General features: G+C 46.9%; 11 protein-coding genes, 1 long non-coding RNA gene and 1 pseudogene across 46 annotated transcripts; 5 read left to right on the top strand and 8 right to left on the bottom strand.

Annotated features, from left to right (window-relative positions):
• Positions 1–57,084: 57,084 nt before the first annotated feature.
• On the bottom strand, positions 57,085–62,011 carry GNLY (granulysin). Its single transcript, XM_081156169.1, has 5 exons — positions 61,864–62,011; positions 60,921–61,024; positions 60,402–60,503; positions 59,220–59,391; positions 57,085–58,223 (listed from the first exon to the last, which is right to left on the bottom strand). Exons 1-4 carry the CDS (start codon positions 61,913–61,915, stop codon positions 59,224–59,226), a joined length of 426 nt encoding a protein of 141 aa, XP_081012295.1. The 5' UTR covers positions 61,916–62,011; the 3' UTR covers positions 57,085–58,223; positions 59,220–59,223.
• Positions 62,012–76,290: 14,279 nt separating this feature from the next.
• Positions 76,291–87,448, top strand: SFTPB (surfactant protein B). Of its 26 annotated transcripts, none has more exons than XR_014000115.1 (12): positions 76,307–76,691; positions 77,034–77,164; positions 77,386–77,457; positions 77,798–77,923; positions 78,692–78,844; positions 79,076–79,165; positions 82,415–82,598; positions 82,743–82,903; positions 83,508–83,565; positions 83,678–83,758; positions 84,271–84,355; positions 85,670–86,724. XR_014000115.1 is itself a non-coding variant. In XM_081156054.1 (11 exons), the coding sequence occupies exons 1-10, from the start codon at positions 76,631–76,633 to the stop codon at positions 84,331–84,333; spliced, it is 1,122 nt and encodes a 373-aa protein (XP_081012180.1). In that variant the 5' UTR covers positions 76,291–76,630; the 3' UTR covers positions 84,334–84,355; positions 85,352–86,994. The 26 variants fall into 26 exon arrangements, 13 of the variants coding, with proteins under 13 accessions (XP_081012180.1, XP_081012181.1, XP_081012174.1 ...); XR_014000116.1 differs by having other exon boundaries at positions 76,516–76,691; positions 85,349–86,724; XR_014000118.1 differs by having other exon boundaries at positions 76,516–76,691; positions 82,484–82,598; positions 85,670–86,713.
• A 7,151-nt stretch (positions 87,449–94,599) lies between these two features.
• Positions 94,600–124,471, bottom strand: USP39 (ubiquitin specific peptidase 39). Of its 4 annotated transcripts, none has more exons than XM_081157061.1 (13): positions 124,304–124,471; positions 120,359–120,428; positions 119,796–119,890; positions 117,963–118,099; positions 116,620–116,772; positions 115,849–116,074; positions 114,505–114,582; positions 112,735–112,802; positions 112,044–112,232; positions 103,397–103,539; positions 98,370–98,505; positions 96,556–96,642; positions 94,600–95,716 (listed from the first exon to the last, which is right to left on the bottom strand). In XM_081157061.1, exons 6-13 carry the CDS (start codon positions 115,988–115,990, stop codon positions 95,669–95,671), a joined length of 891 nt encoding a protein of 296 aa, XP_081013187.1. In that variant the 5' UTR covers positions 115,991–116,074; positions 116,620–116,772; positions 117,963–118,099; positions 119,796–119,890; positions 120,359–120,428; positions 124,304–124,471; the 3' UTR covers positions 94,600–95,668. The 4 variants fall into 4 exon arrangements, with proteins under 4 accessions (XP_081013187.1, XP_081013185.1, XP_081013186.1 ...); XM_081157059.1 differs by lacking the exon at positions 124,304–124,471 and adding an exon at positions 123,521–123,897; XM_081157060.1 differs by lacking the exon at positions 124,304–124,471 and adding an exon at positions 123,528–123,833.
• A 512-nt stretch (positions 124,472–124,983) lies between these two features.
• LOC308566599 (UPF0561 protein C2orf68 homolog) lies at positions 124,984–131,118 on the top strand. The gene is made up of 4 exons (XM_081157063.1): positions 124,984–125,956; positions 126,037–126,155; positions 127,027–127,178; positions 127,542–131,118. The coding sequence occupies exons 1-4, from the start codon at positions 125,850–125,852 to the stop codon at positions 127,662–127,664; spliced, it is 501 nt and encodes a 166-aa protein (XP_081013189.1). The 5' UTR covers positions 124,984–125,849; the 3' UTR covers positions 127,665–131,118.
• A 2,262-nt stretch (positions 131,119–133,380) lies between these two features.
• TMEM150A (transmembrane protein 150A) lies at positions 133,381–137,724 on the top strand. Its single transcript, XM_081156999.1, has 8 exons — positions 133,381–133,573; positions 134,102–134,282; positions 134,729–134,776; positions 135,113–135,199; positions 135,810–135,877; positions 136,204–136,331; positions 136,568–136,745; positions 136,944–137,724. Exons 2-8 carry the CDS (start codon positions 134,218–134,220, stop codon positions 137,180–137,182), a joined length of 813 nt encoding a protein of 270 aa, XP_081013125.1. The 5' UTR covers positions 133,381–133,573; positions 134,102–134,217; the 3' UTR covers positions 137,183–137,724.
• A 624-nt stretch (positions 137,725–138,348) lies between these two features.
• RNF181 (ring finger protein 181) lies at positions 138,349–140,821 on the bottom strand. Its single transcript, XM_081157000.1, has 7 exons — positions 140,712–140,821; positions 140,284–140,348; positions 139,968–140,178; positions 139,220–139,341; positions 138,960–139,069; positions 138,730–138,804; positions 138,349–138,487 (listed from the first exon to the last, which is right to left on the bottom strand). The coding sequence occupies exons 1-7, from the start codon at positions 140,798–140,800 to the stop codon at positions 138,428–138,430; spliced, it is 732 nt and encodes a 243-aa protein (XP_081013126.1). The 5' UTR covers positions 140,801–140,821; the 3' UTR covers positions 138,349–138,427.
• A 1,369-nt stretch (positions 140,822–142,190) lies between these two features.
• Positions 142,191–149,447, bottom strand: VAMP5 (vesicle associated membrane protein 5). 2 transcript variants are annotated; one of them, XM_081157001.1, is made up of 3 exons: positions 149,281–149,447; positions 143,105–143,242; positions 142,191–142,663 (listed from the first exon to the last, which is right to left on the bottom strand). In XM_081157001.1, the coding sequence occupies exons 1-3, from the start codon at positions 149,281–149,283 to the stop codon at positions 142,445–142,447; spliced, it is 360 nt and encodes a 119-aa protein (XP_081013127.1). In that variant the 5' UTR covers positions 149,284–149,447; the 3' UTR covers positions 142,191–142,444. The 2 variants fall into 2 exon arrangements, with proteins under 2 accessions (XP_081013127.1, XP_081013128.1); XM_081157002.1 differs by lacking the exon at positions 149,281–149,447 and adding an exon at positions 143,432–144,054.
• Positions 149,448–151,670: 2,223 nt separating this feature from the next.
• On the bottom strand, positions 151,671–155,099 carry VAMP8 (vesicle associated membrane protein 8). Its single transcript, XM_081156038.1, has 3 exons — positions 154,423–155,099; positions 153,001–153,159; positions 151,671–152,112 (listed from the first exon to the last, which is right to left on the bottom strand). The coding sequence occupies exons 1-3, from the start codon at positions 154,423–154,425 to the stop codon at positions 151,969–151,971; spliced, it is 306 nt and encodes a 101-aa protein (XP_081012164.1). The 5' UTR covers positions 154,426–155,099; the 3' UTR covers positions 151,671–151,968.
• Positions 155,100–162,276: 7,177 nt separating this feature from the next.
• On the top strand, positions 162,277–174,970 carry GGCX (gamma-glutamyl carboxylase). The gene is made up of 15 exons (XM_081155823.1): positions 162,277–162,432; positions 162,800–162,961; positions 164,023–164,181; positions 164,501–164,666; positions 166,556–166,634; positions 167,085–167,191; positions 168,075–168,238; positions 168,585–168,850; positions 168,975–169,106; positions 169,470–169,621; positions 170,051–170,220; positions 170,434–170,564; positions 170,840–170,987; positions 171,170–171,365; positions 171,795–174,970. The coding sequence occupies exons 1-15, from the start codon at positions 162,390–162,392 to the stop codon at positions 171,985–171,987; spliced, it is 2,268 nt and encodes a 755-aa protein (XP_081011949.1). The 5' UTR covers positions 162,277–162,389; the 3' UTR covers positions 171,988–174,970.
• A 627-nt stretch (positions 174,971–175,597) lies between these two features.
• On the bottom strand, positions 175,598–182,214 carry MAT2A (methionine adenosyltransferase 2A; the record flags this gene model as incomplete). The annotated part of the gene is made up of 10 exons (XM_081155824.1): positions 175,598–176,117; positions 177,157–177,212; positions 177,886–178,019; positions 178,168–178,350; positions 178,574–178,792; positions 178,964–179,107; positions 179,194–179,306; positions 179,705–179,827; positions 179,927–180,004; positions 182,124–182,214. The coding sequence occupies 10 exons, from the start codon at positions 182,212–182,214 to the stop codon at positions 176,005–176,007; spliced, it is 1,254 nt and encodes a 417-aa protein (XP_081011950.1). The 3' UTR covers positions 175,598–176,004.
• On the top strand, positions 181,965–240,963 carry LOC308565953. 5 transcript variants are annotated; one of them, XR_014000090.1, is made up of 7 exons: positions 181,965–182,568; positions 190,845–190,982; positions 192,584–192,693; positions 192,818–192,885; positions 218,469–218,528; positions 224,027–224,170; positions 240,797–240,963. It is a non-coding gene; the product is annotated as an uncharacterized lncRNA (long non-coding RNA). The 5 variants fall into 5 exon arrangements; XR_014000091.1 differs by having other exon boundaries at positions 182,504–182,568; positions 192,581–192,693; XR_014000092.1 differs by lacking the exon at positions 181,965–182,568 and adding an exon at positions 183,574–183,716 and having other exon boundaries at positions 192,581–192,693.
• Positions 192,929–193,428, bottom strand: LOC308565952 (large ribosomal subunit protein uL6 pseudogene; annotated as a pseudogene). Its single transcript has one exon. The product of its transcript is annotated as a large ribosomal subunit protein uL6 pseudogene (transcript).
• Positions 240,964–256,279: 15,316 nt separating the features above from the next.
• Positions 256,280–264,812, bottom strand: SH2D6 (SH2 domain containing 6; the record flags this gene model as incomplete). Its single annotated transcript, XM_081156428.1, has 9 exons — positions 256,280–256,907; positions 257,545–257,703; positions 257,852–257,935; positions 258,180–258,235; positions 260,871–260,931; positions 261,559–261,617; positions 262,209–262,323; positions 262,412–262,528; positions 264,762–264,812. 9 exons carry the CDS (start codon positions 264,810–264,812, stop codon positions 256,791–256,793), a joined length of 819 nt encoding a protein of 272 aa, XP_081012554.1. The 3' UTR covers positions 256,280–256,790.
• Between the last annotated feature and the right edge of the window lie 382 nt (positions 264,813–265,194).

Genomic DNA, 265,194 nt, shown 5'->3' with positions numbered 1-265,194 from the left:
GAAGAGGTCAAGCTAGTAGGTCTTCATCCAAGACCCACATCCCAAGGCTGCCCTAGGAACCAAGACAGGGCTTCACTCCTTGCAGGTCCCTTCTGTGGCAGTTTCTCCGTGAGGCAGTGGCGGCTGCTCAGAGCAGTTCTGGAAGAGAAGATGAGTCCTTGACCTAGCCTTGGGCTCTGGCCCCTGCAGGCACTGGGATCTCATCTTTCTGGTTTCAGTCCTGCACTCCCACCCCCAGACCCGCCAGAGCAGGCGGGGGTTTTCCTGTGAAAATGCGGGGCTCAAACACAGCCTAGAGTCCAGGGGGTAATGCCCTGGGAATCGGGCAGGGGGTGAGGGGCTGCAGCATTCAGAACCCTGAGAGTGAAGATGGGGTCTAGGCAGAAGGTTCGGGCGCAGGAGCATAGAGCTGGGACTGGGAGCCAGAGATGGGTCTTGGCTTTTCTTCCACTGAGCCCCATGACCCTGGGCAAGACATTCCATCCTGCTGGGGCTCTGTTTTCTCATCTGTCCTTGAGGATATTTCTGTCCAGCCAACCTCTTAGAGTAGTTGGGCAAGTAAAAAGAGACCATGGATGTAAAAGGACTTTGATAAAAGGCTTCAAACGTGCACTCACCCGTCCACATTCCCACAGGGACACACACAGAGGAGGCATGCAGCTCTCTGATTATAGTAAATGCAAAACCTCATTTTTTCCACTGAGATGGGTTCCAACATCATAGTGCATTTGCTCCTCGTGGCTCCCCCTTCCCTGGACACCCAATGTCTTCCTGTACTTTATCTGTCTCCTGAAGGCCAAACGAGTGCCCCAGAGAGGAGCCCTCACTCTCCTCCACCCAGCGGGGACCCTAATGCACTGGCCTTTGCTCAAAGGCCTCCCACACCTCCCCTCTGCAGGGCACGCTCTTCCTCCGTCTTTGGTGACCAGTTTGTCTCCCCTCCTCCTGTAAGCCTTGGCTGATCACCACAGCCCCCTGTCGCCCTTCCTGGCCTCTGCACATGCTCACTCACAGGTATTGCTGCCACTTATTCTCCAATGGGGACCTTTCTGAGCTCCTGAGCTTGTAAGCTCCTGAAAGGCCCCCTGTTTCCTTCCTCTCTGTTGCAAGGGTCAGTGCCCAGGAGCCCTTTGCTGAAGGACAGCCAGCCCTCATGCCCTTGACATTCTCCAGATCCCACGCAAAGGCTAAGACCCCAGCTTGCGCACTCCTCATGCATCCAGCCAGTCAGTGGCAGAGATGAAGGGAAAGCCAAGCCTCCTCTCCAAAGCTGCTAAGTACTCCCTGAGCCTCAGTTTCCCCCTCTGTAAAATGGAGATCAAAATAGTATGCCTCAAAATAGGGCTGGCTTGAGGGTTAAGTGAGGCTGCATGTACAGCGTTCAGCATGGGGCACAAAGTAGAGTGAGCAGTGGCTTTCAGCACCCTAGGTTAGCACAGATGCCCAGGCTTCGTCTCGTCCAGCACCTACCCCAGACTTGGGGTGCAACTGCAAGCTGGGGTGTCCATGGCTAGTCAAGGCATGTGGAAGTCTCTGGCAAGACTGAAAATTGTCCCTAAAGAGGCTAGGCTGGGCTCCAGGAAAATCACATGTCTTGGTTGAGTATTGAGGTCTTTACTCATGCTTATCCTGAGCCCCTCACCGACTCCCCCAAATAGAGGAGAAAGTCCCTGAGATCCCATCCATGGAGTCTCAGGAGGGGAAGGGAGTGGATAGGAATGGTGAGCTGTGCTGGAGGGAGGTAGAATGGGGTGCAGAGCCGGCTCCAGCCTCCCAGGACACGCTTCTTCCCACTCACCGTTCTGCCTCTCCTACCAGTCAAATGTTGGAGCCCCAGGGTTGGTATCAGCCTAGCCTAGGAGGGATGTCTGCTTTGCCACTTACCAGTTTTGTTCACCTCTCTGAGCCCTGGCTTGTTATCTGGGTATTATCCCCTAAGTCATAAGACGGAATAGCATTTACAGAACAAGAAGCAATCTGTAATGGGCCCAAGTGACATGAAGGGCCCCTGTTGCCATTTCCAGCCTGCCCGGTGGCAGACCTTCAAAGTCGGGTTTACCTGTCCACAGCTGGGTAGCCTGAGCTTCAAACCCAGGACTTCTGAGCCTGCCTCTTGGAGAAGCGGGAAGAGAGCCCAGCCAGGCAGCACCCCCTGGTGGTCTGACACCGCCTGGCCGGCACACATTGCGGTCTCCGGCAGGAACTTCTTGCTGATAGAGGAGCCAGGTCCCTGGCCCTGGAATGACTGACAGTAACATGGATTTCATGAATTCATAGAGTTGCCAGGATGAAAAGGCTCCTGCGGCTCCAGGCAGTCTCACTCTCTGCTTTGGATGGGATGATGCAGACACCCCAAGAAAACTTATACCCTGCATTAAAAACATCCCCCACTGAATCTACTGTTCGAGGCTAACGTGATGATGCCACTGGGAGGTACCACATCCCCTGGATGGCTGGTCCAGGGAACAGGGAGAAAACTAAAAAGGGAAGGTAAGACAAGAGCTTACAGTTAAGCCACTGGGAACAAATGCTAGAAAGCCAGGCAGTAATAATTTCTGCCACACAGGGAGTGATTTCACTAAATCCTTTTAACAATCCAAGGAGGTGAACCTATTTTGCAGATAAGAAATGGAGGCTCTTAGAGGGAAGCTTTTCCAACAAAAAGGAAATAACAGAAGTGAGATTTGAACCCAGGCCAAATGACCCCAAAACCTAAGCTCTGAACCATCTGTTTCACTGCCTCCTGAGAGTTCAGTGACTAGCATGGGTTAGGAAAGAGTAACTAGGCCACCTAAAGGCCTGGCCTGTTTGGCAGCCTGGTTGTTCCTGCATGTGCTTCCAGCTTGGGTGAGCTTTTTGCTGCCCACCTATCAGCTGAAGCCGCTGGCCTCCCTTGGACCACCCCAGTGCCCTTCCAGATCCTTCCAGATAACGGTCCAGTGGTAGGAGCACCACCTCTGGACATTCAAGAGTCTCAGGCACATGGATATCAGATCTTGGTATCCAGGTGCTGTTCCACAGGTGAGGACAGGATAGCTCTGCAGGGTGGCACCCAGGGATCTCTGCCTTCTTGGCCAGGTGAGATGAAACCTTGGATATTTGTTCCATGAAGCTCTACGTTCTTGATTCTGGAGTCCCTATTTCTGAATATTCAGATTGTTCCAAAGTGGGTGTGTCACCCATTAAAAACAGGGAGAAAGAATGGAAATTAGACTGCCAGAAGGAAACAGAAGGTATGTGATTGTTGCTCCCTGGAGTAGTACTCACAGCAGCCCTGGACAGGACCACCCACAGGAGTGAGCAGAGAGTAGAATGCTGTCAGCCTGGTGGTCCCCAAGCGACAGTGCCCACACTGTCACCATTAAACATCAGGACATTGGATCCAGAGGGCAGTGATGAGGCATCCAGGCCAGAAGCTCTTCTGGACTTACTTTCTAGCCTTCTCTCTACCTTCCACTATCCGTATGGCCATACCGATTATGGAAAACAGAGTCTTTGGGGCTGGGACAGGGGCCGGAGGAGGGTGACAGAGAAGGCAGAGGAGGTGGCCTTCAGCACTCCTCTGGGACCCGCTGGGGCGCACCTTCTCCACAGTGAGCATGTGCTCTGCTGTGAATGAAGCGGTTCCCCTGCAGAAGGCATGGCTGCGGTGGGGCAGGGAGGAAAGAAGGTGCTCAGTAAGCAGCAAGAGGAGCCTGGCATGATAGGCAGGCAGGTACCAGGTTTTTACACAGTTGGCCAGGTATCCTGTTAGAACGTAGGACATGTCATGTCATTCTTCGGCACCAAACCTCCCAGAGACTTCCTATTTTTTCTCAGGTGTGTTAGTGGATGCCATCAATTTCTTTTCTCCCTACGTGCACAGAGAGGTGGTGTCCATTCCTCCACCTCCATGAGTCTGGGCCAGCTAGCAACTACTTTGGCTAATGGAGCAGAAGTGGAAGTGATACTGTGCTTTAAGGGGATTGGCTGTTTCTGATTCCTGCCAACTGGAGCCCTTAGTCACCATATGAGAAGTCCAGGTTATTATGCTGGAAAGAGAGGCCACATGGAGAACTCCATGGTGCCAGACCTGTGGGTGGAGCCTTCAGATGCCTCCAACTGCGGCCTCTATCTGGTTGCAACCACATAAGAGAACCAGAGCAAGAACCACCCAGCTGAGCCTAGTCAACCCACAGAACCATGGGAACAAATACTAAATTGCATGTCAAGCCACTGCAGTGTGAGGTGGTTTATTATGCAGCAGTGGCAAACTGGAACATTGGAACAGGAGCCAAAGTTGACATCTGGTCCCCCATTCCTCTCTGACCTCATCCCCTCCCATCTTTCCCACCTCATCCCCACCCATCACTCTGCTCCTTCTACACTGGGCTCCTTTCCACTCCTCAGACCTACTCAGCAATTCCTCCTGCCTCAGGGCCTTTGCACTGGCAGTTCCCTTTGCCTGGAATGCTCTACACCAAGTGGCCTCATTGCTCACTCCCTCACCCACGTCTGGTATTTCTATGTTACCTTCTCAGTGAGGCTGTCCCTGAACATCCCATATAAAACTTCCACCCTCCCTCTTCAGTATTTTCTACCCATTCCTTGTTATAATTTTTCAAGCACTAACCACCATCATCTGACTATATATATATATATATCCCGTTTTTTTGTTTATTTGTTTCCCCACTAGAATGTCAGCTCCTTGCCTGCCTTGTTCTCTGCTTTACCCCACCTCTAGAACAATCCCTAGTACACAGTAGGCACTCAATAAATACTAAATGAAGGAAGGCCCACTGCTTGGTTTAGACCAGGGCTTGCTCAGCTATTCAACCAGCTGTTTGATAGAAGAAACCAGTGGATCCAGAGACAGAGTTAATCACATCCCAAGAACAGCTGCTCTTAACCACCTCGAACTAGTGGTCATGTCGAACTCACTCTCTTATCTCTGACTTTGGGTCTCCCAGCTTGATCAATTGAGTGGGGGACAATAAGTTCTAATCAATAGCCATTCATTCTACAAATCTTAGGCTGAGCCTAAAATGGGACTGAGGTAGAAAAACGAGATGTCTACTGTCAGGAGCTCAAGCGCTGAGGACAGATGATTCCCGTCCCCAAATTGGTCCACCTCTGACAAATCAGTACACATTTGTAGACTCTTGACTGAGGCTGGGGATACAGCAGTATTAATGAGCGAAAGCCCCTGCCCTGGGAGCTGACATTCTGGTGGAGGAGACATGGTGGTCCAGCTCCAGGTCCAGGAGAAAGATCTTACAAGTCTGGTAAGAGCTGTAAGACACAATACAGAGTGGCACACACTGCAGGAGATGCTGTGGGATTCTCAGTGTGGCAGAGATTGACCTGGGAGACTTCCAGAAAGAAGGGGCATTTGAACCGGGCTAGAAGGACAATAGGATTTGGCCAGGCAGACCACTTCCTTGACAAATGTCATGGCTTGTCCTCACTAACACCACCCTTCAACACCCATTTACAACAGAGCCACCAGTCTTTTCTGGTGTACCACACTCTATGAGCTAATTATGCATCATGCTCGTGGTCTGTGTTGTCACCCAAAGGGGATGGGAAGTGGCAGGGAGGAGCAGCATTGTTTCCTTCTCAAAGCCCAGTGCTGCTCCTCCCATTGTCAGGTAAGATGCAGAAGAGAGAGGGAATGAGCGCGTGGCACTGCCCTCGCTGTTGAAGATTTGTTAAGAAGTGACCGGATGGCCCGGCCAGCATGGCTCAGCTATTGAGTGTCAACCAGTGATCCAAGAGATCGCAGTTCGAGTCCCGATCTGGGCACATGCTCAGGTTGTGGGCTCTATCCCCAGCTGGGGGTATGCAGAAGGCAGCCGATCAATAACTCTCTCTCATCGGCGTTTCTCTCTCCCTCTCCCTTCCTCTCTCTGAAATCAATAAAAATATATATTAAAAAAAAGTGATGGGATGGCCGGCTGGTGTGGTTCAGTGGTTGAACATAGACCCATCAACCAAGAGGCTGCCCATTCAGTTCCAGGTCAGGGCGCATGCCCTGGTTGTGGGCTCGATCCCCAGTAGGGGGAGTGCAGGAGGCAACTGATGGATGTTTCTCTCTCATTGATGTTTCTATTCTCTCCCTCTCCATTCCTCTCTCTCTAAAATCAATAAAAACATATTTTAAAAGAAAAAAAAGAAATGACGGGATGACCTGAGTCTCAAAGGAGACCTGTCCAAGGAAAGAACTCTGGAAGCCAGGCGGCGCTGAGCAAATACTCCCCTAAGGAGATAGGTGGGCCGCCGAGAAGCAGCTGTCTCGTAGCTTCCTCGGACCAGCATCTAACTCGGTCCTGCCTTCTCCCTCCGACACTAACCGTCCCCCAGAGTCCTTCATTCTAGTGGCTTCCAAGAGGAAGCCCAGAGTCTTCTGTTGTTCTTCTCTGCTGCTCTTCTATGCCCTGCGGGTTCTGTTTCAGCAAAACCATATTACCCATCACATTAACTTAATGTTGTTCATGTGAATTTCATCACCTTTGTGGTTTTGTTTATTAATTTATTAATTTGTTTTGGTTTATAGTTACATCAAAATTAAAAGTAGAAAGCATAAGAGCATAATTATGTCCTAGGGCTCTGGGACAATGTGTTGCCTGTTAAGACGGGGGCATAGGTTACTCGGGTTTGAGAGGCTCTGGGTGAACGCCCTTGAAGGTTTCCTGCAGCGTTGACTTGCTGGTCTGGGAGTCAAGAGATGCATCCCCTTCCCAGGACCAGTTAGATACGTGCCCTTCCCTCTGGTACCTGCTTCCGCGTCTCCCAGCTCCTGCAAGCCTCAGTTCCCTCATCTGTAAAATGGGAAGAGTGAGGAGAAAGTGAAGCCTACGAACCTCAGGACCCTCCCATCCCTGGCATCTTAGCATCTGTCTCGAGTCTCTTCAAAAATCCAGAGCACCCGTGGAGAAAGAAACATCTACTCTTAGAAAGAGAGCTCTCTGCCATGTGTCACCTCCACTGCAAGCAAGACAAGCTCTCTCATGGAGCCATCAAGCCCACTGGACCAGCCGGGGGGGCGGGTGGGGAGCAGGAGGCTCATTAGGGTTTTGTGCATCGGGACCCAGTTGTCAACCAACAGCCTAAGGAGCCCTGGCTTAAGCCGGGATCTCCTGGGAGCCGTTACCCAGCCTCACAGACGCGCTCTGTGGCTCGATGAGAAACCAGAGTGTGATAACTTTGTTTTTTTATTTTAAGGAAAACAACTTTCAATTCCCCAAGGAGCACATTCCTTCATTGTGAAGTATTCCCTGCCCATCTCCCCCATTCTCCCAGAAAAGAAAGGAAACAAAAAAGCTTGGCTGCCTCTTCTGTGCAGGCTCTTCAAAAAAAAACTATTTTTATAGCTCTTGAAAAAGTCCCCGCTGATGGCGGCAGCCGGAGGACAGGAGGGGGCGGGACGGAGCTGACGCAATGCACATTTATTAGCAGTGAGGAAAATTAATAAGGCACTGGCTCAGCCGTGGCCCCGCTCAAGGGCAGCTCGCAGACCTGGGAAGCCTCAGGGACAGCTGGTGATCTGGTGGTCTCCAAGCCGAGGCCTCAGACACCTAATCAGTGGCAATTCTGAATCAGCACAGCTGGAGGGATGCTTGGAGATCATCGATGGCTCAGAGGACAAATGCTTTTTAACACATGTGCCCAATCGCATTGATTGGTTGGGGCTGCTGGAAGCCCTGTGCTGAAAAGGATTCTGGGGCTGTATCTGGGTCCCATGGAAATGAGTGCTGTCATTGATGAGTAGAGCCTGCCTTGGATGGAAGAGTAAGGGTGGGAATATTCACACCGTGTGTTTGCCACTGTTGGTCTGGTCCAACCTTCCCATTTCATTGAGCGGGGAGACTGAGTCCCAAATCCCATTATGGGCAGGGTTTTTCCCAGCCTTCTTGGGGATCTTGCTGTTGTTGGTAAGTGGCAGGTGGCCTGTCTCCTGAGAACCGAAGATGTCAGATCCAGGCTGTCTCTGAAAAGCCAAAACAGTTATTGGGTTTGGTGAACTCAATACATTGCGTTTCCTGGAAATAATTGGTACAAATCAGTCATCTTATGGAATTGATGAGTTAGTTCAGCCAATGTAGATGGTCTGGCAGGTGACCCCCAAGCCTAACCTAGCACTAGTGGTCAGTCAGGTAAAAAAGAATCTATAGGTCAGACCAACCATTTAGCCTCAGGACAATAAAATCCCCAAGTGACCAGTGGAGTTGTTCTGATCAGATAGATTACCATCCATCTGATCTCTACTGAATAAGCTTGGGTCTAACTGCTTGACCATGACCACTTTCCACACCCTTATCTTCCCCGGGCTTATCTCTTGCTCTTCTCCTGAGCTGGTGCTAGACCCTGCTTCCTCGGGCAAAGGATCCTCCTGCAGTGTGGTGGACACCTTAGACAAGCTCCTCTCACCCCCACCCAACACCTGCATATCAAGCCTGCCATCTTAGATTCTTTCCCTCCAGCTGTGACAGCTCGAAGGCCATCCTGGCCACTCCTCATTTTAGAACTGAGGAAACTGGAACCTGAGCAAAGAAACAACTCGCTTGACATCACTGGAAAGTAGTGGCGGCTCCAGGTCTCTTGAATCCAAATCTAGGGTCATGCTGACTGCCTTGAATAAGTCCATTCTGTCTGGTTCACCTCGGTTTCATGCACTACTCAGAGCAACATGGACAACTTCTGAGGACCCCCAAAGTGGGCAGTCTCAGAGTGACCCTCTTGGTGGGAAGGAACTTGGCATGTGAAGGGGGCATGCTGGGGAGTCCAGGAGGGCACATGGACCACTGGCTAGGTGGTCTAGGCTGTAGGAGAGGCCTGGCTTGGTATGAAACTTGCAGGTTCCTCTCTCATCTGGAAGCACTTTCCACACTGCCCTCTGGAAAATTTACCTTCGCATCTTAGATCCCTACCTTGAATTTAACAGTTCTCATTCCAGGGACATGAAACTAAAACAACAGTAACAACAACAACAAACAGGCCCTTAACCAGGGAACTTGGCTAAGTGGAAGAGGGCCCTCGGTATGGTGAGAAAAGTCGGGCTTTAGAGTGGGACAGCCTCAATTCAACAGGGGGTTACTACTTACAAGCTGGAATCTTGGCCAAATTCCCTAATCTCTCTGGGCCTCGGTTTCCTCATTTTCAAAGTTTTAAAAGATGGGAAGGTTATTGACCTTTGTAAGGCTGTTGAGAGGATTAAAGGGGATCATCCATGTAAAGGGCTTAGCACAGGGCTCGGTGCATGGTGGCTACCAATAGTATTCGGAACAACTCTCCTTTCCTTTCAAAGCTTCAGGGCTCAGACCCTGAACCTACTCCAGGAAGCCCTCCCTGAACACCCTTGGCTGAACTGGGTTCTGTACTGGGAGCATTGTTTCCCCAATGAGCTCATGAGTCTCTGGGGGCCGAGCTGGTTTGCATCTTTCCTTGCTCCCAAGAGCCCCCACCTCTGATTGCAGGATGAAGTGGCTGCATGGATCCTGGCACCCTCCCCTCACCCCCGCCCACTTAATCTCGCCAGTTCCCCTGATTTTCCAGCCCCCTGTCTAGTTTCTTCCTGATGCTTCTGTCTCCACGTCTCCAGGGCTCTGTTTGCATGAGGGGGAAAAAAGCCTACACACACACACACACACACACACACACACAGCCCAGAAAGCATCCAGTTGCTCCCGGGCAGGCTGCCAGCAATTGAGTGACCTGCAGCTTCCCCCCCAAATCACATTCCACTGGCACGGATCTTGCCCCGCCTGACGCCAGCCTCCGAACTCGCCCCCAGAGCAAACATTTCCAGTTGGCAGCTCAGCCTTGTTTTTCTGAGGCCCAGATTCAGGCTCCCTTGTAGAAAACAGAAAACAAAATGCTGGGGACCAAAAATGAACTAAAATAAAATCTGCAGGGAGGGGGAGAGATGGGGAGGCATTTGCTCCAAGGCACAGGGAAAAATAGCTTCGGGATATGCACTGAGTTTCTAAGAAGCAAACACACGCTCACGCTGGCTATGAGGCTGCGATCAATTCATTCAGGCTGCCGCCTCCTGCTAAAAGACGCACTCTGTTCTCATTCACAGCTGCCAGGTGGGGACAGGGAGAGGGCGGACAGTGTTATGGGACTGGTGTTTGTTCTAAAGGGAAGACGAGAGGAAGAAAAATAAACAGGGCCAGGCGGATTGTCACGTCAGCGCGTGAGGCACCAGGGCAAAGCCAGTGCTAGCGAGTGCAGATGCCCATGGGCGCCGCCGTGTTTGCCTTCTCAAACTAAGAGTTGCTCAGTGGAAAGATGTCATAACCCAGGCTCAGGCGGCAGGGGGGACAGGCCAGCCAGGGAGGGCGGAGGCTGGTGCCCAGGCCTGCCCATGGGGTCAGACAAAGGCCAGATTTCAGAACAGGGGAGCTCAGCCAGGGCCCATTAGTCATGGGTTGGACATGTAGAGACCGGGCTCCGAAGGTCAACCCCAAACTGGGTGCTCAGTCCCAAGAGAAGAAGTGGACTGAGGAGCGTTGCTAGGGAAGGATGGGCTCAGGCTTGGAATACGGGTGCTCTTCTCAGCAGGGGAGGGCACCTTAAGCAGGCAGGGAGGGACAGGTAGAAGTCCAACAAGCAAAAGGTGCTGGGTGAAGCGGTAGAGTGGGAAAGAAGACAGTGAGGACAGTTAGCAGGCTCTAGAGTGAGGGCGGACCAGCACAAGCCTGGCTAAGCCACAGAGCTGATCAGCAGGGCTGCAAAGAACCCCTTGCCCAGGGAGAAGGGTCCCACGAGAGCACCGGCAAGGGGAGGATTCCAGGACCGAGGACGCCTTGGGGCCTGGGCTGAGATGTGGTGTCCGAGGTTTAGCAGAGCCTGAGAAGTGGAGTCAGGAGCCAGGAGCGAGTGGGATGTCACATGGAAAGCTGGGCATGTCAGGACAGGGTGGGAAGCCCTGAGAGAGGGTGAGGGCAGGCAGCTCGGAGCTCCCGCTGGGACCCATGTAGCCGGGTCCCTTCTCCATAGTGCCAGCCTCCCCACGCAGGAAAGGGCCTGGCATCTTAAAGGCACCTGGCATAGGAAAGAGGTCCCAGGGTGAGGGGCCTGGTGAAGTTTGCAGCAGCTGGAACTGCTCAGCTGTGACAGTGCAGCACTGCAGGGGCAGGAAGTCACACAGGCCAATAGGGGACATCCAGGAGCCCCAGCCCAGTGTCCCCCAGAAAACGGTGGCAGGACAACATGTATCTGACTCACTGGGCTGTGTAATAAAATGCACATTTCTGCCATTCTTTCCACATGCTAGATCAAACTCCATCTGACTGGGCTACCAAGGAGACGAACTTTGGATGGCCAGCCCAGAGGTTTCTCTTGACCTCCAGGATGTTGACATACCTCTCTCCAACCATCCTCTCTAGCTATACTCCTATCCATCCAGACCCCAGGAACCATAGGACTTTCCACTTTCCCTCTATCACAATTTGTGAGAAAAGTAATTAACAAGTCCTTCCCAAGGGTACTTTCACTTTGATTCAGGACATTTCTTAACCCAAAGGAATGAGTGTCTAATGGTGGAATTCAGGCCTGAAGAGAGCCAGAAGGAGAGTTTGGGAATATATGGGAAGTGTTCCAACTAGCCCTCAAATTCACTGATCATTGGAGGGCCCAAAGTTAGCTTTTAAAAAACTTGCCCTTTATTTATCAGTTCTCCGAATAGTTACTTTGCTCTAAGCACCCTCCAAATGTTTTTTTTTTTAATTATAATTTGAACCTATGTATTTTTAAAATATTTGATGTATTTCAATTCATTGCAGGGTTTTATTTATTTGTTTAGTTTTGTTTTTAATGCATAAATGATCCCCTTCTGTCCAGTATAAGCTCTTTCAAGTTAGCACCTGAGTCCTTTTGACATGACCCCAGTGGTGGTTGACAGCTTTCTTACCTTCTGGTACCAGATGTTCTGGCCTCATCTTGTATATTTGTGCTCCAGAACTGGAAACAGTCAATTCTCCAAGAAGCCTTGGTTCCTTTCAGTAAGAAAAGGTGTGTAGAGACCACAATTTGGTCACTATATGTGCTCAATCAAAGATAGCTTATTTTCTTTCAGTTTCTCAATCTTCTCCAAGAAAGTCTTGAGTCTGGGCTCAAGAGCATCTAAAGGATACCACACCCTGCCCCATTGTGTTTCTCCTGGATCCCGGGCTATTTCCTCCTTGAGATAAGCTCTCTACCCACCTGAGGCAACCTCCATCCTTCCTCTCTTCTCTCCAAAGATTAACCTCAGTCTGCCAGGGAAGGCCCATCAGCCCCCAAGCCCTCCTCACCATCTCTCTTGGGTGATACTATAATGCGAGAACACAGACATAAATCAGACCCCAAGGGAGTTGCTTACCTCTATGCCACAGTTCTTCATCTGCAAAGTGAGGTAGAAAGTATTTCAATTTTTTCTTAATCCTCATGTGAGGATATGTGGTGCTTTTAAAAAAAAATTGATTTTAGAGAAAGAGGAAGAGGGAGAGAGGGAGAGAAATAATTGATGTGAGAGAGAAACATCAAATCAGTTGTTGTCTCTGGTACAGGCCCCTACCGGGGATTGAACCCACAACATTTTGGTGTTTGGGATGACATTCCAACCAACTAAGCCACTCAGCCAGGGCAAAAGTATTTCAAATGGGGAAGTTCAGACAAAGGTCTTAGCACAGTGTTTGGCTAAAAAAAAAAATAACTAAAAACTAAAGCACTACAAAACTTTAGGGATTTATATTCTTACCTGCCAGGCAAGTCTTGGTGTATGCAGAGTTTCCAGCAGTCTTCTCTGACATTCCCAGACAGAAGGGCCTATAAAAAAAGAGACACAAAGATGATTTGTGCTGGCTTCAGGCTTTTGAGGGAGGAAGTCCCCAGTTGAGAAAGGAACACTCAAAGGAAATAAGAAGTCATGGAGGGATGTCTTAAGTTCCAAGAAATAAGCTAACATGTATGTAGAGGGTGGTGAGTATTGCAAGGCATATGTGGGGCAATAAGAATGGTGAAGATTTTGTGTGAGTATAAACCTGGCACACAGTATGGCAGGGCCTCATGAAATCTGTACCCTTGGCATCTGAGATAGCTCTAGGGACTAGCTCCTCTGTCTGTGGACATCAGCAAGGCTGGTCCCAAATATTTCTGTTTCTCCACTTTCCATGCACACAATAGAATCACATGACTTTTCTACCTTTAAAATTAGGTACAGTGTTGAGACTTGCTTTTGCCAATAAGTTGCAAGTAGAAGGGACATGTGTCACCTTTGGACAGAAGCCTTAATAGCTGATGAGCAATTAGCTGAATTTCCTTCCCCTGCCTCTGCAATTGTGGAAACGTGTCTGGGTGGAGCCTCCATTGGCCTGAGTTCTCAGGCCACCGGGGTGTGCAGAGCCTTCCTTGCTGACCTGTTACGGCCAGGTCATGTGTGGCCAAGAATAAACTCTTGTTGGGTTAAGCCATTGAGATATGGGGGTTGTTTGTTTCCACAGCAGAATCTTGCCTATCCTGACTAACTGATCTCCATCTCCTCAGTGGTGCACTCCCTCTCAGGAAGCTTGCGCTCTCTGTGAATTGACTCCATTCCTTCTCACTAGCAATGAGCTTATTCTTTCCTTGGACTCTAGGACAGTTCTTTCCTTGTAGCCTCATCTGCTCCTCATTTCTGCTCCTGCATAACTTTTGCTTGCTTAACATTCTCCCATGGCCCTATCACTGCTTTGTGGCTCTGCCTGTAACTGCTTCTTTCAGGATGTCTTAGTTCAGAGACAAAGAAAGGCTCTGCTTGGCCCAGATCATCTCTTCATGCCAGTCCACACATGGGTTGTTGCCCAGCCTCTAGGCTGGTTTTCTAGGATAAATACCAATCCTTGTCCCAAATAGTAGAGGAAGGGGGGGACAAGTGGTGGTTGGTGAAGATGGGAGAACGTGACACAATGATACGAATCATGGCATCTGCCTGAGGATTCGGGTGGGACGTGGCCACCTGGAAGGGACTATGAGTGGGCAGACACCAGACGCGGTGGGGCAGGGGGAGGGAAGGATGTTTGCTTTTAAGCATTAAATCATGTTAACCTTCCATCTACAAGATACTCAACATCTGGCTGAAACAAGAGCACTTTAATGAAAACATCTGGATACTCTGCACAGTGTGAAGCAGCTGGATCCTTGGCAGCATCTGTGTGAGTAAGCGATGTGGGGTCTCCTCTGTGTGTTTAACATCACAGTTGTGCTTTCCTTTGCCTGTAACAGAAAACCAGACTGAAACTGGTTTAAGTTGTTAAAAGGGAAACTCTTAGCTCACTGGACTGAAACGTCCAGAGACAAGGCTGGCTTCAAGTAGGTGTGAATCTAGCAGCTGAACAATATCATCAAAGACCCAATCTCCTTGTATCCTGCTAGCAACTTTATCCCCAAACTGGCTCCCCTTAGAGGTCCCTAAAAGGCTTCCAGAAGTCCTCAAAGTTACACTTACCTTGTTCAACCACAAGAGTGGAATCCTGCCTGTCCCAGCATTCCTGGCAAAAGGCTTGACACCTACTCTGAGTGCACAAGACAGAGTCACATGCCACACTGATCCCATCACTGTGACCTAAGAGTACTGGAATGTGCTGATGGGCTTTGTCTTATATTCCCCCCTTGGGACCAGAGATGGAACCAGCTTCTTTAGAACCCCAAGGTCCCCATGTGCAAGCTGGAGTATGTTGGGGAATGGAAAGGGCATGGAGGTTTATGTGCTGCCAGACACAGGGCCTCGACTAAGGGGAGGCAAGGGAGGAACCTAGGGCAGAAAATTTAAGGAGGTGTTCACCTTCAGGGTTGGGCCTCAAATACTGTGTCCTGAGGTCCTCTCTTGTTTTACCCTAGTCCCAGCCCTGGCTGCACAACAAATCACCCCAAAACTTGGTGGCCATAAGCAATAAATATTTATTATGTCATAATTTCTTTGAGTCAGAAATTTGAAAGTGGCTTAGCTGGGGGTTCTGGCTTGGGGTCTCTCATAGGGTGGCAGTCAAGGTGTCAGCCAGCACTGCAGACCCCTGGAGACTTGACTGGGGCTGAAAGATCCCCTTCAAAATTGGCTCCCTCGAATGGCTGTGGCAGAGGTCTCAGCTCCTCCCCATGTGGATGTCTTTGTAGTGCCGCTGGCCTCCCCCAGAGCAAATGATCCAAGAGAGAGCAAGACAAAATCTAGTCTCAAAGTTCGCACACCATCACTTCGGCCATTTTCAATTCACCAGAAAGAAATTACTCAGTCCAGATCACGCTCAAAGGGAGAGGAATTCGCTGCAGTGCTTTGAAGAAAAGGCTGTCAAAGAACTTGGAGGCATATTTAAAGGCACCTCATGAAGCAGTGACAAGATGACTTGGGTCACTGAAGATGCCCTGAATTGTAACTTTCTTACTTCCCATTATCTAAGGCCAGGATGACACATATGCTTTATCTTCTGTGCCCACACTGTTAGATGGGTAAAGCCCTTGTGAGAAAGAGACCTATAACTGATTACTAATGTCTGCCCTAGTCCTAACCAATAGCCAGAGCTCCCCGTTTATCTGAAAACAGAATTTGTCTTTGTTCAGGATCTGCTGCAACGTATTCGGAGAAGGTGGTCCCAGATGATGGCCTAACCCAACCACCCCATGGGAGGGGGTCATCCCATTCCCCCTTGCCAGTGGTTGGTTGAGAGAGAAATAACCCAGTCTGGCCAAGAGAAAGAGAATTCTGAGGGAGAGGTTCTGGGAAAGGTTTTCCTCCCAGATAAATGACACTGGTGAGAAGAAGACTTCCTTCCTTTAAGTGATTTTTAAGAGGACCAGCTACCATCTTACAACCAAAAGGAATGGTTATGAGAATTTCTGAGAAATGAAACAGCATGGAGTTGTTAAATGAATCGATCCTGGAACTGCCCTCCCCTGGATCTCTTGTTTCAAGAGGTAATAAGTACTCTTATTGGACATTGTGGTTGAGTTTCCTGTGACTTGTCACCCAAAGCAGCCTAAATGATATATGAGATGATCCCATGTTTCAAGTGCCTTCACAGACCTTGAAGAAAACTGGACAAGTCCTCCCTTAGATCTGGAAAGACTATGACTCAGTCTGAGTCATCACATCTCCTGTCACACCACCAGATACACTCTGCAGCCTCTTCTCAGCAAGTAAGAAAGTAAACTCTGCACTGTGTCTTTTTTCCTTTTGCTAGACACACACCTTCCTCAGGAGACCCTTGTCAAAGTATCCACAGCCCACTTCAGGTCTGGGCCCAGCAGCAAGTTAATCAATCTCTGGGGAAGGGAGAAAGCTCCTGGCCCCTGGGGAACTTGCCTCTGACAAACCCCTAGACCTGGTCACCCTGGAGTGGGACCAGGTGTGCTGGGACACCGGGTCTGACTCTGGGTGCACACTGCTCCAAAGAGTCTTTCTCTCCTTCTCTTCCTGCTTCCTCCCTCCTCCTTCCCAGAGCTTCTCTACTTCTTTATGTTCCTCTGCCCCAATACCCACTGTCTCCTTTCTCATCAAACCTTTTACTCTGGACACGTGGATGCTCAGAACAAAGACTGCATTTCCCAGCATCCCTTGCAGCTAGATGTAGCTCTTGTAAGTACACATTCGGGCAGGTGAGATGGCAAGGGAAGTGATGTGTGCAACTCCCACTCGTGTCCCTGAAGTGAGGGCTGTGCCTTTCTCCAACCCCTTCCTCCACGCTGAAGCTTGTGATTGTTAGGAACAGAGGGAAGAGTAGGAGCTTGGGTTCCCACACTAGCCCTAGAGTTGTATGCAAGAGAAACCACCATCTTTTTCAAGCCACAATTATCTCAGGCCCTGCTACCTGTAGCCCAGTCCTTCCTCCCGACTCTCCTCTCTTTCTTTCTCCACTCCCCTCTCATGTTTCTCTCTTCTCCTTTTCCCTCCTGGTCTTCAAATCCCCTCACCTTTCCCTTCTCTCTTTCCTCCAACCCACTAACTCCTTCCAAAGAAGTAGATGGCAGGACCAGGTGGCGAAGGGCCCCCGTAATCCTCTCCCTCCCGCCCCTGTGAATGAGTTCCTGTCCTGACAGCCCTGAAGAGTGGGGGGCTTGCACCCACCCACAGGAGTCTCTGACCCTGTCCAGCTCTGAGCTCTGAGGATGGCCCACTCCCGGGGAGGGGCAGAGAGCCAGCCAGGGCACCAACCCCAGGCAGTCCATCCTGTGGCCACATGCCCAGTGCCCAACTCCTGTCTCTTGAGTCCACGGTGATCCTGTGATGCCTGGAACTGGATGCTCGCCTGGGCTGGAAACCATCTGGCTGTGCCCTCTGGCTTCCCCAGAAGGGAGTGCTCTTAGATGTCAGGGATGTTCAGGCCAGCCTGAGCTGGGGGCTAATCACTTCAAACTCTTCTTCAGTCCAGGTCCCAACTCTGCACAGGTGGGTGAGAGTGGCCGAGGAAGAGGGGGCAATAAGGGTGCTCGCTCACCAGGGGGACTTCAAAACCACTGGGCAGGCCCCCATGACTTCCCCCTCCCAGCCCTGCCCTCTGAGACCCAGTGCCAGCCTTCTGTCCCTACTCAGCCCTTGCAGGCGACAGATGGTGCCTTGAAGACAAGTCCTGGGTCTGGGCCCAGGGTGCGGATGTCAGCTGTGACAGGGCGCTCCCCTTTCATCCGCCGGCATGCGGCTAGGGCAGCCCCAGCTCTTCTCTGGCTGAGTAGGGCTTAGCAGGACTGGGAGGGCTCAGTTACAAGAGGCCACATGCAGAGCTTTAGTGGCCCTGTGGGAGTGGGGCTGGGCCTGTGAGAAGAGATTGCCTAGACTTGGGGGGGGGGGGGGAGCATAGGAGAGCCCAGAGCAGCCAAACTGGTCCTTGCCCCCAGCAAGGCCTCCACTGGGCTCAGGTCACAAGGGGTGGATGAAGTGCCTCCGTTTGCCTCCAGGCTGTTCTCAGAGATGGTCTGGACACCCAAAAGGCCTCTCCCTGTGCCACCCCTCAATTCTAAACTCCCACCCACCGAGCCGAGCTCCTTGATCTAAGCCAGCCCTTGACCAGAGGCAAGGTTGTGAGTGACTTCACCTGGCCACTCCCAGATCAGTTACTGTCAGCGCCCTGTGGTGCTGGGGTGATGTCACATCAGAATTCTCGAAACACTTTCCATCTGGAGTCAACGCAGCTGCTCCCAGGGCCATGTCCACTGCCAGCCGTGAGATGGGATCAGGTGTCTTTAGCGAGCCAAGTCAGGCTGAGGAAGAACCAAGTCAGGGCAGGAGCAGCTGAGGGAACAGAGAAGCACTTGTGGGGCTCAAGTGCATACGCTCGGAGCCCAGAGAGGAGCAGGGAGAGGCCCGTAGAGTACAAGGCCAGGCCTAGAGCCCTGGGAGGGACTCAGGGAAAGCCAGAGACTGAGGAAAGACAGGACACAAATAGAAATCTTTCCCTCTCTCTCTCTCTCTCTCTCTCTCTCTCTCTCTCTCTCTCACACACACACACACACACACACACACACACACACGTTTTTGTTCTTTCTTACCCATGCCATCCTCTAAGAAGTGCTATGTACTCCCAAGCCTTTGAGTTTTGCTGACACTGTTCCCCTGCCAAGAATGCCCTCTACCCCTCTATCCACCCAGTGAATTTCTCTCGTCCTTCAGAAGGCAGCTCAATGTCACCTCCTCAGTGATACACTGCGGCCCCCACCCTACCTGCTGCCCTTGCCCACTAGCCCTCCGTCGAGCTCCGGCAGCTCACACACTGAGCTCACACCACTGGTTAACAGGTGGGTTCGCAGCCTAACCGCCCATCTCCCCACTAACAAGGGCGCCTCGGGGGCAGGCTGAGCAGTCAGGCAGAGCTCAGGGTCAATTGATTCTTCTAGACATATCACCAGGACCTGCCCTTGGGGCGCTTACAGACAGGCATGAGGACACACTGGAGGAGCCCACTTTGGTGACTTGTTTGCCCCTTGCGGGGCACACAGTTGGGGCTCAGACAGTTACTGATTGAATGCGTTTAAATAGGTCATAGGCCCACACACCACCCAGAGGTCTTGCTCTCGCTCTTCAAAGTCTTAGAATTATTTGGGTGTTGCCCCTCTGGCTGGAGAAAAGATGTAAAAAACAAGTCTGATTTTGTTGGAACACACAAAACTAAAGCTGCCCCGGTGTTTCCCACAGAACAGCACAGAAGTCAAATGAAGAAGAGGGAGTCCTGGCGGCCGAGCACCAGGGTGCCTGGCGGAAGGCCTGCTCTCCAGCTCACTAGCCTCACGGTGCCAGGCAAGAGACTTAATCAATCAGAGCCTCAGTTTCTTCCATGGTTCAGTCAGAATACCTATGGTAATAATATTCCCAGTGTTGTTGCAAGAAACAAATGAGATGACATGTGACAAAGTACTTGGCCAAAAAATATAACACACCAATGGCATAGGATCTCACTCAGCCCAACTCCCACTTCTTCCATTGTGTCACTTACAAAGGCCCGGAGGAATTCTGTGGAATCATGATCTGTTAGGGTGAGAATCCCTTTACATTCTGGAGATGACCATATAAAGGTGGAGAGACAGGCCCACATTAGGCATTCATTAAATGCTTATTGGTGAGATTGTATTTCAGAACATTTTCTAGCTCGAAAAGTGTAATATTTTTAACATACTGAGAGGACCCTTATTCAACCAGAATGGTTTGATTAACTGGAGCTCCAACCCCTGAGCATTCTAGGTGACCAGAGAAAATCTCTCTGGGAGAAACCAGGAGCCGATCACAGCAGCATGACCTGGCCCTGCACTGCCCAGGCTGCACCACAGGCCCAGGAAGTCAAGGGCAACCGTCACACGTCTTCCAGGAAAACCAATTTCACTCTGACTTTTTTTTTTTTTTGGAGGCTGACATTACCAATAAGAATTTCCACAATTCGAAGATGTGCGTTTTTTCATATATTAACATTCCTAAAAATCCGAATGCACTGATGTGCTTGTTTAATGTGGCCGTGTTCTTTGCTCCTCAAAAAATAAAATTAAATGGAATGTCTTAAAATCCATGGTGCTTCTTGCAATTGACAGCATCTTAGAACTGAGAGAATAAGTCAGCCATTTAATGTACTTTCAGTCATTTAAAACATTGATTTTATGCTGGACTTGCCAGGACACACTAAAAAACAGAAGGTAAAATGCATGTGAACTTTTAAGAAAAAGCGTAAGAAACTAAACAATGTTTTGTGGGGGTTTTCGTTTGTTTTTTAATCCTCACCTGAGGATATTTTTCCATTGCTTTTCAGAGAGAATGGAAGGGAGAGAGAGAGAAGCATCGATGTGAGAGAGACATATCGATTGGTTGCCTCCCTCACCCGCCCCAATCGGGGCTGGGGATTGAGCCTTCAACCGAGGTATTTGCCTTTGGCCCGAATCGAACCCAGGACTCTTCAGTCGTCCAGCCAATACTCTAACCACTGAGCCAAACAGCTAGGGCAAAAACAATGGTTTGCTTGTGGTGGGGCCACTGCACGCTGAGCACCCAGGCCCGGGGAACCCCTCCCTCTCCCTTGCCCTCGGCCGTACCTAAAGCCACCATCTGGGATTAGGCTGTGCAGACAGAAGTTGCCTAGGCATAAAATTAAAGGTTGGCAAAGCAGGGGTGTCCTGTGTGACACAGGCATTCTGTGGGTATGGGGCAGCACACCTGTGTCCATGGTGCCTGGGTAGGCATGAATGAAGGCTGCTGGTTGCAGGAGGCAAACAGAGCTCAGCTGGTGTCTTCAGTGCCTCCACCTCCCCTTCCAACCCCACTCCCTCTGGGCCAATCCTGGGGGAGGTCAGAGCTCCAGGGACCACACAGGTGATCAGCCAAGAATGAGTCCAAGTTGTCAGAGTCACTCATCCAGCCAGGCTTATCTCAAACTTTTGGGGCAGACCTGGAATCCCATTGGGATAATCCCAGCTGGGATAAACCCAAGAGCCTGAGTCCTTGGCTCAGGGAAGGGAGCATCTGGGCTGGTTCAAGCTCTGCTGTCCTCCTTGGAAACGAAGGACTGTGGCCGCTGTGGGTCTAGCCAGGAGAGAGTAAACAAGGTTAGCTTTGCTGGGTCATGAAGCCCACTGACCATAACAGCCTCCTAACTACCCTCCTCCACCCTTTCTTGCCACCTTCCGGAGCTCAAGTTGAAACTACCCCAACCCACACCTTGATGCTGAACTTGGAGATGTAAGCTTTATGATTTCTAGAACATTCGACATTCTCTTAGCATCCAATATTTTGCAACCTGAGACCCTTTACCCAACATCCTTCTAGACCAGGCTTCTCAGCCCCTTTCTCTGCTTCAGCTCAGGAACTATGACTCCTGCTGGCAGACAACAATCCCTTGGGTCATCTCTAAACTAAATCCCTAAATTATAATCCTGCCCCTCTTTCCCCCACTTTGTGCTGCCTCCAAATCTCACACATACATCTCTCATTGCACTTTACACAATGTCCCTTGGCTATTTGTTTACCTAGCAGGCTCCTTTGAGGGCAAGACCCGTTTTTGTTTTGTTTTAATCCCAGCATCTAACATGCCACCTTCAGGAGCCGGTATCCGGGAGCCCTCCACCTCACCCGCCAAGATAGGGCCTGTTGAAGGAAGCTGGAAAAAGTGCTCTGTGAGCAGGATTGTGAAATGACAGGGATGACGCGAGGGGCTTTCGAAATGCTGGGAAGGAGTGCCCACGTGAAGTACAGCCCCTTGCTATTCTTGGCCACCAGCGGTTCAGGTGTTGACTCAGGAGGGCAGCCAGAGCTGCAGTCAGCTGGGGACAGAGCAGCTTCACCAGTGCAGGCCTCTGCTGCCCCCTGGTGGCCTCCAGGGCCTCGGCTGCGCAGGGTCTCCACTAGCCCCAGCTGTCTGGGAAACTCCTCAACCCAGGGCCAGAAGACAGTTCTCACTGGACACCACCCCCCCCCACCCCCCCCACCCCCGGTTCCACATCTGTCCTGGCAATGCCTCTTTGCAACAGGGCACCAGGAACAGCTAAGAACAGGGCCCTAAATGTTTTCAAAGCAGAGCTTTGCAGTTTAACTTGTGGTGTGATCTTCAGTGGCCTCCTTTACTTATCTAAGCCTGTTTTTTCGTCTGTAAGGTGGGGTGATGATATTCTCAAGAGATCAGCCCCTGGAACCTCTGGGATCGAGGGTGTAGGGGCCTGAACTGAGGGGATGAGGGGAGTTCTGGGTGAGAGGAGCAGCTCCCCGGCTTCCTCCCTTCCCCTGCAGCACCAGGCAGCTGCACTCTCCCCAAACCCCCCTCCCCAGCCCCAAAGTGTCTTCTCTGGCAAGAAGGAGACTGAGGGTCTCTGGGCCAGAGGTCAGCTGGCACAGCGAGGGTGTGAGCTCCAAAAGAAAAACAAATGGCCTGAGGTCCAGTATGCCGAACGCCGAGGCAGGCCCCTGGCTCTCCCCTACCGGGCCCTGAGTCACCCAGCCAGACCTTTACCTCCACGTGGGAGGTTTTAGAAAACTCAGGATCTGAGAAACCCATGAGGAGAGACCTAAAGCCCTGGACACAAATAAACGAGCAAACAAACAGAAAGAAAGAAAAAAAATACCCTGGCACAGAGAAGGAAACGAGCAACTAAATGAAAAGGCAGCTTACCTAATGGGAGAAAATATTTGCAAACCGTATATCTGGTGAGGGCTTAATAGTCAAGACATATAAGTAACTCATATACCCAACAGCCAAAACACACACACACACACACACACACACACACACACACAATCTGATTTGAAAATAAGCAGAGGATCTAAATAGGCATTCTTCCAAAGAGGACATACAGACGACCAACAAGTACGTGAAAAGGTGCTCAACATCCTAATCATCAGAGAAACGCAAATTAAAACCACAATGAAATATCACCTCACACTTGTCTGAACAGCTGTCATCAAAACGACAAGAAATAAAGAATGTTGGCGAGGCTGTGAGGGAAAGGGAACCCTCTTGCACTGGAGGTGGGACTGTAAATTGGTGCAGCCACTGTGGAAAACAGTATGGAGGCTCCTCAAAAAATTGAAAATAGAACTACCAGATGATCCAGCAATTCCACTCTGGGTATTTATCCAAAGGAAACAGACACTATCTCAAAAAGATATCTGCACCCCAATGTTCGTTGCAGCATTATTTGCAATAACCGATACATAGAAACAACGTGAGTGTCCATTAATGAATAAATTGACAAAAAAAATATTATATATATATATAATTCAGCCATAAAAAGAAGGTAATCCTGACATTTGTGACAGAAAAAGACAAATACTGTATGATTGCACTTATTTGTGGAATCTAAAAATAAAACAACAAAAACACAAACTTACAGATACAGAGATCAGATTGGTGGTTCCCAGAGGCTGGGAGGGGGGGGGACAGATGAAATGGGTGAGGGGAGTCAAAAGGCACAAAATTCCAGTTATAAAATTAATAGGTAATGGGGGTTTAATGGTGACTATAGTTAATAACACTGTATTGTGTATTTGACAACTGCTAAGAGAGTAGATCTTGAAAGTTCTCATCACAAGGGGAAAAAAATGTAATTATATGAGTTGATGGATGCTAACTAGACTTACTTTGGCCATCATTTCACAATATATTCATATATAATTATTATGCTGTACACCTGAAACTAATATGATGTTGTATGTCAATTATATCTCAATTTTTAAAAAGAATCAACACAAGAAAGAAACAACCTGGGAACAGGCAATATGTGTGTGTGTGAGGGGAGGACTATTACTAATTTTAATAATAAGAACTTAACATCCTCAGAGATATGAGCAGAGCTACTGTATCCATCAAATAGGAAAAAATTGCTTTTTAAAAAAGGAGCAGTAAGCAGATCTGTAGATTTTAAAAGTGAAATGAAAAACTGAACAGGAAGAAAAAAATTGAAGAAGTTTCCCAGAAAGTAGAACAAAAAGAAAAAAATGGGAAATCAGAGGAACTGGAACAAGAAGTCTAACATCCGAATCACTCTTTCTGAGTTCCAGAGAGTAGGAGAAAAAAAAAAAAAAAAAGGAAGGAATCAATAAAGAAACAATATAATGAAAGTACTCAAGCTCTGGCCAGTGTGCTCAGTGGTTAGAGCATCAGCCCATGCACTGAAGGGTCACGGGTTCGATTCCCAGTCAAGGGCACACCTGGGTTGCAGATCCTCAGCCAACTGGGGCACGTATGGGAGGCGAGCAATCCTGTGTCTATCACATCAATGTCTCTCTCTCTCTCCCCCTCCCACTCTCCCTTAAAAAAAAAATCAATGGAAAAAATATCCTTGAGTGAAGGTTGACAGCAACAACAAACAAGTACTCAGATTGAAAAGGCCTGTATGTCCCAGGAAAAGGGATAAAAATGGACCCACACCAAGGCACACTACTGTGACATTTCAGAACACTGAGGGATAAGATTTGAGAAGCTTCAGGGAGGAAGGAAAGACAAGTGAAGAAGGGTCAGGCTCAGCATGGCTTCTGACTGCTTAACAGCCACCTGAAAAGCAAGGAGACAATGAAGCAATTTTGCAAGAAGTATTATTTCCAATCTAGGTTTATAAATCCAGCGAACTCTCAATCAACGGGGGGAGGGGCATTTTCAGACACACAAAATGTACCTGGTGTACCCCCATTTTCAGTGGCTACTGGGGAGGGCGGACCACAGCAGGAAGGTCTGGAGGAGGGAGGGAGTCAGGAAGCAGGTGCTCTCGGGCAGGAGCAGGCAGCCAGGAGCAGGTGCCCAGGGTGGCGGGGAAGGGAGCTGGGCACCTGATGTGGAGGACAGCGGTGCCAGTTGGCACAGGCATGGTAAAGGCTGCCATCACCACGGTGCTCGCTGCCTTGCCTTATACCATCTGTTTCACCTGAGGACACAAGGATGCTGGGGAGTCTGGCCTGGGCTCAGCTGCTTGTCTGGACTTGGCTGGTCATGACCGTGTGCTGATGAGGTTCCTGTTGTCCCCTCCAGGAGAGGTTCAGCTGAGATTCCCATTCCCCACCCCCACCCCCACCCCACACCCTCAGGTTGTGCTCTGACCTGCTCCTGGGACCAGGGGGTCTGCCACAGTGAGAAGCCGTCCTCTGACCACATCTCTGCTGGAAACCCACCCCCGTCCACACGACATCCCAGCCAAGCCCCCTCTCCGGCAGCCCTAGATTTAAAGTTTACTCATGACCTCACCTGATGACTCCTCCAAAGGGTCTCTCGGAAGCTCTCAGGGAGCCTGAGACAGGCTTCGTCCAGCTGCTCCTCTCCTGGGGGCTTCCACCCAGTGGTGCAGGCGGCCCTCTCCCCACAGCGAGGGGTGAGCTTGCTGCTCGTGTCCATAACAACCCGTTGCTTAGATGGGAATCGATATATTGGGTGTTAAACTATAGAGAAAGGCAAGCGCCTGATCAAGACAAAGGCCCAGGTAGTGGTACAGGGATGAGAAGACAGGACGCACACCACAGGGACCTGGGGGCCTCGCAGTACTGGGGAATGTTCTGTCCTTTCACATGCTCTCAGGTCGCCCTTGAAACTGCACATACACAGCTGATGCCCTCCTCCGTCTGTGTGACATTTCACAATCTACAGAGTTCAAGCTCATTGGAAGCTCTGTGTGGGCTGCAGGGCTTGTCGATGCTGCAGTTCACTCCAGGGTTATTGAATGGGGACTCAGCTTCCTTCATGGATTTAATCATCCCGTTTTCAAGTCCTTGCCTGGTCCCTGCCTCTGCCCCGCCTGGAATCCCCAGGCCATGTCCCTCTGGTTCAGTTTCTCCAGAGAACAAATGCTTGGCTTTCATCTGGGGCCGGGGTGGGGCTCTGCAGGGTCCAATACAGACTTTTAGCCAATCCTCTTGTATTCAGTCCTACTCCTTCCTCCACTCAACTCTCCACAGTTAGAGAACCCAGAGCCTCCAATCCCTGAATGGATCAGAGGTTCTAGGCAGTGAATCGGCTTGTTTTTTTAAAAATTGAAATATAATGGACATATAACAATCCTTGTATAAGTTTCAGGTGCACAGATGTTGACGTGATACATTTATATATTGCAATGTGATTACCTCCTGTAGTGTTAGCTAACACCTCTATCCTGTCACATAATTATCATTCTTTCTGTGGAGGAAACAATTAAGATCTAGTCTCTTAGCAACTTTGAAGTTTATAATACAGTATTGTTGACTATAATCACTATGCTATGAGGAAAAACAAACATTGACTTCTTTTTTTTCAATTCTTTCTTCCTCTGTATGCAGGTGCCTTTTTGCATTCTCCCATCACTGAGTTTTTGTTTCAATCATAAGTGTCCCATCTTCTGAGTTGCTGACATCTCTCACCTGGGTTGCATTTGCCTGTCTTCTCTTTGGCTGGCTGCTCATCAGAGAATGAGAAGTCCATCACCATGGTTCTCATCCCTGCACCCTCTCATTTGTCTACACCTCCTCCCAAGGTGAGCCCATCCATACCCAAGGTGTTAACCTGTCCCCCATGTGAGTGACTTGGTCAGCAACTTGTGAGAGGAAAAGACATCTGTCACTTCTGGTGGGGAATTTAAGAGCCAATACACTTCCCTTCCTCCTGCCGTGGGGATTATGGAAATCGTGTTGAGATGGGGACCTGTCAGCATGAATCCCTGAGTGATTAAAATGAGCAGAGCCCCTCTGCTGACCGACAAAAACCTGAGCATGAAGGAGAAATAAATATTTGTAATGTTAAGCCATTCAGGTTAGGGGCTGTTTGTTACTGCAACACAACCTGGCCCATGCTGTCTCATATACTAATGTAGTCCGACTCACCCAAACTGCTGCAATGGCCTCCTACTTTTACCCTCTCTCCCTCCACACAGCAGTCAGAGTAACCTTTTTACAGTGCAAATCAGACCTCATCACTGCCTCCTTAAAACCTTTTGGCAACTTCCCATTCCACCTGGAAGAAATCCACACTTCCTCCTATAGCGTAAGGGGCCCTGCATGACCTGAGCCCTGCCTGTCGCTTTGACCTGTCCTCCCACCCTGTCTTCCTCACTCATTCTGTCCAGTCCCCCTCGACTCCTTGCTATCTCTAAGGCACTGGACCCTTTCCTGACTCAGAGCTTTTACATATGCTGTTCCCTCTGCCTGGAAGAGCTTCCTGCACTATTCGCACTGCTGGCCCTTTCTCCTCCTTCAAGCCTCAACTAAATACACCTCCTCGGGGATGCCCCACCACCACTACACTCTGCTATTTCCTTGTTAGTTCTCACCACAAGGTGGAACTGCATTTGTTTTTCATTTTTATTTATTTGTTTTTATTCATGAAATTGTAATCTCTATGGGGGCTCCATCAGCCCTCAATAAATATTTGTTGAATGAAGGACTGACTGGATGACAAGGTCTGCAAAGGCTAGTGCATTAAGCACATGTAAAGTTGTGGAGGTGATGCAGCTAGTAAATGTCACTGGTCAACTGAGTAATCAGCCTGGCCTTGCAGGACAGCTCCTTTCAGGGGATAGGGGCCAAAGTTCTCTCAAGATATTTAATTTCCCCCAGGAGCTAAAGTGCTTCTGAGATACTGGGGTTTCTCCAGAGGGCTAGGCTTGGGCTCTGTGCTTCCTCCACTCTGTCAGCTCACCAGGTGGCAGCCCAGCCTGGAGCAGGCCCGGACAGGGCGGAGGGGCAAGGAGCGGGCAGCCAGGCCCAGTGGAGAGGCAGCCAGCTGCTGCCGTCATGGAGAGAGTGGCCTGGCCAGCTCTCTAGAAATAGCCCAAGGTCAAGGTGGGGTACTTCCGTCCCCTACAGATGGAGAAGTCTGGGGAGATTAGTCCCAGGTTTCCCTCCTCCCCACTACTGGGACCCCTGGAGCTGCCTGATTTCCAGCCACCTCTGCACAGACCCCTCCTTCATCATTGCTCTCTGAGAACCCCCAGGCCTCCAACGGCCTCTCCTCCCACCACACTTCTGAGCTAGAGAGGCCTTATCCCATCTCACAGACCAGACACCGTGGCTCAGGGAGGGCGAGGGTCTCTTCCAAGGTCACATGCTGAGTCTACCAATGAGCGGGAATTCAGGTAGAGAGATCCACCCCAGAGTCAGGCTCTATGCCCGCAGATCCTTCCACACAAGGATGTGCCTGACAGAGCTCCACAGCCTCTGCCCTGGGGCCAGCCTCATCTACGTGGCACTTGCTCTTGGGGACTCTCTGCCCTGTGTACTCTGACCTGTTTCCTGGTGTTGGGAGAGCAGTTTAGCTTCCTCAGCTGCCAGCCTCAGCTGATTTCCCTGGGACCCAGCTCTTTTCTGCCTGAATCCATGGCGTCATTCATTTTCACCTCTGGCCCTGGATACTCTGACTGCTTGCTCAGCTCACTCACCAGACCTCCCAGAAGGCCTGGCCACCCAAACCACCTTCTTCACACCTACAAAACACTCCTTCCTCTAACAAGGGAGGGGGGGAATCGAGCCACCAGCTTCATCAACTGCTTGTTCTGAGCAAGGCTCCCAGACTCCCTTCCCTTGGAGCTTCCTGCAGGTCTGGGGGGGAAAGGATGTAAATTAGGGGGACAGGAAGGATTGGCTGGAGCAGGTGAGGGAAGCAGGACAACACCAGCTTCTGGGAGAAGGTGGGGAGGAGCCCACAAAGGTGGGTGGCTGTCCCTTTGAATAGGACAGGGCAGAGTGGCACCTAATACATTTCTGCTAATCAGATTAGACCAAGCAAAGGAGATATAGGAAACGAAAGGTGGGTTTCTTTGTTTGTTTGTTTGTTTGTTTGTTTGTTTGTTTGTTTTGAGAAATACAGTGTTTGTATTTAAAGGACATTCAATGGGCCCACGTAAAAGCTGGTAGAATGTTCTGGAGTAGTCAACCTTCGGAACCTGAACAGCCCATCCTTTGTCAGCATGCGAAGGTTCTAGGCATGTAGGCCCCACAAGTGCTGCACAACCCTAGGGGCGCCTGCCTATTGCAGTGACCGTGAACTTGAACATTTATTACAGTTCTCCGGCAGGCGGCACTCAGGTGTCCTAAGGAAGAAAGGTCATCTTTTCTGATCCCATTGGGCTATCGGTAGCCCTTCAAAGAGGTACGTCTAAGAAGCTTGAAATCCACTCTTCTGAAGTTAAAACATCTCTAGTGTAAACTTGCCTACTCTATGCATTTACACAGCAGCCCTTTCTTTCTAGAGTATGCGAAAGCTGAAATACATTAACATTCATTCTTAACGACAGAAGTTCAAATTAAGGGAGACAGATCTTGTCTCGTGCTCTGGGGGTGTGGAGGGGCGAGAGCATTTGTGATCTAGTCTCAGAAGTCGCAGACCATCGGTTCGCCCACATTCTACTCATTAGCGTGAGTCACTGAGTCAGCCCACCCTCCAGGGGAAGGGAATTAAGCTTTCCTTTTAAAGAGAAGGAATTTGTGGGCATATTTTAAAACCACCGAAATGTGAAATGAGTACAGGACGAAGGGTCAGAACGCCTGTGTTCTAATTTTGCTTCTAAATGCTGAGGGACTCGAACACATCCCTTCATCGCTCTAGATCTGTGTCCCCATCTGCAAAAGGAAAAGCGTGACTTCAGTGACCACCAAGGTTTCATTTTTCAATTAGTGTCTGTCTCAAGGTTTCGGTACTCAAGACCCCAGGCCTTAACCACAGACCTCCGGCAGCCTTCCCCGCCCTTCCTTCTGCCCCCAGCAAGCCTCACTGGCTCTTGGCCCATGGAGCACCTGCCACCCATCAGGTCCCAGGCCACGTCGAGTTCATCAGCATCGGCAGGGTGGCCCCCGGGGGTCAGCGGGTTTTACAGCTGCTTGTGCTTCCAACGTGCAGCCAGGGTAGAGAATGGTGGCTCTAACTGCTCTATGCGAACCCTCGTAGGGACTTTTTCATAAATAAAATAACATTGCATGTGACTGGTTACCAATTTGTCTTTTTTCTTTGACGTGTATACACTTTGAGGGACCCTGCACTGTCTCGAGTACAGATCGTTCGTGTTTGGTTCATTATATTTGGGATCTGATTTATCTAAGAGACCACTTTGCTCTGTGTTACTTCAGAGAAAAAAGTTAAAGCTTAGAAAGTCGGAGCTTAGAGACATTTTTCGTGGCCAGGATAGAACTTTTTATAGAACTGTTTTCCTTGCTCGGTGCTTCTCATTGTGGTATTGTTTCTGTGGGAAAATTGATCCAATTTTTATCTTTTTGACTTATACCACCTTTTCCTAGAATATAACCTGCTTTAAGTTTAAACAATACCTGCCTTTTTTTTTTTAATTTTTGCTTGTGTATGTGCATGTGTGGGTGTGAGAAAAACCAACATTCTCCAAGACAGGGCAGAGCCCGGCGCTGAGAACCGTGCAGAACTCGGAACACCCTGATAAGAGCCGCCTCTGGGAGCCGTGGGTGGGGGGCTTGGGTGGGTGCTGGAGGCAGCCAGCCGGCTCTCTGACCCTGGTCACAGAATCTCTCTCCACAGGTGCTCCACGGCAGTAAGCCGCTCTGCAGTGTCACCCACTGCCCCAGTTTGCTCAGGACTGAGGGGTCTTCTCGGAGGCAAGACTTTCAGTGCTAAAACTGGGAAAATTCCGGAAAACCAGGACAGCCAGTCTCCCTACAAGCGTTGTGGGTCTGTGAGCACCGCCTCCGCCTTGCAACAGTGTCACATGCTTCTGATGGGCAGAGCATCCTGACACCTCCCCACCTTGGTGAATGCCTGCCGACTGCCCGACCACCCGGTGGAAATGGAGTCAGAGCTGCTCTGCTAAGGGGCAGGGGGCCTCATGACAGAAACAGGGGTATCGAAAGCACCCCTCTGCACCATGAGGTTCTCAGATTCAAGTAGCCGGAGCCCAAGGCCCTCCACACTGACTTCCATCCTCAGTCTCCAGTAGCTGAGTGCCTGGCATGAAAAAGAAGAACATGACCCGTGTCTGTCCTGAGACCAGGGATCCTCAGCTCTGGGTGCACACAGAAATCATGGAAATCACCCCGGGGAGGGCCCGGGTTTGCTCACACGTACACACTTGACCTTTCCCCTCTGGTTTCTCTCTAGGCAGGAAATTTCTCTATTGGGTAAGAAAAATGTGTCACTCCTAAACTCTAGTTCTCTCTCTAAGGTTATCCTAAGCAAAAATGGCCTCCCAGAGAAATCAGAACTTTTTACTATCTCAGTGGCAGTCAGATGCTAGATTCTCTTCATGGGCAATTCTAACATAAAAGTTCAAACCACGCTTCTCCAACTGTCCAGCTGCTGGGTGGGAAGCCTGTTCCAGATCCCCCTTCCCTCCCAGCTCTCTGCTGGCTTCTCCTATCTGGAGCCACAGCGTCAGAGGTGTCCTGGGCCCCCACCCTGCACTCCTGGTTCTGCCCCATCTCCTGGCCCCAGGGCTCCCTGATTGCTGTAGTTTCCCTCTGTGGGATGCAGAGGTGGAGGGCTCCCATACTATTCCTGTGGACCCACCTCACCTGGCCATTGGACAGGGAGCGAGCCCCTGGCCTGGTCCAGCCAAGCACTCTCCCTCTCTCTGGAATCCGGGGCTCAGTCACAGGGTCTCTGTGCTGTATCTAGAAGGTCATGAGTCTTAGGGACTGTGGTTGCCTCGTGGGACAAGCTGACTTGAAGCCACAAGCAACAATAGTCAAACTGAGAGACCAGGTCTGCAGACAAACTACAATGACAGGTGACCAGACAGCCTACTGAGGAGAGCTGACAGTGACCCAGAGCCCAATGTTTTCCTAACAAGGTCCCCGGTGCCCCTTCTCATCCCCTGGGTACCCTCTGGGTCTGTGAGATTCTTGCCCTAATTTCGTCTTTAGCTAAGCCAGCAATAACAGAGCTCTGTTGCTTGCCACCAACCAACCCCAGGGAGAGCCACCAATGTCCACTGCCCCCATAGGCATCTAAATCTGAGCTTTCCTGCTCTCACAACATCTCCCGAGTCCCTTCTTTTCTGGCTGCTTTTCAGCTCTGAAGAGGGCTGGCACCCACTTCTCCTGTGGGCCTGTTTCCTGGAGTCTGAGTAGAAATGGCGTCTTCACTAATCCAGGGTCCTCACTGTGGCTTCTGCGGAGCCCAGGGTCTCTGTCCACATCTCCAGTTTCCATGGCTCCGGCCTTGCCTCCCACATTGTTCTCTGCCTGGGAACATTTTAGAACACATTTCTGGAGAGCACTTTTAAAAACAGAATAAATAGCAGTTTCCTCACATTCCTGTCAGCCTTTGTTTTTCAAGATTGAAGAGTCTTAAACTGGAGAGCTCCCCACTCCCCACACCACCCTCCCTGGCTCTTACCCAGACCTTTGGGGTGGGGGTGGGGGCTGCCCAGGATTGCTGGGCTTATCCAGCAGTTTCAGATTGCCCATTAAGCCTTAGGGTTCACTTTGATTGCCCCCCTTCCACCCTATTCTGGTGCTGGAGTGAGAATCAGGTCACGTGACAGGCCAGGGCACCAGCTACCCAGAGCAGAGCAGCCTTGACTCCAAGCTACACTCTGACCACTGCACCACCCTGCCTCCTCTTGGCCACAGTCTCCGACAGCCCCAGGCCACATCCTCAGTTCTGCCTCCACTTTGTCCCAGCCCTGTTAGAACCCTGAGACGTGGCTTCTCCTCTTCTAGGATGTGGCGTTGGCCTCAGGGGAGAGCTAGAACAATGCTGGGCCCCTTATCAAGAGCTAATCCCATCCTGGCAGGCCCCTGGACTTCCCTTCTCAGAAATGCCAACTCTTATTTTAACACATGGCGTCCTCACTTCTGAGTCACCTCAGCCCTAATTGTGTGTGGCCAGAGCAGTCACAGCCCCTCCCTAACACCTCGTTCAAGCTCTTCCGAGGGAGTCAAGACCAAACACCTTCAAGTCCGTCGGGAACAGGCTTGGCTTCCTTCTGCCCTGTCCCAAGCTCCTGAAGCCATGAAACGCAGGAGATGGAAGAAGCCTCAGAAATCACCAGATCCTCTCCTCGCCGCTTCCCCCCCATTCACAGCTGAGCTCACCAAAGCCCAGTGAGGGCAGAGCCCTGCTCAAGGTCACACGGCAAGGTTAAACAGAGCTCTTGGCCCAGTCCTTTACCTCTGTAACATCCACTTCTCAGACAAGAGGAGATGGGAGGAAAACAAGTGTGTGTGGCTGCTCAGGTTTGTTCCTATTTAGACTTCAATTCTATACTTGCCCAGAAGGGGTGCTGGTCCCACTCAAGAGTCAGCACTACCCCCTACCCCCACCCCCCAGCTGCAAGAATGGTCTCAGACACCCTGGGCATCAGGAGTGACTTTGCCAAGAAGGAGTAGTATCAGGAACCCCCATGAATCAGAGCCTCCAAGTGTCCCAATCGAGGCACTTACCAGGAGAATGTGCTCAATGGCTAATAAAAAGAGTTGGTGTCATGGGAAGTCCACACACCAGCCCCTTCCAGTTCATCTACAGCCCTGGACAATGAAAGCTGGGTCCAGGACCACCTCCCAGAGACCCTGTTCTGAGACTCAGTGAGAAGGATTTATACCAAACCCAAAAGGAGCTTGGGCTAACTAACTCTGCATTCAGTGCCCCACAACTCAGCCCCCACCTGGGCACAGCCTCATTTATCAGCATGTGTGCTCTGAGGCCATCTGCCTGGGCTCAGTTCGTGGCTCCACCAGTCACTAGCTGTGCATATGAGACAGAAAGACCCTGGCCAAGCCACTCACCCTCCCAGTAAAGTGTGTGGAGTAATACACCTTCCCTCCAGGGTTGGTTTAAGCATGAAAGGGTTGGAACACTGCCTGGCATGTGGTCACTTAGCTGTCATTATCCTCGGCATTATTATTTTAAGCACTCAGCAGATATGACTTGCTTCCTTTAGCCTCCTTAAGTGTATCACTCAAGGGCCAGCATTGTGAAGGCAGGAAGTGTAAGCCCTGTGATCCTCAAGGTCACATTTGGTGCAGCTTTGGGGGTGTCTGTGAAAGGCAGAAACATAAGCCAGAAACTGGTGCCAGAACATTCCAGAACTGGAATGAAGAGTTTGGTCAGTCTGATGTGTGTTCTACAAGTCAGCAGAAACATCTAGTGAACATTGACATGTGTGTTGCTCAATATTTGCCCAAATACTTCCCTTCTTATACTTCTATATTTTGATACACACAGAAGTCAGACAGGTTTTCATGTGACAGGTAGAGAATGAAAACCAGAGAGTTTGGGCTCTGGCCTGGGGGATCTTAAACTTTTGTCAGTTGAGATCCTGATATACTTTATTACGCCTTTTTAAAGGCATTTTTAGCTATCTATATTTATTTGATCATAAGCTTATTTTTAATTTTTAATTTTTAAATAATTCAGACTTAAAACACATTGCAAAAATAGTACAAAAAAATTTCTACATACCTTCACCTAGCTTTCCCAGGTGTTAACATCTTACATAAAAACAAAATTATCAAAACCAGGATACGAACCGTGATACAACTCTATCTCCAGATCTAATTCCAACTTTGTCAACTATCCCACTAAGGTTCTTCCTCTGCTCCAGGGTCCACCCAGAATTACACGTTGCATTGAGTTGTCACGTCTCTTAGTCTCCTCCAACCTGAGATAGTTCCTTCAGTCCTTGTCTTTTATGCTCTTAAGACTTTGGAGGAGCAGTGGCCAATTACTTTGTAGAATGTTCCTCACTTCAGGTGTGCTTGGTGTTTTCCCAAGATTAGACTGAGGTTATGCACTTTTGGCAAGAACATCACTAAAGGGATGTTGTGTCCTCCTCAAAGCATCCTACCAGCAGATACTTACATGTGAAAGTGATACATCTCATTCCTGGTGATAGGAGCTTTGATCACTTGGATAGGGTGCCTACTAGATTTATTCACTGCAAAGTTATTATTCTTCCTTTGAAATTAATAAGTATCTTGTGTGCCTTTTTAAAAAGTGTGCTATTTTAGTCAAATAATGGACTGCTAATGATCCGATGTTATGTTAAAGGTAAGTCAAGACAGCCTAATGTTTAATAGAGTGAACTCTGGAAGTAGGCAATTATTTCATCTTTCTGAATTTCACCTTCCTTATATATATAATAGGGATAATAATATTTAGCTCATAAGATTTTGGTGAGAATAAAGGAGATCATGTATGTAAAGCGCTTAGCACGTAGGAAGCCCTAGATAAATATTACACCCTTTATTAGCTGTTAATTAGGAAATAAAGAAAAATTTTCTATTGGTATCTAATTGTTTTTAGATAAAAGTTAACCCATAATACCAGTTGATATGAGGGAAACAAGAAAGAGGTTGGGAGCTTTGAAGTTTGTCATAAAGTTACTTTTCATGTAGTTGTGATGAAACTGTTAATTTTCCTCCAGTAGGTGGCAGCACCTGTGCCATTGACTTTGAGTTGGGTTCCTAATACATCTTGGTAATAAAATGGTCACAGGACATCACCCAAGCCAGCTGGAGACATTAAGCACCTTTGCAACTGATAGTTAAACAAAGATGTGAAAAATACTCCATGTCAACAAAGAAAACATGCCACACATCTAAGCACACTTGTGCAGGACGGGTGGGGAATTCAAGCAAGTCTGTCCAAACCAGGCCCAACCACACAGCACCTGCTCCCCCAGATGGGCACAGTCAGGTCCCCAGACCTCCAAATGAAAGTCATCCCTGGGCCGGGAGTGGGGCAAGTGGGACAGACTTATTGAAGGCACCACAGAAAGGCAAGGAGCTGAACAGTTTCTCAGAGCCCTGCCCCTTCATATCGTGGGGTCCCCAGGAGCTTATAAATGGATGCAAACTCTCTGTGCACCCTCACTGCCTCGGGCGACAGAAATAAGAGTCTGTCTGAGGAAAGAAACAGACCCACTCAACGTGGCCGAAGAAGTGTTGGAGGACGGTGGGGCCCACGGTGGAATCCTGGGGCAATGCAACCAGAGCAAGACATGCAGGCTCAGGAACTCAAGGTGTTATGGTTTGTCACTGTCCCCTGGCACCCTGCTAGCACTGCCAGTTCTGCTCCCTTGAGTGGCAGGGGATTTGTCACTTCCTTCCTATGAGCCTTGACCAAATTTTGTACCCTCTCTGTGCCTCCATTTCCCCCCCGGAAACCACACAGGGCTCTTGGGGTTTCAGAAAGACTTTATGAGTCAATATTTGTAAAGCATTTAGCATGGAGCCTGCCACGTAGAGAATGCTCAGCAAGGTTAGCTTTCATTTTTATTACTACAATTATTATTATTACTTTCATTTTCATTGACTGCTTCATTATGATTTTGGTTCCCCACAGTTCCTGCTTGCTCACAGGCCCCAAGGCTGACTATCAGCAACCCCCTCCCTCTGGGTCCCTTAGTTCCAGTTCCAGAGAGAGGCCTCTGACTGGCCCAGCTCAACCCTGTGCCCTAGACCCCAAGACAGGCTCCTCCCACGTGGACGGACTCCTCCCTGATCCAGTCAGATGTGGCTGGTCCCAGGGACATGGGGACACCAGCACCATGACTGTCCCTTCCAAAGGGCAGATGGCCTGAAAGAGGCCAGTAACATCTTAACCTACACATACATCATTCAAAGATGCGTACATGCAGTTGTGCATAAAATATAAATTTATTTAAAACTGTTATTGAACATGGCAATTTTCTTAATTATTAATATTACTAATAATATTTCTTTTTCTATAGCAATATTTTATATATTTATTATTAATAATATTAATTATCTTAATTAATTAATATAATGAAAGTACAAAATTTATCATGGTCTCCATAAAATATTTTGATTGTAAAAGTATCTTCATCCTCAAATATGTGGGATACAGCCCCTCTTTTCTACATTGGATTGCTTTGTAGCAATTCAAAGCAGCTGATTGAGCCTTAAATCCCTGAACCAGCCCACACTCCCACCCTGTCCCCTCACCTGGGGTCCCACTGGCCTGGGGTCCACACCCCTTCCCGCCTCTGGCCTCTGCCCTAGCACCCAGCCTGTAGTAACTGGGCTGAGCTGGAGCGAGAGCTACTGCCTGAGGGCTCTGACTTTTAGAGGCACAACATCCCCACTACTAACCACAGCATCTTCTTGAGTGGGAATGTCCTGGGCAGTGGGGGAGGGCATCCAAGGACTACGCTGAGGAGACAGTGAGACTCTGGTCCTCAGGAGGACACTAGGAGGGACACAGACTCTAAGGCAGACTTGTAAGGCAGGCATGTGGAATGAATCTAGGGCTCAGGACAGGAGCCCACCTCCAGGCTCAGGGTTCCAGGGTTGGGGGAACAGGGCAGGTGCCCAACTGCTGAAGCTGGGGCCAAGTCTGCAAGCAAGGCAAATTGATGGCTCCAACTTCTGTCTGATGTACAGCCTGCAGAGGAGAATTGTTATTAACTATGGACAATTGCAATTCTGATCACCTTATCTTCAGCCTAAAGTTCTTCGTTGGCTCCCCAGCACCTCTAGGTAACGCCCCAACCTCACAGCATATACTTGTTTGTGTTACCATGCTGGGCACAAAAACAAGTTATCTCAACAGAGCATCGCAGAAGTCTTGAAGGGAAGCGTTGGTCCTGTGTATCAGATAAGAAAGCCGAAAAGGCAAATGCTGGCCAAGATCAACTTCTATCAAGCATTAGCATCAGAATGAAACCCACCTGGCTAGGGCCCTGGGCTGTGTCCCAGGCCACAGGGTTGGGCTCTAACCCTGCAAATGGACCCACCCTGGCCCAAGGCTGCACCCTAAGGAAGCCTGAGAACTTCATCAGGCTGTGTCCTCTGAAGTTGTTGCTGGGGAGGAATGTGGGCCCAACAGGCAGTGGTTCTGCTTCTGGAAGAAGTTTCTCACTGAAGCTGGGTTACTGACCACAACAGGACACAGAAGGAATGCTCTGGGCTGGTAGAATTATTCTGTATCTTGATAGGGATAGTGGTCACTTGGTGTAGACACTGTTTTTGTTTGTTTGTTTTTTAAATGTCTTTATTGATTTCAGAGAGAAGAAGGGAGAGGGAGAGAGAGAGATAGAAACATCAATGATGAGAGTCATTGATCAGCTGCCTCCTGGATGCCCCCCGCTGGGGATCAGGCCAGCAACCCAGGCATGTGCCCGAGCTGGGAATCAAACAGCGATCTCCTGGATCCTAGGTCAATGTTCAACCACTGAGCCACACCAGCTGGGCAGTGCAGACATTGTTAAAACTCACCCAATGGAGCACTTCACTGCATGTAAATTATATTCAATTTTTTAAAAAGAAGTGTGGCTGGGGTCTCAATTGACTGGAGGCTAGTCGAGGCCCCTGAGAACCATGACTCCTTAGGGTAAGATGGTGTTACTGGACTGCGGGGGTGTCCATTTGCCCAATGAGGCACAAACAGGAATTTGCAGCTAAGAAAGTAAGGATTTAGTAAGGAAATGGCGCCAGGCCAGGAGTCACAGGTGAGCTGATGCTCAAAGACCTGGCTCCCCAATGGCTTCCAGGGAACAGATTATATAGGGAAAAAGCCTTTCATCGTGGTGACTAAAGGAGTTAGGCTGTGGTCCCTACTGATTGGTCAGTGCTAGGGGAGGAGGTAGTTGATCATTGCATCTGGTCCTGATGTCAGCCCATGAAGTTATTCTGTCCAATTTTGCAAGGATTTGTTCTATGGGACCTTTCTGTTTCCCTGGGTCTGGAGCTAAAACACAATTAATTGAGGCCAAGAGATTGTCTTTAGTTTGACTGAAAACTCTGTCTCTGTAGTTAACAGACTCAGGACCTTGTTCCTAAGTCTGTTGGATGCTGACCAGAATTTCTTTGTCCTGAGAGCTTGATGATTAAGCAAGGGAGAAGGAGATGGGTGAGTCAGGATGCTGGGTGAGGCCAGTTTGAGTCAAAGGGGAAAAAATTCAAAATAAAAGGCCAGATTAAAGAAAATAAGGTTTTTCTCTATGAGGGGTTACAATGGCTGGGCTCCCTGAGCCTTTCTCTTTCCAGGCAGGTGAGCAGAGCATCCTCTATGCTTAAAGTCCCTCGAGATGAGTGGTCAATCCTGGAGTAGCACAATCTTTAGTCACTAAAAAGTGCTTTCATTCATTAAATGAAGCTGATCATATGCAGCAGAAGAGGGCTCTTGAATGGTGAGCAGAGTCCAGAGCTTGAAAGTGTGTAAAATGAAAGCGGCATCCATCCCACTAAGTCTCACCACTGTGATGTTCACTAATCTAACACAACTCTGGGGATGTCCCCAGCATTCCTGACAGTACGCTTCACCTTTCTTTCCCACTCAATACATCAGATCACGCAGTGACATTATTTCAGAGTTAACCTTTTTTAAAAAATAAACCGTCCACAAATTCTAGGACTTTAGCTCTGAGTGCTAACACATCTGTGCCGCCCCTTGACTCTGACCTTCACTCACATTGCATCACAAAGCACCGCAGTTGAGAGCATTGCCCCCAGGACAGGAACCATTTGCTGTTGGCCCACAGGAGGCACCCTTGAGGTTTGTTGAGTGAACTCCAAGGTTCTCAGCCTGAGAATATGGGAAAGCACATTTTACTTAGGGACAGGCAAGCCCCTAGAACCAAGAACCTTCTGTTCCTGATTCCTGTCACAGAAATGCCTTCCTACTTGGAAGTACCATAGGGACAGCACCTACCTGTTATTAAAAGCTGGGCTGGACATTTGACACTGTTTGGCCACAGAGCATCTACTCCTTCCCAACGTCACTCTGATTTCTTCTGGGGAACTCTCTGGCACCTACTGTGTACAGTCTTGGTGGACAGTAAGCCATCCAGGGATCCGTCTCCCACTTCATAAACCAGAAGGATCACTCACATCTCCTGTGGCCTGACTTCCCTCTCACCACTTAGAACAACCAAAGACAAGCATTTGTGTTTTGTTTGTTTGCTTGTTTAGGGAGATCACTTTTCATGCTTTTATTCATGCCACAATATTTAATGAGCACATACTATGTGTTAAGCACCATGGCAGGCACTAAGATGACCTTGTCATTTCCCTGCTGTATTCCCCAGTCTACAGAGAAAGACAGGCATCTGAACAGAGGATTCCCATCCACTCCTGTGTGAGTCTCAGGACTCAGAGACGCTAAAGCTTGACTCTTCAGAGTCCTTCTTTTGGGGCCTCTCTTCCTGATAAGGTCACACACATACTCCTGAGCACACGGACATTTTTCCATCTTCATCCTATAGAACCCCAGTGTGAAGAGCAAAATCATGACAATTGAAAAACGAGCATTTGATCTAAGCTTAGCCAGTTGCATTCCCAGGAATTTGCTTTGGAGCAAGAAACACAAGGATGGAAGGAATGGTGGAACTTCACCCATCCCCATAACCACACCTGGGCAAGACGGTGGAGATGTCCCTGCTCCCAAGACCCTCTGAGCTACCTTGCTCCTGTCTGCTCAAGCTCAGTTCTAAGCCCTCCCTTGCACCCTGTGGCATCCATGGCCACCCAACCTCTTCCCTTTTCTTAATTCAGCTTGTTGCCTTCCATCAGTGAATCTGGCTGACACACCAGCTCATCCTAATGAAGAAAGAATTCCCCATTTCTCCTCCCTGTGGGATCCAAAGGCCAAATGTGACCCTGGGCAATGAGCTTCCCAAGATTCTTAACCAAAAAGAAAAGAAATTTACATAATTTGCTAGTCCTAACCGTCTTCCAGCTGACAACTTCTGATCAGAACATAGAAAACCTGAGTTCACTTGACAAAGTTAGACTACTTGTTAGGAAAAGGGATAGGAAGGGGTAGAATTTCAAGTGTTTATTCAACCCACAAGAAAAGCCTAGTGATTACCTACTCATTCCTCAGATCTGTGCTGGGAACGTTGCAGGGTCAAGCTCACTGCATCCTGGGATGGAAGAAATGGTCAGCATAGTCAATGTCTTTGTTTTTCTGTCTTTCACCATTTCCAGTTGTATGCAGAGCATTCTGGTCCTGCTGTTCCTCAAGGACACATGCCCAAGTTATTTACTATGATGGACGTTTGCCCCAACTTACAAGGGAATCCAAACCTCATCCCTTGAAGTAAGGCAGCATTGTATGGAGGTACAGAGCAGATTTGGGTTCAAATCCCAAATCTGCGAAGACTGTGAGACCTTGGACACATCATTTAATCTCTCAATGCCTCAGCCTCCAAATTTGTAAAGCTGTGGGAGTCAATATGTGGGAAGCATATAGAATTATAAACACAATTACCCATCACTGTCTTCCCAACCTTGCCATGGAATCAGGCCATTAAATAAGCAGCAAAACACTGAGCAGCTGACTAAAGCTACATGATCTACCTTTTCTTGTTTACTTGCAGTTACACTTGTCAAAAGAAAACATTCAAGGATGTTCCACTTACCAGCATGAGATTGTGGGGGAGGAAAAAACCTTCTTCTACCCTCCTAGGTTCTTTCTGCTGGTCTAATGATCAAATAGGCACGAGAAGAATTGAGGTAATGACCAAATTTAATTACATAAATACATATGGGAACCCCACGTACAGAGGTTCAGACACAGAAAGGGAAAGTGGGGTATAAATGACATCCTGAGCTGAAGATGAAGTAGGGCACCTGGGCTTCAGAGGGGCAGAGGGCAATTTGCAGGTCAATGAGAAGAGCAGATGTTCAGTAGTTAGTAGTTTGTCCTGCTCTACAGATAGATTATAAAAAGTTATTCCTGGTGATAACTTTTTTTATGGGCAAGTCCGCTAATTTAAATTCTTTAAAGGAGAGGTAAAAGTTCCTTATGAGCCCACAAGATCTCCACTATCTTAAACTCAAAATAATTCACATACCAAAGTGGCACATTTTGGAGAGGCCTGTTCTGAACCCTACAAGATGCTCAGTGGACCCATTTCCCAGAGAAACTGGTGAAAATTGTTTTTTAAACATCCATTTAAATTCTCTGGAAATTGACTTAGTATCTAAACCAAATGTAGGAGTATTTTTTTCAAGAAAATCTATTAAAACTCAGTAAGAACTACAAGAGTCTGTGGTATTGAACCAAGACTCACCTTCTCCCTCTCCCTCCCAGCTCAAAGGTGTGCGGACAAGAACACAGGACAGAAGGCTATCTCCCTGGGAGACTATCATCCTGCCTCCAGTTACCTGTTGCTAAAACAACTCCCGGATGAGGGCAGCTAAGAGGTAGGGCTTTCTTCTGCTGTTCGGCCCCCACTGGTGGAAGTGAGGCTCTGCATTGAGTGTGGCTTGGCTGAAAATACTAGGGCTACAATTTCCTCTTGTCCCAGCTCATAGGCAGGGAATCCCCACCAGAAGAGACAAGCCAAGGAGGCCTGGAGTCGCTGCCTTCCCACCACTGAGCACTCAGGTCCCGGCGTGGAGGTGACACACAGACAGAAGCACATCATTGTCCCCACCTGCAGCACCAGAGCCTTGGCTCAGGGATTTCCCCCAGGAACGAGAATGAGGCCATAAATAGAGAACTACAAACCCCTCCCTAAAAGAACTGACTCCATCTGCAACCCAGTGTGGAGAGATTCAAGCTTCCATGTGCTCTCAGAAATGGTGGTATTAGTGATGAAAGGCATTTGGAGGGAGATTAATATTCATTGGAGATACAGGCAAAACTGTAGGCTGGCTAATTTGTTAGAAGTGGGAAGAGAGACAACTGTGAAAAAGCTTCCTTGGGTCAGAACAAATCTCAAACACTGACCTCAGTACTATCCCTACAATAGAACTTGGTTTTTATTGGATTCCACCATAAAGCAATTTATGCCTTGGGGCGTTGTTGAAAACAATACCGAAATCAGCAAGGAATTTGTAGAGCTTAACCACTGGGTGGGCGTTGTTAGAGAAAAAGACAAAGAGAGCCCTGCCCAAACCACTGTCATCACAGGCTACTTGTGGGCATACTCAAAGCTGTACCCCTTGAGGTGCAACATCAGAGGTTTCACACTGGGAGGTGGGGAGATAATCTAGCCAGTCACTAAACAAGCAAATGATAACAAGCCTGGGAGAGTGACCAGAACCCAGACTTGCTACGATATATTATCTAAAATACCCAGTTTCCAACAAAAAGAGTTACAAGACATAAAGCGATAAGAAAGAATGACCCATCCACAAGAGGAAAAAAATGAGCGAACAAAAACTGTCTGTGAAAGCAACCAGATATCAGATTTAACGAAGACTTCTAAGTAGCCATTATAAATGTTCAAAAAACTGAAGAAAGCCATAAATGAATAAATAAAGGTATGATGACAATGTCTCATTAAATAGAAATATTAATAAAGAGACAGAATTATAACAAAGAATTAAATGGGACAGCTCCAGCGGCAACCAAGGTGTACGGAGGTCTCACTGTGCTTCTGATAGTGCTGGGCATGTTCTGGGGCACTGTCAGCTTCCTGGCTCCCTGGTTCACCCCAAAGGGTTCCAACCAAGGAGTTATCTCCATGTTGGTGACTTGTTCAGTTTGCTGCTGTCTTTTTTGGCTGGTTTTGAAACCAGACACAATAGGTCAGGACTACCTGTTGCTACTTCAGCCAAGGTTGAATCAAGCAGAGACAAGGTTGAATCAAATATGAGCATTTATTCCATTATTGCTGGCTCATGGGAGAGCAGTGGGATTTGTCCACATAAAATCTGTTTTGCCCTTCCCTTATTACCTGGCTGGTTATATAGGGCTGCATGCAAGGTGGAAGCTTAGGGTGGGAGGATGGCTACAGAGTCTGGGGCTGCAGTCTCCTTCTAGGATCTTGAAGTCTGATAACAAGGTAGTTAATTTTCAATGGTGTTAAAACCCAGTTCTGCAATGTGAGTGGTCAGCATTCCTGAGGTAAACTACTGGAGGGGGGTTCAGGCTCCTGGCACAGCAACCAAATCAAATTGCATCTTGTCGTCTGTTCTCAAAATGCATTTTCTTTTCTGAGCAATGGACCCATCTAGGCCCCAAGGTGTCTCATCTTTTTACAGCTCTGTTTTTCTTCTTGCAGCACATCCTCAAGTTTCCCAGGATCCGTAGGAAAACTTCTTATCTATAGTTTGTAGGGTGAAAAATCATTAAACAACTATGGTCCTATTCCTATTAGGTCCCCTCCCCCTTTCACAATCATGGTTAACACAGCATGGTCAACACCTCTGCTCCCAACAGTTTCAACTCTGGCCCATCTCAATTCTCTCTTTGGACCACAGTTGAAAAAATGAAACCATCTGGTACCTCAGGTATCACTGGCCTTGAGGAAGAAGACCCCCTGTCCAGTGCTCAGTCATTGAGGTCACGAAGAGAATTCCTCTAAATGCAAAATCACCTCCAAACCAGACCCACTTCTTTGACTTGCCTGTTTTGGCCACCAGCTGACTTAAATATTCACACATTTGAATATATTACTCCATAGTGCAATATTTTTTTGTCACTTTTTTTACACTTCAATGAATATATGCTTACTTACCCTAAACTGTGTTAAAGCCATAAAATATTCATGTACTCTTCTGAGATAGAAGGTGCTGTTCTTCTGAGAAACAGGTCACTCTTTCCTTGAAACCTGTGAATTTGAAGATGGCTCCTGCCTACTCACAACATGAGAATCAGAGGAGTATTTAAAGGCTTGTCACAAGATAATAAGATTTTCACTTATGTTTTCTTCTGGGAATTTTATAGTTTTGGATCTTACACTTAGATCTTTGATTCATTTTGAGTTAGTTTTTGTATATGGTGTAAGCTAAGGGTCTACTTTCATTCTTTTCCAAGTCGCTATTCAGTTTTCCCAGCGCCATTTGTTGAACAGACTTAAATTCCCATTTATGAGCACTTTCTTACATATGGTCTTGCAGAAGATGATTAGCAAGAAGGCCAAGTGTCTCAAAAGTGGTCCATATATTTGGATATCCATATGAATAGCTTATTAATAAACATGCTTTTTATATAGGCTTAAAAGTGATTACCCCAAGTCACTTTAATCAACTTTACCCATATAAAAATACAGTTAGAGGCCTATTTCCAGCCACTGATTAATTTTGATCCAATGAATTCTAGTGTTAGACAGTCTGAAATATTTTGAAAATGGAGACCTCTTGCATTGAGACACATCTCAGTTTTGATTAATTTTTTTTGTGAATTCCTTAGGATTTTCTATGTACATTTTCCTTTCTAATCTGGATGGCTTTTATTTCATCCTCTTGCTTTATTTTCCTGGCTAGAATGGTCAGTATAATATTGAACAGAGGTCATGAAAGTAGACAGACATCTTTGTCTTGTTCCTGATCTTTGGAGGGACGCATTTCCCTCTTTCATCATGAAATATGATGTCAGCTCTGGGCTTTTCATAGCTACCCTCCATCGGGTTGAAGAATTTCCTTGCTATTCCTAGTTCGTTGAGTGTTTTAATGTGAAGGGATGTTGAATTTTGTCAAATGATGTTTCTGCATCTATTGAGAGGATCATGTGGTTTTATTTTTTGTTCTATTGATCTGGTGAGTTATAATTGATTTTTAGGTGTTGAATCACCTTGCATTCCTGGATAAATTTTATTTGGTCATGGTACATAATTCTTTTTATATGTTACTGGATTCATTTGGCAGTATTTTGTGGATGATTGTTGCATTCATACGCATAAGAGATATTGGTCTGTAGTTTTCTTCTCTTGTGATGTCTTTTTCTGGTTTTGGCATCAGGGCATCCTTTTTTATTTTTGATGAGTTTTTGAAGAACTGGTATGAATTCTTCTTTTAATGTTTGGTAGAATTCATCAGTGAAGATATCTGGCCTGAGCTTTTCTTTGTGGAAAGGTTTTTGCATTACTAATTCAATCTCTTTACTTATTATAGGTCTATTTGGATTTTCTATTCTTCCTGAGTATGTTTCCGTAGTTTTTAATCTCTCTAAAAATGTGTCCATTTCATTCTAAGTTGTCTAATCATTGGCATACAATTTTTCATAGTACAATTTTCTCTCTGTAAGGCCAGTCATAATGTCCCCTTGGTTATTTTTTATTCTAGTAATTTGAGTCCTCTCTCTTTTTTCTTGGTCAATCTAGCTAAAATCATTACTTTTATCTTTTCAAAGAACCAGCCTTCGGTTTCATTGGTTTTCTCTGCTCTTGATTTAATTTATTACCACTCTGATCTTTATTATTTCTTTCATTCTGCTTGCTTTAAGTTAAGTTTGTTCTTCTTTTTCCAGAGCCTTAAGGTGGAAGGTTGTAATTGTTTTGAGATTTTTCTTCTTTTTTAATATATACATTTATAGCTATAAGTTTCCCTCTAAGCACTACTTCTGCAGAATCCCATAAACTTTTACATGTTGTTTCTTTATTTTTATTTATCTCAAAGTATTCTCTAATTTCTCTTTGTATTTCTTCTTTTATCATCGGTCATTTAGGAGTATGCTGTTTAATGTCTACATATTTGTGAGTTTTCTAAATTTCTTTCTGTTATTGATCACTAATTTCATTCTATTGTGACAGCAGAACAATCTTTGTATTATTTCTATCCTTTTAAATTTATTGAGGTTTTTAAATGAGCTAGTATATGGATTGTCCTGGAGAATGTCCCATGTGGACTTGGGAAGAATACATCCTACATATGTCTGTTAGATTTATCTCATTTATAGCGTTGTTCAAGCCATCTATTTCCTTATTGATTGGGGGGGGGGGGGGCTGGTTGTTCTATCCATTATTGGAACTTGGATGTTGAAGTCTCTATTATCTATTTTCCTTTCTTTTCTATCACTTTTTATTTAATGTTCTTTTAAAAATCTCTAGTAAAATTTTTGTCTTAAATTCTATTTTGTCTGATATTGGTCACTCCAGTTTTCTTTTGGTTTGTATGATATATCTCTATCTTTTTACTTTCGGTCTACATGTATCTTTGAAGGGTATCCCCTGTAGGTAGCTTATAGTTGGATCTTGTTTCATTTTTCTTTACTCCAGTCTATCTTTGCCTCTGATGGAATTGTTAATACATGCACATTTAATGTTATTATCAATATAGTTTGATTTATATCTGTCATGTTACTTTTTGTTTTCTATATGTCTCATTTCTTTTTCATGCTATCTCTTCTTTGCTGTTTTAATTTTGCATTAAATAAATATTTTCTAATATATATGCATCAAATGACACAATCAACAACATGAAAAGGCAAACTATGGAATGGGAGAAAATATTTGCACACCTTACATCTGATAATGGGTTAATGTCCAGACTATATAAAAAGCTGCTGCAACTCAACAACAAAGAATCAAATATCTCAATTAAAAAAATCTGCAAAGGACTTGAATAGAAATTTCTCCAAAGAAAATATACAAATGGCTAGCAGGCATATGAGAAGATGCTCAACATCACTAATCATTAGGAAACTGCACTTCAAAACCATGAGGCATCACCTACATGCATTAGAATGGCAGTTTTAAAAAACAAAAACAAAGAAACAGACAGAAAACAAGTGGTGATGAGGGTGTGGAGAAACTGTGCATTGTTGTAAAATGGTGCAACCACTGTGGAAAACAGTATGGTGATTCCTCAAAAAACTAAAAATAAAACTACCAGATGAGCTCGCAATCCCACATGTGGATATAGATCCAAAAGGACTGAAAGCGGACTCTGGGGACATTTGCACCGTCGTGTGCATAAGGAGAACCATTCACAATAAGCCAAGAGGTGGAAGCAACCTGAATGCTCATGGGCAGATGGAAGAATAAACACAATGTGATCTTTGTAACATGTATTGTGGAATATTAGTCAGCCTTAAAAAGGAAATAAATAAATCCTCTCACACGCCATAAGATGGATAAACTTTGAGGACACTATGTTGTCAGTCACAGAAAGACAAATACTGTTTGATTCCACTGACAAGAGGTGTCTGGGGTGAGCAAATTCATAGACAGAAAGTAAAATGGTGGTTGCAGGACTGGGGGAGAGGGAAAGGAGAGGTGTTTAAGGAGCAAGAAGTTTCAGTTCTGCAAGATGAAAAAGTTCTGGATATCTGATCCAAAACAATACTGGACGTGGCTGAGCTGTACATTTTAAAGTGGTTACAATGGCAAATTTTATGTTATGGGTTTTTTACCACAATTTTAAAAATAGTGTTCCCTGATAAAATAGGTAGTGCAGCTTGCAGCTCAATTGCACAAGTGCTTTTTCCTTAACATAATTATCAAATTCAGCAGAAGTATTCATGCATACTTATTTCACACACAGAATATGAGAAAGACACATACTACTCAGGGGATGCAATTTAATTAAATTGATTTTTTACTTCCAACAACAGAGATTTCGTGTGCTGGGTAAATTTAAGATGACATTATTATTTTTTTTTATTGTAAGTTGCTTGGGGCAGGTGTTTTTTATTGGTTTACTATTCTGACACCAGATTCTAACAGAGTCTGAACTTCTTCCAGAGTTCTGTAAGAAGACACTGGCGGGTTCTCTGAGGAAACTAAGGAGTGGTTTGCATTTTTAAAAGAGCCTTTGGCTGCTCTGTGGAGAAAGGGATGTGGGGGAGCAAAGGTGGAAGGAAATCTGAAGGTCACTAGGAGACAGTTGCAGGGACCTGGCCAGAGCAGGCTAAGGTGGCTTGGACTAAGATGGGGGTAATTCCAAATTCCCAGAAGAGAGTTGTCTGTTCTAGCTTGGGTCAGGGGTCTATGAAATGGTCAGGAGGGAAGGGAGGTCACACGACACAGCTTCGCACCCAAGGGCTGCCCTTGGTGAGAGAGGTGATGTTAGGGAACTGAGAAGGGCCTGGGGATGAGCAGGCACCTCAATAGCAGTCTGTGCTATGAAGCCAAGGCCCTCAAGCTCCCTTTTGAGTGATTACCAGAAACTGGCTTGGCCCACTGTCCTCTACTTGCCTTTATCCTAAGGGTGAGTCTGACCCCTAATGCTCCCACCTTTAGAAGCCCATGCTGACCCTCCTATCCCCGGAGCCCATAGTGGTTTTACTCACAATGTGACCCAGTGCACAGAGTAGGGATCTGGCAGAGGGGGAGCAGAGGCGAGCAAACCTCAGAGCGGTGGAAGTCTTTCAGGAGCTGGTGAAACGAGCCACACTCTATAAATGCCGCAAACTCAGCGGAATCTGGGGGAAAGGCCTGGCCTCTCCCCCCGCAAATTCTGTTATTCTGAGGCCCTGGAAAACGCTGAGACCGCCCTACTTCTTTTATTCCTGCCCACCTGCAGGCATGTGAGGTGGCCTGTAGAACAAGTCACAACACGCAGTAGGGCCACTAGGAATAAGGGCAGAAGAGGGACCATAGAGATGCTCAACTGTTTGTCCCCACATCCTCGCCATGAGTGTGATTCTGCGACAAACCATCCCACATGTCACGAAGGCCCCACATGTCATGAAGGTGAGGCGTTTGGGGGGACTCACTGGGGCAGTTTCCTGTGGAGGCCTGTTACCCATCCCCGTTCCCTCCCCTCGGTGATGCCTGGAACAGTCTCTCCCTTTAATAAGCAGCCTGTTGGACAAGTTAAGTGAAGCCAGGTGACTTTAAAGCATGTGCCAGCCTTGACTGTAAGGGCAGTGGGTTTGGTCACAGTATCTCCACATTTACCATCTGAGAACAACTTTTTTTTTGTTTTTAATATGTATTTATTGATTTCAGAGAGGAAAGGAGAGGGAGGGAGAGAGATAGAAACATCCATGATGAGAGTCATTGATCAGCTGCCCCCTGCAAGCCCCCTACTGGGGATCAAGCCCACACCCCGGGCATGTGCCCTGACTGGGAATCGAACCTCGATCTCCTGGATCCTAGGTCAATGTTCAACTGCTGAGCCACACCTGTCTGGGCTCAAGTCTGGATTTTACCAGCAGTAGGCCTGGAGGCAGATCAGCAAAGGTCCCAAGGCACCCCTAGATCTGTCTCGGCCTGCCCTTGCCTGCTGGCTGCCTGTTAGGCTCAGTCACTCAGAGAGCCTCTGGAGGGACTCAAGCTGCGTGAGGCGGGTTGTCCATGAGTCCCCACGTAGGGGCAAGTGGGCTACACCAGATTGATACAGGTTCAAATTTGGTGTCAGCGCTGGGTCTGAAGCCCCTCAACAAATGTCTGAGGGTATACCCGATCTAGCTGCCACCCTTGGGTCCTCTCACACACCTTTGGGCAGTGTATGAAAGACCCAGACCTGGCTTTCTTTGTAAGAGAAGAATTAATAAGTCAAAATACGACTTAAGGAGTCTGGGACCTCTGGGGTGGTTTGAAAATGTTATTAGAATTATTAAGGCTTTAAAAGAAAAAATTTGTGTCTGCTTCCACACTAGAACTAAGGCACCAAAGTGATGCTTAACGTGCTCACAAGGACGCACAGTTCTGCCTTGCAGCAGTGCCCGATGCCACCAGAATAATGAATGGGGCAACTGGAGGAAGGAGACAAGACCATCCTCTCCCAGCAGTGGAACAGCATCACGGCACGATTCTGTCTGGACAGCTGGCCACTGCTGGAGCTATTCAGGCTTTCAGGCACTAGTATTACATGATCTGATTTATATTTTTTAAAGATCACTCTGATTTTTATTTTATTTAAATTTAAAATTTTGTTTTTAATACTTAATTTTTTTTCAGTTAGAGAGGACATTCAATATATGAGTTTCAAGCGTACAGCATAGTGTTTAGACATTTATGTAACTTACAAAGTGACCCCCCAACAAGTCTAGAATGGGGTCTCTTTTAAAAGGATATTAATCCTATTCATGACGGGTCTCTTCACCCTCATGAGCTAATCACCCTCAAAGGCCTCCACCTTTTATTTATTTTTCATTGAATTAATTGAGGTGACTGACACTGGTTAATAAAATTGTGTAGGTTTCAGGTGTGCAAGTCTATCATACATCATCTGTATATTGTGATGTGTGTTCACCAACCCAAGTCAAATCTCTTTTCCTCACACTTATCCCCCCCTTACCCTCTTCTACCTCCCCCACCCCCTTTCCCCACTGGAGGCAACCTGCGATTTTACATTTTAAATGATATTTGAAATATGTCTTGAGAGCATAGGATTTAGACAGATGAAGAGGGTGAGAAATGTGCTTCAGGCATAGAGAATGGGCACTCAGCTTGGAGGCAGGAGAGATGAAGACTGGAGAGAACCGAGCACACGCCTTTCAGATTCCTATGAGTGAGGGGACAGGGCAGGACAACAGAAGACCCTCCGTGGAGGGGACAAGGCAGAGGGGGAAAGGAACCAACCACAGAGTGGTCAGAGCAGGGGAGGCAGGGGGCCCTCCATGGGAAGGCAGGGCAGGGGGAACAGGGGACCCTCCGTGGAGTGGGCCGTGTCCCTTGTACCGTCCCTCCTCTCCTGTCCCCCCTGTTCTGTCCCCTCCATGGAGAGTCCTCTATCTCCCCTGCCCTGCCCCCACCATATAGGTTCTCTGTCCCCCTGCCTTGCTGCACTGGTCCAGCTGCTCTTCTGGCAGGAGGAGATGAAGCTGACATCATGGGCCTGCAGTTCGGGGCAAGGCCACCTTCAGCAATGTCATCGAGGTGAGTGCCCTCCCCTCCCCTGCCTGCCTGCCTCTGGCCCGAAGGCCTGGCAGGGCACTCAGCAGGACCCAGTGCTGATGCTGGGACCCCAATGGGCAAGGGGCGAGCATGCCTGTCTCTCCCCAGAGCCAGACTTGGAGTGTCCTGCGTGTTGGTGGCTGTGGTCAGTAGCTGAAAGGCTAATTGCAAGAGTGCACTTGGGCTTATCAGGTATTTAAAACACTTGGGGGACTGAAGTTCCCCTGGGGCTTGCTCTGGGGGAGAAGCACATGTGTTAACTCCAGCCTGTCACTTTCACAAAGGGTGGGACTTGGAGAGTCCATGGGTCCTGTGAGAAAGCGGGAGAATTGAGAGGCTCAGTCAAGAGCCCCAGTGCAGCCTCCTACTGAATTCTGTGAGCGGCCTGTCCCCTGTCATTCCGTGCTGGTTGCGCCCCTTCCCCAGGGACTGAGATGAATTGATGGCTGCTGCACTGAATGGTGGTAGCTGGGGACAGAGTTCCAGCCAGACCCCAGCAGTGCCCCGCATTTATTAAGCCAGGCAGTGAGGGGCCTCTGCTTTTCCAGGGCTCCTGGCTCAAGCGAGGGGACAAGATGGTTCTATAATCCCCAGGTAGTTAACTACCTTGATAAACAGGGTGTGTGGGTATGTGGTCATTCATTGTGTGTGTGTGTGGGGGGGGGGTTGTTCTTACAAGGGGAGAGAAGGGACAGGGTAGGGAGAGAGTTTATTGCAGGCCCAAGAATGGGTGTCTGGGAGGTAAATCACCCAGGAGCCCACATACAAGTCGAGTTTATTCAGCAGTGACCCAGTGCAAGGATGATTATTAAATGTTGGTTGGTTGGTTTTGGAAGAAATAAGAGGGAAAGATTCTTGTCATCTTAACTTAGAGCCCAGGAGCTCCCTGACTCAGCCTTGGCTGGAAGGGGCTTGTCCCTCTCAGGATGTGTCTGGAACTGTTCTAAGGAGAGATGCAGCGCTTCCTCCACCTGTGATGACAGCTGGGGTCCTCACCTCCTAGCAGGCTAGTGGTCCAACCGGTTTAGTTGCAGGAATGATTCACCCACAGCTTCCCGATGGAGAACACCGGAGACATGTGGCACTTAGTCCTGCACCAGCGGAGCCACAGGAATGAGTAAGACCTGGAGGAAAAGAGAGGAGCGGAAATCCAAGTTTCCTTTGAAGAATGTTGCATATAAGTGTACATAAACTTCCTTATTTGTCTGGCCCTTTTTGTAATATGAATTTTCTTTTGGCTTGAGATGACTGTGTTTCAACAAGGACAGTGGAGTGGAATGTGTATCTAATGCCACTACAATCAATAAGGAAAAACTTGAGCTAAGAATCCGCATTGGAACTTTGACATGATACAGAAAAGATCGGCCTGAGTGCCTATGAGCTCAGTTAACTGTATGTTTTCTGATAATTCCTTGATACAAGAATTGGAGTCTCCTTATAAATTCTCTCCTTTTGACAAGACTGAATTCATTCATAGTGTAATAAGGATATTACTGCAAACAGTTGTCTTTGTTGCAAAGAAGTATTTATGCTTCAGAAACCTAAACAAAACTTTAGTAAATGTTTGAGGAACTCAGAACAGTGTAGCTGACTATGACGAGCAGGAACTTAGAAGTCAAGCAGCCCTGGGTCTGCCATCAGGCTCTGCCCCTTTCCAGCCTTGTGCCCTCTTTCGGCCTTTGCTTTCTCATCTGGTAAGTGGAGATGATACGTTTCTTACAGAGCTGCTCTGAGGAGTAAATGAAAGGACCTATGTGAAGTGACTAGCATCATCCCTGCCCACAGAGGGGCTGGATAAATGGTAACTGTTGGTTGGCATGGTTTATAGCGGGCACACTCCTTTAACGCAGAAACAAACATTGTTTTTTTAAAAATCGAGAAGGGAATTAGCTGGGGTCATTTCTTTGAATCTCTTTATATATCCAACTGTGGGCTGCAGCAGTAGATTTATGGACTGAGTCAAGTAATCACATCCCCCAAACACATTTTTAAAATTTAGATTATTTTTAACGACAACAAAACTTCCGGAAAGCTGTTGAACTCAAAGTGAACCAGTGGTTCCACTATTATTTTAACATTAGACTATTCTTTTTGAATTGTAATGATGTGCATAGGTTACGTGAAGAAAAAAATCTGGACTTTTTGACTATGTATTGGTTAAGATGCTGAAAAAAAAAAAGAGAGACCTCAGTAAATGTCATACTTTTTCTTTTTAAACCTCCCGCTCTAACCTAATCTGCGATTCTCATAAAATATACTGAGTGTGAGGAAAAGATTAGTAACTAAAGGTGATTTTACAGTCTTTTAGATAGAGACAGTATGTCCAAAATTTTTTCTTCAAAGTCAAAAACCACAACTCTTACATTCTATTGTGCTATTTTTTAAAGTTTACACTGTTTCTTAAATTACATATTGGATCTTGTGTGTGGATCCAATTTCATAGTTTGCCCAGTTTTATACACTAGAATAACTTTCTTATTTTATTTCTTGAAAGGGACTTTTTTTTTTTAAATTAAACAGTCTGCAATTCTTTAGGTTTCATTAAAAATCATTTCTAAGAAGTTTGTGTTGTTTAAAAATGACATTACTGGGACAATAATGGTAGATTTCAGGTATCTAAATAGTGACACTTCTAATAACGTTAAAATGTTCTGGAGCGAGGCCTGTGTGTAGTCGGAGGTGGGCTGACTTGCAAGACACACCTGTGAGGGTGGCGATTATTTTTCTTTGGCGTCACCTTGTCTGGCATGCTGGTCCCACCCTCTCCCTTCTCAAGGCCTTGCCTGTGCTGTTCCCAGGGATGTCCTGCACCCTCGGCCATCCCCATCAGTGTGCAAGCACCTTAAACACAGACCCCACCTCGAACCCCACCTGGCCTCCGCTCTGCCCCATTTCTCTCCGACCCCTTCATGGCAAACCCTTAACAAAGCTGGGAATATGCGCTGATGTCACATCCCCTCGTCCCACTCCAGTGGAGTGTAGCTCCCTCCTAGCCACAGAAACTGCTCTTATCAAGTCCCCAAGACCCAAAGGCACACAGAGCCAGTGGCCAGTCCTCTGCCTTCCGCTTTCTTGATGTCCCAGTGGCACTGGACCTGGCGGGCCACTCCCTTGTTCCCGAAACATTTTGATCTCTTGGCTCCTTGGCCGGGAGCCTGGCTTTCCTGATGTCTCACAGGCTCCCCCTTCCCAGTCTCCTTGCTGGCTCCCCCGCCTCCACCACCCAGGCCTCCACTTGGGAACTGGCTGGTCTGTCCTCAGACACTGGCTTTACCCTTGGGCACTCACTCCAGGCCAGCGATTTTCAACCGGTGAGCTGCAAGAATTTTTAAAACATGCAATACCTGACTGGTTGGGGGTGCTGACCTCTTTTCCCTTAGATTGTCAAATTAAAAAATGACAACAGCCAACACAACATAGCTATCCCATGTGAATGAATCAGAATTACACCTATTTTTGTCAGATATGCAAAATATATATATTTTTTGGTGTGCCACAGAATTTTAGTACTTAGTTTATGTGTGCCATGAGGTGAAAAGCTTGAAAATCACTGCTCTAGCCCATCTCATCCAATTCCAGGACTTCAAATGTGGATCTTGGCCCAGTCGCCCCTCCCTGTCCACGTGGCCTGTTTGACATCTCTACCTGGATGTCTGCTAGAGAAGTTTCATGTGGACAAAGCAGAACTCTTCATCATTTCCTCCAAACCCACCCATCCAAACGTCGTCCCCATCCCTGTAAATACCACCACCATCTACCCATTTGTTAAGGTCAAATTAATACCAGTCATTTACTTTTATTTAAAATAATTTCAAATTCTTTAAAAAGTTGCAAGACTGGTACAAAGAGCTCCTGTTTACCTTAACCAGATTTCCCCACTGTTAATATATTACCGCATGTATGTGATTGTGTGTCTTATCATAGTCTTTCTGCATGTACGTATTACCATTTCTTTAAATCATTTGGCAGTAAATTGCAGACATGATACCTCTATTATGCCCTTAATATTTTAGTGTGCATCTCCTTACAAGAAGAACATTCTTATACATAACCCAGTACAACTATCAAAGTCAAAAAGTTAACACTGACACAATGTTATCATGAACTCCAGTCACATTTCATAGATTGCCCCAAATAATGTCCTTTATAGTTCCGGATCCAAACCCACAGGGGTGCCCTACATTACACAGGCATTTGGTGATGGGACACCATGGACACGTGTAGTTTGGGCTCTCTCTCTCTTTTATTTTATCTTGAAAACCCTATGATGAGACAGTCCAAAATGAAATATGAGAAAGTGCTGGAAGAGAAGACTTCTGGGTCAGAAAGCATTCAAAATTACCAGGGAAGAACAGAGCCACAGGCATGAGTGTGGAGGAGCACAGCCGGGCTGTTCAAACAGGACACTGTGGACACCACTCATTCATGGAGTCGCCAGGTGTCCGAGCCGACTCAACAGCACGTAACACACATCCAAAGCAGCATCCTGTGTTGCAATTAGATCAATGTATCTCTTTAGTCTCCTTCAATCTGGAACAGTTCTTCAATCTTTCCTTGTCTCTCGTGACTTTGGCATTTTTGAAGAGTACAGGCCAGCTACTCTGTAGAATGTCTGTTTGGGTTTGTCTGCAGTCTGCTTGTGATTTATGCATTTTTAGCAGGAATAGCAGAAAAGTGTTGCTATGTTCCCTCGGTGCTTTATATTGTGAGGCTCATTATGCCAATTTGTCCCGTTAGTAGTGATGTTAACTTTCATCACCTGTCTGCCAGGTTTCTCCACTGTCAGGTTAACTAATAATGGCATTTATTAGTTAATTAATGTCAATTAATTAGTAAGTATTTTAGGGAGATATACTTTGTGACCATGTCTACATTTACTAGTTGGCATTCTACTCTAAGTTAACACTTTCCCTTATCCCTCATTTATTAATTCATTATTTATATCTATATAAATTCATGGGTTCTAATTTACTCATTTGGTTATATCTGTTATTGTCATTAACTATTTTGATCCTCAAATTGTCCGAGATTTCACCAATGGGAACCGTTTTGTTTGTCTGTTTGAACCCTGACTGATAGGTACACCATTGTGGTATCCAGGGTCTACTTCTCAGATTTTCATGTCCATTTTCAACCAAATGATTAGGGTGACATGGACCCCACCTCAACCCCTGAGTGTGCCTTGATTTGTCTTCTGCTAATCAGTGTATCCTATGCCCCTGAATATATAGTGATCAGTTCGAGTGGGCGCCTACCCCATTTGGGCTGATGAGAGCTTTGGAGAAATCTGATGGGGTTCCTGGAAAGGGAGTTTATTTGCTCTTCCAAGGTAGCTACTGGTAGAGGAGCTACCAAGGAACCCTCTCTCCCTCTTGATGACGTACTATATAGATGAAAAGTTTTGACCTGATGCAGCCAAGTCTGCCGCCAAGAAGGAAGGTAACCTGAGGTCAATTTTACTACATGGAGGTGGGAAGAAATGAGAAAATGGCGGAGAAACAGGACTGGAGCTGTGGTGACACCACAAATTTCTGGATCATTCTGTGCCTAAAGCTATCTGTGGACTCATTAATTATTTGCATGAATAAATTACCTTTTTTATTTAAGCCAGAGTGAACTAAGCCTTCTGTTGCTTGAAACCAAAAGAATCCTAAAATAATACACTCACCTAAACAGCAGCAGAAGGCCAGCTGCCAAGGGAAGCAGAAGGGTGGTTTCTGCTCCTTATGAAACCTGACACAATGGGTCCAGGTTGCTTGTTGCTACTTCAGCCAATGAAGCAGAGACAGGATTGACTCATATATGAGCATTTATTCCAGTAATGCTGGCAGCATAGGAGAGCAGCAGGATTCGTCCATATAAAATCTGCTCTACCCGTTCCCACATAAGCCAGTTGCTTATATTGGGTAGAAGAACAATGGTTACACAGGAAAGTGAGCAAAAGGAGTAAGAATGGGTATAACGATTTACAGGTTACAGGAAATGAGGGCTGGGGGTTTGCAAAATGGTGGGGTGCCTCCGGGACCCCTTTGTTTCAGGGACAAGGTTGTTATCTTTCCATGATAAAAGCCCAGCCAGTGTGGCTCAGCGGTTGAGCATAGACCTAGGATCCAGTAGATCTCAGTTCAGTTCTCAGTCAGGGCCATGCCCGGGTTGGGGTTTGATTCCCAGTAGGGGGCATGCAGGAAGCGGCTGACCAATGACTCTCTTAGCATTGATGTTTCTATATCTCTCTCTCCCTCTCCCTCTCCCTTCCTCTCTCTGAAATCAATAAAGATATATTAAAAAAAAGAATGGAGCACACTCCAAGGTCAACTCCCATGTCCTGGAGGATACAATTCCCAGCCAGGTTAGAAAGTGCTTTTTCTGATTAGAACAGAACATGATTAATATTTCTTATAATTATAGTAACAATCACAGCCAAGAGAGCATGATCAACATCTCTGCCCCCAACACTTATGACCAACAGAACACTTCCTTGGACCCTGCTGGCCTTACCAGCCACTCTGGAAGCTTCTGGGGGTATACTTACTGTGGATCCCAGTCTTTATAGCAACATGTGACTCCAGTGTGTGCTCAATCAGTGTTTCATGACTACATGTGTGAGAGCTGCCAAAGTTGCCCTGTTTACCACAAAATCCCTGGCACGTAGAACAGTGTGGGAGCCACAGAACACACATTTACTGAATGAATGGATAAATCACCCCAGCATGTCTTCAGCCCCTCCCCTCAAATCCACCAAAGGAAAAGAAGCCAAAAGCTTGCATGATATTTTATTCTTCTGAGGCGGGGAAGGCAATGGAGGAAGGAGGTGGGAGAATCTAGAAGCTGACTCTGGATTTAGGAAGGAAGGAAGCAGGGGCCACGAGTGCTGGAGTTCTTGTGCTTTCTCCCCAGGGTGGAGCCAGAGGCCCCAGAGGCTCACAGGAGACCTAGAAGGGAGAGAAGAGCCAGCTGTGGGATGTGTGGAGTCCACAAAGGAAACAGAGACTCAGAGCCACCTGTCCCTGCTCAACACATCAGAGTCACATCCTGGAAGCCAGTCAGGAGCCTGTGTGGGTTGTGGGGCTTTGAAGACAAAAGCCACAAGTTCTAATGACAGGAAATAATTGGGACTGCACACTAAGGGGTAAGCCTATATCTGCCAGCACCAAGTCCCAAAGCATCAATGAAGTCCAGAGAAGCTGCCAGAGCCAGTCATTGGCCCCCTCCCACCCCAGCCCCTGCCCCAGCCCCAGCCCCAGCCCCAGCCCCAGCCCCAGCCCCAGCCCCAGCCCCAGCAGCTTTGGCCTGTTCTCTCTGAGCAGAGCCTGGAAAGCACTGGAGGAAGAGGCTGGGAGAGGCCTCCATGCCCAGAAGAATTCCTGAGCCCAGCCCTCAGACCCTCAGGGTCCTAGGGAAGGATGTGGCCCCATCCCCAAAGATCTATGCTGGGCTGAAGATTGGAGTTTGATCAGGGTTCTGATGTCTCTTGAACATCACAGTCTGGGGGCATTTCCTTGGTGTCAAGCTCTTTATACAACCTCATTCCAGCCTCAGAAGTAGGAAATATCCCCACTTCAAAGATGAGGAAACTGGAGCTCAGAGAGGTTAAGTTACTTGCCTAGGATTACGCAGCTGAAGAGGGATGGAGGCCTGATTTTACTCCAAGATTGCCTTGGGTGAAAGCCTCAAGATCTTATGAGTATTTCTCAAAGCTCTTAATGAGTACTTCTCAAACATTTCTAGCTAAAGCCCACCTGCCCAACTTCTCCACGCTTTCCCACGTTGGAAGTGAGGGAAGTCATGTGTCATAACAAGAAAGCATGGAGGGACATGCTTATGAAGTTTTCTATGTATTTCTGTGGTTTTAAACCATGTCACACATGCTTGGGAAGGCTGCCTGGGGCCCTCCAGGAACGAGTCCCTGCTGTCACCTCTGCACTCACCTGCTTAAGTTTTGCACATGCGAATGTCCACACAGACTTCATGGGGGGTTTTGCCATCCATGATGTCCTTGGAGATGCGTTTAAGAGACATCCTCATGGCCTTCTTGCAGATGCCTCTCACGAAGGATCTCATCTTGCTGCACACCTGGGATGCAGTTTTGTTGATGATGTCCTGGAGTGGCAGAGTCATGGTGGGACACAGGAATCAGGTGAGCCCTGCCCAGCTCTGCCACCTTGCAGGCCCCAGCAACCCTGGGCCTGAGCAGCTCTGGGTGCAAGGAGCTGGCATCAGGTGGCCATGGGAGGAGAGACTGGAGAGACAGGGCCCAGCTCCCACTCTTCAGTCCCCAAGGCTCTGGCCAAAGCCTGGCCAATAGGGGCTCTTGAGAGAAGGACATTTGGCCCTGCCGGGGTCTCACCCCCTGTCCTGCCCCCTGTCTTCTATGTGGAGAATGGTGTCCAGGTCTGCCTGGCCCATTTTAAAGGGTCTGCCTATGGAGATCCCTGGGCACAGGGCCTGACTGGTCCTCCACCTACAGTGGGTGTGTGGGGAAGGTTAGAAGGCAATCAGAGCTTGAAGCCCTGGCACGTTCGATTTTAAAATATCTTCTACTGCCATCCCAGTAGAGAAAGGCAAATCTGAGTACCCAGGCTTGAGGGTGGGCCCTGAAGTGCCAAGATGCTAAGTAGGTTGAGGAAGTGAAAGAGAGGGAGAGTAAGATGATGATTCTTGGTCGAGACATATACACCTGTTAAGCATTTATTCAGAGTCCAAGTGGAACAGAGCACATCCCACCCCTCCACTCCTTTAAAAGTCTTAGGCAACTTGTCAGATGGGAATTATTATCCACCCTATTCCACAGATGAGAAAACTGAGGCTCAGAACACGTTCATGATTTGTCAGGCCATGCAGCTAGTTGCAGATCAGGAATTTACCAGGACTGACTTAGGCCCTGGAACCTGCCCCTCAAAGCTCTGCCCTGAGAACTGCCCGGAAAGCACACCCACTCTTCTTCCCACAGTCACACTCCCAGAGTGTCGTGATTTCTCAAGCATCTCTGAAGTCCATCCACAGACACTCGAGGGACCCACGGACCCCCTGCTGAGCAGCTCTGGACCAAAGGAGATCCGTCCCGGCTTCCCACTCCCCTGACCAGCAGGCGTGGGCCCCACAGGCCTCACCTCGTCAGGCTGATCTCCCACCATGCTCTTCAGCTGCTGGATCATCCTCTCGCAGACCCGACATCTGATGCCCTTCCCCTCTCTTGTGGTCAGCAGGTTACCCTGTCAGGAAAGGAAGCCCCTCAAGGTGTCTCTCAGACACTCCCAGGCCAGCAGGATCATCTAGATCTTTCTATCTTAAGGGCCTGAACCAGGCTGACTGGCCCCTGCCCACCCTCCTGCTAGTCTTAGAGGGGCTAAGAGGCCCCGGAACTTACAGGACACCCACAACTCCTCTTCCACCCTGGCATGTACCCCTCTTCTGTTCTCCTGTCAGACCCCAGGGGACCCTCTTGGGGAGGGCCCAGCCAGACTAATATAGCACCCCACCCACCAGGCATGGGTGTGAACAAAAGCAGGGTCTTCAGCTTACAACCTCTCCTTCCCCTCCCTGTTCCTTAGAGCCCCCCAGCCCTTGCCCCGGTATTATCTAGGGAGGAGAGAAAGGAGAGTCTGTGGAGGCGAGTAGGAACCTGGTACCTGGAGGCCCTCCTGGGCCAGGACCTGGAAGAGCTGCTCTGTGTCACTCAGGTGGGCCATTGCCCCGTTGGAGCGTCCAAAGGTCAGACTAGAAAAGGCCCGACCTGGGGAAGAAACAGCATCAGCATCCTCCATAGGCAGAAAGGGAGGGAAAATCAGTTCTCTTGGCTAAGCCAAGCTTAGGAGGTGCCTGGGACCAGGACACAGTGAGGCCTTGTGAGAGGTCCCCAAGCCTCTCCTCCCACCCTGCCCTGGGGCTCCCTGACCCACTCTCAGCAAAAACAAACAAACAAAAACCCAAGCTTTCAAGTTCCTTCTGAAAAGCCAGAAGGAAAAGACTGCTCCCATCTCCCCTACTCACACACACACACACACACACACACACACACACACACACACACACGCACACACAAGGATTGATCTGAAAGGAAACTTCCCTCATCTCCTTTCAAGAGATTGTCTTTCTTTTTCTCTTTCCTTCAGAAAATGTCCCAACCCATTTTCCCTTCCAGCTGAGTCCTTGGCAAGCACAGTGACCCCAGGTCCTGGGAGGGAGGGAGGGTGTGCAGAGCAGGGAGTGAGTCTTGGACAGTGAGAGGTCCCCATTCACTCACAGCCCTGTCATCTCTTAGCCAGCATGGGCCAGAAGAAATGTCAGATCCTCTGCTGAGGGCCGGTGACCTTGGTAACATAGATGAAGACCAGAGCCCAGGGGGGAAAAGGGGGTCCCAGGCCATACAACATGACCAGCAGAGTTGGGGCTGGAGCTCCAGTCGGGGCTCACTTCCTTCCCGCTGGCTGTCTGCCCGCATCGGCCAGGTCACTGACAAGCTGCAGCTGAACCTGGTTCTGAGGGAAAGGCCTCTGTGATGATGGCAAGAAAGCTGGGGAGGGACTGGGGAGGGAGGGCTATCAGGATCTACACTGAGGGGACTGTCCTTACCTGGGGAGCCCAGGAGCGCCAAGGTCAGGAGCAGCAGGGTCCAGGAGGTCATGGTGGGCAGCTGCCAAGGGACCCCTCACACCCCATTTAATGGAGGCTGGGAACTGGGCAGTCTGGCCTTGCTGGGTCCCTCTCCTCTGATAGGCTAGGCCACCTCCCCACGTCATTGGGTTTATCACGAACACCAACGCCAATTGGGAGGAAAGGGTGGGGACAGGTGGTAACTCAGAGGTCTCACGCTTCCTATGATCACCCCCCCCCCCCCCGACACACACTACTAGAGCCTTCTGAGCTGAGCAGGTGGGGAGACCAGAACCCAGCCTCTACCTCCTTTGTGGTCTTTCACCTCTGGCCACTGAGACAACAGAGGCACCCAGCCAGGACCAATTGGAACCCTCCTTTCAGCACCCATCACCCAGGCCCCTTCAGTGTCATTGCTAATTATTCCACCCACCCACAGCCCAGGAGTCCTATGGTGGCTGAGTCCTTAGCATCAGCAGAGCCTTCTTGTCTAAAACAGTGTGCCTTCTTTCCTGAGCCCAAGGAAACGGATGGAGTCACAAGGCAGGCAGGCCTCCTGAAATCTGGGGCACCTTGAGCAAGACCCTCCCTCTCTGGGATCCCCGGTCCCCTTCTCTATGAATTGAGTGCAGCCAGTGCTGCCTGCTCATGGGGCTCCAAGGTGGCATGTGAGGAAGTTCTGCAGCCCCCCTGTGCTAGGCCAGTGCAGCCCGTTAGCAGGCGCTATGGGGAGTGGAGAGGGGGCCCCTGTCCCCAGGGGGAAATGCTGGGCTAGCAAGCTCCACCAGGTTTGCTTCCACAGGACTTCTCAGCAACTTTAACTGGCCAGTGTGTTGTGGATCCCGGAAGCTGAATTCTCAGCCTTTCCCAGTGTCTTCAACTGCAAAACCTTTTGGTCAAAGAGTTCCTTTAAAGATTGGGTGACAGCCCAGGCGGCGTGGCTCAGGTTGTTGAACTTGGGCCTAGGATCCAGGAGATCATGGTTCAATTCCCGGTCAGGGCACATGCCCAGGTTGTGGGCTGGATCCCCAGCAGGGGACGTGCAGGAGGCAGCCGATCAATGACTCTCATCATTGATGTTTCTATCTCTCTCTCCCTCTCCTTTCCTCTTTCTGAAATCAGTCAATCAATCGATCAATAAATAAGTAAAGATTGGGTGACAATAGCTGATCCAGTCACCTTCTCAAGCTGATGTGACCAGGAGGGTTATGGCCTAGCAGGCACTGGAGCCTGAGCAGCTGCTGTGACAGAAACAGAAACCGGAGAGACAGTCGGGACCCACCCAGAGTCAGACTGGGGTCCTCATTCTCACCTCCTTTCCCGCTCAAATGAGGGCAGAGTGGAGAGCTGGGGAAAGCAGGTTTGCTGCACCCCACGATGGAACTGGGAGGGGTGGGGGACCCCTGAATCCTCTCTGCTGTTCACCCCAAACCCCAGGAGGCAGATACATTTACACACTCCCCCCACACACACTCATTCGCACCACTAACTTATACACAGTCACACTCACTGTTTCACACTCTCAGACACTCACAAATTCACACACACACACACAAACACCACCTTTATTTCTGCCCTTTGTGGAAGCCACTGAATGCCAATCTAAGGAGCATGTGATTTAAGCATTTGCAGCACTTTTTGTCTCTTATTTTTATTTACTGAAAAAAGTAATCAGACTAGTAAGAAAAAAATAAATGAAACCACTTATAAGTTCACCGAAGAAATGTAAATAAGCCTGTTAAACATTTACAGGAATATCCATTTACACTTTTAAATGCATATGTTTATAAACACGCATATGTTTACGTGTAACTATATATGGTTAAAAGACACTTTTAGACAGCTTTTTAAATTTAACAAAACTATGAGGAACATCGTTTCATGTCAGTAAATTTAGATTTCCTTCATCATTTCCACTGGCTGCCTAACGCTGTACTTAAGGGATGAACCACGACTGGAGTCGTTTGATTCTGGGACTCAGGTGTTCACGTTGATGCCTCCGGTGCCTCATGATCTCAAGGTGGCTGCGGAGGCTCCTCCAGACCGCAGGGCCTCATCCCAAGGGAAAAACAGAGTAAAGCAAGAAGGGGTGGGACCAATGTAAGAAAAGCAAATCTTGCCTAGAAACCTTCAGCTTACATCTCAGCTGCCGCCCCTAGCTGCAAAGAACGAGAGAAAAGGAAGCCTTTTGCTGGACTTTTGTTGCCACACTTTTGTTGCCACATTGAACAAAACTGGGATTCAGCCTGGAAAGAAGGAGTAGGAGTCGGGTCGGCAACAGCAGGACTGGCTACAGGATTTCTTGTTAAAAGACATTTTAAAGGAAGAATTGTTAGGACTTCGTAGCTAATTGGACACAGGACACAGAAGAGAGAAGCAAAAGTCTGACAATATTTGGGTCCCGGGAGGCTGAGGGGCTGGTCATGAAGCAGAGAAGTTAGGAAAAGGAGCTTGTTTGCGAAAAGCTGAATTTGACGTCCTGCCTCGGTGTCCAGCCCTATGTGGGCCGCTTGAGGGCAAGGCTGCCTCTGCTGTCAGGGTCTCCCCCCCATGCCTAAAACGGCCCTCAGACCAAATGGGCGATTGATGTCAAACTCCATTCACCTCCTACAAGGAAACCAGGGTTCAGAGAGGTCTAGTGAATTGCCCAAGGACACACAGCTCCAAAAGGATAGGTCTGAGGATCTGAACCCAAGCCCATCAGACTCCAGACCCCAAGTCTCTCCCCCCTACTCCATCCACACTGTTCCTGCCTCTAGGTTTCCAGCGCAAAGCTGCTACCCCTCTTGCAGTCAGCTCATACAGTGTCCCCCTCCTGTCATCAGGCCTCCTCTGCTCTAAGCTCTGGTGAATACTTTGGTCAAATGTGTGAAGACCACATTAATTAAGCGGAAAAGGCCCCGGAAGGTGACGCCTTTCTTTGTTGTGGGGTACTTGGTGAGACCAGATATTATAGGAAGTTCTTGTCTGGGGGGTTGAGAGGTACAGGACATAGCCCCCATAGTCCCCAACCTTCACCCAGGCCTCGGGGTCCCATGTGAAGAACACCTGGGCAGATCCCACTGTCTTCCTACTCGTGGGGTCTGTGGACTGGCACATGGCAAGTCAAGCCCAGGCCCCCAGGAGTTCCTGTGTGAAAGTTATCACTTTCTGTATCTTCTGCAAGAACCCTTTGCTTTGTCGAAAGTCATAGAGATCTCCTCTTGTTATCTTCTAGGAGTTTTATAGTTTTGATTTTTACATTTTGGTCTATGATTCATCTCAAACAAACTGGGTAGAGGTTCCATTGTTTCAGATCAATTTGTGAAAATATTTTCCTTGCCCAGGTGGGCGTGACTCAGCCGATGAACATCGACCTGGGATCCAGGCGATTGGGGTTCGATTCCAGGTCAGGGCACATGCCCGGGTTGCGGGCTTGATCCCCATATTGGGGCGTGCAGGAGGCAGCCGATCAATGACTCTCTCATCACTGATGTTTCTCTCTCTCTCCCTCTCCCTTCCTCTCTCTGAAATCAATGAAGATATATTAAAAAAAAGAAAGAAAGAAAATATTTTCCCTTTGGCACCTTGGTCAGAAATCAACTGACTGTGTAAATGTGGGCCTATCTGTGAGCTCTTTATTGGAGCAACTACTACATCCATCACCATCAAAATAAAGCAATACCATTTTTATTTTATTTTTTATTTTTTTTAAATATATCTTTATTGATTTCAGAGAATGGACAGGAGGGGAGAGAGAGACAGAAACATCAATGATGAGAGAGTCATTGATCGAGCCCTCAACCCGGGCATGTGCCCTGACGGGGAATCGAACCCCGATCACCTGGATCCCAGGTCGACGCTCAACCGCTGCGCCACGCCCGGCCGGGCGAAGCAATACCATTTTTAAAATGGGCACGATATTTGAACAGTTCCTTCACAAAGGAAATAAGAATAATTAATAAACACTTAAAAAAGTGCTCAATATCATAAGTCATGAGGGAATTCTATGTTAAAACTCTAAGATAATGGCATCAAAATGGCTGCAATTTAAAAGACAAGATCTCAGTTATATTTGGAATCTAATAAACCCCAAAACAAACACAGAGAACTAAGCTCATAGGAACAGAGAACAGATTGGTGGTGGGTAGAGGTGGTCAAAAGATACAGGCTTCCAGTTATAAATAAATAAGTCCTGGGCATGTAATGTACAGCATGGTGACTATAGTTAACAATACTGTCTTGTATATTTGAAAATTGCTAAGAGAGTAGATCTTAAAAATTCACATCACAAGAAAAAAATGTGTATGTGTGCTGATACATGTTAACTAGACTTATGTGCTGATCATTTCATAATATATACAAATATCAAATAATTATGTTGTGCACCTGAAACTAGTATAATGTTATATGTCAACTATATCTCAATTTTTAAAAATAAATAATACCTATTGTGCAAGGTTGTTGTGAGGTACTAAAAATCATACTAAACATCCTAGAAATGTACCCAGAAGAGTTACAAACAGGAAATCAAATAGATATTTGTATATCATTGTTCATAGCAGCATGATTCACAATAGCCAAAAGGTGGAAACCACCCAAGCATCTATCATCAGGTGAACAAATTAACGAAATGTGCCGTATACACACAGGGCAATGCTATCAGTCCATAAAAAGGAACAAAGTTCTGATCCCTGCTACAACACGAATGAACCTTGAAAACATTATGCCAAGTAAAGTAAATATTGTCCGACACCACTTACATCAAATACCTAGAACAGACAAATTCATAGGGACAGAAAGTGGATTAGAGGTTAGCAGGGGATGTGGGGGGAAGGAGAAATGAAAGAGTTTCTGTTGGAGATGATGGAAATCTTCTGGAAGTGATAGTGGTGATGGTGATACAACATTTTAAATATAATTAATGCCACCAAATTGTGCATTCAAAGTGCTTAAAATGGCAAATTTTATGTTATACATATTTTACCACAATAGAAAATCAAAGAAAGAGAATATTACAAAAACTGCATAAGAGTCAAAAATTAGAAATAACCCAAATGCCATCAAGAGGTAAATGAGCCCTGGCCAGCTTGGCTCAGGGGCTGGAGCATCGGCCTTCACGCTGAAGGGTGGCGGGTTCAATTCCGGGCTTGACTGCAGACTTGATCCCCGGCCCCGGCCGGGAGGCAACCAATCGATGTGTCTCTCTTGCATTGATGTTTCCCTCTCTCTCTCTCTCTCTACCTCCCCCCACCCCTTCCACTCTCTCTGAAAAGCAATGGAAAAAATATTCTTGGGTGAGAAATAAAAATTTTTTAAAAAGAGGTAAATAAATAGAGAAATTAAGGTTTACCATAAATACTACTTGGCAATAGAAAGGAATGAACTACTGATACATGTAACAAAATAATGAATCCCAAACACTGAGCAAAAGGAAGTCAGACACGAAAGGCTCTTCTGTGTGATTCCATCTACATGAAGTTCTAGAAGAGGTAAAATTCATCTATGGCGAAAAAAAGCAGCAGGAAAAATGGCAGGAGATGAGGGGAGAATGTGGGTGATAGGGGAAGAGCACGAAGGGGCTTTCTGAGGGGCTGAAATGTTCTCTCTCCTGACTGGGGTGTGAACTGCACGAGCAGATGCATCTGTAAGAACTCATCCCACTGCACAACTAAGAACCATGCATTTCGCTGCATGCATGCCCTGGCCCGTGTGGCTCAGTCGGCTGAGTGTCGCCTGGTACACGGGAGGATCGCCGGTTGGATTCCCAGTCAGGGCACATGGCCTGGTTGCAGGTTTGATCCCCGGTCTGCTGGGATTCATGTGGGAGGCAGCAGATCGGTATTTCTCACATCGATGTTTCTCTCTCTCTCTCCCTCCCTCTCTCGCTAAACTCAATAGAAACATATTAAAAATAATTTGTTAATGTTTTAACAGTTTAGTTTTAACATTAAAACTAATCAAAACTTACAACTGCAATAAGAATCATAATTTTTTAAATGGGACAGGGCGATGACTCAGGACAGCTTCTTCCCCACACACTAAATTTCATACATTTTTATAATATATCTTTTGGGGCTATGATATTATTTATTTAATAGTGTTTTCTTTTAAAAACAAAAGAATTCCAAAAGAGTATTTATACTAGTTTGGGAACATTGTCTATAGATGTTTGAGTTATCAGTTTTGACCTGCTGATACACACTAATTACCTTCCTTTTTCCAAATTTGTTGAGATACAATAAACTTTCATACATCACCTGCTTACACCTAAAGTGTACGTTATGAGCTTTGACACATGCATACAACTGTGAAACTTACAGCAGTCAGGAAAATGAACACAACAGTCACCTCCTGTGTCCTTTCGGATGGATGGATGGAGTTGGTCTGCAAGGAAGGAATGAGGGAAGGAAATCACATGATGGATGGAATGGAATGGATGAATGACTTGAAGGAGCCCCACGTGGTAGTTTCCTCTCACCATTTTGGACCTCCCTGGACACCCTCTCAAACAGATGTTACAGAGACAGCCCATTCTGGTGCTTAGTCAGCCTGATGACGCTGGAAGCTTGGCCTGTGGGTGGGAAATGACAGGCACACTTGTTTTGTGTCTTGGACAGAAACTCCTGAATGCACCACTGTGGCCAACTAAAGGCAGATCAGATGGAGGTCTGACTCTGAACCTGCCCTTGTTGATCAGAGCTGAGGATGCGCTCCCGACCACAGGCCAACACTGAGTCACACTTCAGAGTGACACAAAGGAGAGGTCAGAAGTTTCTCAGAGGTTAGCAAACTTCTGACCATGACCAGTTTCTCAAGTTTCCAGGCCCCAAGAGTGGCCCAGCCCTTACCCAGTCTTCTGCTCTCAGAAGTTAATTCTCTTGCATCACATTTTCTCCTTCATGTTCATCTCTTTTTTTAAAATATATTTTATTGATTTCAGAGAGAGGAAGGGAGAGGGAAAGAGAGATAGAAACATCAGTAATGAGAGAAAGTCATTGATCGGCTGGCTGCCTCCTGCACGCCCCCGGCTGGGGATGGCGCCCGAAACCCGGGCATGTGCCCTGACCGGGAATCGAACCTCGATCTCCTGGATCCCAGGTAGATGCTCAACCTCTGCGCCAAGCATGCGGGCACTTCATGTTGATCTTTTGCTCTACCTCGTATAACTTTTCATAACTCTCCCATCCTAGCACCGCCCCTACATCGTTCCCCTTTTTTTTTAAATGTTTTTATTGATTTTATAAAGAGAAAGGGAGAGGGAGAGAGAGAGAAACATCAATATGAATGAGAAACATCGACAGGTTGCTTCCCTTACATCCTGACAGGAAATCGAACCCACAACCTGGCTATGTGCCCTGACCGGGAATCAAAACTTCTGGTGTATGGGACGACACTCCAACCAACTAAGCCACACCAGCCAGGGCTGGTCCCCTCTTTTGAGAAGCTCCAAAGTCATGGCAACCTCCATCTCTGGCTTCTAGGGTTGATAAGACCTTGGATCCAGAAGCCTTCAAAATGGGGTTCCTACAGCCCCCTCTGAGCCTCCACCTCCACCTCTCCCCTTCCCCACCTCACACCTACCTTCCCTCCCAGATGACCGCTGAGGCCTCACTTGGATTTGGCTTGCGTTGCTGGGTGTCCTGGTACCGGACCCCTGCCACATGCAGTGCCACTGTCCCAGAATCTTACTCCCCAGCTCCACCCTCCAGGTTTGGGGATTCTGGCTTCTCCCTCTGCTGAGTGACTCACTCTAGCCCTGCCTGGCCACACAACCAAAATAGGGCAGAATCTATACTAACTTGAATTGTTTTCTAAAAGCTTCCTGTTTGCTAGTATATTTGAGGAGGGGGGGAAGTTTTCCTTTCTTTTGTGTCATTTTTTTCAGGCCCATTTTTTTTTTCAGTGCAAAGACAATGCATAATGACCACTTACAATTCTACCAAGAAACAGCCATTATCAAGCACTTGGTAGACTTCCTGCCCGTCTTTTACCTGTATTTACATCCTTTCATTACTAACTCAAGTTTCCCCAGGGATACCCACACGAGAGTAAATTCAGGATAGTGGCATTTAACCACATTTTATTGTCTCTTACCTCTAGTCCATTGCAGGATTTCATACCTCTTATAGATTGCCCTCCAGCTATGACTGTGACTCATTCGCCTATAGTAATGGGCACTTTTCCCTCTGAACTGCCTCCAGGTCTTGGTGGACATGGCCCTGTCTGCTAGGGCTATGTCCCCTGGCACCCTGAGACCCCAAAGCACTGAGCGTTCTATCCTGAAATGAAAAGAAACCCTCAGGCCACTCTGGTTTCTCAATTTGTTCTGCCTCGTGAACCAACATGTCCCAGCGCTTTGGCTGAAGTATCTCTTTAAGCGTTTACTCACAGACATCTGTCCCTGGGACTTGGTCAAGAGTCCATGAGGTCTGGGCTGGGGACACGCGGGGCTGTTTTTAGAACCGTCCCACACTTGGGGCTCTGCTGCAGACTCAGGCTCTGAGCTGGTTCCCTCTTCCCCTATGAGGAGGTTTCCCCCAGCCGTTGCTCAGATCACCCACCTGCTGGCAGTTTCCCCAACAGATCAGCAGGGCACACCCTGCCCCAGAACCCAGCGGGGGCCCACACCCATTTATTCAGCAAATATTAATTGAATGCCTGCTCTGTGCCAGGTGTTCCGACAGGCTCTAAGGATAGGAAGGTGAGTAACACCAAACACGGGGCCTGTCCTCATGGAACTTACGTTCGGTGGGAGACAGTTACACAAACGAGTGGAAAGAGTAAGAAACAATAGTCAAGATGCTGTAAGGCCCAGGTATTTGGAGCTGCAAGAAGTAACAGGAGGTTGGGTTTTTTTAACCGGCCTGTAATGAAGGAGGGCCTTCTTCAAAAGAACATAGCAACGTGTCTAGCCACGTGAGACCTGGGGTGCCGAGAGACTGAACCCCCAAGTGCTCAGCGTATTAAAGCCACCAAGAAAGAAGGTGAGCCATTCCCAGGGCTCAGCGCGACCGCATCTGCATCTCGCTCCCTGTCTCCACCTTCTGTTCAGTGGCGGAATTGCATGTCCTTGCTGCCTGGTATTAGTGAGGTGGGGCCCTGCCTGGCCTGGAAGATGCATCTGAGCAGAAGTAAAGCATGTCCCTTTCTGGCTGGAGCATTTGCCAGCCAGTATGCCATTCCAGAGTTCTCTTTTCCCTGGCATGGTGAGCGACAATGTCCAAGACAGTGCCTGTTTGTCAGTCTGCACCCCAGGTGTCTGTGATGAGCAGAGCCCCGGTCACCCGCCATGCACATGAGCTGGGCAGGAAACAAACATTTGTGGTCCTAAGCCACTAAGTTTTGGTGTCCTGTGGTCAGAGTTTTTTGAGATTGAGCTTCCTGGTGGGTGAAGGGGTGTGTTTATTGTGTGTTCTCGGTAAGACCACCACCTTCCTGAGAGCAGGGCTGTGCCCTTGAGTCACCCACCACCTGTGCCCATCAGAGTATGGGCCACAGAGCCAGGGCTTCATCAGATACAGTGAATTGACCAGTCCCCCAGGAAAGCCACTTGTCCCTGTAGGAATGGTAGCTGGCACCCTTCTAGTAAGAATCAGTTTCTCTTCCCTTGGCTGAAGGTGCCATCACCCCCTCCCCTGTCCTGAGGCAATTCCAACAACAGGCTCCCTGGGGCCTTCTCTCCTCCTCTGGCTGCCTGCGTGTCTGCTTCCTCTCAGCCCCCTCCGTCCTCACGATGCCTTCCTCAAGCTCCGCATCTCCCCTCAATACTTTGCACAGGTTCCAGGCATAGCTACCTGAAGGGTCTTCCTTCATGGGGGGACTGAGAGGAGAGGCCTGAAGCACCTCTTCCAGCTGAAAGGAGACCCAGAAGCCCATGGGAGGCCTCCCTGGACCCCTTTCTCCTAAATCCCAGACAACTGGAGGCTGGGCCAATAAAGTAGAAAAAAACATAAACTAACAATGGACAAAAATCCCCTCCAAACCGATGGCAGCCACAACCTGCAGGTGCAATTTTAGGAACATTTAAAAGCTTCACAACTCCATAAACAAAATGTGTCACACACGCATGCACGCACGCACGCACACACGCAAAATGGAGTATTATTCAGTCCCAAAAAGGAGGGCAATCCTGACACACATTACAACATGGTCAGACCTTGAGGATATGATGCTCAGTGAAACAAGCCAGTGACAAAAAGACAAATACTGTGTGATTCCACTCATGTGAGGTACCTAGAGTAGCAGTCAGAATCACAGAGGCAGGAAGTAGATGGTGGCTGCCAGGGGCTAGGGTAAGTAGGGGTTATTTATTGTTTAACGGATACAGAGTTTCAGTTTGGAAAGATGAACATGTTCTAGAAATGGATGGTGGTAACAGGTGCACAACAATGTGAATGTGCTTAATACCACTGAACTGTACACTTAAACATGGTTACTACAGTAGATTTTGTTAAATGCATTTTACAATTTAAAAAAGGATTCACAGTTTCAGGGAGGAGAAAGGCACCCTCTCCTTCATGGAAGGAAAGGTCAACAGCCCTTTAGAGAGCTGTCTGCTGTGTTCATATGCTGGCCCTTTCAGAGATTCTCGGAGTTATCCTGCCTAAAAACACCGAGGGAAGTCCACAACACACATATGAAGGGTATTCTTTGAGGTATGATTCTTAATACTGAACACCTGAAAATAATCCATCAGTAGGGGAATAGTTAAGTAAATTATGGTATAGCTCAGAAAATGAAACATTATATAGGCATAAAAAGGAGTGAAAGCTATATGTTCTAACTTAAAGGATGTTCAAGATAAGCTAAGTGGAGGGGAAAGGTAAGTTGCAGAACATTAGGCATAGGATAATCCTTTTTAATCAAATAAGGGCTCCCTATTTTATTAGTTTTCTATTGCTGCATCACAAATCACAAAAACACTCAGCAGCTTAAAACACCACCATTCATTGTCTCACAGTTCTGTAGGTCTTAGGTCTAGCAGGTCAGCCTGGGCTCTGACCTGGAGCCCTGAGAAGAATCCACTTCCAAGCTCATCTAGGGTGTTGGCAGAATTCTGTTCTATGCAGTTGTAGGACTAAGGTCTCCGGTGCCTTGCAGGCTGTCAGCCAGCTCATTCTCAGCTCCTCGAGGCTGCCTGCATCCCGTGGCTCCTGGCCACCTCCATATTCAAAGCCAGCAATGGTACTTTGAATCCCTCTGACTTCCTCTTTCGCTACCAGTTGGGAGTTCTGTGTTTTTAGGGCTCATGTTATTATGTTAGGCCCAACTGGATAATCCATCTCCATCTTTTTTTTAATTCTCACCTGAGGATATTTTTTCCATTGCTCTTCAGAGAGAGTGGAAGGGCAAGAGAGAGAAGCATTGATGTGAGAGAGACACATCAATTGGTTGCCTCCTGCGTGAGCCCTGACCTGGACCAGGGATCAAGCCTGCAACCGAGGTCCAAAGTTCAATGAGAGAGACACCTGCCTCCCTAAACAGCACCCATGAGGAGGGAAGCTCCCTGCAGGCAAGAATGTTATCAGGTTTGTTCAGTCTCATATCTCCAGTGCCTAGAATAGTGCTTGACATGTGGCCAATTGTATATATTTAATTGAATGTATGAATAAAAAAATGAATAAAGGAATAGAACCATTATCTCTTTAGGTTATCACAAAGTAGGCTCAAAATGGAGTCAGTGGCCCTGGCCAGTGTGGCTCAGTTGGTTGGGTGTCGTCCCATGCACCAAGAGGTCACTGGTTCAATTCCTGGTCAAAGCACATGCCCAGGTTTTGGGCTTCATCTCTGTTAAGGGGCATGTGGGAGGCAGCTGATTAATGTTTCTCTCTCTCCCTCTCCCTCCTCTCTCTAAAAATCAGTAAAAAAAACACATTTTTTTAAAAATGGAGTCAATGCCAGTGTAATAACTTGAACTTTTAGAGTCCCTCCCTTCCAGCTATTGCAAGAATTGCATCCCTTAAAAGTCTTCTCCACATTGCCCAGCTGGTGTTGGCTCAGTGGTTGAGCATAGACCCCAGGGCTAGACCCCCAGTAGGGGGCGTGCAAGAGGCAGCAGATCAGTGATGTTTCTCTCTCGTTGTTTCTATCTCTCTATCCCTCTCTCTCTTTCTAAAAAAAAAAAAAAATCAATAAAAACATATTTTTAAAGAAGAAGAATTGAAAAAAAAGGCTTCTCCACTCCCAAGTATATCTGGTAGTCTCTGGGCACATCCTGTTGTCAAGGGTGAAAGAAATGCCATTTTCTACTTTTCTTGGGTTGTGTTAACCATCACATCCTTGCACCCCAGCCTCTCACAAAGCTGTTATGGGGACAGCTCTCTCTACTCTCTCCTTTCCTAAAACCCAGGTTTTCGTTGAGGGGCAGGTCTGGGCTGGTGGATGACCAATGTTTTAAAAGGCTCAGATTCCACCTCCACACCGTACCTCTCTTCCTAACTGAGGCTTTGTTGAAGGGACAAGTCTGGCAGGCTGACTCCTTCGTCCCTTAGAGAAAGGGTCTTCCTAGAGGCTCCCCAGACCCCTGTGCTTCCACTCCACAGGCCGCAACCCCAGGACACTGGGCAGAATCAAATGTGTGTGGATCCCAGGAGAGGTCATGGCTGAGTCTTTAACTGTGGTCTCCTAGTCAAATGGACATGCAAGCCTGGCAGTGCTGAAAGCTGTCAAAAGAGCAGACTGTCAATAGCAGCAAGAGGCCGGAGAGATGGACTCCAGGTGGGGAGAACTTGGGAGTTAAAATGAAATTTAATCTGCATATAAAGGGTGGAAAAAATGGACTTCCTTACCTCCCTTCTTCCCTCCCTCCTTCCTCCCTCCTTCCCTCCTTCCCTCCCTCCCTCCTTCCTTCCCTCCTTCCCTCCCTCCCTCCTTCCTTCCCTCCTTCCCTTCCTCCCTCCTTCCTTCCCTCCTTCCCTCCCTCCCTCCTTCCTTCCTTCCTTCCCTCCTTCCCTCCCTCCCTCCTTCCTTCCCTCCTTCCCTCCCTCCCTCCTTCCTTCCCTTCTTCCCTCCTTCCCTTCCTCCCTCCTTCCTTCCCTCCTTCCCTCCCTCCCTCCCTCCTTCCTTCCTTCCTTCCCTCCTTCCCTCCCTCCCTCCTTCCTTCCTTCCTTCCTTCCCTCCTTCCCTCCCTTCCTCCCTCCTTCCCTCCTTCCCTCCCTCCCTCCTTCCTTCCTTCCTTCCCTCCTTCCCTCCCTCCCTCCTTCCTTCCCTCCTTCCCTCCCTCCCTCCCTCCTTCCTTCCTTCCTTCCCTCCTTCCCTCCCTCCCTCCTTCCTTCCCTCCTTCCCTCCCTCCCTCCTTCCTTCCTTCCTTCCTTCCCTCCTTCCCTCCCTTCTTCCTTCCTTCCTTCCCTCCTTCCCTCCCTTCCTCCTTCTTTCCTTCCCTCCCTCCTTCCCTCCCTTCCTCCTTCCTTCCTTCTCTCCTTCCTTCCCTCCCTCCCTCTTTTCTTCCCTCCTTCCAACAAGGCCAACCTGCTCTACACTGTGTCATGGGTAAGAAATAAGTATGTCTTGTGGAAAGCCAGTGGACTCCAGGGCTCTGTGTTACAACAGCTAGACTACCCTGATCAATAGAGCCCTACAGGCAGCCATCCTCCGATCCCCTCTCCCCTGCTCAGCCAGGCCTGATTGTATTCATACAGGACACAATTTGTTTAACACTAAACTACAAGCACATTTCAGTCCCCCCTTCTCAAGCTTTTGTGCAACTCACAGGGTTCCCAACCTTTGGTCACACATTTACACACACTCTTGGTCAATTCTCATGATGGCAACCGTGTTTGCCGTGCTGACAAGAGCTTGAGGCCAACACAGATTCCTGTGTGACCTTGAGGGTATCACTTGACCACCCTGTGTCCAACCATTTTCATCATAGTACTAATTCCTGCCCGGACAGCACCGTGAGTGTTAGAACACTTCCCAGAGTCTAGAGAGCTCCTCGGCCATCGGATAAACTGATCACCCAGTGAAGGCCAGGAGCTAATGCTGTCCTTCCTCTGGCAGCACCGTCTGCCCCAGTGTCACGTAGTGTGCTTTTCCTTGGCCTGCCCTGCCCAGTGGGGCCTGGCCTGAGTGCTCTGCAGCTGCAGAGGACGGTTTCTTTCTCCTGAACCATCAGCCGTGCCCCAGTCCCTGCCCAGAGGCCACGGCACATCCCCTGGACAGGGCTGCCCTATAGCCACTCCAGGAATCTCAGCCCTACATCCTTGCCTCAGACTCTCTGGCATTTAGTTTCCTCTTTGTTTCATGTAAACACTTCTGACTAAGGTCACCCAAGTGTCCTAGAAACAGAGGAGTTTCCTGGGGGGAAAAGGTAAGGATGGCGTGGGGGTATTTGGCTTAGGAGGGTCCAGTTTGCCCCTCCGGTGCTTCCCCTGGGTCAAGAGCCAGGCAGGAAGCTCTTAAGAACATTGCTCAAGAGCAGAGGAAGCCCAAGAGGCCTGGAGTAGAAGCTGTAGCTCAGAGAGATGGGGCCAGATGCGGAGGCTCAAGAGGTTCCTGGTTGGAGGGAGCCAAGTGTCCGGGCCTGGGAGTCAGAGCGGGGGGCGGGGGGGGCAAAGGGAGCAGGAACAGCCATCAGGTGGGGAGGGAAGGGGAGGCAGGATGGGGTGGCTGCTGGGAAGAGGTGGAATCAAAGTCCCTGAAGGGCCCTCCAGGACAAAGGCAAACACTGAGGTCACTGCTGCTGCTATAGAGCCCTGCCCCCACACCCCAGCCTGAAGCTATAGGGGCCCCGCCTCAAGCAGAGTGCCCAGGCAGTGGAGGTGCCATGGCCAAGTCACACCTGCTGCTGTGGCTGCTGCTGCCCACACTCTGTGGCCCAGGTGCTGGTGAGTCTCCCCAGCTTCTCCTCACCTCTCTCCCGCCTGGGGCCAGGTGTTGAGGGGCATCAAGGCTCCCTCCGCCGCTTACTGAGCTCTGGCTCTGCGCCAGCCCCTTCCCTCGTCTGTATATTAGCCTCATTTTAAAGATGAGAGAGCCGAGGCTCAGAGAGGCCCTAGGGCTTGTCCAACGTCACGCGGCTGGTAGGTGTTAGAGCAGTTGGAACCCGGAGCTGTCTGACTCCAGCGTGTTTAATGGCCAAAGATAACCAATAAAACTGGGTTTGGAGGTTGGTGAGGTCAGGGTGCCAGGTGTGGTTTGGATCCCAAGGTTGCTCTGGCCCCAAACAGAAGCTGTAGGGAACATCTCATCCCTGGCCTGTGCCCAGGGCCCCGAGTTTTGGTGCCAAAGCCTGGAGCAAGCATTGCAGTGCAGAGCACTGGGGCACTGCCTACAGGAGGCCTGGGGACATGCTGAGGCCGTGAGTACCACCCAAGGATGCGCTGGGACTGAGGGTCCGGGAGAGAGCAGGCTGGGTAGGCTCTGGATTGGTTTGGGGGATTGGAGCCCCCATAGGGGCTGGGATGGGGTGGGGTGCGTGCCAGGAGCGCCCTAACACCCTCTGCCTGAAAGAGCCTCACCTGCTTGAGCTGGGAGCATGCCTTCCACTCATGCCCCCCACCTTGGGGGTCCCCTCCCCAGGATGACCTGTGCCAGGAGTGCAACGACATCGTCCTCATTCTCACCAAGATGACCAAGGAGGCCGTTTTCCAGGTGATGAGGCCCAGGCCCTGGATGACGGTTGGGGCCATGAGATGGGGGACAGAGCAGGGGGAAGAGGGTAGCCTCTTAAAGGGGCCTCTTCCAGGCCGAGGGTGAGCCCTGAGGCTGCCTGGGGACTCCAGGCACCTGCTGGCCAGGTGAAGGGGAAGGGTCCCTGCCTGTGCCCAACTACTTAATTCCTTGGCCCTCTCTGAATGCCAGTGCCCTGGGGAAAGGGCAACCAGTCTGCCAGGAGGTGAGGCTGTGTGTGGGGACTTGAGCAGAGGCTGACCTCAGGGAAGCCAGGCTCACTGTCCCTCTCTATCCTCGGCGGCCTCCGTCTGCCTCCCAGGACACCACGCGGAAGTTCCTGGAGCAAGAGTGCGACGTCCTCCCCTTGAAGCTGCTGGTGCCCAAGTGCCGCTACATGCTCGACATCTACTTCCCGCTGGTCATCGACTACTTCCAGAGCCAGATCGTGAGGGCCTGCTACCTGACGCCCACATGACTCCCCATGCCCACACAGGCCCGGAGATGCCCACACAACTCCCCATGCCCACACAGGCCCAGAGATGCCCACACAACTCCCCATGCCCACACAGGCCCAGAGATGCCCACACAACTCCCCATGCCCACACAGGCCCAGAGATGCCCACACAACTCCCCATGCCCACACAGGCCCAGAGATGCCCACGCAACTCCCCATGCCCACACAGGCCCAGAGATGCCCACACAACTCTCCATGCCCACACAGGCCCAGAGATGCCCACCACACACTCAGATCCTACCCACAGTCGGCTCAGGAAACACAGTGCCCCTCAGCCAGGCGCCCAGCTCACTGTCCCATCTGCTCAGCTTTATTTGGTGGGCCCAGACACTCACAAACACCACACACACACTTACACCCTCACACAAACACTCCCAGTCACACACTCACATATACACTCAATCTCACGTAAAACCCACCCATTACACACTTACACATGCAAACACACTCACATGCATACGCTCATTCACACACATTCCCAGGCACCTGCCCCAGAGTTTCCACATGGCCCAGTCTCAGTCTTATTGTCTCTCCAGCTCCATCATGAGCTCTAAACCACAGCCCCAGCCAGCCAGCTCCCCCCATTCCAGGCCCAAAGACAGTGGCCCTCGTCCCTGAGGCCTTGAGCCAGCCTGAACAGGAATAGGTTCCTTCCCCCCCCCCCCCCCCCAACCACCCTCATCCTGCGTTGCTCCCTAGAACCCAAGGGCCATCTGCGAGCACCTGGGCCTGTGCAGACATGGTCGTCCAGAGCCAGGGCAGGAGCCAGAGCTGTCGGACCTTCTGCTGGGCAAGCAGGTCCTTTCTAGGCTGCCTGGGGCCCTCCAGGCACTGCCCAGGCCTCAGACACAGGTGAGAGAGGCCCCACACTGCTGGCCCCTCACACCAGATAGGTGGGGATCCAGAGAGCTAGGACACAGCTGAGGCCATTGAGCACTTGGACCCTGGGTGGGAGCAGAACTGGAAGGGAAATGAGCAGCTCTAGGTAAGACCTGAGGTAGGAGGGGCAGAAGAGGAGGCAGAGCCTGGGGGATGCCTTCTCTGGTGCCCAACCCCACTTCTACCTGTCTTTCTCTCCCCTAGGAGCTCTCAGAGGAGCAGTTCCCCATTCCCCTCCCCTTCTGCTGGCTTTGCAGGACTTTGATCAAGCGGATACAAGCTGTGATTCCCAAGGTGAGGCCCCTTACAGCTCCACTTTCCCCTGCCCCCTTACACCCCCTCCTCACACCTCCTCAGGGGGTCAGGGGCATTGCCCCCACCCCAGAGGCCCAGGAGCTCAGGCTCAGGCCCAGTAGGTGCCAGGGCTAGAGTTTAGTCAACTAATGTCAGTCCCCCACTCTGTGCCAGGCAGGCACTATGCAGTGTCAAAGCCCAAAAATGGGCAAGACCCAGTCTTGTCCTACAGCAGCTCAGCACCTGATGGAGAAGCATCCCCAGTGGTCACTGTAGAACAGGTGCCTTAACTTTTCAAAAGGAGCACTTCCACAGGTGGACTCCCTTCTCTACCTGTGCAAACTGGGAATCTTCCAGGCCTGGAGTGACCATCACCGCCCGGTGCTGTTCTGCCCTGAAATGGGGCCCACGTGAGGAGAGGCTCTGCCCCCTTGGCCGCTCGCAGATGGGCAAGCCCTCCGGTCACCGAGGGTTCACAGCAGCAGATGAGGCCCCTGTTTTCCAGAGTCTGCATTGTGGTGGAGAGATTTTTTCCAGAAAGTGATAGGTTCAGAGCAGAGAATTAAAACAATTCTCCACCCTTTGGACAAGCCCCTGAGCAGACCCCAAGCTACATTCCTGGCTACAGCTCTCCACAAAGCCACTAATTCCAAACAGGCTGCTTATACTTCAGGTCTCATATAGGGTGGGCAATTGTGGAGAGGTGTCCAGGTAGGGGTTGGAACAGCTTGCACGTTTAGGATGCAGACTGGTGAGGGAGGAGGTGGCAAGAGTCAGACTCTGAGGAGGAGACTCTGGGGCGAAGGCTCCAGGCTGAGGAAGCACCTGCTGGGACCAATAGCCCAACCTGTGTTAGCAGCTGAGGTAGGTCCCCGGAGCGGCTGGGCCCATGCTGTCCACTGCCACTCTCCTTTAGTCTTCTGTCCCTAGGAGCTGCGGCAGCTGGTCCATCCTAGGAAAGGTGCCTGTAGAAAACGACCCCCTGATCACCTCCAAACTTGGCTTTCCTTAGTGCTGTGTTCACAGAGCCTGGCCACCCTCTTAGAGACCCATAATCAGGGCCTGGTGGCCTCTCACAGGTGCAAGACCTAGGAGATCCCTTTGGGAAACCCAGGTCTGCTGGGTACCGGCTGGGCTGTTCTGGCTGTGAGTGGATGGCTGGGTGGGCAGGTGTGGCCACAGAGAGAGGGTCACCAGGGTCAAGGGAAGGGCAGCTCAGATTGCCCTGTCCAGCCAAAAATATATATAAAAAGTGATGTGATGGACAGTGACACGAGAGTGGGGGTTAGGCTGGTTGGTCAGGAAGAGTCTATGAGGAGGTGACCAGTGAGCTGAGAGCTAAAGGTCGACAAGGTCCTTACAGACAAAGGGCCTCAATCAAGAACACGGTTGGCAAGCTCGAGGGAGGCCAGTGTGGCTCCAGCGGGCAAGCCAGGGGGAGAGTGGTCAGAGAAGGGAGCAGAGGGGTAGGCACGGCAGGGCCACGCAGGAAGGTAAGGCCAATTAAGAAACACTGCATTTTATTCTGAATGTAATTTATAGCTAAGTGAAGGGTTTCAAGCAGGGGATGCCATGAGCTGATTCACACTGGGAAAGCCCACTCTCCTGCTCCTTGAAGAATGCGTTGGGCAGATGAGAGGCAGGAACGAGGCAAGGAGAGTAATTAGATTGCTGCAGAAACAGAAATGAGAGGAGGTGGAACTAAGGGTAGACAGGTTATGTTTGGGAGGTCGGCTCAACAGGACTTGGTGATGAAAGGGGCGTGGGGAGTGAGGACGGAGAGGACTCAATGATGTGGATTTTGGCTTGAGGAACCGGGTCTTTGGTCATGCCAACAGCTGAGATGGACGACTTGAGAAGAAACATACTTGGGCAGAAAAATAAGTTCTTTCTTACCCATGTTAAGTCTAGATGCCTGGGTGACACACAGGATATGTCAGGCAAGCAGCCGAACACCCAAGCCTTAGGTGAAAGGTCACGTAAGAGACATCAACCTAAGAGCCGCTGGCTATGGACAAGATTTGAATCCAAGGGAATGAGTGGGATCATCCAGGGACATGGTGAGGACAGTGGAGGGGGAGTCTCAGCCAAGCAAAGGCAAATGCCAGCAAAAGAGCCTGACGAAGGACAGCCAGTGAAGTAGGGGGACACCGTGGCGTGATGTCATGGAAGCCAAAAGAAGAAGGCATTTGGAGAGGGAAGGAGTGGTCACCTGGGCTGAAAGCTGCCAGGAGATCAAGACAAGACATGACCAGGGGGTTGGCAACAGAGGTTGTTGTGACCTTGAGAGCTGTTTCAGAGGAGTGATGGGGACAGAAGCCCAAGTGGAGTGGGCTCCAAGGAGAATGGAGGGAAAAGAGTAGAGCAGACAGCATGGACAAGTCTTTCAAGATGTTTTTCTGGGAAGAGGAGCAGAGAATGGGTGAGGCTTTCTAATGCCGGAGACCATGTTAGCATGTTCACATGCCAGTGAGACCAATCAGTGGGCACGTGGGATAAGTAATGAGGAAGGAGAGAGATAATGCAGGGTGAGGACACGTGTGAAGGGGGGGTGCAGCCCAGTGCACAAGTGGATAGGCCGGCCTTTGACAGGAGGGGATCATCTGGAGGCCCAGTGTGGGTTCCCATGCAAGCAGGCGGGTACATTTGGTGAAATGTACTTGTTTGGACGGTATGACGCCAATACACCTCCCTGTGCCTACTCGTAGCGGGGCAGCTTGTCGCGTGTCCTTTACATGTATTGGTTGAGTGAACGAAGGCGTGAAGACATGAGCCAGCGTTCTTGGGGCCTCCCGCCCTGCCCTTCAGCTCAGACCTTGTGTTTGAACTTGGGATGAGTGGAGAAGCTCCTGGCTTTCCCGGAGCTCCTGGAACCTGGGATATGCTGGCTCCAGGAGCCACAGACTAATCCGTCCTATGGGTCAGGAGGGAGAAGACACAGATGTAGGTCCACCCCCCTCCAGGCTGTGTGACCTTGGAGGCGCCCACATCTCTAGACTGGCTGTGACCCTTTCAGCAGTTTCAGTCGTTAGTCAGAGCTGAGTCCACAGCCTGGCTCCTGTGTTCACTTATTGACTCTGGGCAAGTCCCCTAGACCCTAGGATGCTCGGTGTCCTTATCTGTATGTAAACAGCATAATAATTCTCAGAAGGGAACAAGGAAATGTCTACAAGGTGCCCAGCTGGGCCCAGCACAGAGTAGATCTTGCAAAGGAAGGTTCCACCCCACCCTCTCTCGGCCCCACCCCAGGGTGTACTGGCCCCCGTTGTGGCCCAAGTGTGCCACGTGGTACCCCTGGTGGCGGGCGGCATCTGCCAGTGCCTGGCCGAGCGCTACACTATCATCCTGCTGGACGTGCTGATGAGCCGCATGCTGCCCCAGCTGGTCTGCGGCCTTGTCCTCCGGTGCTCCAGCGAGGATGGCACTGGCCCAGGTGAGCCTACTGCACCAGCCCTCCATTGCCCACTCCCACCCCCCTTCCCAGGCCTGCATGACCCCTCCCTCTTTGGTCCCCCTGCCCCAGAGAGGACAGGAACTGAACACCTGTGCAAGGTGACGTTGACCTTTTCCTGTCTAGATGTCACCGCTCTGGGGTCCCTGCCGGGAGAATGGCTACCACAAGACTCCAAGTGCCGCTTCTGCGTGTTTGTGACCACCCAGGCAGGGAACAGCAGCGAGCAGGCCATGCCACAAGCGATGCACCAGGCCTGCCTCCACTTCTGGCTGGACAGGCAAAAGGTGCGGGGCAGGCCATGGGGACTCGGGACACAGGGCCTGCCCGAGATAGAGGGTTGAGCCAGGAAAGGCTTCCCAGCCAGAGATGCATGGAGCGGGCCAGACCCCAGCTGTTGAGAAGCTCAGACGGGACCTGGGCCAAACGATGATGGGACTGTAACAGGGCAAAGCCTGCTACGGTCAGGATTGGCCTCCAGACAAAGGGTGTGGGCTCGGAGGACCAACAGGTCCACTCCCTCGTGGACCAAGTATGAGGCCGGCTACCTATTAAATGAGTAACACCAGGGCCAACTTGAGCAGGAGAGGGCCTGGCCTTTTCTCCATGTTCCGCTTGTTCCAGCCCCATTCCTCCTCCTGATGTGACTCACTGGGGAGTCCCAGAGTCCCAATATTAAGAGTCGATGACAGTAAACCCCCCTCATAAGTGAGATAGGTCCTAGGAGGCAGCTTTCTGCATGGTGCTCTCTTGGTCAAGAACTTCCAGGGCCCCCCACCACCCACTACATCATGTCTCAAGGATCAGATGAGCTTTAAGATTTCTTCTAGAACTGGAATGGGGGGGAGGGGGTAGCTAGGATTCTGACCTTCTGCCTGGGTTTCCCCACAGAAACCCACATTTCAGCCCATGCCAGCTGCTCAGGGATCTGATGCCTGGACCTACACAGGTCAGAGGGAGCCCTGGAGTGACCCAGATACATGGAGAGGCCAGGACAGCAAGGCACGAGCGCCCTGCAGTGGGCCTGGGTCCACCCACACCGTGTCTCTCTCCTTCCTCAGTGTGAGCAGTTTGTGGAACAACACTCGGTGCAGTTGCAGAGCCTGATGTCCAGGGGCTGGGATGCCCGTACCACCTGCCAGGTGTGCCCGCCCCTCCCAGATGGTCCTAGGACTGTCCTCAGCTCCCAGAGGCCCCACCCTCTCTGGCCCATGACCCACAGAGACCCTCCTCCCTGGGTCCAGAGCAGCCACCTCCCCTCACTGGTTTAATATGGAAAAGGTAGGCTGAGAGGGGGCAAGAAAAAGCTACAAAAGAATGAAAAAAAGGGGAGTCCAAGAAGGGAGGGGGCGGCATAACGGAGTAGGAGTGTGGCTTGACATGCATTGTGGGATGGGGCTGTTCATGGAGCTGGTATGTTTGGTGGGGGTGGAAGGCAGGCGTCCTAAGACAAGCATCCCACTTCCTCCAGCTCTAAGCCCAAAGGCCCCCGTGGCTCAGGAGTGGCCTGAGAGGTCCAGGTCACACCCAGAGAACCCACCTGGGGGCTGGTGCAGGGAGAGCCACTCCTCTGGAAGGAGCCTCCAGTCCCCCTCAGAGCCGGGGACAGGGAATGGAGTGCGAGGCCTAAGGCCCTAACGTGTCCCCGTGGCAGGCGTTGGGGGCGTGTGCTGCCAGGTTCAGTCCTCTCCGGTGTTCTCAGGACTCCAACTTCTGATGAGGACTCGCAGCTGTGCCAGGTGAGTCCAGGCCCCAACTCGAGGGAGGGATGGGGTGTGTCCTGCAGCCGTCAGGAGGGGCCCTCTGCTCCCCAAGCAGGAAGAGGCAGCCAGGGCTGCGGGCTGCTCCATCCCCTCCCAGGCCACAGCTCAAGGCTCGGACGGAGGGCCTCTCACAGCTCGCCCTGGACTCCCTGATCTTCCGTACTTGATGCATTCAGACCAGGGCCAACCTTTCTTGAAGCTCAGAGGAAATCAGACTTTGCTGCCCAAAAATGTTGACAGGAAGTCCACCGTCACCTGACTCTCCCTCCTGAGACACTTTCCCTCTCTCTGACTGTCATCGTCTAAGTCAGAGGTAGCACCTTAGGATAGACAGGTGGGTCACATGCAGCCCCTGTGACCAGGTGCCTCGGACAAAAAAGTGACCCTGAGAGGGACAGGAACAGAAGTGGACTTGAAGTCCCTTGAGATCAAGCTTGGTCCACTTCACATCCTGCTCAGAGCCAGCCCCTAACACAATGGTCATTTCTTCATTTCTTCACTTACTTTTTAAAAGTATAGTGAGTGCCCTATAGCCAGGCAACATTCTAGGGGCCCCTTGTATAAAACAATGAGCCCCTTGCCCTCCTGGAGTTTACACCTCCTGGAGTCTACCTCTTCCATCTGAGGCGGAAGCCCAGCCCTGCTCCTGAAACCTGTGGGAGGCAGTGGGGAGAAAGCTGGGAGGAAATGTCTGCCCCAACTCAGGCCTGTCCCACAGGGACCAGTGCAGTGATGACAGCAAGGGGGACCTAGGGGTCAGAGAGCTGCCCAGAAGAATGGGGCAGCTGCCTTTCCCCAGCTCCCAGGTCTCCCAGCACCAGTAAGACTTGGGCCAACCATCCCTGTTGAAACAGGAAGGGCAGTGTGTTAGGGCAGGAGGCCTGCGCTCTGGTCCCAACTCTACCGTCAGCTGGCCACAGGTCCCCAGGAAAGATACGTTGCCCCCTCTCTGGCCCTCATTCTCTTCAGCAGCAAGGGGAGCCGAGGGAGGTCCAGTGAGACCATCTCCAGGACTCCAGAGCCCTGCCACTCGACAAGGCTCCTCCTCAGGCTCCTGCCCCCACCGAAAAGAAGCCTTCACTCCCATGCCCACCTCCTTTCCTCAAAAGGACCTTAAGCTGGTGACACGAGCCTGCAGCTTGTGCCCTCGGTCCCGTGTCAGTCTTGCCCATCCTGTCTGGGTGGGACGCATGGCCAGGGAATGTCTTTCTGGAGGATGCTTGGAGAAGGGGCACCAGTCTGCACCAGCCTTCCCACCCCACTGGAGCCCAATTCTCATCAACCCCGCAGGGCTGGGCCAAGGTGAATGCGTCAGCCACACGGTCCTTCGGCAGCTCCAAGAGGACAGTGGGATAGAAGCTGGGCCCTGCCTCATTCGATCTCCACGTATGCAAGACACTTGTAGCTTTTACAATTATTTTGCTAGCATTTCACAAAATTCAAAATTCAGAAGAATAAAGTGAGAACATAGAGTGCCATAAAAGATGGACATGAAATCTTTAAGCTTTTTTAAAAAAACAACACACAAGCCATACCCTGGCCGGTGTGGTTCAGTGGACTGAGCATGGTCCCATGCACCAAGATGTCGCAGGTTCAGTTCCCAATCAGGGCACATGCCCAGGTTGCTGGCTCCATCCCCAGTAGGGGGCATGCAGGAGGCAGCCAATCAATGTTTCTCTCTCATCGATGTTTCTTTCTCAACTTCTCCCTTCCTCTCTCTCTAAAAACAATTTTTAAAAAACAAAACTTTTTTTTTTTTTTTTTAATTTAAATCAGGTCATCTCTGGCGTGATCAAAGACTCAAGCATGGTGGGAAGGTGACTGGGCAAACCTTCATGTTTAAAATGTTCTGCTGTTTAAGATGTAAAAAGGGGTTTTCTTTTTCTCTTTTTGTAAGGTGAACTTCCAACTTTTATTTGAAATTCCAAGTTGATTCGATTTCTGCTATGATTTAGCTACTCAAAGTTCAGTTGGTGTTGTGCATGCTAAGAAGAGGTTCCTATGTAATGCAAAGCATGTACCACTGCTAATAAAGTCCTTTTCCCTTGTACTAAAAAGAAAAAGACACTGACCTTTAAGATGCTGCAGAAGCCACAGCCTCATGAAGGTAGCTGAATGGGGGCCTACCCCACTCCCCTCCTTGATGATGAAGCAGATGCCATACTACCCCTCCCTTATAACTGCTTCCAGCCTGGCCCCCACCTCTAACCTCCCCTCTCCCAGAGTCCATTCACTGTGATGAGGTGAGCTCGTTAGGGTACCAAAAAATCAAAATACACAGAAAAATGAATACGTAAGCTTTTAGCATTAAAGACCTAAATGCCTGGAAGTGTCCTTCTGTTTACAAAAGAACTTTTGTCATTTTATTTTTTATTGTAAAATACATGTTTTTTGTAGAAAACTCAGAAACTGCAGACCAAACAAGAGTGGGAATCACCCACAATCTCTAGTCCCAGGAGAGCACTGTAGCAGGATGTATACTCTTCAGTCCATTTCCACATCCCTCCACCACTCAAGTACAAGGGGGTATTTCTAGACAACCTGCTCTGGAGGAAAGGCCCAACATACAAATCCTCAGCCTCTGAACTTAACCTTTTAAGTAGACTTTGTAAATCGACAGCAGTCTATTGTCTTGAAAGCCATTATTTCAACTGCAAGACCAAGGTCCCTTAAAGAAGAGTATTTAAACATTTTTTAAAAGTTTGGTTGGGAAGATGAGCCGAACCGTGAAGGAGGGGAGGCATTAATAGATTATCGCACCAACAAGCGTGGGAATGAGCTCCTGATAACGAAGAGGAGGCTTCACTTAAAAGGAGGTCAGACCTAGCCGGCGTGGCTCAGCTGTTGAGCATCGACCTAGGATCCAGGAAACCCAGGTTCGATTCCCGGTCAGGGCACATGCCCGGGTTGCAGGCTTGATCCCCAGTAGGGGGCATGCAGGAGACAGCTGATCATTGACTTTCTCATCATTGAAGTTTCTATCTCTCCCTCTCCCTTCCTCTCTCTGAAATCAATAAAAACATATTGGGGGGGTGGGGGGGAGGGGAAGTAACATGGGTAAATACTATTAAATAAATAATAAATAAATAAATAATAAAAGGACGTCGGGAGCTGACCAGCTAACAGGAGGAGAGAGTTGGTAGAAACTGGCTATAGCTGAGAGTCAGTGGGTCCCTGAGATGTGCCCAGCATCCTGCAGCCCCAGAGCAAAGCAGGAGAGAAGCCCCAGGAGAAGTTGGGGCCCAAGATCAGAAGGACCTTGTTCTGCACTTTCCAGGGTGTGGTGCGAGGAGAACTTGAGTTTCTTAGAGAAGCCTGACTCCAACACATTAGGAAGAGTGAGGAGAACAGCCTGAAGGAGGGGCCTAGACAGACAGACCTGAGGACTGCCTCAGAGGGCACCCCCAGCATGATACAAGAAAGCAATCACACCCCAGGCCCAAGAGACCATCAGAATCGGCTCTGAACAAAATGGTGGGCCCACAAGAACCCAGGATCGGGGACAAAGTGCTGACGGAATTCGTACACCTTGAGAGGAGCAGAAGTCAGACATGTGTAGCCAACGCAGGCACAGATGAGCGACGCTTCAGTGGGGACCCGCAGACCAGGGAGAGCATGTCACTGACACCTCTCCCCATGACAGGGCAATCTGTACACACTCCCAGGAAGGGGAAGGAGGGTTCGGCCGGGGGCTGAGCATTAAACAAGAGACTGAGTGATTTTCAAAAGGAAATCAGAAGTTTGGGGCCTTAGGAGCCAAAACTAGCTAACTCAGTTATAGAGAAATAAAGACAGTGATGTTTATGTCCTGGTTAACACCTCAGGTGTAAAACCAGCAACACAATTATTGTGACATTATATATCATCCCAAACTTTTCTCTGCACATACACAAAAATAGACATAACAGATTTTTTAAAACAGGAACATCCTATATATTCTGCTTTGCAAACTGCTTTGTTCATTTAAAAATAACCTTTCCAGCCCTGGCCAGGTGGCTCATCCCCTACACCAAAAGTTTTCGGGTTCCATTCCCGGTCAGGGCACATACCAAGGTTGCAGGTTCTATCCCCAGTCAGGGCACGAACGAGAGGCAACAGATCAATGTTTCTCTCTCACATTGATGTTTCTCTCTTTCTCTCTCTCCCCCTTCCTCACTCTCTAAAATCAATAAACATATTCTCAGGTGAGGATTAAAAAAAATAAAAAGCTTATTTTATTTAAAAAAATGATAAAAATAACCTTTCCAGGTCAATAAATATAGATATCTCTCATCACTACTAATGGGCTCATGATATTTTTTCTTGATACAAATTCTTTCATTTTTAAACAACTGTTATCGATTATTAATATCTGATCAATGCCAAGATGTGAAATTTGGGGACAAAAACTATGCACATCTTTATTTTTCATATGGGCTGTATTACCAAACTGCCCCTCTGTAGGCACCATGCCAACTTCTCTCCCAATAGCAAGCAAGTGCCTCTTTTCCACTCTCACCAACCTAGACATTAGCAGCCTTTCCAATCTTTGCTAATCTAAAGCATAAACACAGCCCTAGCCAGTTTGGCTCTGTGGTAGAGTGTCGGCCCGAGGACTGAAGGGTCCTGGGTTCAATTCCAGCCAAGGGCACGAACCTGGGTTGCAGGCTGGATCCCCAGCCCAGGTCAGGGCACATGTGGGAGGCAACCAATCAATGTGTCTCTCTCACATCAGTGTTTCTCTCTCTCTTTCCCTTCCACTCTCTCTGAAAAGCAATGGAAAAAATATCCTCAGATGAGGATTCAAAAAATAAAATTAAATAAATAAAATACACACATGGCCTCATTGGTTGTTCTAATTTTCATTTCTTTGGTTACTAAGTAAACATTTTTTATGTTTATTGGCCATTTATATTTCATCTTTTGTAAAATGCTTATATGGGTATTTTACTTAATTTTCCATTGGAGTGTTCTTTTCATTGTTTTACCAGTAAAAATATACTAAGTGTATTCATTCATTTACTGTCCTATAGGTTGCAAATTTTCCCCTATCACATGTCTGTTAAATTTAGGATATGTTTTCCACATTTATATTTTGCTTTGTGACTTCTGGCTAAGAAAGCAGGAATTCACTGCTCTCTCAGCTGTGGTTCAGACTGGCCAGAGTATGAGGTGTCCAAAAGAGGAAGCAGATGCTGGGATCACAGCTGTGAAGACATGCGAGCCAGGCCTCTGGCTCAGACTGCAGTAGTGGAAACAAGCCATGTCACCCACAAAGGACCTTAAGCTACTGCACACAGGACATGATAGCCAGCTCTGAGCAGTGGTCCCCAACCTTTCAGGCAACAGTATCAACTGTCAACACCTTGGGAGTGTAGAGACAAAGTCATTTGTGCAAAAGAAGGATAGAATGAACACAGGCTTAGCATGATGCCATTTGCTCAATGTATATTAGTGATTGACTCTTAAGTGCTGAGCATTTCCCTAGGGCTGGGCATAAAAGCAGCAGTTCCTGTCTGTCCTTCTGGAACTGAGAGTCTAATTGGGGAGACAGTCATTAATCACAGAATCACAGGAAAAGAAATATGGAATACTTCAGTTTGATAGTGCTATCAATTAGAAATATAAATGGTACTGACGTCAGAGAGGTAAAAAAGTAAGAGTTAAAGGGAGGAGAGCAGAGGAAGCAGATGACACAAAGGGGTGTCCTGTGCCACATCTGAGCAACAAGAAAATCAGTGAGCCTAGAATCGAGGACGAGAGGAAACTTCCAAAAGGTGAGACTAAGGTTTCCAGTCTTTATCCTACGAGCCAAAGTAGTGTCTTTGGCAGATCAGGGTGTGGAGGAGAAGTGTCTTAGTTAGATTTGTGTTTTTAAAAGATTACTCTGGCTAAAGTGTGAAAGAATTGGAGAGAGGGGATAAGGGAATGTGGGGATACCTGTTAGAAGACCATTGTAAACTGAAACTGACAATAGCTTAGACTAGAATGACAGTGGCAAAGGGCCTGTGCAGAAGTGACATGGATTTTGGAGACAACCATAAACTTAATCAGATGGTGACTCCAACTGAAGCTGTTGTCCCAGATATAGCACCTTTACTGATACAGCAGAGGCCTGGCGCTTGGCATGCAGATAAAGCCTTTTTCTCCAGACCAATTTATAAAGATCACCAGAAGTAGCTTGTTTCTACCTGGCAGGGCCAGCAGTATACCTTCATAGCGTTGCTCAATGTCAGCTCTCCTGTTCTCTACCATAGTACAGCCCACAGACATCTTGATCGTCTTGACGGTCCACAAAATATCACACTAGTCTACTACATCAATGACATTATGATGACTGGATCTGATGAGCAGGAAGTACCAAGTACTTTAGATGCCTTAGTAAGATGTAATCGAACAAGAGGGTAGGATTTAACCCCAAAGCAATTCAGGGGCCTGCCACCTCAGAGAAGTTCCTCGGGATCAATGGTCTAGAGTATGTCAAAATATCCCCTTCACAGTGAAAGACAAGTCACTGTACCTACCATAGCTCCCCTCGCCCCCCGCCCCACCACCTTCCACCTGCCCCACCTACTCAGGCAGGTCCTAGTATAACTAGGCTTTTTTTGCTTTGGGGGACAACATATACCACATTTAAGTGTGCTACTTTTACCCAACTTCAGATTCACAGCTGTAAAGCTGCTAATTTCAAGGGGAGACCAGGACAAGAAAATGTTCCACAGCAAGTTAGGCTGCACAGTGGGCGGCTCTGCTACTTAGGCCTTATACTCCAGGAGATCCAACGATTTCAAAGTGTCCACGGCAAACAGGAATGCTATATGGAGCCTCTGGCAATTATGACCAACAGGAGAATCACAGCGCAGAACTCCGGGATTTTGGAGCAAGTCTACACCCTCTTCTGCAGACACCCATACTCCTTTTGAGAAAGAGCTGCTGCCTAGCTTCTGGGTCATGCTAGAGACTGAACGTCTAACCATAGGACATCAGGTGACCATGCAACCTGAGCCTCCCTTCATGAACTGGCCGTTGTCTGGCTCAACTAGCCATAACGTTGGGCATGTGCAGCTGCAATCTACCAAGTAGAACTAGCACACAAGACCAAGCTCTGGTAGGTCCAAAGGCACAAGGAAGATACATGAGCAGGTGGCTCACATTCTTTTGATACCAGCTCCTGTTGCATTGCCTCCTGGGGGCGCTCCTTAAGACTGGTTAACCAAGGAAAGTAAAACTCAAGCCATCTTTATAGATGGATTTGTACAATATGAGTACAACCTGCAAGCGGACAGCTACAGCACTGCATCCCCACTCAGGGTGACACTGAAGGACAGTAGTGAAGGAAAGCCACCTAGTGGGCATAACTTCAAGCAGTATATTCAGTTGTTCACTGTATTTAAAGTGTAAGGAGGCCTGAAGTACGGATCTAGACTAATTCATGGCCAGTTGCCAATGGTTGACTGGTGGTCAGGGATTCAGAAGGATCAGAATCATTAAGATTAGTGAACAGGAAGTCTGGCGTATATAGATGGACTCCTTGAATGAGTATATACTGCTCAGGTCAGGGAAAGGAGAGCCCATGTATAGCCTCTGTCTCCATCACCATGACTCATGAGCTCACTTCCCTGAGCAAGCACTGGGGGTGGCTGGAGAAAGAGGCTGCTGGCTGACAGCCATAGAGCACGTCACTGGTGTACGCCTAATTCTGTATTGTCTTCTCTGCAGTGGATGCCTTTGGGTGAACACAGGTATTTCACAGAATATACATATACACCACAACCTGGAAGCAGCTAGCCTAATCGAATGGTGGAATGACTTACTGAAAACTCAGCTGCCGTACCATTTGGTGATCATTTTACAGGATGCAGTTTATGCTTTGAATCAGAGACCATTATATGATACTCTCTCCCCCACAGACAAAATACGTGGGTCTAGAAAATGGATGTTGAGGTGACTATTATACTTAATAACCTTGCAAATTAATTTTATGATTGATTTTTTTTAGAGAGGGTCAGAGAAACATTGATATGAGAGCAAAACATTGATTGGCTGCCTCCTGGGTGCCCACTACTGGGGATCTAGCCTGCAACTCGGGCATGGGCCCTGACCAGGAATTGAACTGGCAAAACCTTTTGGTGCACAGAGGCGACGCTCAACTTAGCCACACCGGCCAGGGCAACCTTACAAATTTTTGCTTCCTGTTCCAGCAATTTTAAGCTCTGCCAGTTTGGAGGTCTTAGTTCCCAAGGGAGGAATGCTTCCACCAGAGGACGCAACAATGGTTCCATTAATTTGGAAGATGAGACTACCAGCTGGACACTTTGGGCTCCTTATGCTACTGAACCAATGCGGGGTGGGGAGGTAATCTATCTGTCAGTGACTGCCCCTGATTACCAAGGGGAAATTGGGTTCCTCCTACACAATGCAGGCAACACGGGCCATGTCCAATAGTAAAGGTAATGGAAAAACTACAGCAACCCAGAGGGCAAAGGCAGGATCCTGATTAAGGAGTCAGGCCCTTAGGGACTTAAGATTTGGATCACTCTCCAAGTAAAGAGCCCCGAGCTGAGGTTCAGGCTTAGGGCAGAGTAAGCATGGAAGGGGTAGTGGAACAACAGATATCAGTGACAGCGCTGTGACCAGTTACAGAAATGAGGACCGTAAGTGACTCTGCTTATTTTCTATGTGGTTACATGTACATGATAATTTGTATATGCTATTTTTTCTCTTCTTCCCATTTTTATTTTATATAGTTTGTTGGAAGTTAACTTTACAACTTAGTCTTTAGGTAACAGTCCCACGGTCAGTGGGACCGTGACTGGGTCTGAGGAATAACCAATATAGCCACCAACGAATGTTTACAAACTTGTTCACCTGTAAGAAGGGCGGCTGCTTTTGTTAGGCACAAATACATTTTCTTGTTGTCTTTGTGTAGAGTTCAATGTGTGTAAGAGGGCACATGGAAGCTGAGTCATCAAAGAGGTGGACTGTGCCAATTATCAATTTAGTGCCTCTCAGCTTCAAATTCACCCTTTTGGGCCTGCTCTGTGAAGGTGGATTGGGGCCCTTTAGATTTTTCCTTCAGCTGACACTGAAGCTTTGTTGGGGAGGATACTGGAAACATACTGCAGGAGGAAAGGGCTTTGCTTCCAGGCTCTGGTGTGATCACCTGAAAGCAGCTTTCTCCCGCATCCGGCTCCCACAGTGCTTGCAGATGCCCTGGGGCCTGGCTCCCGCAAGAGCACAGCAGTGCACAGTGGGCAGCAGCACCCTGCACCCAGCAGCTTCACTGGGCAACCCCCTCCTCCCAGGGCAGTTTGGTACCAAAGTGAGACACTGCCTGTAAACAGCTTTTTTTAACACATTAGAGAGATTTCTGACAGGTTCCGGGGAAAAGATTTTCAGCAAGGTCTGGGTCTCAGCCTTGGACACACTCTATGGCGGCCCTAGGGGTAAGGAGCTGTTCCTTTCATCTGCTACTCCCATTCTTTATAATTCTCTATTACTAGCCAATCCCTGGTACTCCAATCCCATTATAGTTAATAATTCTTGAAATTATATTTCCCGATCAAATTATTAGTTTCTCTCTCCTGATTAGCCCTGGAATAAGCTGACACTAGCTTAGACTAGACACTGGCAGAGAAGGGAAATTAGTGGGAAAATTCAAGAACCACAAAGAAAAATACATAGGACTTGGTAATGGATTAGACAAGGGAAGTGAGGGTGGAGAAGGACAATTTTTAGCTTATATAACTGGATGAGTGGTGGAACCCTTCATCTACATGGAAACCACTGGAAAGGGGCCACGTATGAGGAGAAAACTCACAAAGCTCAGTTCTGAACAATGCTGAGTTTGAGTTGACTTTAAGACACCATAATATATCAAGTAGGCAGTTGGCTCTAAATTTAAGAATTTAAACAAGTCCGGGATTGAGATTTGAGTCATGTCCCTTGAAATGACAAGTGAAGCCACAGGCATAGTTGAAATGGCCCATGGAAAAAGTAAACACTAAGAAGAGAGGGCCTACCTTAACTGGAGGAATCCCAACTTTAAAAACAAATTTTTTTAAGATTTTTTTATTGATTTTGAGAGAGAGGAAGGGAGAGGGAGAGAAACATTGATCAGCTATGTCCTACATGCCCCCGACTAGGGATCGAGCCCGCAATGAGGGCATGTGCCCTGACCAGGAATGGAACTGGCAACCTTTCAGCGCACAGACAATGCCCAACCAGCTGAGCGACACAGGTCAGGGCTTGGAATCCCAACTTTTAATAGCTGGATAGAGGAAGATGAGCCTGCAAAGGAAATATTGAAGCTGTCAGAGAGGTAGAAGGAAATAAGGAGAGTATTATGTCCCAGAAGTAAAGGGTAGCAGGTGCAGAGAACTTGCTGTAGTTGACTGCCACCAGCCGCTGTAGCTTCAGCTCTCCCACATCTTCAGATCTGCCACTGTGCTCAGGCCAAGGTGATACTTCCCCAGACTGCTCCTCATCAATGACTGGGCTCCTAATCGATGAAAGCCATCTGTGTGTGATTCTTCTGAAAGACGATCTCTGCTTGGGGCTCCGGCTGGCCTGGCTGAGGCTCTCAGAATTGCACTGCAGCCAGGTGCTCTTCCAACCGTCCATCCTTCCCTCTTCCCTCACATAGCCCTGGCACTACAGGCTGAAACCACTCACCTCCTAACTTCTCGTTAAGTACAATTATAATTGATCACTTTTAGTCAGATATTTTGTTACTTAGAGACAAATGTATCCTAGCTGACACACCACCCACAAGCTGACAGGAAGATAAGCATGGTGTCCACTAGATGACAGAATGTAGGATAAACTGTTTGTGAGGCTTAAAAAAATAACAGCCTAAAGGAAATATATAGAACAAGAGGCTGGTTTACAAATAGGAAAATATTTAATTCATTCTAAAAAAATCAGGGAGGAAAAAGGGTGCTACTGGCTTCATGCTCTTATTCCTAGAATCCTGAGGCTTCGATGCTTAGAATTATCTTGTCCTTCAGACACTCATAGCTACTCAGAAATAAATTACATAATCTGTAAGAGTTCTGGCCTGTTGAAGCTAGAAGAGAGATAGAAAGGGGAAAGAACATCCATCTACAACAAACTGATCAAAGAACAGCTGGGTGACAGCACAGAGTCATCCCCGGCAGGTGGGCCCTCTGATGCTCTGGTGTGAACCAACATACAAAAAACTAGGTTGGCCCAGGGATGTGCCTGTCAGCCTCTGTTCAGTCACAGCTGCAAAATTCTTATTTACATATTCATCCAAAGCCCCCTGGAAGCAAAGCACTGGCTTCTCCCTCAAGCCCCCTGCTGGTTGGTTTCATCATTATCTCGCCTCTTCCAGATCTGTAAGAAAGGAATACAACAGATATTTAGGAGTTGGTATTCAATCTACAAATATTCATAAAATATCTATTCTACCCTAAGCAGTGGACAGCCTGTGGCTCAACGTACACATGTGAGTCCTCTGAAAATAATTCCTGTTTCAGAAAATTCCCTTTCATTTGATTTTCACTTTTCCATCCATCCCACTCTCTTACTTCCCATTCCAAACTCCCTTTCTAAGAAAGAACTCAAAGTCAAACCTATAACCTTAGACAAGGTTGCTAAGAATTAACTCTAGAACGAGAAGGGTCTGCCCTCTTTTTTATAAAGCTATAGCTTTTCCTTAGTCTCAGTCTTCCTTCTTCACCAGGTACTAGGACAGTTACAAAGAGAAGACAGATAGTCTGCTCCATCAGCTCTCAATCCAACAGAGAAACAGTTACAATAATACCTTTGGTGCTCCAATAAAGACATGCAGAAAGTGCTATGGGGTCATGAAGAGGGTTAACTTTGCCTAGCGAACTGGGGAAGCTTCAGAGCCTACTCCTAACTGGTGTCCTGATGATTCCAGGCTTTCCTCCTTGAAATCAGATCACACACCTGTGCAAAACTAACCTGCCCATAAACACAACCTCCCTTCTCACTCATAAATCTTCCGTACTCCCCTGCTCTTCTCTTCTTCTCTGAAGATCTCCTGGACTTTCAAGGCCATATAACCTCACTCCTCAGTGCATCCCAACAGGCACCCAGCCTAACTGAGGCTCTAACTCAATCCCACTCCCTGCCTTCATGCACACTGTTCCTCTCACTGACCCCACATCCTATTTACTTGGAACTGATCAAGTCTGTGGCCAACCCACCTGAATGTAAGCCTCCGACAGCGTGATCATCTGGGGAAGGATGTCGGTTACCTGGAGGTCTTGTAATTCATACCATTTGCCCGTCCCCTGCAAAAAGTATGAAGGGCTGGGTTAGTCTGCTCACTAAAACCAAAGGGTGTACAAGGAAGGGACCACAGTCAGAAGAATCAGAATAGCCACGAAGCCATCACCCACCAAGAGTCATAAGTAAAAGGGAAACAACCTCTGCTGGGAGTCATTCAATTTAAAGAGCTTTTAGGGTGTTGACTTTGGCAAACACAGTTCCTGCCGAAGATTCCATTAAGTATATGCAGTCCAAACACCCTATACCTTTTAAGAAGAATTTAGGTGAACAATAGAGAAAAGGGGGGAGAAAAGTCCTCTACTGCTCATGTAAGACGTCTCTTTGCTACTCAGAAATGAGACTGGACACACTCGCCTAGGAGGTACAGTGTTAACTATTGGGAAAAACTCACAAATGGACATTCTCACCCCCCACCCCAAAAACACAGAGACAGTAAGTCAAGAAAAAGTGTCCTCAGCAGACACTACCGATCATACTCACTCTCTGTGGCCTACAAAACTAGTGCTGCAAATACAGCAAAGCCTACCTCACTTCATGCTCCCATAAACAAGGGAGAAAGAGGTTTCTGGATTATGATAGAAGCACTTCTGGAAGCTCACCTGCCTCATCTATCCAAACTTCTAAGAAATGCCAAAGACAGACACCATAGAATATAGGTAATCCAGATACTCCGATAGTTTAGAATACAGAAAAAACAAAAGCTCAGGACCACATAATCAAGTCCCCATTCCCGGTTCAAGGCCTGGTTAAGAACATGGTGAAACCAAATATCTGGGTTAAATCCCAATTCTACTGACTTCGGTATATAAATTACTCAAACTACGAGGGTAGGTTTCCTCATTTATAAAACGATGGTATTAACACCTGTCTTGGAGGTGTATTTTAAAGATATAAATGACATGAACATGCACTGAGCAGTTGGCGAACTTTCCAAAGCACAGCACCTGGTAAACAGAACAGTTCCAGAAAACTAATCAAATTAGAACAATCTGTGCTAATAATCTGTGTGATACCAAATATATCTTCAGTACATGTTTCATCCATTTTCAGCTTGAGCCAAATTCTTAAAATTTAGCTGAAAGAGAATCTTGAGACAAGTACCTCATAAACTTTAACTTCATATCAATCAGAAGTTCTTGTTAAAATGCAGTTTCTGATTCAGTAGGTTTGGGTGGGGCCTGAGGTTCTGCATTTCTAATGATGCCCTCATGACATCAATGCTGCTGGTCGAGGATTCCACTTTCAGTGGTAAGGCTCTAGCCTAGGATAATAGTTCTCAAACCTGGCTGCACAGTGGAATCTATTGGGGAACTTTAAAACATCAATGATGCCTGGTTCCCACCTCAATACTCTAATGCAGCCTAACCCTGACTGACACTTTAGGCCAGATAATTCTTTGCTGTGGGGGCTGCCTGTGCATTGTAAAATATTTAGCAGCATCCCTGGCTTCTACCACAGTTGAAAACCAACAGGCACAAACTACATGATTCTAATGTAACTGGCCTGAGGTGGTGTCCAAATATCAGGATTTTTAAATCTCCCCAGGTGAGTTCAATGTGCAGCTGAAACTGAGAACCACTGCCTCAAACTCACCACTGACAGCTTTATTACTTGCAGAATCCCAAAGTCAGAGTGAAGAAAGGGCAAACTGAAGGGAGCTGCCCTCTGAGATGCCAAAGGAACAACACCTGCTTTGCCCCTCTGTGCATGAGAAGTCAGCACCACTCACATGATGGAGCACATGGATCCGGTAGGAGCCCTCGGACGGCTTGCCGTCGTGTACGATGTTGGCAATCAGGTCATAGGTGGTGTTCTTATGTACTGCTTGTACTTCCTCAGACAGGTACTCTCTCAGATCTACATTTCTGGTGATGAAAATAAAGCCAAAAGGTCACACAAAGGCTACCAGGTTAGGGAAACTGTCCTACACAAATGAACCACAAAGCTGTTGGAGCCTATTTAGGACCCTGGATCTAGGTAGGCTTGCAGACCCAAAGAAATCCCGGTTTGTGGAAATTCACCTAACTTGCCATAAAAATGAGTCAAACTAGAGAGACTGGCTCTATGGAAAAAGCACATTTTAAAGGCATTTCTAGCAATCAAAAGTACAATGTAGGGCCTGGAGTCATTCAGACTTGAACTAGAATCAGGGCTCTGCCACTTTCGAGCTATGTGTGAGATTAAGCAGGTTACATAACCTAAGGCTCTTCTACGATGAGATGAGAGCCACCCTCTCCGAGATGGCGAGACAGCGAGGACGGAGACAACAGGTGAAACCACCTCATCCCCTGCCTGGCCTGGGAATCAGCAGCAGCTCAGTGTTCAGACAGCACCCTGGCTCACCCGACCACATGATTACGTGAGCTGCCACTGCACGGTGTCATGTAACAACTTCAATATGGCAAACTAGGCATTCCAATTTATTTTTTTCTTTGACTTTTCTGGGCTCCTGCTTCTTTATTTGATTTTCTTTCTTTTAGCCAAGTGGAATAGTTACAAATGATAGAAACCAACCCAAGGCAGCTTAAGCACATAAGGGGAATTTAATCAAGGTTCTCAGACTAGGAAATGCAGCAAGAACTAGGCATAGAAGCAGCAGGACCTAAGAGAGCTACTTGCCCTCTTTCCTGCTTTTGACATCAGCTTTATTCTTCCTCTTTTGCAGCCTAGCTTTCTCTTCCTTATGTGGCCCACCTTGGCTACCCCACAGCTTTCCAATTTCAGTTCTAGTTGCCAAAAGAAACTACTGACTAGGTTCCTTCAACTGGGACTTAGAAATATCAAATTTATTTTAAATATCTGAACACTCACTTTCAAAAATAAAAAATTCCTGCTGTACCTAGAATAAAATCTCTTTTTGTGTTTTATTTGTTGAAGTCTATCCATCAGTTGAAGTATCAATGTATATCAGTTATGACAAAAGTAAAGTGCTATAACAAATGCTTGCTGTGAAGACTGTACCAAGACATTTATGAACTTTCAAACAGTTAAATAGGGAAACAGACTGACAGTTAATATGAATATTAAGAGAATATGTTTATAACTATATAATTTTAGGAAAAACATATCCTTTTTTCCTACAAATATTTATAAAAATTTAAATAATACATGGTAGAATATGAGAGATTATATCATCTTTCTAATCTATGTAACTGTCTGATGTGCTACACTCACAACATGCAACACAACAGTATCCTCCCTGGAAGGATTCACAAGACATGCTAACAGAGGTTACGTCTAGTGGTCACTTCCAGACAGATATCCCCCTTTGAATTTTAGACTGTGAATATAATATACCACCTGTCCAAAAATATAAAACCTTTTCAATGTAAACCATGTAATTACAAACAAATATGCAACTTTGTTCTAATTATATTATGTAGCTTTCTATGCATTAGCTATTTTTTTCTACACACTGACAGTGTCCCATATAAACTGCAATACACACCCAGCCGGCATGGCTCAGTGGCTGAGTGTCCCATGAACCTGGAGATCACAGTTAGATTCCCAGTCAGGGCACATGGCTGGATTGTGGGCTCGATCCCCAGTAGGGGGCGTGCAGGAGGCAGCTGATCAAGGACTTTCTCATCATTGATGTTTCTCTCTCTCCCTCTCCCTTCCTCTCTCTGAAATCAATAAAGACATATTTTTAAAAATAAATAAATAAACTTCAATACATGTTCAATCTTAAAGATAGTTTAGATATGAGTCCAAAACAATCCATGAGAAATCTAGATAGCCAAACTACCCGCCAGCTGCTGAGAGCTGACTTTCCGGGTTCTCATCTCCTCTGCTTTAACAACAGCTGTCTGGACTTTTCTGAATGAGAAATCTTCAGGAGAATTTATACTCAAGTTTTCATGGCTGAACCAAACTGTTTAACTGGCAAAGGGAATGAAGCTACATTACATCATTAATACTAATCTCCCAATGAGAACAGTCCAATTTAGAGAGCAATTAGTTAACTGGAAGTAAAACTTTAAACCTGTGCTCCAAAAACCCTATCTCCAAATGAGCAGAGGGTGCCTGACTGCAAGTCTGATAAACTCTAGTAAAAAGAAGATGTGCTCGGCCAGTGTGGCTCAGGGGTTGAGCGTGGACCCAGGAAGCAAGAAGTCACCGGCTCGATTCCCAACAGAGGGTGTGCAGGAGGCAGCCAATTGATCATCTTTCTCTCTCATCGATGCTTCTATCTCTCTATCCCTCTCCCTTCCTCTCTAAAAATCTAAAACCAAATTACTCTAAAATTACAATACATAAAGTAATTAAAGTGCAGGTTTCCAGAATTAGTCACACAATCTGATGTTCTCCAAAAGGCTGACTAGTCAAGAAGTACAGCTGACCCTGGAACAATGTGGAGATTAGGAGCACTGATCCCCTGTGCAGTCAAAAACTCACATATAACTTTTAACTCCCCCTAAACTAATTACAGTTGTCTCTCGTTATCTGCAGGGAACTGTTCCAGGACCTCCCACAAATACCAAAACCCAGGGATGCTCAAGTTCCTTATATAAAATGGCATGAAACAATGCATACACTTAGCCCTCCACATCCTCAGATTCCCAACTGTGGGTCAAAAATCCTGTTTTCAATCCAAGGTTGGTTTGAATCGCAGATGCGAAACCCAGGGATATAAAGAGCAAACTGTATATTTACTGAAAAAATCCACATATAAGTAGACCCATACAGTTCAAACCCATGTTGTTTAAAGGTCAGCTGTAATCTTTTTCTCAGCTTCTCCAAAGTAAGCTTTCTGAGGGGCAAACCACTGAAGTCACAGTTATCAAAATTACCAATACAACTGGTGGCAAAATAAATATACTCCAGGCCCAATATAAAAGAAACCAATGGAGTAAGGAAATTTCTGTGGTTCCAGAGCAGGAACTACTATCCACACATAGTCCTCCTTCCTCTGGAGCTGCCCTGAAGTCCAGAATGCTCCTTCCTACTAGGAACAGACTGGTGACTGCTGCAATTCACAAGAGTCTAGTTCTGAAATAAAAGCCTAATACTCAGACTTGAATCTCCTCTGTGGTCCCACTCAAGGTAGCAGAAAACTATCCTCCAAATGCCCCAATTTCATTCTAATTGTCACACAAACAAGGTGCCAATGAAGAAAAGGAAGAATAATGTGGGGGGGAAAAGAACTTCCGTATTTCTAACAACAAAGGTTTTCTATCTCTAATCCCCACTGTTCTCAGATTGTTGGTAATCACAGAACCAGAAGTAATAAAATGTTATACCTAGAAGGAGCCCTAGAGATCATCTAGTTAAAGCTTCTCATTTTATCCATGAGAGACTACTAACCAGAAAATATGTGAATGACCTACCCAAAGTCACACAGCTAGGACAGCCCAGAACTCAGACCTCTTTAATTTAATTATTTTTTTTATTTTGAAAGTGCATTTATTAAAGATGGGGACAGTGAAACAAGGGCGGGCTTAGGACAGAAGAAGCAAGAGGAGAGAGCCTAGGTGGACTAGTCTGGCTCTCTAGAAATGTTATAGGAAACAAATGAGCCTAGGCGGGGCTGCTTTAGCTCACTGGAAAGTCAGAGGATAGAAGGAGCAACAGGAGAGAGGACCTGCGCAGGACTGCTGAGGTTCACTGTAAGGTCAGAGGAAAGGGGGCCTTGGAAACGGGTTCAGAGGGTTAGCCCAAGAGGAGCTGCTGCTGCCCATTGCTCCCCTGGTTGCAGTATGCCTCTTTAATTGTAGATACTACTCTCTTAAACACTACACAGAGTTCAGAACTGGAACTACTTCCAAAGGAGAAAACTGGCAGTCTGCTCCAGTTTGGGCAACTGGGTAATGGAGGGGGATGGCAAGAAAAAGAAAAGAAGACAAGCATTTATCCATTACAGCTCCCATTCTACTTTGTGAAGGTTTTAAAAAAACACTACTGAGCTAAACATCATGTTAGTCCTATCATCTCTCCATCCAAATCCTTCTCAGTAAGAAACTGTTATCTTAGCTAAAGGTGAACACACAGAGCCCACATTTCTTCCTTCCAGCCCTGCCACCAAGTCTCTCCATGCTCTCAGAGATACCTCCTTCAGCATACGAAAAACCATGTCTCTTGAGAACTAAGTCAACTGCCTACCCTGAAAAGGGCCTTGCAGGAGCTTTCTGAGTTAGAAGGTGGCAAAGTAAAAATACCTGGTATAACACCTCCCAATTTTGCATTAAAATATTCATAAATGTTCATAAAAAGACAACTGCATGGTTAATTAAAACTAAGAAAGACCATACATCAAAATTTATAACTTCCTCATCAATAGGGAGAAATTGGGCACATTCCAGACTTTACCCTCTGGAGAAAAAAATAAGAGGAACTGCATGACGAGAAAACAAATCCGGAGTCATCCCCACTGTCCAGGCCTAACTGCAGTGTGCAAGATGTGAGGACCAGCAAAAGATGGACTCTAACTGCTCAGGATGATCTTCACAGCCAGGCAGAATCCTACCTGTCCAGCCTACTTTTATCATGTTTTTCCCTATACTGAAAGACTACAATTTCCAGGAAGCACCAGGAAAGAAGGTAAAAGGGGGATTGCTTCCAGGTAAACATCTATCCTTAAGGCCCTTGAAATATTTATAGCCTTCCAATTAAAAACTCTTAACTTACGTAGTGTAGGTAGGCTCTGTTCCTTGCAATCTCCAACTAAACAGTCCAAAATTAACAGTGGTACAAAAATATGAAAAGAAATTCAGGCTCACTCCCTCTAAGAGGAAGTGAAGCAGGGTTAATACTCACGTGATAGGGAAGTTGACAATAGTTGGATTCTTCTCCACAAAGAAATTGTTCTTAGTGAACCTCTTAATACAAAAGATTAGATATGGAGGTAGCTTGGTGAGCTGGAAGCGCTTCAGAAAGTTCTCCTTGTAAGTCTTATATTCCTAGAAAGAAAATTATCAAATTAGTCAAGTACCGGAGCAGGGGCATGAGTTTTGTTTCAGTCTGAGTTTTTTCATACAATTTTACCTTACACTTAGAATTCACAAGACACCTGACCCCAGAACCATGTACAAGGTTTAGGAAGAAGACTAAATTACCTCAACCGTGGGCTGTGTTTCAGCCAGCACATGATCATACTGTTGAACTCTAACTACAGAAATGTGGGTGTCTGTTTCCACAAGGAAAACAAAAATGTTAAGCAAAAAAGAGGATTTGTTAAAAGCTGCACAATTAAAACCATGAAAGTCTCAATTCGAAATAAGGAAGAACGTCCTGACCATCAGACTCATGCACCCGTGGAAGAGGTACTTCTAAAGCAGTGAGGAGCCCTCATCACTGGGGATATTCCAGCAGAGGTGTCAACACACTGCCCATGTTCCTTCCTCCTCAAAGATCCCGAGACTCATGGGTCAAGTACAGTCTGACAGGCAGCATTTACCTGAGGACTCACTCAGCATGTTCAAGGAGACAGAGTAGTGGAGGACCCAGGACAACCTACCCAGCCCAAGAGGTTTAAAGGCTAGTGCACATAAATTTATTTATTTCTTAACACAACTTAGCACAATCAAAACTAAGAAACAGGCATAAAAAACTAATCATAATCAGAGAGGAAACACAAATGAGAACACTGCTCTCTGGAGTGGGTGAGTTCTGGAGTAACAACAGATCCCTTTCGGGGCGCCAAGTTTCCCAGAAAAATATTTTAATTTAAAATTAGGATTAAAAAAATGTTAGGATACAAATACTCCAAAACCACCTGATGATGACCTAAAATGTCAAGTAAGAGTTTCACTTTCAGCATTACAGCATAAGGAGCTCCAAAGAGCTGCTCACCAACAAAACTGGTAAAAATTATTTTTCAAAACTACCACCACCATTTAAATTCTCTGGAAATGGTCCTAAGGGCATAGAGCAAATGAAGAAACATTTACTAAAGAAAATATTTTTCTCTACAATGTTACTAAAAGAAAATCTAATTCAGTAAGAAAAATGAGAGTCTGTGGTACCTGAACCAAGACCTGTCCCTTCCTCTCCCTCCCCAGTGAGATGGAAAATCCTTTCCAGGCTGGTACAGCCAACAACACAGGGATCCCTCACCCTGGCTCCCAGAGGATTGTCTTCCCAGGAGAGACAGAATGTCAGCATTTCTCATCCTGCCTCCAGCTATTGTTTCTGAATCGAAGTTCCAACATGTGCCCAAAATACATGAAGCAATGGGAGGTCCCAGATGGCAGCTGCTCAGGAGCTGGCTGAACAAGCCCCTTCCCATGAGCAAACTCAAATATACATGTATATTGAAAACAATTACTCCTGTGAGACAACTGAGAGCTGCATGAACAGCTTCTGAACAACAAACAAGAGAAAGAAGAGACCTAACAGAAAAGCCTGGGAAACCATAGAAGCCCTTCAAAAGCTGCAGGAACTCTCTAGGCTAGAGGAGCTGGTGAGTGCCACTGTTTATATACCCCCTACACTTTGATAGGCTGGGTGAGAGCTCTATTCAGGTGCTTTGGCCTACCTGCAAGAGTATGCAGAGTGTTCCCAACTACATTGCCCAGAGCCTTCAGCCTCCAAACAAAGCAAGCAAGCAGGAACAACAGGATGTCACCACACATACCTAGTCTCCCTTCCAGGAGCTGCTCCAGCCCAGCAAGCTAGTGCCCCAGGTGCTATAAGAACCTGCCCCGCTGGAAGCACCTGCCCTGCTCCAACCAATTTCCCAAAACTACCCGACTCAGAAAGCCTACACAGAAGTTGCTTCTTCACAAGACCACTTTCTGTACAACAAATAAGAGACTGTATACAGAAGGTTGGGGAGCTGCAGGAGCTCTCTAGGGACTGTGAAATTTCTCCGGGGTGAGAGGTACTGGTGAACGCATTGTTTACATGCCCACCTACCCTCGACAGGACAGGCAGGAGCTCTTTCCAGGTGCTCTGGCCTACCCGCAAGGTCACCGCAGCACATTCCTGGACACATCGCCTGGGACCATTTCAACCCTGAACAACCGGAGCAAGCAGGATCAACAGGACATTACTACATACACCTGGCCTTCCCACCCAGAGCTGCTCCAGCTCAGTAGGCTAGTGCCCAGACACCTTAGGCACCCATTTGGCTCCTACCAGCAGGCCAAAACACACAGCACACATAGAGTACATAGAGGCTACTTCTACATAAGGCCACTTTTTCAAGACTGGAAGAGATAGCTACTTCATCTAATTCATATAAACAAACATACAAAGTCAAACAAAATGAATATAAGAATATCTCTTAAATGAAGCAATAAAAATCTCCAGAAAAAAACCCTAAGAAAACAGAAATAAGTAATTTGCCTGATAAAGAATTCAAAGAAATGGTCATAAGGGTGCTCACCAACGTTGAGAGTGGAAGAGATGAATTTAGGGAGAACTTCAACAAGGAGTTACAAAATATAATAAAGAACTAAGCAGAGCTAAAGAATACAATAACTGCAATAAAAAAATATATATATATATTAGAAGGAATCAACAGCAGATTAGCTAATATGAAGAACAGATATGCAACCTGGAACACCAACTAGTGAAAATCAATCAAACAGTACAGCAAAAAATAAAAAAACAATTTTTAAAAATGGGGCTTAAGATCTCTGGGATAACTTTAAGTACCCAAACATTAGCATTATAGGGGTCCCAGAAAAAGAAAGAAAGAAATGAAACTTTAGAAATAATGGCTAAAAACTTTCCTAATCTGGGAAAGGAAAGAGACATCCAGGTCTAGGAAACCCAGAAAGCTCCAAATAAGATGAATACAAGAGACCCACACCAAGACATATTGCATTTAAAATGGCAAAAGTTAAAGATAAAAAGACAATCTTGAAGGAAGCAAGGGGAAGACAAAGAATTATATGCAAGGACACACCATAAGGCTATCAGCTAATTTCTCAGCAGCAACTTGACAGGACAGAAAGGAGTGGCAGGGCATCTTTAAAGTACTAAAAGGAAAGGAACCCACAACCTAGACTATTTACTCAGCAAAGTTATCATTTAGAACTAAAGAGAGATAAAGAGTTTTCCAGACAAGCAAAAACTGAAAGAATTTATCACCATTAAACCAGCTTTACAAGAAATGTTAAAAGGTCTCCTTTAAGCAGAAAAAGAAAGACCATAACCAGAAATAAGAAAATATGAGAAAGGAAAAAAACCTCAAAGGTAAAGTCAAACATTTAACAAAAACAGTGAAAGCTACTACTAAGGTCAAAAGAAAATAAGATCAAACTCAAACTACAATAAGTAGTAAGGAGATATACAATACAAAAAGATCTAAAACATGACATCTATAACAAAGGATGTGTGGGGGGGGGTATAAAAATGTAGTCCTTATAGAATATATTCAAACTTAAATGCTTATCAGTTTAAAACAGACTAAGACATAGAATGATATACATAAACCTCATAGTAACCACAAACTTACAACCTACAAAAAATACACAAATAATAAAGAAAAAGGAACCCAAACAAAACACTAAAGAAAACCAACAAACCACAAGAGATCAATAAAAGAAAGGAACAGAAGGGAACTATAAAAACAATGAACGAAATGACAATAAGTATATAATTATCAATAATTACTTTAGATTCCAAGATGGAATCTAAAGATGGAGGCAGATTAAGTGGAAGCTACACTGACACTCTCCCAGGACCAAAATGGAATTACAACTAAAATACAGAAAAATCATCCTGAGTAATCAACTGAAGACGAGCTGGAGAGCAACCTCATAACCAAGGACAAAAAGTGGAGACTGCATAGAGACTGGTAGGAAGTGTGGAGGCTCAAGAGGGCTGGCCAGGCTCCCATAGGCAGCAGCTGAAGTTTTGAAGGAATATCTCAGCTGTGGGGGGTTCCCACTGAGAACTCTGGCATCTAAACCCTAAGCTGGGCTCCCCAGCCCAGAGCACCAGAACTGAGAAAGGTTCCCACATAACATCTGGCTGTGAAAAGCAGTGGGGTTTCTGTCTGCCAGGGAGAGATGACTGGAAATGCAGGCACCCTCTTAAAGGACCAACAGACAAGTTTCATGTGCAGCCACTCACCTTGGGCTCTGGCAGAGAGAGGGCAGAGTGGATTAGAGTGGTGTGAGGAGGATCCAGGGTTGTGGGCTCTGGAGATAGAGCTCAGACGGCACCCGTTTGGACTCCTATGCTGAGTCATTCCCCCAGACTGCAGAAGATATCTTTCTCTGGCAGACATTAATTAACTATTCAGGCAACTTTTGCCTGGCTGGGGAAACAATCGCCCCACCCAAAGAACCTCTCAACCCACCCTATGGATTTACGCCTTGCAGTGGTCTACAGCCTGAGGCTTATAAAGGGACTAAGAATAACAATCAGCCTCTGGGTACTTTAAGTCTTTGCCCAATCTGCTCCTGGACCTGGGGCTTGGAAAAGCAGACGTTGGTGTGAATCTTGGTCCTTTCCAAATGCGCCCAGCTTCAGCAGAGGGAGCCACAAACTGTGGATTGTGGAAAGCTTCAAACAGGGTTCTCGAGGCCAGTCACAAACAACATCTGACATTGGTCTGCACCATAGACCATCCAAAAGACTGGGAGTCCTAGAAAATCTACCTAATACATAGAAACAACCCCAAACAGGTAGCCAAAATGGGGAGATAAAAATACAAGCCCTAATTGAAAGAACAAGAGAAGTCTCCAGGAGAAGAGATAAATGAAATGGAGATAAGCAGTCTGTCAGATACAGAGTTCAGAATGCTGATCATAAGGATGCTCAACAGCATGAGAAAAGATATAAAGGAAATTAAGAATGACACAGAAGAAATAAAAAATGCACTGGAAAGAATAAATAGCAGATTATACGAAGCTGAGGATCAGGTCAGCAAATTAGAAGACAGGGCAGAAAATGTCACTAAATCAGAGAACCAAAAAGAAAAAACAAAAAACAGGAGGACAGTTTAAGAGAGCTGTGGGACAACATGAAACATAACGAAACACAGGCAACAGACTCTTTGACAACACTCTTAGCAATATCTTTTTGGATATGTCTCCTAGGGCAAGGGAAACAAAAGAAAAAATAAGCAAACGTAACTGCATCAAACTAAAAAGTTTTGCGCAGTGAAGGAAACCATTCTACTGAATGGGAGAAGATATTCGCAAATGATGCACCTGATATATATTTTGGGTTACTATCCAAAATATATAAGGAACTCATACAATTTGACACCAAAACAACAACAACAACAACAAACTCCATCCAATTAAAAAGTGAGCAGAAGACCTGCATACACTTCTCCAAAGAGGACATACAGGTGGCCAACAGACACGTGAAAAGATGCTCAATGTTACTAACCATCAGAGAAATGCAAATTAAAACCACAATGAGCTATCACTACACACCTGTCAGAATGGATATGATCAATAAATCAACAAACAACAAGTGCTAGTGAGGATGTAGGAAAAAGGTGAGGATGTATGCTGTTGGGTAGAATTGTATATTAGTACAGCCACTCTGGAAAACAGTACAGAGAATCCACAAAAAATTAAAAATAGAGCTGCCACTGACCCAACATTCCACTTCTGGGTAATTGTCTGAAGAAAACAAAAACACTAATTCAAAAAGATATACGTACCCCTATGTTCACTATAGCATTACCAGTAATAGCCAAGATAAGAAAGCAATTAGATGTCCATCAACAGAAGAATGAATGAAGATGATGTGATATTATTCAGCAATAAACAAAAATGAAATCTTACCATCTGCAACAATATGGATAAACCTACAGGTTATTATGTTAAGTGAAATAAGTCAGACAGAGAAAGTCAAATACTGTATGATTTCACTTATACGTGGACCCTAAAAATGAAATAAAACAAATGAATAAACAAAACACAGTACAAACAGATACGGAGAACAAGTTGGTAGTCGTCAAAGGGGAGAGGGTGATAGAACAGGAATGAAAAAAGCAACAACAAAATACATAAAGCAAAAACTGACAAAAATGAGAGGAAAATATAAAATTCCTCTTTAGTAGGAATTTTCCCCACTTTTAACAGTGGACAGAACAACTAGGCAGAAAATCAACAAAGAAATAGATTTGAACAACATTACAACCAACAAAACCTAACAGATATATATAAAACACTCCAACGGCTACAGCAAAATGCATATTCTTCTGAGGTACATGTGGAACATTCTCCAGGACAGACCATACGCTAGCCTACAAAATAAATCTCAACAGATTTAAAAGAAGACAAATAATACAAAGTATGTTCTCTGACCACAATGAAATGAAATTACAAATCAGCAACAGAAAGAAATTTGGGACATTCACAAACATGAGGAAATTAACACACTCCTAAATAACCAATGAAAAAAAAAATCAAAAGGGAAATTAGAAAAGAATTTGAGATTAATAAAAATGAAGGCACAGCCCTGGCCAGGTGGCTCAGTTGGTTGGAGAGTCATCCCACACTCCAAAAGGTTGCCGGTTCAATCCCCCGTCGGGACATGTATATGAGGCAACCAATCGATCTCAATCTCTCTCTCTCACTAAAAATCAATAAAAACATATCATCGGGTGAGGATTAATTAAAAAATTTAAATATTTTTTTAAAAAGAGAGAGCCTGTTTAAAAAAAAAGCCCAGCCGGCATAGCTCAGCAGTTGAGCATCGAACTATGATCCAAGAGCTCGAGGTTCCATTCCTGGTCAGGGCACAATGCCCTGATTGCAGGCTCAATCCCCAGTACAGGGCATGCGGGAGGCAGCCAATCAATGACTCTCTCATCACTGATGTTTCCTGCTCGCTCTCTCCTTCTCCCTTCCTCTCTGAAATCAATAAAGACATATTTTTAAAAAATAATAAATTTAAAAAAAGAATCAACCAATGAATGCATAAATAAGTGGAACAACAAATCAATGTTTCTATCTCCCTCTCTCTCTCTGAAATCGATTTTAAAAAAACACCTAAATGATGTTACAGCCTAACTTACAATGGTTTCTCAGGAATTAATGAGAAAACATAGGGTAGTGGGGAGAATTTCACCATGGACATCAGTACCACATTCACATAGAAAGGAGCAATTTGGTTTTAGCTAAACAACACATTATATAAAAGCACTGTCAATCATTTTTATTGGTTTCAAAGTTTTGCTTGAATACAGCTTGTGAGTTTGCTATAATTTTATACTTGCTTAAAAGTTGCAGGTGTGAGGAGCTTATACCAACACTTAAGTTTATACAAATTTAAGTAATATTATAGTAAAAATAAATTTAAATCAATACTGAGGGACCATGGGTATCTTAATATTAAGTTTGAACAATGATAAATAGGGATCAAGTGGCATAGTTGAAAAAGTCAGATGAAAAATCTGAGTTTAGATTCCCAGTCCTGTCACTTAAAGCCAATAAAATAAGGAAACTGAGTTACATGAGCCCTAAGGCCTCTTTCACCTCCCAAAATGAAATGACATTTTAGGTATCATTACCGATCTCTGTGCTTCTGTGTGTGTGTACGTACATATACCTGCAGCCTGGGCAGCTGCGCCTGTACATGGTCGCCCAGTGCTTGTTTCGCTTATTATGCTTACTAACAGTTCCTGAAGACTTGGATGTTGGATGGCAACAGTAATGTAAGCCAGGGGAAGTGTGTTTTAGAGACTTCTTGGGGTGGTTACCTAGCTCACAATTCTCCTTTCTTAAGGAAAGATCCCTGTTCACAGGGTCCTTAACCAGAAAGGACACCTGATCCAAGTGAGCCTTTCAACTCCCTCCTAGGAACCTGGAGCAGAGTGGCAGGGGCTGCGAGGTGGAGCAGCTGAGATCAGGTTAATGGCAGCCACTTTGGAGAAGCCCATCACTCTAGTTCCTGTCATTCCCAAGTCCTGCTCAGTTCAACTCTTCCTAAGATCCCAAGAGATGCCTTCCAATAATGTTTCTCTTTTACTTTAACTAGTTTTTTGTTGGTATTTAGTATCTGAAAACAAAATAGTCTCCACTAATAAAGGATTAAACCTATCTAGGATGAAGAAAGAAATTAAACCAAGAAACAACTTGGTAGATAAAAAGACTTTTAACTTGATACAGTAAGAATAAATTATTTGCTTATTTATATTTTAGTTGGTTTTTTCCACTTTAATACTGATGTTATTTTTTAAAGATGGGAATTTTTCCTACCTTTGTGAGTTTCTACTGTCCCACATACCCCTCCTTCCTCCATACTAACCAGAGGCAGAAGGTTTAAAGGGACATTTGAGAAATACAAGAGAGGGCACTATAACTCAAGTTAAGAGTTGGGGGAGATCAGCTAGAAACAGAACGGGGTCTGGGAGGCTCACCTAGGACGATATACTTCATAATAATTGCATTACATATGTGTGGCAATTTCCAAGTAAAAAAGAAAATTGAAAAGTCAAGAGAGAGAAAGGGGTATTAGCAGGGCAGGTCTGCAAATGGGCTACCTTCTCAGTGATGCCGTTGAACTTGGCCAGGATGTTGAAGAGCGGCACCTGGGGGATGATAAGCTGCTCCTTCTCGTCCTTGTAGAGGGGCGCGGTAGGCAGGTCCAATGTGAGGTACATAAAGGTGGACTCCACCATGGTCTCCTGGTACTCATCATTATGAAGCAGCTGTTCTTTCTCTTCGGCTGGCTGAAAATGAATGGGGAAAAAGGAGGGAAGGAGTGTGAGCAGCAAGAGACCACCAGTTAGAAAGAAGCAAGGTTTCTGTTACATTTATACTGTGCTGCTTTTTATATTGAAATGAAGTCAACAGACTGGGCAGTTTCACCAATTCATCTTGATTAGATGAATGCAAGAATGGACAGGCTTCCATCTTCAGAGATTTTACTTAAATACTAGACTATTTTAAAAGCTTTTAAGTGATCTAGAAAGCTTACCTGAGCTTCTGAAAAAAACACACCAGCACTACCCAAAGGCCAGGCCACTTAAACCAACAGGCCCTTTCCAACCACTAACTCCCAGACTTAAGCTTACGAATGAACTAGGAACCTGAGGAACTACCACTTGGCAGGTGTTCTGTAGAACCTCTTCCTGGGGTAAGAGGCCACACTGGTTCTCTGAGCATCTCTGTCAACCTTATCTCCCCTTAGGCAATATAAATCAGTCTGAGACTCGGGTTCAACCCACTCACCAGATCAGGATGAGGAAGCTTTTTAGTGAAAATCCTCATGGACCCCTGGAAAACATCAGTCACAATAGCTGTACAAACAGAAATCAAAATGTTAACTCTGTCAGGTTGGAAAGCATTTCCAAAATATAGTCCTTTAAGTTCTAAATTTCTGAAACAAATCAACGCCTTCCAGCATAAGACCTAAAGCTGTCACTAAACACAGAAGTATCTTTGCAATGTACGCCACCATGGTACCTTTATAATTATTTGTGTAAATAATTTTATGCCTGTCTTCTTCACAAAACGCCCTTTGACCCTCTAGCACAGGTCCTGGCCCATAAGAGCATTTGAAATGAATGAATAATTTACAGAGTATGAAGATTTATGAATCACAAAAAAATTCACAAGCAAAACAAGATATGGCTGACCCTTCAACACAGGCAGATTTTTTCAATAAATACGTACAGTACTGTAAATGTATTTTCTCTTCCTTATGATTTTCTAAACATTTTCTTTTCTCTAACTTACTTTATTGTAAGAATACAGAATATAATATATATAACATACAAAATATGTGTTAATCGACTGTTTATGTTATTGGTAAGGTTTCCAGTCAACAGTAGGTGATTACCAGTTAAGTTTTTGAGGAATCAAATATACTCAGATTTGTCCGGCCAGTGTGGTTCAGTGGTTGAGCATCAACCTATGATCCAGGAGATGGCGGTTCAATTCCTGGTCAGGGCACATGCCCAGGTTGCAGGCTCGATCCCCAGCAGAGGGCATGTAGGAGGCAGCCAATCAATGACTCTCTCTCATCACTGATATTTCTCTCTCTCTCTCCCTCTCCCTCTCCCTTCCTCTCTGAAATCAATAAAAACATATATATGTGTGTGTGTGTGTGTATATGTATATATGCAGATTTTCGACAGCACAGGGTTTTGGTGCTCCTAACCCTCATGTTGTTCAAGGGTCAACTGCACATTCAAGGAACTTCCCATGACCACAGGCTGCCTGCAGAGGGAGATAATGATTACCATGCGTTGAACATAAAAGGAAAATGACAAACTAAAGAATGGAACAGAACAGAACCAAAGAAATAAGAAAGAAAGCACAACATGGTTCTGCAATCCTTAAGGACACAAGTCAGAGAACTCAGAGGATGTGTGCAGGCTGAGGACACTTGGTAGAGGTGCAGGGCCATCCAGGAGGAGGAACACTAGGCCACAATCCCACATCAAGAAACATCAACACCACCAGAACACAGAAAAAAGACAAGAAGAAAGCTGCATTAGGACTCCAAAGTTATTCACCTAGCTCAGCAGTCTCTGAGCTAACTGGCATTCATAAAAAATGTCTAGCTATTGCTAAGCCAACATGGATGCTAAGGAGCACAGGAACTTAAAGTCTGAAAATCTGAATGGAAGGCAGCCTCATTTCTCCAAGTAAAGGCTCAGGACAAGGAACTAGCTTTCAGTCTGCATTATGAGTCAACTTACAAGCCAGGCAAAACACCCACAGAGTCCTCCTCGAATTAGCTTTAGTAATCTACAATGCACTGCCCAGCCCCTCAGGGCCAGGATTTCTAGAGCACAATTACATCCATTTCCATTTATTAAAAATTCTAGTGGCTATAACTATATTCTGATAAAGAAAAATACAGCCCGTGTCCATAGATAACACCCCAACACAAAAAGATTAAACAGCTCATTACAAAAGGATGGGATGTTGCAAAGTGTTCTTAAAAGGAAGCAAACAAAAAAGAGCTCCCTTTTACAAAATGACATGACTTACTCTTCTTTTTCTTCTTTGTGCCCCCCAGAGCTGAGTGCAGAGCATTCAGAAACCAGGACAAAAAGTCTACTCCATCCCCTGGAAAAGAAGGGAGAGACATGTTGAAGCTGGGAGGCAGTATGATAACCCAAACCACGCACTGGCTGGCCTGACTCCATGTGCCTGCTTTCTTCCTTCCTCTTGGGCCACGCCATCCTGTCCCCTGGACATCCTCCTCTATCTGGACATTAAATGCTCAAGGTCAAACCCTTAAGTCTTCTGATCTTAACTCTCTCCAGAGGCTCTCTGATCTAACCAGGACCTTCAATTATCATCTCTACTCCAAACATGTATCTCATTACCCACCAAAAGCCATTATTGAACTTCCCCTCTAAGTCACTCAGCCAAAATGTTTTTAAACATGTATCTGATGTCATATCTTTGCTTAACAGCCTTCACTGACTCCCTGTTATTGTCAGGATATAACCCAAGCTCCTTATAGTGGCATATAAACCTGGCAATCACAATGTGGTCCCTCCCTCCCAGCCTCCACTCAGCTTTCAGCCTTCTTCCCTGGAATCCAAGGGTCCAGCTAACTGCAGTCCTCTGGCTTGGCCAGGCGCCTCCATGCATCTGTCCACAGTGTCCTCTCTACCTGGAATGCCCCTGACCTGTCTCCCCCTCTACCTAAAACTCAGGTGTCTGTCTCTTCCTCCACTCTGGTGCCCAGCCCACCTCGAACATGTTCCAATGGGGTCCTTGTTCCATGCTCCCTCCCACACAGCATACTTTGCTTCCTCTATCACAGTACTTAATACCCTGTAATCACTTTTTTACATAACTGTCCTGGAAGAAGGAAATTGTGTTTCTTATCCCTGCAGCTCTAAAACCCATTAGCACCATGAATGAATGGTGTATAAACTGACATGGATGCTAGAAGATACTACAGGAGATTCAGGTACAAAGAGCGACGAAGTGTCCACTTTACTCACGTGGCAATAATTAATTGGGTTTGGAGGGATGAAAACAGTCAAAATAGTTCATCAAAATATTCTATTCCCCAACATGACAAAATGAGTAGCAAAGGTGGCAGGTGCTTAATAAGGGTTGGTGTCATTTCCCAGCTTCCTGGTCTTCACCTGAGCCAAACATGTTAGTTTACCAAGTTAGACAGACTTTCTAGCCACCTGAAATCTCTTGGGAATCTAATCAGGGCAGGTTGATGAAAGAGTGTGGAAACTAACCACATTATCCATTGGACACTTACTCTAGCTACTTACTCTAAGGTTCAATGCAAAGTCGAATTTGTTCATCAAACTAGTTTTGCTGCCCTAAAGTCAAAAAATATGAATGAGTTCTCCTTACCTTGCTTGGTGATTTGAAAAGTCTTCTTGCTGCAAAGGACAACAGCCTGAAGCATCTCATGGGGAGAGACATGTGCCTTGAAATTTCGAGGGTTCCAGAGCTTTCTCATCAGCTCTCCAAAACGCTGGACCAACAAGAACATGATATCTCCTGGAGGACGTTTGATGTTCTTATAATTGTCTTCTTCCAGGAAGTAGTTCCGAAGAGGAGGAACATTAGACAGAGCCTGGAAGTCAAACACTCTGATTAATCCAAAGTTGTTTTACAAGGCCCCAGTGAGCCAAGCTCTTCCAACTAAAGTTCTTCTAATAGAGCTGTGTCTGCAAACATATTTTTTTTAAAATGCATCACTAGCATGTGCATTTCCTATTGGGTATTGCCAGGCCACAAGCAGATTCTCTCTCTCATTCCCTGGCAGCTCCAGAGGCCAGAAAAGGCCTCACCATTTGGCAGTAAACAAATACTCAAGTAGAGTCCTCTGTAAGACTTGGGGTCCAGGGACCGTCTGACTGCATTCTATCAGAGGTAGTCACTGCTTGGCTGACCTCCACAGTATTCCCCTGCCACGTCTCTCCCTCACTATTCCTTTTTTTTTGGTCCTCACCAGAGAATATTTTTTCCATTGCTTTTCAGAGAGTGGAGCTGGGGGACAGACTGGCTGCCTCTCACACTTGCCCCGACCAGGGCTGGGGATCAAGCCTGCATGACATACATGCCACGGGCAGACACTCTAACCACTGAGAAAAAGAACTATTCCTTTCTTGATCCTACCTGAAGGACAGCGTTGGCATAGTCGTTGGCCTTTATGTTATTCAGGCCCACGATACCTGGCAGGTAAGTGGTACCATCATATGCCCGGGACAATTTGGCTTGCTTGTCCAAGTTTGCAATCTGTTGCTTTGTGAAAGTGGGCTTCAACACATACTGCAAAGCAAAAGAAAAGTTTGTTGTTTAGGGTTGTCTACAGAGTTGACAAGGTATATATGGAACAGCAATTTCTGCCAAAAACAAAAAACCCTTTGGTCAGGAACGTCTCACCACACACACACACAGAGCTCCCAAAAATAGGTATAAAGACTGAGATAACAATGAATAGGCCCTCTCCACATTACTAATCTAGAAGGGGATCTCTGTGTTTAACCCAAAATTACTGAATCTCAGGTTTCTCCTCAAACCTCAGGTTCAGCCAATCCCATGACTAATCACTGAGAGAAGCTGCAGGACACTCAAGTCTCTGCAGGCAGCAGGGGTCAGAGCCAGCACACAGACCTGGTACAAAGCAGGAGCACCTCCACCCCAATGTGCAAGACTGAGACCGCATGACTCCTGGGGTTTGGAGGGGCAGGATCAGGTCCTTCCCGGCCTAGTACTACATGTGTCATGTCACAAGTTGGACAGAGGTCGCCATAGAGTCTCTTTGAAACCTTGAATTTATTTCAGTTTCTCCCTCTGTAAATACTGTCCATAACCACTTTAACTTCAACTATTAATATGTCTATAAAAGTTATAAAAGTAGCATAAATAGCATTTCAAACACTCTGAACACCAAGCTTTCCTTGAAAACAGAGCATTCAGCACAATGAACATGCAGCCACTTTCTGAAGAGGAAAATAATCATCAAAAGTTCCAACACTAATCAAAGCCCAAGGGGACTAGCCATGCTTTCCACTTGAGTACAGTGACTCTTGGCACGGGGCATAAACAGGAGCCCAGAGGTGGGGCAAGTTGGCCATTCTGGCCACAGAATGTCAAAAGTAGCTCAGAGCAGGAATGCAGCTTGGTATGCACCGCCCTATGCCAGCCCAGTGCACATCCTTATTCCAAGTGTGGAAAGATAACTGATTTCATAAAAATGCTTTCGCCCCAATTATTAAGTAGCCGTATTTTTCAGTCCCAACCCTCAACATTAAAAGCAGAAATGATGGCCAGGTTGCAGACCATAGGCCGTAATTATGAATCCTGACCTCCTTACTTGGTTTCCCTGGTTCTCCCAAAGGGAAAGAAACCTCTTCAAGACCAACAGACTGAGAGTCTTCCCTGGGTGGGCGGATCCCAGAATCCCTGGGACGGCTCTCAGAAGAACTGGTTCCAAACCAGCCCTCTAGGACACGCACCGTAATATCCTCCAGCGAGGAATCAATGATCTCATAGTTGTCAGGAAGGCAGTAAAACTTGAGGGTGTGGAGGTTGAGGAAGACATGGTGGCTAAACTGCACACTATGAATGTAGGCATGAGACTTCAAACCCCGGCCTGTAAGGAAGGATGAAAGGCTGTAGAGAAAAGGGCATATTCCAGAAAGGCAAAGATCAAATTTTTTAGTTTCCTTTCATTGTTTTATACTGGATCATGTTAATATTAGCAAAAAATACTATGCCATCTATGAAATTAATCTCCCACATGAACTTCTCTCATCACAAATGTCAGCAAAAGCCCGGACAGGTGTGGCTCAGTGGTTGAGCATTGACCTAGGATCCAGGAGATCAAGGTTCAATTCCTGGTCAGGGCACATGCTGGGTTGCAGGCTCAATCCCCAGTCGGAGGCATGCATCACTGATGTTTCTCTCTCTCTCTCTCCCTCTCCCTTCCTCTCTGAAATCAATAAAGATATATTAATAATAAAAAAAAAAATTAGCAAAAAAGAAGAGCATAGTTACTTTAGCTGGCATAAGGTATTAGTTGGGGAAACTACTTTCATATGTACAAATATGAAATACATATGTGTGCATGTATATATACATACATGAATTATTTTCATATATTAACAAAAATTAGGAACATCTATGTATATATTAACATATAACATACACACATATATACATAAATATGCACATATACATATCCTGTGACAGTCCACCATCACTCAGTCCTGACTTTCCAACTGCCTACATTCAGGACAATCCTGCACCTAACATGCCTTTGTTCATTGTTGGCACTTATTTATAGAATCTCTCTCCCTTAACTCATTGAAAACCTTTAGATCCTGCCAGTTTAAGCCCCACCTCCACCGCCTCCATGAACTCAACACAAACACTCCAGCTAATAATGATCTTTGTATATTTCAACTCCCATTCTCCTTATTTACACTCCATGCCACACAGTCTAGCAGTAATCTTTACAGTTTTATAATGGAGTTTGCTAAATGTTTTTGTGTTAACCTTGACTGAAAGATCCTTCTAAGAACAAGGAATGTAGTTTATATTTCTTTTGAATCCTGCACTGTATTACGTACATAGCATTTATTTGTTCTGAATGAACTGAAATAATAATTTCCAGAAAAGAACAGAATGAAAAAATCCTTAGAGCCAAAGGATTCTCAGAAAAAGACTAAGTATAGAAAACACCAGAGATTCAAAAATCCAGAGTCTTTGAGATCTCCTACATAGTCTTTCACATGACTAGTTCTTTCCCTCTTTCATACATATTTGAGTTCTAACCAATCGGAGAACCTTCTACTGATTTTCTAAGAGTATTCCAATTTCCTGGGAACAAAGGTAAGGATTATTAGACATGACTAACAAGAGCTCAGTTTCATTCTTTTTTTTTTTAATCCTCACCTGATGATATTTTTTCCATTGATTTTTAGAGAGAGTGGAAGGGAGAGAGGAGGGGGAGAGAGGGACAGAGGGACAAGGGGGGCGGGACAGAGAGAGAGAGAGAGAGAGAGAGAGAGAGAGAGAGAGAGGGAGAGAGAAACATCGATGTGAGAGACACATCAATACCACACGTGCCCTCACAAGGGCAAAGGATCGAACTGCAACTAAGGTACATCCCCTTGACTGGGAAACGAACCCGAGTCCCTTCGGTCTGCTGGCCAATGCTCTAACAACTGAGCCAAACTGGCCAGAACAGCGGCTTCGTTTCTTTAAAAAAAAAAAAAAACTCTCTGCAGCAGACCTGCAGCTAGTGCTGAACACTTAGTAAGTTTATAATGCAAACATTTATTTACCCTGAAAGTACTTGCCACACACCAGACAGGCATACGCATTGATATGTGAGAGGGAGATGGAACACAGCTTCTCAAAGTCAAAGTCCAGCACACTCCTAAGAGAACCAAAACAAAACAAAAGCAATTAATAGGGATGGATGTCTAGACAGCACCCGTGAAGCAGCACTGGCTTCTTGTTCCACAGTGTCACACAGCATCCTGCAGAGAACGGTTCAATAACCACATATAAGCCATGGGCGCCTAGAACAGTACCCAGCACATAATGGCGTTCACTAAATATTTAAATTTGCTATTGTCATTGACACTATGTATCCCACTATTTCATCACACCAATTCAAAGTGAGCTAAAAAGCTCTTAATGCCTATGCCCACCCTAAAAATGCCTCTGATACTTTAAATTGAAGAACAAAGATTAATAAACATGGCGAGAAGCACAATTTTCTGGGCAGAAAGCGTTAAAAGGGCTAACATTTTGGACTGTGTTGTTCAGTGTGCATTCCAAAGAACCTCCTGCACAGATTCCTTTGCTGCGTTGCTGCTCTCAGCATCCCTGTCCCACCAACCTGTTAATGGTGTCGAGGTACGGGCAGTGGCGGCTCCTCCGGTCCTCAGAATCCACACGGCCATTCTTTGCTGAAAGGAAAATCATCACAGGCTGTGAAAACTGAAAACCAGTACTCGGGGTCAAATACAAGCAAAACAAAGAAACAAATGGGAAAAACTAATCAGGTGAGCTCCTATACATTTGGCCTGGCAACACCAAAAAAGCCCACTAATGAAACAGGCCTCAAACCGAGGGAATATATTTGAAACACATCTAACCAACAAAGGATTTGTTGGCAGTTACATAGAGAAATCTGGTGAAGCAATAAAAAAACAGACGACCCAATAGGAAATGAGGGATACAGCCCACAAACACATGAAAAGATGCTCAGCCTCATCAACAATCAAGAAAACATCAATCTCTTCACACGACAATACACCACTTCACACCTACCAGAGGAAAAAGTAAAATCAGAAAATTCCAAATGCTGGCGAACATGAGGAGCATGAGGCTGCTCACACACCGCTGGTGGGAGTGAGAACTGTTCCAACCTCTTGGAATAATACAGCAAGATCAAGGCTGAAAATATCAGACCCTCTGACCCAGCAATCTCTCTTCTATTTATATATTGCAGAGGAATTTTTGCATACACGTACCAGGAGTACTTTACTAAAAAATATTTATAGCAGCAATATTTGAAAGAGCCCAAACTGGAAGCAACCCAAATGTCTACAACAAATAAAATGGAAGAATCTATTTTGGTACATCAATGGAACACTATGTAGCCATGAACACCTATCTGGATGAACCTCAAAAATATGGCTAGTGCTCTGACCGGTGTGGCTCAGTTAGTTGGGCGTCCTCTCATGCACCAAAAAAGGTTGCCAGTTCGATTCCCAGTCAGGACACACACCCAGGTTGCAGGCTCGATCCCTGGTAGGGGGTGTGCAGGAGGCAAATGTTCCACTCTCACATTGATGTTTCTCTCTCTCAAAAAAAAAATCAATAAAAATATTATATATATTGATAGCAAAAATAAAAGGCAAATCAGAACACTATATACAGAATGATTCCATTTATATCAAATACAAAATAAACCACAGTACTGCTTAAGGACATATATACAAGGGAAAACTATAACTAGTAAAAACAGAAGTGATTACCTAAGCAAAGAAGGCAGACAACTGGGAAGGGGCCTATGGGAGCTTCTAAGGTTCTGGTTATGTTCCACTTCTTAAGCTAAACAGTGTTAGGAAACAATTCTCCATGGGGTCTTCTGTTTCTGCACATACTGTGACCAGAGCCACTAAATGCCTTCAAACTATTTTGTCAAAGATGTTCGTATAGTGAACAACCTTGGAAGACAGAGATAGTATCTCTCTACAAAGGGGAAATCCCACAGTCCATTAGAAAACATTCGGGCTCTCTAAACTCAGAGTTCCTCTTCTGCAGGGACACCCACTGGGCCCAATGGATTCCCTTCCAGTTGCACTGTAGGAAGTGACTGGGGAAATTACACCAATGCTACATTCTGGCTACTGTTACTACTGTAATAAATTGTTTGGGGCCCTATAGTCCTGTCTTCCTTCGGCATCCATGAAACTGTGACAGGCTAACTTGGAAGTTTGCAAGTTAGTACAGCAATTGTAAAATCCTAGACCCTTCATAATTCTTGATAAGAGGTAGATTTAAGACTGTACAACAACAAAAAAAAGAGTGTACATTCAGTCCTGGTCAGGTGGCTTAGAGTTGTTATCCCATATACCAACAGGCTGAGGGTTCGATTCCGGGTCAGAGCACATACCTAGGTTTCCAATTCAGTCCTCAGTCAGGGCACGTACGGAAAACAACCTATTGACATCTCTCTCTCTCCCTTCGTCTCTCTCAGAAATCAATAAAAAAAAAAAAGTGTACATCCACACTCTTCTTTATAATGTACTTCTGCATTACACTGTCCATCTTAGTACCTGTGATCTATTTCATGATAAAAATAAAAGGATGTGAAAAAAAAAGACAGTGACAGCAACTGGGATCTTAGTGTCGCAGAGAAAACAATCTCCATATTACAACTAAGCAAAATATCTAAGAAACAATTTCTGTTCCAAAAAAAGGGGGAAACCTGAGGCTGACAGTATTTAAGAGAAGGAAATTAGAGAACACCTTGAAATTATTAACTAGATTATTCAAAGACTATCATACTTTCTATGAGCAAGGGGCTGTTCTGGACCCTGTGTGGAATGCAAAAATATGTCAAGCACAGGACCCTGAGCAAGAAATGTAATAGTCAATATAAGAATTTAATCATCTAAAGCCCTGGCCAGGTAGCTCAGTTGGTTAGAGCATCAGCCCAATATGCCAAGGTTGCGGGTTCAATCCCCAGTCAGTGCACAAACAAGAGTCAACCAATGAATGCATAAATAAGTGGAACAACAAATCAGTACTTCTTTCTCTCAAATCAATAATTAAAAAAAAAAAAAAAAGAGTATAATCATACACAGATAACAAGGACCAGATGCAGAATTATGAAGTCTTGGACTGTGGAAGGCCTCCCCCAAACCCTGCCCCTAGCACGTAGCCTAGTAACACCGTTCACCTGCTTCCTCAATAGGGTCCTACTAACTGGGCAGAAAACAAGCATACAGGAACATGTTCAAATCAAGAGTTCCAAGTTCAGAGAAGTAAAAGATGTAATGGAGGTAAACAGGAAAAGTTAAAGTTTCAGAACTGCTGGAAACCTATTTCATGATTGGTAAGATATCAACAAGTTGAGAAGCAGAATGACTGCAGAGAAAAGGGGTGCAGTCACTGGGGGGGGGGGGGGGGGACACCGGCAGTTGTTAGACTCTCAAAGGCCACGAGTTCCAGGACTATTGCCACCAACTTACAGAGGAGAGGGGCAAACACGGGCAACCCGCTTTCCCAAACGACAGCGGCTCAGTCTCAGAGTCAGGATGAGAATCCAGATCTCTGGGTTTCTACAGCCCGCGATAACCGGTGTCGGTGCCCAGCGTTCACCCGCTCAAGTCTGAATAGTCTAATTCCGGAAATTACGGCAACACTCCATTCTCAGATGTTTTGTAAAAACTGGATTAGCACGGACACCGGTGAAGTGTGATGCCCCCGGGGAGGAAAGGCTGGGAAGGGGAAGAGGAGAGCCCGAGCCCAGGCCGGCCCCGCGCACCTCGCACCTCCCGTTCCGGTTCGGAGTCTTCGTCCGCCTCGCGCTCCCGCTTCACCCGCACGGCCGGCAGGACGGGCGCCGGGGCCTCGCGCGCGCTCGCCGGCTCGACCTCCCGCTTCACGCGCACCGGGCTGCCCCGGGAGATCGGCGCTTCGGGCTCCCGCTCCCGATCTCGCTCCCGCTTGACGCGACCCGAGCTGACCCGGGACTCGGATTCCCGCTTCCCGCGGGTGGAACTACGCGACTCCCGCTTGGACCGGCCGGACATGGCCACAGCCGGTAGCGTCCCCCTGCGCAGCGGCCACTCCGGAGCGCGCGACAAACGGCCAATCAGGAGCAGCGCTGTTTCCAGCCCAAAGCTCTCTACGAGTCGCCGATGGGGACAAATCAAGCCACAGAAAACTAGGCAGTCCTGCGCCTCCTTGCGGCCTTTTGGCGGCTGCGTGCGCAGGTGAGAACGGTCCGCGGGCCTACTGCCACCATACCCGAAATTTCCAGCTTAAAGAGGCTGGAACTTTTTTACTGGCTGTGGAATTTCTGGATAAAAGAAGCCGTCGTTGAGTTCCAGATTTCTTCAAGATACTTTGGGCCCCGAACCAAAAATTGGGGGGTCGTCTCCACGGTCTCCACGCTTCGGAGACCGACGCCCCTGCACAGAACTAGGCAACATCCCTCAATCATCCCCACATCATCCCCTGTCTGCAGCAACCCCGAGTCTAATTCCACATTGAGAAGGTTATTCTTATCACACGAAAATGCAAACGTGGAACAGAGGGGACTCACAGTGACGCTAATAAAGCTGAGGCTTCAGGACCCGTGATTTCACGACTCGGAACTACATTCTTCGTACAGTTCTCCTGCAGTGTGTTGACATACAATAAACCGCATATTTAAGGCGATGCAATTGTCTCGGAACTGCCGGGTGGAGGTACACACGCCGAAACTGAAACTGGACAAGTTTCCTGCTGCCTGTCACTCCCAGAACCAGTAATAAGTAGAGACAAGGGTTGAAACTTTCTGGGCGCTTTATTCAGATGCCCAGCGATCTGAGAATGAGAAGGTGGGTTATGTACCCGAAAAAGACCCTCTTAACGTCTCATCTCAAGCCAACCCCTTTTTATAAGGAGACGGAAAGGGTAGCCAAAGGGTTTGGAATTCAGGTGAAAGCAGTTAAGGCGTTTGGAATTCAGGGGAAAAGGTTCATCAGATAAAATCTGCAGTCGGTGAGTTTCGAGCATCCTTTCATCTCCTGACTCGTGATTCTTTATCTGCATCCTGGGCGCCGGCCTTCTCTCCCTGGAGCCCAGCTGCTCAGCTACCCTCCGGGTCGCTCGCCGTCCTCCTGCGGCACGAAGGTGGGACTGCTTGCTGGTCTCCTCAAGTCAGGGCATGTCCAGTCATGCATTCCAGCCATGGGACAATAGCTTTCTACATGCATTTAATCACCAAGCCTATTAACTACGTAACTAAAGATTAAAAAAAAAAAAAAAATTTAATTTATTGAGTTTCCCATCAAAACCATCACCACGATCAAAATAATGAACCTACCCACCGGCCCCCAAAGCGCCTGCCCTGTCCCCACAGGTTGGTTGGTGTGTTCTGGTTTCACAGACACGACGCCCAGGCCGTGTCCTTCGGAGGCTGCCCCTCTGCCTCCGCGGCGTTTAGTTTGAAATTCCGCCGGGAGGTGTTGCACTGGGTTACTCAGCGGTGCTGCGCTGTGTCCTTCCTCTAATCACGAATTCCTAAGCCGGTCTGTTTTTTTAAGGAGAACTCGAGTATGGGACAAGCTCAGCCCTGGGTCCTCCCGCTGGGGGCGGCTAAGACTTCGGGCGGGTGGGCGCCGCGGCCGGACGACCGCAGAGGTGGGGCGCGGGGCCGAGGCGGGCGGGGGGCCAGAGCGCTCGCCTCCTCACAACTCTCTTGAGGTAAATGCTCTCCGGTCCCCATTTACAAATGAGGAAACCGAGGCACAGCGGGGTTCAGTAGTCAGTCGAGGTCACGCAGCTGGTGACGGCGTTTCACCGCACGCTATCCCCAGGGCAAGGACCGGAAGGCGCCACACCGAACGCCGAGTGGTGTCACGGGGGCTGAATTGTCTGACGTGTCCCCAGCAAGCCTAAAATCCCGTGCCTCAACGTAGAGTGACAAAGACGAGCTCCGCCGCCACCCGCGCTGGGAACTCCGCGCGCCGTGCCGCTCGGCCCCGCGGTCCCGTCGGGGCGGAAGGTCTGGGTGTGAGGCCGGAAGGCGAGCGAGGGGCGGCGCCGAGCTCTCCGGCGGGAGCGCGGCCGTTGGGGTGGCGGCGGCTCCGCGCCCAGGGCTCCCGATGGAAGCGGCGCCGGATCCAGGGTCGGGTCTTTGCTGCAAGCCTGGCGGGCGGCTGGACATGAGCCACGGCTTCGTGCACCACATCCGGCGGAATCAGCTCGCCCGGTACCGTCCCACCCCGCCGCCCTTCCCCCAGCCCCGGCCCGGCCCGGCCGTCCCTGACTCCCGCTCGGCTCCCCTCTCAGGGACGACTACGACAAGAAGGTGAAGCAGGCGGCCAAGGAGAAGGCGAGGAGGCGGCACACGCCCGCGCCGACGAGGCCTCGCAAGCCCGACCTGCAAGTGTACCTGCCGCGACGCCGAGGTGAGGCCGCCCGCCCCGCCTGCCTCCAAGCTCGCGCTCTCTTCGGGCCCCGGGCCCTCGGCCTCAACGCACTCCCCTTCTCTCTATGGAAAAAACCCCACCACTTATGCCCCAAGGCTCAGTTCATCTCTTCCCTGCTTGGACCTCCACCGCGACGCTCCCCAGTCTCCGCTCAGTGCTTCCTCCTGGAGAACAGGGAGGGCGTATGGCCCCCAGTTAAACGTCACTCGTACAGGACATACCTGGGAGCCAGCAAGAAGTGGGCTGCCAGTTTGCCCCATCACACTGTATATTCGTTTTCCCACTATCTAACAGAGAAAAGGCTCCGCACAGCTATAGGCGACCAGGACATAGTTGTGGAATGAAGCCCAAACCCATCAAAAGGCCTTTTTTCCCCAGCTTCCCTGACACCTAGACATCACAGCAGTTAACATATGACTCCAGATTTGTTGGGCGTTACTTGAAGTGCTGTTAGGTCTTCTGTACATTAAGTCATATAGTTATCATAGTACCCCATAAGGCAGGAACTATTATTTATGTTTTGCAATCAGAAAAACAGGCACAGAGAGATTAAGTAAGTACCTTGCCCAAAATCTCAGAGCTAGTAAATGACAGAGCTCGGATTTGAACCCAGGCAGAGCTCTATGCATTTCTCTACGACCTTTCAAACCTATTCACTAGACAAATATACATAGTATACCTACTGTGTGACAGGGCTGTGCTGACCCTGGAGCAGGGATACATTGGTAAATAAAACTGGCACCACATTTCACATACAAGCACACTTTTAAAAAATTGGGGCTTTTATCTCTGTGGTCAGGGCCTCCAGCAGGCTTTCCCTGTTCCCTCTCATTCTGGTTCATCCTTCCAGATGGCTGTACCCACCCAAGCAACCCAGACTGTGAAGAGTCCCGTGAAAGCAGCAGTAGTGGCGGCTCCGAGCCAGAGCCTTCTGGCCATCAGCTCTTCTGCTTAGAATATGAGGCGGACAGCGGAGAGGTCACATCAGTTATCGTGTATCAGGTACGCCCGGTGGAAACAGCTGCAGCCTGAAGGTCCTAGGAAATGGTAGAAATCACTGCCAGCCCCCAAGCTGCTGTTTTCATCAGGGTCAGAGGGAAGTGTCTGCTCCACATGGGAGCATAAACTGCTGGGCAGTGCTCTTGAGCACAATTCCTGTCACACAGTGATCCTCAACCGGCAACAGAAACGGCTCATGGGCCCTCAGTTGAGAATCACTGTTACAGGGGATACCTGGGAAATGACAGGCACTGGCTTGAAGTTATGAGTCAAATGGAGTTCTGTAAGAGAGTTGTCTAGGGACAGGGCAGGTCGCCTTTCTGGAAGAGGCCAGGCCCTGAGCTTCCTGACTCTTCCTCCACGTAGGACGATGATCCAGGAAGGGTGAGTGAGGAGGTATCAGCACAGACGCCTCTGGATCCACCCATGCAAGAGGCCCTCAAGTTGCGCATCAAGGAGGAGATTGCAAAGCGCCAGAGCCGAGACTGACCAGGCTGAAGGCATTCCCTCCAGGCTGGAGTCACTGCCCAGGGATCTCACCCCTTATTTGGGGGTGCCAGGACTAGTCTGGGCTGATCTTGACACACACACACACCCAGAGCTGCTAGAAAAGGGTGTTACAGGGACTGTGCCTGACCACCTCCCTTGTAGCCATCCTTTCTTGTATGTTGGCCCATTTGACCAGCCTAATTTGGAATTTTCGAGAATTTTGTTTGGCTAGCTTGGTGTTCTAGAAGCAGAGACTCCAGGGAGAGCCAAGGTTTATGAATCCCTATGCCAGCGTGCTACTTTCTCACTGAGATCATATGCCCTGGGATACCTGGCCACTGCTACTCCACCCAGCTCCATGAGCCATGTATGTTATTTTATGGTTCCTTCCTACCATGCTTCTCATGTTCATTCATGTTTCTCTAGATCTTTTTTTCATTTTCAGCTGTTTCTTTGTTCTTTCCTTTCCTTCATCTTTTTGTCTCAAAGTCTGTCAGTTCTGCCCCCGTCCCTTCTAAGTGTAATTGTGCTCCTCCAGCTGCTGAGGACTTTGGAGGTGTGGTGTCCTGGGGGTGGGGGATCTACCTTTCTGACAAGCTCTCCCAGTAATCCTGATACCAACACAGTGAGAGATGTTCATTTTTGAGGCCAACTTGCAAGCATGTCTCCCTCCCCTTCCATGCTTTTTCAAGTTTCTGTCATGCCCCACTGCTTTACACTATCTAGATAAGGAGACTTAGGAAAATAATGCCAAAACTAAATTGCAAGGATTTCTTGCAGCAAAACCTGCCTTGGTTAGGACTATAGAATTATAGCTTTCAACCTCATCCCTAAAGGAGAATTATCAGAACATGCTAAAACTGCCTCTCCAAATGTGATTTAACAGTTTTGAATGTACATACAAAGAGAAATTCAACAGCAATAATTGCCTGTTTGGACTGTAATTGCAAAGAGAAAAAAAGTCCCCAGAGGAAATGAACCTCTCTCATCTGCTCTTCCCCTACCCCATTCTTTCTCCTTTCCTGCCTCCTAAGAGTATATAATCTCCCAACAGATCTTTAGAATAAAAATCCCAAGAATATCAGTGCTTTCACCCAAGTGGACATTTTTCCTAATACAGGGTTAGGCTACAGGTCTGAGAAAGCTACAAGGCATCCTGCACACTGCAGTTCCAAGCCACTTCGGTTTTCCAGCACATTGATTGACCTAACCTCAGTGACTTGAAATGGGGTTTACATGAGTCCATGAGCGCTGAGACTGCTTGAAACCAAAGTCCGCCTGCCCCAGGGGTTTCTCCATATCAGGGTCTCAAGATCAGTCTGGCTAGTCCATCTCAGCGGCTTTTCTCTTAAAGGACACCTGAGGGCATTATTAAACTACATTCTTAAAATGCAGCTAGCCACAACTTGCAGTGACAGGAATGCCGGGAAAGTGAGTGAAGTGATAAGTTAGAAGGGCCTGCTTGTGAAGAGACCAGAGTGCTCCTGACCCAAGATTAAAGACCTTAAACTTGCCAGTCCTGGGCTCAGTTCTGCTTTTATAGGAGAAAGTCTGCCCTTTTTAATTCAGCTGGATTCAAAGTGCCTTTTGACATGTTAACTACCCTCCAGAGCCTCCTGGATCAAGGAGGCTGTGCCATCATCCCAGTTTCCCTGCAGCTCAGAGGACCAGTCATTTTAGTCTTCCAGCTCTTCAACTGATCTTCTGACTTGGACATAGGATTTCACTGGAACTCTTAGACTTCCCAGTCTGGAAATACCTTTGGGGTCCACTTCTCACAGCTGGATGGCCTGCTTCCTGGACTTGTTATAGAATTTAGAAACATGACCAGAAGAGGAGGTTGGGGGCATAGCAACTGAAATTTTAGCCTCCATTCCTCTTTTGGGAGAAGGAAAGCGTGTACCTATTGTCTTTCTCTGTTTGTCATGTAGTCCACACTCAGGTAAGAAACTGATGGGAACTCCTTTGTGTGTAAAATTTTTCTTGAGGCACTTTGGCCTAATCAAGTGCATATAAAGTATTTTCCATTCAAGAAAGTTTCCTAATTCTTAGCTAATTATGCAATATGATATATAAAGCACTAAGCCTGGTACTTAAATGAGAGATTTTCTTTCAGAACAGAACTGGTAGTGAGGCTGCCATTGCTCCAGGTATGCCTGAAATGCTTCACTGGTGATGGCCCTCAACCAGTAGGCAGCTTCCTAGCACAGGCTCATTGCCACCCATCATCTGGGATCCAAGATGGTACTATCCAGTTTATTCACAAGACTTGCCTCCAGACATCTTTCAACTGTGTTCAAAAATCGGTGCTTTGCCATCAAGGAAAATGTTCAGAGCATTTCCCACAGGCTCTAGGTATGTCCTAAAGGGGACTGTCCTGTGCTGTGTGGTACAGTGGCAACAGTGTTGGACTAGCTGGAGCTTTCTAGCAGGCTGCTTCAAACTGAACATTCACTTGACTAGATACATTCTTGGCTATCTAAAAAAAGTCTGGTAGCCTAATAGGCATATCTCATGTCCATCCAAAATGAGGTGTTCCTTCACTTACTGAGGGTAAGCCTTGGATTTTAAGGTATTGTGTTTCCTGGGCCAAAGTGGATGATGTTATAAAATAGAAGGAAGCTGGGGTTTGCACGGGGCTTGGGCTATGCAGAAAAACAAACACTAAAGCTTGAGTTCCAGCCAGTTGGCCAGCATGGAAATCTTTGATGAACATAAAGCAAGAAAGGAATGTAAAACTTTTTGTATTGAGTGAGAAAATGGGAGCCTGTGGAGCCTGGCCAGACATTAGAAAGGACCAGCGTGGGCAATAACAAATGCTCCCTATGGGGGAGCCTCTGAAAGAGATTCCATCTCCATAGTCTACCCTAAGGGGCACCACCAACTAGAGATTAGCCTGTAGAGCTGGAAGAAATCCTTTGGTGTAGTGGAAACCCAACATGCTGTGCGTTCAGTGGGATTTGTGGATGGTCGGGTAGTGGATTCCCAGCTGGTTCACAAATGGAAATGAAGCCTTTACTATAGAAAGAGGAATAAGGACATTATTTTCCTACCTCTGAGCCTTTTAGGAGAATCACCGTGGAATGTTGAAAATTATTTGAAACATTTTAAGCTACCTTCTTGAATTCCTGTCCTGTCCCTGAGGAATTAGATGGCAAAGAAGCCTTAGGCACCCACCCCAAATTTCCCCAGTGATTGGAGTGATGCTAAAAGTGAAAACCTGAGTGAATGGCTTCTCTGCCTTTTCAGAGCCACCAAAATGACAGACTGGTTGCACTGGCCATGCTGTGGTGTTAAATGTATAAAAAGCCATATAGTCTTCTGTTTTCTCATTTCAATGTATCTGCTATGTGGATGAATAAAGTGAAGTATGAAAATTATTTTAAAATCCTGGAAGAAAGGTACTTTTCCAAGACTGTATTCTTTTTAACCAATAAACATTATTTTTACAGCACTGTTTTTGCTGAGAGTTGTGAAATCACTTGTGTATGTAAGGGAAGTGAAGATTAAGTGCCTGCTTCTAATGTCATTCAGCAGCACAGAATCAGCACTTGAAATCTCATCTCTTGCTTAGCCTATTTTAAGAACTGTTGTGGTGGGAGCATAACACGTAGCTTTAGAACTGGAAGGGACTTTTAAAGACTTCTGGTCCTACTTGTCTAATTCATAACTCCCCCCTACCAAGTATCCATGAAGAGCCCTTCTGTCACAGGGAGCTCTATCTTGGGGTAACTTTTTTTTCTTTTTAATCCTCACCTGAGGATGTTTTCCCATTGCTTTTCAGAGAGAGTGGAAAGGAGAGAGAGAAACATCGATGTGAGACACACTGATTGGTTGCCTCCCTCAGGGAGCCTGGGGGCCTGCAACTGAGGTGCATGCCCTTGACCGGAATCAGACCCAGGACCCTTCAGTCCTCAGGCCAATACTCTAACCACTGAGCCAAACCAGCTAGGGCTTGGGGTAACTCTTAAGGACTAATACTGTCATATTAAGCCCAAATCTTCCTCCTTGTCACAGCTCTAGAGCACTTATCTACCCACTTTATGTTAAAACAGCAGTTTAGAACCTGAACAGTCCTCTTAGGCCTTCCCCATGATAAAGGTTGGACAGAAACACAAACCCAGATCAATAAAATATAGTTAAGTGTTGATTAAGAATGGCAAAGCTACTAATGAGGTAGGAAATGCTGAGCGGTTCATGGCACCATTGGGAAGATGAGAAATAGGGGCCTGTGCAGTGGGAATACACCTGAGCAAGAAGATGGTACCTCTCTGTGAATTAGAAAGAGGCACTCCCCCTTTGTCCTGGGGCACAGAACATGGCCAGCAGAAGGTGGACTGAATTTTACTCCCCACTGCTCCATTCAGCCTGGTGTTCTTACACAATCGCTCTGTACAGCCATACTTTGCTATTTGTCCTGAGTCCTAATACCATTTGGAAAAGGGCTCTCCAACAGGTTTCCTCTTTCCACTTTCCCCCCCCCCCTTTCCATTTTTAACTGCTACTGAGTCCAAAAAGGTTTCTCCTTTGTCAAGCCATTTCTAACTTATCTGCTCCATTTCCCTAACAGTACCAGCCATTATACCTTTGCCTCACCAATGCCAGCAAAGGTAAACCAGCCTCCTAGCAGCCCATGCTTCCTTCCCATAAATAACCTGTTGGCCCGAGTTGTTTTTCACAAGGGTTCTCAACAGATGCTGGGCTTCCTTTTAGAGTCCCAGGCTCCCTTCCAGTATGTGCAAGGAGGTATATTCTTCCCTTGAGGGAAAGGAACCAAGAGGGCACTGTTGGCCTGTAAGTTTTGGTGAAGTTGGTGGGAAATTTATTCCCACATTCCTGCTTCCTTTTCCCAAATTGCTCTGGGTCTCCCACCTTCCTCTGTTGCCTACCAACACCTGGCCACGTGTGTTTACTTAGAATGGATATCCATTGGTCTCTGCTGCCTTGTTTCAAGTTAAGTGTTGAGCAGTCAGGTAACATGTTTTGGACACTGACTTCTGGACAGTAGTACTCTGTGTGGTTGTACCCTTAAAAATGCATCCGGTGAGCCCGGTTGAGCATCGACCTAGGATCCAGGAGACCTTGGTTTGATTCCCGGTCAGGGCACATGGCTGGGTTGCGGGCTCGATCCCCAGTCGGGGGCGCGCAGGAGGCAGCCGATCAATGACGACACTCTCATCATTGATGTTTCTATCTCTCTCTCCCCCTCTCCCTTCCTCTCTCTGAAATCAATAAAGATATATCTTAAAAAAAAAAAAAAATGTTTTCGTTTAAAGTAGCATCCTCCAGAGTTTGCTGAGTCGAGGGAAGCATAAGCCAAATCCAGGGCGCTTTAATTTGATGGGCAGCTAAGGCTTCTCTGCGGACCACCTTGCCTGGGACAGAGGCAGGCACGGGGCGCCGCGCTGAGGGAGGTGACCCAGAACTCTCACTTGTCCGCCCGTCCCTGCAGCGGAATGTGCCCTGCGGCTGAGGTAGGCTTCCTCCAGCCACGTGCACGATGAGGGTCACAGGTGGAACTGGAAGGAGGTGCAGCCCCCAGCTTCCAGCCTCCCAATGCTCCCACGGCAGGAACAGGGGCAACAGGACTATCTTTTCCGCATCTCTGAGGCAGAGCGGGACTGGAGTCCCACACCTCTGCGCTCACGCCCAGGCTCCCGAAGCTGGGGCGCCACCCCCGTTCCACCGGGACTCAGCACGGGGCCTCGGGAGTTGTAGTCCTGAGAGGAGCGCGAGCCCCAGGGCCCCGGCGTCGCGGACTCCAGGTCCCGGCGGGCAGCGCGGCGCGGCCTGGGGCGAGGGCGTGGCCGACGGCCCTTTAAACCTGCAGGGCCGCTCAGAGGGCCGCAGCCGGGGACGGCGCCACGCGGGGCTGCATAGTGCGCCGCAGTCGCAGGGCGCTCCGGGAGGTGCGTACCGGGCCCCTTACTTCCCAGGACCCTCCAGGGACCACCGAAGGAGGCTCGTGCCCCGAGCCCGGGGGACGCGGGCTCCAGACGCCCACGCGGGCGGGGGCCGGGCTGAGCTTCCCGCTTGAACCCCCCTTCCCCCGGGCGCGTTGGTCGCGTGGTTGCCTGCATGTGGCCGCCCTTCCACGGGCCGGGACCCACTCCGGGCTTTCTTTGGCTTGGCCCCTTGACCGACCTAACTGCAGCATGGCTCCCAGCCCCGCTCCCTCAGGCGAAAGAGATTGATTCCCTGTCCAGATGTTATGGCGCCGCCTAAACCTCTGAGCAAGCCGGTGGCATTTGGGTGGGACGCGGAGGCCCCCGGTGGGTGCCAGAGGGTGGCCACGTTCTGGCGTGGGCTGAGCCCAAAGTATGGGCACTCCGAGCCCTGGCGGGAGCTCCGAATCAGGTGATGACTGCCTTCCTTCCCCTGCCCCTGGCTTTAACCACTTACTGGACCCTGGACTTTGACCCGTCTCTTTCCACCAGGCCGGGGCAGTTGATGGTTTTGGAGAAGTATCTTAAGGTAGCTGGGCCTGCCCCCTCTCCCTCATCTACCTCTTGCCATCCCTCCCACACCACTACCACCCTGGCTCCCCTCCCTCATGACCGCCTGGATCCTCCTTCCTGTCAGCTTATCAGCATTCTCCATCACTGGCCTATGGACTGTGTGAGTAAAGAGGAGGGGGGAAGACACCTAGGAGAGAACCAGGCTGAGGGACAGGGTCCAGCCAGGACCCAACAGGAGCTTGATGGCACACACAAAGTCCCTTGTCCTGTTGCAGGCCCCATGGCAATAGCCTCTGTCACTCTGGCTGGCACACTCTGGCTGTGTGCCTGGGCACACAGTCCCTTAGGACAAGCTGGCACCACTGCTATCGAGCAAGGTGGCCCTGCTGCCATACTTCCAGCCATGGCAACTTCCAGAGGTCCTCTAGTTTGTAGCCATTGCTGTGGGTTCTGGTGTGGCGTCAGGCCTCAGGGCCACCCCAACTTGAGACCCTAGCAGGGACAATGAGGCTGAATGGGGCCAGAATGAAGGGAGAAGAGAATAGTCAGTGGGGGAAGGCTGGGCTGGGCTGGGAGGGTCATGAGGTGACAGCTCTGTTCCCACAGGTATGCCATGGCCGTGATGAACCGCCACGTGTGCCCTGTGGAGAACTGGTATGGCGCACTCTGCAGACAGCTTCACTCTAAAGCTCCCTTCATCTCTGTTCCCTCTTGGGCCGGGGCTGCTGCGAGCCAGACGGAGACCCTGGGCCTCACTGCTCTTCTCTGACATTGGCGCACCTGCCCCTCCCCAGGCATGGCTTTGTGCCCACTTACCTGCTTTCCACCATCCCTTCGCCCCTTTGGCTTCTGTCTCAGGAGGGCCTTGGGAAGTGGTCTCTCCTGCCCCTGTAAGGGAGGTCTGGGAAGGTGGTCTCTGAGAGGCCTGAAGTATAGGCCAAGGGGTTAGGGGAACCCCTTTCCCTCAATCTACTCTGTCCTGCCCTCCAGGTCCTACAACGAGTCCTGCTCTCCTGACCCCACTGAGCAAGGGGGTCCCAAGAGCTGCTGCACCTTGGATGATGTCCCCCTCATTAGGTAAGGCCTGGAAACTGGGCAGATCAAGGAGACCCAAGGCCCTCAAGCAAAGGCCTATCCCAAAGGATCTCACAGGAATGATAATATTAAGAGCACTTAATAACAGTACTACTTGCCAATTACTATGTGCCAGGCACTGTGCTGAACACTTTACATTCATAATGTCATTTAATTCTCCCAGCGTTGAGGCAGCTATTGTTTTCATTATTTTATAGGTAAGGAAACTGAAACTGAGTTATGTCATCCATTTAGGTCACACAGCTAGGTAGTGGAGATACCTAAAGTTCAAGCCCCCTGATTGCCCACCCAAGTTCTGGCTCAGGGAAAGCCAGACCAGCTACAGGCCTTGACAGTCTTGAGGAGTCCAAGGAGTCTCAGGGTCTGCTGAGCAATCCTGGGCATTCCCTAACCTGTCACACACATGAGCTCTCCTTTTTTTTTTGTAGCTGAGGGGGTACCAGATGGGACCAGTTGTTTGTGACACTGGTCCTTCTCATAAATCAGTGGCTAAAATTGGGCACAGATAAAGCAAGAGAAGGCAAGTGGGCCAGAATGGGGGCCCTCTGGTGCTCCTGCCCTTCTCACTTTGTCCTTGCCCCCCTCCCCTCAGCAAGTGCGGCACATATCCCCCAGAGAGTTGCCTCTTCAGCCTCATTGGCAACGTGGGTGCTTTCATGGGTGAGTTGTGCCCTTAGTCCCCCTTGCCAGCCCAGTCCAGCCCACCCCCACCCCACCCCCAAGTAAGCCTTTGTTCAACACAGCCTACCCAACCAAGGGCTAAAGCAAGAGGGACCACTTCTCTCCCTGTTCCTTGAAGGCCAGAGGCTGACTCCCACACAGCCACCCTGCTGGGTGGAGCCTGAGGAAACCCAGTTCACCACCCACCCATCTATTCCCTTCTGGCCCTCAGAGTGTCTGGAGGGGTGAGAGCTAGTGGGTTCCTGGGCAGGGCTGGGCCAGAGCAAGGCACTAATGCTGGCTCCACCCATGCTTTTCTTCCCCAGTGGCCCTGCTCTGCCTCCTGCTCTACGGGCAGCTCCTGGAGCAGAGTCGGCATTCCTGGATTAACACCACAACACTCATCACAGGCTGCACCAATGCTGCAGGTCTCATGGTGGTTGGAAACTTTCAGGTATACCCACATACTCACCTCTTGAACTTCCCCTAAAAGGGCATGGCTGTCTGCAGGGACCCTCAGTCACCTGAGGGTTGACCCAAGCTTCAGGGGCAGCCCCTCAAGGTTGGGGGTGGGGAAGGAGGGCCTGGAAGAGAACCGGGGAAAAGAAAAGGGAGGAAGAAGGACAAAGAGGTGTGAAGTGGGGGGAATGAGCAGGGCTGCTTCACTGATCAGCACCTCTCTGAGCCCAGGTGGATCATGCTAAGTCTCTGCATTACATCGGAGCTGGTGTGGCCTTCCCTGCCGGGTTGCTGTTTGTCTGCCTGCACTGTGTTCTTTCCTACCATGGGGCCACCGCCCCCCAGGACCTGGCTATGGCCTACCTGCGGATTGTGCTGGCAGCCATCGCCTTTGTCGTCCTGATCCTCAGTATCCTTCCAGGATAGGGCAGCCAGGAACTCCTCTAGTCCAGCCCTTCTCTCACCCAAGATGAGGGAGATTGGCACATTTTCCAGATAACAGTGCCCAATGTGGTCTCCCATTCCCTCCTCATTATATATCCCGGAAGGCAGGTGTGTCTCCAGTCTCCCACACATCCTACTGAACATTTCCTTAGCCCCATTCCAGGTGGTGTCTTCTTCATCCATGAGAGTTCTCAGCTGCAGCACGGGGCAGCCCTGTGTGAGTGGGTGTTTGTCATCGACATCCTCATTTTCTACGGCACCTTCTGCTACGAGTTTGGGGCAGTCTCCTCAGAGACACTGGTGGCTGCACTGCAGCCTGCTGGCCGGGCCTGCAAGTCCTCCGGGAGCAGTAGCACCTCCACTCACCTCAACTGTGCCCCTGAGAGCATTGCCATGATCTGAGGTCTGGGGAGGGTAGCTGGCCCAGCCTCCACTACTCCCCACCCCATGTCTTCTTTGATTTATTTTGTACCAAAAACAATTTTGAGAAAGTATTCTGTTGGGATATAGGATTCCTTGCTCCTGGAGGAACGGCCATCCCAAATTCACCTGTGCCATAGAGGAGCGGGCCCTGGCAGCTCCCTGAGCTGTGCATGACCCACTCCCCACTCTACAGTGTTGTTTCTGTTTCAAGATCACATATCCTCAGTCACCCAGCCAACCCTTCAGGTGCCTTTATTCCCCAGTGCTAAGGCCGGACCACTGGGGTTTCCTGCTGCAGGAATTGGGGGCTGGGAACAGCAAGAGGGATAGAAATGGTGGTGGCAGGGGGTGGGGAGGGTGAACATGCCTTAGTCTGTGGGAAGGCCCACTTTTGGGCCCACTGAATTGCACTAGGATTCTTCACTCTGCCCCTTACTTTCTTTAGGGCAAATAACACAGCAGAACCATGTGGGTATTTTAGTACATTTTTTATATATATCTATTAAAAGAATTCTAATTTGCATGTTTGTAGTCTGTTTTAGAGAGTCAGAGGGCCTGATTCAGGTCAACTTCCGTAAGCAAAGAATGCCCCTTGGGAGAGTCCTCAGTGCCCCGTGCTCTCTGAGACCAGGGCTGCCACGACAAAAGGATAACATGTACTAGCCACATATTCCTCAAGGGCCTGCAGCCCTTTTTGGGCTAAAGAACTGACTGATCTGATAATTTCACACTTCCTTCCCCCGCTCAGAGTCTAGTTTGAAGTTTGATTCCTTAGTATAAGGGGATGGGGGTAGGAGGCATGTAAAGAGCAGCTTTAAAATGTTAGAAACAAAAAAAAAAGTGCCTGGAATTTTAAAGTTGACTGAAAATTACAGGGGGAAAGGGATGCATCTTTAACTATCTTCTGGGTGCTAGACCATGACATATTTTGCTTTCCTGCCACGAACACATAGTCCCAAGCCCTGACTGGTCCAGTGGCCAGTTTTTTGACCTGGGCTCCACTGCCCTCAAGCCAGCAGGCTTGGCAGGGAAGGATAAGCAGCCTGGTGCCTTCTGTAGTCCAGACCCACCTTCCCCAATAGCAGTAGGGCCCTAGTGGAAGGGGCAGCACCCCTGCCCAGGCCTGTAAGCAATGCAGTCATAGGGTGGGTAAAGAAACCTTTAATGAGGATTTGAGGTGCAAGAGGAAGACGTTGTGGAGAACCAGTGCTCAGCCCAGCTGCCTCATGTAAACATGGCTCCATGTAGGCTCTCCAGTCGGTACTTCTCCTGCTGCTTTCGAGCCTGAAGGAAAAAGATAGGGGGCCATATCTGAAGGCCTGTGGGTGAATGGGGCAGCTAACAAGGAACTGGCTCACACTTTTCAGGCCCCTGGCATCTGTGTTGCCCCTCACCAAAGTTACTGGGAACACAGCCAGAGCTGGGACCTGAGGCCTACCTAGGTTTGCTAAGTTGGGAGATGAGAGCATCAAGGACAGCCTGAGGGAGTGCCATTACCACCCCCTCCACTTCCCACCAGCTCCTACCTTATCTCGTCTGTGCTCCTCGTAAGTATCATCATCAGTGGGCAGTTCATGGCGGCAGAGGGGGCAGGAATTTGTCTGGGAAAAGCATGGCAGTGTTCCAGCCCAGGTCTGGTCTTTATAAGCTAATATCCATCCCCTTCTCCCAATTCTTACCTTGATCCTTCTTCTCTGATTACCCCAACAGTTTATAAAAAGAAAGGGGCTTGAGAACTGGGCAGGGTGAGCAGTACCTTGCTTAGCCAGGGCAGAATGCAGTTGGAATGGAAGAAATGACGGCAAGGCATCTCAATGGCAGTCTCCTCCTCCTCGAATTCCAAAAGGCATACAGGGCACTTGAGCTCTTTAGGAGGGAGTGCTGATTAGGAGAGCTGCTACAGCCCCAGCTCCCACTCCTAAAGTATACTTGCCCCAACCTGGCCTGGAAAACTGAAGGGCCAGTCCACAGTCTCGCAGGCCTGCCCCAAAGAGCAGAAAGAATCCGTGTTCTCACCAGACTGAGAGCCCCTGATGACTGTCCTGGGGAGGTTTTCAACCACAGTCTTGGCTGCAGGTGGAGGCAGGTGGTGATCCCAATCTACTACCAACCCCAAGTCCATTCTGTTGAAAAGTGACCTGGGAAGAAGGACGCAAGGTCAGAAAACCATACTTTCTCTTTGCCTGCACAGTTCACTCAGCATCAATAGGTAACTGCCCTGTCCAGCTGGTAGTAATAATAGCTACCCATCAGTAGTGCTCACCAGACTAAAAGCAGAACGGGAAATGGTTTACAGCTCCTATCACAACCCCAAGCACGCAGGCTGTTTATTCCCATTTTACATATGAGGCAACAGGCTCAGAGGACTTACTCAGGCCACGCAAGACTGACCTGGTAACGCCAGAGTGCAGGTGGCAGTGTCGGTGTGTCCGGTGTTTTTAACCAACGTACCTACTCACACCTACACTGCCCCTACCCCGCCCCCACGGCTCGCTCACCTTTTCCCTGAGCCCGCAGCCCTCCCGCCACAGACTTCCCCTACTCCATTCAGCTCCAGTCTTTTCCAGAATCCCCTTAGCCGGGGGGGGGCCACGGACGACCCAAATTATCGACTTTCCCTTCAAATCTAGTCTCCGGACTAACTCTTCAGAACAGTCAGCATCCGTCCTCCCCAGAATCTGCTGCCCCAGGTAATCCGCCTTCTCCAGCCAGCCGCAACTCAGAAACCCGTGCCTGGCCCCACCTCCCAGACTCGCGCGTTCACCTCGCCATCGCCATCAGGAAGCTGATTCCTCCCTCCGGCTCGGGGTCCGACGGCTCACAGTCGTGTTCGTCGAAATAGGACGCCATATCTGACACAGAAGCTCTCGGACCCCGAGGGCTGGCTTCGCGGCCCTGGCCAATAAACTGGCGAGCTGAGAGAAGCTGGCCAATCATAGCATCCGAAAGGCGGACACCGTGGTTCACTGGATGCACTGAAAGCGGAAGTATTAATTCTCTCACCTCTCATTGGCTTGAGTAAGTCAGGTGACCAGAGGCTAAAGCCAATGGCAGGGGCCGGGGCTGATCAGAAAGCTTACATTGGAGTCCAAGCCTAGGGTACGAAGGTACGTGGGAGTGACGTTCGGGCCGCGTCCCTGACGCCCTGAAAAGCCGAGACTTTGGGGTGTAGGGGGGTCCTCAGTCCGCTCCGCGGCTCAGAGGGCGTCGGCAATGCAGATGACAAAGGCCTCTCCGAGAGGGAGGTCCAGGGGCTCAGGACTCTTACAGCCCAGGGGGAGAGCCTGGAGTCAGGGCGCTTCCCGCTGCTGGGCCCGGGCCCCCCGGGCACTAATGCACCCGCTGAGCTCGGTTGCTTCAGGAGTTGGCGCTTGAGTCCTCCCCGACCCACCCCAAAACAAACAAAACCTTTCTGCTCATTTCTTCTGTTAGGCACAAGAGTAAAGGGTGAGGCAAACCTCCCCAACCAAGAGAGGTAGGGTCCCTGCTGGGGAACCTGGGGCCTTACCTGCTCCTGGGGCCAGCAGTGTGGCGTTGCTCGACTTCTCCCCTAGCTCCTGTAGAACTAGCGGCTTGAATTAAATAAGTAGTTTGCATCCCTGGCTATCTATGAATCTCCTGGAGAGAGGCGAGGAGGGGTTGCGGCTTCAGCTTGGGGGGGGGGGGAATCCGATACTTAACCCTGAAAGATTCTGATTTAACTGGGTGTGGTGTTTTTATAAGTTCTACGTGCGATTCTGACGTGAGGCAGGGTTTAGAAACACAGCACTAAGTGATTTGGGTGATAGCTACCATTTATTCGGCATCTAGAACCTTTACATTGATGGATATGGGCGATAAGTATCATTATCCCTCTTTACACACATAAAACAAGTTGAGTAAGTGGCTTGCCCAAACACATGATCTCTAAGTGAAGGCTGACTGCTCTCCTCTATGTTTCCCAGGGAAAGGAAGATGGTAATGAGCCCATTTGGGAGTGCTACCAGACAGGGACCTGGCTGGAGCAGGTCTGCCGCGGTGGCCTGTAGTGTGTGTGTTCGTAACTTCCTGTAGGAAAGATTTCACAAGTCCAGGTGATTTTGAGAGTATGTTTTTTTAAAGCTGGGGGCAGTGAAACAAGGAAAGGCTTAGGATGGAAGAAACCACAGGACAGAGCCTAGGCGGAGCTGCTTTGGCTCTCTAGAAAGGTTATAGGAAAGAAGTGAGCCAAGGTGGGGTGCTGTCAGCTCACTGGAGAGTCAGAGAAAAGGGAGCCTTGAGGACAGGTTCAGGGGTTTAGCCTGGGACAAGCTGCCCCTGCCCTGGGACATTGCTTCCCTGGTTGCAGTTCTTGTGGGGTCCCTTAGAGTTTAGGAGATGCACGCCTGTGGGGGAAGAAAAGGGGGAAGGGAAGGGCATGGGCATGTTCCTGGGATGGAGAGCTTACCCTGGGGTCCTATGGCTTGAGTGTTTTAAAGGCTGGGGGTTTCGGGGAGGTCTTAGGGAAGGATCTCAATGGAATATTCCTCAGCTTTTCCAGGTGTATCCTTTCTGGGTTGTGGTCTCCACTGATTGGTCATTAGTCATCCAAGCTGGTCCTGGCCTGGTTTTGCTGCTTTTCTGAGCCTGGAGCTGAAATACAGCTGAGGCCTATATGTTACTTCTAGGGAGGAAAGGTCAGCAGGGTTTAAACTGCATACAGCCATCAATATGCCAGGGGAGGAAAGGGCATCTTGGGGGCGAGGTCCAGTTTTGCCTGTTGCTAGGTACCTGGGGCTTTCCACCCTGGTGACCTTCTGTATCTGGCTGTTGTGCCTTTATACCTGCCCTCCAGAAAGATTTGTCTGTGTAGGGTTGGATCAGGTAGGGAAGTGAGAGGAAGGGACCCCTTCCCAAGGATGGAGTCCTTTGGGTGGTAGCCTTTCTAAGCAGCTCAAGGGGTGGAAGCAGGGCAAAATGAACCAACCTGGAGACCTTCAAAGACACACACATACACAGACACACCAGCTGTTAACCAAACAGCAGCTTTTAACCAAGCAGCAGCGTTTACTGAGCTCCAAGTGGGGCTGGCCTGGCATGGCCAGTGCAGCAGGCTGCCCTCTAGGGCCAATCTGTGGCGTGATAGGAGATGCAAAGCTGCACACTTTGGGGCTGCCCTTAGGCGCTCACTGGGGTGGCTCAGATGGGGGCAAATACCAAGGTTCTTTGGAGACCAGAACCAGCCAGTGCGGCCATTCGGCCTCTCCTCCAGGCCCAATTGGGTCAGTCCCCTGGCCCTGAGGCAGCACCTGTGTCCAGGGCCTGTGGGACACTGCTGACACTGCTGGCCTGGCTTCTCTGTGGGACAAAAATGACCAGCAACACAATCAGGATGATGAGCAGGCCACCGCCCACTGCCAGCCCCAAGTAGATACGCCAACGGATGTTCTCCCAGCGCTTCTTCTGGGCCAGGGTCTTGGTTGTCTTGCTGAAAGCTGAGCTCTGTAGATGCCCCCAGACACAGAATGGGAGTTAGTGGTTCCCTAGAGCCCCAGAGCCAGCTTCTCCCAACCCCGCCCCAGCAAGGTGTAGTCTCCTCCTGCATCCTTTCCATCTGTATGTTCCTTTTCCCCACATAGCCTGCCCTGGGACCCTCCCAGCCTGACTCCTGATCTCAAACACTGGTGTAGCCCTTGACATGCAGCCCTTTGGGCTCACCCCCAGTTAACAATGCCAGTCCTCAACCTTTAGGAAGCTCCACAGCTTCAAACTAAGGCCTACCCATTGCATATCTAGGCTAGGGGACCCTCAAGAAACCCACAGGCCCTACACTGGCCCTCAGGTCCCACCAAGGGCCTGGAGACCCTGAACAGCCTACGAGCTCCCTCTGAGGGCTCCTCCTAGCCTCTCCCTCCCTCCTCCCTGCTTCCCCAGGCCTCACACCATGTCCAGGAGTTGGTCTGAACGCTGCTCCAGCTCCGACAGTTTCCCATCACGCTCCAGGACCTTGTCAAAGTTGTTGAGCATGATTTCCGTCACCTCGTCCGCCTGCCGCTGGCACCGCTCCAACTCTTTCCCTGCCTGAGCACAAAGCCCAAAGTCAGGGCTGAATGGAGCCCCCACCTAGCCCTCATCTGGTCCTGAGATCTATATGCTCCCACTGTGTGTGTGTGCGTGTGTGTAATGTATGGTAGGGGAAACAGCATCTTTCATGTAAGGATATAATATGTGTGGAGTAAAGGGCCAGCCTCCCGGGTGTGTGTGGCTCACCTTGGTCTCACAGGCCCCTCCTCTTGCCCATCAAGGTAGGTCCTAGGTCAGCCTTGGCTTCCAGCATCTCAGCTTCCTCTAAGGTGCCCCAGGATGGGACCTTCCCAGGACCCCACCCTCCCACAAAACAGACACTTTTCTCATCTGCTCTAGGATGGCCTCTAACCTATGGCTCTAGGATGGCACACTGGTCCTATGGCTTCCCCCAGCAAAGAAGAGGAAACCAAGCTACTTGGCTAGAGGGCCAGACAGAAAGATCCACCCCACAGAGCTAGAAATGTAATTTTGGACCATCACATATCATAGCCTCTGCCTAAACCACACACACACACAAAGACACAAACTGAGATCAGATCTCCCTCGTAGGGCCTCTCACTGGTCAGGCCAGTTCTGCCTCCTGGCCTGACCTGCTCCCACATCAGTGCTCAAAGTTGATTCCCTTTCTGCCTGGAATCTCAGCCTTTCTGGCCTCTGACCTCCAGCCTTCCAGCTAGCAGATCTTCAATGGTGTCCAGCTCACACAGATGAGATTAAGCTTTGGATCTCTTAGCCTGCAGCAGCCTTACCCAACAGAAGTACCCAGCTCATTTCAGGGGACTGGGAAGAGAAGTGCAGAGTCCAAGCTAGGGGAGGTTGAAAGGATGGGAGAGGAAAAAAGCATGGGTTACAAACAAGAAAGGAATTGGGCTTTGGACACATGCAACTGAGAGAGACCCAGGGCAGGAAGTCCTGGAGAAAGCTGCAGGTGCAGGAACAGGTTCAGGTCAGGGAGATGAATATGAGAGGATTAACAAACCACAACAATTCCCTCCTCCCAGTCTAGTCCCCCGCGGCCCATCCCTCTTCTCGTCTCCTCCCCACAGAGCATTGGCCAAGCTCCCTTTTCTGCCGTACCATATTGCCCATTGTCTGCAGCAGACACTTTGGCACTTGACTGAATTCCACTTAAACCCACAGAAAGGGAAGGGATCTGGTGGCCACAGAGGGCGACCTCCTACTCAGGCGAGAATCTTCATTCAGGATCCTTGCATGTGCCTTGCACACAACCTCCAAGCATTCCCATTTCATGAGTCCTACCTCCCCAACTGGGCCACAAGCTTCCAGAGGGAGGGCAGGGCCCAGTGCCATTCCTTTGTCTGCCTGGAATCAGGGCCTCAGGAGGCCAGCACAGTGCTGACCATTGCAAGGACTCAGTGTGTCAGTTGCATTATAGCCTGTCCAAAAGCGTCTCTTATTTTCAAGAGCTGTTTCCTCAGTGTGTTTATCTAGCCCAGCAGGAGTTTCGAGGGGTAGCATCTGAAACCCAAGTAGGTCAATATTTTCTCATGAGCTAGAAAATAAATACTTGCTTCAAGAGGGGACAGGCAAGCCATGGTAGACGGGTATGCTCACAGGCCAGGGGAAGCAGTAACTGAGGAGCAAGGAGGAACAGCAAAGAGAGCAGGGAAGTTATACTCGTCTCCACCTCTTCCTGAGTCAACCATCATCACCACTCTTATGACAACCAGAATATTCAACAGGGTTCAATTATTTGGAGCCTCTCACATTCAAACAGTCCAAGGCATCCCCACATTCAAATTGTCCAAGGCAAAAACTTGGGAATGGACAAAGATTTGAAAATGAGAATCACTGCTAGAGATTGGGGGGATGTTGGATATTATTTTTTCTACTCTGAAGACTACAGCTGTTGTTATTCTACATGGGGTGACATTAGGTCACATTCTCTAGGAGAGCTGGCTGTGCCTCCCACTGCAATCTGCAGCTTCCTTTCCCTGTCCGGACCCCAGATGGGTCCAGGCTTAAAAGAACACATTTGCTCCAAGGAACAGAGGCCTCAGGCTCAAGTCTCTGGCCCTCCTTGGACCCACTCAACTAAAGAACTACAGGATGTAGAGGGAGGTAGCAACCAGAAGTCAAGGCCAACCTGCCTGCTGCCACATTGAATTCAGCCTAGTGCCTGGCACACCGAAGACATGGGGAAAATATTTTCTGAATGAACTGTGCCTGTTCTTAAGAGCCCTAAAGGCTGAGGAAAGAGATATATACAATACAACTAGAAAATTGTAAAGAGTTACACTGGGAGGTACAAATAGTGGGTATTGGAGCTGCCCACAGAGGGGTGATTCCTGAGAATCTTTATAGACTGGGTGGGGTGAGCCCTTGAAGGATGGGGTAGAGCTGGGGCATTCTGGAGGACCAGGGAGAGGGTAAAGATGGAGGGGTAGGGTGGGCCAGAGAAAAGTCAAGAAGAGGCAGCTCAGGCCCTGGCTGGGTAGCTCAGTTTGTTAGAGCATTGTCCCGATATGACAAGGTTGCAGGTTCAATCTCCAGTCAGGGCACATACAAGAATAAACCAATAAGTGGAATAGCAAATCTCTCTCATCAGTAAAAAAATAAAATAAGAAAAGGAAGCTCACTTGGAGGGAGCGATAGAACAAGAGCTAGTATGTGTTTCTGAGCCAAGGGCAACACTGTAGACGTGCTTCAGGATAATTTGGTGGTGGTAGGCTGGCATGGCTGGAGTGAAAAAACTTAGAGCAGAGAGGCCAGCCAGACCGGGTGAGAAGTGCCATCAGCAAGGGTGTGAGGTCTCCACCAGGCTGGCAGGAGAAAGAGAATGTAGAGAGGATGGGTGGAGGAGAGAGGCACTTCCAAGCCCTGCCAGGGGTCTGAAGAGCTTGAGGTTGTGAGCCAGAGGGAGAGGGAGCAGCAGTATAGGTCACAGACAGAGGGTAGTAGTTATAGAGGGAATGTTCTTTTTAAAAAAAATTTTTTTAAAATATCTTTATTGATTTCAGAGAGAGGAAGGGAGAAAGAAAAAGAGAAACATCAATGATGAGAGAGTCATTGATCAGCTGCCTCCTGCACCCCTCCCCCCCCACTGGGGATTGAGAATGCAACCCTGGGATGTGCCCTGACCCCAGTATAGAACCATGATCTCCTGGGTCATAGGTTGATGCTCAACCACTGAGCCACGCCTGGCCAGGTAAGGGAATGTTCTTGACAGACAGTTGCCCTCTGTACAGAATATCCCTCCTTTGACATTCAAATATCCCCTTAGGTTTTTCCAAGGCCAAATGCCCTTAGTTCCTCTGGAAAAAAAAAGCTCTCAAAACCTTCCTGTCCTAACTCCTGTCTCTCCTCCCTCTTGGTCTCTTAGTTAGTGCCTAAGAAACCCTATTCTAGCTGTCATCGTTGTGGTAAGATGGACCTGGGAAGTAACCAGGTGTATCAACTCCTTCCTAGAGCAGCACTCACCTGAGCTCAGAAACTAGGATTAGGGCTCTCTGCATTGCAGCCTTGGGTTCCTTTAAATCCTGCCTCTGCCAGTCATCAGCTGAGTACTGAAGACTGAGGACATGGCCCTTCTGACCTACCACTTCTTCATCTATAAAATGGTGACGGTAATAATATCTACCATAATGTTAGCTAAGACATGCGACATATTATGAATAAAGTGCTTAGCACAATACCTGATACATCCTAGATGCTCAATAAATAAGAGATATTATTATTGATCTAGCCCAACTTTCCCTAGCTTTTTCTTTTTAGCAGTCAGATCCCAAGAACTACACAATACTTGTGCTCAATAAAACCTTTTATATATTTTTACAAAATATACAGCCAAGCAAGCTCTTCCTTATGGTAAACTTGTGCCCTTGTTTCTAACCTAAATACAGAACTTTACATACATGGGCCTTTGAGAGCCTGCATCTAGTTTATGTCCATCAAGCACTACAGGCTGTTGAGGTTTTACGTCTTGACAATAACAGCCACCATTCAATGAACTGAGCTAAACACTGTGCTGCTAGCTGTCTGTTCATTTTATCTCATTTAATCCTCACAACAATCCATTGAGGACAGTACTATTATCCCAGTTTTATAAGAAACTGAGGCTCAGAGGGGTTAAATCACCAGTTCAAGGTCACAGAACCAGTGAGTAGACCTGGGAGTTGAACCAACATAGACTCCAAGGATCACATTCTTTTTTAAAAATTTTTCTATAATTTTTATTGATTTCAGAGAGAGAAAGGGAGAGAGAGAGAAATAGAAACATCAATGATGAGACAGAATCATTGATCGGCTGCCTCCTACACGCCCCCCACTGGAGATTGAGCCTGCCCCCGGGCATGTGCCCTGACTGGAAATCAAACTGTGACCTCCAGGTTCATAGGTTGACATTCAACCATTGAGCCACGCCGGTCAGGCCAAGGACCACATTCTTAATACTTGTGCAAAACTGAATGCAGGCTGGCTGGCTAAAGACTCATCAGGCCTTTTGATGCTGCCAACTCAACTGTGTGCATATAAAGAAGACCAAAACCCAAATTCTTTGCACAGTACATGAAAGAGGACCATCTAAAAGATGAATGAATTCAAGTCATTACCCATTCAATTTCCATCTTCCCCATCACTATTCCTACTCTACCCATGATATCCATCACCATGTCCAGTACAAAGGAAACACACAAGAAATATTTGATTGAATGAATCAGAGAAGAGAAAGGAAGAAGGACCAGATAAGGAAGGGAGATGGAAAGAAGGAAGGGAAAGAGCTGGGGGCAGAGAAAGGGGCAGGAGTGAAAGAACAGAGGAATGGGGAAAGGAGATGGGTAGGGGAGAGATCAATGTACCCTTCCCAAGCTCTGATCTATTTGCCTCAAATGAACCTGTGAGAGTCCCAGAGTTTCCTAGTTTCCCCCAATAAATTATCCTGCCCTCAGCCTTTATTTCAGGAGTTCTTTCTTCTCCCCAGATGCTAAGGGCCAGCTGGAAGCCTACCCCTACCCTTGCCTGATCCCTTGCCCTGCACACTGGGAAGTGGGCTCTGGGCTCTGTCCCATTCTCAGAGCCTCCCTCAGTTTCCTGGCACAGCCTTACAGCTCAGCACTACCTTCCTGCCCAGTTTCCTCTTCCTGCCTCCAGTTCCCTGGAGACGAGGCCATCCAAGCATGGCAACTGCTAGCCAGGCCCTTCCATCACACCTCTGCCAGCTTCTCTAGAGCAGAACCTTAAAGCACGGAGCCTGATTCCTGGTGGGCCCATCCTCCCAAGGGCGGTAGGGAGGACAGCAGCTGGTACCACCTGTTCTGACACCTTTGCCTTGGAGATGGCAAATAAGAGCAGAGGCCAGAATCTGCAGCCGGAGTGGCGGAGTGGCCGATGACTCAACTCAGGAATGTGTCCTCAGAAGGGGGTTAGGAGGGAGCCAGGCCTATGCCACACTCTGATAACTTCAGTGGAACTTTTACAGTAAACATCTTCCTTCCTGTTCACCTCTAACAACCTGCCATTGGCTGGCTCCATCTCCAACCACCCCGTCTACTCAGGTTCCCAATTTCTGGGCCAGGCTTGACTCCTCACAGCCCCAGGAAGGGCTTTGGAGGTCATCACATTACCTACCCCTTTTCAGGAGCAGTTTCTGAGTGCCAGGCAGGTAGGTCTCTGCCATTCCATCTCCTTTAACCTCCCAGGGACCCAGCAAGGCAGATATTGCTGACCCCACTTCACGGGTGAGGAAAAGGAGGCTCAGGGAGGTTAAGTGACTTGCCCTGGGTCACAGGGCCGGTAAGTGGGCACCACCAGGATCTCAGCCTGACTCCGAAGCCCATGCTTCTAACCACTTGGCTCAAGAAGCGGAAGCCAAGTCCCCCTCACTCCGCTCTCTCTGCGCGGGGCAGCCGGGCTGGGGCTCCCGCCGCTTTCCCTCCCCAGCGGCAAGGGCAGTGGGGGGTCTGGCCCAAGCCCTGCTCCTGGAGCGGTGGCCTCCCCCGCCCTCGGACGACTATCTCGCACCCCCTTCGCGCGCCCTCTGCCACTCGCCCGGCCCGCCGGGCCCGGGCCCTCACCATCGCTGCTGCTGCCGCCGGGCCGCTCCCGCTCCTCTGCCCGCAGAGTGGCCCGGGTGCCCGAGCCCGCGCCCGGGAGGAAACAGAGAGGCGGGGCAAGGCGGGGGAGGGGGGCGCCTTCCCCAGCAGCCGAGACCAAGTTCAAATCGAAAGCAGTCGGCTGAGGCGGCCGGAGTGGTTAGGGCGCCTCCTCCTGGGCCCGCGGGCACCCAGCTTCGACGACTCCAGCCTCGTGCCTTGGAGCTAAGCCCGAGCAGCCTGGCTACCCGCTGGCCGCACCTCCGGCCCAATCTATGAAATGGGCACAGTGAAGTGGGCTCTGGGAGGCCTCTCTGGGACTGCATCCAAGATCAGGTAGATCGGGTTTTACCTGGGGAGGCATGATTCATTCATCCAACTACAACTGGGCCAGCACCTTTGCCAGGAACTGTGCTAGGAGCTGAAGACAGCTTCCAGGTCTTCGCCACCTTGGTGAGTGCGTCTCACCCATAACCAAAAACAGATCCCTCCAAAGTTTTTTTTGTTTGTTTTAATTTTTATTTATTGAGTGATTTGAGAGAGACATCGATTTGTTGTTCAATTTATTTATGCATTCATTGGTTGATTCTTGCATGTGCTCTGACAGGAATCCAACCCCTACAACCTTGGCATATGGGGGTGACACTCAAACCAACTGAACTACCTGGCCATGGCTAAAAGTTTTGAAACTAAAGAAAGTTCATTCATAATAAACATTGTGAATGCACTATCTGCCACTGAATTGTACTTTTTTTAAAAAAACATGTCTTTATTGATTTCAGAGAGAGGAAGGGAGAGAGAGAGAGGAACATCAATGATGAGAGAGTCATTGATGGGCTGCCTCCTGCACACCCCCCATTGGGGATTGAATCTGCAACCCAGGCATGTGCCTTGACCCGGAATCAAACCGTGATCTCCTGGATCATAGGTTGATGCTCAACTTCTGAGCCACACAGGTTGGGCTGAATTGTACATTTTTAAATGGCCAATCATATATTATGTGAATTTCACCTCAATTTTTTTAAAAAAACACTGTCATGGAGAAGGTGACAGCTCTAGCTTTTCTGTATTTCCCAGGAGGGCAAGTGCAGCCCTGCCCTGATATGATCCTGCTCCTCAATCAAAGGATGGGTGAGGCTGGTGGTTTATTGCCCCTCCAGAGTCCTCCTGAGGCAAATCTTCCCAGCCTCTTCCTCTCCTCATTGCTGCAAGTAAGTCAACAGCCACCTATTCACCCCACCCCATGCCATCCCCAGCATCTCAAATGTGGCCCTCTTGAGGAAAGGGGTTGAGGGCTTCGCTCCCTGGGGCTGAGCCCCTGTAAGCACAGACCCAATCCCCATCCTGGACAGTCTGGGTCCCAAGGAAGAGGTTTTACTTCAGTTCCTTGGCCCTGGAGCCCAGGAGTTAACTGAGGAGACAGATGATAGACATCATTGTGGCAAAGACTTCCGGAGAGTCTCTTCTGTGCTTTTCTCCTCCCTCCCCAGTTTTGGAGCAGGATTCCAGAACCTGATTGCCAGTACTAGTCCCAAATCCTGTCTCCCAACCCTGCCCCTTTCACAGTCCCTCCTCAAAACAGGTTCGTTTCAATTCTGGAAGCCCTATGAGAGAAATAGAGACAGACAGAGCAAGAACTCTTCCTCCAAACCAAGGCAGATTGGGCACTAGAAAGAGTGACAATGACAGTGGACCCTGGTGGGAGGAGGGAGGCTCAAAGACAGAGTCTCATTGTACATGGAGGGGAAGGAGGGCCATAGGCCCTGTCCTGTGATACTGACTGTGCCCAGCCACGGGACATGGGGGAGAGACGCTCACCCCCTTAGGACAGCTGAGACCCAGAGTTCCTGCTAAGTCCCAGAAGGGCAGGAGCAGACAAAAGACAAACAGAACTTGCAGACCCACAAGAGAAGGAAAAGCAGTTCAGTTCCTCTAACCCCCGCTCTAGACTACAACAGGGCCACAGAACAGAAATGGCAATGATGGGAGAGGCAGGAGCCCTTAACCGGATTCCTGAATGCTCAGCCCAAGAAGGCCTCATGTCTCAGTTAATGCTTCCAGCAGAAAAGTAATAAAGCAGCATGGCAAGGCCCACGGGGGACACCCTTGGTAGGAGTCTTGCATACCACCCTAAAATGCGACAAAGGTTTCGGGTTTTCCATGTGCCAAGGCTTGTTCCTGAGACCGGAATGGGACAATGAATGGGAGAAGGGGAAATAAAGCAAAACAGGGAGGTTCCAACTTTCTTCTCCAAACATCCACTCTCCACCCCTCCAACAACTTGAGGCACAAATGGGAGACCCTCAGTCAGAGGGTTGCCCCAGGAGAAAAGGGCCAAAGGCCAAATGCAAAAGGAGAAAGCACCTCACAGATGTAGGGATACCGAAGGGGTCTTTATTGCCTACCAGCCACCATCAGTGTCCCAGCCACATGCTGGGCTCTCCAGGACTCTCCAACCAACTCTGAGGACCTGTGAAATGCAGCCACAGTTCCGCTCTCTCCTTCTAGGGAACCAAGGTACTTCCCGGGCCGACAGTGTGGCAGAGGGGCCTCAGAGTGAGGGGCCAGAGGGCGGAGCAGCATTCCCTGTGGCGAAGGATGGGAGAGAGGGCGCCTCTGGACGCCCACCATGGAGGGATGTCTCGAAGAGGACGGGGGGAGAGGGGCTCCCTAAGAGGGGATGACACCAGAGGCAAAGAGCACGATCAGAAGGATGATGATGAAAACAATCACACAGATGAGGACAATCATCTTCACGTTCTTCCACCAGAACTTCCGAGCCACCTTCTGAGATGTCGTCTTGAAGTGCTCGGACTGTAGGGGATAAGGCAAAGGATTCAGTGCCTCCTCCCACGGGAGCAATAACACAAACACAGACCCATGTGCCACACGTCTAAATATATAAGTTGAGGTAAAAGACTGTTAAATAGAAAATGTCCTGTCCTCCTACGTTGACAAATATACCTTCATAACCATCTGGTGGGCCGAGTTTAAATTTAGAAAAACTTGGGCTCCCCTGGCCACCAGCCTGCCCCATTCTCTCCTTATCCCTGCACTGTCTGGCACATTGTGGGGACTTTTACACATACTCACACCCAGGGGTGTAACACCGGCACCAAAATCCACCCCTTGGGAAGGGCAGACACTGGGGCCAAGGGGAATAGGGTTCAGGATGGTACATTCCCCAGATTCCATGCTTTCTTGCCCCCCAGGGACTGCTGAAGTTGGAAGAGGAGCCAGGGCAATATGGTGGTTGGAAGTGAGGGCAAGTGCTTTCTCTCCAAACTGGAGTTGCAATAACTAAGTTTCACTGGGCCATGCTCCCCCAGATTCAGTTGTGGGAAAAATGACTAAGTCCCAGGAAGACAAAGGGGCTATACCCAAGATTACACATAGCACTTAGAAAGCCAGTGTCTCCCCATGGACAAGGAACTTTAGGCTCCAGCCTTTGTTGAACTTGAGGGTTGCTCCCTTCCTGAGCACCTGGCTTTGGCCCATGGCTGGAGCAAGAGAAGACTGAGGTGTAGCCAGATGTGTGGGAGACATTATCCTAGCCTTCAGCTCACAGAGGACCCCACCAAGGAATTTCACTGAAGAGGCAGACTTCCCTCCTGTTCATTTTGCCCCCAACACCAACCCCCAAATTCCCAAAGATGCTCCCTCCCTCTCTTCCTCTCGTCCCCAGTGGGCTCCCCATCTCACTGTGGCTTCCAGATCCTCTGTCTTGTTGCGAAGATGGTCCAAGTTTTCTCCTCGGGCCAGGATCCGCTCCACATTCTGGGTCATAATATTCTTGACTCCCTCCACCTCACTCTGCAGGTTCCGCACTCGATCATTTCCTTCACCTCCACTGGCCTCCTCCTGGACAGCAACACAGGGGTTAATTAAGCCAAGTGGTAGAGGAACTGAGACTCAACATCAGAGGCCAGAGGAGGGGAAGGTCTAAGGTGGACTTTAGCTTTTTGTTATGCTTGAACTGTTTACAAAGAGAATGTTTGCAGGGTCTCGGGCCTCTGACAACGAAAAGAAGCACACCACTGAATTCCTCTCCACTACTTCCTTGCTCCTCAAAGAGGGTCAGAGAAGACAGCTGAGCTTGCATTGCACAATGGAAAACCCCACCATTTACCAATTCCCAGATCCCACAGGGTCCTCATTAAAAATGTCTGTGCTGGCCAGTAAAGAACACCCTCACCCGGCAGAACCCTCCCTCTTTCCCAGAAGGCGGCTGGAGAGCTCCTCTGGCAGGGGCCTCCTGGGCAGCCTAATTGCTGTGACCCAGAGCACCGGCAGCCAGGCTCCAAGTCCCTCACAAGGTCCCATGACAGAGAGCTGTTGGGCCACAAACTTCTGCTTCTCCCCCACCCCCCACTTAGCCCCATGTACAGGAACCAAACCATTGCCAGTTAAGCAGATATTAAATAAAAACAGCAGCCTGGGCGTTGGGGGAAATGGAAGGCAAGTTCTCCCTGCTTAATGCCTCATCCCCAGACTTCATGATAAGGTTTTTGAACGAAGAGGGGGAAACGTTATTAAGCTCCTCCCTTCCCTGACCCACTGGATCTCCAGAAACAGGGCAGGGTGTGGGTCCACAGTAGATTATCACAGAGAACCAACTTCTGGCTCTTTTACAAACCCTTAGTTCTTCCTCATGTTTATAGAGAGGGGGGCCAATTCCTCGGACTCAGAGAGACAAATTCTTTGGGTTTCCCTGTAGGGATAAAGTGAAAGGCAGCCGGGAGGGCACCTGCTGCTGGGCTGGAATCTGCGCTGGGAACAGCAAAGGCGCTGCCCAGGAATGTCACACCACCTGCTGGGGGGGGGGGGTGGCGCGGGGAAGGCGGGGGACTGGAGGAGCAGAGGAAGGGCCCCTCGGGCAACTCCCTGCCCGGAATTCGGATTCCCCACCCCCACCGAGGCCCTGCTCTTGGCCGGCACGGAGCTCAGGGGAGGAAGGGAGTCAAGAAGGGGCTGGAACACCAGCTTGGGCAGCTCAGAGCTATTTGCGGTGAGCTGTCAGCGCTGGCCCAGCCCTCCAACTTGCCACCTACTCCCCTTTCCTGATCCCCAGCCCCCTCTGGCTTGTCTTTAAATCAGCCCCTTCCTAGGGCCCAGCTCACTCACCATGTTTCAGCAGCTCAGGCCTGCCAGCCGCAGACTTCGCCCAGTCGGTCTCCCGCGGGCGCCGCCGGGGCTCACTTCCTGCTCCAACTTTCAGCCCGCCCCGCGCACCTCGCGCAGGTTCCCCAGGTAGGCGGGCGCCCTCCGCCGCCCTCCCAGTCTCCTCCCCAGCCGGGGCTCGGGCTTAAAGCAACAGGGTCCCGGCGCCCGGAGGCCTCTAACTTGTGAGGAATCAGAAAAGGAAGAGGAAGCAGCCCTCTGAGGTTCTCTGAGGCCGGACCTCTGAGACAGAAAGGGCAGCCGGCTTCTTTTTTTTATGCCGAATAGCTGATTCCAATTTTTAGAGATTGAAATCAACTGAAAACCCCCTGCCAGGCCTACTTCACATGGAAGCAGAAAGCAGATAGGAGTATTTCTTGCTGGACAACCCTTGCTTTTTTGTCCTTGCGTGGGCAGAAAGCACTAATCCCCCAAAGTCTGGAATGCAGTGATCCTGGGCGCAGGTATCATCAGAAAGCTCTGGGTTACACACTGCATGACCCCTCGTGAACGCCTTCACCTCTTTGGGTTTTGCAGGTGCCAAGGCCAACCTAAGAGGGTGGTAGTGAGGAGTAAAAGGAGAGTCCCTTCAATGTGCTCAGCACAGTGCCTGGAGCAAAGGACTGTCCGCTGTGTGAATCAGGAAATTATGGCCCACCAACCCCTCCTTTCCTTCCAGAGTTCAACAATCTTGCATTTCCCTTCAGTGGCCACCACCACTAGGGTTGGTGAGTCCAATCAGAAAAGGTGAGAGCACAGCAGGGCATGGCTCAGCGGTTGAGCATCGACCTAGGATCCCGGAGATCGAGGTTCGATTCCTAGTCAGGGCAAATGCCCAGGTTGCCGGCTCGATTCCCAGTCAGGAGTGTGCAGGAGGCAGCTGATCAATGATGACTTTCTCATCATTGATGTTTCTATCTGTCCCTCTCCCTTCCTCTCTCTGAAATCAATAAAGATATATAAAAAAATAAAATAAGATTAAAAAAAAGAAAAGGCGAGAGAGCTGCCATGGACCAGAGAGGGGGCCCAGGGCAAAGAATTTCTCCACCAGCCTGGCTCCAGGCCAGAGAAAATCCACTTTTCCTGGATGGTGTTTATCAAGACCGAAGAATTACAGCGACATACAGGAGAGAAACATTCCTGCCTCATCCCAGAAGTAACAATTCCAAGGGGGAAATGTCAGCTGCTCTAACAAATACTTTTTAAAAGATCTAATAAATTTAGGGCCTCTGTAGCACCTTGAGACACTTTATTCTAATTTATAATGAAATCTTATCCCCAGTTAGATAAGATTATTATATTTTGCAGACCTGAATTTGATGAACAATACCAGCCTGCTTTCACAGAGAATTTGGCTGCACCACTCCTCTCTATTCATAGAAAGGCTACAATGTGGCCAGGTGGAAGTGGGTCAGAAGTCTTGATCTACTCTTGCACTGTCCAATACAGTAGCCACTGTCCAATACATGTGGCTGCGGAGCACTTGAAATGTGGCCAGTGTGAACTGAGATGTGATGTAAGAGTAAAATACACACTGAGTTTCAAAGACTTATTCTGAAAAAACATAAATATCCCATTAGTAGTTTTGTATATTGATGGCATGTTGATTAACGTTTTGGATATATTGACTTAAATTAAAAATATTGATAAAATTTATTTCACCTGTTTCCATCCTGTTTTAATTTGGCTAGTAAAAGATTTTAAATTACAAATGTAGTTCAAATTATATTTCTATTAGATATGGTGATCTATTATACCTTCATATTTTTTAAAAGATTTTTTATTGATTTTTAGAGAGAGAGGAAGGGAGAGGGAAAGAAACATGGATCCACTGCCTCCTGCATGCCCCCTAACAGGGATCAAGCCCCCAACCTGGGAATGTGCCCTGACAGGAAATTGAACTGGCAACATTTTGGTGCACCAGATGACATCCAACCAACTAAGCCACACGCCAGGGCTATACCTTAATATTTATGTGACCTTGGACAAACTTCTGTAACATCTCTAAGCCTCAGTTACTTCATTTTCTGTGTCTAGCACTTAGAAAACCCTCAGGAAATGGTGGCTATTGTGGTTACTATTATTAAGAGCTCCAGATGCTAAGTGAGGTGGTGGATAGGGAAACAAGACAGGTGCCAAGAAACAAAAGGCCAGAGTAAGATTTCTGAGGGGAGCAGGAAGCAATAGAGTAGGATCCCCAGGGCAGGAATCAGGGTTACAATAGTTGAGAAGTTACTGTGGTCTGGTATGCCACTGCCAGGACATACATTGGTGTCCTGAAGGAACTGATGCTTTGCCTAGACCCAGCAACCATCAGGGAGATTCCAAAGTGGCCACAGTTGGGCCAGCAGCCTATTCGCCCTCACCTCCACCATGCAGAATGCCTACAGGTTTGGCCTCACCTGTGCAAATATCACAATGTTACCCTTTGTCATGACAAAGACCACTTTGCTAACACCTTCACAAGGTGAGACTTACCTCACAAGGTAAGGCACCCAGTAATTTACTATGAGCAGAAATGGTACTATGAGCAGGGTACAAGAAGACAAACAAAAGTCACTGATTCCTTTACAGTCAAGGAAAGCTCTATCCCGGAGAAATGGACTCTCTGTCAGTAACTTGTAAGAAAAAGATGCAAAGTGGTAGGAGTTGCAGTCAAAGAAGCAATGATAGTGTGATAAACAGCGTTCTCAGTCCCTGTGTGGTCAGAAGCCCTCTTTCGGATCTCTCAGTTCAATATCTTCAACATTTAGTGAGTGCCTACTATGTGCAGGGTATATGTTATTTTCTATGAGGGGTACCAAAGTAAAGACACAACCCTGCCTTCACAGAATATAGCGTGTTGGAGAAGTCAAATGTGTATGCAGTTAATAACAAAGCATATCACAGATTCTATAAAAGGTAAAATATGGTGTAGATCAGAAGGAACAAACATTTGTTTGTTTATTTTGTTCTTTAGATTCCACATATAAGTGAAATCATATGGTATTTGTTTTTCTCTGTCTGACTTATTTCGCTTAATGTAATACTCTCTAGGTCTATCCATTTCTTTCACAAAAGGCAAGATTTCATTCATTTTTTATGGCTGAGTAGTATTCCTTTTGTATATTCCATTTGTATCACAGCTTTTTAATCCACTCATCTATTGATGGGCACTTGGGTTGCTTCCTTGTCTATTGTAAGTAATGCTGCAATGAAAATAGGGGTGTATATATTCTTTCGAATTAGTGTTTCAGGTTTCTTTGGATATATTCCCAGAAGTGGAATCACTGGGTCATAAGGCAATTCCATTTTTAATTTTTTGAGGAACCTCCACACTGTTTTCCATAGTGGTTGCACCAAGAGGAAGATAATTTTTATTAGAAGAGACCCATGAAAAAGTATCTTTCCTAAATTTTGGACTACTTTGTGGATAAATGAATGCTAAATGCCATGAGTCTTTGTATATTTATCTTGAAAGGATATACTGGAGATCAACCCCTTGAACAAAAGCAAATTAAAATCACGAGATGAGAAGTGTTCATTTATTAGTAGTATTTCTCTTACCCAGAATGCTCTCAGTTCACCCAAGACTTTTAAAACACACTTTTATTTGATTTTTTAAGAAGGGAGAGAGAGAGAGATTTGTTGTTCCACTTATTTCTGCATTCACTGGTTGATTCTTCTATGTGCCCTAACCGGGAATCAAACTCGAAACTTTGGTGTATTGGGACTATGCTCTAACCAACTGAGCTACCTGGCCAGGGCTTAAGAACTTTTTAATAAGACTAGTAAGGCCCAGCCGGACGTAGCTCAGCAGTTGAGTATTGACCTAGGATCCAGGCGATCGGGGTTTGATTCCCGGTCAGGGCACATGCCCTGGTTGCGGGCTCGATCCCCAGTCGGGGGCGTGCAAGAGGCAGCCGATCAATGACTCTCTCATCACTGATGTTTCTATCTCTCTCTCCTTCTTCTTTCCTCTCCCTGAAATCAATAAAGATATCTTTTAAAAATAAATAAAATAAAAGACTATTAAGAACTTTTGATTTCCTTCTCTCCTCTCAAAATTGTACTCATCATTCAAAGCCCAGCTCAATCTTTTAAAAAAACTTTCCTGATTCCTCCAGTCTTAATTAATTTCTTTTTTAATGTTCCCATAGCACTTTGAACTTTACTTAACACTTATGGTTTTCTACATTGTTGTTATTCTATTATTTCTATATTCCTTTATTATTGTTTCCTTACCCTTAAACTCCTATAGGACAGAGGCCACAACTTAATTTGTCCAGTTCTTGGCACATAGGTTATAAATGCTGAACTTAATGGAACCATCACCTTTTGAGTGGTCCCAGAAGAGCTAGCTCAAACATCCCAACCCACACTGAATTCATTTGGACTGAGGTTTGACAGTGGAATAAGACATCTATCACCTAAATAGATCTATGGCTTCCAAAGTGACTTGGCTCGCCTTGCCTGTTAGGATGGCCTAGAAGTGGGCTAGACCCTCAACAGCAGGAACACTGTTAGCCCAGGAATTCCATCTGCCAAACACATCTGTCCTCAGTAATCCCAACTTTTACATCTACCCCTACCAGCATTTTCTTATAGGATAGTGGTCCTCGACACATGGTCCATGAACCCCTCGAGTCTTCAAAGACAAAACTACTACAACAATACTGAGATGTTACTTGCCTTTTTAATGGTGTTGACATTTGCACTGATGATGCAGAAGCAAAGGTGGGTGAAACTGTTGACAACTTAGCAGAAGGAGACAGTGGGACCAACTTGCAGTAGTAGTCATTGCCTTCCTTCCTGCCATGCACTTGCAATTTTTAAAAATGCCATTTTCAAGGAAAAATACCCTTAAGGAAGCAGTACAATTAATAATTTTATTAACTCTTGACACTAGAGTACACGTATTTTTACTATTTTGTGTGAAGAAATGGCAAATGTGCATCCAGTGCTTCTGCATACCCAAGTACGAGGGTTGTTCACAGTTGTTCTAAGAAAAAGCATTTGTGCAATTAAACTACAAGCTGAGCTAACCTTCATTTTTAAATTATCAGGCTTTATTTTTTGAGTAGTACAGTTCCATACATCCCTTCACACCCTCCCAGCTTCTATTGACATCTTACACTTTTTACAACTGATGAGCTAATTCTGTTATATTAACAAAATCCATAGTTTATATTCACTCTTTGTGTTGTACATTCTATGGGCTTTGACATATATATAATGACATGTATGTAGCATGACACCATTGCATTATCATACAGAATAGTTCCACTTTTCTAAAAATTCCCTGCGCTCTACTTATTCAGCCCTCCCTCCCTTCCATCAGTCCCTGACAACTGCTGATCTTTTTGCTATCTCCATAGTTTTGCCTTTTCTAGGATTGCACATGCTTTGAATCATACAGTATGTAGTCTTTTCAGATTGGTTTCTTTCACTTAGCAATATGCATTTAAGTTTCCTCCATGTCTTTTAGTGGCTTGATAGCTCCGTTTTGTGAAAGGGCCATGTATGCAAATCAGCCCCCAAAAGCCAAAGGGGCCAGTAAGTCAAAAACTGAGGCAGACAAGTCCAGCTTATTGATTTAGAGAGTTTAATAGGGAACTTACATACAGAAAGAAGTCTTGGGCAGCAGCAAGAGGAGTGGATCCCCACACCTTCCACCCCCAGATTCTAAAAGCAATGAGATTAGGAGCTGGAAGGCTCAGGTGCCAGGGTGTGGTAACAGAAACATCCAGGGCACCTCACCCCAGAGAGAGAATTAATGGGAGTACTGTGATCAGTCCAGAGTTCTGTATTTCAGAGCTCACCCAGGGGAAGAGAGGCAGTCATGGGTTTGCGTTCACCTGGATGTCAAGATGGTGGATTAGCTTTAAGATGGAGTCACTTATGCTCCTAACTAGATCATTTCATTTTATTACTCAATATTCCATTGTATGGATGAGTCACAGTTTGTTCATCCATTTATCTATTGAAGGTCGTCTTGGTTGCTTCTAAGTTTGGGCAATTATGAATAATGCTGCTATACATTTGTGTGCAGGTTTTGTGTAGGCATAAGTTTTTAACTCATTTGGGTAAATACCAATGAGCACAATTGCTGCATCATATGAGAAGAATATGTTTAGCTTTGTAAGAAACTGCCGAACTGTCTTCCAAAGTGGCTATATCATTTTTACATTCCCACCAGCAATGAATGACAGTTCCTGTTGCTCCATATTCTCACCAGCATTTGTTGTCAGTGCTCTGGATGCCAACCATTCCAACAGGTATCTCAGGTATCTCATTTTAATTTGCAATTCCTTAATAAAATAAGATGTTGAACATTTTTTTTTTTTAAACAAAAGCACCATTTTACTTGAAAGGACATCAGACAAACTGGCACATTTGGCTGATATTTCCCCCAAAATGAAAGGAGTGATCCTGTTCCTTCAAGGAAAACAAGAGACAGTATTTGCTGCCAATGATAAAATTTGAACTTTCAAGCGAAAATTAAAACTCTTATTTTGAAAATTAGAATTTGTATCTGCTGCTGTGAGTTGGCAGCTTCCCAACATTTAAGAGACTCTGCCTTTGGAAGAGACGCATAGCATAACTCAATGAAACAATGTTTGCCAAATGACTTTGTTTTCCAATGTCTTACTCGTGCATGATTTTACAATGTCATCCATGAGTAAAATGTCCATTCCAAATGCAAGATATACTAACAATTTTTATGTAATAGAGCATAAAGTTCACTGATATGGTTTCAAGTTCTACATCTGTGTAACCTTTAAAAACTACCACTTGAAAGTTTAGGTGTCATATCAAAGAAGGATATCCACAATTATCTAAAAGGCCATTAAAATGCTTCTCCCTTTTCCAGCTAAGTATCTGTGAGGCCAGATTCCCTTCCTATACTTACATCAATCAGCACCATTTCACAACAGATGTAATTAATGCAGAACCAGCTATGAGAATCCAGCTGTCTTCAATTAAGCTCTCACAGTAGACATTTACACGTAAGACAATATTAAGTACTCTTTCCATGCAATTTTTGTGGTAATATACTTTTATTAATAAAAATGTTATTTATGTAAACATTTAATGGATTAACTCTTTTTTTTTTTTTTAGTGAATCAATACAAACATTTCTCATATGGAAAAATATAACCCACATAAATAAAAGCTCTTTAAGGTTCTCAATAATACGTAGCAGTGCAAAGGGGTCCTGAGACCAAAAAAGTGAAAACCATTGCTCTTGGATGCCTTCCTCTTATCCTGATGGCCAACCCAGGGCAGAGAATTAAGATGTCACAGTGCTGTTTAAGACGAGCCTCTCTAAAAATATTCCCTGATGGACCACACTCTACTCGTTACCCCTATTCTGCATGCCCTCTTCAGTTATGTAGTTCTGGTTTCCCGTTTTCAATCCTCTGGTTCTTGGCAGGCACTGGGAAAGAGAATACAGGAACTCGCGTCCCCTCTCTGGGCTGGGGCAGCCCTTCCCGGGGCGTCCTCCAAGTCCGCGGTCAACCTCTCTGGGGAAGCGTCTGACATATTCTCATCAGGGAGCCCTGCAGGGACACTACAACCTGGAGAGACCTAAGGGGCGCGGGGAAGCACCCAGGGAAGTTGCGGGAACTCAGAATCTTCCTCGGGTTTGAAAGCTCAGAGGGGCCTCAGAGGTGTCCTCGCGCCTCTTCCGTCACCAGGTGAGGCGAGGCCCACCCGCGCCCTTCGCGCCCCGCGCCGCCGTGACGACCCAAAGGCCCCTCGCTACGCCCTCTGCCGCCAAGCAAGGAGCCAGGAGCCGCCGGCTACGACCCTTCACGACAGTCAGAGCGCTTTCCGGCCACCCCTTGCTGATGTGTCGGGGAGGCGTGGCTTAGGGGGAGCAGCTCCTAGCGACACCTTAAGGTGCCGCAGGTGGGTGCTGTGGAGGACTGAACCTCCGCAGAACCATGGCTGTGTCTGGCTCGTCCTCGCGGGCCCCGCCCGGCTCAGGTAGGCTCAGAGTCCCACTCAGCGGCGGAGGGAGAGAGGGGCGCTGGCCTCAGAGTGGGGGGGCCAGGAGGACTGCCCTGTGGGACCTGGAGAAGGGGGCCTCGGTTAGGAAGGGGCTTGTAGAGAGAGAGGTTGCAATCTGCTGCTTGGGGTGACGGTGACATTCGATTAGCCTGAGAGGTTCTGGAGCATTGGCGGGTCCTGGAGGAGGGGCTGCCCTGCAGGGATGTTCCTGGTAGAGATCAGTGGGAGAAGCAAGGTAGGCAGAAGCCCTTGGGCTGTTGGGGCTGTGATTTGGGAAGAATCGGGATTTTAAAGCATCTCCACCCGACACGAGCACACATCTTTCTGCATTTATTGGTTGCAGATAAAGTACAGAAAGACAAGGCTGGACGGACCTCAGGCCCCAGCCGCGTGAGGAAACTCTTGGGTTTTGAGTGGACAGATGTATCCAGCTGGGGAAGGTTGGTGACCCTGCTGAATCGACCAACGGATCCTGCAAGCCTGGCTGTCTTCCGTTTTCTCTTTGGTAAATCCAATTTCTGGGAGGGGCCAGTGTGGTTGGAGTGGGAGAATAACAACCGTCCCTTTCCATTTCGTGGTTATTTACTTAGTGGACTTATCTCCCTTTTTCTCACAGCTGAAGATATCAATATCCTGGAAGAGGTATTTGTGAAGTTTAGGATCAAGCCCAACTTTGTCTTTCTCCAATTAGGGTTTGGAGGCCAGAAATGCCTTGATATGAGGCAATAGGAAATATAGAAGTAGAGGAACAGGGATTCATTTTCCTTGTGTCATGAAGTTGCCCAGTATACTAAGGACTAGATTTCAGAGAAATGACAGGGGTGACAGGGCAGATATATTGGCTGTGACTCCCTAATCCAGAGCTTCCACTTGGAATGGGTAACAGATATGCTGAGATATTAATCCCTGTAGCCCAATGGTTCTTAACTGGGGGGCATTTTTATTGTCATGTGTGTGGGAGGAATAGGTAGGTGGCTACTGGCATCTACATAGGAGCCAGAGATGCTGTTAACTGACCTATGACACACAGGATAACCCCTCCTAGCAAATAATTAACCAGTCCCAAATGTGAATGGTCCTGAGGTTGCGAAATGGTGCCTTAACTGGAACTGACTACTGACTTGAATAGCCCCTTCTGTTTACCCCAGTGTGTTGGCCAAATACTGCTGTTTTCTGGGTATTTCAGGAAGTGGAAAGGTTGAGAAGCACTACCTTAGAGCACTTTCTGTAGCCCAGTAGGACAGATCTTTATTAAACCTAAACAGCTTTTATAGCATTTTGTATGTTTCTCTAATTTAATCCTCTGTAACCCTGTAAAATATTATGAGCCCCCTTTTACAAATGGGGAATTGGCTCAATGAGGTGCAGTAGGTGATCACACAACTGGCATAGTGCCTAGCACATAGTAGGCACTCAGTAATTTTTGTTGGATGAATGAATAAATGGTAGAACCAGGGTTAGGAAAGAAGTCTGACCCTGGAGCTAGGTTCAATCGACTGTATCTGAATGTACCCCACTGCTTCCTTTGCTGAAGCCTAATGGGTCCCTCCCCAACTGCCTTCTCAGGGCTGTTGATGTTGCTGGACATTCCCCAGGAGAGGGGGCTTAGCTCCCTGGACCGAAGATACCTGGATGGGCTGGATGTGTGCCGCTTCCCCTTGCTGGATGCCCTGCAGCCACTGCCGCTGGACTGGATGTATCTTGTCTATACCATCATGTTTCTGGGTGAGGGAAACTATGGGAATATTGATTGGCCTACGTAAAACAGAGCAGTACAAAGCATGCTGGCGAATGAACAAGGTCTTGGGTTCCTTATTTCACTTCTGTTGTCACTCATAATTTCATCCTGCTGACCTGTGTGTCATCTGAGCTGTGACCCAATAGCTCTTTTTAAAAATATTAAAATAACATTTAATTTTCATTTAGTTGTACCTGATTGTAAAATGTCCGATGACTTTTCTTAATTCCACCCACAGCCTGTCCTAGGGGAGCTGGGCCTATGGTGACCCTTTGACCTCTTAACCTTCTCCCCCACAAATCCCAGGGGCTCTGGGCATGATGCTGGGCCTGTGCTACCGGATAAGCTGCGTGTTATTCCTGCTGCCATACTGGTACGTGTTTCTCCTGGACAAGACGTCGTGGAACAACCACTCCTATCTGTATGGTTTGTTGGCTTTTCAGCTGACATTCGTGGATGCAAACCACTACTGGTATGAGTCTAGGGAAAAAGAGGGGAGGGGTCGGCTGAGTCAGGATGGTTACCAGAGATAGAGACCTGTTGAGGTCCTAGAATTTGCTCCAGCAAGCATTTCAACAATGCTTTGCAAAGGTCTCACTTTAATTTGGATGAACTTGGGAGGGGGAAGGGTCAGCGAGATTGGGGCACTTGGGATGACAAAAAGCAAAATAGCTCTATTCCCACCCCTTCACTTTTTCTATATCTCCCCAGGTGCCTTGATCTATCTACTTCCTATAATCCTCTTAGACAGAAGACGAGAAGACTAAAGCCAGACATAGCTGTTTTCAGATACTTCAAGGGTGGTCATGTGGAAGAGGGAGCAGACTTTCTCTATGTGAGCCCAGAGGGGCAGAGTTAGAGCCCAGAGTAGAAGTTGCTGTGAGGCAGAGTCATATCAGAAGGAGAGGGCCCACTAGGGCTGCTCAGCAGTGCTGTCCTGGGAGGAGGTAACTCTCCTCCACCTCTGGCTTAGGTGACCATCTTTCAAGGGAGGTGGAGAAGGGATCTGGAGACAGGATGGCAGGGCAGATCACCTTTAAGGATTTTTCCCATTAAGTGAAAAGTGAATCAGATCTGAGAAAGATGGGTATAGGTAAAAAATCTCAAGCACTGAATATGTTAGTGATTTATCAGTCATTAAATTTCATTCATTAATACACATACAAATACTCCTTTTGTAAACCATTAAACTCATTCAGAATGGCCAGCTCTGATTGTATAGAATTAAGAGGCAATTTTGACTGAATACTCCTGAAAAGTTTTATTTTTTGAAAAAATACATACCACTTACTAAGGGCCTTCCACATACCATGCTAAACACTTTAATTTTCCTCATTATAACCCCATGAGGTTTATAGTGCTGTTCCCATTTTATAGATGAAGATTATTAAGGCTAGAGAAGTAAATGATTTGCCTAAGGTCACATAGCAGGAAGAGGCACAAGTAAGAATCAAGGTCTCCTTAGCTACAGACTCCATTGCTCTTGACCACAGCATAAGCTGCCCCTTTCCCAACTTCTCAGCTTATTCATTGTCTTCTTGAAAATTTGCTTTGTGCTCTAGCCAGTTTGGCTCAGTGATTAGAGCCTCGGCCCAAGGACTGAAGGATCCTGGGTTTGATTCCAGCCAAGGGCACATACCTCAGTTGCAGGCTCAATCTCTGGCCTGGGTTGGGGCACGTGACAGAGGCAGTCAATCAATGTGTCTCTCTCACATCAATGTTTCTCTCTCTCTTTCCCTCTTCTCCCTCTCTCCCTCCTCCCCCCTTTTCCACTCTCTCTGAAAAGCCATGGAAAAAATATCCTTGGGTGAGGATTAAAAAAGAAAAAAGAAAATCTGCTTTGCTTCTGCCTCCCCAGAATACATCTAGTCTTAGAGCCTGGGTTTATCTCTTCTTTCCCAAGATAGGCTGTTAGTAGGTACCCTTGGCACTAGATCTTGGCATCCAGTTCTATGAAATGTCAGTTTGTTTTGGATATTGAAATTTTTTAAAAATGTGCTATATATGTTTATATATACCTTAAGCTTTTTAAACACTTCCTCAAATTCATTCTTTTTCAAATTCAGTCATATTCTAGCATTGTAGCCTTTTTCCTGACTTATTCCATTCAGACAAACTGATTTAGTAATAATGGTAAACACTGAACTTTTTGTTGTTATAACTCACTGGTAAAATTTCTGTTGTGAGTTAAGATATTCCCTGTTACAGTTTTCGCATATAATTCTAAAGGGCCCCAAAATAGCCCAGAGGACCAGAGAGGGTATGGGAGTTGTTTTGAGATAGATTATTACATTTAAAAAGAAAGGTGGAAATGTGGCTGAACTAAGAAACTCTCCTCAATCCTTACCTTCCTTGGTGTAGGTCTGTGGATGGCCTGCTGAATGCCCGGAAGCGGAATGCACATGTGCCTCTTTGGAACTATGCTGTGCTGCGGGGCCAGGTACAAGATTTCAGGAAAAGGGGAGGTCTTCTTTGACAGCCATTGTCAGCATGGTGATCCCACTGCCACACTGCACTCTACTCTGCCTCCCTGGATCTTCTCTTTTTCTCCTTTTGATGGAAGGCTAGGCTGCCTTATCTGTTGTTTTCAATACCCTAATCTCTAGGATCTCTCACCTTGTCATGGGAAGAGTAGAGCTTTGTCCTCACCACGAGAGAGAATGATGTCTATGCTTTAATGACTTTTCTTGCTGCCTAATCCTATGCCTGGCATTGGTAGGATGTCAGTAGGTACTTGTTGAATGAGTGCGTATCTGACATGAGTGAACAGAAGAATGGAATTAATCTTCTGAACCAAAATGAGAACTTATTCTATTTTTAATTGTCTGCAGAAAACAAAGTTCTTTTTTTTTTATTGTTTAAACATTTGTTTTGCATTTTGTGTTTGCAGATTTTCATTGTATACTTCATTGCGGGTGTGAAAAAGCTGGACGCAGACTGGGTGGAAGGCTATTCCATGGAGTATCTGTCCCGGCACTGGCTCTTCAGTCCCTTCAAGTGAGTGGCAGTCAGGGCAGAGGCCTCACTGAGGCACAGGTACAAAGTGGGTGACTCACCTCTGTCATGTCTGCAGTAATGGCTGTTGTTCCTACTTTGCCTGAGTTTGCAACATGCTTTCCTCTGTCCATTCATCTCCCTATTCAGCAGAAGGCAGAACTGATGACAGCAAAAGATCTAGGCCTAGCTGCCCCTGTGAAACTTACAGTATGGATGTCAACGAAGGGAAAGAATTTTAAAAAGGAGAGGAAAGAGCTAGAACTAGGTGACTTGGTGAATGAGTCAGTGCTCCCAGCAGTTGCCATGCATGGTGCCTGTGTCCTTGGGTTCCCATCCCAGCCTCTTGCCAGGATTCCTCAGCCAGTGTACTGAGAAGGTGCACAGTCAGTGTCCCTGCCCTGATAGAACCAGTGTTACCAGCTCTTTAAAAAGCAGAGGTTTGCCTCTCTGATTTCTCTTCCTCCCGGTTCTCCTTTTCTCGTTTTACTTTGTTCTTTTTACTCTTCCCTGTTATTTCCCAGTTCCTGTAGTTTGACTTCAGTATCATGTTAGTCAAGCATTCATCTTTGAAAGTTTCTTCTCATTTATAACCTCCATGAAGAACCTGCCTGCCACAGCACACACACTTTTCAATCAGATTTATCCTAGGAGATTTGCCCTTGCTTATTATAGAGTGTATGCTGAAAACAATTGGATGCCTAAAGTGTGTGGAAATGTACAGGGGTTGGAAAACCCATGGGGTGTCTTTGTGCAGGGTTCTGTCCACCTGCTGGGTGGATGCTTTGGCCAGAATGGGGTAGCAGAAGTACATTTGCTGTGAATATGCTGTGCAAGCTGGGCTCTCCAGTGGGCTGGTGCCTGACCCTGTCCCTGGTGTCTGCAGACTTGTATTATCCGAGGAGATGACTAGTCTACTAGTGGTACACTGGTGTGGACTGCTGCTTGACCTCTCAGCTGGTTTCCTGCTCTTCTTTGATGCCTCAAGATCCATTGGCCTCCTCTTCGTATCCTACTTCCACTGCATGAATTCCCAGCTTTTCAGCATTGGTCAGTAACTATAGTCTGGTAGAAATAGGAAACCACAGATTTGCTGGGAGGGACTTGCCAGAGGCATTGTTTGGGACAGGAGATGATGATGGGAGTAGGAGCTAAACTGAGCCATAAGCAGTCACTGTGGAATGGAAATAAATGGGGAGCAGAGGATTGGGGCTTCTGGGCTTAGCCAGTATGTTGCATAATAAGGAATCTCTGGGAAGTATCCTTTAGTTAAGAACTTTTGTCATCATAAGTGGAATATTTGGGAGAGGTTTCTTAAGGGGAAGGGGTTGAGGGGATTACCCGCATTTCCCCAAACCAAACTCCTGAAATGCTTACTTACTCCTTGCTCTTCTAGGTATGTTCCCCTATGTCATGTTGGCCAGCAGCCCTCTCTTCTGCTCCCCTGAGTGGCCTCGGAAGCTGGTATCTCACTTTCCCAAAAGCCTGCAAGAACTGCTGCCCCTCAAGGCTGCCCCTCAGGCCAGTGCTTCCTGCATGTATAAAAGGAACCGGGCCAAAGGTGGCCAGAAGCCAGGGCTGCGCCATCAGCTAGGTGCTGCCTTCACCCTGCTCTACCTCCTGGAGCAGCTCTTCCTGCCCTATTCCCATTTCCTCACCCAGGTATGTATAGGCTGGGGTGACAGCTGTAGACAAAAAATGCGGCTGGTTTTGTAGCGCTTTCTTGGTAGAGGATGAGATTAGCATAAGAACCACTGAGCTGATTACCTCTGCCTTGCCTTCTCAGGGCTATAACAATTGGACAAATGGGCTTTATGGCTATTCCTGGGACATGATGGTGCACTCCCGCTCCCACCAGCATGTGAAGATCACCTACCGTGATGGCCTCACTGGCGAGCTGGGCTACCTTAACCCTGGGGTGAGATTTCTGATGCTGATAATTTACTGTTCTTCAGAGCTCCCTTGAGTTTTGGGGACTGGTTTGACCCTAAACATAATTGTAAAATAAAACAAATTTGGGTCTCTGCCCTTTCTCAGGAGCCAGGTTGAACCTTCTTTTATGTGGGTTGAAATAGGGCAATGTTATTTAGTTCCTTGACTTGAGATTAGATTAAAGAAAGATAAGTACCACCACTAGCTCAGCAATGAAAAATTTTCCCCCAAAAACAAGTTGTTTTTTTTCTGGTCAAAACGGCCAGATCTCTTTGTACCGTTGGCAGTGCATGACTCATTCAGGAGGTCAATAATGATGAGGTGGGACTAATATGGGGGTTTGGGACAGGTATTCACACAGAGCCGGCGATGGAAGGATCATGCAGACATGCTGAAGCAATATGCCACTTGCCTGAGCCGCCTGCTTCCCAAGTACAATGTTACTGAGCCCCAGATCTACTTTGATATTTGGGTCTCCATCAATGACCGCTTCCAGCAGAGGTGGGCAAGGGGAGCAGAGAAGGGGGAAAAAGGAAGTCCAGCTCCTTTTGCCAAGATGAATAGCCATGCTCCCCAGTGTTGTCTTGCTTGAAAGGCTGTCCTCTCATGCATGTCCCTGTTGACCTGGTTGTGGGCATAGCTGATTGCTTCCAGCAGGGGGCACCATTATCCAGAAGAAAAGGTAATGACTTGTCCTGCTAGAAACTTAACACCATTCTCAGATGGCCACTAATCCTCATTCTTCCCAGTGCTCCAGAATCTCTTTCCCCTCTCTTTCTGCCCACGACTGGTAATAACGTGCTGACATAGGCCATTTTTTTCTATCTGGAAACCCTGTTCCCTCTATCTGGGAGTGGTGATGAAACAGAACTGGAAATTCTGGTGGGTAGGTGGCTGTGGCCTTCTTAAAATATGGTTTTCTTTCCTAAGGATCTTTGACCCTCGTGTGGACATCGTGCAGGCTGCCTGGTCCCCCTTCCGGCGCACACCTTGGGTGCAGCCATTGTTGATGGACCTGTCTCCCTGGAGGGCCAAGTTACAGGAAATCAAGAGCAGCTTGGACAACAACACTGAGGTGGTCTTCATTGCAGATTTCCCTGGTATGGAAGAAGGCTAGGAGAGGTTTTGTTGTCTTTCCTTCTGGCTTCCTTGGTCAGAGACATTGCATGTGGTGGAGGAGGGAGGGGGCACTACTGGAGGGAGGAACGTTTTGAAATCTGAGGGGTGGTAGTGGTGAAGGTGTGATGTCTCTGTGCTGGCTGTGAGTTCACTCTACCATGGTGTGGGTTGGGGAACTTTGTTGCCCCTGTCAGGGCTGCACCTAGAGAATTTTGTGAGTGAAGACCTGGGCAACACTAGCATCCAGCTGCTGCAGGGGGAGGTGACTGTGGAGCTGGTGGCAGAACAGAAGAACCAGACTCTTCAGGAGGGAGAAAAAATGCAGGTATTTTTCTGGAATTAACAATAGCAGAAAAGTTTAGATGAGTGGAATTAATTTATTTAGACCCAAAATGCTCTACCATAGCAGTAATGCTGTGGGGGCTCAAAAAGCAGAGACCTCTGGGGCTATGAATAGTCTCACCCAGGATTCTATATGTCAGTTCCTTTGTACTCCAAAAGATGCCTGGTGGGTTGGGGATCAGGTAGTGTTTGGAGCCCATAGGGCTGGCTAGAAAAAGTTTAAAGAGTGATATATATTCATTTCTACCCCCTGATCAGTTGCCTGCTGGTGAGTACCATAAGGTGTACACAGTATCACCCAGTCCTTCTTGCTACATGTACATCTATGTCAACACTACAGAGGTTGCACTGGAGCAAGACCTGGCATATCTGCAAGAATTGAAAGAGAAGGTGGAGAATGGAAGTGGTGAGTAAATAAAGATTTGGGCTGAGGTAGCCTCTGCTCTGGGTACAGGAAGTTAGGGTTGTAAATGAGGATCTAGCCATTAAAAAATGAACTTGAAGCCTCTAGCTGATGAAAGGGGAGTTCTAGGAGCGAGAATGCTCTGTCTCTCAGAGTGATTCCTCTTTTTGCTGACTTCTGAGCAGAAACAGGGCCTCTACCTCCAGAGCTGCAACCTCTGCTAGAAGGGGAAGTAAAAGGAGGTCCTGAGCCAACACCGCTGGTTCAGACTTTTCTTAAACGCCAGCAAAGGCTCCAGGAGATTGAACGCCGGCGAAATACCCGTTTCCATGAGCGATTCTTCCGCTTCTTGCTGAGAAAGCTGTATATTTTTCGCCGCAGGTAAGTTTTATCCACAGTATTTGTCATTGTTACCAGATGTTTGGAAGCTAGGTAACTTTTCTCTGGTGAGGGTAACAGTAGGGACTCTCTCCCAGGAAAGGACAATCTAGGGCTAAATATCTTTTCCCCTCCATTCTCCTCTCCCTGATTTAATGGGAGAGTAAATGATGTATGTCTGATGGCCTGCTGTCTTGCTCTGCCTCAGTTTACCTCGCCTTCCCATGGGTTATTCCTGCCCCACCCTGGAATCCTCTAGCAGACTGTATAAGCAGTGGAGTGCCTTTCCAGCTGGGATGTGGGGGTCCCTGGGGGGCAATTCTCCTTTATGCCTGGGTGAGAGGAAGTAGGACCAGGTGCCCCATAAGGGCTTTGGTAGGAATTCCTACGTTGAAAAGTGTTTGGACTGGTGGCCTTTTTCCTCTTTTTCAGCTTCCTGATGACTTGTATCTCACTTCGAAATCTGGCATTAGGCCGCCCTTCCCTGGAGCAACTGGCCCAAGAGGTGACTTATGCAAACTTGCGACCCTTTGAGCCAGTTGGAGAGTCGAATCCTTCAAACACAGATTCTTCAAATTCTGATCCTCCTGAACCAAATTCTGAGCATATCCACTCAGAGTTCTGAGAGGAGCCAGACATTGGGGACAGATGTGGGAGCAGCCAGTCACAGCGTCATTATCTATGCAATGGAGATTTGAAAAATTTTTTACAGATATTTACATTTCTTTTCCTTGTCCATAGCTCTTTTAAATTCAGAGATGATTAACTTAGAGGAGCCAAGAAGGTAAAGCAAGGATAAGATTTATCAACCCAAGGTTTAGAGACTAGGGAGGGGGTTAAAAGCAATGTGAAAATGTCCTTCTAGGATAAAGGGGGAAGTCAGGTTTAAAGTGACTGGCTCCTTGGGGAAAAAGATTTCATGTACCTTGATGAAAATAGTAGCTAATTATTCTCAAGTGCTTGCTCTGTGCTAGGCACTGTGTAAAGTACTGTGCCTACATTATTACACTTAGTTCTTAATGGTCGTTAGTCTTATTTTGCAGTTGGAGAAACTGAGGCTTAGAGGTACCATAATTTGCTCAAGGACATAAACCTAGTAAGGGCCGATTGATGGTTTGAACCTTATGTCTGACTTAAGGTCCTGCGCCTTTGTACCTTATAATTTTCACAATCACAGTGATTCTGAAATGTAGCTTAAAACTTGTCTTCTTAATTATAAGTATGATTTTGATGGTGATCAGGTTCTAAAGGCGCAGAGAAATTTTCTCTTCACTACAATTCTGGTTCCTTGTTTCTCGTATCTATATAGCTGGTAAATTTTTCACTAGCAGTTATAAGAACAGTTAGAAGAGCAGAAAGTTAAACTAATAAGGAAATTTAGATGATTGGTAGTAGTATTCTTCTAAAGATAAGCTGAATTTTTAGCATTATTCTAGCATTTAGTGACAAAGTAATGTAAGTATTAACCAAACTTGGTGAGGGATTAGGGAATGTAGGTTTGGATATACAAAGGTAATCAAGGAAACTCCTGAGTTCCATGAAAATTCAAAGGACTGGCACTGGGCTAGAAATGAGGATGAATAGGTTAAAAATAGTAATAATAGAGCTCATGGTCTTGTAACACAGACTGGCAGTAAATTGGCAGTTCCTGTAACTTTGTTAAAGGATTGCATCTCTGTTTTCATGCTTCACTTCCCATACCCTCCCAACCCCCTTGGACAGTGGTCTTAGGGTTCTTTCCCAGACCCTTTTTTTCACCATATACACTTAAGATGATGTCTATTCTATGGTTTCCAGTAATGCTGCTGCTTAGATTTCTTTCCTGTGCCCTACACCTGTATATCTATCTCCACCTCAATATTCCATGGAGCTTTCAAACTCTGTTCAGAACAGAACTTAGCTTCATCCACAACTCAAGACCTGCTTCTTCTTTGTGAATGGCAACTGATTTTTTTCACCTTCTGAGTCATCAGCCTTAAATATTTTCCCTCACATTTCTTGTAATTTCAAGTCCCATCAGTTCTCTTATTTCATCTCTACTCTGTTCTTTCAGCCGTTATATTGGAATCTAGTTAGGGAGACCAGAGCGGGGCTACCATGTTGTTGTACAGGTTGGGTCTAAATAAGGGCACCCCACTAAAGCCAAGTGGGGCCTGGCAGTAAGGCCCCTTGATTCATATAAGGCATTGTATGTAATGGCTGTGCCATAGGGTATGTTTTTTTAACCCTCACCTGAAGATATTTTTTCCATTGATTTTTTTAGAGTGGAAGGGAGTGGGGAGGGAAGAGAAACATTGATGTGAGAGACACATCAATTGGATGCCTCCTGCACATGCCTACACTGGGGCTGGGGATCTAACCTGCAACTGGGGTACGTGCCCTTGACTGGGAATAAAACCCATGACCCTTTGGTGCACTGGCTAAAGCTCTAACCACTGAGCCACACCTGCCAGGGCACCACAGGGTATCTTGAGCTCTTAGTAAGAATGGTGTGAGCAACACTGGTTTTCATTTCTTTTGCTGCTCTCTCAGTGACACAACATACCTCAGCAGTATGTCCTTTGCTAGTAACTTCAGCTATCTTCTTTTGTTCCTGTATCCATCACCCTCCCCTTTGGTAAGGAAAGTAGCTCTCCTTCACTTTGGGAGGGGACTCTTGCAAGGATGCTGCTATTCCCAGGCTGTGTACCACCTGACTCATTTTCCCAATGAAAATGTTGGGATGGGATAGAGAAAAGGGTGGTCATCTTAACTGGTAAAAGTTGTTCAGTGGAGTAAATCTGGGTTATTCAGATTTCAGGATTGGGTTATCAGTGTCCTTTTAGCCAGAAGGCTTTTTCGTATTTTCATTCTGTGACCAGCACTTTGATCTTGTCCTTGATGGCACTCTTTTGAAACTTTGTAGAAAGGCAAGTGTTTAGGACATTTTCTATAACATTTCACTTTCTCAGCTGTTTGTAACCACCCTCATCGTTTCATGCCTCTGCTCCTAACTCTTCTCCCTGGGTTAATGCTCCTCCACCTGCCTTTGTTTCCCCCAAAGATAGGAAAAGCACCTCTCTGTAGGCATCTTCCTAGCAAGTATTAAATCTGACCATAAGGCAGTTACTTCCCTGGTGCTGCCCCACCAGCCTGCAGGCATCCACTCACCCCCAGATCCCCTTATTTGGCCAATGTGGTTGTCTTTAGACAGCAGTGCATTGACATCTAAGAGCGAAAACATTCTGGAGCCTTTCAGCATTGTGCAAGTTGGAAGTTCTCAAGTTCCTGAGCAAATCAGAAAAGCTCCATTGATACTAAGATTTAACCATGCCTCCCCCCTCCATTTCTAAATTTTTAAGCCTCCAGGCAAACAGATATAAGCAAGCATTCCTTGGGTCTCTCATTTGCAGCAGGTCTAAGTAAAAAGTTGAATCACTACTTGGTTTCCTACATGCTGGTGTAAACATGCCAACTGGCTCCTGTCTGTACTTCAGCTCAGTTGGCTCAAGAAAGGATGGTTCAAGCTATGGGGATTAACTTCCTATAAACTGCCACAAATCTAGAGCCCTTTGGAAATTTGTATCTTTACTGTTTTATTTAAATAAAATTCAGTTTATTTAATTGTATCTTAGATTGGAAGCTGGTTTGTTTAAAAACTTTTCAAATTGTAATGTGTACAGAACATACAACTCGCAGCCTAAGTAAATGGTTTAATACTTAAGGTATATTAATTTTTCACATTAGTTGAGTTGAAAATGGGTTTAGATTTTCAAGACTGAACATTACCACTTCCATAATACAGGCATCCCCTCACTTTCCAAGTGTGCATTAAGCTGCCACTTTTACAAACCCGTTAGTACCTGTTTGTGTTAACAGAGGAATCCGATGAGGCTTTTTGCATTTATTAAAAAAACTGTTACAGTACTCTTTGCTCTACACCATTTTGGGCTTACAAAAGATATCAGGTAGTGGGCGAAGCCTGTACTGTATTAGTAGCTTTTATGCCCTTAATCTTAGGTAACAAAGCATTTGCAATGTAGCAATGGCTGCTGCAATAGACACATGAAATTTTGGCTATTCCATTGGCTAAAAAAGGCAATGCTTGAAAAACCAAAGCAAATCTTGAACTTTCTTAGTGCTATTAAATGCCTGCAGTGAGGGTTGAGATGATTGCCCTGAACAATTACAATCAGGGTTAGTGTATTCTCAGATCACATTCATACCAGAACACTTTTAAAGAATAACGGACACAGTTAAGGTAGAACCTAGCATTTTATTTAGATCTTCATTAAACTGTTGGAATTGAGAACCAGACATACGTAATAAACCTCCAAAAATAGATCCTGAAAGGCACTTTCTGCTTAGGGCAAGCAGTCATGGAATAAGCATGTAAACAAGCTGGCTTCTCTGTACCACACCAGCCAAGTCAGCTTTCTCCATGGCCAGCTGCACCAGCTCTGCCCTCCCTTGTTAACACCAGCCAGAACCCCTGTAGGTCTAACCCAAGGTTTTTCTGTAGGACACCTTGGCCTACCTGGGAATGCTGGAAACATTAAAGGAATCATGGTGTTGAGGAAAAAAAAAAAAAGTCTTTTAAAAGCTGCCATCTGAGGTGATGGCTTCTCTGTACTTACGCCATACCCCAGAATACAATAAATAATTAGAAAATGTTCAAGTATGAAGGGATTTTCCTCCTCCCCGCCAAAAGCACTGCTCTCTGAAGGAAGCTGGTTTCTCTGTAGCTACACCAGCTGTTCAGAAAGCTCATTGGACCTGGTTTTGAAAATAAAACAAAGTTAAAACCCTGGGAGGAATTATTGTGCAGTGTGGAGTACTTAGTCTTTCTTATAAAGAAAAAAAAAAAAAAAAGTTATCTGGTACCAAAGTGTGCAACCTACAGACCCTCGGGTACTGCCCTATGACTTCTCTGTATGACATCACAAGGGTGCCAAGTGCCTGTTTTTCTAGAGCTAGGAGTTGGTGGTTTGGCTAGTGCTGAAACCATGCATAGGATTGGTTTACTAAATAAAACCTTATTACGTACGTCCTCCAAAAGACAGCTGAATAAGTGGAGAGATTTGATTTGGTGCTGTTTAAGAGATGGCAATTAAGAGCATAAGCACCAGGGAGATGGTTTAATGGTAACTGCCTTTTTTTAAAACGTCAGGCTAGAGCTCCAAATGGAACTTGCGTTACATGCAAGAATGACTGAATAGGGGACACTCCCTGACAAAGAGCTACATAATTAGAAATGGATCATGTTATAGGGAGGGTAAGGGAAAGCTTCACATCCATAATAGAGCTGGAGACATTACAAATTCATGCTGACAGGACTGTGGCATTGCCAGACAGAAGCTATAATGGAACTATAAGTACTTTACGTGCACATTACAAGGACATTTTCAGCATTTGGTGAGAAAGTAAATGCAATTAGAATTTTAGGGGGTTGGGTGATAGGGCACAAAGGTTCAATTTCAAAGCATTATTTACTACAGTGTTGTTGGTTTGTTTCTAGGCAGTTACATGGATCACCTATGCTCACTAAATTCATTATAATGGTGAACAAAAAACCTAGGGACAGAATAGCAAGCTGAACTTACAGTCCCCCACACAAGCTAAAATTCATGTCATTGACTAGAGTGACTGCAACTGATCAGGAGCTAAAAGAGGACAGGAAAATTTAGGAAGAAGGGCCCTTTCCCTCAGAGCTTGAAGGCTTCTCTGTAGCCTACGCCAACAAGTCTGGGGAAAAAAGGCTAACACTTTTAATATTTAAGCTTTCTGGGCACTTCCCATGGGAAGCTGTCCCTACCAAAGTGGCCATAGGCTGCAGTCCTCTGATAAATTGGCTTCTTCAGATCCAGATCCCTGGAATATACAAGTCCATAACTTAATATGTAGCAGTCAATTAAAATTAAGCAAAACAATCAGCAAGACTCATTTTCAAGACTTCTGGCAAATGAGTTCAGTTCTCTGGGGTATGCTAGGAAAAAAGTTTGTGGCAAAAGTGTTTGTTACTTCCCTGGTGTCCAAACTCCTTGCACAGTCCTTATCAGTAACTATAGTTCTTGTTTTTCAGTGTCTGGCTCAACAAATATGAAAACTTGTCATTATTCTGAGAAGTTTCAAGTGTCAAAAGCTCATCTGAGATCATGGAATACTTACCAAAGTCCCATGCCCACACTCTACCATGGTTATTTTCTTTGTTAATAGCCTTGAACATTCCATTTATCTGTACTAATTTCTTTGAAGTAAACATTCTTAGGTAAGATGAGCACAAAGCCCAATATCAAATGTGGAAGACTCTCTAGGGTGGTTAAGTCTAAGCCATGAAGCAGTGTACTTTTGGATTTTTCTTAATAATTTAAGCCTTTACTGAAGGCAACTTACAACACCAACACATTCTAGGAATTAAAATGTTCCCCCATTTGAAGAGTCTTCCTTCACACATTCACCTTTTCAGATTAAAATATATCTCAAATATATACATACACCCATACCCTTAATATATTTCACTAGCAATAGGCTTTACCATCTTTACCTGACAATGACCCCAGGGCGGAGGTCAAAATTCTTCTTCACAATCTCTAATAGCTCTCGCTCACTCTTCTGAGAGGTGCCATAATGGAAAATGGAGATAGACAATGGATGAGAAACTCCAATAGCATAAGAGACCTAAAAGGATTCAAATATAAGAATCAGTCATCAAAAGACCCACACATTTGTGTAATACACTGGTATAAAAAAAAAGACAAGTAGGTAACTACTGAGTGCCCTCCTAACATGCCTTTTAATCACTCCAGTTATATAAGAGAGTATATACCTGCACAAGAACCCTTCTGCACAGACCTCCTTTAACAAGGGATTTTGCCACCCAACGAGCAGCATAAGCAGCAGAACGGTCCACCTTGGTATAATCCTTTCCTGAAAAGGCACCTCCTCCATGAGCTCCCCAACCGCCGTAAGTGTCCACAATGATTTTCCGGCCAGTCAAACCAGCATCACCCTGAAATTACGGAGGATTTAAGTCACTTTATGCCCTATCCTTTCCAGTAAGTGGTTCTAGATCAAATTTGTTAAATGCATATTCTGTATCACTCAGCAAATATCCTCATAAGATTCATATGTAGCCTTAAAAAAAACCTAAAAAAAGGTGGTAGTAGCCAATTTTTTGCAAGTAACCACAGAAAATCCAAAATAGTAAACTGAACTGACATTTAAGGCCTTACCTGAGGCCCACCAATAACAAATCTGCCACTTGGCTGTAGATGATAGATTGTATCGTCATCAAGGTATTTTGCAGGTACAACGGCTTTGATGACTTTCTCCTTTAGGGCATCCCTCATCTCATCGAGACAAACTTCTTCATCATGCTGAACAGATATAACAATTGTGTGCACTCTGATGGGAAGCACAGCACCTCGATCCTGCATATACTGCACAGTCACCTTGAAGGCAACACAGGCCATCAGAACATCAGTCTACTAAACAACAGTCTTGTTTTTGGTTTTTTACCCTAAGTTACAAAAGATAAATGCTATACTTTTTAAAATTAGTCAGCTTTAATCAAACACCACTAATATTCTGGACAAATGTAATACATATGTGTAACCACTTACTTGAGTTTTAGAATCTGGGCGTAACCAAGGTAAAGTGCCATTGCGGCGTAGTTCAGCCAGTTTGGCATTGAGCTTGTGTGCTAAGACTATGGTTAAAGGCATGCATTCCTCAGTTTCATCAGTGGCATAACCAAACATCAAACCCTAAAAAAAGGAAAGTCACCAATGTTATCGATCCAAGCTTCAGAATTTAATGTTAGAAGAGATGTAAATAGCGTGTATCACAATACCTGGTCTCCAGCACCAATGTCTTCCTCATTCCGGTCAAGATGAACACCTTGAGCAATATCTGGTGACTGTTGCTCCAAGGCCACTAGCACATTGCAAGTCTTGTAGTCAAACCCTGTAACAAAACAGGCTTATTTTTTTTAAAAAGAAAAGGCCATAGCAATACCTTCTTAAAACAGTGATCTGGAATTCTAAATACAGTTGACCCTTGAATAACAATTCTGCCACTTGGCTGTAGATGGTAAGACTGTTGAGTGGGGGTGGCGTGTCAGTGGTCAGGTCTGTGCGCCTAACCTATGTGTTGTTCAAGAGTCACCTATACTGCTCAAGAAATCAAATATACTTAAAACTTAGTACTTTTGGAGAATGGAACAAGGCTAGAACAAAAGGATAGTCAAACTATACAACTGGGGTTAAAAGATTAACAGGAATATCCTAGAAGATAGAGCTAGAGAGGGTCGAAGAAAATATTTGGAAAAAGGAGCTTAGAAAAGCCAGCTCATTAAAACACACCTTTGGAAGAATCATCATATCCAATGTGTTTAATGGTTTCACGAACCACTCTCTGGTAGTCAATAGCAGCTCTGGACGTAATTTCCCCAGCAAGAAGGATCATTCCAGTTTTAGCAACAGTTTCTAATAAAAGAGAAGTTCACACTCAAATGTCACTTATGGAGTAATTTTCATAATGCTACCTTTTTCATCAGCTGATAAGAAGCAGTGCTCTGAACCTACCACAAGCCACTTTGGCATCAGGATCCTGCTGAAGATGAGCATCAAGAACAGCATCACTGATCTGGTCACAAATCTTATCTAGGGGGGGAAAAAATTCCTAGTTCAGTTTCTTTAACTTACTGTTAATGTAAATATGTCACTGCCCCCTTCCTTATTATAACCACAACTGTACAGATCTTTGGTAGAACTTTCTTTTTATAACTGTAGTTGAAACCTACATAAGACTTACCAACTTAAACATTTTCAAGTGTACAATTCAATAGCATTCCAAATGTGGAGATCTTAACTGCTGTATAATCAAAGCTCTGTTTTACCAGAAGCTACGGGCCTGAAGAATAAATGCTGGATGTAGTGTTACATGTTACTTGAAAACTTGACACCATGGTCTTAATATAGCTGTACCGCAAGCTCACCAATTCAGATAAGCCAGCAGAACGTCCAGCATGTTTAATACATTTAAACTCATTATTGCATGTGTATTTACACCTGACATGGAACTTCAGTCCTATCTCTACAGTATTCCAGACATTTTGAAAAATTAAGTTCCCAGGCAAAACAATTTCCATTGTTAAACAGAACAGCCACATTATTGAGATTAATCAAGTGAAAGTAGAAATAAAGTGGTTTGTCTTCAAGTCCAATAGGCAAATCTAAGAAATATTTAGTTTTAGAGTATTGATCTTCATTTTCAAACAATACTTAACATTTTATTCCCAAAATTTAAAGTTTGCACTTTAAATCCAACCAACCAGAAAGGTGAACTGTTTTTTGTTTGTCTTAGCAATTTTTCTCTGATCCTGAGGAATGGCAATTAGGACAATGAGAAATAACGTCAATAAAAGAGTTAAACAATGAAAGCAAGGACACTTTATGAACAAAGGGAATAAAATGGCAGATTATTTCATTTTATTGTAACTAATCCAGGAACAAGAGCTGAACAGACTGGGAAATGCCCAAATGTACTATGAATCCTTGTTGATTCTCTCCTCTATATTGTCATCTATTAAAAATTGGGGGAAGGGGAAAGAGAAATACCACCACCCCCATATCACTTTCCCGAATTTTCAATAACCACGCAAAATGTACATTCCAGCCAAGCCAAAAGCTCAAGACTTAATCTATAAACTGCTACAACAAATGCCTGTGGCTTCTATGTTTTAACTCACCCGACCTTCACTCCTCAGGGCCTGGGTTTTGTCCTCTCCTGTACCACTAGGTTGTGCTTATGGAATTCCATCAAAGGCACAGAATATTTACTAGAGAGAAGTGGACCCTGAAACCATCACACCAGATAACTATGTCATGTGGTCTATCTAAGGGCAGAGGCAGTCCAGCAAAATAATGATCTTTACCAGGTGATGTTTCTGAGTAATGATTGAAAGTTCCTTGAAATAACTTCACTCGTTCACGTGTAAACTGATCCCCGTAATGGCGGACCAGTGGACAAAGCCCGGTGAAGGAAACGTTAAGTAAAATCCTGTCTAACGGTAAGCCCCAAAGACTTTAAAACGCAACGGCAGCTTACGCTTAATTCATGCTTCCCATCCTTTTCAACCACGGCCCCAGTACCGCATGCCTTCTTCAACGCGCTATATTTAGTTAGAGACTGTCGCCTCGAAGGCGAGGCCATATACTGCCTAAGGGCAAGTCCGTATTCTGGTGAGTAGCGACCCAAGCCAAGGAATTCACAGAAAAGAAAGCGTCCCAAGAGACCAGCCCCCGACTCCACAACCCCAGGCCCTCAGGCAGCCCAGCCGCTCCCCCGACCCAGATGCCACATGCGGCAGACACGTGGTTGCGGCTGCAATGCGGGGCGCGCACTCCCGAGGGCCGGGCGCGAGCGCTCGGGGCGGGTCGCCCACTCGAGGTCTGTCGGACCGCAAGGTGGAGAGGAGGAAACAGTGCCCTCCCGGGGTAGAGCACTAGCTGCCACGGCCCCCGCCCTTCTCGTTTTCTGGAATCTTCCGCGTGCCGGAGCGCGCGGCCGGATGGGAGGGGAAGGAGAGGAAAAGAGAGGAAGGGGGAGGGGAGCGGCGGCGGACACGCGCTCGGCACCGGCGGCGCCACGAGGAAAGCGCGCAGCCGCCGCTCTTCCACTGCCTGCCGAGCAGGGCAGCCAGCGAGAGAACCGCCGTCAGCGGGTCGCTGCCCGGCCCCACGCCCCGCCCTCACTTCGCGCCAGGCCCCGTCACCTCACCTGAGTGGCCTTCCCCAACAGACTCTGAGGTGAAGAGGAACGTGCCCTCCTCGATGAACGCGTCGTGGAAGCCGTTGAGCTGTCCGTTCATGTTGGTATCGGTGACAGTGGTGGTGAGTGAAAGTGACGTTGAGGAAGGAGGAAAAGGAGCGATGCGGCGACGACTGCGAAATGCGCAAGCAGTGTTCCACTTGGCTCGGACTGGCGGTGCGGAGCGAACCGGGTGGCGGGCGGCGCGGCCCACTATTTATACCCAGCGCCGGCGCGCGCCGGGCTCGGGCCCCGCCCCTCGGCCCCGCGCGCCAATGCGCCACTCGCGCGGGGGATTAGGGGCGGTGCGCCGAGGGGAGCTCGGGCTAAACCACTCTGTGCGGCAGGGAGGGGGAGCGGAGGCAAGGCTCCCCTCCGGCGACTATTTAGCTATCGTTCGCACTCATAACAAGGGGTAAGTGGAAACGCGAGTGTATGTGGTCGTCATACCTTTCCATGTTCAATGTGGGAGGAACAGCGACAAGGGCTTTATGGGGCTGCTCCCCTGTGCTGTGACATGGCACCTCCCGACCGTTGGCCCGGCTGTCAGGCCGCGAAGTCGCGTCCCCCAGCGGTGGCGATGGGAATCGTAAAGGTTTTGTCCTCTCTTTCCTGTGGGTCTTTCTGGCCGCCGGGAGTTTGGATGCCCCGGTGACAGGCAGCTGGTGGCCCTCAGCCCGGTGAAAGTGGCCATCTTGGCTGGTCAGCAGACGATTCTTCGAACCGCCTTGTTCATCGCGGCCCTGCGTACTGCTGGCGGCTGGAAATCCTGAGGGGGGGACGCCTAGTTACTAGTATTTTTTTTTTTCTCACTAGAAAGATGTATTCCTGTATGTAATTTCTTGGTTAAAGCCTCTGTGGTGAAAATGGCGGAAAAGCAGAATAGTGAAAGTTCTGTCATCGGTTTAAACGACTGCAGTCCTCCTTCCACACCCAGCGCTAAAGTTTCTGAAAGAGGCCCTTCCTTCCCTTTGTTGACCCTTCGGCTCCGGCCTCTTCTCCCTCCGTTCAAAAAAGGCCTCTCGCGAGGCTGGACTTGCACTTGCTGACTTTTCCTAAGGGGAGGGTGGGGTGGGGGATCGATGTTTAGAGGGTCGTTTCAATCTTCTGTCCCAGAGACTGTCGACATTTTTCTTGGGGGGGGGGGGGGCGCTGTATTTAGCCTTTGCCTGCGATGAAGCAGACCCCTTGACGAGGTGAAACGGTCCGTTTCATGAAGCTTTCACTTTAAAAATGTCCACCTGCGCTAGTTCCAGTTTTGCCCATGAAAGGAATTCTCGGGCGAGAAGGAAAAAGAACAAAACAAAACTTAGGCCAAAAAGGAGTCGGGAGTCGGGAACCGAGCCCCCCGTTTGTTCGGAGCCCGCAAGTGGAACGGGGGGGGGGGCGGGTGTCAGCCAGCCTCGTGCCGGGGCTGCGGTCTCGGGGGCCCCGAGCGCATTAACATCGGGCTTAATGATGTTATTAGGCGCTCGCCTGCCGCTAGGTCGGGGTGTACAGTCCTCTGGGGACATGAGTGAGACCCCAGTAGCAGCCTCCTGCCGCTGGTCCTCAGAGAATTAGGTAAGTTGTGAAGAACAGCCCTGCCAGCGGCAGGCGGGCGGAGAGGAGTTTGTCGACTGGGAAACAATGGAAGCACTTGGGCCGCGCTCGGGGCTTTGACAAAGAAGGGAGAGAAAGGGCTCGTCTCTGGACTGCATGAATGTCCGTGGTCACTCGGGGCAGGCAATATAAAAAAAAAAGACAATTACATATGTGAGTTTGTTTTTATTTTTCAAACCAACTTCGTGGAAAAATAATCAAGACTATTTCACTTCTTGTTTTTGTGTATTTCACCTTTCTTTTTTTTAAAGCACAACGCCAATTTATTAACTCACAATGAGTAATAAAATCACCGACTGGAACAAATTGCATGTGTAGGCTGGTCAGTGCATTATCTCCCAGCAGAAAAATCTATATGGGAAGCCAGAATATAATTACAAGGCTATTTGATTAATATGGAGTCAGAACAAGGGGATTAGTTAAATTCAATGATTAGCTCATTAAACCCTGATACCTCTATGCTACCAACTCCACAGTGGGGCTGTTCCTGCCAAGGAGATTAGAATCAGCTGTTCATACTTGCTTACCTACTCTCTCTTGCTCATAACATGTGTAATATATCCTGGTTAAGAGTAGGGACTTTGGAGTCCAGCCTCTGCCACTTATTTAAGAGTGTGGAGCAAACAACCTTTCTACACCTCAGTGTCCTCAGTCTGTGAAATTGGGATACTAGTAGCATATGATTGCTTCAAGGATTATATAAAAATCATGCAAGTAGAGAATTTAGCACAGTATCTGGCACATAATAGGTATTTTTAAAATGTTAGCTGTAATAAATAACCCTTCAATTGCTGTTAGGATAAAGACTAAAATCTCTACCCTGAAAAGCCTGAGTGTGATTTAGCTGCTACTGCCTCATCCTCACCTTGTGCTGCTTTGTCCTTCTGTCTTCTACTTTGGGTTTCTTTTCATCAGTACCAGTCAAATTTATTAATTGATTAGTATCAAAACAAAGCAGGGTGCATTTTATATTTTTCATCTTGTTGCTTCCTCACAAATATTTATGAGCATCTCCTGTCAGGCAGACCCAGGGACTGGTGCTCTGACAGTCCAGGCCTCTGCCCACCTGGAGCTCTAAATGGGGGACATGCCTGGTTAACCCCTCCTCATCCTTTCTACCCCAGCTCAACTGCCATTTCCTAGATGAAGCCTACACCAACAGATTTCTCACAGGGATCTGTGTTTTTCTATGGCACTAAGTGCTGTTTGAAATTACAGATTTGGTGATTATTCCCATTATGTGTGTAAACTCCATGACAATGAGAAGGGGGTCTGTTTTGTTTTTAAATTTATCTTTATTGCTCAAAGTATTACAGATGTGCCCCCTTTCCCCCCCATTGATCTCCTCCACCCCACATCGGCCCCCCTCAGGCCTTCACCACATTATTGTCTGTGTCCATGGGTTATGCATACATGCATATAAGTTCTTTGATTACTCTCTCCCCACCCACTCCTGAACCCCTGGCTTCCCAAGAAGGTGGTCTGTTTTGCTCAACCTTTGTTGCTGAGTGCCTGACACACAGAAGGTGCTTAAGAATGAGAGGGAGAGAGAAGAGAGAAAGGAAAGGAGATGGGATGAAAGAAAGAATAAATAAAACGATGGAAGAAGGAAGTAAGGAGATGAGAAACCCTGGAGGTCATGTGAAATCAATGAAAAGAGCTACTGCTTTGTTTTAGTCACAAGCATTAATAAAATTGAGAGCCCTTTACTAACAGGGAGCTCATCACCATCCTGTTCTGAAAGGAATATGATTTCTGATTCCATACATTAGTGCCCTTAGGGTAAAATAAACCAGGAGAAGTTACTGGTTTATTTCATATTTAACATTAATGAAACTTGTTGAATGTGAAATGTTGTAAAACACATAGGAAAAATCTAATCACTGCCTGAAAGGCTCCAGATTTCTCAGCCCAAGTAACATTAAGGCAGTAGTCCTATGAGGAAAGGTTGGGCTTGGATAAAGTAGTGTTTTCAATTCGAATATAACAACTCCAGGTCTTATCAGTCTGCCATCAATGAGAGAATTCTAGTTAGTAAGAGAAAGCATTTGTACTGCAAGAAGCTGTTGATTTGGAAGGAGAAAAGAGGAAAATGATACTGGGTATATTGAAGAGCAATAGTGAAGGTATGGGGATACTTAGAAGAAAGCTCCTAAGCTGTGAGTCTTAAGAGTACCTTCTATGTGATGACAGGCCAAGCAGAAAGAAATCTAGGCCAGATATCTCTAAAATTGTACCAATCCGTAATGGCTTCAGAAGCATCTCAGCCTCAGAAGCAAGCTAGCTGTAGTGGATCTGAAATAAGTACTGTGAGATTCCACTCAATTTTAGGCTTCTTGTAATTTGTTTTTGTTTCTCTGTTTTTCTCTCCTGGTACTTAATTAAATCTTTTGTTGATCCCAATAAAGTAGTGAGGGATGGAAAAATGCATAGGCTACAAGGAAGACACTGAAGAAGACAATATAACTTACTGTGACAGGCACTCTTCTAATATTTACATCTCATAACAATTCTAATGAGGCAGGTACTGTTCTTTTCCTGTTTTACAAAAGAAACTAACATGTAATTCACACATCAGATCAGTAATGGAACTGGGACTTGAGCCTGGGTCTGAGCTTCAAATGCATGCTCCTTCTTACGAGTCAAAGAATTAATACTTCACACTCCCTGAAATGATTAATGAAGTTTGGTTTGTATTCTTGCATACCTTTTTCTATGAACTTGTACACACACAAACACACATTTTACTTGAAACGGAGATTTTTTTTCTCTTAAAAGTTGTCATGGTGCCCAGCTGGGGTGGCTCAGCGGTTAAGCATCGACCTATGATCCCGGAGATGGAGGTTTGATTCCTGGTCAGGGCACATGCCATGGCTGCGAGCTAGATCCCCATGGGGGGGTGTGCAGGAGGCAGCCCATCAATGACTCATCATTGATGTTTCTATTTTTCTCCCTCTCTTCCTCTCTCTGAAATCAACAAAGATATATACATATATTTTTTAAAATTGTCATGGCCATTTCTCCAGAACACTATGTAGGATAGAAATCATTCTTATTTTTTTATTGTAGTAAAATAAACATAACACAAAATTTATGATTTAAACCATTTTTAAGTTTACAGTTTTGTGGCATTAAGTATACTCACATCGTTTTGCAAAATCATTATTTTTAATAACACTAAAATATGCTACAGTGTAACTCTACCATACCATTCATACAGCTGTTGCCTACTCTTTGAAATTCAGGCTGTTTCTCGTTTTTGCCCTACAGATGCTGATGAAACTAACATCTTTGTGTTATTAAACTCAAGGGGTTCACTGCTTGGGATGTTCTATACAAGAATAAGATGTAGTTGTTAAGGAGACGGAATTCACATCCAAAGTTTTGCCACCCTGAAGGGAGGCTTAGCCATTGCTTATATATGCTATTTGGTCCATTACAAGTTGACTCCTTTGCAGTTGGCTACACTTAACGGGGCTGAGTTCCTGTCAAGCTCATCCTATTAAAGCTGCATTTGCAAGATACTGTGCTACATTTAACATTTTAGTAAGATAGCATTTAGTAAGAACTGCCCAGGCCTTGAGACCCTGCCCTATCTAACAATTCCACCTAAGATTTTTTCACTTTTTTTTTTTTTTCCTTCTTTTAAATCCTCACCGGAAGATATTTTTTCCATTGCTTTTCAGAGAGAGTGGAAGGGAGAGAGAGACAGAGAGAAACATCCATGTGAGAGACACATCAATTGGTTGTCTCCTACACACGCCCCAGCCAGGCCAGGGATGGAGCCTGCAACCGAGGTACATGCCCTTGGCCGGAATCAAACTCAGGATCCTTCAGCCCATGGGTCGACTCTCTAACCACTGAGCCAAATGGGCTAGGGCTCATTCTTCATTCTTGAGAGAATGGGGACATGGGTCATACTTTTGTAACTGCTTCCTGCTAAACAGAGACAGAGTACCTCTTTGAGTTAGAGGAGTGAAATTCTCTGGCTGCCAGACTTACAAAAGTCTTGGGGTCCCCTAGGTTCTGGGACTTCTGAGAACAGGAGTACATAATAGTAAGTGGGTATCACTTGTCTTTTGAAGAGCAGCTTGAGGCCAAACTGGTTTGCAAGAGTGCTGTGGATCTATTTCCTTCTCGCTGCGTGGTATAGCTGGCTTCACTTGAGAAAGCTGTATCTCATCCAGGGAGCTATATCTTGTAGTTTAAGAGAAGAATGAGTTGTTAATAATACCAAATGAGGACCTGTCTATATTGGATTCAGTTGATCTTGCGGGGATCCTGATTTCCAGGTTTTTATTTATTTATTAATTTTAAATCCTCACTGAGGATATGCTTTTTATTTTTATTTATTTATTTATTTATTTATTTATTTATTTATTTATTTATTTAATCCTAACCTGAAGATATTTTTTCCATTGCTTTTTCAGAGAGAGTGGAAGGGGGGAGAGAGAGAGAAACATCAATCTGAGAGAGACACATTGATTAGTTGCCTCCTGCACTCTCCCCAACCAGGCTGAACCTGCAACTGAGGTACATGCCTTTGGCTGAATCGAACCTAGGACCCTTCAGTCCACAGGCCAAAGCTCTAACCACTGAGCCAAAATGGCTAGGGTGGATATGCTTTTCATTGATTTTTTTTTTTTTTTTGAGAGAGAGTGGGTGGTGCGGAGAGAAACACTGACCAGTTGCTTCCCCCACGTGCCCTGACCAGGGATCCAACCTGCAACATGGCTGTGTGCTCTGACTGGGAATCAAACCTGCAATCTTTTGGTGCACAAACGATGCTCCAGGGGACTGAGCCACACCAGCCAGGGCTCCAGGTTTTAAAATATACCGAGTTCCCTGTATCATATGGGTGTATCTGTTGGTGTTGGTAAAATAAGATTAGATTTAAGTTTTCAGTTACCTTTCCTAATTGGATAATATGTTTAACAGCCTGTTCTATTAATGGACCTGGGCATTCTAAAATTTGGGAGGAGCCCCGAAAGGGTCTATCATACATAAGTCCAAAAGGACTTAATTTAAGCATTCCTTTAGGTGCTGCCCCGAGCTGGGTGAAGGCAATTAGTAGTAATTTAAGCCAGGTGTCATGATTTCCTGGCACAGTTTGACCAGCATCTTTTTGAGCATTTTTTTGTGAGGACTGTGGTCTCCATGAGGAATGTAAGGCCCACCTACTTTGCAGAGCTCACACTACTCTTTATCACAGCCACTGTGAAAGCTGGCCCATTGTCATTTTGGAAGGTCCTGGGGAGTCCAAACCTAGGTATTATTTTTTTAAGCAGTGCCTTTACAATTTCATTGCTCCTTTTAGTTCAGCGTGGGACAAGGCTTGAATGAGCAGATCACTTGAGGTCTATAGCCCACAGTTTCCATCTTTCACGGACTGTAGCTCCTTTATCATCTGCCCCCAGTTTGGAAACATTAGGAGTGAAGCTCTGATTCTGAGCTCAAGAAGGTATAGGAAACAACTTTGGGCACAGGTTGAAATAAGAATGAAACAGTGGCTCAGCAGTTGAGCATCGACCTAGGATCCAGGCGATCGGGGTTCGATTCCTGGTCAGGGCACATGCTGAGGTTGAGGGCTCTATCCCCAATTGGGCGTGCAGGAGGCAGCTGATCGTTGACTGTCTTACCATTGATGTTTCTATCTCTCTCTCCCTCTCCCTTCCTCTCTCTGAAATCAATAAAGATATATTTAAAAAAAAAAAAAAAAAAAAAGAATGAAACAGGGGGGAAAATTAAGGAGAATCAGCGATGCCATGAGTGGCCACTCACACATGGCACCACCCTGCCTCACCTCTTCTCCCCAGCCGCAAACACCCACACTGGTAGAGTCACCTCCTATTGCAGTTACAGGTCACTATTCCTCTCAACCCTTTTATCTTCTGGACTCCTAGAGAAGATAGACTGAAAAGGCCTCCCCGCGGCTTGTCCTCCATGTCCCAGGCAGGAATAGTCCCAGGATACCTAGTTTTATACCTTGGCTAACATGCCACAATTCAGACCCAATCTGCTAAAAAGAGGTTGTGGGCGGTGTGGCCTCCCAGCACCTGTCTGCCTTCCAGCTCACACCTTAGCAGTGCAGTATTCTGTTCCTCAACTTCCATAACTGCCTCTTGCTGTGACAAATCACTGGGCTGCTCCACCTGGCTGCTTCCACAGCAGGGCAGGTGCCCGGGTCAGCCCATTCCACCACCAGTCAGCAGACTCCCAAAGCCATAGGGGCCTGTGCCCAGGCTGAGTGCGGGCCACTCCCCAAGGAGGGGACACAGTTTAGAAGCACCTAATCCTGCCTGTGGATGCAGAGAGCAAGTTCTCTCACCTCAACCTGCCCCACCCCCAGCCAACCCACAGCTTTGGAGGAAAAAGTGGGAACTAATAGACTGTTGCTCAGAAAAGCTGAGGTCTCAGGAGTTTTTTGGAGTTGATTGGGCTCTGGCAGGAAGGAGTACATGACTATGCATCTGCCCAGAGTCAGTGATCTCAAAATCATCCTTGTAGATGGATGGGGAACCAGTAAACTACTTAATTTTTTCATCACTCTACAAGCAGTTCATTTCCCTGTGTCATTTCCACCTTCCTCCCACACCACATGGCTGGGAAGCCCAACCTTTTGGCTTCTGTTACTCAAAACACATACATGTGGTTGACTCTACCTACATTTTTAAATCATAGCGGACTTTTCTCCTTTTTTGGCACCAATCCAATCAGGTAATCTTAGTTTTCTTTAGTTTTCAATACTCCTAGGGTATTTGGTCTGCGTTACCACACATTTAGTACAATTTTTGAAATCAGAACATCTCTTTATATCGGTGAGACTCTTTGAAGAGATGTAGCATGTAATTTTCCCCCCTTATCATTCAGACAAAGGGAAGCAGTGGAAGTCATTAAAACAGCATACAAAATGTGCTTCTTTTTTTTTTTTTTTTTTTTTGGCTCATCGATTAAAACCAGTAATTCTTCCCACATCCCCCAAGCATATATCTTTATACTATTAGCCATAGACTGGCCCCCCGAGTCCTACAGGCAAACCTTTGCCGCTCAGTCTTGCTCATAGGTAACACATCTTCTCTTCTATCCCAGGTGACCTCTACTGGAAACCATGAGCTCCCTTGCTTGTGATCCTCAGCAGTGTCAGCCTGATGGGAACCTCATTGTTGTTCAGGGAACTGCAAGGCTTGGGTGCCATTCCTACTTCCCATCTTGAGTTCCAGCCTGGCTGTGAGTGCTCCAGAAAGTGCACTTCTTGGATGGAAGCAGGGTGGGGGTTGCAGGGGAGGAGCTTTTGTGTGTAAAGTAAATGCTCCCATCATGGGAATGCTGAACCCTAGGAAGCAAAGAAGCTGTACTTAGAAAACAGTGCCTCCTGAATCCACAATAGACTCCCAGCCTAAAGCAAGGCTGCCTCGGACAGGGCAGGCAGTTTCCTACAATTGACCATTTGTTATATTAATTTGTATAAGCACTTAATTTCTTTAAGTAAATAAACAGAGTTCTTTTTATCCAGTTCTGGAGGATCACCCAGGATTGAATTTGAGCTTCCCATAGCTATACATTTACATGTAAGACAAGGCAAATGCAAACATACACACAAAGAACAAAACCCACTTCCTGCAAGACAGAAACTTAGAGTCCTGCAAGACTGTGATCTCATAACGTTTAGCCCACCGAAAACACTATCGGTGACCCAGGGTTCCCTGACAACCAGACAATCAGACCAGAGACTGTCACCCGAAGATGTCTTGGATTGCCCTGCAGGCATTCCTCAACCCTCAAGTGAAACGAGGTGGGGCCCTAAATTGGTGTCACAGGACCAACCTGAAACCAAGCGAGCACCAGAAATTAAACTATGCTTCTGACAACCCTATATCAAGAACAGGAATAGAAATACTAATTAAAGCCACCACAGGGGCCGACCTACCCACCTCCCTTCAGAAGCACTGAACAAAGCAGATTCAGGTGGCCACTCTGCTTCACTGTCGAGGCAGGCCGAGCAGCCATTCCAGTGGTCAGTACCAAGTGGGAGTCTCCTATGGAACAGATCCCTCGTCCAGTGGAGACACCTGTAACTCAGCCCTAGACGAGCTGCTGCCACTGACTGCTTCGCCAAGGGTCCATACCAGACCAAGAGGGAGTCCCTTTAGGAGAGTTCCACCTGAGTCTCCAGATTTGTTAACGAATTCAAGGGGTTCACTGCTTAGGATATTCTATTCAAAAAAGAGACGTGGTTGTCAAAAGGTAGTTTTATTTACTTGCAGCAAGTAAAGGAGACCGGATTCACATCCAAAGCTCTGGTTCGCTGAAGGGCGGCTTAGCCGTTGCTTATATACACTATTTGGCCGGTTACACATTGATTTACTTGCAGTTGGCTACACTTATCCTGTTGAGTTTCTGTCAGACTCATCCTGTTTAAAGCTTAATCTGCAAAACACTGTGCTACATTTTAACATTTAGCAAGATAGCATTTAGTAAGCACTGCCTAGACCTTGAGACAGTTGTCCTATCTAACATTTGTACTGTGAAAGTAACTCAAAAAAAATCTGAAGACTTTGTCTAGAAATAAATGACAAAGATTTATTCAAGGGACTAGGGTTTGCAACCAGAAACACAACTAGGCAATACCCAGAGTGTTCTGAGGGAGAAAGAAAAGGTAAGAGTTCTTACAGTAAGGAGTTCATGCTTCCCTTTCAGCCCTAATAATTGTGGGGAAGATCATAGGTCTTAGTACTCTCCCTCCTAGAGATCTGCTGCATCCTTGGAGCCCCTTGTGGAAGAGGTTGACTAATCCGGCTTGTCTATTTCTCCTTCCCTGGTTGCAGCAGCTGGTGGGGACTGAGGCAAAGCATCTCAGCAGCTCCAAGAGCAGAGTAGTCCTGGCTCCAGTGTCCCGAGGTCCTGGTGCCTGTCTGATGATAACCAGAGCCCAGCTCAGGTAGGACCCCCCACAAAGAACAGTGCTAGGGGTGCTAACTGAGAGTGGGTAGTGCAGGACTTGTGGCCAGGGGATCACAACACTCAAGTATTTCTCTGATCAGAAAATGTCTTCCCTCGAGCAGGAAAGAAATCCTCTCTGACTGCCAAGCGCTCTGTGTGCCAGCCAAGCAAGGATTTGATATCTACATGGGTGAGCCCTCTGAACTGTTCCTTTTACCATCCAAAACTTTTCTGATATCCTTGTTTTTAACTGTTGTGGTTTGCTGAATCAAAGCAGCTGAATTTGATACAAATTCAGTGTTTCCTTCAATAATTAACTCATCTTTCTGGACTTGAGGTACTGAACAAGCAGCACCTGACCTTGTCCAAACCCTGTGGTTGTATTTTTCACCCAAGAAATTTCAGATTTCAACAAGAAAACCATTCTCCTGAATAACAATATTAAGAGCGCATACACAGACCTTATCTTGTAATAGAAGCCCAATGTAATGCCCTTGATCATGTTCTGCACATTACTACAGATAGTGCAAATAATAGACAGTTCCTTTCTATTTCCCCACCATTTGTCAATTTGGAGCCTCTTTTTGTTTCCAAGAGACTGATTTCTACATTGATGTGATTGAAGTTCCTCCACAGGATGCCCCTGGGGCCCTTCACAATAACTGTATGTCCCTTCAGAGTGATGTTGACATTTTTTAGAACATTGACAGTCATTGCTGAGGATGATCTTCATCTTCGTAGTAGATGCAGCAAAGATAAAGAGTATGTTCTTGCCCGGCTGGCGTGGCTCAGCAATTGAGCATCGACCTATGATCCAGTAGATCACGGTTCGATTCCCAGTCAGGGCCTATGCCTGGGTTGCGGGCTTGATCCCCAGTGGGGAGGGTGCAGGAGGCAGCCGATCAGTGACTCTCTTCGTTGATGTTTCTCTTTCTCTCCCTCTCCCTTCCTCTCTCTGAAATCAGTATATATATATTCTTAGCCTCTGGATTGGTCTGAGATGGTAATCCTCTAAGTGACCGGTGGTCCTCATAATGAATGTCAGGTGGTCTGGATATATGAACATTCTTTCCTTAGTTTTGGTATTTATCCAGGCATTGATGCAGGACTGGAAAATTCAAAATTTTACCTTCCCAGGCAAGAATGGAATCATTTTCCCATGCCTCAACTTACTTGATTTTAGTAATTTATCGGTTTGACTAAAGTGACTCCGTTTTATTTCTTTATTCCATTCCTCAGTATACATACTTTTGTGAACCAATGTTTTTTTGTGTTTTGTTTTGTTCTTTTGGAAAAGATGTCCCAAAGTGGGATTGCTGAGACAAAGGATATGTGCACTTTGTATGCTAGTAGTTACAGCCAGATTACTTTCCAAATGGCTGTAAAAACTCACATTCCTACCCATAGGCAATGAGAGTATCATTTCCCAATTCTCTCACTAATTACACTCTTTATTTTTGTTACTATGACAAATGAAAAATGGTAAGAGAATATTTTTATACCCTTGGGAGACATTTGCAAGCAAGATGGAATATCCAAAATACACAATGAAAAAGATTGATAGACTTAACTACATAAAAATAAAAGATTACTGGCCCTGGTCAGTGTGGCTCAGTTGGAGCTTCATCCTGTACACCAAAAAGGTTGCAGGTGATTCCAGGTCAGGGCACATACCTAGGTTGCAGGTTTAATCCCCAGTAGAGGCCCATATGGGAGGCAACTGATGGATATTTCTCTCTCACATCAATGTTTCTCTCTCTCCATCTCTCTCTTTCTCTCCCTCCCCCCTCTCTAAAAAAAATAATAAATAAAAATAAAATATTAGTGTATAAGTAAAAGACAAACAATAGGAGAAAACATTTGCAGCACATATGACAAAGGGTTAATATCAATTAATAAGAAAATGACAAACAGCCCCATGAAAACTAGGAAAAGTGTGTAAGTGAGTAATTCACCAAGGAGGAAATGCAAATTGTCAGCAAACATATGAAAAGATGCTCAAGCTCATTGATAGGGAAATGAATTAGTTCATTTGTATGGTGAGTTTGTGAAAACAAAGCACACGGGGGGGGGGGGGGGGGGGGGGGGGGGGGGATAGAAGGACTCTAAATAATAGGATGCTGATCTCTAGCTCCCTTATTCGTTTGGCTTCTGATGGAGCTTTCATGATTCTGATGATGCCTTCCAGAAATTCTAATGGCGCCATTCATGAGGGTGTAAAGGGCCCAAGCACTGGATTCAAATCTCTCTCCCACCCAAGTATGGATGGAGTTCTTAGGATTGAGCCAAGCCTCCCTACTGTCAAAGGCTGTGCTGGCAATCAGGAACTTCTGTAAGGATTTCCTCTCACCATTTCTGTTGGTTTCTTCCTTCCAGGCTTCTAGCTGGGTTGGAGGCTTCAACCTAGTTCTTATGGGTTAGGTTATATGCAAGTTAGAACTGGCAGGGTCTGTTTCTGGGGTTTCTTGACAACTACAACAGCTATCATTCAGAGTAATGTCTGAATTGTCAAATAAGTAATTCAGAGGAACAGTTGTGGTTTCAGCCCTGGTTGCACATTAGAATCAACTGGAGCACTCTAAATCAACTGATACCTGGACCCCACCCTAGATTTAAGCCAGAATCTCTGGGTTTGGGATAGGGCTTAAGTATGTTTTAAAAGCAACCCAAGTCACCCTAGCTGGTTTGGTTCAGTGGTTAGAGCGTCCCTCAGACTGAAGGGTCCTGGGTTCGATCCCAGCCAAAGGCATGTACCTTGATCCCCAACCCCAGTCGGTGCAGGAGCAGGAGGGGAAAATTAATGTGTCTCCCTCACATCGATGTTTCTCTCTCTCCCGCTCTGTCTCTCTTCCCCTTCCCACTCCCTCTGAAAAGCAATGGAAAAAATATCCGCGGGTAAGGATTAAAATAAAATAAAAGCAACCCAAGTCTACAAGACTTATTAGGGTGATCACTTGGTAAGTTATATAAATGTCTAATCACTATGTTGTACAACTGAAATTAATATTATATTGTTCGTCAGCTGTAATTGAGGTATTTTTAAAAAATTTTTAAAGCAACCCAGGTGATCTAACAACCAGGGTTGAAACCTACTAGGTTATCCAGTTATTGGTTGAATCAATGGTAATAACCTTACACCTTCAAGATGCCTGCAAGACCCACGTTATATGTATGATGAAGGTGTTATCTTTTAAGACCATGGACACATTTACTGTAAGCAGTGGATTCTCAAAGTTTAATGTGCATACAAATCACCTGTGGATCTCCTTAAAATATGCATTTTAGCAAGATTCTGCGTTTTTAACAAGTTCCCAGGTGGTGCTGATCCTACTGGACTATGGACCACACTTTGAGTAGCAAGGATCTAGACCAGCAGTCTGCAAACTGGGACAGGGTACTGCAGCTACGTTAAGCTCTCCAAGGTCTGTTCAGACCGGAATATTTTTAATTGAGTCAATTTCCAGATCCCCAGCTTCCATATGAACTATTTTCTAAAACTGATCTGCCTGAGATGGCAGAATAGGTTCTTATCTCTCAATTCCCCTTTCACAAATGGCCCTTCTCTTAAGCATTTAAAGGAGGGAAGATCTTTTACCCAGCTGAATCTCTAGGGTGCTAAACAAAGGAACACATATTGATATAGATATTGAGAAAATGAATGACCCTAATAACTAAAAAATCTTTTTTGCAAGTTAAATCTTGCCTAATCCATTGTTTCTACATAATTGGATGAGTTTAGTTGATAGATCATTAAACATAATTTTGGATGATAGATCACTGGCTTTTTGTTTGTTGTTTTTTGGCATTTAACTCAAAAGAAATTAAAAACATTTAATAAAATTGCTTTAACAAAACTCTTTTCGTAACTATTTATACAAAAAAGGTTACTCAATAACATCTATAAAAATGAAAAATAGGATTAGAATCATAATGAACCCTGTCTCTTTCTAAAAATAAGTAATATTCTTCCATGGATTTTAAACTTATTGGGGAAAGAAAAACCATCCACTTCATCACACACACACACACACACACACACTTATATATTTTTCTTTCTTTTTTTAATTGATAACTATAAAAAGTTATATTTTATATTTTGATCAATTGTGTGCTGATTTTATATTATAAGTCAAGCCAAAGGAAATATTCCTCACTCTTAGACTTATAATAAACATTTTCTAATATATTTTAATTTATATGCATATTTTAGTACAGAGTAGGTGATAGGGTGATCAATAAAAGGCTTTCAAGATAAAATATAAAATAAATTACATTAGTATAAAATTCTGTTGGAGAAGTAGATCAGAGTTCATAGAGAAAAAGAGACAATACAGATTTTCTCACTATCAGGAGAGTTTGTTCAAGTACTTTTATTATTCTTTTTTCTTTATGTATTTTTAAAATGAGTGATGGTAGGCATTAACTCTCTATGGTACTGTATTTAGATTCCATTGGGTACATTTGAGAGTGATGATTTATTACATTTTAAATGCCAATATTTACAATATGCTGAAAGTTACAAACTTTCAACTGCACTTATGATGGAAAACTTTAGATATTTATTTTAAAATGTGCTAGTAGCATGTAATTTAAAAAGATATATTTTTGGAGTTAAAAGCTGCAAAAATTTGAAGACCAATTGAGAGGAGAGGGTAATCCAAGAATTCAACCTCAATTGCTTAGAAATGGATTTCTTTAAGTTTGTGTGAAAGTGATTGTAAAAGAGACAACCCAGGATGGTCCCAGGCAGAAACTTCATGTGAGCAGGTCCAGGTAGCATGTGGAAATAATATAAAAAAATGTGATCACTCTCTGGTCCAAAATAGTGTGTAGGTGCTATTAATCTAATATTTTGCCGGGTTTCTCCAACCTTGGCAGTATTGACATTTTGTGCTGGATAATTCTTTGTTGTGGGGAGCTGTTCTGTGCTTTGAAGGATGTAGCAGTATCCCTGGCCTCTGTTCACTAGATGCCAGTAGCACTCTCCCCCCTAAACCCCACATTGTGACAACAAAAAAATATATTCCCCAATTAAGAACCACTGAGCTATTGGAAACGTTGCATGGTTATTATTGTTAATGTTGAAGTTCTTAATTCAGGGCCCAAATTGCTTGTACCCTGTCTGGAAGGCAGCCTTGTCTTCATTCCCTTTGAGGATTGGAATGAAGTTGTAAGTCCCTAAAAGTCTTACATGATGAGGCCCATGGCCCTGCAGAATGTGGATAACCTGTGGACTACCACAGACTTGAGTCTCTGGCTCTGATAGGGAATAGTCCCAGTTGGCTAGGCTTATGGACACTGGGTGTGGGAGCCACATGGGCAAGGAGGGGTGGTGAGGCAGATTTGAGGCAGGCCACTGCCCTCACTGCCTGGAGGCAAAGCTATTGGCTTTGTGGAGATGACCTCCCAACTTTAGAACCAAGACTACCAGATGACCCCTACATCACACATATCTGATCAAATTGAGCCTAAGCGCCATCCAGTATCACTGGAAGTGTTTGTGGCCATGATTATGTGTCTGAGTGGCACTTTTATTCTAGGAGCAAGACATACTGTTGATGCCACTATCTGCTCTCCTTGAGCAGGTTCAATCCTGGACCTGGACAGAAAGTGGCCCTTGCTGGACAAGTACCAGCTCAATATTACTTAAGATCTGCAAATTCACTACCCTTGGTCTAGAGCCACAGGGAAATGTCAGCACCCTGTGACTGAGTGGTTCATAGCCTTTTCCCCCTCCAGTTTTTAAGAAAGCTATGGGTCTCTCCCTAGAAGCATGCACTACTTACACTCACACACACACACACACACACACACAATTCTGTATTAATTTTTGAAGCTCAATTATATACTACAGGTTAAGAATCCTATCTAGTATCTCTCATAAATTTAAATTCACATTCCCTAGTATTCTGCTGTTCCACCTTTAGCAATCCATTCTAAAGAAATATTAGCATTTGATATATAATATGTTGGGTGTATTTATTTACATCAACATTGTTTTGATAGCAATAATACAGAAATAGTTTAAATGGATACTAATAGGAAAATTGAAACATTAATTAATTAATTAATTAAATTGATTCACAATGGAATACTACGCAGCTATTAAAGAGAATATGTACAGATTGGAAATAGGTCCATGATAGTCTGCTGTGTAAAAAACATATGCAACAATATAGAGTATCATCTTGTTTTTGTTAAAATTATTATATTTGTGTAAGTCCAAATATACATAATATATTTGGATTCATAGAATAAGCTCTGGGAGTCTAATTACCAAACTTTACAGCGGGGTAAGATCTACACTTTTTCTGTGTCTGCCCCTGTGTTATTTGAAATTGTAAAAATTTGCAAGAATTATTTCTGTAAGTTAAAGACAAACAAAACAAAAAAGTTTAACAGCAACAACAGAAGTGAGTTAGCTCTAGAATGTGGAGTGTGATGGATGAAGAGGTTTCAGTCTAGTCAGCTCCCCTAGGTAGATTAGGCATTTCTATGACACATATCCCGTGGGAAGCTCCCAAATCCAGACAGCCTGCCTCTGAAGTGCCAGCACCACTGTAGAGCAACCCCCCTCATGTTCCAATGTGTTGATTCTTCTGAAATCATTTGTCCCCGGAAGACCACTGAATTTTAATTTTTTTAAGTATACAAACTTTACAAAATAAAGTAAAAAATAGATCTCTCTCTCTCTCTCTCTCACACACACACACACACACACACACACACACACACCCTGGATACTGCCCACAGTCCACTAAATTACAATGTTCTGAGATACCCTATTCCAGAGAATCTACAACAGGGATACTGTCCTATACATTCCTTTGGGTGAGAACTTTACTTGGAGGTTGGACTACATTCATGGTGCCTGGACTCTGGCTGGGCCTTGAGAACCATCTCTCATAAACTGTCCTATGGGTAGCCCTTGCAGGTACGGCTTGGTGTGTACAGACTCTGCCCTCTCCTTGGACTCCTGCCCATGCCAGGCCCATTGCTGCTACCACTGCCAGTGCCAGTGCCAGGCTCTGACCTTTCCCCTTGGTGTTCTGCCATGTTTCCATCCTGAGGTTTTCTCAGACACACTTGAGAACACATGAGTGGGGAGAGTGGGTGTTGAAAACTCACAGTCCATTTTTGCTCTTACTTATTCTAAGCAACCCAAATCACCAAAGACAAATTTTTAATAACAAGTGGATCCCTGTAGGTTTTCCTCTTGGAAACTGAACAATAAATACAGATATTCTTTCCTCTTTACAATTATTTCTTTAAACTTATTATATATACACACACACACAAATATATAACATATATATATACAGTAAGTTTATTTTATATATATAATGTAATAAAGCACATTAAAGAAAGTTTGGAGGAATAGGATTGAGAGTCTGGAAATAAAACTATACATCTATTGTCAATTGATTTCTGAGAAAGGTGCCAAGATCATTTAATGGGGGCAAGAATAGTCTTTTCAACAAATCTGCTGGGACAACTGGATAGCCACAAGCAAAAGAATGAAGTTGGGCCCTTAACTCACACCATATACAAAAATTAACTTAAAATGGATCAAAGATCTAAACAGAAGAGCTAAAACTATACAACTTTTAGAAATAAACGTAGGAGCAAATCTTTGTGATCTTGGACTAGACAATGGTTTCTTACATGTGACACCAAAAGCATAATCGACCAAAGTAAAAATTGATAAATTGAATTCACCAAAATTAAAAACTTTCTGCATTAAAGGAAATTATCAACAAAGTGAAAAGACAACCCAAAGAATGGGAGAAAATATTTACAAATTATATACCTGACTAGGGTCTAGTATCCAGAATATATAAAGAACTCTTACAACTCAACAATAAAAAGACAAGAAATCACCCTAGCTTGTTTGGCTCAGTGGTTAGAATGTCAGCCCACGGACTGAAGTGTCCCAGGTTCGATTCTGGTCAAGGGCATGAACCTCAGTTGTGGGCTTGATCCCGGGTCCTGGTCTGGGTGCCTGTGGGAGGCAACCAATCAATGTGTCTCTCTCACCTTGATGCCCCTCTCCCCCCCCCCCCCCGCCACTCTCTCTAAACAGCAATGGAAAAAATATCCTTAGGTGATGATTAAAAAAAGAAGAAATCTAATTTTATTATATTTTTGATTAAATTTATTGGGGTGACATTGGTTAATAAAACTATATACATTTCAGGAGTACAGTTCTATAACACGTCATCTGTATATTTTATTGTGGGTTCACCACTCCAAGTGAAGTCTCCTTCCATCACCATTGATCAGCCCCTTTTACCCTCTCCTACCTCCTCCCACCCCCCTTTCCCTCCGGTAATCACCATACTATTGTCTGTGTCTATGAGGTTTTTTGTTTTTGTTTTATAAATATGTCTTTATTGATTTCAGAGAGAGGAAGGGAGAGGGGGAGAGAGAGGTAGAAACATCAATGATGAGTCATTGATCACCTGCCCCTGCACCCCTCCACACCAGGGATCAAGCGCCCAACCTGGGCATGTGCCCTGACCCGGAATCGAACCTCAGTCTCCTGGATCATAGGTAGATGCTCAACCCGAGCCATGCCGGCCGGGCTGTGAGGTTTTGTTTTTGTTCTTAATCCCTTCACCTTTTCACTTAGTCATCTTCTCCACTCCCTCCTGACAACTGTCAGTCTGTTCTCTGTATCTATGAGTCTGTTTCTATTTTGTTTGTTTTATTTTACTCATTAGATTCCACATATAAGTGAAATCATATGGTATTTGTCTTTTCCTGACTGGCTTATTTCACTTAGCATAATACTCTCCAGGTCCATCCATGCTGTCTCAAAGGTAAGATTTGCTTCTTTTTTATGGCCAAGTACTATTCCATTGTGTAAATGTCCCACAGTTTTTTTATCCACTCATCTACTGATGGGCACTTGGACTGTTTCCAAATCTTAGCTATTGTAAATAACACTGCAATGAACATAGGGGGTGCATATATTCTTTTAAATCAGTGTTTTGGGTTTCTTTAGATATAGTCCCAGAAATAGAATCACTGAGTCATACGGCAGTTCCATTTTTAATTTTGTGAGGAAACTCCATACCGCTTTTCACAGTGGATGAACCAATCTGCATTTCTACCAACAGTGCACAGGGTTGCCTTTTCTCCACCTCCTCACCAACATTTGTTATTTGTTAAGAAATCTAATTTTTCCCTAGCTGGTTTGGCTCAGTTGTTAGAGCATCAACTGAAGGCTACCAGGTTCAATTCTGGCCAAGGGCACATACCTCGGTTGCAGGCTCAATCCCTGCCAATCGATGTGTCTCTCTCACATTGATGTTTCTCTCTCTCTCTCTCTCTCTCTCCCTCCCTCCCTCCCTCCCTCCCTTCCTCCCTCCCTCCCTCCCTCCCTCCCTCCCTCCCTCCCTCCCTCCCTCCCTCTGTCTATGAAAAGCAATGGAAAAAACATCTTCAGTGAGGATTAACAAAAACAAAAAACATTAAAAAATGAATCTAATTTTCAAATGGGCAAAGGATTTGAATAGACATTTCTCCAAAGAAGATATACAAACGTCTAATAAGCACATACAAAGATACTCAACATCATCAGTCATTAAAAAAATGCAAATCAAAACCATAATGATATACCACTTCACAACTGCTAGCATGGCTATGATAAAAAAGATGGACAATTGCCTTAGCTGGTTTGGCTCAGTGGTTAGAGCGTTAGCCCGAGGACTGAAGGGTCTTGGGTTCAGTTCTGGCCAAGGACACATACCTCAGTTGCAGGCTCAATAACTGGCCCCTGTCAGGGTCAGGGCACGCGCTGGAGGCAACCAATCAATGTGTCTCTCTCGAATCAATGTTTCTCTCTCCCCCCCCCCCCACTACTGTCTCTGAAAAGCAATGGTAAAAAAATATCCTTGAGTGAGGATTAAAATAAAAGATGGACAAAAACAAGTATTGGCAAGGACATAGAGAAATTGGGACACTCACACATTGCTGCTGGGAATTAATATGATATAGCTGCTATTGAAAACAGTTTGGTAGTTTCTCAAAAAGTTAAACACAGATTTGCCAGCAGTTCTGCTCCTAGGTATATACCCACGAGAGTTAAATATATGTTCATGCAAAACTTTACACAGATGTTCATGGCAGTTTTTCCTAACAGCCCAAAGATGGAAACAAACCAAATATCTGTTAATGGATGAATGGATAAACAAATGTAATATATCCCTACAATGGAATATGATTTGGCCACAAAAAGGAATGAAGTAAATTACACTATGACGTGGACAAACCTCGAAAACTTCATGCTAAGTGAAAGAAGAAGTTGGTCACAAAGGATCACATATTATCTGATTTCATTTATATGAAATGTCCAAAATAGGCAAATCTACAGAGATAGAAAGATTAGTGGTGGCCAGGGGCTGAGAGGAAAAGAGTGTAGAGAGTGATCATTAGTAGGTACGGGATTTCTTTTTTGGAATGATGGTTGCACAAGAAGTAGGGAGTGGTCAGCTGGTTGGGCCAAGCGCTAGTGGACAGAAGCTCCAAGAGTAGGTCCTTATTTGAACTTTCAGGCGCCACTTAATTCTCTTCGATTCGCTGAGGCTCACACTTGGGCAAAGATGAATTTCTTGGAGTTATATCAATATATTGTTTCCTGGGAGACTAGACAATGGTTCAAACACCCATACTCATAAACTAATCACCAAATAGGCAGAGGATATGAGCAGTCTACAAGAAAAAGAAATAGCTAATAGACATGTGTAAGGTCTTCAACCTCACTCATAGTTAAAGACATGCATCAAAACAATGAAATTCCATTTGTTGTCTATCAGATTGGCAAATACATAAAAGCTTGGGAATGCCCAATATTCACAAGATTATGGGGAAATAAGCACCCTCATACACTGTTCCTGGGAGTGTAAACAGATTCAACTCTTCTGGAGGGCGATTTAGCAATGTCTGTCAACATTTTGAATGTTTGTTCTCATCGACTCAGCAATTCTACCACTAGGAATTTACCCAAGGGATATACTGGCAAAATTATGCCAAAATCATGTGCAAGGATGTTTATTGCAGCATTGTAATAACAAAAAAACTGGAAAGCATGCATATATCAATCAGCAGGTTAAATACTTCTATGTATGGAAGAGTACACAATCACTAAAACATGAAGCAGAACTATTTAGGTAGACATGGAAAGGTCTTCTAAAATGTGTTTTGTTTAAAAAATACCAATGGGCACAGCAATATGATTTCATTTGTGTTAAACTAAATATATATATATATATATACACACAACTAAACACTGTCATTTTTTTCAGGAAGGATACATAAGAAGTGGTAGTAACTTTTAGAGAGTAGCTGTGGGGTTTGGAGGGAAGAAAAGATAACTTTTGCTTTTTATTTGATACTTTTCTATAATACCTGATTTTTTATACCATGCTAATGTAAGACTTTTCTCAAAATAAATATCTTTAAAGCAGACAAGGAACATGGAGGAATAAAAAAGAGAGAAAAGAGAGATCCCTTAGATGGGAGATTATGGTTTGCCCTGACACCAGATAGTCCTGTTTTAGCTGTAATAATAAAAGCACTGGGACTAGATCATTTGAGTTTTAGGAAGACCACCAGGACAGCAGCCTGGAGAATGGAAGGGAGATGTGAGACTAGAATCAAGGCAACTGATCATAAAGATTTGCAACAGAGGGAGGCTCAGACTTAGGAAACGAAGGTGAGTTGGAGAGACTGCCCTAGAGAGGAGAGTTGTTAAAAAGGGAAACTGACAGTCTTGATGCCGGATTGGATGTGGAGGGTTAGGAGGTCCAGGCATCTGCCTTGGGCAGCTGAGTGGCTGGTGATGCTGTCCTAGGAAACACTCAGAAGGCAGGAGAGACTCAAAGACCAGAAGAGGGTGGGGAAGAAAATAATGAATTTAATTCTTGAATGTGTTGAGTTGAAGAACATAATCAATTTGATCATGTTGAAGAGACATATAGGTATGGAGCTCAGGGAATCCTGATTTGGAGATGGAGCACATCAGATCAAGTTAGGTAGTCAAAACTGATCATGAGGAAATTGTGTAGACCAAAAAACAGGCCTGATTCAAGATGGGACTCTAATCCTTAACTGCTGGGTCAAGCAAGAAGAACCTGGAGTGAGGCTGAGCAGTGATCAGAGCCATGAGAGGAAAATAGCGGACAGGGTGGGATCAGCAGGTGGGGTGGGGTCACAGATGTCACAGACTATTGCTCCTGGGTTAACACTGGGGCTGATATTTAAAGCTGCTCTCTCACTAGTGCCAGTTGCTCTGCTTTTGCCACATCTTCCCAGTAAAATCCCAAACCTCGGTTTTCTGTTTATGCTTCTGAAAAAGGCCACCCAACCAATGCGAATAGCCCCTCTTCAAGTTTATGGTTTATACGTCCTCAGGGTTCTTTCCATACCACCATCAATTTATTTTTATTTATCTCTGGTTCTCTTTCCCCAGTTATTCAAAATTATCACCATGTTCATTTCTCACATCTCATTTCCACTCTCTTCCTGGAGCCAATGAGGCCCTCGGATTCAGCCCTCTCTCTATAGCTGTATCTAAAACAGCACTCACCTCTGTCCCAAGCATTCAGCCTCCTGTTTAGCTCTAGAGCTCCTCCAGAAGGCCCTGCTGACCCCGTTCCGTCCGTGAACCTCAGTAATTTGTGCCTTCTGTCTATAGCACTGTATCACACATTATATATTTCTCTATCACGGCCTTTACCACGATGAGCTAAAGTCTCACGGTCTGTCTCCTCCAATTAGCTTGATCCTATGCATATTTTCCCCCTTATCTTCTTATTGACACAGAACATCCAAGTGAAATAGAATGCACATATTGTAAATGTAGAGCTCACAGAATGTTCACAAACTGAACACATACATGCAAGCAGCACCCAGGTAAAGAAACCAAGCATTACAGCACCCCAGAGCCCTCCTGTGCTCTCTTACTCTCTCTGCCTGCCTCCCTCCCCAGGGGAACCTCTATTCAGTCTTTCAACAGCATAGATTAATTTCAGCTGTTTCTGTATATTTTTTAAAAACAGACCAAAAATAATATGTACCCTTTTGTGTCTGGCTTTTCTGATCAGCATTGCGTTTGTAAGAATCATTCACGTTGCACGCAGTCACAGACAGTCCAATTCCATTGTGTACAATATTCCACTGTGTGAATAGGCCACAATTTATTGATCTGCTCAAGTATGGTGATAGGAGCCCCATCTGGGGCTATCGCAAATAGCAGGCATTATGTTTTATTAATCTTCGTATCTCCAGCACATCACACATGCCTGTCATGATGGCTTGTGTGTAAACAAGTGGGAGAATGCAAGGAATTCTTTCCCACTATATTCTTGGGTGGTCAGATAATACCTGAAATATTAGATTCAATCCTGGGTACTCTTTTTAAAATGTTTAAAAGGGGTCATTGATAACTTGAATTGTCTATAGAAGGTAACCCTGGTGGTGTCTCTAGAAGCCATTGCAGTATCACGTATGCTGGAAGGCACTGAGATGTTTATTATGGAAACAAAAGCAGAGGGGATCAGACACGGACCAAGTTGCTTTTGAAAACAGCACTGGGCCAATGGCTAAATATTTGGAGGAGGCAGCTTTCTGCTCAGTAATAATCATAAATCATAACACTGGCTCATATTTGGAGATCACTTATCACACACCAGGCACCTGGCATGTGCTTAGGGCTTGGTATCCATTAGTCCAATAGGGGAATGACTTTTTAAACGATGAGAACTGAACTTGAGCTGCCTAGTGAAACTGTGATCACTTCATGGCTGCAGACACTGGTGGTCACGGGCCCTGGGAAGTCACATTTATAGGGTCATGGAAAAGCCCTTCTCTGACTTGGCTCCCTGCCCTGCTCAGCTCCTAACAGAACTGCCTTTTTTCTTGAGAGCGACTTCCTAAAGTGCCTCCCTGGGTAGCACCACAGCAAGCAAATTACCAAGTGTCAGAAGCTTCCTTCTACTCTGGGCTACTTTCCTCTTTTCCCCAGGATGTCTGTCCAGCATTACTCTCTTCTTTCATCTGCACTGATGATGACTCTGGGGGGGGGGGGGGGGCACAGCAGGCCTGACCCTTCAGGTAGCCAAGGGTCATTGGGGGTTATCTCTAAGGTTTGTTTGTTCATTTGAGACAAAAAGTGTGAGCGGGAGCAATGAAATTTAGAAAGTGCCTGGAGGGAGAAAAAAAAACCTGGAGAAATTCTCTAGATGTATTGCTCCAGTTTAGGCCTCAGAAAGAAGAAAAGCCCAGACAAATAAATCTGGGTTGCTGAATGCAAAAGGCAGTTTGTTGGGAGAAAATGCAGCCATCCTCACAGGATAGGCTGTGCTGCTAGCCCCAGCACAAGATGCTTTATCTCACCATTGGCGCCTCAGGCCGAGACCTGGCAGCTGCAGAATCACCAAAAAGCCAGCGTCTGAGTCAGACAAGCAGGTGTTGTGAAGTGCTGGTGGCTGTGTCCCCTTTCTGCCAGCCCCCTTGCTTTCTCTGCTCCATTCCCTGCCCAAGAACCCTGCTCCCCCCTCACTCTTGTTTCTTCTGAGTCCTTTGCTTATTTATTTTTTAAGGAGGCTACAGGGAATCCAAGATTTAGGAAGCTGCACAACATATGGCAGATCCTAGAAGCCTCGCTTTCCCCCACTCCAGCAGCCATGATTCATGCCTTCTATTCTCTTCTCTTCTGCCAGACAAAGCCAAACACACACTAACAGTGTTAGCACAATAAATATCAGCAGTCCTGACCTTTCTCTCTGGGCCCTGGAGTCGCCCTGACTCCCAAGCTGCTCCTTGCTTATACTTAAAGAGGATTAGCACTTACCGGAGGCTGCAGGGCCCTGCACTCAGGCTTGATGGGAATCAAAATAGAGATTACCTTATTTGACTTTAAAAAATCTCTCCCTGAAAGATAGAATCCTCCAGAGAAATACAGTGGGACTTGTACACATACAGCTTTAAACTGGATTTTTAAAATTAGTTTGCCAGCTGTTTGCTAGGTCATGCCTTAGGTTCTTGGCCTTTATTGATGTTGGGTTCCTTTGGGAAACAAGGCCAAGAGGGGACAGAGGGACTGCCAAGGCCACAGGATCCTGGATGCCTGGGGACTTTCCCAGGAGCCCTGGCAGTTGTTGCCATGGGCCTTTAGAAACTCTCGGAACCCTGGCACCAAGGTCTGTGTCTCGCCCAGAGAAACTTGCAGAGCTCAGATCACCTCCCCCAGACCTCACCTCACCCCTGCACTGCTTCTTCTAGGCCAAGGTCTGGAAAGAAAGAAAGAAAGAAAAGAAAAGGGGTGGAGAGAGGAGGAGGGGAGGGGAGGAGAGGGAAAAAGAACTCTTTCCAGCTGGAAGGGTCTTTCACACTTTTGGGGGCAGAGGATTTGCTTTAGCTCTTCTACCACCTTCGAGTGATGCATACATACGGGTTCAGAATTCTCATCCCCCTCTGTTCCCTCCTGGTGGCTCTCCATCTCTCAGGTCTCAGCCACGGTGTCATTTGCTCAGGGAAGCATGAGGAGCAGCAGAGTGTGGTGCTTAAGAACACCCGCAGGCTGGGGTTTGAATCCTGGCTCAGCACTTCCTAGCTGTGTGACCTTGGGCTAGTCACTTAACCCATCCATGCCTTAGTTTCCTCATCTGTAAAATGGGGATTAGTGAAAGCTCTTACCTCATTAAGGTTGTTGGGAGGATTCAACGAATTAACACATGATGTATAGAATATGTAAAGAGCTTAAAACGTGGCCTGGCATGCAATAAGCACCTGCCCTTATCACTCTACAGTGCCTCTCCCAAGGCTCAGTTGCCTGCTGCTGCCTGTGTTCCCCTAGCCTCGGGTACTTCTGTGTAGCACCTGACCTCCTTTAACTTTATTGCTCAATGTTCTGTCTTTGTGAGAGCAGGAACCACATCTGTCTTGCTTTCCACTGTTCAGTCCTTACAATCTAATCTGTGCTCAGCCTATGAGAGACTCAAGAAATGTTGCTGTTGGTAATCCTCACCTGAGGATATTTTTTTCCATCGATGTGCCCTTGATCAGGATTCGAACCCGTGACCCTTCCATGCCTGTCCCTACGCTCTCACCACTGAGCCATACAAGCCAGGGCAAGAAATGATGTTGACTACAATAATAAATGAAATACGAAAAAGAAGAAATGCTAGTGCTCGCTTCGGCAGCACATATACTAAAAATTGGAACGATGCAGAGATTAGCATGGCCCTTGCACAAGGATGACACGCAGATTCATCAAGTGTTCCATATTTTTAAAATAGAAGAAGAAATGCTAAAAGGCAAATGTGATCCAGAAGACAGAGGATCCTGAGGCTCGTGGGTCATTTTTCTTCATCTATATTTTCTTCATATGCTTGGCCTTTTCATTTTGTTTGTCTGGCTGTTAAACAAAGAGAGAGTGAAGGGGTTCCAAGTTCCGGGATTGTGAGATAAAGCTTTGTAATTACATCCTTTGCAGGAGGCTTCCACCTCTATCTAGTTTTTCAAAATCTATTTAAATATTAAATGCCTACAAAAAATAGGTTACATGAGCAAAATATTTAAAAATGAACACCCAACTACTTCCAACCCAGCTTAAGATATAGGTTAAAACCCACACTATTGAATCCCCCTTGTGTATCTGTCGCCATCTCAGCCCCACCTCCTAATTTTTGTTGATATTCCTTTGCTTTTCTTCCTATTTTTACCCTAAAAATACCTATCCCTGAATGTATGCTGGCTTTGCATGCTTTTGAACTTTATATGAAATAAGTCATACGGTATGTGTCCTTTAATCTTTTCCACCACTCGTGACTTTTGTGGCACTCGTCTAGGCCGTGGCATGCAGCTGTATCACTTTCTAGTGCGTGAATGCTCTGCTGTTTTCTTCTCTGTTCTCTCAGTGGCTGTGTGGCTGTTTGCAGGTTTTTGGCAGTGCTGCTATGAATGTTCTTACATGTGACTACTGGGTCCCAGGGTCAAGATTTTCTCAGGGTTTTTTCCGGGATTCTAAGGTTTATACATTTTCAACTTATCTAGATAATGCTAAATTGAATCCTCTGTCCCTGCTATGTTCATCTTCTGATTCTATCAGGCCTCTCAGAAATGGGCTTTGAGCCTTGCACTGAGATGGCCCCCACTTTTGGGCTCAAGAGTTGACAACCTGCCTGGATGGCTTAGAAAATATCCCCTTGTGACTTGGGTGGGCTCCCTCCGGCTCACAAGCACCACTCAGAGCCCCATAGACAGGAGCAAACTCTGTTGATCCAAAGCCCAGTAAAAACCAAACAGAGATCTGGAAACAGCATTCCAACTAACTCATTTGTTTTCTCAAGACAGTAAAAGTTTTAATATTTCTTCAACTAAGTGAAAGTGGTATTAAAAACATTAATTTCCTTATTATAGCTTGCCTTCGAACTCATTGTTTTAAAATCCTAAAGTGTCTTGATTATAGTAGGCTTTTGACAAATATAGACTTTATTTGGGGGAGTATGTCATCTCTGTCAGTAGGATCATTTAGGAATCTGTCTGCCAAAGCCAAAAATGTGAATTCTTTTTCCTGTTCACTCCACTCTCTTCAATGGTTTTATGTGGCCATTATAATAATAATTCAAAAGAAAGATGTAGCAGTGAATGCTGACAAATCCCTAAGACCTGTTGTGACTTTCTCCACAAAATCCTGACATGTTTGGTCACTGTTAGCTCAATAGGCTGTCTTGGCCCAGCTTCTCTGTCTAGGAAAGAGCTTCAAGTTTATTGGTCATTCATACCCTTTTGAGAAGGCACACTGATCCTTCAAGAAAATAAACCTTTGGAAACTGAAGTTGGGGCAGTTTGTAAACAAAATCTGTTGTTAAAAGCAGTAGGTTATAGCCCTGGCCCGGTAGCTCAGTTGGTTAGAGTGTCATCCTGATACTCGCAGGTTGCTGGTTTGATCCCCAGTCAGGGCACATTCAAGAAGCATCCAATGAATGCATCAATAAGTGGAACGACAGATTGATGTTGCTCTCTCTCTCTCCCTCCTTTCCCCTCTCTCTCTAAATTTTTTTTTAAAGTGGGGGGAGGGCATTAAGATATAGAAATAAGCCAGTATTGTGCATAAACCTACACCTAGCCCGGGCTGAGGCCGTAGACACCAGTTCACTTCAGAGTGAGTAAGTTCTTTCTCTCTCATCACATGCAGCCACAAACGCCTGCCAATTCTTCTTTTATGTTTCTCCTGCCTATTCCATCATTGTGTTTGGGCCTTTTCCACCTCATGCATGAACCACAAGGGACTGAAAACCATCTCCTTCCTGAGTTTCCCTTCATTCTAACCCACCACTGCTGGATGAATCTTTAAAAAATAAAAACCAAGCAGCAGCAAGAGCAAAAACCCTTACACAATAACTGTTTTCCCTGCGATTCCCCTCTTTTCAGCCCCCAAACTCATTGGATTCCACAGAATCAAATCCAGAACCTTCAGCCAAGGCACGCAAAGCTCTCCACAAACTCCTTTGACCTCTGTGGCCATCTCTGCACAAGCACACCCCATTTTCCGCACCGCTTCAGGACTCAGGGCCCCTGAAGCCAGCCACAGACCAGAGTTTCCGAGCCCCCGCTCTCGACATGGCCCTGCCTTCTCAGTGTTATCATCCACTCCCCCCTCACACACACACACCTCTTCTCCAGCACACTCCACACGCCAAGTTCATCACCCACAGCCAGCCTGTGTAGGCCTCCAGAGCTTTGCTTGGGGCTTCTCCCTGACCAGAACCTACCACTCTGTTTCTGTATCCCAGGTCCCACCCACCCTTCAGGGCCCCACCTTCTCCAAACCTTCCCTGACTCCCTTAGCCTTTGACTTCTGTCCAGCCCCAGAATATATAGTTTATTCTATATAGACCATCCAAGTGGATTGTAAGTCCCCAGAGGGCAGGAACCATGACGTTCATGTAGGTCAGTACCTTCCATATCTCCTGTACCAATCGATGTTGCATTTCATGACATGATTGTGAATACGATAATGCAGTGTGTAAAAAACAAATAAAAGAATAATTCACTCTTTCTCTGTTTCAGATCAGGCCCTTCTCCCCCACCTGCACCCCCAAATTCTGCTATAAGATGCCCAGCGTAACTCAAGGAAGCAAAATTCTAGGGAATAGAGAAGTTGAAAAAGAGAACTAATGTAGTTCTTTTAATGACTCAAATAGCCTAGGGAAGATAAACAAACAACTTGAACCTGAGACAAAAGGGAAGCAATCCAGGTGCTTTTGAGTCTGAGCCAAGCCAAATACTGGCTAGACAGCCAGAAAGGCCTCTGCTACTGAACCGAGTATGCAGGATGAATCGATAATAAAGGAAAGCTGATTACATAAGAAAAAGTGCAAAGATAAACCTCAGTGGTCTTCTCTGACATACCCGTGGGTTAATATTGTGTAAGCTCAAATGCTTAAGGTTGTGCATATTGGATGTATCAGGACTGGCACTTAAAGTCTTTTAAGCCCAACAATATCCTTTTTCCTACGTGAGTTTCTTCTTGGTAGCCAATGGTGATAACAAAGCTATTTTAATTTATAATGAAAAATATGTTCATAGTTATGTTTAGATTTTTTTCTAGTAAAATGACGATTATTACTATCCTGATGGGTATGAAATACTGAAAATGTTTTTGTTATCTTCCTGATTTTGGGATAGATTTTAGGATTTAAGTGTTATTGGCCACCTAATGTTTTTATGTTTATCACAATGAAATCCAGTTAGTTTTTTGGGGTATTTAATAAAAACCCATGTGTATTTTATTTTTCAAATATAGTTAATATTCAATATTATATTAGCTTCAGGTGTACAGCGTAGTGGTTGGACATTTATATAACTTAGGAAGTGATCCCCCCAATAAGTCTAGTACCTACTTGACACCATATGTAGTTATTATATTATTGACTATACACCCTATATTTGTAACTGCCAATTTGTATTTCTTAATCCCTTCACTTTTCTTCACTCAGTCCCCCAATGTGCCTTCCATCTGGCAACCATCAAAATGTTCTCTGTTATCTATGAGCTTTTTTCTGTTTTGTTTGATCATTTAGTTTGTTTTTTAGATTCTACATGTAAGTGAAATCACATGGCATTTGTTGTTCTCTGTCTGACTTATTTCATTTAGCATAATACCCTTTAAGTTCATTCATGTTGTTGCAAATAGCAGGATTTCATTCTTTCTATGGCCAAAGTAATATTCCATTGTATACGTTGTACCATATCTTCTCTATTCAGTCATCTATTGATGGACACTTAAGGTTGCTTCCATATCTTGGTTATTATAAATAATACTGCAGTGAACATAAGGATACATATATCTTTTCGAATTAGTATTTTGGATTTCTTTGGATAAACACACAGAAGTGGGATTGCTGGGTCATATGGTAGTTCCATTTTTAATTTTCTGAGGAAATTCCATACTGTTTTCCACCAATTTGCAATCCACCAACAGTGCACAAGAGGGTTCCTTTTTCTTCACATCCTCGACAACACTAGTTGTTTATTGATTTATTGATGGTAGCTGTTCTGACAGGTGTGAGGTGATATCTCATTGTGGTTTTAATTTGCATCTCTCTGATGATTAGTGACTTTGAGCATCTTTTCATATGTCTATTGGCTATTTGTATGTCCTCTTTGGAGAAATGTCTATTCAGGTCCTCTGCCCATTTTTAAATTGGATTGTTTGGGGGGTTTTGATGTTGAATTGTACAAGCTCTTTTTAAATTTTTGACGCCTTATCAGATGTATTATTGGAAAATATCTTCTCCCAATTCGTAGGTTGTCTTTATGTTTTGTTGACGATTTCCTTTGCTGGACAAAATTGTTTTAGTTTGATATGGCCCCATTTGTTTAATATTTTTTTTTGTTTCCCTTGCCTGAGGAGACATATCCAAAAAACATATTATGAAGAGCAATGTCAGAGAGCTCACTGCCTGTGTTTACTTCTAAGAATTTAATGGTTTTGAGTCTTACATTTAAGTCTTTAATCCATTTTGAGTTTATACATATGGTGTAAGAAAGTGATCTAGTTTCATTTTTTTTTGCATGTATCGTCCAGTTTTCTCAACACTATTTATTGAAGAGACTGTCTTTACCCCATTGTATATTCTTGCTTTCTTTGTCATAGATTAATGACCACATAGGCATGGGTTTATTTCTGGGCTCTCTATTCTGTTCCACTGACCTATGTGTCTGTTTTTATCCCAGTTCCATGCTGTTTCGATTACTATGGCCTTGTAGTATAGTTTGATATCAGGTGGTGTGATACTCCCAACTTTGTTATTCTTTCTAGAGATTACTTTCGCTACTTGATGCCCTTTGTGGTACTATTACTGGCACAGGTCTGCCTCAGGCAGGCCAGTAGTGTGTGGGTTCTAGGTGTAGGAAAGATTTCACAACACAAGTCCAGGTGATTTTGAGAGTGTGTTTATTAAAGCTGGGGACAGTAGGACAAAGGAAAGACTTAGGGTAGTAGAAGTAACAGGAGAGAGGCAGTCATATGCTTTGGCTCCCTAGAAACATTATAGGAAAGAAGTGAGCCAAGGCAGGGCTGCTTTTAGCTCACTGGGAAGTCAGAAAAAGAGGGCCTTGGAGACAGAATCAGGGGCTAAGCCCAGGACGAGCTGCCAGTGTCCGCTGCTCCTCAGATTGCAAGTTTTGTGGGGACCCTTAAAGTTTAAGAGGATGTAAAATGATCATGCCTGGAAAGCGGAATGGGCATACACTAGAGAGAGCCCACCTCATTTTTTTGTCCTGAAAGTTTTAATCTTTTTTCTTTGAGCGAGAATCTTAGAGGAGGGTTTCAGCAGAATATTCATCAGCTTTTCAGGTGTGTTTTTAATATGCTGATACATCAAAATGGGCACCTAGGGGAGTTTGGGATTATTCTTTGGTCTGCTTTTACTGCTTTACTTTTATCTTGGACCTTTCTGGCTTTAATGAGTGTTTTGTTATTCATTCCCCTGGTTTCATCTGTCCTTGGGTTTGGCTGGCACAAATGGCATTAATTGAGTCTCTGTCCTCTATTTTCCCTGACCAGGGTGATTTAAGATGCATTCTCTGGTTAGGGAGGAGAGGTACAAACCATTTGCTCTCAAGTGTCCTTGGTTAGGGGAGATACGGTCTTGCAATTCACTAGCTGGCTGTAAGTTGTTCAAACTGTGTGACCTTGTTTAATATTCTTGCCTCAGTTTCCCTATTCTACTTGCCCAGGACTTTTCCTAGGTTCTTACTATCCTGTCACAGTTTCATATAAATTTTAGGATTATTTTTTTTGTTCTCTGAAAAATGTCATTGGTATTTTGATAAGAATTGCACTGAATCTATAGATTACTTTGGGTAGTAAAGACATTTTAACAATGTTAATTCTGCCTATCCATAAGCAAGACATTTATTTGTATCTTACTCAATTTCTTCAATGTCTTATAATTTTCTGAGTACAGGTCTTTTACCTCCTTAGTTAAATTTATTCCTAGGTATTGTTTTTTCATGTAACTGTAAATGGGATTGTTTCCTTAATTTCTCTTTCTGATAGTTTGTTATTGGTGTATAAAAATGCAACCAATTTCTGCCTATTAATTTTGTATCCTGCTACTTTACTGAATTCATTTATCAGTTCCATTAGTTTTTTGGTGAACTCTTTAGGGTTCTCTCTATAAAGGGTGCCCCCCAAAAATATATACACACTTTAACAGCTGATAGCTGTTAAATGAAAATGAAATGTATTTTAATAAACACTGCCTTTATAATTATTCAAAGTGTTTATATACATTTGGGGGGGGACACCCTGTATATAATATCAGGTCATCTGCAAATAATTTGCTTCTTCTTTTCCAATTTGGATACCTTTTATTCCTTTTCTTGTCTGATTGCTGTGGCTAAACTTCCAATGCTTGTTGAATACAAGTGGTGAAAATGGACATTCTTTTTTTTAAAAAAATTATTTATTGATTTGATAGAGAGAGAAACATTAATTTGTTGTTTCACTTATTTATGCATTCATTGGTTGATTCTTGTATGTGCCCTGACTGGGGATTGAACCAGTCAGGGAGTATTGGGATAATACTCTAACCAACTTAGCTACCTAACCGGGGCTCATCCCTTTACTTTCAGGCTGTGCGTGTCTTTTGATACGAAGGGGAGTCTCTTGTAGTCAGCATGTGTATTGGTCTTGTCCTCTCATCCATTCAGCCACCATATGTGTTTTTTGTTTTGTTTTTTAACATTTAATCCATTTGCATTTAAAATAATTATTAATAGGTATGTAGTTATTGCCATTTTATTATTCATATTTTTTTTCTTGTCTTCTTCTTAAAGAAGTCCCTTTAACATTTCATGTAATGCTGGTTTGGTAGTGATGAACTCCTTTAGCTTTTTCTTGTCTGGGAAACTCTTTATCTTCACTTTGATTCTAAATGATAGACTTGTCGGGTAGAGTAATCTTGGTTGTAGGTCCTTGCTTTTCATCACACGTGGTTCCAGAGTCCCTTAAACTATCCTCATTTTTTAAAATTCTTTTTTCTTTTTGCAGTTCTGATTGAGTGTTTTTTGCTACCTTGTCTTACAAATCACTAATTGATCCTTGGCTTCATCTAATCTGATGTTTATTCCATCTAATGTATTCTTCATTTCAAGTATCATACTTTTTATTTCTGTTTCTTTTTTATGGTTTCTATCTCTTTGTGTAAGTTCTCACTGAGTTCACCTATTCTTCCCCTACGTTCATTGAGCATACAGTGTTTTGAACCCTGTATCTGGTAGATTGCTTGCCTCCAGTTTGTTTTGGGGGTTTTTTCCTGGAGTTTTGTCCTGTTCTTTCATTTGAGCCATGTTTTAAAAACATGTTTGTTTAGTGCTTTATATCCATTGTCATCCTTGTGAAAACTTTGAGAAAAAGTGTGCAAGAACTGGTATTTATTTATTTATTTAATCCTCACTCAAGGATATTTTTTCCATTGCTTTTGAGAGAGAGTGGAAGGAAGAGAGGGAGAGAAACGTCGATGTGAGAGAGACACATCGATTGATTGCCTCCTGCACGAATCCCAACCAGGGCCAGGGATTGAGCCTGCAACTGAGGCACATTCCCTTGGTCAGAATCGAACTTGGAACCCTTTGGTCTGCAGGCCGACTCTCTAACCACTGAGCCAAACCGACTAGGGCAAGAGCTGGTATTTTAATCTCCATTTTAAAGATGAGGAAACCATGGCCATGGTGCCTATGTTGGTGAGATCAAGGTCACCCAAGTTCATTAGTGGCTATATCAGTCAGGGTCCTGGCAGAACACAGAGGACACACTGTAACTGGGTAATATCAGCAGATTTCAATAAAACGGGGGCAGGGTGTGAGGAAACCACAAGGGACAGTGTAGTGCTGTACAGAGCTACCTGAACTTGTGAGGGAGAGAGGAAGGCACAGTTGCCAGAACCTAGGGAGAGAGACCCTCAGTAGGAAGATACAGCAGCTCGCAGAGACCTAGGAAATCAGGGGAAATAACACTGTCTGTCCTGCTGGGAGATCCTCGTTGGCCTCAGTGAAGCCAGGGAGCCTTCTGAGATCAACATAGATCACTCTCCTGGGGCACAGAGCAGGTTAGACAAGAGTAAGGAGTGGCTCTGGGGTGGGTTAAGCAAACTAAAGATATCCAGCACACATGTGACCCATGGTTAAACCTCAGATTTCCTGTCTTCTGTTCCTTCCCATGCTCTTTACAGAACACTGTGGCTTAGGCAGAAGATTCCTCCAGAGACTATCAGTAGGCGCACAACTTCCCTCAGCATTAAACTTTAGGCTAGTTTCCTGAAAACTTGACAGTGAATATCAGCCTCTATATGAGGACAGACTAACAATCCATGGGAGCTGCAAATCAGACTGAGTCAGGCAGCTGGCATTTAGTCCCAGCCAAGATGGTGGGGCTGGCAGGTTGAGAAAGCTCACTCTGAAGTCATTACTGGCTCTTGGCCACTACATGTTGGCAGAGATGTTCTAGAATCTTTAATGCAGCTACACTGGGCATTAGCTACAAGGCTGGCAAAGTTTTAAGAAGAAAAGTATCTACTATGTTTTGCATCTGGCAATTAAAGTATCTTGAAATAAAGATTCCGTCTCACATCATTGTCTATAACTCTATAATTTGCACTTGACTACTCTGGCTTTATTTTTCTGTAATGCCCCTGGCATGAAACTTCAGGTTTTATGAAAGGGAATCACCTCAGGCTGTTGTAGTGTTCTACGTTGGATGAGTTCTTTACTCACCTTTATTCTTGGTTCCATGGGGGCGAAAGTCATAAAAGAGTTTAACAGACAATTAAACCCAGGAGGTATGAGAGCAGTTAATAAAAAATGCAAAACCCAATGTTCTCATAGAACACAAACTCACCCAGAAGTCACCGAGAAAGAATTTTCAGTTTCTATCCTAGCAGAATTGTTTCCAGAGAAATGAAGTTATGGTCATTATGGTCTGAGTGGTCATGCCCTAGAAGAAGCATAATTGCTAGCATCTACAATCACTTCAGTACAAGTTTAAAAAAACCAAATTACTTCCCCTACCCCTCACCCAAGTAAAGTCCTATGCACTATGCTTTATCCCCCAAGGCTGAGGAAGGTTTTTCCCAGCTCCACTCTTAAGTAGTTTCCCTAGTGCCACTGTAATTACCAAAGAGGCACAGAGCTAAACCAATGAATTCTCATGGCAATGGCTTTGGCACAGTGACCTCCTTGCTGTTTCTTCCTCAGGGCCTTTGCACTTGCTGATCCCTCTGTTTGGATTGCTCTTACCTCAGATTTCTACACGAGGTGAGTATATACCCAGAAGTTGAATTGCTGAATTAAATGATAATTCCATGTTTAATGTTTTGAGAAACTGCCATTCTGTTTTCTATAGTGGCTGCACAATTTCATAATCTCTCCAGCCTGTCTAACCTGCTTTTAGTTATATATTTTGTGTGGTGTCTTTTCCCACTTTTACTTGAATGTAAGCTCCACAAGGGCAGAGATTTGCTTCCCTAGAACATCGCTTGGCACATGGTAGTTGGTGATCAGTAAGTATTTGTTAAATCAGTGCAACTGGTTTGGTGCCTCTGACCTCATTTGTATTGTTTTGAACCCCGTCAAGGCCCAGCTTAATGCTGACAGCCTTTCTTGACTCACCTTGACATGCCTCTTTCAATCCTTCCTCCTTTCTGCTTTGTGTTCATCCATGAACTTGCCCCATCTCTCCCTCAGAATTCTAAGCTCCTTAGTGTTAGGGAGCATGGTTTGTTTGCTGTTGGCCTTTTGCCATCTTTCTGGCCCAGGGATATATGCTCAATACACACTTACCAGAGGGATGCTCTAAATATTCAGGCTCAACAGTGACAGTATAAGGGGTAAGCTTGCGCACTCCAGAGCTTTCTAAAACCAACTCCACAAAGAATCCCTGCCTACATGACCTTGGCACGCACCTCATTCTCTGAGTTTGTTCCTCCTGTGTTTGATGGGGGTTGGACCAATGACCTCTCAGGTTCCTCTTAGATGTTGGGTGTACTGTGGGGCCATCTCCTTTGCCGGAAGAGTACCCTCCTCATCTTTGAGAGCCCACATCTGCTATGGGCAAAATAATCATGTGAAAAAGGTTAAGGACTCAAAAAAAGCCTGTGTCTAGAGCAGTTTTTGCCTAGGAGAATGGGTGTACCCAGTCTCTCCCTATCCCAGCCCCACTCTCCACTGCTGGAACTTCAGAGTATGAAGCACCAAGAAACTCAAGGAGCATGCATACACTCCCCATTCTTGTTGAGAGAAAAAAATCCTTATGCTCATGTGATTTCACTTGGTTATTTTGAACTGTTTCTTTTTCTGTCTCATCCCCAGTGAAATAACATTTGCAAGCAAAAAATGAACTTCGGGTTTTTTCCCCCTTTGCTCAGCCATTTGTGTATAAATATGATCTGAGTCAAGTCTGTAAAGGACTGTCAATCCTGCCCACCCCACTCTCTTTCCCTCTTACTTCCTAAGAAAGACTTAATGAGTTTATACAAGAGAGAAAAGTTTCCATGACAATTAAAGCCCTCCGTGTATTTTTAAAAATCTTTTCAAATGCATAAACAATTGTGAACAAAAAAAGGGCCTCTGTAAAAAATCTGACTGAAAGTAACCTCATAGGGTGATTTGATCATAAATTCCCACTCGGCAGGTCATGGTAGGTAGTCATGCCCCAGGACTACAAAAAGGTTTATCCTTGCCTTAAGCAAGTCCTGTCCATTGTTCTTGTGCATCTAGGTTAACACACCTTTGAAAAGCCAGAATAATCCTCTTTTTTCAGACCCCTTGGAGGTGTAACTACCCTCAAGGGAACACATAATCTTATTGACTATCCCGAAATTCAATCATAGAGATTTCCCTGTCTTGCTTTCTCCCATTTTTATGTAATTTTCTTTACTTCCCTTTTTAATTCCAGATGTATAAAGGGAACTGCAAAACTGCCATTCTCCAGAGCATTTGGAACCTTGCTTTCTCATGTCAGTTTGGCTCAATAAACTCTTATAAAAATTCTCTACAGGTTTGCATGTTCTTATGTCCACAAAATTCACTAACAATATTCACAGATTAGTGAAACAAATCACTCCTAACCTAACAACTCTAACACAACTTTATATTTTTACCATTCCCTTCGAGTTTTATCCATTTGAGTACATAGTTTACACTGTGATGATCAGACCATAATACAACCTTGCACTCTCCATTTTTCTCTTTATATCTATAAAAAAATACACATTTCCCCAACTGTATTCTTCTCAAATATCACAGGTCAAATCTATCACTGATTGATTGCCCACTGAGTGGGTACTGGTACTAAGATACAGAAAAATGAAAGTTGTCCCTGCTCTCAAGGACTTTATGGTCTTATGGAGAGATAAGACATAGATCCATGAAACAGCCTCAAACAGCCAGTAATTTGTGGTACAAATAACAACACACCCATGGTAAGCCGGCATTCTAGGTAGTGGAGAGCATATCAAGGGTTGAGGAACTGAGGAAGGCCCCCTCCCCCGGAAGAGGGGAGAGTTGATTTAGCAGCTTTGAAGCAGTGATGAGCAGCTTTGAAGAGGCAGAGGGAAGGGAGGGGAGAGATGGTTCTGATAGAGAAAGCTGGATGAAGGTGCTGAATAGGAAGACATACGGTTGGTTTTTAGGCCCCTGAGGCAGTTAGCCCCACAGTTACCGAAGGTGAGCTTGTTGAGGGGTAGGGGGCCAACCGTAGGAAGGTGGTGAGAATGAGAAAGAGTCTGAGTTTCCTGAAAGCTGGACAGAAGTGAAGTTGATGTGACTGGGATGCAGGAGGGGTCCATGGTGACATCAGTGCAGGGTCGCATTGGTCTGGCAGGTGCTCTTTTGTTTTTGAGACGAAGAGGATCTATCCATCTATGTGTGGCCAGTAGGTCAGAAAAGCATCATCTTCAAAGGGAGGTCAAAGGGAAGTAAGTTCCAGGTCCTTGGCACACCAAATTCACAACAAGCACTCAGGTCAAGCCCAGATCTGTCCCTCTGGTTCACTGCTCTTCCTGCCTAGAACAGTGCCTGGTACAGAGGGAGCCCTTATAAGTATTTGTAGAATGAGAACTAGATCATGTCTGATTTTGTACAATTTCTGTACAAAGTTCAGCAAATCTTTATTTCTTCTCCAGGCCTCAGTGTCCCCTCCCTATGATGGAGTTATTTTTTTTCGAGCGCATGTCATGGTCATTTAGAGCCAGGTCAAGCCAGGAGGCCACATGGGTCTCAAGAGCTAATAATCCTGAGCTGTACTGAGGCCTATAGGGATTAACCCCAGGAGTGGATGACTTCAGATCACAGTTAGTCATCTGGCAGCTGCTCCTTGCCTCCGGTCCCTTACTGCCTGTGTTCGAGCCTCTCTGGGGTGGTAAGAGGATCTTGCCTGGAATCATCAATTACTGCTGCTGAAAGGCAGCTTACACAACAGCATGTGTGCCCTTGTCATTAGACATATGGACCGAGTCAGGCCTGAGGGGGTGAAGCCAATTCTAACCACAGGACTTCCTGGTACCAGCTCAGAGTCCAGCCTCATTCATGCAAGAATTTAACAAATATTATTGAGTGTGTGCTATGGTCAGGCCCTGTTTTCAGGGCTGCAGATACAGCAGTGAGCAAACAGACAAAACTGCTGAGGTGGAGAGACCAGCACTCAAGGAGATAAGGTGGGTGGTGAGAGGAGCCGAGGAAAAAAGCAGAGGTGAGGGGAGGGGGGCTTGCGGTTGTAGAGAGGGTGGCCAAGGGAGGCCTCAGTGAGAACAAAGGGCTGAACAGGAAGTAGGAGGGGGCATGGGGCTTCTGGGGTCCCAGTGGTGCAAGGGCCCAGAGACACGAGTGGCCCTGGCATGCTCCAGAAACAGTGATATAAGAAAAGATTAAGAGGAATGGGGACCGGCTGGGTGTGGCTCAGCGGTTGAGCATCGACCTAGGATCCAGGAGATCGCGGCTCGATTCCCAGTCAGGGCACATGCCTGGGTTGTGAGCTCGATTCCCAGTGGGGGGGGGGGGGCGTGCAGGAGGCAGCCTATCAGTGACTCTCTCATCATAGATGTTTCTATCTCTCTCTCTCCCTCTCCTTTCCTCTCTCTGAAATCAATAAAGACATATTAAAAAAAAAGAGGAATGGAGCCCGATGGATAAAGGGGCCGGCTGAGGAGCCTCAGAGTGTGTTGTGAAGCCTTTGGCTTTGGTTCTTCCAACTCGCTGCCTGTAGTCTAATTCATGACCCTGCCTTTTCCTGTTGACTCTCAAGGGCGCTGGGACTTCCGTGGGCAGAGGAGAATGCGGCAGTCCCCTGGGCTCTCCAAAGCACAGAGCAGTGGTGTGGGCAGCTGCCCGGACCACTTGTGCTAGGCCCACCCCTGCACCCCTGTTCCAGACTCTTTCAGGCTCACAGGACAGGGTGGCCTCCCATTTCAGAACGAGGAGGAAGAGCAGATGCAAAGCCAAGCCAAGTCAGTTGAGTATGCAGATTCTGCAAAATATCAGAGGAGAGCAAGTTCATAGCTGAAGCCAGTGCAAAGGGCAGGGTCAGAGTTCAGCAGCATTCCTGCCTTGGCTGAGTGAAGAGTAGAACCAGATATATTTATATAAAACAGCCTGGCACACAGTGATGCCCTAATGGTGACCCATTTTGTCAATTCACACTTGTAATTTTTAGTGTCCCATGCTTCCTGCCAGTGCTCCATGCTCATGTGAATGAGGCCTCTGCTCTGACTGGTTTGCCAGGGACCAGAGTGAATGCCAGGTCCTGGGTGGGCAGCTGAGGCAATTGGTTGATTAGCACTGTGGTTTTAGAGCAAGTTCCTGCCTTCCAGGGCTCCCACTCTCTAGAAGTAGCTGTTACACACCTTGGGGCAGAGCCAGGTGGGCAGATTCACTGCCCTGGGCATCTCGACCTCTCCTGGTGACGAGGCCCTCTTCTCCGTGGGTGGCCTGAGAAGGGTCTGGGTAGAGCCAGAATCCAGGGCCAGGCAACTGTCAGAGTTCGGTCAAGTTGGACCTGAACTCCAGCTCTGGCAGTGATCTTCATCTGTGTGCCCCTCCCCCTCCCCCAAGAGGGTCCAGTTCAGGAATTAAAGTCAGCTCAATTCCACAATCACTTATTATTTTCTAGCTGCCAGACATTTTATCTGTTGCAGGGAATATTAACAGTGAAAAGGCATGAACCCAGGCCCTGGCCGAGTATCTCAGTTGGTTAGAGTGTCATCCCGATATGCCAAGGTTGTTGGTTTGATCTCTGGTCAGGGCACATACAAGAAGCAACCAGTGAATGCATAAATGAGTGAAATGACAAATCAGTATTTCTCTTTCTCTCCTTCCCCCTCTCTCTCTCTCAAATCAATAAATTTTAAAAACTTTCTTAAAAAAAGGCATGAACTTTCCTTCAGGGATATTGAATCTATTTTGTGTGTGTGGTTTGTGGTGATGGTGGTAGAGGAATGTGTGTGTGTATGTGTGTGTGTGTGTGTGTGTGTGTGTGTACATTAACTCACACATGCTTGTGGGAGGCATCCTGAGATATTAGTAGGAAGAATCCTGAACTAGAGTGCGATGGCCTCATCCCAAGTCCCTGTGGGCCTTTGGGTCTGCCGCTTGTCTTCTTGGAGTCTTGGCTTCCATTGCTGTTCAGCACAAGCAGAAGCTGACACCTTAGTGTCCTGCAGCATGTCACTGATCTCAGTGAGGTCTTGCTTGGTGAACACAATGCCCACATTCCCTCAGATATGAGGCAACAGTTTCTCCAGCGCTGGGTTGTTTTCCAGATGCCCTCGATAGCCATGTGCATCATGGTGTTCTTGCCCATCGGCAACACAGCCTTCCCAGGAGGGACATACGGATCTGCTGCATCTGCTTGGAGCTCACGTTGGCTGCTCCCACAATGAAGCATTTTGGATAATCATCCAGAGGTAAATGATCTTAAGGAAGTAGGTGGACTTCCAGGTCCCCTTCTTTCCCTGGGCATCACAATGGTGCCTCAGGGATTGCCACACGGGGCTTAAAAATGATGTCACTCTCACAAGGATGCCTGGCTAGAGGAGGGCCTGTAATGGTTTTTCTAATGAATTAATAAATATTTCTAAAATTTCCCACACTTAATTTTTAATGCAGTAAATATTGATAGATATAATCCACATAGACAAAACTCTTTGGGGGTTCTCAATAATTTTTAGAGTATAAAGGGGTCCTGACCCCCAAAACTTTGGAACTGCTCATCTAGAGAGAGTAGTAATAGTGGGAATGAAGAAGAAGGGACTGTGGTAGGCAGCTGTGGAGATTTCCAAGCAAAGTGATTAAGGTGATGCCTGTTTTCTTCTTGCCACTTACAGTAAAATGTAAGAGGAGAGAAATAAATTGAGGGAAGGACTATTCAGCAAAAAGGAGCTAGGATTTGATGGTTTTACAAATTCTCAGCCTCTCCAGAGGCATAAGATGCTAAAATTAAGAATCTGCTTCTGAGCCCGGCTGAGCATGGCTCAGCGGTTGAGTATCAACCTAGGATCCAGGAGATGGAGGTTTGATTCCAGGTCAGGGCATAGGCCCGAGTTGGGGCTCCATCCCCAGTAGGGCATGTGCAGGAGGCAGCTGATCAATGACTCTCTCATCAGTGATGTTTCTATCTCTCTCTCCCTCTCCCTTCCTCTCTCTGAAATCAATAAAGATATATTTTTTAACAAAGAGAAAAGAAATGGCTTCTGGGAAAGTTTAAATCCAAGGTGCAGTTCCAACAGTGATCTAGAGATAGAGCAAATGGTGTGACTATAAGTCTTTTGTGAAGACCTCAGAAATATCAATGGTAGGACCCCAGAGTAGCATTCAGACACACAAAGGACCCTTTTGAAGGATGTATGCTTTACAGAATCTCTCAATCAAACAATACGACCTCTAAGAAACTTAAGGGCATTGTTCCTTTGCTGTCTCAATAGGAGGCCAAGGAGAAGGGCTTATCTCACAGAGGTTTGTGGGTATAGCTTTTGTCTAATGGGTGAACCCCAGTGAGAATCACATGAGACCCACTAAGTTTTTGTGAGAATGATATTAGGAAAAACAGTGCCAACTTGAACTCAAAGGGACAGAGACAGTACACACTAAAAAAAGGCCATTGAACCTCCAAAATTCCACTGCCAGGAAGGAAAAAGCCTGGGAAAACCACTCGTCTACAAACACATGTGCTACCTTTCATGCAAAGGAAAGGCCCCGATGGCAAAACCTAGAACCATGGGAGAATCATTCCTAGTCCTTCAAACCTAATTAAGTAACTTCCAACATTTGCCTGGCTGGATTTTGGAATTGCTGTGAACCTTTCTGAGGCTCCTTTGTGGCTCCCACTTCCCCACTGGTGAAGAGGAACGTCTGCAGCGTTTATCCTGTGCCTGTTCCACGCGTGCGTGTATTCAGGGGTAGGCAGATAACATGTCTAGCTTCGCAGGTCCACAGATTGAGAAGAAGTACTTTCAAGAAACTACGCTAGGGGCCTGATCCACACCTGGTCCTGATTTAAATAACGAAATTCTGGATATTGAACTAATGCTGTACTGGGATGCAGCTTTTGAGGGCCTTGCGAGGGAGTGAATGTATTTTGCATGTGAGCAGGAATGTGAATGATTGGGTCCAGAGAGAAACTGTGGTAGGCAGCTTCCAGGGTGGCTCCCAAAGATCCCCACCTTCTGGATCTCATGCTTTGTGTAATTCCTCCTTTTGGAGTGGACCTAGTGACTTAATTGTACTGAATAGTATATTGAAATGTCACTGTGAGATTATAAATGTTTGGTTTTTATTGTGGTACATTATTCATAACATAAAATTTACCGTCTTTCACGGCCGGCTCAGTGGTTGAGCTTCGACCCAGGAACCAGGAGATCATGATTTGATTCCCGGTCAGGGCACATGCCCAGGTTTCAGGCTCGATCCCCAGTCGGGGGCCTGTAAGAGGCAGCCGATTAATGATTCCCTCTCATCGTTGATGTTTCTCTCTCTCCCTTTCTCTCCCTGAAATCAATAAAAACATATTTTTAAAAAATTTGCCATCTTAACTGTTTTTAGGTGTACAGTTCCTGGGCATTAAGTATGCCCACGTTACACAGTCAACAGTATCATTCATCCCCAGAGCTTTAGTCTTCTTCTCAGACTGAAGCTCTGCCCCCATTAAACACTAACTTCCTATTCTGCCCCCCCAGCAACCACTATTGAGAGGAAACACTTTCAAGGAAATATAATAGGGGCCTGAGCCACACCTGGTCCTGATTTAAGTGACGAAATTCTGGATATTGAACTAATGCTGTAACAGGGTACAGCTTTTGAGGAACTTATGAGGGACTGGCAACCACTATTCTACTTTCTATTCCTATGAATTTAATTACTCTAAATAGCTCATATATGTAGAATCATGTAATATTTGTCTTTTTGTGGCTGACTTACTTCACTTCGCAAAATGTCTTCAACTTTCACCCATGTTGTAGCATGTGTCAGAATTTCCTTCCTTTTTTTAAAAAAAAAACCTATTTTTATTGATTTTTAGAGATAGAGGAAGGGAGAGGGAGAGAGAGAAAGAAACATTGATGTGAGAGCAGAACATCGATCGGCTGCCTCCTGCACACCCCCTACTGGGGATCGAGCCCGAAACCCAGGCATGTGTCCTGACCGGGAATCGAACCAGCAACCTTTTGGTGCTCGATGATGCCCAACCAACTGAACCATACTGGCCAGGGCAGAATTTCCTCCCTTTGTAAGGCTGAGTAATATTCCATTGTACGTATATACCAACCTTGTTTATCCATTCATCCACTGAGGGACACTAGAGTTGCTTCCACTTTTTGGCTATATGCATAATGCTGCTACGACCATGGGTGTACAAGTATCACTTTAGTAAGCCTCTGCTTTCAGTTCTTTTGGGTATATACCCAGAACTCTCTGTTGTTTTAAGCCACTAAATTTGGGGGTATTTTGTTACATAGCAATAGATAAATAATAAAGGAGTAGATTTGAGAGATATTACAAACAGAAACGTCCCTTTTCCCCATTTTATCATGAAAATTTCCCATGTACAGAAAAGTTGGAAGACCTTATCAATGACCATCCATATACCATGACATAGGTTAAACTATTACTAGTTTTCTATATTTACTTTTAAATTAGGTTAAATACAATACAATTCCTGTTTTCATAGGTTTAAAATACATAATATTGGCAAATATCGTATGGTTCAATCTTATATCTTTCTATATTTTTTCTGGACCACTTGAAAATATATTGCAGACTTCATGATATTCACCTCTAAATACTTAAGCTTTTCCTAAAAATCAAGATATTCTTCTTTATAAAGAGAACACTATTAGTACATCTAAGAAAATTAATATCACCTAAGAAAATTCCATGAAATCTAATAGATATATTCCAAAATCAGATTTCTCTAGCAGTGCCTAAAATGTGTTCTGTAGATGGATTTCTGAACTAGAAAATGTGGTTCATGCATTGCATTTGGTTATTATGCCCCTTTGGTCTCACACACATTACTTCTAGAAGTGTGTGTGTGTGTGTGTGTGTGTGTGTGTGCGCACATGTACACATGCATGTGTGTGCTTGTGAAAAGATGTGCTTTTTGGAGGGAAAGAGAACCCAAAGTGTTCATTAGATTCTCTAAGTGGTGATGCACCAAAGGTTGAGAACTAGTGATGTAAAAATAATAGATGGTTGACTTGAAGGGGAAGAAAAGCACCATGACTGAGCAACAGTCCACTAGGAGGCTGGTTTGGGGGGGACTAGCATAGCTTTAGACAAGTAATATCTCTTTGTCTCTAATTTGGGAATAATAACATTGGTCCATCTACCTCAGTGGGAAGGTACGCGTGAAAATACCTGGCATGACTGAGCCATAGTCCACCAGGAGGCTGGTTTGGGGGGACTAGCATAACTTTAGACAAGTAATATCTCTTTGTCTCTAATTTGGGAGTAATAACATTGGTCCATCTACCTCAGTGGGAAGGTACGCGTGAAAATACCTGGCATGACTGAGCCATAGTCCACCAGGAGGCTGGTTTGGGGGGACTAGCATAACTTTAGACAAGTAATATCTCTTTGTCTCTAATTTGGGAGTAATAACATTGGTCCATCTACCTCAGTGGGAAGGTACGCGTGAAAATACTTGGCACCTCAGAGATGGCCCAGAGACCATCAAAATCTCTGCCAATGTTAGTTTCTGAAATTATAGGGAATTCAAGTTTCTGAGACCTTTGCACTATGACCTCTGCCCATGCTGCAGTGAGGAGAGAAAGTGTGAAGTCACAGGCTGGTGTTTTGCATTCTCCTAGTCATGCTCTGGTGATGGAACCTGGAGGGAAGACAAGGCCTGGGCTCATCTCTTGACTGGTGTAATACCTGCACGTCCACACTTGGTTGCCTTTGCACTGCCTGGCTGAGGGCCTGCCTGACAGCTTAGCTAGACTCCTGCCTAGAAATGAGATGGGATGGGACTATCCCAAAGCTTGTTACTTACTCCCAAGGGAGCCCTTTCCCAGGACTTAAGTTCCTTCTCTAACCATAGGTAGCTTGCACAAGTTACTTCAATATCCTTCCCTCTGGAAATGGTACTCTTATTTTTCTATGCTTCTTCCTAAGGCCCTGGAGTACTTAGCATTTAGAAAGGAATTTGTGCCCAGGCCAGGCTGTGTGTGGGGAAGGGACCAGAATCAGGACTCAGCCTTCCTTGGCCAACTATTTCAAATGAGTAAGGTGAGAATGATGAATGCAGCGTAGCCCATGAAAACTGGAGCCCTCCCTTGATCAAGATTGCAGTTGAGGAAAGGGAGCTATAAAACGATAATGATCTCTATTTTAATGAAAACACCTTCTTTATTAATAATAAGCTTAGGAAGCCTTAGTTGGGTAAATTCTTAACAATACTTCCTCCAAGTTCTATGGCAGCTTTTGTTCTCAAATGCCAGGTGTGGATTTCCCAATGTAATATCTTTATGAGACGTGGCAAGTTTAAACACAACCATTTTGCTATTGCTCACCTCTGAATTCTGTTTTATGTTCTCAGATGCTTAAGATTTTTTAAAAGGGTGTTAATATTTCAGTAGCTTTCTATTTAATAGCTAGGAACTTGACCAAGCTATGTGATCCTTATAAAACCTTAGACTCTTTGGGAGTCAGTAAGAAGATAAAATCCAACAGATGTGAGTTTGGATTAGCTGCTGACCTAATAGCTGGTAAGCTACTTGACATCTCTAAGCCTTGGTGCCCTCACTTGTGAAAGGGGGACTCAAAATCCATTTGACGAATGCATTTTGAATGTTTATCACATGCCAGGCACTGTTTCAGGCACCAGGGAAACAAGAAAGACATGCTTCTTGCTCTCATTGAACTTATCACAAGACATGGATACTAAACAAAAGATCACATGATTAAGGAGTTAATTCCAGTTGTTACAACAGCATCTACCTCACCTCAGCGAATGTTGTGAGGATTAAAGGAGGCAGTTAGGCAAATTAAAAACGGGTGTCACAATGATATTTATTAGTTTTTTTAACAGTCCTAATTGGTATAAGTATGTGTTGAGTTTTAGTCCCCCCTAATTGTTTGCATATACAGTTGACCCTTGAACAAGGGTTTGAACTGTGGGGAGCCACTTAATACATAGATGTTTTTCAATAAATATGTACAGCACTATAAATGTATTTTCTATTCCTTATGATTTTCTTCATAACATTTTCTTTTCTCTAGCTTTATTGTAAGAATGTAGAATATAATACATGTAACACAAAATATGTGTTAGCTTTTATGTTATCAGTATGTCAGCAGTAGGTATGTAATCTGCTCAACAGTAGTAAGCTATTAGTAGTTAACTTCTGAATGAGTTAGAACTTATACACAGGTTTTCAATTGTATGGAGGGGCAGCACCCATAACCCCCATATTGTTCAAGGGTCAACCATATTTAAGTGGTTAGAAGTAACAGCCACCACATGACTTAGATGTGTGTCCCTTATAGCAAATGGGAAGACAAACTTTCCTCTTTACGTTGGGGGCATGGTCTTCCCAACCTAAGGAAAGAAGCTGAACTTGTTGTTAATTGCTATTAGGAGGAACAGTGTAGCATTAACATTAACTAGACCCTCAGTGCCTAACCTGTGAGCCCTGAGCCCACAGGGGAGCGGAGGCTGTGGGCACAGTTTTGGGAAGGGTCTCTGAATCCTGGTGTGCACCAATTATTGCCCAGAGAATGAAAACGCATTTTGCCCACATATGGACAGGATTGTAGCCTATGTAGATGCTGATGTGATTAATGCAGCATAGAATCCTTTAAATGAATTAATGAAGTCTCACATTATTTTATTACTTATTTCTCAATAAAATCTTATCCTTCCTCCTCCTGGCTTAAACCTTTAACAGCTCTTCACTGCTCAGGATAAAGTCCAAATTCCATCCCAGGCCCTGCAAGATTCTTCTGGCTTCTCTTGGCATCTGCAGCACCCCACCCTTGTCTGTGCACCAGGCTCTGACATGAAGGCTCCTCCAGGCCATGGCTTAGGGCCCTCGGCACTCAACGCAATACCTGTTCTGGCATGAATAGATCCAGGGCCCCTGCGTGGGCAAAGATGCTGTCAAAAGAGCTCAAAACAGGAGGCTTGGCTAGAAATAAATGACAAAGATCTATTCAAGAGTTTTAGGATTTGCAAATCAAAAACTCTATGGGTAACACCCAGGGTGTTTCCAAAAAGAATGAAAATTGTCTCTGTTTGTTATAGTAAGAAGCAAACATTTAAGAAAAGTCCATCCTACATTCTCAGCCTGCAGATTTGCTCAGGATGGTAATCTTCCAGGTGTCCAGTGGTCTGAATAATAGATGCTGGGGAGTCTGGAAAATAAAACATTCTTTCTTAAGCATGTCAAGTGGGAATCTATAAGAGTTATATATAGCAGTGGCACATGAACACTTTTTCTTAAGTTCTTCAGAGGTTTACCTGTGGAATTTATGTGCACCCAGGCACTGAGGCACATGTGAAAAGTCCAAAAGCTTAAGTTACTAGGCTGGTTAAAGCAAGAATAGAGTAATTTGCTCCTGCCTCAACCTACTTGATTTTAATAATTTAGCAGCTTGGCCATAGGACTCCATGTCATTTCTTCACTCTTTTCCTCAATATCAACCCTTTCTGCAGGCATCATGTCATTTGAGGCGGGCATGGGTCCACTTGGGCACTGAAACCAGCAAGTCTCACCTTGGTTCTCGCCTAGACCACTTCTCTCCCAGGCTTCCATTCTACTCTCTCTCTCCCTCTTTCCCTCTAGGAGTCATCAAGGCCCAGGCGGAGGTGAGATCCCTTAGCTTTCTTCCTCTGTCACTGCTCCATCAATCCTAGTTCACTGCATCCTTCCAAAGATTTGCATAAATGTCATGCTTTTGTTTAAAAGTATGATCCCATTTTTAGTAATGCTATTTGTGGGTATTTCCATGCTTTGTAAACCGATTTCTTTTTCTCACCTACACACACAAACACAAGGCTTTTTTTCATTATTCTCATTCTTATCTGTATATTTGCGTATAGAAACATCTGGAATAATTGTCCTTAAATGTCAACAGTGAGTTGTCTCTGAGTGATGGTGTTGGAATCAAATTTATTTTTGTTTTTTACTTTTCTTCTTGACAATTTTTGGCATGTTTCAAATTTATATAATATAGTAAAAGTTCAATAACCAAGCATAGATCAGACTTGGGACATGTAAGATTATTAGATTTCCTGGATTATTAGACTTCTGGGGTATTAGCCTACTGCTATTCCAAGATATCATAATTTCACAAATATATTTGTAATGTACTTCATTAATTTGTTCTTTGCCTTAAGAATATAATGATTTAAGTCCTTTATATACTAAAATAGTATACTCTAGTTCAATTATATTATCAATATAATTAGTTTTAGTAAAAACACTAATTCAGTACTTGAAAATACAATGTACCATGCAGATTATAATTCAGTATGTTGCAGTAGATGCTCTACCTGTGTGGAGTTGATTTGAAAACTGAAATAATTCCTTGCAGGAGGTTTGTGTGCAGCACAGACTCTATCTTTGAAGAGGTATATTTATAAAAAATTTAGAGAAGTTACTTACAACTTAAACTGAAATTTCCTTTTATTATCAAGAGCTTTTACAGCATGCATAAGCATTTAACTTAAATTTCTATACTGTTCAAAACTCAACCAAAACAGTTTACTCGACAACAAAAAGAAAATTCACTTATGCACATAGCTACTCAAAATGTACCCTGAAACAATGGCAGATGTCCACCCTAGAGCTGGCTATGGAGTCGGTCACATCCAAACCAGGGGCTGAAGTTGTATTTCAGCACCAGGCCCAGAAAAGAAACAAAACCAGGTGGGCGACACCAGGATCAGCTGTGATGACTGATGACCCCCTGCCCTGACACTGACCAGTTAGTGAAGACTACAACCCTGAAGGAGCACACCTAGAAAACTGATGAATATTCTGCTAAAACCCTTCCCTCTCCTGAGACATCCCCTAAGATTCCCACCGGCAAGAGAGAAATAAAACCCTCAAGACAAAGCACCCAGTGTGCTCTCTCTCTGAAGAGCATCCCCCCTCCGCCCCCACCATTCTAGCAGGGCAGCAATGGGCAGAGGCAGCTCATCGCAGGCTAGTCCCTTGAACTTGACCCCAAGGCCCCCTTTTCTCTGACTTCCCAGAGAGCTAGGGCAGCCCAGCCTAGGCTATCCTGTTGTTTCTTCAGCCCTTTCTTGTTTTACTGTCCCCAGCTTTAATAAATGTTCCCTCATGATAAAACACACACACACACACACGCACACACACACATACACAAACAACTGTGGTGGATGTTAATAGCTGAAGGGATTTCCATCACATGAATTTACTTGAGAAATTCTTAACTGTTAAACAATAAGGTCATTTCTAATTTTCTGCTAATATAAACAGTTTGAATACATCCTTAATTATTATTATTATTTTGGTAAAATTACAGAGGTGGAAGAAGTAATATCTAGAAGAAATGGGCTTAGGACACAAGTTATAGAGGTTAAGGAAAGGGCCTTTGGAGCTTGGGACTGAGGAAGCTAATGACAACGTGCTTGGAGGTGGAGGGGGGGAGAGTGAAGGGGAAGGGAAGGGAAAGAAAAAGTCATGAGCATGCTCCAAAGACGGAGAGCCCTTAATTACTTCTCTGACATGGATTTCGAGAAGAACCCCTGGGTCAAGGGAACGTATAATCCCCAGGTGTTTTATATATTGCCAAGTCGCCTTCCAGAAAGGCCTAGCGGGTTGCTCATTCCCGCCTACAGTTCAGGAAAGAGAGTTCTTCCGTCCCCACACCCTCACTATCAGAGGGGGCTGTTCTAGGCCTGAGGAACTCTGAATGTGCTCAGATGCCCGGAGACCCTCACTAACGAAAGACTTAGACTACGGTGTATAGCCCTAGAGACTGGCTGGGGGAGGCGGGGCACTGGGCCTTCTAAAGAAGCTTTGGTGCAACCCGGAGTCCAAGTGACTAAACCCAAGATTGAGCCCTGCTTCCCATGCTTTGCTTTGCCACTCGTCTCCAGTCTCCCCCGACTGCTTCTCGAAGTTGCCTCCACGTAGGGCATGACGGTACCTGGCCCCACACTGTGTTTCGATGGCTCGGTCAGTCTGTACTCCTCCCTCCCAGACATGAGTTCCATGAGGGCAGGAAGCATCTCTGTCTCGCCCACCACTGAACTGCCAGTGCCGAGAGCAGTGCCGGGCACGTGGTGGCACCTTGTGCAAGGAAGGGGTAGGGAGCTTGAGAATCAGAAGCCCCTGCGGGGTTAACTAGGCACCTCAGAGCCCTCTAGTTTTCTCTCCTCCCCACATCCAACCTGTGCTCAGCAGCCACCTTTTGTCTCTCAAAGCCATTCCCTCCTCTCCACCCCCATGTGACCTCCAGCCTAGTTCATTCTGTAACAAAAGTCACCTGAACAGTTAGCTCGCCCCTTAGCCGGTCGCTTTGCTTCCCATGTGCCCTCTGCCTTAGTTCCTTATTTCTCTCATTCTGTGGTTCTCTTTTGAACATAAGGATCTGATTCATAATATCCCTGCTTATAAACCTTCAAGGCTTCCTGTTTTCTCCAGAACCACCAACTCCTTTCAGTGGAGTTTTTTGGGCCCGTCACCACATTATTTTGGCCTTATTTTCTACCAGGACTCTGACAACCCTATTGAAAGACACACAAAACTCATGAAAATTACCCTTGAAGAATTCACCTGTTTTAGCATTTCTCTTTGTGCATGCTCCCTCCGGCGCCTGGGATGCTTTCGCCTCTGCTCTGAACTTCTATTCTGTTTAAGGCCCAACTCCAAGGTCACCTTCTCTATGACTCCCTGTGTCTCTAGACAAAACTCATTGCTACCTCATTTCTCCTCCCACAATTGTGTGTTTTTTTAACCCTCACCAGAGGATATTTTTTCCGTTGCTTTTCAGAGAGAGTGGAAGGGGGAGAGAGAGAGAGGGAGAAAGAGACACATACGCACATCGATGTGGGAAAGACACATGGATTGGTTGCCTCCCACGCGCAGATCGAGCCTGCAACCGAGGTACGTGCCCTTGGCCAGGGCTCTAACCACTGGGCCAAAGCGGCTAGGGCTCCTCCCGCAATTCTTTGTTCACATCTTTACAAAATGTTTTCTTCTAATGGTATTAGATTCAGTTGATTATTAGTGCCTCACTAACGTCTGTGAATTCCTTAAGGGCAAAGCCTGTGTCGTCTTCATCTTTGTATATCTTGGGCCCAGAAGCATCCGCCACACAGTGAATGTTTGTAGCAGAAATTGCTAGTTGCTTACTTCAGCACTCATTCATGATCCCACTCGGGGTAGCAATGTACCTAGATAAAAGATGATATTTCCCAGATTCCTTTGTAGCTGGGTGTGTTCATGTGATTAAGCTCAGGGTATTAAAATGTATGTGGAAGCATTATGTGGGACATCCTGGAAGTCTCCTTAAAATAGAAGGGAAGCCTGGCGGGGCATGGCTCAGGGGTCAAGCATCAGCCTAAGATCCTAGAAGATCGAGGCTCGATTCCTGGTCAGGGCTCATGCCCAGGTTGTGGGCTTGATCCCCAGTAGGGGGTGTGCAGGAGGCAGCTGATCAATGAAGACCCTATCATTGATGTTTCTCTCTCTCTCTCTCTCCCTCCCTTCCTCTCTCTGAAATCAATAAAGATATATTTAAAGAAAAAAAATAGAAGGGAAATACCCTTCTCATTCTTCATCTCTACGTCTAACTAGAATGCAAGTGTGATAGCTGTAGCTTGGAAAGGAGTATTGAACAACAGGAGATCTTAGGTCCCTGATGACCAGAAAGGTGCTATACTAACTCTGGTTTCCCTACTTCCAGACTTCTTTTACCCTCAAAAGAAACATATGTTATTACTTTTTTCTGTTATATGCAGCCAAACATAATCCAGACTGATTCAGTAGTCAATACTTGTTTTCTTAATGTGGAGTTACTCCAAATTATGTGATTTCTATTTTGTCTCACCCACCAACAAACTTGGAACAAGATTTACCACTTCATTATATCAATTTATCATCACACTGAAACATTCATAATTTCTCTGGCCTTTTTACTTGAGTTTTGGTCAGTCTTTATTTTATTAATTGTCTTTGCCTGTATTTTATTAATTTCGTAAAGTTGATTCAAATTTGTCTAAGATATAGGTGGGATAAAAATTATAAATAAATCAACTTGAAATTTAAAGTGTAGATGATCAAAGCTGAAAGCCCACCCTGCCAGGCATGGCTTACTGGTTGAGCATCGACCTAGGACCCAGGAGATCGTGGGGTTCAGTTCCCAGTCAGGGCACATGCCCAGGTTGCGGGCTCGATCCCCAGTCGGGAGCATGCAGGAAGCAGCCGATCAATGACGACTCTCTCATCATTGATGTTTCTATCTCTCTCTCTCCCTCTTCCTTCCTCTCTCTGAAATCAATAAAGATATATTTTTTTAAAAAGCCGAAAGTCCAAGATTGGAGAGCAATGGAATCAAATCTAAATTCTAGAAACTCAGCTCTGCTGTCCCTCCAGCCTTCTCTCAAGGGATTGTCTAGGCAGGTTTCTCAACATCTTTCACTGTGACACATATGGGCCAGGGCATGCACCCCAAAGGAAGTTGAGTTTTGGTAAATGGGTGTGGCAGATACTGATAGGAAGGCTGACTAGGGGAAAAAGGAGGTGAATAAGTTCAACTTTGGAAAGGTGTATAAAATCAACTAGGGTGGGGGCACCAGGCCAAGGGATAGGACGTAAGTAACCAAAGATCACGTGGCGAATGTTTTAACTATGATTCTTTCAGTTTCAAGCAATAGAAGATAATTCTAGTGAGCTTAAGCAAAAAAGAGAATTCATTGGAAAACTAGTGGTGTTGTCTCTGGCACCCATGGAAGAGTTTCAGGTGCTATATGTTGACTTCTTATTATGGAAGGTGAGGAATGACTTCCCATAGACCACACCCTGTCACCCCACCCCTGCCCCAACCTCTCAGTTATCCCAATGGATATATTCCCTTTCCTGCACAATTCTATTATCCTCAGAGTTACTAAATGTCTTCCTTTTCATTCACCTGGCTTTCTGTGTGCTTATTGCTAATTCAGTCCCAGGGTGATATAAATCTCTCAGTGTGATCAAACACAGCGGATGTTCTGTCAGTTTCATCGTCTTGAAGAAAGCTCTCCCAGTGCCTCTGACCTGATTCAGTCGGTATGGGCTGGCTGCTCTTCAGGCCTGCTGTTTAGGGTGGTCATTGGGTCTCACTTGGCATCATCCTGGGGACCCTTGTCTGCACACATATCTAAGAGTGGGGCACAAAAAAAGCAATTGGAAACCCCATGTGCACAGGGGATATATGTGGGGCGGGTCAACTGGGGACTTCACTACAGAGTGATCTGGCTGGGTCCATTCATTGGAAAACCTCTGATGTCAGTATCTGCAGGTCTTTTTCTTGGCTTGGTTGGATTTCGCAGAAAAGTTTCTTCCAGTGTGCTGCGCAGAGGGAATGGGCTGCCTGGCAGTGTTCTGGCTGCAGGATGGGGAAAGAGAGATGGTGGCCTCCTCATTTAGTAGATAGGGTGTCCCTACTTAAACACCCTGTTTCCAATGGGACACCTATGCCTTTCACTGTGGCTGATGTCTCCCAGTCCAGAAAACCTGTTTCATCTTTTTTTTTTTAAATTAAAAAAAAATGTTTTTAGTCAATTCCAGAGAGAGGAAGGGAAAGAGAAAGAGAAAGATCATATGAGAGAAAGAAACATTGTAGGGATTGAACCCACAACCAGGGTATGTGCCCTCACTGGGAGTCAAACTGGCCACCTTTTGTTGCATGGATGATGCTCAGTGGGTTCCACTGAGCCACACCAGCCAGGGCTGTTTCATTTCTTTCTTAATGAAAGTCTCTAGTGTCTTCTGCTGGGGTGGAGGAGGGACAGTCATTCACTAAAGGACAGTGGTGAGGGATTGGGGGTCCAATTGTTTCTTAAATAGACATTTAATCAGTCTTGTTTTTTGTTTTTTTGTGTGTTTTTTTAAGTTTTATTATTGTTTAAAATATTACAGATGTCCCTTTTTCTCCCCAATGACCCGTTCCACCCTGTTCCTTACCCCTCCCCAGTCCCTCTCCCCACCATTGTCCATGTCCTTGGGTTGTGTATATATGCACATAAATTTTTTGGTTACTCTCTCCCCCTCCACCCACCCGCCCTCCTCCATCCCTCTGACATTCCTCAGTCTCATCTATGCTTCCATGTCATTGAGTCTATTCTGTTCATCAGTTTATTAAATTCTTTAGATTCCACGTATAAGCGAGATCATGTGATATTTGTCTTTCGCTGCCTGGCTTATTTCACTTAGCATAATATTCTCCAGGTCCATCCATGCTGTCCCAAACGGTACGAGATTCTTCTTCTTTACAGCTGCGTAGTATTCCATGGTGTAAATGTCCCACAGCTTTTTTATCCACTCGTCGACTGATGGGCACTTGGGCTGTTTCCAGATCTTGGCTATTGTAAACTGGGCTGCTATGAACATCGGGGTGCATATATCTTTCTGATGAATGTTTCAGGATTCTTAGGATACATTCCTAGGAGTGGAATCACTGGGTGAAACAGCAGCTCCATTTTTAATTTTTTGAGGACCCTCCATACTGTTTTCCATAGTGGCTGCCCCAGTCTGCATTCCCACCAGCAGTGTACTAGGGTTCCCCTTTCTCCACACCCTCGCCAGCACATGTTGTTTGTTGATTTATTGATGGAGCCATTCTGACAGGTGTGAAGTGATACCTCATTGTGGTTTTATTTTGCATCTCTCTGATGGTCAGCGACGTTGAGCATTTTCTCATGTGTCTCTTGGCCATCCGTATGTCATCTTTGGAGAAGTGTCAATTTAAGTCCTTTGCCCATTTCTTAATTGGCTTGTTTGTCTTCCTCTTGCTGAGTGCTATGAGTTCTTTGTACACTTTGGAAATTAGCCCCTTATCAGATTCATCCTTGGTAAATATGTTTTCCCAGACTGTGGGGTTCCTTTGTATTTTGAGGCTGTTTTCTTTTGCTGTGCAGAAGCTTTTTAGTTTGATGTGGTCCCATATGTTTATTTTTTCCTTTGTTTCTCTTGCCCTAGGAGATGTATCAGTGAAAAGTCCACTACGTGGGATATCTGTGACTTTACTGCCTATGTTTTCTTCCAGGATTTTTATGGTTTCGTGACTTACATTTAAGTCTTTTATCCATTTTGAGTTTATTTTTGTGTATGGTGAAAGTTGGTGGTCTAGTTTCATTCTTTTGCATGTATCTGTCCAATTTTCCCAGCACCACTTATTGAAGAGACTGTCCTTACTCCATTGGATACTCTTGCCTCCTTTGTCAAATATTAACTGACCATAGTGGCGTGGGTCTATTTTTGGGGTCTCTGTTCTGTTCCATTGATCTATAAGCCTGTTGTACCAATACCAGGCCGTTTTGACTACAGTGGCTTTGTAATATAGTTTGAAGTCTGGTAATGTGATCCCTCCCACTCCGTTCTTTTTTCTCAAGATGGCTGCAGCTATTTGGGGTCTTTTTTGGTTCCATATAAATTTTCGAAATGTTTGTTCTAGGTCTGTGAAATATGCTGTTGGTATTTTCATAAGAATTGCATTAAATTTATAAATTGCTTTGGGTAGTATGCAGTGCTGTTTTTAAGCCCACCTTGAACCTTACTTTGAGTGAGTGACACCTGGTGCCTCCAATATCAAGCCTTTTGAAAGTTCTATGATGTAAATGGGCCGTTCCCTGGTTTTTCACACAGCCAGTTTAGGATTCAGTTGTCTCAAGTCTTCTAATTCAGTGATCACTCAACCATCTGCTTTCCAGCTTCCAAGACTTTATTGCTATATCTCCTCCTAGGTTCGCTTTATTTTTGTTCATTTAATGCCTTTTTATGAATTCCTCCACTGTCATTTTAGTGGATTTCAGGAGGGAAATAGTAATTGATTTTTGTCAACTTTTTGTTGTTGTTTTAAATTTTATGTAGAGAAATATATTTATTCTCTCAAACCCTAGTCCCAAAACCCTGGGGACTTGAGCATTAGTCCAATTTGAGCCGGGTGTTCCTCCTAAACCAATTAATTTTGGGAAGGAGGGTAGAGCACCATGATTGGTCTGAGAGTAGACCCCTGTCTCAATCAGGACCAATAGTGGCGGGGGGGCGGGGGGGGGGTGTCATATTTTACTAACACGGCACCTCCTGCAGGTCATGGAGAAGGGGAAGGGCCATCTTAGGAAAGGGCTCTAGAGGGATGGTCCCACTAGAGCTAGAAGACAGAAGATTGAAATCTGGGGCTCTTTTGGTTCTCCCTGTTTTGTTGGTTAGTCATTATGAAGATGGGAGTGAGAGGGAGGGGACTGGAGGAAAAAGGGCCCCCTCACAGCTTCTGGGGTAGGAGAAACTTCTGAGTCTCTGCTTCCACCGACTTAGATGAGGGAGAGGATGTTCTAAAAACACAAGCTGGTGCAGGCAGAGGGACACTGGGAGGTCTCCGAGAGGCCACCAAAAGGGAAGGCTCCAGGTGAAAACACTGACTTTGAGTACCTGTTGTAAAAGTGAGACCCGCGTTTAGTTGTCCTATCTGCGGTCCCATAGCCCAAGCAAGATAGGCCTGGATGGAAACCATTTAGGAGCACAGTCTGTTTGAGAATTTTATCTGAATGACCTCTCCTGAGAATTTATTTTGGCTTCCTGGGTTGACAGAGATGTTCCCAAATGTCTAATCTTCAGTGTTCCGTACTTTTCTCTCTATACAGATTCAGCAGTTACATCTACATGGATGTCTCTAATCCCCTTACTCTAGCTTGACCTTTCCGGTAACTCCGGTCCCTCACTTCCACCTCCCTGAGGGAAAGTTCCACTTCGCTGTCTGACCAGAGCTGACACTAAAGCTTATTGTTCCAAACTGACCTCACCATTCTTCCAACTCCCAAGGCTTGAAACCTAGGGATTATTTTCAACTCTCCCTTGGCACAGGTAACAGTTAGTCACCACAGCACAACCACCAGCTGCTGGTATTGGCTTTCACATGCATCTTATTGTAACTGGCTGTGAGATGACAGCGGGTGTACAACGTGTCACACAGATCAGGAAGAACGGAACCCCACCTGGGACAGGCTGGCGTCAGCACGGAAGTCTGTCACGGACATTGTAAGTGGCGTGTAATGCCCTAGCCGATTTGCTCAGTGGTTAGAGAGTTGGCCCATGGACTGAAGGATCTCGGGTTCAATTCTCGTCAAGGGCATGTACCTCAGTTGCAGGCTCTATCCATGGCCCTGGTCAGGGCTTGTGCGGGAGGCAACCGATCAATGTCTCTCTCTCATCGATGTTTCTCTCTCTCTCTCTCTCTCTCTCTCTCCCCCCTTCCACTCTCTGAAAAGCAATGGAAAAAATTTCCTCAGATGAGGATTTTTAAAAAAAGTGGTGTGTAACAGTGGTGATGGGTTAATGGGACAAGATCAGGGGCGATGGGAGGAGGGAGATAGGGAGATGTGGTTAAGGTCAATGCCAGATTCCCAGGATAAGAAGGGTCAGACAAGCAGGGCAAGTATAAGAATTACAGTCATGAGCCAAGAGCTCAGTTGGTGGGGGCTCTTAGAACAGATCATGGGAGCTCCGACTGGCTCCTGGGGACAGAGTTTTGCTTGCTGGGGGTAGAGTGGGTTCCACTTGGAAAGGCCCAGGCCTGTGGAACTGTGTACTCCTAACACACTTCGTCCCTCCCACCCTCCTGCCTCCATTCCAGCTGACAGTAATCTCTTGCCTGAAATGCCGAGTGGTCTCTTTTAGAAGTCTCACCAGGCTGGGCATGGCTCAGCAGTTGAGCATCTGCCTAGGATCCAGGCGGTCGGGGTTCGATTCCCGGTCAGGGCACATGCCCAGGTTGCGGGCTCGATCCCCAGTTGAGGGCCTGGCAGAAGGCCACCGATCAGTGAGGACTCTGAGCATCACTGATGTTTCAACTCTCTTTTACCCTTTCCCTTTCTCTCTCTGAAATCAATAAAACAACAACAACAACAACATATATTTAATTTTTTTAAAAAGCTGGTCTGTGTAGTTAGAGGAGGAATCTGTACTAGATAGCAGCCCTTCAAGGCTAGTTTGGCCCGAGTCAGCAATGTTTGACAGAGATACCCAAGGTTACCTGCAACTCTCAGAGTCAAGCTCTGCCATCAGCAGGGAATGAAGCTGACCGAGTCAGGATTGGATGGCAAGAGAAGAGTGGAAAAGGGAAGTCAAGTTAAGGGGCATTTGTGGGGGCATTGTGGGGGGACCGCTGGGGAGCAAGACATGGGAACGTCTCAGGGAAGACTGCAGCCCAGCTTATGGGAGCCAGTTTCGTGTGTGGTGGACAGTTAGTGATGGAGAAGGTGCTGCTCCATCGGAAGTGGGAGGCCCTCCTGAATACAAGTAGGCAGGTAGTCCTGGGGTTTGGTGGGTCCTACAGACCAGGCAAGTGAGGGAAGCTCCTGCTGGTGGGCTGTGAAGGGTCCTGAGAGGGTCTTATCTGGGAAATTTCCTATGCTCATTTCTCCCACTCTGTTCCCCTCACCAGTCTCTCCTTCTCAGGGAAACATCTGTGTTTACAGTCTCCCTTAGGACATTGCACAACTGCCCTTTGCCAGTTCTCAACATCCGCAACTGTCCTTCAGGCTCTGTTCCCTCTTTCTGAGTTTCAATAACAACTACCACTTTTGCCCTGGCCAGTGTTTGCTCAGTGGTTAGAGCATAGGCCCATGTACCGAAGGGTCAAGTTTTGATCCCCTGTCAAGGGCACATACTTGGGTTTCAGGTTTGAACCCTGACCCCTGGTCAGGGTGGGTGTGGGAGACAACCAATCAATGTGTCTCTCTCACATTGAGGTTTTCCTCTCTATGCCTTTCCCTCTCTCCCTTCTGCTCTCTCTGGAAATCAATGGGAAAAATATCCTGGGGTGAGGATTCACAAAAATAACAAAACAAAACAGCTACCACTTTTCACTCATTGGTTGCTTCTTTGGCGTGCCCTGACCGGAGATCAAACCTACAATCTTGGCGTATTGGGATGAACCTCTAACCAACCGAGCTACCAACCAGGGCCTGACTCTTTTCTTATGACGCTCACATTTAGGTCAGTTGCCTCTGCTTCTGAATTATCTTTGATAAAAACCCTTTATCTCTAAATGGTCTCCTTATATCTGGAATCTCCACCCCACACCCAGGAATCTTTGGAAGTTTCCTTTGTTGAGTTCAAATTCCGCAGCCTCAGCTATAGTGGTAGCTCTCCACAACTTCTTTCCCCGACTACACTCACTTTCCCTGGTGCTCCTGCTGAGACAGCCGCCTCCATCCCCCACCTCCTCTCCCTCAGATCCTTCTAGCCCATTCCTGCTTGTCTGCCCCTGCCTGGGGGGATCTCTGTCTTTCTGTCTTCTACACAAAGCCCGCCTGTCTTTCTGTGACCATTACATGTGTTTGCTTCTTATATTGGGATTAGTTAGAACCACGGATTTGTGACTAGTGGCCTGGATTATAATGATGATTCTATTATGCAAAAGTGTCATAGAAAGTCCTGGAATAAAATTACAACATAGTAACCACAGAGGTCTCTGGATTCTGGGCAATTGGTAATGTTTTTTCTGCTTTTAAAAAATATTTTCTAGGCTGAAAGGTTGAACATGTATTATGCTATAATTATACGAAGAACATAAACTTTATTACGCTTTCAAAGAATGGATTGAAGCTAGGGAGAGGCTGAAGGGCAGGATACTGATCAGGAAGGTGGTGGTTAGGTGAATCCAGATGTTTGGCCTTGGGAGGATCCAGGGGTGGAAAGCACAGTGGTTATAGACCGATTAATTCAGACCTGGACTTGAATCCTGGTTTTTCCCCTCTGTGACCTTGGGAAGGTTAATTAACCCTCCGAGTATCTACGTTTGCTCGTTGGAACTAACTTAGCTTCTTTAAGCCTCATTCATTCAACAAGTTTAATAACTACCAAACTATGTGCCTGGCACTGTCCTAGATGCTGGTGTCCAGCAGTACACGGTTTAGACAAATTCTCCACCCTCACAGAGTTTTATGTTCTAAAGGGAAGAGGCAGATAATAAACAACCAAGAAATATTTTATATGTGTACACACACACACACACACACACACACACACACACACACACACAGAGGATATGCCAGGTTGTGATAAGTGCTATAAAAAAAAAAAAAATGCATTGAGCGCGCCCTTGCCTTTCCTCACCCTCACCCTCACCCCCCAGGTGAGGTTTCCTTGCTTCTCTCTTTTCCCCATTTCTTCTACAGCTCACTTCTTCTACCTCTGTGACTTTCTAAATAAACTTTCTCTTATAGTTTGGAGAAGAAGAAAAAGCAATGAAGAAGGATCTAGAGCATGCAGTGTGAAAGAGTTGGCTGTCTTAAATGGGGTGGTCCAGGGAGGTCTCATGGAAAAGGTGACATTTGAGCAAAGACCAGAAGGAAATGAGAGAGCCAGTTCTGTGAGTGTCTGGGGGAGAGAACTGCAGGCCTGGAGGACAGCTGTGCAAAGGCCTCAAGGCAGGAGTAGGCTGGAGTCTCTTGGAGCAGCAAGTAGGCCAGTGTGGCAGGAACAAAGTAGGGGGGAGTGGCAGGAGATGAAATCAGGAAGGTGGCAGTGGGCCAGATGACATGGAGCCTGGTAGGCTGCATCAAGATTCAGTGGTGAGGAGTAGTGGCAGCAAGGGAAGTCATAGATATATTTTGAAGGTAGAGCCAATGGGATTTACTGATACATGTTGATTATGGAGCGTGAGTACAAGAAACACATCAAGGAAGAGTCCTTGAACTAGTTTTGGCCTGAGCACTGGTTACTAAGTTAGGAAAGGCTGCAGAAGGAGCAGGGTTGGGGAGAAAAGAGAAGTTTGATTTTGGATAGTGTCTTGGCCTATTAGATATCCAGGTCAAGGCAGTTCAAGCCTGGGGTTCCGGGAACAGAGCAGGGATGGGAATATGAGCTTCGGAGCTGTCCCCATAGACAGGCAGACCTTAAATCTATTGATCTGGTTGAGGTCATGTGGGTGTGAGCAAGGACAGAGAAGAGAAGGACTGAGTCCTGGGACCCTCTAATGTTTAGACATCAGGAAGACGAAGAGGAATCAGAAAAATATACAGAGAAGGAGGGGTTAGTGAAATAGAAGGGGAACCAAGAAAGAGTGGGGGCCTGGAGACCAAGTGATATGTGTTCACCAGCCGTGACCCCCTGTGCTGCTACTGCAAGTCTTATCAACAGACTATGTCCAGGCTTTGGGTGGGTGATTCTATTAGCACTTTATCAACTGTTTCTCTGGAGAAATGGTATCATTATGCTGTACTAAATAAAAAAAGGCTACCATTTTAAAAATATATATATATTTCCATTGGTTTCAGAGAGAGGAAGGGAGAGAGAGAGAGAAACACGAATGATGAGAAAGTCATTGATCAGGTGCCTCCTGCACACCCCCCACTGGGGATCGAGCCTGCAACCCAGGCATGTGCCCCAACCAGGAATCAAACCTGGATCACAGGTCAACCCTCAACCACTGAGCCATGGGGGCCAGGCAAGAAAGACTACCATTTTTTTTTATTTAATATGTCTTTATTGATTTCAGAGAGAGAAACAATGACGAGAGGATCGTTGATCGACTCCCTCCTGCACGCCCCCGACTGGGGATTGAGCCCGCAACCCAGGTGTGTGCCCTGACCAGGAACAGAACCTCGATCACCTGGATCATAGATTGATGCTCAACCTCTGAGCCACACCATTGGGGCAAGGCTACCATTTTTAATGGTCAATGGTTGACAAAAACAATTTCATCTGATTTAATGCAGCAGTCATCCCTCACTCACAATTAGGTTCAACTTGACCTCACAGCCAGCTGTGGTGGAAATTCAGAGGGAACAAGGCAATGGAGTATGGTGGGGAGCAGGGCTTGGCTGGAGGCCATGGCTGGAATTCCAGGAAGGCAGGTGGGGTCTGAGATCCCACAAAAGAGCTTTGGTCCCTGGGGAGCTTGGTGAGTCAGGTGAGATCCTGACTCCAAACTAGGTGGAGTGGCCCATCAAGATGGTGACATCTTGAGCAGAATGAGAAAGCAGGAGGGGAACCAGTTGTTGGAACAGATGAGATTTTTTATGAATACACTGATTTTCAGGTGGAGGTCTCCGTAAGCCCTGACCTGCCACACCTTGAATTCGCCCTTCCCTCACCCATCTCCATGCTCAGGACCCCCTCTCTGATTCCAGCCCCCCAACTACTACCCATTCTCCCTCCAGAAGCCCGGCCTTCAGAGTCGCTCAAGTCACAGGCCGCCCTGCCAGCCCCTCCCTCCCAGGGTTCCTCACCCCTCTGATGTTCTCACACCCACCCTAGAAGTGAGCCTGGGTTCACCAACCAGCCATGGCAGATACTTCCTGTTCTCCGAAATAAATCGTCTCCCCTTGTTCCTGCTGCCTCACTAAACAGGCACAGCTCATACTTTCTGAAGCCACTGCCCCTTCTTATTACCCCGTTTGCTGAGAGCCTCATCGTCCTGAGCACTCTTAGAGCGCGATCTGCTTTGCTGAAGGGAGTCTTTACATAAAAGACAGAATGGGAGATGGACCAGGGCTCACCCCAAAGAAAGGATGGGAGAGGAGGGGGTCACAGAGGAAGCCACCCCCTTGAGCTAGAGAACTGTACACTTCGCATGTTATGAGGGACAGTCTCTTTTTGTCATCCAGTAATTTGCAACACTCTGTACAGTTCATGGGCAAGGAACAGAATGTTTCGCCTCAGGATGATTTGCCCCCAGGGGGGCCAACCCACAACCTTGGCTTTCTGAGCTAACTGAGCAAGGAAAGAATGAATGAGGTCAGGCCTGCAGGGCAGTGATTTTGGTGGCCAGGATTGTGTGTGTCCAGGTAGCCAACTTCAGGGCCTTGGGTGCCCCTGGGGGAACAGTACACCTCTGCTTCTTCACTTGATTCAGGCCATTGTTGGCCACTGCCAAGGGGCTACACAAGGCCCAGCTCAGAGTCCAGCTCGGAGTCCAGCTCAGAGTGGGTAACAGAAGAAGAATCCTTGACCCTGGCCTGGAGATGTCCACAGTCTAGTTGTGGCAAAGAGACATTTAATAACTCAAGGTCATTTAGAAGGTGAACGGAAGATATTAGGGAGGTGGGGTGACAGTGTGGGGAAAGCGGGGTGCCGCAGCTCGCTGTGTGAGTCTCCTTAACATCTGGGCTCCTTGGCTTCCTGTCTAAAAGAGGCCAATGTCACCTGTCCTCTTTACTTCTGCCTCAGGCACCCACCAGAGTACAGGTGGAGGGCAGGGAAAGGGAGAGAGGATGGGACGTGGGCCTGCTGTGGGAAGCTTACCTCTGGCCACCTCCTGTCCATTCTCAAGGAATGTTCACAGCAGGGGAGTTTCCCCTTCCTCACCCCAAGCAGAAAAGTTAGGCAGGATGTTCCCTGGCTCTGTGAGCTTTGGTCATCAAAAACCCAGTGGTTAATGCGGCCTATCTCTGGAAGATATACAAGAAACTGGTAACCCTGCTTTTCTCGGGGGAGAAAGGGCAGCTGAGTGAAAGGTGTGGGAGGGATACTTGCTTTTCTCCGTCCTATAATTTTATACTTTTTAAATGGAATATCCTGGGGTTGTCATATCTAATAAAAAATACATATACTTCAAACTTAGAAATGATTGCAGTGGTTCTAGGGCTTGGTTCAAGGCTGGGGCAGAGCCAGGAGCTGGCTTTACATTGGGTTTTGTTTTTTAGATCCCGCTTATCTGATCATCAGGGTCTGGAGAAAGGATAGACAGGAGAGTCAACAAACATCTGGAGGGCCCTGCAGGCCAGACCTTGTGTGGCCCTGGAGCTGTGTGTCCCATCTCTAAGTCCTTCCGATGACAAGGGCACACCTGCCTCCCTCCTTGCCTCCAGCTCCACCAGAGGCTTTCCTGCCAAGCCCAGTCGGGAAGGGGCGGGTACAGTTGGTACAGGGTGTACCTTCCAGCACAGGGCTCTGTGTGCTCACCTGCCTGTGAGCCTGGCAGCCTGAGCTCACCAGCCTCAGACGTTGCATCAGCAACAAGAACTGCTGGGGGGGAGAGGTCATGAAGATGTGCGCGTTGTCACCCAGAGAGGGTCAGGCATGGCTGAGGGAAAGGGCAGGCCCAAGCGAGGATGAATCAGAAGCCGAGGAAGCCACCACCCAACCCTGCTATCAACAGGGAGGCCAGTGATGGCCACTGCCACTGGTCCTGGGCCAGAACTGGGAGGCCTAGTCCTAAAGCTTGCCTCAGCCGCAAGCAGCAGCCCCAACCTAGCTGGTGCCAGCCAAGGGTGGCGTGACCAAGGAGCCTTTGTCTGAGTGAGCAGCTGAGGCATGGGGGCTGCAACTCCAGCGCTCGGAGTATCTCCTCTACCTGCCCAACCACCCCCTGCTTTCTGCTCCCCAGAATGTTTCCAGGCCTCCCCAGGCAGGCTTAACCCCTGAGCCTCTACCTCAAATCCACAAATTCTTCTTCTCTTTCCCCCTAAGAAAAGTTCCTCTGGCCTGGCCAGTGTGGCTCAGCGGTTGAGCATCAACCTAAGATCCAGGAGATCCAGGTTCGATTCCCCGTCAGGGCACATGCCCGGGTTGCGGGCTCAATCCCCAGGAGGGGGCGTGCAGGGGGCAGCCGATCAATGACTCTCTCATTATTGATGTTTCTGTCTCTCTCTCTGTCTCCCTTCCTCTCTCTGAAATCAATAAAGACATATTTTAAAAAAGAAAAAAGAAAAGCTCCTGTGTCTGCGTTGGATCTCCAGTGGCCAGCAAGCTGCCCCTGGAAGATCATGCCATGGAATGGGACTAAGGCAGATGAGGATGTGGGAAGACCTTCTGCCACGTAAACTCCCAACTCTCAGGGTCTCAGCTTCTTCATCCAGGACCTCCGGACATCACAGCATTGTCACTAAGATCCCCTGAAGCACTAATTAGCTATGAAAGCACTTTGTGAAAGGAGGCACACATGTTACCCGTGTTATGTTGTTATTATTATTAACTACTTTAGTAAATAGAACCTGAATGGATCTTCATCCTGAGCTGACAATGCCTTGAGGGTCCTCGAGAAGGTGGTAGGGCCCTGACATCCCCACCTGGAGCCTGGGCACCCAGAGTGAGAGGTGTGGGCAGGTGGAGGACGGTCTACCCTTCTAATGAGGTAAGGTCTGACCTCTCCCCAAAGAGGAAATGAACTCATATGGACAGAGCCTGAGGGCAGAGGGGTGCCCAGGCCCTCCAGTTCCACTGGACAGTTCTCCCCCGGAGGCAAGGCTCCAGGTCCCAGCACTACTTACAGGCTGCCCAAGCAGGGGAACAGGGCTGACTGAGAAATGCTCAGTGCCACCCCGCCCCAAGCAGTACCTGCTCTTAGAATCTTAGGTGGCCCTGCTCTGCTTCCAGAAAGAATAGAGCTAGAGACTTAGGAAGGCCAAGGCAGAGGGGAACGAACAGGTGTGTTTTCTAGGGTGCAATGGATGCAAGAAGCTCTGCACACTGGAGGCAGGCTGAGCTCACCCACCCCCAGCCTTGCATCAGCTGCAGAGCTAACTCCAGGCCCTGGGAATTAGGCAGGAGGCTCCCAGGAGCTTCCTGGCCTTGCCTCTTGCTCTCAGGGAGAGGGTGTCAAGGTGAAACAGTCAAGCCTGGGCGCCCCATTTCCAGGTCACCCAGCTGCCTCAGCTTCCAGCTTCCCAGGCAGCAAACAGCCTGTGTGATCAAGGGCAGACACAGCTGTGGGCTCTGGGAGATTGCCCAGTCTGCCCAAGGTCTCCCTGCTGGAAGCCTTCCTAAAGTTGGTGGCGTCTCCTAGGTCGATTTGGGGACTTTGGGGCTGGTTCCTCTCTGGCCCCTGACATGACCTCTTTAAAAATGACCCTCTACTAAGAGCTGCAGGGGCTACAGACATGGGTAGGAAGTGTATGGGGAGACTTCCACTGTGTCCTTTCATCTCACTCTTGATTTATTACTGATTCATCTCAGGGGTGACAAGAGGTTCACAGACAGACTCCCGGTTCTGTTTTCTCCCTTGAGCTCAGATCCAGTATTTGAGGTTTATAGCATCCATGAGAGCTGCCTGGCACCTCGTCTGCCCTTGGATCCCTTTAGGGTACAGACGTGTATTGAGCGGAGGAGAGGAGTCTGTTCTAAGTGTAAGTGCAATGACAGTCCCTCTTCCTCTCCCATCTTCCCACAGCATCCATCAGCCCTCCTTATGCTCTGGCCAGCACTCTCCTGCCAGCCTCCTGCTCAAGCCTACTGGCCCCCCACCCCCCCACCCGTTTGTGATGTACTGACAGCTGAGCTAAGGGCTGTGGGCAAAGGAAAGGAGACCTCACAAGGGGCCAGAGCACAGCAAGCAGGCTGGGGAACAGGGACACAAGGCTCATGAGAGGCCTAGGGCGTGGGCAAGCCCCAACTTCATGCTCTGGTCTCTTCTGCACTTGGTTTCCAAGTCTCCCTCAATTCCTTTCCATCTCCAAACCTTAGCCTCAGCTGAGGTGGTGCTAGAGAAAAAAAATGTACATAACCCCCACCCCATCACAGATTCCTCTTCCCTCCCTGGGCCTTAATTTCCTCTTTTTTAACAGGAGGAGACAGGACAAGATGGCCTACAGCCCCCAGCTCAGATGTTGGAGGAGTCTGTGATATCATTCTCTGGCCAGAACTTCCATCTCTTCAGATGATCTCCCTCCACCCACCCCCTAGTTGGTGTTTATTCTTGCGTTTTCGCTCCTGGTCTCTGACGTCTGTCCTTCTAACTTCCAGGCCTGCCTGATCCACTCATTATCCCATGACAAACAGGTGATTCAAAACCCACGTTTGCTTTTATAAACTGTACCTCCTGTGCTATCATTTCATCCAGAGTACACTGCGGAGGGGGCGCTTCTCCCCGAGGAGCATGCAGGAGAGCTGGGTTGAGGGCCAGCCCCATGGGGCTGAGCAGAGCCTTAGAGGGTGAGGGAGGGGGTCGGGGTGGGAGTGGGGGTGGGGTGGGGGTGGGGGTAGAGATAGAGAGTGAGGGGGAGGCAGGCCAGGCCGTGAGGCATAATCCCAGGCAGCAGTGTACTTGGCCCAGGGCCCTAAGGATCATGGAACATTGACCCTGGAAAGGCCCTCTGAGGTTATCTAGGCCACCACCCTGCCCCTCCCACTGCATTTTATTTGTTTGTTTGTTTGTTAGTCCTCACCTGAGGATATTTTTTCCATTGGATTTTTTTAAATTTATCTTTATTGTTGAAAGTATTACAGATGTTCCCCTTTTATGCCCCCATTGACCCCTCCACCCCACATCCGCCCCACCCCCAGGCCTTCCCCACACTACTGTTTGTGCCCATGGATTATGCATATATGCATATAAGCTCTTTGATTAATCTCTCCCCACCCACTCCCCCACCCCTGCCTTCCCACTGAGATTTATCAGTCTGTTCCATGCTTCTGTGTCTCTGGATCTATTTTGTTCATGAGTTTATTTTGTTCATTAGATTCCACATATTAATGAGATCATGTGATACTTGTCCTTCTCTGACTGGTTTATTTCACTTAGCATAATACTCTCCAGTTCCATGGATTTTTAGAGAGAGTGGGAGGGAGGGAGGGTGGGAGAGAGATGACAGAGAGAAAAAGAGAGACATCTATGTGGGAGAGACACATTGATTGGTTGCCTCCTGCACAAGCCTGGACCGGAGCTGGGGACGAAACCTGTGACCGACCCCCTGGTGTGTGGACAACACTCTACCCACTGAGCCACACCAGCCAGGGCCAACCCCATTTTTAAAATGAGGCCCAGCAAAATCAAGTGACCTGAAGGAAAGTATATACTAATACCAAAAAAGGAGGAAGAATTTGATTTCCCTTTAAAGACGGGTCCCTTTGCTTCAGGAAAAGCTCACTCCTCAGGTTGTATTTTCCTCTTTTTGTCAACGACTCGTGACACCATCTTCATAGTCCAAGCTTGTTCTAAGAATCAGACTTGGAAGCTATGACCCCGAAGTCCTGCTCCCAGCACTCCTTTTTCTTCTCAACCAGATTTGCAAAGTAAAGAAAGGGAAACATCTGGAGAATTTAGATCAAAAGCTATTTTATATTTATTTATTTATTTTTGGTTAATCTTTACCCAAGGGTATTTTTTCATCGATTTTAAACAGAGTGAAAGGGAGGAAAGGAGGGAGGGAAGGAGGAAGTGGGAGAGAGAGAAAGAGAGAGAGAGAAACACTGGGGTGAGAGAGACACATCAACCGGCTGCCTCTCACATGTGCCCCGACCCGGGGCCCGGAATCGAACGTCCAACCCAGGCACCTGCCCTTGACAAGGAACCAAACCTGCAACCCCCTGGTGCATGGGCTGACACTCTAACCACTGAGAAACACCAGCCAGGGTATTTTTATTGATTGATTGATTTTAGAGAGAGAGAAGAAGGGAGAGAAACACTGATTTGGTGTTCCACTTGTTTTGCATGCACTGGTTGATTCTTGTATGTGCCCTGACCAGAGATCGAGCCTACATCTTGGGGTATCGGGACAATGCTCTAACTAGCTGAGCTACCCAACCAGGGCTGTCAAAAGCAATTTTAAAATAACATCAGTATCTCCATAAAGGGTCACAGTGGCCATCAGGGCAGCAGGATCATAGTGGCTCACAATGGAATGCAGGCAAGATCTCAGGATCTCTGCCAGAGGGCCCTGGGCTAGAGCTAGGACTTACTCCCTGCTGAGCAGACCATGGTAGGTAGGTAGGCAGGCAGGCAGGCAGCTGGCTCCTCTCCTATCCTTGGCACATGAGGAGGACTCTGGGAGTATTGATTCTGAGAAGATAGTGAGTATGCTAAGCCCTATTCTAGAGAAGGGTTGTTGTTTTTAACAACCCCTGAGTCCTCAGGGAGTGGGAATGAAGGTCTGCAGGAGAGTCTTTCAGTAGGTGTGGAGGAGTCATGAGATGCTAGTTTGGTGCCTGGCACAGAGTACGGCTCAATAAATACTTGTGACTGATGTGTGGTATAGTTGGATCTAGAGCCAGCCAGATAAGTCTGAATTCTGGTTTCAACACACTCTGTGCTTCAGCCTACTCCTTTAATGACCCAAACTTCAAGGACACAGCGCCTGTACAAGCAGGGGCCTTCTTTACAAATATCAGAGACCATACTCCCACTAATTTGGACCAAAAAAGAAATTTCTAGCTCACACTGCTGGGAAGGGTACAACGGCAAAAGCCAGGAACTTGGAGCAGCTCAATGTCGCCAAGGCTCTTTTTCTCCTTGTCTTTGTCTGACTTCTGCAGACAGGCTCTGTCCAAGAGGCGGGGATGGTGGCCATTTGCAGCCCAAGCTCAGCTTTGGAAACGGGGCTTCTCTCTCTCAACATTAATAAATCCATCTCAAAGGCGGCTTTGATTGGCCCTGCTTTGGTCCCAGCCAGAACTAGGTCACATGCCTGGTCCTATGGTGGGAGGAGTGGGTAGTGTTACCAGGAGGAGGGGAATGGGAAAGCCAAGTGGGCAAACAAATCAACAACCACAGTACCTGTAATACCTGAAGGTCACATGTATATGTGTGTGTTGGGGAAGCCCGAGTCAGGAGGAGCTCCTGGATATGGAGTACTCAGGTGGGACCACAAACAGGCCTGGCCTATTCACCGTTAGGATTATTATTAGGTATGAATCAAGTGGCTCCACTATATGTCAGGCTCCGTGTTAGGCTAAGTGTATCTCATTTATATCATGTCTCATTCTCACAATAAACCTAAGAAATAGATATTATTGGCCCCATTTTAAAAGTGAAGTGACAGAGGTCAAGCTCATGCAAGCAGTGAGTGACTGAGCCAGATTCAAACTTGGGTCCTTTGGACGCCAGAGCCCAGGTTTTCCCCAAAGTCAGCCTGCCTCTTTAGAAACTAAAGCTGAAAGCTTGCTAGATGGCTGCATTGAGCACACTCTGGCCCCAGCAGGTGTGGCCTTGCCAGGGTGGGTAACCATGGCTTCATGCCTTCCTGCTACACACTTCCTCTGCTCTCCCCAGGCCTACAAACCCTTCCGGGCCAATGGAGACAGGCAACCACTCAGTAATATATGGGCTGCTTCAGCAAATGGCATTTCTCCAAGACTTGATCCCCTAGTTGGTGACCCGACCTACAATTTTCTAGAGTTTGGCCTGCTGAGTGAAAGGAAATGGGAATGAGGTGTTTGGAGGGACACTAGCATAGCAAATAAATGAAGGAATGTCATCTCTCACCTGAATCACAGAACCATCTGCAGCTGCTGTTCCCCCTGCCTCTCTGCTGCCCTCAACCCATTCAGCACCTCACAGCTAGAGCAATCCTCGTAAAATACCATTCTTCTTGCACCCACCCCAGCTCAGAGCCTCAATGGCTCCCCTTTGCCCACTCTCATTAGGGCTGCCTCTCAGCCTCCTCCAGACCTTCCCTACCCACCTACCCAACTTCTGCAGCTTGCTTACCCACCACTGCCCCTCACGCTTGGGGAGGCAACAGACTTGGAAAAACAGTATAGCACCAACCATGTGTGGTTATTTAAATTAATTAAAATTAATCACATTATTATTGAAAATTCAGCTGCTCAGTCACACTAGTCACATTTCAAGTGCTTTATAACCTCTTGTGGCTACTGTGCTGGACAACATGGATATAGAATGTGCCCGTCACCCCCAGAAACTTCTATTGGGCAGCACTGGCTTTGACCTTTCTCTTACAAAGGAAGCCCTAATCAAGGAATGTTATCAGCTTTAAAGGAATCTAGGGTAGATCTGACCTATTCTGTGACTCCACAAATATTTGGCACCTACACTATTCCAGGCCCTGGACACACAGTAGTGAGAGCAGTAGGAGTAGTTGGTCCTTTCCTGGGAGTGAAAAGGCTGTTGCTAGGGAGTGTCCTAAGCGCCTGTGCCCAGACCCGGGGGAGCCACGAAGGCTTCCTGGAAAAGGCGATATCTAGGCGCAGAGCTGTAGCCTGAGGAGCCAGGAGCCAGGCTGAGTCACTCTCCAGATCATGCTCTTTTTGGCATGGGTCCTTTGGCATTCACTGTCCCCACTGCCTTGACTGCTCCCTCTCTCTTTTTCCCCAGGGAGGGAAGGCACGGAGGCTAGTTCCTTCAAGTTAGTCCCCAGGCTGGGCTGTGTCGAGGAGAGAGGCCCCTCCCACGCAGGGCCTACAGGGTCAGAGCTGGCCAGCAGAGCTGAGGGAGGCCGTCTTGGAGGGATCCCCCCCTTCTGCTACAGCCTCCAACTAATCCCCTCCCCTCATACACACAGCAGGGCTCACCTTCACCCTGCCGGTGCCCGCTGCCCCATCCTGCTCCTCTTTCTGGTGCCCTGGGGGGGGGGGGGGAACGACACCCCTGCAGAGACTGTCAAGTGGCCGGTCCGGCCCGAGTGCACGCGCTTGTCTGGGAGAGAGGAGCCGCAGGCGCAGCAGGCCCTGCGCCGTGCTGGCCGCTTTCGGCGGAACGCCTCGCTTAGGCCGCCTAACGCGGGTAACTGGGCAGGGACGGTTATCTCCACCCTCTCACAGAAGCCAAGGCCCACGCGGGGCGACTGGCCCGCGCGGTAAGAGCAGCAGCACCTTCCACGCCCCACGGCCAGGCCCGGGCGCGAGAGCGCCCTACCCCACCCCCTCGCTCCCCGCCTCGCTGGCATCCCCACCCCCACCCGCCCCGCCCCGGGTCCTCGGCCGTCCCCGTCCCCCCCCGTCCCCCCCCGGGCTCCTGCGCCCCGAGCCCCGGCTGGTCCCGCGCCTCCCGCCCGGCCGGAGCCCAGGGCCCGCCCGGAGGCAAGGCCGAGGGCTGAAGCGGGCAGAGTGCGGGCCAGATGTGCCAGCCCGAGCGCTGGGCGGCCGCGGAGGCGCCCTTTGTTTCTGCGGAGTCACGGTCACATGGCGCTTCCGGTACCGGGTGTTCCCGGCGCCGGGCCAGGCCCGGGCGCCCCCCTCCCGGCCCCGCCCCGCCCCGCCCCGCCGCTGTCCTCCGAGCCCCGCGCCCCGAGCCCGCTGGGCCTCGCGGTCCGCGCGCCCCCGCGGAGCCAGGCTTTTTAATCCTAGGACTGGTGAGCCCAGGATCCGGGGCTCTCCTGGGGGACACCCACCGTAAACGGGCGGTGGCCGAGCACCTAACTTGACTCCCATCACTCACGGAGTGGCAGAGACAACCCTGAGCCGCCCTCCCTGCCCCTCTCCGACCACCACCGCAAGCAAAGCAAAACAAAAGCAGCCACGCAGGGGCTGGCCTCCCCCCGCCCCAGCACAGACCATCTAAGGGCAAGCGCCCCGTCTGCGTGCCGAAATGGGGCTGGCTCGTGTCGCTCCCTCCTGCCACCACTCCTCTGTCACTCCCAGGCCTAGCCTGTGCCCTGGGACAGGAGAACCTTGGAGCCTCAGGGAGGCCACCTCTGCTTCGCTCAGCAAATTCAAGAATTTATTCAAAACATATTTATTGAAAGCAGAATATATGCAGGGCAGCCAAGTCCCTCCCAGATGCCAGCCTTGTGTTAAGCCCCTAAAAGAATATGAGACGATTCTCTTTGTGTCCCAGCAGCGCCCATGCTGTCCCCGAGAGGCTCAGGTTCCCCTAGGAGGCCTTCATCCAGAGCAGCTTGGAAGGCCCTAGTAGCAGGGTGGACACAGCCATTCCTGAGGGCTGGGAATGGGGGCTCTGCCTGACCCTTGCCTCTCAGTCTTGGAGAGGCAGCAGAGAGCACAGGGTCAGGCTCTGGGCGAGCATGGCATAGGGCCTCGTGGACCCTTTCTGTCCGGGCCACCTTTTGCAATGCCTCTCATCTGGGCCTGCAGGGACTGAGACAGGGATAGGGAGGGCCTGGATGGGTGAAGACCTGGGAGAGGAGAGAGGGATACAGCCCAAGGGGGACAGCTGGATGGGGCAAGGAGCAGCAACTGATGGGGCCAGAGATGGGTGTGGACATCTGCTGGGGCGTCAGGGCTTGGTGGGGAAGAGCAAGCAGGTGAGTTGCCGGCTGCCACTGTGTCTGTCCACAAGGGGCAGAGGGTGCTGCATGTAGTGCTGGATCATGGCAGCCACAGAGGAGAAGCGCTAGACAGACAGGCAGGGCATAAGTGAGGCCCTGGAGCCTCATGCTGGGAGAAACTTCCTGCGGGAACTGCCGACCTCTGGCAAGGGGGTTTGTTGACATTTTTGTAAATATTTTCCTTCCTGTTTGGTTCATCAGGCTCCACTGCCATTTTGCTACCCAGTTTCAGGCCTGTGCAACTTTCCTGGGTCTACACCCATGGGCACGTTGTTGGACAAATCATATTTCCAGATGGGAATAACTCTGGTGACCTGCCTCTGACCCTGCCCTCCAACATGAGAGCCCAGTGGTGGGTGAATGTCTCTAGTTTGCAGCCCAGCAAGTGCTGGGCACAAATTGAGTCCTGGCACAGATAAGAGTCTGGACTATTTGAGCCCTGCGCTCCTCTCGGCTGGTTCACTACAGGTACAAATGCCCCCACCTGGGCCCTGTGCTGAGACAAGCAGGAGGAAGGGCTGCCCCCAGAGGAAGGTGGACCTCTGGGAAGGTATTCGGGTCACTGGCCATTTCCATTCCATCCACTCCAGAAAAATATAGAATGCGGGGTTTTCCCTAGGCAAGTACTCCTGGCTAGGCCCAGGGTACTTCTCTGCTGTGTCCTTATTGCCCTTTTGGTCCCCTACCTCCGCCAGCACCCACCTCCTTGTGGTTCCTGCTCTCCCGGCCCAGGGCATAGTATTGCCCACCATCTAGCCACCGGATGGGAATGTTGAAAACCCGGCCGTGAAGAAGCACTGCCAGGGTGAAGGGCTGGGAGCCATGAAGTCCTGAGCTGGGGCGCACGGTATAGGCTCCATCCTGTGGAGGAGACCCATCCATCAGCTTCATCTTCCAACTGTCACCTGCAGCCCTGACCTCGATGGCCATCCGCACCCCTCGCCCTGCTGTCCCTGCCTGCTCAGCCAGCCACAGCCCCTGAGCAGGAGGGGTTTCTGAGAAGGCGCACCTTTTGGCATTGGAGCAGGGCACTCTCAACAGCTTGACGGTCACAGTTCTCTGAGTACCAAGGCTGACCCAGCAGGCTGCAGTCCTGCACACACACACACAGGAGCTCAGAGATGTTGTGTGTTAGGGCACTGGATGGGGGTGGGGTGCAGTTATTTGTGTTCACAGCTGTCTTCCTCAGATTAAGTCGGTGCAAGCTGAACAAAGGTGTGTCGGAGCCTGCTACCCAGCATGGTGCCTCACACACATGTTCCTGGCAGTGGTGGACACCAACCCAAGAGGGCTCCTTGCAGGCCTCCACCCCCAGCCCTCTCCCAGCCCCTCCTCACCTCAGCAGCTGAGGTGCTTCCTGTGGGGGCTGCAGAGGAAAGAAAGGACCTCCTTCCTGCTGGAAGAAGCAGATTATAGAACTGAGGTGGGAGGGGATTAGACAAAGGTGGCTTGGAGCCCAGCTGCGGGGGTGGGGGAGGTTGGACAGGGGTGCACACAGGGCTGAAACCCAAAGCAGGGCACCCAGTGTTTCACCCCTCCTCTCCAGGTCTTGGGCTCTAGTAGGACCACCAGCTAGGCCACATGTGACCTCCAAATGAGGGGTGACCTTGAGGTACAGGTCGGGAGCTTCCTGCTTTGCTGCAGACCCTGGAAAATGCCCACGGGGGTCCCCTCAGGCCTGCTCTCAACTGGAGGCAGAGCTGCAGGGACCCCCTTAGCAAAGTGGGGCATGAGGGGCTGTATAGGTGTGGGCCCCACAGGACTCCCTGGGTTCTTGCTGAAGATGCCTGTACTCACCTTTAGAGCTGGCATTCGCTGCTCCCTGGGGCACAGGAGGTCTGGTCAGCAGAGACTCAGCCCTGCAGGGCTGCTTCTCTGGGCCTCAAGTTCCCCGAGACTCCCTCCCTCCCTCCCTCCCAGCTCACTCTCCCCCCCTGACCACCAGCCCCTTACATTCCAAGCTTCCTGGGAGGCTGTGGTGGGCCTGTGGGGAGAAAGTTGGGGAACACAGCTCAGGGTCTTTAGTTCCTTCAAAAAGAAAGGCCCAGGGAACACAGAGATTCCAGGGTCAGGACTGGGGAAGCCTGAGTGAGTGCATCTCTCTCTCTCTCTCTCTCTCTCTCTCTCTCTCTCACGCACGCACGCACGTGTGTACACATACACACACCCTGGAGGGCACTCACCTGCGCACTACTGATGTCCGTGGCAGAGGGACTGGGGGCTTCAGGACTTGGGAGCTCAGGGTCCGAGGCAAGGCAGGGACTAAAACAGAAGGCAGGCCCGGCCGGGCTGGGAACAGGCAAGGAAAGCCAGGCAGGCCAGGGAGGGGCCGAGGACAACTACGGGGCCTGCTGCTTCTCTGCAGCCCGGGCTTTCTGGGAATCCTTCCAGCCAGGCTGCAACAGCTGGGAAGCCCCACACACAGCCCTTGCTCTGTGGGGTCCCCTCCCTTGTAGCCACAGTGGGGGTCAACCTGGACCAAAGGTGGAAGCGTGCGTGTCTGAAAGCAAATGGGTGTTGGTGGGGTGGTGAGAAAAGACAAGGGAAGAAAATGGAGTCAGAAGAATGCTTCATGCAGCCTGTAGCAGAGTAAGAGCCTCAGGGCGGATGGATCTGGGCACACTGAGAGAGGTGTTCACCTGCACTGGGCTCACACTCCAGGTAGATGTCCTCACCTGCTTGCTTTGCAGAGTCTGGCACCTAAGATAGAGAGGGGTGTGTGGGACCAAGGATGTGACGAATGAGTGAGAGGGGGGCATCACTGGGGAGGGGAGGGCTATTGGCACTTCAGTCCCCCTCACAAGGTGAACCTCTTTCTGGGAGGCAGCTGGAATGATTAAAACTGCTCCTTTGCCTGGAAGCGGGCACCCCATGAGCACCTTCCACTTCAGAGGTGCCCATAGGCTCAGCTGTCAGAGAATGTGGGTGACCAGGAGGAACTGTGGGCAAGGCCCTCCCCAGGAGCTCTGGGTAGCACCCTCAGGATGACTGACTTATACCCCGCCAGGGGCCTGTGGCAGACAGGGAGGGACTCAGCTCTGGGCCTTCTTCCTCGGTTTCAGGGACATTTCCTGGCCCTCCCAGGCACCGCACCCCAACCTACCAACTTCCTAGCGAGAACCCTAGAGTGTGAGGGGGATTGAGGGGCTGCTCACCACTCGGGCTGGCACACTCTGCTCTGGGAGGGAAAGGAGAGGACTGTCAGTCACAGCGTAGGGAGAAAGGAATTGAGTGAAACCTTGGCTGGAAGAGTGGAATATCCTTGGAACTTATCTGAGGGTGTCCTCAGAGCCAGCACAGAAGACCCAAGGCAAAGCCACCCTCACCACAGCACCTCTCGTCACAGCCCTAGGCTGTTGCCTGACTTGACCTTTCAGTTGATATGCCAGGCTTGGCCCCAAATGACTGGGCTGTACCAAATATCAAACCCCCTCAAGGTCATGGAGATTTTGAGCGTGTAAAAAGAAATGTGCCTCAGGGTAGCTGTATGACCTTGGGCAGGAGGAGGCTGCTCTTCCAGGGGCCACTTTAAAGACAAAAGCGTGCTGGCAGAGGTCCCTCCCTGGTGTGACATCCAGGGTCTGGGGTCACAGGCCTGCAGACATTTACTTAGGGAAAAGTCTCTGGACAGTGGTGGCAATAATGACATCAGTGGAATCAGACTGGTGGCCAAAGGGCCCTTTGATGGGGGATGACATTCATATGTCTCCATAGTGAGGGTCCTCCTGGCAGAGCAGCCGCCTTTCAGACCTCTCACCGTGGGGCCCCTCCTCTGACCCTGAGAGCACCGCAGGCTCTGCCTCTGTGTGATCCCAGCAAAGCATTTCGTGACTGGGGCCTCAGTCTACTCAACTGCCCACCTTAGTGGGATCAGCAGGTGGAAATGAGGGACAGCTGGGGGAGTGCAGTGACCAGGGCCAGCATGAGACCACCTTAAGGCAGCTCAGCTCTAGCCCTGTGGGGTGGATGTCCCTTCTCAGGGCAAGGGAGTGCGTGGGCCCTGGAAAGAGAGAGAACGTCCCCATTACCTTCCCTCCCAAAGGACTGTCCCTGCTCCATGGCCTCCTGCAGGCTCAGTGCTGCCATCAGCTGTGGACACAATGAGTAGTGAGGGAGAATTGTGTGGGGTGGAGCTGGGGAGGGTAAGGATGCTAGGGCAACGTATAATCCATGCAGCTTTCAAAAAAACCCTGCCACATGGGAGTTAATGTACAAAGGGGGCAACTCTTCCCTTTGCCTCAGTTTTGTGGCTCTTCTTTGTTGTGAATCTCTCCTTGTTTTTCTTTATATTCCAATAAAGTATATGCTGAAAGCAGTAGCTTTCAAAGCCCACAGCAGGGTCTTGGCAGCAATGAGAGCTGCAGTGACTGGCCGCTGAGTGACGAGTTTCTTCACTCTCCTGGTAGGGACCGGGGGTCCAGGGAGGGGTGACAGAGTCGGTTTTGTCTCCCTCCGCCCAGCTCCCCCAGCTCTGGTGAGAGGGGTGAGTCCTGGATGGTGCTGACCCGGAGGGTGAAAGGACCAGGCCAGGCCGGTGGGAGAAGCGACTGTACACAGGGCTCAGGCTTCTGATGCATCTAACCCCAGGGGCCTCTAGAGTGCAGACGTGGGGGAATCTTGCAAATGAGGTGCCTCTTAGATTTAATCACTGGGAAATGGTAGCCTGGGCTGGGGCCGGTGGGGAAGGAGGGACTTGTGGGGAGGCTGTTCACCAACCATCATGGGCTGGGGCTGCTGTGGCGATGACTTGGATGGGCCCAGGGGGCCAGAGCAATCTGGAAAAGACCCCAAACATTAGGAGTCGCTAGTTTCCTCCCATGTAGTTTCCCATTTTCCTCCCGCCCCCACCTAGCCTCTATATCCGCCTCCCTCCCTCCCTGCCCTACCAGCTCATGATTTCCCGACAGCCCCGTCTCCATGGCAACTGAAGGTGGCCAGCTTCCCTGCCCCCATGTGGTCCTGCCTGGAGAGCCGTGGGGGCGGGATGGCAGGGGGCTCTCCTGGCACCCCTATCCTTACGCTGAGTCTGGGCTCTCAGGGTGGGAAGGACAGGCCCCAGGGACCAAGTCAGCCCTCAGGCCTCCTGCTTTCCCACTGTTGCCTTGGTTACACTGCCCCTCCACACTCCTCTCCCTTTCTCAACTCCCGCCTTCCTTTTCCTTTTCCCTTCCTCCCTTCCTCCCTCCCTCCTTTTCTCCATCTCTCTCTCTCTCTCCCTCTCTCTCTCTCTCTCTCTCCTTCTTTCTCTCCCTCCCCTCGCTGCCCAGCACAGATGGAGGAGGCCAGGCCTGCACCTTCTTCCCTTGTGGGTACCCTCCTGCCCTGCCCGACCACCCAAACTTTCTGCCTCACTTCCCAGCCCTTACCCAGGTACAAAGAGTCCTCCTGGGTGCCAGGAAGGCGGGCGGGGGCTAGATTCACGGGCAGCGCCTCACAGGGGGGCAGCTCATAGGCATCCTCCTCTTCCTCCTCCTCCTGGGCCTTTGGGAAGGGGCGCTGAGCACAGGGAGGGGTGGTGGCCCCTGCCCCCCCCCCCACTCCCAACCCCAGGCTCAGCCACTGGACTTACCGTGTGTCTCCAGGTCCCTGGGGCAGGCAGAGGAGGTGGGGGGCGCACATCTGTTCTCCCAACCGGAGAGTCTGCACAGGAGACTGATGAGACTGCCTCACCCCCCCAGCCCACCCCCTTTCTAGCACAATGACTTACTCTCTCTCCCCAATATAATCAGCCACCTGCAGTGCTACAGTGGGCCTCAGTGCTTCATTCAGCTCAAAGGAACCATTCATGATGGGCCTTTCCCACACTGCAGCAGGGCCGATGACACAGGCGTTTTGGAAACAAGGGCGCCTCCCAGACAGCTGCCTGTTGCACCTCTGCCAGTCCCCCACCCCATGCACTCCTAATTCCGACCAGGACAGGTGGAAGGCCAGGCCCCAGTGCCTTAGCAGTGCTGGGCTATGATGGGCACGGTGGAGAAGAGGCCACTCAGTGGAGACTCAGATTGCAAGGGACCCTGTTCTGCTGGACCCCTCTTGCCCACTGTGTTACTTACCTACATATTTGGGGGGTGGAAGGGGTGGCCCTGACCTGTAATCAGACTATAGTCAACTCCGCCCAAGGGGCCCTTGAGTTTTTGTCATTCAGACACTGCGCAACTCCAGGACGTTCACATCCGTGACAGTGTGAAGGGAGCCCCATGGAGTTGTGACAGTAGCCTGGGATAGGGCACAGGAGTTAGAGTCTGGGGCCAGAGCTAGTGCCCTTGGGTACACAGCTGGATGAGTTGGTGCCCAAGGGAAGCCGGTAGTGGGTGAGCCCTAGTGCTCACGGAGTGGTGGAGGGACAGGAATGGTCTCACTGGGTGGAGGGGAGGGCCCAAACATAGCCAGCACAGCTCCAAGGACGGCTGTGCCCAGGAGAGGGGTGGCGAGGTGTAGACAAGAGAGGAGGGCAGAAGGAAAGCAAGGAGCTGAGTACTCACCGGCGCTTGCTCCCCCTGAGCTTGTCCTGGAAAGAGTCAGGGAGGGGAATAAGGGGGTGCTAAGTGCAGCTGGATGCCTCTCCTTGCCCAGAGTCCTGTGCCCCCAGGGGCGGGCTGGTATGTGCACCTGGGCTGCCCCCAACCAAGTCTCACCATGGCCAAAGCGAAGGAGCTATGCTTCTCTGAAACCTAGCCTCTGCCACAAATGTCCTGGGGACAGGGGCCCTATTGTTCCCATCATTTGCATCTCACAAGCACCTGGTAGGTGGGCCTGCTGTGGCTTCTGACCCCAGACCAACTCACCCATGCCACTCCCAGGGCCCAGCCCCAGCCCCCCCACACACGACCTCCCACAGTTGTGATCTCCAGCCCCTCTCTGCCCCATAGGAGGGAGAGCTCTCCCCTCCAAAAGTATTTAAGAAGCTTAAGAGAGAGAGAGAGCTCTCTCCTCCACACCCAGGCCTGCAAAGTTAGACAAGGGTTCAAAGGCTTCCTACAGATCTCTGACCAATTTCCTCTCCTAGAGGCTCAGACCCGCCTGGGATCAGCCTGACCAAGCCCTTTCCGAATTCACAGAAAACATGACACTAATGGGCAGATCCAATTAATAACAGGAAACTGTCCTTGTTGACACTTTTCTTAAACTCTTTATACCTGCTGTCATTTGCTAGTGAGTTGTGATCAGTGATCAAGGAAATGGAGGTTAGTGAAAAGCTCAGAGATACACATTCATATTTAACTTGACTTCTTTTTCTGATGGATGGATTTGTTCGTTCAGTAGGTATTTATTGAATATCCACTACACGCCAGGCACTGTTCCAGGTGCTGAAGATGCTGTAGGAAAACTAAACAGGCAGGCATTACATGTGTAGTTCCTCAACGGATTCTCACAATAGCTTCACGATGTGAGGACTAGTTTTATCCCTGCTTTTCAGATGAGAAACTGAGTGTATGAGTCAGCTCAGATGGCCATCACAGAATATCATAGACCAAGAAATTTATTTCCTGTTCTGGAAGCTAGAAGTCCAAGATCAAGGTGTCATCAGGGTTGTTTTCTGGCGAGAGCTCTCTTCCTGGCTTGCAGACAACTTCTTGCCGTGTCCTCATGTGGCCTTTCCTCTGTGCGTGCATGAGACACATCTCTGGTGTCACTTCCTCTTATAAGGAAAGCAGTCCTATTGAATCAGCGCCTCATCTTTATCACCTCACTTAACCTTAATTACTCCCTTAAGATTCTATCCCCAAATGCAGTCACATTGGGGGTTAGGGCTCCAACATATGAATTTTGTGGGGACACAATTCAGTCCATGGCACTGAGAGACTGAGAAGTTGAGTGACTTTCCCAAGGTGATGCAATTAGTAAGTGTTGAAGATGGGATTCAACCCAGTGTTCTCCCAGCCCAGAACCTGTGGACAAACAACTGAGCCATCCTGTACCTCATCGAGGATTGGGTCCTGACCCAGCTTTCCTGTGATGGACTGACACATATCGGTACTCACAGGCACCCTTGAGGAGCCCACAGCTTCCAGGTGCTCTGTTACCTGAGTGAGTTTGGGAATTTTGACTTCTGAGAAGTGTGGGGCTAAAAAGAAGGGCAGAGCCTCATGTCTAATTCTGTTTAAACCAAGAAAGGGGAAAACACAAACCAGGGTCATGAATGTAAGACATTTCTATGGCACTGTAACTTCCCTGTCTTTATTATTTTGGTGAGGTCCTGCCTGTTGGCACACAGGAGAAATGAAGGCCCTGTACTTGCATCTTTGGAGGCCATGGTGCTGGGAGCACTGGGGAGAGAGCACCAGGGTTGACACTGGCCACAGCCTTCAGGGAGAAAGACCAGATGGTTCCTGGCACCTGCAGGCAAAAGGA

Source organism: Miniopterus schreibersii (genome assembly GCF_964146895.1).
Source record: "Miniopterus schreibersii genome assembly, chromosome: 13".
Classification (NCBI taxonomy): Eukaryota; Metazoa; Chordata; class Mammalia; order Chiroptera; family Miniopteridae; genus Miniopterus; species Miniopterus schreibersii.
This window is presented reverse-complemented; position numbering and strand designations above follow the sequence as displayed.

What these genes read in the sequence shown, in the direction of transcription:
- RNF181 (XM_081157000.1), bottom strand. Translation starts at nt 140,800, where the DNA reads ATGCAAACTACTTATTTAATTCAAGCCGCTAGTTCTACAGGAGCTAGG. An exon ending in ACTGCTGGCCCCAGGAGCAG is followed by an intron (nt 140,349 to 140,711) that starts GTAAGGCCCCAG and finishes TCGGCTTTTCAG; the next exon opens with GGCGTCAGGGACGCGGCCCG. An exon ending in TTCTGCCCTGGCTAAGCAAG is followed by an intron (nt 138,805 to 138,959) that starts GTACTGCTCACC and finishes TGCTTTTCCCAG; the next exon opens with ACAAATTCCTGCCCCCTCTG.
- SFTPB (XM_081156047.1), top strand. Translation starts at nt 76,631, where the DNA reads ATGGCCAAGTCACACCTGCTGCTGTGGCTGCTGCTGCCCACACTCTGT. An exon ending in CCAAGGAGGCCGTTTTCCAG is followed by an intron (nt 77,458 to 77,797) that starts GTGATGAGGCCC and finishes TCTGCCTCCCAG; the next exon opens with GACACCACGCGGAAGTTCCT. An exon ending in ATGCCCGTACCACCTGCCAG is followed by an intron (nt 83,759 to 84,270) that starts GTGTGCCCGCCC and finishes TCCCCGTGGCAG; the next exon opens with GCGTTGGGGGCGTGTGCTGC.
- GNLY (XM_081156169.1), bottom strand. Translation starts at nt 61,915, where the DNA reads ATGACCTCCTGGACCCTGCTGCTCCTGACCTTGGCGCTCCTGGGCTCC. An exon ending in GGCGCTCCTGGGCTCCCCAG is followed by an intron (nt 61,025 to 61,863) that starts GTAAGGACAGTC and finishes TTTCTTCCCCAG; the next exon opens with GTCGGGCCTTTTCTAGTCTG. An exon ending in TGGGAGATCAGCCTGACGAG is followed by an intron (nt 59,392 to 60,401) that starts GTGAGGCCTGTG and finishes CTGCCACTCCAG; the next exon opens with GACATCATCAACAAAACTGC.
- VAMP5 (XM_081157001.1), bottom strand. An exon ending in CAGACCAACTCCTGGACATG is followed by an intron (nt 142,664 to 143,104) that starts GTGTGAGGCCTG and finishes GGGCATCTACAG; the next exon opens with AGCTCAGCTTTCAGCAAGAC.
- TMEM150A (XM_081156999.1), top strand. Translation starts at nt 134,218, where the DNA reads ATGACCGCCTGGATCCTCCTTCCTGTCAGCTTATCAGCATTCTCCATC. An exon ending in ATCACTGGCCTATGGACTGT is followed by an intron (nt 134,283 to 134,728) that starts GTGAGTAAAGAG and finishes CTGTTCCCACAG; the next exon opens with GTATGCCATGGCCGTGATGA. An exon ending in TGGTGGTTGGAAACTTTCAG is followed by an intron (nt 136,332 to 136,567) that starts GTATACCCACAT and finishes CTCTGAGCCCAG; the next exon opens with GTGGATCATGCTAAGTCTCT.
- LOC308566599 (XM_081157063.1), top strand. Translation starts at nt 125,850, where the DNA reads ATGGAAGCGGCGCCGGATCCAGGGTCGGGTCTTTGCTGCAAGCCTGGC. An exon ending in CGGCGGAATCAGCTCGCCCG is followed by an intron (nt 125,957 to 126,036) that starts GTACCGTCCCAC and finishes CTCCCCTCTCAG; the next exon opens with GGACGACTACGACAAGAAGG. An exon ending in GTACCTGCCGCGACGCCGAG is followed by an intron (nt 126,156 to 127,026) that starts GTGAGGCCGCCC and finishes TCATCCTTCCAG; the next exon opens with ATGGCTGTACCCACCCAAGC.
- USP39 (XM_081157059.1), bottom strand. Translation starts at nt 123,788, where the DNA reads ATGTCCGGCCGGTCCAAGCGGGAGTCGCGTAGTTCCACCCGCGGGAAG. An exon ending in ACCGGAACGGGAGGTGCGAG is followed by an intron (nt 120,429 to 123,520) that starts GTGCGCGGGGCC and finishes TTTTCCTTTCAG; the next exon opens with CAAAGAATGGCCGTGTGGAT. An exon ending in ATGCCAACGCTGTCCTTCAG is followed by an intron (nt 116,075 to 116,619) that starts GTAGGATCAAGA and finishes TTTGACTTCCAG; the next exon opens with GCTCTGTCTAATGTTCCTCC.
- GGCX (XM_081155823.1), top strand. Translation starts at nt 162,390, where the DNA reads ATGGCTGTGTCTGGCTCGTCCTCGCGGGCCCCGCCCGGCTCAG. An exon ending in ATGCTGTGCTGCGGGGCCAG is followed by an intron (nt 166,635 to 167,084) that starts GTACAAGATTTC and finishes TTGTGTTTGCAG; the next exon opens with ATTTTCATTGTATACTTCAT. An exon ending in TGGCTCTTCAGTCCCTTCAA is followed by an intron (nt 167,192 to 168,074) that starts GTGAGTGGCAGT and finishes TGGTGTCTGCAG; the next exon opens with ACTTGTATTATCCGAGGAGA.
- VAMP8 (XM_081156038.1), bottom strand. An exon ending in CAGAGGATCTGGAAGCCACA is followed by an intron (nt 152,113 to 153,000) that starts GTGAGATGGGGA and finishes TATCCCCTACAG; the next exon opens with TCCGAGCACTTCAAGACGAC.